The sequence below is a fragment of the Cnephaeus nilssonii genome (assembly GCF_951640355.1).
Source record: "Cnephaeus nilssonii genome assembly, chromosome: 2".
Taxonomy (NCBI): Eukaryota; Metazoa; Chordata; class Mammalia; order Chiroptera; family Vespertilionidae; genus Cnephaeus; species Cnephaeus nilssonii.
In genome coordinates this window covers 47056177-47344534 of record NC_137073.1, presented here as the reverse complement: position 1 = coordinate 47344534, position 288358 = coordinate 47056177, and the positions used below count along the sequence as shown (strand labels likewise).

Below are 288358 nucleotides of genomic sequence, written 5' to 3'. Positions count from 1 at the left end.
AAATGAAACCTGCAGTTGAGCTTGAAGCCAAGGTAACAAAGAACCTAAACGAAGTGATGCCTTATGGTGAGGCAGATTTTGGAAACCCAACAGGCACAGTGTGAACCTCTCTGAGTTTGCTGCCTCCTTCATGGAATACACATACTAAGTGAGAGTGCTGTGAGAATTTAATGAGAAAGGGGGAGACTGTGCAATGGTAGCTACTATCATTAACTCAGGATATTACTGTTAGGAGCACCCTCCTGTTACCTGAACATGGAATCTGCCATATTCCTGTTACATAGGAGTTTAAGAAGATTTTCATATGGGAGGAAACTGCCCACTGATTTCACATTTTTCTTGGGGTGTGCATAATTTCCATTGCAGCAGTCAGAACATGCTTACCTCTCTTCTTTGGTGATCCTTTATCACCAAAGTTAATATTAGAAGGCGAATGTTTTTAAATAATTTTGCTCAACGATAATGGAAAAAAGAAAGAAAATCATTCCAGAAAATGATTTTCAAAGAGCATCACTGTCTCTCACTTCTAATGGGGGATAAATAGTTGTGGTGGAAGATACCAAAAATATTTTTTTTATCTGGGGATGCTTCCTACCTGTTCTTGGTCTTTTCCCATTTGGCAGGTACCATCACATTTCTGCCATATAGGAGCCACCCAAGGGATGCCTTGGATTTGTGCTTCTCTGTGTCAGTATCTGGTTTCCTCCTTCCATGTGTAGAAAGTTGAGAGCAAGATTAAAACGTTGATGTCCCGCCTGGCCAGTGTGCCTCAGTGATTGAGCATCGGCCTATAAACCAGGAGGTCATGGTTCAATTCCGGGTCAGGGCACATGCCTGTGTTGCAGGCTTGATCCCCAGTAGGGTGCAGCTGATCAATGATTCTCTCTCATCATTGATGTTTCTTTCTCCCTGAAATCAATAAAAATAAATTTTTAAAAATGTTAATGTCCCTTCAAAGTAGTATTTCCCAAACTTCATCCACTGGCATACTACTATTTAAGGTTATGTCATATTTACACATCTCCAGCCATATTATTTTCTTTAAAAAGTTACTTGATTTAAACAAAAATATTAACTAGATTTATTAACAAGCTCTATACCATTGTCATAAATGGAAAACCATTTGTAATGTATAGACTGCAATGGTACAGACTAATATAATAAAAACAATGCTAATAAATTGTACCTATTATTATTGCCTACTGAAGGATCTGAAGGCTCTAAATCTGAGAGCTGCTCTCTCTTTGTTAAAAAAAGGAAAATTGGAATTAGATGTTAAGATAAATAACATCAAACTAAGACTTTTCTCTTGATTCAATCAAAATGATTCATAAAATTGGAAAAGGACAGTTATGTGTGAGTCAAATCTATATTATAGTGCATCTGAGGGCTACCGAAAATATTTCTTCATCTTTACTTTGAGAGATCCTAATTAGAGTAGTGGTTCACAAACATTTAATGTGCACCAGAACCATCAGGGGAGCTTATTAAAATTCAGATTCTTGGGGCATACCCTCAAAATTTCCAGGTCAGTACACTCATGCTGATAGCAATATTAAGGTGGAAGCAACCCAATGTCCATTGATGAATGGATATATATATATATATATATATATATGAATGTATTATTCAGCCTTTAAAAGGAAGGAAATTATGAAATATGCTACAACATGGAGGAACCTTGAAGACATCATATAAGGTACTTAAAGTAGTCAAATTCAGAAAGTAGACAGAAAGTAAAATTGTGATTGCTAAGGGCTGGGGAAGTGGGGAGTTGTTGGGCTGTTATAAATAAAGAGTCTATGAGCAATTGTGTATAAGTTTTTGTGTGGTCGTGATTTTTTGTTTTCCTGGAATAAAGGCCCAGGAGTACAATTGCTGGGTCATATGGTAGTTGCATGTTTCATTTTTAAGAAACTGCCGAACTGTTTCCCAAAGTGTCTATACCACTTCACAGTCCCACCAGCAATGTATGGATGATAGTTTCTTTGCATCTTGGCCACCATTAGGTATTGTCACTGTAGAGAGAGTGAAAGAGAGAGGGAAACATCAATGTGAGAGAGACACATCGATTGGTTGCCTCCTACAAGGCCCTGACCAGGGCCTGGGCCAGGGAGGAGGTACGTGCCCTTGCCTGGAATTGAATTAACCCGTGACCCTTCGAGGTACGCAGGCCAACCATCTATCCACTGAGCCAAAGCGGCAAGGGCGACATTGAACATCTTTATTATTATAATTATTATTGTTATTGATTAAGGTATTACATATGTGTCCTTATCGCCCCATTGCCCCCCCACCCCCCCACTCATGCCCTCACCCCCCTGGTGTCTGTGTCCATTGGTTATGCTTATATGCATGCATACAAGTCCTTTGGTTGATCTCTCCCCCTTACTCCCACCCTCCCCTACTTTTCCTCTGAGGTTTGACGGTCTGATCGATGCTTCTCTGTCTCTGGATCTATTTTTGTTCATCAGTTTATGTTGTTCATTATATTCCATAAATGAGTGAGATCATGTGATATTTATCTTTCTCTGACTGGCTTATTTCACTTAGCATAATGCTCTCCAGTTCCATCCATGCTGTTGCAAATGATAAGGATTCCTTCTTTTTTTACCACAGCGTAGTATTCCGTTGTGTAGATGTACCACAGTTTTTTAACCCACAGTGATCCAAATTTTAGGAATATATACCAAGAAAGTAGAAACACCAATCAGAAAGGATATATGCACCCCTATGTTCATAGCGGCACAATTTACCAAAGCTACAATTTGCAAACAGCCTAAGTACCCATCAGCAGATGAGTGGATTAAGACATTGAACATCTTTTCATGCTTATTTGCTATCTGTATGTCACCTTCAGTGAAATGGCTTTTCACCTCTTTTGCCCATTCTCTCACTGAACTGTTTTTTGTTGTGTTTTTTGTTTTTTTTTTCTGTTGAGTTCTGGGAGTTTTTAAAAATATATTTTATATCTAAATAGCTCACAAATATGTCCTCCCAGTCTGTATCTTGTCTTTTTCTTATAAGTACCGCGCGCTAACCGATTGCGTCACTGGAGGTCCTGTATCTTGTCTTTTTCATTCTGTTATTAATGTTTTTCAGAGACCAAAGGTTTTACTTTTTAATGAAGTCCAATTTATCAATTTTTATAGGTCATGCTTTCAGTGTCATGTCTAAGAATTCTTTTTTATGACTATTTTTTTTAGAGCAGTTTTAGTTTTACAACAAAATTGAGAGAGAAGTACAGAGATTTCCCATATTGTTCCTGCTCCCACACATGCATGGCCTCCCCCAATATCAACATCACTCACCAGAATGTTTGTTTTTTTTTTACGAAAGATGAACGTATAGTGACACATCACAATCACCCAAAGTCTATAGTTTACCTTAGGGTTCCCTATTGGTGTTGTACATTCTATAAGTTTGAACAAACATATAATGACATATATCCATGATTATAAAGTTATACTGAGTATATTCACTTCCCTAAAACTCCTCTGTTATCTTGTCTATTTATCAGCTCCCAACCTCTGGTATTTTTATTGTCTCCATAGTTTTGCCTTCTTCGGAATGTCATATAGTAGGAATTCTTTGTACATATGTAATGGCTGTATATTATATAGCCTTTGATCATTATGTATTGTGTGTATATATATATATCCTTTTCAGGTTGGCTTCTTTCTCTTGGTGATATGAAATAATTAAGGTTTCTCTTTTCATGGCTTGATAGCTCTTTCCTTTTTAGCACTGAATAATATTCCACAGTTTATTCATTCACCTACTAAGGACATCTTGGTTGCTTCCAATTTTGGCAGTTATGAGAAAGCTGCTGTAAACTCTGTATGCAGGTTTTTGTGTGGACATGCATTTTTAATCCCTTTAGGTAAATACCAATAATTACTGGATTGTATGGTAAGAGTATGCTTAGTTTTGTAACTATAACCACCAAATGTCTCCCAAAGTGGCTGTGCCACTTTACATTCCCACCAGCAATGAATGAGCGAGTTCCTGTTACTCCGCATCCTTACCAGCATTAGCTGTAAGTGTTCCACATTTGGGTCATTTTAATAGTTTGTAGCGGTATCTCATTGTTTTTCATTTCCATTTCCCCGATGACATAGAATGTGGGGCATCTTTTTATGTGCTTATTTACCATCTGTATAGTTTCTTAGGTGAGGCGTCTATTTAGGTCTTTGGCCCACTTTTTAATTGAGTTGTTTGTTTTCTTATTGTTGCATTTTAAGAAATTTTTTTGTATATTTTGGACAGCAGTCCTTTATGTGTCTTTTGAAAAGATCTTCTTTCAGTCTGTGGCTTGTCTTCTTATTCTCTTTATATTGTCTTTTGCAGAGCAGATGTTTTTAATTTTAATGAAGTTCAGCCTATCATGTATTTCTTTCATGGATCATGTCTTTGGTGTAGTATCCAAAATGAGATCACAATATCCAAGTTTATTTAGGTTTTCTTTTCTATGTTATCTGGTAGGAGTTTTATAGTTTTGCATTTTACATTTATGTGTACCACCCATTATGATTTAATTTTTGTTAAGGGGGTAAGGTCTTTGTCTAGATTATTATTATTATTGTTTTTTCTTACATGTAGATGTCCAGTAGTTCTAGCTACATTTGTTGAAGAGACTATATTTACTCCATTGTATTGCCTTTGCTCCTTTGTCAAAGGTCAGTTGACTTTATTTACATGGGTCTATATCTGGGCTCTTTATTCTATTCCATTAACCTATTTGCCTGTTCTTTTGACTATCCCTTTTTTACTGAGAATTTTTATTATGAATGGTTGTTGGATTTTGGCAAAAGTTTTTTTCTGCATCTATTGATATGATCATGTGATTTTTCTTATTTAGTTTGTTGATGTGATGGATTAATTGATTTTCTTTTTTTAACTTTATTTTTATTGTTGACACTATTGCAGATGTCCCCATTTTCCCTCTGGCCTTCACCCTACTGTTGTTTGTGTCTATGGGCTGTGCATATATGTGCTTTAGCTAATTCGTTCACTTTCTTTCATCTAGTTCCCCTTCTCCTCTCCCCTCTGACAGCTGTCAGTCTGTTCCATGTATCCATGCCTCTCTTTCTATTTTGTTCCTCAGTTTATTTTGTTCATTAGATTCCACATAAAAGTGAGATCATAGGGTATTTTTCTTTCTCTGACTGGCTTATTTTACTTAGCATAATTAACCAGTCTTGCATACCTGGGATAAATCCCACTTGGCTATGGTGTATAATTCTTTTTATAGATTGTTAAATTAAATTTGCTAATATTTTGTTGAGAATTTTTACATCTTTGTTCATGAGAGAAATTGATCTATAGTTTTATTTTCTTGTAATGTCTTTGTCTGGTTTTGGTATTAAGGTAATGCTGGCTTCATAGAATAAGTAAAAGAGTATTCCCTCTGCCTCTATCCTCTGAAAAAGATTGGAAAGAAATGGTATTATTTCTTCCTTAAATGTTTGGTATAATTCACCAGTAAATCCATCTTGGCCTGGTGTTTTTTGTTTTAGAAGATTATTAATAATTTTATTTGATAATTATTAATTATTGATTCAATTTCTTTAATTAGACATAGGCCTATTCAGATTGACTATTTTTTCTTGTGTAAATTTTGGCAGATTATGTCTTTCAAAAAAATTGGTCCATTTCATCTAGATTATCAGATTTGTGGGCAGAGTATTACATAGTATTCCTTATTATCCTTTTAATGTCCATGAGATCTGTGGTGATATTCTTGCTTTCATTTGTGAAATTGGTATTGATATAGTTGAATTAATATCTACCATTCTCATTATTGTTTTCTATTTGTTGCCCATGTTCTTTGTTCCTATTTTGTCCACTCTCTGCCTTTCTTTACTATGTTGAATTTTTCAATCCATGAATATGAATGTCTGTCCATTTATTTAGATATTTGATTTATTTCATCAGCATTTTATCATTTTCAGCATACTGCCCTGTATTTATTTTGTTAGATTTACATGTATTTAATTTTATTTGAGCAATTGTTAATGGCATTGTGTTTTTAATTTTCATGTGTTTGTTGCTACTAATAGAAATATTGAGATTTTTTATGTATATCTTGTATCCTATGACTGGCCAATCTCACTTATTAGATCTAGTAGGGCGTTTTTGTTTGTTTGTTTGTTTTTTAATTGTGTGGGGTTGTTTTTTTTAGATTTCTTGGGATTTTCTAAGTAGATCATCATGTCATCTGCAAATAGAGAATTTTATTTCTTCCATTTCAGTTCCTATGCCATTTATTTTATTTTCTTGCCTTATTGTTATGGCTAAAACTTCCAGCACTGTGTGTAATAGAGTAAGAGTGGACATTCTTGTATTTTTCCTAATCTTAGGGGGAAAGAGTTTAGCCTTTCGCTGATAAGTATAATGTTAGGTGTAAGTTCTTTGTATATATTCTTTATCAAGTTGAGGAAGCTTCCCTCTATTTATACTATTTCTGAGAGGTGGGTGGTTTTTTTGTTTGTTTGTTATATGGTGTATGGTTTTAATTGATTTTTTGAATACTGAATCAGTCTTTGTGTCCTCTCAATTTTTGATAAGAGCAGTTGCTATATAGGAAGAGAGAGTAGTAAAAAGCCCTACCAATGGGGGAAGAAGACTAGGAAGAGAGAGAAGGAAAAATGGATAAAACAAGTGTCTTTAATTTTCACTCTCTTTCTCCTGACCGGGTGTGACCCTGAGACAAATTTTCTTGTGAAAGTCATTTCTTATGAAATGTCCCTAGGAAAAACCAATGGGCAAATGGGGAAGTATGACTGGGAAGAGAAGGAGGCCAACACAGGATATGAGAGCAATCAAAGTTCCTTGGAGCAGAGTTCTGGACAGTGTGAGCCACACCTCAAAACTGTCCCTATCAGCACAGAGAGGTCATTGTTCCTATGCTGAGATCTCCCCCATGACAGGGCTGATGGGCAGCCATATATGAGTTTCCATTAATGTGGATCCCACTGTGGCTCTACCCTGGTGATTCCCTGAGACCACTCCCCACTCAATTTTCAGCCCCACCCAAGCTTTTTGCAGCAACTTTTCCTGGCTCAGGCTTCAGACTTTCCTAAAATCTCTCAAACAAGCAGCAGCTGGTATCAGCCTGCCCCATACCTATCAATAAGAGGCCTACGACTCAGCATTAGCACCAGCCTGCCTTGCTTCACAGCGTGGCCTCGCCTGGGCACTTCTAAGCTTAATACAAGTAGCAGCTATCTGCAGATAACTCTGTAGCTCCTGCTGGGTGGCCCCAGGCCATGGCTGACTTTGCACCACCTGGAAGGTCCCAGAGCCAGTGGAATACTTCAGAGAATAGCAGATTATAACTCTACACATCCACAAGCGACAAACTCAAGGGGCAGACTCAGTGAGCACCAAAGCCCCACTGACACAAGTCCTTCTCCATAGGAGTGTTTCCTGCATAGCAGCTCTTCCACTGTAGTCACAGCCAATTTGCCTAGAGGTCAATTCCTCCCAGTGATTCCAATAGAAACCAAGGCTCAACTATAACAAGACTATGCACACAGGGGTGCACCTAATGTGTCCAGCTTAGGTGACTGGGGAGGCTGAGTCACTGGGCCCTACAGGACACCTACTACACAAGGCTACTTTACCAATTCCAGGAGACATAGTAGCTCTACCTATTGCATAGAAACAAACACAGGGAAGTAGCCTAAATGTGGAGACAAAGAAACATGTCACAAATGGAAGAACAGAAGAAATCTCCAGAAAAAGACCTAAATTAAATGGAAGCAAGCAAACTACTAGATACAGAGTTCAAAACAATGCTTATAAGGTTGCTAAAGGATCTTAGTGAGACTTCCAAGGCACTTAGTGAGACTTTCAAGGATCTTAATGAGAATTTCAAAGCCATGAAAAAGGTCCAGTTAGAAATGAAGGATACACTAACTAAAATGAAGAATAATTTACAGGGAATCAACAGTAGAGGAGAGGATACTGGGAATCAAATCAACAATTTGGAACATTAGGAAACAAAAAATATCCAATCAGAAGAGAAAAAAAAGGAAGATGGTGTAAGGACCCTCTGGGACAAGTTCAAGTGTACCAACATTTGCATTATGGGGGTGCCAGAAGGAGAAAAGAGAGAGCAAGATATTGAAAACCTATTTGAAGAAACAATGACAGAAAACTTCCCTTAACTGGTGAAAGAAATGGATTTACAAGTCCAGGAAGTACAGAGAGTACCAAACAAGAGGAACCCAAAGACGCCCATACCAATACACATCATAATAAAAATGCCAAGGGTTAGAGACAAAGAGAGAATCTTAAAAGCAGTTAGTTACCAACAAGGGAGTACCCATATGACTATCAGATGATTTCTCAACAGAAACTTTGCAGGCCAGAAGGGAATGGCAAAGAAATATTCAAAGTGATGAATAGCAAGGACCTACAACCAAGATTACTCTACCCAGCAAAGCTATCATTTAGAATTGAAGGTCAGATAAAGAGCTTCACAGACAAGAAAAAGCTAAAGGAGTTCATCACCACCAAACCAGCATTACATGAAATGTCAAAGGGTATTCTTTAAGAAAAAGAAGAAGGAGAAGGAGAAAGAGAAGGAGAAGAAATAAAGAATATGGACAATAAAATGGCAATAGATACATATCTATCAACAATTGTATCTAAAAATAAAAATAAACAAGGAATCTAATGAACAAAATAAACTGATGAATACAATAGAACCAGAGGCATGGAAACATGGAACAGACTGATGAATCTCAGAGGGGAGTGTGTGTGTGTGTGGGGGGGAGATGAACCAAATTTCTTATATGTATACTAGGGGCCCAGCGCACGAATTCGTGTACCTTGTAAGGAACTGTGGGCCCCCAGGCTGTGGTGGGCACAGGGGCGGGTCTTGGCTCATCCTCCGTGCCCTGCCCGGTCCCTCCCATCACGGCCTCTGATCCCCTGTCTGCCGGCAGCCCCGCTGCCACTCCCATGTGCTGACGGTACATGTGCTGATTGCACGGAGCGATTAGGGCCTGTGCTGGCAGCAGGTGCAAGCAGAGCTGGCACTGGCAGTGGGTGCGAGCACTGGGCGGAACCACGGCACGCAGGAGCAAAGAATTTTCAGTAACCACCAGAGGCTCATCCAGATGACAGTGACCAGCGCCCCACCTTGATCTGGCACCCCCGCTTACCTGCTCCACCGTGCCGCTGCAGCCAACACCCACCATGTTCCATGCTCTGCTGCCTGCTGCCAAAGCCTGCCATGTTCTGTGTGCACTCCCTGGTAGTCAGCACACGTCATAGCGACTGGTTCTTCGGTTGTTCCACTGTTCAGTCTATTTGCATATTAGGGTTTTATATAGATAGATATGCATTACCTATGGACACAGACAATAGGGTGGTGAGGGCTTGGGGCAGGGCAGACGCTAGGTGGAAGGGGACAATGGTGGGGAAAAGGTGGGATATCTGTAATACTCTCAACAATAAATATGTATACTGGAAAAACAAACAAACAAAATGTCCCCATCAGGAGCAAAGGAGCAGAAGCAGCTTACTAGTGTGAAATGGCTGCAGAAAATTTGGATCTTTATTTGGGACAGATTAAGGTGAGAACAGAATGATCAAAATCAATCAATTGGTGTAGGTGTAGAAAGAGCATTCTGAAAATTGAAAGACTTCCTTCCAGCCACCGTTTTATCTAAGAATCTGGCACAACCCTCAGGGTCTGACACACAAGAGAGAAGTTTGGGTAATATTAGGAAAGAATTGAGAAGTCTCAAAACAAGGTCGGTGAACTCAAGTGCCAGGCACATGATGTCATTGGTGTCACAGAGAGGCCATTTCATTATCCTATAGAAGTATTGAACCCATACATTTCATAGGGCTGAGCAGTTTTCTCTGGGAGGTGGTTTTGCCATCAAAGATTTAGATCCTGCATCTTTTGAAAACCAGTGTAACCAGCATATTGAAAAAAACACACCTCATGGTTCGGTAAAAATACTGCCGTGTTTCTTCCACTGTCCTTCCACAATTTAGTCTCTGGGGTAATCTTCCCTGCTCCTGCATGAATATTCTAGTAGTCTAGAATTTCCTGCTCATTCTTAGGTGGCAGATGATCTGTGGTCACTAAGTGACAAACACTGTCCAGGTGCAGAAAATGGAAAATCAATCCAGTCCTGCGTGATACTCAAAACTTTGAACTTAACTTTCTGTCAAATCTCCTTCTCCCTCCACCCTCACTTCTCCAAGTTTGGGCTGGCTTCAGGATAGAAACCTGCAGCAAAGTTGGGGGTAGTGGCCCTTCCATTTCTCCACTTCATATTTCTAGTCCTCCTCTTCCATCTTGAGAGCTGCTGTCTTAACCCCACCAGATCCAGTGGGACTGGGGGAGACAAGGAGGGGTGTCACACAGGGAAGTTTTTACTTGAGCCAGTCCTCTTGTTTCATCTCACTTGGGTCTAGCAGATGCCTTTTTCCCTTGAGATGTCATTTTCCTGGACTCTTCAGAGTTTTCTCACTGTTTTTCTTTCCCCTGCAATTCCCTTGACCCTGCAGGATGTTTTTCTTATTTTTCTGTTCTGATGGTCACTTGTGACTCCTTCCTCAGCCCCTAGACATTGAGAAGTGCATGTCCAAGTTCCTCCAGGTGGCTCTATTGGACAGACCCCAAGACAGTCCCCATACTGGCTCATTCCAAGGAGCATGCATATATCCCTTGCTTGGGACCGACGTGGGTCCCAAGGCAGCAGCACCCTTCTGATTCTGCCTCCAAAGCAGTCAGTTCTCTTGCTTTTCACATTCCCACCTGGTAGGAGTTAGACTCTGGCCAGTGCCAATTTCAACTTTATCAAGAGTCAGTTCGGCACCAGCCTGTAAGTCTCAGCCTCAGGAAACACATCTACTGCTTTCTGAGGGATCTTCTCCCCTTAGCTCAGGGTGAAAGGGTTGCACCTTCTCCCAACTCCCTGAGAGCAGGAGGGCTTGGCAAATAATGCCCTTCCCCCCACCCCAGAAACCTCTTCTCTGACCTTTTTCATTTCCATTTCCTGACACTTTTTTTCTGTCCTTGATATAGCTGAGGAGTCCCAGGGGGAGCCCTCAGGTTCTTGAGAACATTTACTTTGAAAATCTTCATAACATGGTTTGGCACCTTTCTTTGGAATTTTGTTGTTGTTGTTAATCCTTACCCGAGGTATTTTTCCATCAATTTTTTAGAGAGAGTGAAAGGGAGGGAGGGAGGGAGGGAGGGAGGGAGGGAGAGAGAGAGAGAGAGAGAGAGAGAGAGAGAGAGAGAGAGAGAGAGAGAGGAACTTCAATGTGAGAGAGACACATCTATTGGTTGCCTCATACAGGAGCCCCTACGAGCACCAGGGATTGAGCCTGCAACTGAGGTATGTGCCCTTGACTGGAATTGAACCCGGGACCCTTCAGACCACAGGTTGATGCTCTATCCACTGAGCCAAACCAGCTAGAGCAGAATTTTACATCTATTATGTATTGTTGCCTGGTGGAAAATTCAGTTAAGATCCTATTACACAAGTAATAAACAAACATGATTCATGGGCCAATCTTTGAACCACAGTCCAGTGGTATAACATCTGTCTCTACTAAATATTTTGAGTGTGTCATGTAAAAAAAAATGGGGACAACTCTCCAAAGAGTCTTATTTCATCTTTGACCACTATGTTATTTAGCACTTGTTAAATAGAGCTTCTGGCATACAAAGTTCATAGAATAATTTGGAATGAAATACCTTACTGAGTGGATATTTTTTATATGGTAGTGGTTTTATCCCCAAGGGCATCAAGTGGTCTTGACAGCTAAGACCTCTTCCAGCACAAGAAAGGGCTAAGCCCACTGGCTGTACAAGAGGGCAGGAAAGAAAGTGGCGTTGCAATACTGAGCTGTTAGGAGACAAACTATCCCAAATTAACTCCCTCACCAGCTGAGCCCTCTAAACCCAGACTTCATAGGCACCATAATAGCATGTTTCAGCGAGGTCTGAAGGGAGGAGAGGGTGGTGGATGTTTCTATTTTCTGAGGTCAGGATATCCTTACAGGGTTGCTTGAGTCCAAAGCAGAGAGAAGGGAAATAAATACCAGTCTTTGGTCCCCAGATGTAACATGACCAAATCGTATGTGTTGCTGGTTAGTTCTGACCTTTGCAATTAAGACTGAGAGCCAGAAAGACTCTGTATTGTAGGGGTTTTCTCCATTTTGTTTGTTTGTATAAAACCAGGGTGGGAAATAGTTGAGTAAAATCCAAGAGTGTTTCTTTAATTTCACTTCTCCGGAGACCTGAATATGAAGCTAAAAGGCACTTGCTTGGTGTTTGATTTGTTAAAGTGGTGACTCTAAGCGGCTGTCTCTTAGCCTTTTTGAACCTGCAGCCTGTTTTGGTAAGAATGAAAGTTTCCCATTTCCTGAAAGAGTCTGATTTTCTCCCTCCTCCCCACTGTGCAACCTCCTTGAGATTTATATGCTTTGTGAAGTTAAGGCATCAGAGAAGATGTTATCAAGCTTTAGTTTCTATAGTTTTTGTTGCACAAACAATAGGCATTTGTTGGCCTTCCAAATATATAAGCGTGATTATATGATTGGATGTGCGTTTTCACTCTACATTACACCTTTTCATGCTGATGTATCACTGTTAGTACAAAACGTCCAGCAATTTCAGAGAGCCCATAGATCTCTCCTGAAGCTCATGCATGAGCTCTCAAGGGACTGTTTCTCCCAACCCTACATGACCTCATAGGCTCTTTTTCCATCCTGTTGGATGTCTTTAACACTGTTAGAATCAATTTTAGAGTTGTAACTGGACTTAGTGATCACCTAGTCCCATCTGTGCATTTTATGGAAATGGATTCCCAAAGAGTTTAAGCAACTTTCCCAAAGTTACACCACTGTGTTTGCACCACTGACCCTGGGCAAGAACTCAGGTCACTGAATTCCCTGCTCAATATACTTTCCACTAGATTTTCAATTGCTGCATCTTCCCTACTTTATCCCATCCCTTTTAAAGATAGCAACCAATGCTACAAAACAAACAAATGCCAGTGTAGCAAAATCTGCAAAACTACTTTGTAGTATTTATATACTAATATCAAGCTGCCTTTATATTATAGTATCTCCAAAGCTGAGAAAATACTTATTCAATTGATATGAACCAACCATTTTTGCCAAGTACTGTAAATGATACAGAAGAAAAAATACTTAACCCTTAACTTCTGGTAGTTTAAAATTTGTTGGGGAGACAGACATGATTCATATTCAGCTTGTGGTCAACTGTAACCTCTGGAACCTTTTAAAATACATTTGTAATTAGTGATTTCCAGCCCTCCACCACTACCCTACAACTTATTCCTCCTTGAATTCTTCTGTAGTTCATTTATAGCAAGAACAATTTGTGATATTGGAAGGAATATAGAATAATTCAAAGATCATTTGTTGGTAAATTTAGTTACTAATACTATGAAAGCTCAAATAACAATAAAAGATAGGTAGTTTTGTCATTTTTTTAGATGGGGAAACTGAGGCTCAACAAGAACATGGGACTTGTTCAGGACTGCTCAGTTGGATAGTAGATGGAGCGTAGTCTTGTAGCTGAAGTTGCTAGTGTCAGAGCCCATAGGCCTAATTCCATTCCATGCTAGCAAGAGTATAATAAAGTGGGGGAAAAGCAAGTAAGGCAAAATAGGCTTGTTAAAAATTGTATTTTTGGCCCTAACTGGTCTGGCTCAGTGGATAAAGCATTGGCCTGTGGACTGAAGGGTCCCAGGTTCGATTCCAATCAAGGGCATGTACCTTGGTTGTGGGCACATCCCCAGTAGGGGGTGTGCAGGAGGCAGCTGATCAATGTTTCTATCTCATCGATGTTTCTAACTCTCTATCCCCCTCCTTTCCTCTCTGTAAAAAAATCAATAAAATAAATATATTTTTAAAAATTGTATTTTTGTCACAGTGAGGTTATGAACACATCAAATTAGTTGACTGTGAGAAGCTTTTGAACATGCCAGCTTTTTTTTTGTGTCCTTCCTAAAGCTGTGTGAATTTCTATGTGAGCAGGGGCCTTACCATTACAGGAGGAATCCACAGAGGCCATGCTCTCTCAAGATACCTTTGTTTAATTCATGTCTCATTTACCTAAGAATGGGGCCTGAAGCAAGAGTAAATGCCTGAGACAGTTGGTCTCAGGACCTGAGGAGAGAAAAGGAATATAGTCTCCACTATTGTTATCTAAAAACTAGTGGCCCAGTGCACAGATTTGTGCATATTGAAAGGAAATTAATTAGAAGAAAGATTCATGTGGTAATTACATTACTGCAAAAATTACATGTCAAAATAGTATATATAATATAGTATTATAAAATTAAAATACAAATTATTTCAATAGTAAATCAGACTCAGGGCCAACAGCGCCCCAGCAACAACATAACCCACAGCCTAAGGTGGAATTGCGTAGGCCCTGTGAGAAATGGGGCTCCCTCCTCTCTGGTTCTGGGGTGTGTCTCCCAAGAACCGCCACTGCCAAGTCACCGCAGCTCGGCAGCTCCTGTGTTCAGCGTCTGCCCCTGGTGGTCAGTGTGCATCGTAAGTACCGACCAGTTGGATGGTCGGACAGTTGGATGGTCACTTAGCCTTTTATATATATAGATAGGTTGCCAGGTCAGGAGTCTGGGAAAATGGGATAATGAGACTGCAGATTTATCTGAGGAAAAGGTTGTTTGCTAGGACCCACCTGTTAGACTCAGGCAGTTTTTACAAGGGTGAACATTATTTGCTCAGGGTACTCTTGTCCCTAAGCTTTTTCCTATAAATCACTAGTGCACAGTGAGATAATGTCACTTTTTGGTAGTTTTCCATGGAGATTGGGGGGAGGAGCAGTAAGGGATTTGAATTATCCAGATATAGGATAATTCAAAAAGTAAAATGCAGGTTGTTTTGTTTAAGCATTTACTTACATTGTTTACCCCTCAAGAATGTTCAAAATAAAACATTTTGTATGTTTTCAGCCAGGAAGAAGAGGGAACATGTGAGCAAAAGATAAAAATATAGACATGCTTCAGCTGATTTGCATTTCAATGGAAGATAAAAGCTATAGACCATTCTCAAAGCAATAATCAATTTTAAAAAGTACTTGGTTTTCAAAAGCCTGGCATTGCATATTTGTTATTTTTGTTCCGATTTTGTTTGTAAAAGGTTTTAAAGGCATATGATGTAATGAAGTAAATATTATTTTGTGGTTGAAAATTAAATAGTTCTTTTGTATTTTTGTTCTTGTGAGAATTGCAGTGTGTGTGTTATGGGGAGGGCAGCAAGGGAAATGAGGGGAAAACATTCTAGCTCCTTCCTGTATATAATTATAAGCCGTAATACCTCAGTAGTTTTTTCTCCCACTGGTTTGAGATAAAAATAAATAGATTTCCCCAAAAAATGTATTTTAGGGCCCTGTTAGCATCTCAGATGGAACCAACATTTGCCAGGAATGTTTTCCCTTGTTTTGATGAACCAGCTCTGAAAGCAACTTTTAATATTACAATTATTCATCATCCGAGTTATGTGGCTCTCTCCAACATGCCAAAGCTACGTAAGTAATGTTTCCTCTCTCTCTCTCTCTCTCTCTCTCTCTCTCTCTATATATATATATATATATATATATATATACACACATATATATATTATATATATACATATATATTATATATATATGTGATATATCTACTTAACTCTGTAATAGCTTTTAAATCAATAGCTTTTCTATGCAATATGCTCATAGTGTATTATGGTTAGGGAGACCAGTCACATGGGGTATGTGGCGGCACCCACATTTTGGAGATAATAAATCCTGTTTCTTTTTTAAAATTAAATTTATTGGGTAACATTGGTTAATAACATTATATATAAGTTTCAGGTATACAGTTTTGTAATACATCATCTGTTTATTGCTTTGTGTGCTCACCACCCAATGTCTAGTCTGTACATGGGGCCTAACTTAGAGTGCTCATGGATGTGGCCCTCAGTCAAGACCAATTACTCACCATACTAATTCAGGACTAAGATGCTGTCCTTACATCTTCCCAGTGTGGTTTTGATAGGTTAGGGTTAGAGAAATCCAAACTGCTAGACGGTGGGACACAGTTGGGAAGAAGTAGCCAGGTGACAGTCAAGTTGACAAATTAATTTAAAGGTAGGTATTGTTACTTAGGTTTATGGTGATTTTGGACTAAAATAAATTTCTCCAGGTCAGTCTGAAAAAGATGTGAATGGAAGCAAATGGACAGTTACCACCTTTCACACCACACCCCGCATGCCAACTTATTTAGCTGCCTTTGCTATATGTGACTATGGCCATGTCAGCAGAACTGAGAGGGGCAAGGAGGTGAGTAAGGAGGTGTCTCCGGGTAAGGGTATCTTTGTACTGGCTGCCGAGTGTTCATCCGCTCTTTCTGCATCTGGTAGCATGGCTACACATCCCATCGTCCCCTCCTGCTACTCACTCCAACTTTTTCCAAGTCCTTTAAAAGTTCTTAGTGTGGCTTTGAGGAATGAAACATAACCCTCGCTATAGCTCTGTGGAGGGATTTCCATGGAAGGCCACACACTAAGTCCACTCAAGGCAAGTTCGGAGCCTCCTCTTCCCAGGCTGTTGCTGCCCGTCAGAGGACAAGGGAGAACTGAAGTACTAGCGCCTTGAAGCTCAGGTTGCTTACCTCCCTGTAACTTAGCCTTGAAGCTGGGTGATGCTCAGTGTGGTGCGAGCATGACCCAGCCAGGAACAGTGCTGTGGCTGAGGTGGAGCGTGCAGGTTAAGTAGCATCCCTGCTGAGAAGCAGGGCTGCTGGCTTCCTCAGCTCTGCGGCTCTTAACACTTCCCCAGATCTGTATAAAATAGGTTCTCTGTCCTGAAATACCTAGTTTTCTCCCAATTATATCCTCATGACGTAATAATCCTTTCGGAAAGTGCCCAGTACTTTGTATACTGGTTCACTCTCTATGCTCAAGTGTGGAGGCAAGTAAGGCCACTGCTGTAGTCCTGGTTCCTTCTGGTCAGACTGACTTCATTGGGCTGAGGAAGATTCGGCCCTACAGCTGGCGGAGGCTCTCTCTGGGGCTCGTACTTTGTCTCCTACTTGTGGAGACAAGGAAGCTGTAGATGAGCCAAGTTATCAGAGGGGGAGAATCACTCATAGTTACTCCTCCTGCACTCCTAACGAATGATGAATTGGAAATACTGTGCTGGATGCAAACAGCAGCTCGTTATCTCCCTCCGCTCTTGGCTCCAGCCTGATTTTTCCGGATTGAATAATCACTGGTAAATCCTTGATGTTCACAGATATAACATTGGCCACGTCAGACCTTCATGACTTCTATATTCATCAATATACTCAGGCACGATCTGAAAGCACACGCTTTGTGTCTGACGTGAAGGAGTGGGCCCCAGAGTGCACGAGTGACCCAAGGCGCTCTGTCAGCATCCACATCTCAAGTGGCTTGTTGCTCTCAGTGCTACTGCACAGTGAAAAATTCTCAGAAAAGCAGCAAATCTGTTTCTTAGTGAAAGATCCCCCTGAAAAGAAAGCCAGCTGCCATAGAAGCAAAGAGGAAATGGAACATGCCTAAGAAAGTAACGTTGTCAGCCAGAAAGTTGAAATTTGGGATGAGCTTATCAGTGGAATGTTGCATTTGGCTAAGGCTAAGTGCTATAATGAAGGAGTCCTGTATACTCTACAGGAGAACTAGAATGTACTCCTAGAATAACGCCAAGATTGTATAAAAATTACTCATCAAGTAGGAGAAAACTTAGTGAAATTGAAAATGTGATTAATGTGTGGCATGAGGATAAACATAGGAAACACAGAATTAAGGTTGGAGATAACATATTTTAAGTAAAATTTAGCACACGTGGATCTGTGCAAAGACATTCATCTCTCTTAGATGCTGAGGTTGGCTGTGTATCAGGAAGGCCACAAGAACACATTGGTGACTAGCTGTGGTTTTGAAGGAACTTTATGGCTACATCTTCAAGTGCTCCTTGCTGCTCTCCTGGGGCCACTCACCCATCGCACCCAGCTAGAAATCTCCATTATTTGCCTGCCTCTTGGCTTACAGAATGGTAGTTTAGGGGAGGAGCTCTATAAACAAAAAATTAACATAGAGACTTTAATTGTTATTGCCGTTATTTTCCAAATAATTAAATGAATTAAAATGCATTCATTATCTTGAATGTGGAGAGAGGAGATTGTTCTTTCCACTCAGTAGTGTGGGCTTTGGTTTAGTAGTCTTTCTGAGGATGCAAAGATTAGAACTAGCGTTGGGGAGGGTAAGTTTATTGTAGAAGTAGGGCTCAGTCCTGGGCCCCTTTTTCCGAGGATAATGAGACCTCTGAAGCAAGGGGGAGGTTGGAAGGAGTCAGGGGATCAGTGCAGAAGGCTTCACAAGCAGGTGGTTACATTCTGTGAAGGGGGAGCATTCCTGAAGATCTCACATAATTCAAAATTTACGTGCTTCAAGACACATTTTTCTACCAGAAATTAAAGCAAAGTAAGGTGAATGTGCTCTTGACGTGCAGTAATTTGCAAATATTGTTGTGCTGTTTTTCATTTCCTTAGCATTTTCCCTAATGTTTTGCAGAGAGATCTTTCTCAAATTAACTGTACTCACACCAGGACAATTATTTTAATTCCCCTTCTCCCTCTGCTTTTCGTTTCAGGGTTATTGAGTTTCATACATGTTCTTCAACATTAACACTAGCAACTCCATTAAAAAGTGCTTAGATGGCATTGTTTTGGGGTATAAAATAATTTCATATTAAAATAATAATGAATGTTAAAACAACAGCAAATTACAGTAGTCACCAAAATTATGCAAATAAATTCCAAGTGCCCAAACAACATGGTTACATTAAACTAATAAAACATGCCAGGGATTTCTTTTTACCTACTATATATATAAACAGAGAATATAATTTACTTGCTTCAACAACTATAAAGTCATAAAACTTCTGATGAACTCTTTAAAATAAGGGAAATTAACCGTATTCTAAGTTTTGAAAGTAAGATGGGACTATTACTGTTTTCATTAACAAACCATTTTAAGTTGGCACGATTCAAATTTGTTTATTGTGTAACCCTCACTAACTACACAATTCTTTTTTGGAACACTGAGAATATGTCTGGAACCAGGAAATAAAGGCCCACGGTGCCCATTTACTCTCTGACATAGAAGCTACATTTTCCACGGGGGTAGGCACAGATTGTTTTGGGGTTACAATAGTTATACATGTTATTGCCAAAGACTGAAATAACACACTTTTGGGGGAGCCACTGTTCACAACTCAGAGAAGAGCCTTCTGGGCCTTTCTCAGCATGCATATGCATTTAAATGTTTTGTTATGTAGCTTCTTGTGAAACTGTGACTTTGGCTCTAGAGTATCAGGGAATTGGAGCAAGCAGGCTGCCACTTTCCAATACTGCCTTTTCAAATCACTGCTCAATTGTTTTTATTTAGATACGCATCTGGGCCCGGAAAGACGCCATTGCAAATGGAAATGCAGACTTTGCTTTGAACATCACAGGCCCCATCTTCTCTTTTCTGGAAGATTTATTTAATATTAGTTACCCTCTTCCCAAAACAGGTGAGTCATCTGCCCTTCCAATGCAGTTGTTTTCCTTTTATGGGGCTCTGGGATGAGGTCATATCCAGATGAGCCTCCAAGGACCCACTGTCACCATTTAGGTGCTGTTTTGGAGTTAGTTCCATCCCCTCCCGAAAACATGGAGGCCTGTCTGCTCTTTGTCCCTGTGGTGCCCTGCGTCCCGCAGGTCTGCAAGGAGCTCTCAGGCTTTGGATCCCTCGCTAGCAGCCTCACAGCCTCCAGACCTTGCCTCCTCTCCTGCATCCTGTACTTTTCTCTCATAATGCAAGTGTGCAATGCAATGCTCTGGATTCTTTTAGCAGGCCTGCGTGAGTCACTCCAGTTCCCTTTAGTAAGGTTTTGTTGGTTTAAAAAAATATGCTTTAGTTTTGAGTCATTGGGTTAGGATTTAAGAGTCCCATCTGTGAATTGTTGCTATATAAAATTGGAATCATGTGTGAATATAATATGATTCTTGAGGAAATATGTAAACATTTTATTTCTCATAGATCTATACAGTATGTCCTTAGAGAGCCACTCAGCTTAGAAAGTTGTTCAATGTGGTTTTTTGTTCCCTCTAGAGTGAGGGTATCATGTAAATGTATTTTGTTCCTTTGTCATGTATTGGCGGGTGGGATGGGAGTGGGTGAAGGAAAGGGAAGGTTAGAAGAATGGGAAACTTAACCCTTTGCACTTGCTTGCTTTTTTCTCGATTCCTTTATTCTACTCGGGATTTAATTTTTTAAATACCCCATATTTTACAAAGCGCGGCAGTAGAATAAAAAACTGGAGTTTCTTTTCATACAAATTTATTTATTTGGATTTTTTTATATTTCAAATTATTGATACATTCAATACAATTCGACATACGAGCTGCTACCGATGCTAACCGTGTCGAGTCACACTCGACATCCGAGTGTAAAAGGTTAGGCTAAGGCAACTAAGTTTGATCCAGGATAATAGAGCATTATCTGTGGAGGCTATGAAGTGACCTGGGTACACACTTTACTACACACTGTCAACTTCAACCTTGTGTAAGGCCAACTTAAATTATTGAATTTAGCACAGCATAGATCATTCACTGGACAGATGTAGCATGGATTGTATGAATGAGATTTCTTCTAGTAGCAAAAGAAAAAAAAACTTTTATTGTTCTTCTAGCTACAAAAGTAATAAATGATAACACTGTAGAAATTTTGGGAAAATAGGGAAAAGCACACACACATAAAAAAGAAGAAAAATCTCCTGCAATGCTACCACACAGATGTAACCATGGCTGACATTTGGGTATATCCCAGTGCCTGTCAGTCTGGATCTCTGTCTTTCTGTTTGCTTCTTTGTTTTTAACAAAATGGCAACATAGAGTTGTTCTTTGAAAATTGCTTTTTGTTTTTTTTTAATGTATTGACATGATCCAGATAACTAAATATTCTTTTTTATTGTCATTTAAAAAATATGTCTATTATTGATTTCAGAGAGAGAAAGGGAGAGGGAGCGAGAGATAGAAATATTAACAATGAGAGAGTATCATTGATTAGGTGCCTCCTGTATGTCCCCTACTGGGGATCGAGCCCATAACCCTGGCATATACCCTGACTGGAAATCGCACTGTGACCTCCTGGTTCATGGGTCAACGCTCAACCACTGAGCAACACCAGCCAGGCTATTTTTTATTGTCATTTTAAAGACATAGAATACCTACATATTCAACTTGACAAACTATTTACTCCTCAGTGGTTGAATATGTGGACTGCTTCTACCACTTTGGGGGAACTACTTTCAGGACACTAAAGAAAATCCTTGTAAGAAAATGTTTACAAATATATGGGATATTTGCCTTAGTATAGATTCCAAAAGTTTAATGATTTAGTCAAAGGGTAGGAACATTTCTAAAGATTATGAAGCATTTTGCTGGATTGCTTCCGAAAAACACCTCATCAGCAAGCCATGTGCCAGTTTTCCTATAAATAATTATTAATACTAATGCTAACCAGTACTAATTAGTAAGCTTCTCATACACTTAAAAGATTAAGTTGTACCATTATTTTAATCTTTGTTTTTGATAAGTAAAGAAGTTGAACATTTTAAATAAGATTATTGGCTGTTTGAATTATTTCTTTAGTGAATTATTCATATTTTTTTATTTGTCAGAATTTTTTACTAAAAAAATATTGTCTAGTTGTGATATATAATTTTCCCAGTTTGCCTTTCAAATTTGTTTATGGTATCTTTTAGTGAACTAAATGTTTAATTTTAAATAGACTTTATTTTTTAGAGAGTTCTCATATACCTCTTCTTCCTCCTCTCCACTCTGCCCCCAGTTTCTGCTGTTAATATCTTGCATTAGTGTGGTACATTTATTATAATTGATGAAGCAACATTGATACATTATTATTAACTGAAGTCCATAGTTTACATTAGGGTTCACTTTGTGTTGCACAGTTCTATGAGTTTTGAGAAATGTATAACATATGTAAACAACATTTTAATATCATACTGAATAGTTTTCCTACCATAAAAATCCATTGTGCTCCACCTATTCATCCTGTCCCCCCGCCCAAGTCCCTGAAAACCACTGATCTTTTTATTATCTCTATAGTTTTACCTTTTCTGTAATGATATGTAGTTGGAATTATACCATGTGTAGGTTTTTTAGACTGGCTTCCTTTACTTAGTGATATACATTTATGGTTTCTCCATGAATTTTCATAGCTTGATAGATCATTTCTTTTTATAACTGAACTAGAGGCCCGGTGCACAAAATTCGTGCACGGGGGGGGGGGGGGAGGGGTGTCCCTCAGCCCAGCCTGCACCCTCTCCAATCTGGGACATCCCTCTCACAATCCAGAACTGCTGGCTCCCAACTGCTTGCCTGCCTCTGCCTGATTGCCCCTAACCACTTCTGATTGTCAGCCTGATCACCCCCTAACCACTCCACTGCCAGCCTGATCGACTCCTAACTGCTCCCTGGCTGGCCTGATTGCCCCTAACTGCCCTCCCCTGCCAGCCTGGTCACCCCTAACTGCCCTCCCCTGCCAGTCTAGTCGCCCCTAACTGTCCTCCCCTGCAGGCCTGGTCCCCCCCCAACTGCCCTCCCCTGCTGGCCTGGTCTCCTCCAGCTGCCCTCCTTTGCTGGCCCGGTCACCCCTAACTGCCCTCCCTGCTGGCCTGATTGCTCCCAACTGCCCTCCCCTGCAGACCTGGTCTCCCTCAACTGACCTCCTCTGCCGGCCCGGTCACCCCTAACTGCCCTCCCTGCTGGCCTGATTACCCACAACTGCCCTCCCCTACAGGCCTGGTCCCCCCAACTGCCCTCCCCTGCAGGCCGGTTCCCCTCCAACTGCCCTCCCCTGAAGGCCTTGGTCCCCCCCAACTGTCCTCCCCTGCAGGCCTGGTCCTTCCCCCAACTCCCCTCCCCTGCAGGCCTGGTCCCCCCAAACTGCCCTCCCTGCTGGCCTGGTCTCCCCCAACTGCCCTCCTCTGTAGGCCCAGTCACCCCTAACTGCCCTCCCTACTTGCCTGATCGCCTACAACTGTCCTCCCCTGCAGGCCTGGTCTCCCCCAACTGCCCGCCCCTGAAGGCCTGGTCTCCCCCAACTGCCCTCCCCTGCAGGCCTGGGTCCCCCCCCAGCTGTCCTCCACTGCCGGCCTGGTCCCCCCACCAACTGCCCTCCCCTGCAGGCCTGGTGTCCTCCCAACTGTCCTCCCCTGCTGACCTGGTCTCCCCCAACTGCCCTCCTCTGCTGGACTGATCACCCCTAACTGCCCACAACTGCTCTCCCCTGCAGGCCATCTTGTGGCAGCCATCTTGTGTCCACATGGGGGCAGCCATCTTGTGTCTTGGAGTGACGGTCAATTTGCATATTACTCTTTTATTAGATAGGATAATACACTATTGTATGGATGTCCAAGAGTTTGTTTATCCATTGGCCTTTGAAGGACATCTTGGTTGCTTCCCATTTGGGGCAATTATGAATAAAGAGGCAATAAACATGTGTGTGCAAGTTTTTGTATGGGCATAAATTTTCAACTCTTTGGGGTAAATACCTAGAAGCTCAGTTGCTAGACTGTATGGTCAGCCTATGTTTAGCTTTATCAGAAACCACCAAACTTTCTTCCAAAGTGGCTGTACCATTTTGCATTCCCACCAGCAATAATGAGAGTTTCTGTTGTTCCAAATCTTCTCCAGCATTTGGTGTTGTGTTTTGGATTTTAGCCATCCTAATGGGTGTAGTGAGTGGTATCTCGTTGTTTTTGTTTCATTATTGTTTTAATTTGAAATTTCCTAATGATATATGATGTTGAGCTTCTTTTCATATGGTTATTTTTCATTTGTATATATTCTTAGTGACGTATCTGTTTTGATCTTTTGCCAAATTTATAAAGTTGTTTATTTGCTTATTGTTGACTTTTAAGAGATCTTTGTATATTTTGGATACAAGTCCTTCATTAAAAGTACAGGCAGTCCTCGGGTTACGTCAAACTCAATGTACGTCATTTCGTGGTTATGTCGCCATCTCCCATCCTATCTAATAAAGGGGAATATGCAAATTGACCACCACGCCATCACAAATATGGCGGTGCCCACAGTGTGTGTGGGGGTTTCCATAACACAAGATGGCTGCACCCACAGCGGAGGCCGAGTTCCCATAATGAGCAATCAGCAGGGACCTGAGGTTGCGTGGTGCTGGGCCGTGGCAGGGGACCTGAGGCTGTGCCCCCCTGCCTGGTGGGGCTTGACAGGGGACCTCAGGCCATGCCCCCCCACCCAGCAGGGCTTGACAGGGGACCTCAGGCTGCACCCCCCTCCTGGCGGGGCTTGACGGGAGACCTCAGGCTGTACCCCCTGCCCTGGTGCCAGGCCAGGGGACCTGAGGCTGTGCCCCAGCGCCAGGCTGGGGAACCTCAGGCTGTGCTCCCCACCCAGCGGGGCTTGACAAGGGTGGGGCTGGTTGGGTCTGGATCTCGCCCAATGGGAGTGGAGCCAGCTGGATCTGGGTCTCGAGTGATTTTGAGGCACCATGGGTGGGCAGGGACTTGACTCTGGGTCCCGCGGCACGCCCTAGACTCTGACAGGAAGAAGATTTTCATATACATTTTACTAATTTTCTTTCATCTCTGACACTTCTATTATAGAGAAAGGGCAAATAGCAATATTAAAATATTTCCTCTAATTAATCCCCTCTTAATGTGCACAAATTTTGTGCACCGAGCCACTAGTTTATTTATAAAAAAAAAAGTTTTGTCGTTTCGACGTATGTACATATGTGCTTTATGTTTTTTATTATTTATTTACCACAAGTAAAGGTCAGGGATTGTTATTTTTCTTTTAAATTTTTTTTACTGTTTCACTTCATTACTGCTGTGTATGTGCTCCATGTGAGTGACATAGGTGCTTATGTAGGTGGGTTCTGACTTACAGTGAAAATCGTGTTACGTCATGCCATAGGAACGGATCACCGACGTAACCCGAGGACCTACTGTATTTGGTGTTTATATAATCAAAACAATTTATTTTCTGGCTTCTGTCTTTGGTTTTTGTCTTTAAAGTCTACTCTCAGATTATACATATTTACTTGTATTTTTTCAGTACTTATATGATTTAACTTTGAGATATTTGTAACTGGAAATCTCAAATTTTTTGAAAGAGATGATTCTATTGTTTCCTCCATTGAATTCCATTTAGACATTATTGCCTTGCCTACTTTTGACAACCGTGCAATGGAAAATTGGGGACTAATGATATTTGATGAGTCATTATTATTGCTGAAACCAGATGATCAACTAACAGAAAAAAAGACGGTGATCTCCCACATTGTCTCCCATGAGATCGGGCATCAGGCACGTGGTAAAATGTTTTCTCTTATTTCACATGAAGGTGTTTTCCAGCTACTCTACCAAAAATAGAAAAAAAAAAAAAAAAAAGTAAAAAAGAAAAACAGCAACACCTGCCATACACCAAATTTTTAAAAATTTATTCAAAAAATGGGACAATGAGAGCCCTGGCCAGTATGGGTCAGTTGGTTGGGTTGCAGCCTATCCCTGGTAGTGAGCATGAAGAAGGCAATCAATCGCTGTCTCACTCTCTCATAGATATTTCTCTCCCTTTTCCTTCCCCTCTCTCTAAAAAAGAAAATATTTAAAAAATAAAATGGGAGCTATGGCCAGTGTGGTTCAGTTGGTTGAATGTCTTCTCATGCAGCTAGAGGTTGCAGGTTTGATCCCCAGTAGGGGTACATGTCCGGGTTGTGGGCTCAATCCCCAGTAGGAGGCATGCAGGAGGCAGCTGATAAATGTTTCTCTCTTCTTCTCCTCTCCTTTCTGCCTTCTCTAATATATATATATATATATATATATATATATATATATATATATATATATATATATATATATATATATGAAAAACAAGGGAGGCTGTATGTAATCAGATCCTGGGTAGATCTGAACAGTTGTTGATGGATCACAGTGATGAGACCTTACAGTCCATTGGAGGGTTAGGTATTTACATCCAAGGATTAACTTGCTCCAAAAAGTTCCCTTCAGGAAAAATAAGCCAAGAAGAGTTATGATTATTTGTTTTCATGCCATCTCAAAATAAGGTACATCATAAAAGGTCACGGAAAGATATCCACATTTCATTAGTAGATTGTTACTCTTTTTTGGGGCGGGGTGGGGGGGAAGAGAGGTTAAAGGGATATATACAATATATTAATGTCAGTGAGATGAGTGATAATTAATCCTCGAGCTGCATCCCCAAACTGATGTAAACAAAGTTCATTTCACTAGAACTATATACTTTCATATTGTGGTTGGAGAAGCTTAGTTTGATGGAAATTTGGTTTGATGGAAATTTTCATCGTGTCTTTTGACCTTGGCTCCATTAATACAAGCCAGTCAAGAAAGAAATAACTAAACTATGAAATTATTTTGTTATATGGTTCCATAAGAAATTTTGGGAAAGTGATTTACTGGGATTGAATAACAAACACCCTGTTACACACTCAACACACACTTCCACAAGTTTTGATTAGTCATCCAAGGTGTCATTTTTTATTATATCCTAAGTGACACATTGTTTTTGTTTTGGAATACAGGCTAACTCCTAGCACATCACAGCTGTTCTAATAATTTGGTTAAATACTAGGGTGTGGATTTGTTGGTTTTGGAAATTATTGTGTTTTTTTTTTCCTGATTCTATTCATCATCTGTTTGACACTTTCTATTAAGCTCAAATAGAAAATAATTATAGTGGTACCATTTTGCAGAACATGATTACTTGAGTGATTTGTACAGGGCACAGATCAAATCATATTTTAAAACATAATTGCTTACAGCCGAATCCTGCTGTATAAGATGCTGTAATTAGTAGATATTAAGTGATCATTTAGAACTTCTGCTTTATTTAACTTATGGGCAAAGTGGACAGTTTAAGAAATGCTACTCTGGCTTTCATTATTTTTGAACATCACAGTTTTAAAACAAAAATTGCTTTCAAACTTTGAATGTGAAATAATTATTTCAGGGAAATGAATGCATGACTAATATTTTTCATGTTAAAACAACATGTTTTTTTGGAATCCTGTTTTATTGATAGCAAATGAAGTTTGTCTTTGATTCTACATTTATTTAACATGCAATTTCAAGAAATATTACCTAAATTAAATTTAAGACAACTCTTTTCTTTTCCATGTTCAAAAGTGGTTTGGAAACTTGGTTACAATGAGTTGGTGGAACAATATCTGGCTCAATGAAGGTTTCGCATCTCACTTTGAGTTTGGAGTAGTTAATTATTTCAATCCTAAACTCCCAGGAGTAAGTATGTCTGCCAAATTTATTTATATATTTTTTTCTACTTATAAAAGTAATGCATAGTTATTGTTGAAAATGTGTAAAACATAAAAAATACAAGTAATACTACATTATCTGTAATATCAGAGATGATCAGTGTTATGTTTTTAATGTGTTTTCTTTTTCTAGGCTTATTTATTGTAAATATTCATAAAAGTGGGAATTACACAGAAATGTGTAATGCCTTTTTTAACTTCAAATGATAGCAAAAGCATTTCCACAAATTATTAATTATTTTTGAAAACAAGATTTTTAAAGGTTGCCTAACGTGTTATTATATAACCTTATAAGGTATATGTGTATAATCTTTTCCTATTATTTGATTTTAGGTTATTCTCACTTATTCCTACCTAAGGTATATGTGTATAATTTTAAAGCAGTTGTAATTGGTGGTCTATGACTTTAATGATAAGTAATATGCTATATTATATATTTAAAATAGTACATATAATTTCACATATAATATAGTTGATATAATATATAATCTATATAATAAAAGCCTAAGCAACCGTTACAGTGGAACGACCAGAATGAGCGGTCACTAGGATGAGCACTGACCACCAGGGGGCAGATGCTCAACGCAGGAGCTGCCCCCTGGTGGTCAGTGCGCTCCCACAGAGGGAGCATTGCTCAGCCAGAAGCCAGGCTCATGGCTGGTAAGCACAGCAGCGGTGGCAGGAGCCTCTCCCACCTCCATGGCAGCACTAAGGAGCAGCGAGCCAAGCCGTAAGGAGCGAGCAAGCGGGCAGTAAGGAGTGAGGGATCCTGGATTGCGAAGGTGAACATCCCCCAAGGGATCCTGAACTGTGAGAGGCTGCAGGCCAGGCTGAGGGACCCCCCCCACCCCAACCTCCAGTGCATGAATTTTGTGCACAGGGACTCTAGTATATATTATATTGCTGATGTTTATATATTATAGCTCATATTATTTTGCTGGGTTTTTTTAAAAATATATTTTATTGATTCTTACAGAGAGAAAGGGAGAGGGATAGAGAGTTCGAAACATCAATGAGAGAGACTCATTGATCGGATGCCTCCTGCACACCCCCTATTGGGGATGTGCCCGCAACCAAGGTACATGCCCTTGACCGGAATCGAACCTGGGACCCTTCAGTCCGCAGGCTGACGCTCTATCCACTGAGCCAAACCGGTTAGGGCTATTTTGCTGTTTTAAGTAACTAATAATATGAAAAAAAGGATAAATTTATGGGTATGCAATTCTGATGATTTCAACTCTAACTTATATTTTTGATAATTTATTTAGAGTAATTAGGTAGTGCTTTCAGGATGTCATGATAAAGCTAAATTGACTTTATTTTATTTAGATGTTTACGTGTTTAGATTTAATATCATCCTTTGACACAAACCTCACCCCTTTATAACAAACCAGAGGCCCTTCTTCCCTTCTAGTTCTGCCTCCCACCACCTCTCTGATGCTTAGGGCAGCTCTTTCTGCTGCTCTTCGCCAGCCTTTTTCTCATCTCACCTCCCAAGTGGTTCCCAAGCTGGATTCTTGGTCTCTTGTCCTCTCCCCATCCCCACTCATTCAAAGAGTGTATTGTTATTTGAAATGTTGAGCTCCACTGGCCAGCTCTTCCTTACAGGCTAAATTTCTTCACTTTGAAGGAGTTTATAAGAATATATTGGTAATAAAATTTGCCTTTTATGAAAGGACTAGAGGCCCGTTGCACAAAGATTCGTGCAATAGGCCTTCCTTCCCCTGGCTGCCGGCACCGGTTTTCCTCTGGCACCTGGGACCCAGGCCTTCACTCCGGCCAGAGCCTTCAGTCTTCACTCTAGCTTGAGCACCACTCCTATATCTCCCTCAGCTCCCTCCTCCCCCTCATAGCAGGTGTCCCGCCCTGCCTGGCCGCTCAGCGCTTGCATGTGTGCTGTCTAGAGGCCTGGAGTGACTGGGGGGTGGGGCCACCACCATCTTTGTAGGGTTAATTTGCATACTCACTCCTGATCGGCTGTGGGTGTCACAAAGTGACGGTCAATTTGCATGTTTCTCTTTTATTTGTGTAGACTAGAGGCCCGGTGCACGAAATTTGTGCACATGGGGGAGGAGGTCCCTCAGCCCGACCTGTACCCTCTCCAATCCAGGAGCCCTTAGGGGATGTCCAACTGCCAATTTAGGCCTGCGGGATCGGGCCTAAACTGGCAGTTGGACATCCCTCTTGCAATCGGAGACCTCTGGCTCCTAACCACTCACCTGACTGCCTGCCCTAACCACTCTGCCTGCCTGATCCCCCTAACTGCCCTGCCCTGCCAGCCTGGTCACCCCTAATTGCTCTCCCCTGCTGGCCTGGTCGCCCCTATTAACTTTTTTTTTTTAATCTTATCCCCTTCACACACAATTGTATTTGACTTCCTTATTGGCTTCTCCCTCTCACACAATTTTTCTCTCTCCTTTATGTAACACTTTTTCCTACTGACTCATCATTTATCAACTTTTCTTTCCTCCTTATTTCCTACTTCTGTTCCATCATCCTTCTTCCCATCTTTCTCCTAACCTCCCTCCCTCCCCACATTCCTTCTTTCCTTTATCTTTACCCCTTCCCTCCCTCCCCTTTTCCTTCCTTCCCACCTTAATTTTTTTCTTCACTTCCTCCCTCGGACCTGCTTTGCTCCCTCCCCCATTTCTTCCTTCTTCCCATTCTCCTTTTAAGCTCTACCGGCTCCCCTTTAAAACTTTTCTTCCCTCCCTCTTTCTCTCTCATCCTACCTTTCCCATACATTCTTCTCTACTTACTTCCACTGTTTTAATATCTATCTATCTACCTGCCTAATTATTCACTATCATTTATCTTTTTTCTTTTCTGACTCCTACTTTTAAAATCTGTCCCCAGTACACAACTATACTTGATTTTCATTATAGCTCCTATAGTTCACTCATACATCCTCTTTCCTTCTTTAACTCTGCTCTCTGCTGACTCCTTTATAAATTCTTCCCTCCCTCCCTCCCTTCTTAAAGCTTCCGTTAGGGGGGGCATTAACCCCCAGCCCAGGGCTCAGCCCCGGCCAAGTGTTCACCGTCCCCTCTTTCCCAGCCTCCCCGCTGCTGTCCTGCTCCCATTTCCTGCCCGGGACGCCTGGCCCAGCGAGGGTGGCCAAGACCCGTGCAGCCCGGCGCTGCCGCCGCCACCGCCAAACAGGAGCACCTCCACCCAGAAGGCCTCGGACCGCCCACCACTCTGTCCTGGACCTGTGGCCGCCTCCCCACCAACGGCCCGTGCCGGGAGCCACTGCCCTCCTCCCATGTCTGCCCCGCCCCTCGCTGGGCGCACCTGCCCCACCCTGTGGTCTACACCCTCTCCTGTGTGCAGCCCTGCATTTCCTTCCCTTTTCCATTCCTGCAGCTTTTTCTTGTTCCCTTCCTGTATTTCTGTTTCTCCTGTTGGCCTGTTTGCATGCAGGCCTGCCTTCCTCTCCCTCTCCTTTCTTACCCCCTCCTATCGTATCTTATTCTACCCCAGTCCTTGCAGCTGTCTGAGCAGAGGGAGGGGACGTAGCCTGCTGACCCAATTGTGATGTGACACTGTAATGGATAATTTGCATATTTCTCTATTATTAGTATTGATGGTGATGGTACATAGATGATGTTTTGTTTCTGTTGATTAAAAAGACAGTAGAGCCCTAGCTGGTTTGGCTCAGCAGATAGAGCGTTGGCCTGCAGACTAAAGTGTCCCGGGTTTGATTCTGGTCAAGGGCACATGCTGGAGTTCTGGACTCCATCCCCAGTAGGGGGCGTGCAGGAGGCAGCCAATCAATGATTCTCTCTCATTGATGTTTCTATCTCTCTCCCCTCTCCCTTCCTCTCTGAAATCAATTATATATATAGCTCCTATTTCTCTATTATTAGTATAGATGTTAATGATACATAGATGATGTATATATATATAAAAGACAGTAGAATAAAAAGTTTACAAACCTGTCTTAGCCCTACAGACTTAAAAAATTTTTTTGCATCTGTTTGTGAAATCACAGTTTCTGGGAAGTGCTGATATAGCAGCATCTGAATGTCCCAGTTCCATGCACCTACTCTCCCCTTTTCAGATATCCTATAAAATGTCCACAACCCTGCAGTCCAGCTACTCTGTGGTGCCTCTGTTGTTTCTCCCTTGGATTGGACATTATATAGTTCAGCAGAATGAAATATCAAAAGGTTAAGTGACTTGCCAAGTTCATTTTCCTGATTGGGACAGAACTGTGATTATAACCCAGTTGTCTGGATCCAGTCTAATTACTAGGATATTGACGAGAGTGACAACAGTAATATGGTCTTTGCCATTAACTGAGCACTGAGGACTTAAGTGCCAGGTACTGTGAATTCTATGCACACATCATCTTAATCCTCAAAACAATCATCTGAATGTAGTTGTTATTTTTTCTATTTTATAGTTGAGGAAACAGGCATGGAAGCATTAAGTACACTGTGCAAGGTTTCAGAGTTATTAAATACCAAAGGTGAGATGCAGTTCCAAATTCTCCAACTGCAAAGCCCATGCCTTTAAGCACCGTGCTCTGCAGAGAAAGCACCCGGGAGTGTTCTTGTTCTCAAGGAGCCAGTATGTGTGTGAGTGTGTGTGTGTGTGTGTGTGTGTGTGTGTGTGTGTGTGTGTTTATATGACTCTTTTTATATATATAAACTTTATATACATGCAGTAAATCTTAGTTTTCTTCAAAAGCCCTATCCATACTCTCTATACCTCTATGCTTAGAGTCAATAAAGAAAGAAGTTCCATTCCCCCAAAATGATTAGACTTACCCTCTATGTTCTTTTTTATTTTCAATTACAGTTTACATTCAACATTATTTGTATTAATTTCAGATGTGAAGCATAGTGGTTAGACAGTCATATACTTTACAAAGTGCTCTCCCCCAATTTTCTCAGTACCCACCTGGTACCATATATAGTTATCACAATATTATTGACTCTATTCCCTATGTTGTACTTTGCATCCATGTGACTGTCTTGTAACTACCAATTTGTGCTTCTTAATCCCTTCACCTTTTTCACTCAGCCCTCCAACTCCCTCCCCTTTGGCAAATATCAGTCTGTTTTCTGTTTCTATAAGGCTGTTTCAGTTTTGCTCATTAGTTTATTTTGTTACTTAGATTCCACATATAAGTGAAACTATCTGGTATTAGTCTTTCTCTGACTTACTTATTTCACTTAGTATAATACCCTCTAGGTTCATCCATGTTGTCACAGATGGTAAGATTTCATTCTTTTTTATGACCTGGTAATATTCCATTGTATATATGTACCACTCGTCTATTGATGGACACTTGGGTTGCTTCCCTGTCTTGGCTATTGCAATGAACATAGGGGTACATATATTCCTTCAAATTAGTATTTTGGATTTCTTTGGATATATTCCCAGAAGTGGAATTGCTGGGTCATAAGGCAGTTCCATTTTTAATTTTTTTAAAAACCCTCCATAATATTTTGCATAGTGGCTGCACCAATTTACACTCTCACCAAAGTACACAAGGTTTCCCTTTTCTCCACATCCTCACCAACACTTGTTGTTTGTTGATTTACGTACTGATGTTAGCCATTCTGACAGGTGTGGGGTAGTATTTCATTGTGGTTTTAATTTACATTTCTTTGATGATTAGTGTTGTTAGCATCTTTACATATGTCTATTAGCCATCTGTATGTCCTCTTTGGTGAAATGTCTATTCAGGTTTTCTGCCCACTTTTAAAATTTTACCCTGTTCTTAATTGAATAGAATATATTAACATCAATCAGTACCTCTTAATGCAAATAAAATGGTTAAGGTATTGTCATATCTGGGAAACTTGAAAACATATTACTGGTGTTTTTGAAGCTTAGATGGTAAGATTATCCTCTATTTGTATCATTTAGTTATTTTTTCATCATTGGTTCTTAATTACTCATTTCTGAGTCTACATTTCTCAATTACTGTGCAGCGGAGTGAATACAATCCTTGCTAGAAGAACATCAGATCCTGGCACTTGAGAAAATTAGCATAAGCTTTAAAAAAATTTTTTAAGCTTAAGGCCTTATTTCAATGATCTTTGAGAGATCATGGACTTTTAATCTAGTCATTAGATTAAAATTGAGAAGGAAAATCAGAGAACCATATGCAGACGCAGAACTCTTGAGTGTTAAATTAATAAAACCTATACTTAATGAATAAGAAGAGACTTAAGTAGATGTCTTCTCTAAATTTTTGTGACTAAAAGTGTGATTCTCAAATTAGCAATGTCAGGTCATCTGGTTAAAATATAGGCCCAACCCAGACCAACTGAATTAGAATATGAGTTTGACAAAATCCCCAGGTGACCTTTATTGACATTAAAGATTGTCTTTATTGGCATGCATTGCCCTAAATGACAGGCTTTCTCAGAGTTTGGTAAGAGCCTAATCAATGCTATTAATAAATCTAAAAACACTGTGCTAATAGAATGATGATTGGAACATAGGCTAATGGAAGTGGGATAGAATTTGAAAGTTTATCTAACATTGTCCATGGGTGAGAGAGTCAACATTGGGACCCCCAAAAGAGGTTTCATGTGGATTATCAGGGGCTCTCTAGGGTATGCTATTCCTGCAACTTCTCCACTGTTCCTTCTTTGGCTCGTCCATCCCATGCACCTCTTGGCTATACTTTGGTTATCCTTTCAGCTTTTCTTCAGAAAGAAATGGCCCTTGTCATGGGTCAGAGAGATTTAGTCTTTTACCAGTATAGAGTCCTGTACTTCTTATTAAAATATAACAAAGTGCCTTCTTCTAATGTATGAGTTACATATAAACTGTTATATCCAATCTGTTGATTTATTTCCAATTAAAAATTATTATATCAGCATTCTTGTGAATTTATAAATATGGCATGCTTTTGGTTTATGAATGTCCATGAAAGAGATACTGATCAATCTTATGTGTTTGCTATTAGTAATTAGATTAATATTAGATTTTAATAATTCTCTATAAAATTTTAGACAATTAAAACCACCAAGAGATACTATTCTCTCCCCACTCCACCCCCACCCCCATCCCAGGGACCTCCTTAGGAAAAATGTATACGGAGTTCTTGTAATTGATTTTTTAAGAATTGAAATAAAGAAAGACACCAAATGGGGAGGAAAGTATCCTAGAATTTTATTACTCACTAGAAGCCTGATGCACGAAGATTTGTGCTAGAATGGGCTTTCCTTTCCCTGGCTGCCGGCACCGCCTTTCCACTCCGGCCCAGCCCCTTTCCACTCTGGCCCCACCTTCCCACGCTGCCCAGAGGCCCTGAGAGACCGGAGGGGGAGGGTAGGTGGGGGTGGGACAGAACGCTTGCGTCATCACCATGGTGATGACACAAGCGTCCCGCCCCAGTCACTCGGTGCCTGTGTATACAAATTAACCGCCATCTTTGTTGGGTTAATTTGCATATCACTCCTGATTGGCTGGTGGCGTAGCAGAGGTATGGTCAATTTACATGTTTGTCTATTATTAGGTAAGATGGAATCCTTGCTTATTTGGCATATTGTAGCTCACAGAGAACTTAATTATTGTTTTCCTCCTTCTTCAATGTCAGTTTTTTAACCCTTTGCACTCACTTGCTTTTTTCTCGATTCCTTTATTCTACTCGGGATTTAATTTTTTAAATACCCCAGATTTTACAAAGCGCGGCAGTAGAATAAAAAACTGGAGTTTCTTTTCATACAAACTTATTTATTTGGATTTTTTTATATTTCAAATTATTGATACATTCAGAGTATAAAAAGAGCTGCTACCGATGCTAACCGTGTCGAGTCACACTTGACATCCGAGTGCAAAAGGTTAAAGTATTTTGGGAACATTGAATTTTGTGTTTCTGTGACACCTCAGAACTTAATGTGGCTCAATCATTTCTTTTTAGAATGAAGTATTTTTTTCTAACCTTTTACATGATGTTCTCAGAGAAGATCACGCCATGGTGCCTCGAGCTGTATCCATGAAGGTGGAAAATTTCACAGAAACTAATGAAATAAGTGAGCTCTTTGACATATTTACTTACAATAAGGTAAAATCAGTCATATATTTCCCTTTGTTCTGAACTCTTGCAGAAAGTTGCATAAAATGGATTCCAAGGATCATAAGCTAATATGCTATTGTACAACTTTTGATACAAATAACCCTAATTTTATTCAGTAGATAGATTTCAGAAAATGTGGTTAAATCAATTATTATCTAGTAAATATTAATCAAGCACATCTTAGGTGCTCAATACCATTTACCATTATGAATAGACTTAGACACTTGCTACTTTTAAGGTAAACCCTTCTATTTGGTACAAATTTATTTTTGCCATATGTTATTAAATATATAAATTTAAAACATTTTGTGTACCCTGAACTCTTTATATGTAGGGCATTAGTTCACCTTGTACCTATTAATTAGTGACAGTCTACCATTTTATTAAAATAATTTAGAATAACTGAAACATTCAACTAAAGTGCACAATGTAATCAGGAACACAGTCCAGAATAATGCTTGTTGAAATGGAATGTGTCAGTATTTAGATATTGAATTTTGTTCAAATCATGGACAACTTCTTATGTCTTAGGGAGCGTCTATGGTCCGGATGCTTTCTAGTTTCCTGAATGAGAATTTATTTATCAGTGCCCTTAAGGTGAGTTTACAAAATGTTACCTGGAAGGCAATAAACATAAATTGCTTTGGGATGTGATTTATTCTAACTTTAACTTTTCTATTTTTACAGTCGTATTTGGAGACATTTTCTTACTCAAATGCTAAGCAAGATGATCTCTGGAGGCATTTTCAAATGGTATTGGCCTACTTCCTGACATGTTTTTGCTGAGTTGTTCTGTATGATAGAGTTCAACAAGATGGGGCGGCCATGCTTATATGGCAATGCCACAGGAAAACAGTTTTACCTTGTTTGTGAAACTCCCTTAAGTTGGGCTGTTTCTTTAGTTTCCACCACTGTATTTCCAGTGCCCAGAACAGAGCCTGCACATATTAGATCTAAAAATATATGTTTAATGAGTGCATATAGAGTTGAAGGGAGTTCTGAATTTGGCCCGGTATATCACCCACTGGGAATTACTATATAGAATAGCTATGTCATTTCTTTTAGGAGATTGCTACCTCAAAAGATTTTGAAGATAAATATCTGCTTTTCTGATGATTTTTTTTTAAAACAGGCCATAGATGACCAGAGTAAAATTGTTTTGCCAGCAACAGTAAAAAGTATAATGGACAGTTGGACCTACCAGAGTGGTTTTCCAGTTATCACCTTAAATGTATCTACTGGCATCATGAAACAGGAACCATTTTATCTTGGAAAGGTTAAAAATCAGACTCTTCTCACCCACAAGTAGGTAGATTTGCTCCTCTGTCTTTACCTCCCTTGGGGTTGAGTTCTGATCCAATGGAAACCAGCCTGTGGGTGAGGAAGCATAACCCCTGCTGGCCACACCTTTTTGCAGAGTGACTCTGGGATGGTGACTTAGGACTCCGTGTAGGACGTTCCTGGGGTGCTAGAATGAGGGAGAGCCCTGATGTCTTGAGCCAGGCCAGAGACCTGCTTTTAAGGTTTCAAGGCAGTGCCCCTCCTCAACACCATTGACCAAAGCTTTGGGTGTTATGTATTTCTTTTTTGTCCTTCAGACAGAAATAACAAATTACTCAGGATTCTGGGTGACAGGCAATACGCTAGAGCCATAGATGACCTCATGCTAGTTAAGATAAAAGGATATTGTGTTGCAAGGTCATCTTCTTTTCTCTAGAAACAGTACTGAGTGGTAACTATGTCTGAGGAATAGTTTTGTGCATGTCCACGCATGCATGTATATGTGTATTTGTACCCATACCTATATCATTAGAATTATGGATTTTCAATACAGTTAGACCTGGGTTTAAATAGGGTTCAAATAGGAACTCCAACAAACTTCAAATCTTAGGTAAGTCTTATTTAAAATCTCTGAGTTTAATTGACTTATCTATAAAGTAAACATAATAACAGGTATCCCAGTAGATTGTTTTAAAAATGAAGTAAGGAGTATAAAGTGGCTTAATATTCATCACTTTCCCCTTCCCTTCCCTTCCCTTCCCTTCCCTTCCCTTCCCTTCCCTTCCCTTCCCTTCCCTTCCCTTCTAGTTCTTAATTTGTTAGATAATTTTCAACTGTTTTTCATAAAATTTTGATCCTCACATCTCATTGTAGTATTGCCACAAATGAGTAATTCATTTTCAAAACCACCACCAAAATTTTCAGGTCCTCCTACTCTTTCTTTAAAACCCCAGGGATGAAGAACAAGAGACCTAAAGATCTCTTCTCATTGTGATATTCTGTGTCTTTTGAGAAGAGTTATGCCTTAGTCATGAGGTAAAACAGAGACCCTCAGTTTAATGCCTTTGAGAACCCAGACTTCTATTTAAGCAAGATTGAAAAATATTGCCCAAATTCCAAGTAGCATGTCCTTTCAGATGACTAATGTCCTCCTTGTGGTCAGCTACTTCATCCAGGTCATGTCCACCAACACGGAAAGAATGTTGGCATTCAAGAAATATGAATAATCTGGCTGATTCATGCTGAACATTTTTCTATTTTTAAAAATTAATTTCAAAGAGGAAAGGAGAGGGAGAAAGAGATGGAAACATCAATGATAGGAGAGAATCATTGATTGGCTACCTCCTGCACGCCCCCTACTGGGGATCTAGCCCGCAACCCAGGCATGTGCCCTTGATGGGACTTGAACTCGGGACCTTTCAGTCCACAGGCCAATGCTCTATTCACTGAGCCAAACCAGCTAGGGCCATGCTGAACATTTTTCAGATGGTGAGAAAGCTTGATGCAGAAAAGTATTTTGAAATATTTGCCAAGCTTTTTCTTCTTAAATTACTCTTTACCTCTCTTGGCAAGGATGGATTTGGGTCTGTCTGCAGCATTTGAACAACCTCTGAACAGGCCAGGTGACTATAATCCTACCTAATAAAATGGTAATATGTAGCCGAAACTGGTTTGGCTCAGTGGATAGAGCGTCGGTCTGCGGACTGAGGGGTCCCGGGTTCAATTCTGGTCAAGGGCATGTGCATTGGTTGCGGGCACATCCCTGGTGGGGGGTGTGCAGGAGGCAGCTGGTTGATGTTTTTCTCTCATCGATGTTTCTGGCTCTCTATCCCTCTCCCTTCCTCTGTGTAAAAAATCAATGAAATATATATTTTTTAAAAATGGTAATATGTAAATTACCATCACGCTGCTACACCCATGATTGAGCCAGCGGAAGGCGCAGGGGGCGGGACTCGGGGTGGCTGGGGTAGCCGATTGGGCCAGCGGGACCCTGAGCTCGCATCACCAGCGGTGGCTGTGCTGCGGAACAGAAGGGGCCTCTGGGGCAGTGAGCTCACGTCCCGCCGCGGACCATCGCTTCCGAAAGGCCTGGTGCACCAGCAGACAGGCACCCAGCTCCCCCGCGATCGAAAGCGAAAGCATGTAGGGGACCCTACACGTGCATGATTCAATCATGCACTGGGCCTTTAGTTTATTATAAACAGGCCTTTAAAGTTTCAGATACAAGATAGTCCTAGAAGTTACCTTAAGTTATAAGAAGTCAATCTATAAGATACAACAAGAGAGAGTAAACAAACAGCTAAAGCAAAACTGGCTTGTAAAATCAACAGTGAATAATAAAAAGTCAAGTCCTACATATCCAGAGGGAATGACCAATTTCTGTCTGTTATTTGATCATCTCATTTAACATTGGCTCAGTGCTTACATTCTTATGTGTGAAAACTAACTGAATTTAAAATTTTTTCTAAGTGACACATGGATTGTACCTATTCTTTGGATGAAAAATGGAACTACACAATCTTTAGTCTGGCTAGATAAAAGCAGCAGTAAGTAACAAATTTTTAAAATATCTTCACATATAAACATGAATATATATAATATAAAGGCAAAGGATAAAAAGTTGAAATATTTAGCTTTTGAAAAGCTATCCTGTTTAAAACTAAACTATGATATCATTCTTGTTGAACATAGAGATTTAAAGAAAAGTTTCAAATCAAAAGCTACTAATGTGAAAAAATATAATTATATGGTAAGATATATATATATATTAGAATTCCTTTAATTTTTGTTTTATTGGCTTTATTGTTTAGAATTAAGAGAATATAGTATAAACATATATTGAAATATTTTTCAAATGTACCGTATCAAACATATTTCACATATTTCTTTGTAGAATTATTCCCTGAAATGCAAGTTTCAAATTCTGATCATGACTGGGTGATTTTAAATTTGAATATGACTGGATATTACAGAGTTAACTATGATAAATTAGGTTGGAAGAAATTAAATCAACAGCTTGAAAAAGATCATAAGGTAAGATTATTTTTATACCTTTTGTTACGTATCATTCGTATTGCACTCTCTAGCCTTTCAGAATTGAGCTTTCATATGTCTGTCTAATGAGAAGAGACCTTCCCCTCATTACTTATTCTTAGAAAGAGGAGATTTTGGTTGAGTGTTTTGTATTTTTGAACATTAATCTCACTTTTCCACAACAATTTTAGCTTTCTAGGTAAAAATAAGAATACATTTTCCTATTAACCATTAGTTTTGTGATGTTAGGCAAGTTACTTAAATGTTCTGCTTTCATTTCTTATTTTAAATGGAAATAATCTTATATATTACTTATTTATCATGAGGATTAGAGACGATGTAGGTAAACATATACTTAAAATTTCTAAGCCCACAATAGATGTGCAGTATATACTAGAAAATGTTAATTTTCGTAAAAATTTTATTCTCACTCTCCCTCAGAGGGGAGAATTTAATCCACAAATATCAATAATAATCCAATATCACTTTAAATTGTGAAATAATTATAAATCATTATACAATATATAAATATTAAAATGTTGGCTAGCTATAACCAGTAAGATTTTTATTGGTTGAATTAAACCAAATCTCCACTGGTGGAGATAAATGCTGGCTTACAAGTCTATAGAGTTGGCTCAGCTGTGAAATCTTGGGCTCTTCATTGAGATGACGTTTGTAAAACCAGAGTGTTGAACTAAAAGAAATCTTAGGTGTCTCACTCTGGAAATTCTCTGAGACACATGCAGAAACCTCTCCACCAGAAGAGGCAATAAAGAACATTGGTCCGGACTTTGGATTTTTGGTCAGGGAGATTTGTGTTTATGTTCATCGTTTGCCAGGTGTGTGACCTTAGGCCTCTTGTATGGCCAGTCATGCCTCCGTTTTCTTATCTGTGTAATAATGGGTGTAACAGGCCAACCTTAAAGCGTTGTTGCGAAGATTAAATACAGTAGGTCCTCGGTTTACGTCGGAGATCCGTTCCTACGGCATGATGTAACGCGATTTCGCATGAAGTCACAACCCACCTACAAAAGCACCTACGTCACTCACATGGAGCACATACTCAGCAGTAATGAATTGAAACAGTAAAAAAAATTTAAAAGGAAGATAACAATTCCTGACCTTTACTTGTGGTAAATAAATAATAAAAAACATAAAGCACATATGTATATACGTCGAAATGACGGAACTTTTGTTTTTTTTATAAATAAATGGGAGATGGTGACGTAACCACGAAACGACGTACGTCGAGTCCGACGTAACCCAAGGACTGCCTGTGAAGTGATGCATGTGTTATGTCTGACAGAGGCCTGACACAATTCAGGCATTCAGAACACGTTCAGTAGTTTTTAAAAATTATTGTTATGCTTTTGTATAAAGCTACAAAAATGACTTATGCTGACATTTTAAAATCTTTTTCTGAGTAGCTAAATTCTTGTTAACTTCTAAGGGCACTCTTGGCTATGGAAGCTTTAGGTCATGTTATTATAGCAATGATCTTGAAGCCACTGCAGATTTACTTATTTAAAGACTGAGGTTAATTATTCCTACAACATAATTGGTGAGCAAATAAAAAAACATTTCAGTTATTAATATTAATCTAGAAAATACGTTATTATCGCCAGAAGGAAAAAGAGACTACTCCCAAGAAAAGAATTAAGCTTGGTTTGCTCAGATGTTCAAAGGGATGTAGGCGAAGGTAATTTTTCTAGTACCAAATATATGAAAAGGCTGGAGCTATTGAAGGAATACTGTGGGAGGCGTTGGGCATCTTTAGGACACTACAGCTGAGACAGAGTCCTGTGGCCTGGCAAAGCCAAAGAGCTCAAACAGGAGCCTCAGGAGTTAGGCTGGCAATTGACTCCTGCCTTCCCATGACTCAAAGGGCCCTATTGGTGGTATTGTGTCAAAGCAGTAAATTCCTGAGAAGAGAGATACCATTTAAAAGAGTACCTCAATGTTACCAAAATAGTGCTAAATAATAGTTATTTAAGCCCTCCCATGCCAAAAAATTCCCCTGACAATAATTTGGACATTGTCATACAATTTAATGTATGCTTTCTGTTTTGGAGAAGCCTTTTAAACTTGGCTTCCTGTTTTTATTTTCTAACATGCTGTTTTCAGGGAGAATCCTGGCAAAACTCTCTGCCTTATTTAAGCCTGATGATTCATGTCCAGAGGGATCATTTATCAAAAACATGTATAATACATAAATTATGGGGACTACCCTTCGTATTTATCATTTCTCTGTACATGAGAAAGTCATGTAAAAGTACTTTGTAATTAGCAATGATCTTTAAATGTTACTCTATTCAAATTATTTTTTTTACTAAAAAAATTCTCATCTTTTTCTGTACATATTGGTATTTAATTTGCAGGCTATTCCTGTTATTCACAGATTGCAGTTGATTGATGATGCCTTTTCCTTGTCTCAGTGAGTATATTTTCTTCTCACATGGTTTTAGAGTTCACCTTGAGAATTTATCATTATGAACTTCATCACTATGAAGTTGATTCTTTAGCATATCCAGGCCATAACTTCTCAAGATTAGGATCAAATTCTGTAGTTATAGCAGCATTTTATTACATAAAAGTTCCTGGAATGTGCAGCAACATGGATGAAACTTGAGGGCACTATGCTAAGTGAAATAAGCCAGTCACAAAAAGAAAAGTACTGTAATATTCCACTTTACATGAGGTACTTAGAGTAATCAAAATCACAAAGACTTAAAGCAGAATGGTGGTTGCCAGGGGTTGGGGGAAAGGTGAAAGGGGGAGATATTATTTAATGGGCACAGAGTTTCAGTTTTACAAATGAAAAGAGTTAAGGAGACAGATGGTGGTGATGGTTGCACAACATTATGAATGTATTTAATACTGCTGAACTGTACACTTAAAAATGGTTACAATGACAAATTTTATGTGTATTTTCCCACAATAAAAAAAAAAAAAAGACAAGAAAGTCCTATAAAGAAAGAGCAATAATGTCTATTACAATTAGAAAGCCATAAAAAACAACAATGTTTTGAGAGGAAGAATATGTTCTTCTCAAGTCAAACCTTGGCATTCAATTATAATCAAAGTCCTATATATTTTCAATTAAATTAACTTTGGTATAATAAGATTTAAACTAATTATAGAGAATTTTTAAAGGGTTTTAAAAGAATAGCAAAGATAACTCAATGTTTTGAAAGAAACACCTTAAAGGAAAAGTTTGAAAAGGATGCAGTAGAAATGATATAAAGAGAAAAAAGATAATAGTGTTTAAATATTTATAGGATTACTAGAGGCCCGGTGCACGAAATTCGTGCATGAGGGGGTGGGTGTCCCTCAGCCCAGCCTGCACCCTCTCCAATCTGGGACCCCTCTCACAATCCAGGACTGCTGGCTCCCAACTGCTCGCCTGCCTGCCTGATTGCCCCTAACCACTTCTGCCTGCCAGGTTGATCACCTCCTAACCACTCCCCTGCTAGCCTGATCAATGCCTAACTGCTCCCCTGCTGGCCCAATTGCCCCTAACTGCCCTCCCTTACCAGCCTGGTCGCCCCTAACTGCCCTCCCCTGCTGGCCTGGTTGCCCCCAACTGCCCTCCCCTGCAGGCCTTGTCCCTCCCAACTGCCCTCCCCTGCAGGCCTGGTTGCCCCCAACTGCCCTCCCCTGCTGGCCATCTTGTGGTGGCCATCTTGTGTCCACATGGGGACTGCCATCTTTTACCACATGGGGGCAGCCATCTTGTGTGTTGCAGTGACTCTTTTATTAGATAGGATTATAAAAAGCGTAAGAACCATTATTTTAAAAGTATCAATCAGTAATAAAAACTTAGGTTAATTACAAGTGATTCAAGCTTACCTTTGTAAACTCTAGTAAATGTTAAAATGGATAAATTTAGGAAGATTGTGTTCATATTTTTCTGTGATATTGAGTGTTGAAATAAAGTAGCTGACATCTAAAAAATGAGTTGCTGGAAATAGACTATGTATTAAAATTTTGAAGTGATTTATGATACCTGATGATGATGGCTATAGGTATAATTGTAATGAGATATGGCATGTATTTTAACATATTGCAAAATTATTGATTTTATTTATATCACCCTTATTCATTATGATATAAATAAAATGTGACATATATATAAAAGCAGCTGGTAAGTATTTGACCAGGCAAATTAATATATGTTCAGAATTTACATTTTCAGACAATAAAATTAAGGAGTATACATAATAAATTATCTAGTGTGCTCACTCTCTCTTTGGCTTGTCTTATTTCTTGAATGAATGTCTGCTTATTTTATCTTTTATTTCCTTACTACTTTTCCCCTCTGTAACCTGCAGCATACTTCCTTGCTCACTACTTTGTTGAAACTCCGCTCTGAGATTACCCTGACTTTGGTACTATTGACCACATCCTCCTGGAAACTTCTTTACTGGCTTCCTGAGACCTCAATATGCAAACGTAGTTCTCCTCATGTACCTGGCTTCTCTTCTTCTTGCTGCTGTGAGCATCCTAAGACCAGTGATGGTTATGTTATTTTTTTCTATCTTCCCTTTGGATAATGCATGCATTTTTAAAATTTCAGTGATTTTGTTATTTACATGTACAGTGCCTAGAAGATATAAGGTACTCAATAAATGTTTGTGGAAGATATGTTGATGACTTCTAAGCCTACATCTGTACTTGTCTCTTCCTGTCTTCTATTTATCCTGTGGTCATTTAAATTCAGCACCTGAGACACTGAACTTCATTTGTCTCTAAACTGCTCCTGCTATCATTTTTTCTCTCTGTCAGAGGTACCACTATTCTTCCCATCACCCAAACTTGCAACATAAGAGATATCCTGAACTCCTCCACATTTCCCAAATAGTCACCGTGTCTTATCTATTCATTCTTGGGAGAAAGTCTTTTGGATTCTCCCCTTACTTACTACCTTCACTGCTTCCATACTAAGCCAAGCTTTCATTGTCTTTTGCTTGGCCTATTGCATTAGCTTCTAACCTTTAGTTCCTTTGAATTCCATTCTATCTTCTTGAGCCCAATTATAATAAAACTAGTAGCCTTGTGCATGAATCCGTGTGCCAGTAGGTCGCTGCTGCCCTCCTGTAGCTCTCCGCCCACTGCCACACCCTCCTGTAGCTCCCCTCCCCCTGAAGCTTGCTGCCCTGCCCCCTCCTGTAGCTCTCTGCTGCCCACTTGTAGTTCGCTGCCCCACACTCCTGCAGATCCGTGATCCGGTTGTTACACCTCATGGCGTAACAGAAAATTAGCATATTCCTCTCTTATTATGTAGGATTTTTAGGTATCACCTTCATGATGGTACCCAGGTGTCTAAACATCTTCCCACCACATGTAAATTCTACATCCTGACACGCATGGCTCTTCACAGTTTTGATCCGCCTTTCCTATTAGGCCCCACCTCTCAACTATACACAAAAGAAATTCTCTGCTTCGATTAGCTGGGTCTGCCCATCACATTAATACCCAATAATCTTCTTTGTCCTAAACTGTCTTCCTCTTTTTTTACTACCCATTTCAATCCTACCCATCTTTCATTGTTTTTCTCAAATTCCTCCTCCAGGAGGCCTTCACTGACTTTTCTATTACATGCATGTTTACCTTCTTTGCTACTTTATTGTATTCATTGCCTTTCTTAGGACCTTTTGTTAACAGCTACTTATGCATAAATCTCAGCTCCTCACTGAAGTAAAAAGATCCTCAATAGTAGGAAAGAGTATTTTCCTATATTCTAGTTTGTGCTGGCAGACCATTAGAGAGAGAATGACTTTTAATTAATACTTGTGGAATGGAAACTATACTCTCATAAGAATGCATACTAAGTGCACAAATATTCTTTTGCCCAATAATTAGGCCCCAATATTGGGCCTGGATTTTCTATAATCTCCAGGAATCTGGGTGCACATACCAAACTGAAATGGAGGGTTGGTCAACGTTGCTTGGTTCCCACCTTATCTATGAGATGGGACCTTTACCCTCTAGCTTCTTGATTTCACGTACTTTATAAAGTCAGGCATTGAAGCATGGAACAAATATGGAAAGTGTGCAAATCATTTTTAGCAAGTGAAGGTTTTTTAGTGTGTGTTTTTAAACCAAACAGAAACAATTATATTGAGATTGAAACAGCACTTGATTTAACCAAGTACCTTGCTGAAGAAGATGAAATCATAGTATGGCATACAGTCTTGGTGAACCTGCTACCCAGCAATTTTGTTTCTGATGTGGGCAACTATGATACATACACATTATTAAAGGTAATTTCATTCTTTGTTTTGTGGTTTAAAAGAATCCATTCTTCCTCATTCTATATTCTAAAGAGCATCTGTGAAACAGGCCTTTCCAAAAGTATATACATATTCATTTTCTCAAGGAATGATTGATTATTCTTAAAAGAAAATATCTTAGTCATAAACCTGGTCTAGGAGATGAGTATGATAGAAGTTTGGAAAGCTATTTAATTCATGGAAGTGGCAATGTGTCCTAAGAAACCAGAAGTGGATAGATATGGTATGCCTTTTTGCTTACAGAAAAAGATAGTATGTATTAGCAACTATTTTCCTAAAAGATTGTTAATCAAATAGAATGACTTTTAACAATCCTATATGCAAAATTGAAATGCTTTGATTTACAGGGCCAGCACTTAAAACCAGAGAGGTGAGTTCCAGAAAAAGTAAATGTTTCAAAGCTGCTCTTGATGTTGTGAAGAGAGTGAAGGAAAGTAGACTTAATGAGTAAAGACATAACATGCCATCATAACTGAAACAATATAAAAGGAGAAAAGTTCCTTCATTGGGTTTTAAACAGTGATCATAAGAAAGATAGCACAGGTAGAATCAAAGCCAAAGTTAGGGAGCAAACCTTTGGAGAATTGAGGGCCACAAACAAACTAGAAAGTAAGTTAGGTGATGATTCCAAGTGGGTTGCTGAGGCCGTTGGAAGCTGGGATCACAACCACCTCAGGGTTCCATACTTTCTTGTCTCTACTGTCCAAAGTGCTGATGGAAACTTACTGGAATGTGGGGTTGGTGACCAACAGAAGGCACTTTAATGTTTGTGGGATCAAGGAGGCTCATTGATTATATCTGATGACTTGGTTTGCATAAGTAAGTAAAAACTAATATTTGTTTTTAAAGAATTTCAATGAATAAATTTAGTATTTCAATACAGGAATGTATTGAAAATGTATAACTTTTATAATCTTATTACTTACCAGCTGATAGCTCAATTGAAGAAACTTTATTTCAGACTCAGGGCTTAAATTTGTTTGAGACATAAGTCAGTTCTTCTTATTTTCTTGGAGGTTTATATATTAAACATGGAATTTTTAAGATAGAAAGTTTAAGTTTTAAATTTTTATACTTTTTTCTCATTTTTGATGATAACCAGAAATGGATAGGGTGATATTAAATTATAATAATAACTAATATTTATTGATTTATTTGCCAGGCAGTATGCTTACATACATTATATTGTTTAGTCTTCACAAAACTATAATAATGGTGTTATTATAAACCCCATTTTGTATGAGAAAACTGAATGTATGGAAACTAAAAAATAAACCAGTTACACATTACTAACAGATAAAAATCATTTCTGAAGACATATCTGTCATTATTAAATGTCTTTTCAGATGAAGAGAAATACAATGCAAATTCAGTGTTGCAAGCCAGACTAACAGTATATTCTCTTTATTGTTTATAGAAGTATCTATTAAAGAGACTTACCTCAATATGGAATCATTATTCAACTATAATTCGTGAAAATGTGACAGCATTGCAAGATGACTATTTAGCTTTGTAAGTATTTTTGAGTAGTAATAATTGCATTAAAATATTCATATTAATAAATAGGCTTCCATACTTACATCATAAGATCTTAATACCTATGATTCACTGAGAGATTTTTATATACTATTTTAGGGCAGTAGCTCTGAGATTGATGAGCTACATGTATCCTAATAGGAAATAATAGTTTGGGGTTTTAATTTACCCACAAAGCACATATGTGTATACACAGAAATTTAAAAATATATATATATTTTTATTGTTAATATTATTACATATATCTCCCACCCCCCACCTTTAACCCCCTCCTCCCAGCCCCTACCTACATGCCCCCCCCCACCCCGGTACCCTATTGCCTGTGTCCATGGGTTATGCATGTAAGTATGTAAGTCTTTGGTTTATCTCTTCTCGTTCTCCCAATCCACATTGAGGTATGTTAGTCTGTTCCATGCCTCCATGCTTCGGGTCTTATTTTGTTGGTCAATTCATTTTGTTCATTAGATTCCACAAATAAGTGACATCATGTGATATTTTACACAGGAATTTGTAGCTCTATATTCTCAAATCTTAGGCTACTGGTTGAAATTGTAAGTATGTCATACTAGTGGTGAAGGGCTGTGCTAAGCAAAGTCAGCCTATCCCAGTGAATTAAAGGGCATGGGACAGGGTCCCCTCTGTTTATTATTGGCGACAGAAATTCTGTCACTGTGCAGATTTTATGAGAGGTTGACAGTGAAATATATCAGTCATTGTGTATGATCATACGTGTTATAAATGATGTTCACATCATTGATTTGGTGAGAGAAGTAAGCATGTTGTCATAATGATCCAGGAAGTGGGGGGAAAGGCAAAATATCTGCTGTCGCTGGCCTCCCTGTGACCCAAGGTGTACTCCATGTATGTATGCTGGGTTTCTAGATTTAGGGAGGGAGTTTGTAATCAGCTATGGTACAGGGATTATATTTACAGCACTAGTCAAATCAAGTCTAAATCAATTAGACCAAACAAGAAATACAAAGCATACAACATGTGATTATTATCACTCATGAGTATCCTTCTGAGAGAGGAGAAAATTTTAGTGCTAGGACCTGTGACTAGAAGGACATAGGGTTGAATGGACAAGTAGATTGAAGATGGGGAGGACTAGTTGGGATAGTGAATGTGTAGGCATGTGTGAATAAACAGGAAGGCAAAAGTGTGCTCAAAAACGCAGGCAGCACACCTGTTAACTAGCCATAACCTTGGACTAGTTAATTGGACTGAAGTGATCTGTGTTTTTGTGTGTGTGTGTGTGTGTGTGTGTGTGTTGTTGTTGTTGTTTTTGTAGCCTCCCAAGACCAGTTCTCTTTGGAACAACCTTGCTGGAGCCAGCTTTGGATGGGTGGGGAGGGACAGTGTGTGTATAAATGAGTGCTCAGAGCTGTCTTTCAGAAGGCCTCCACCCTTGGACATTCCACTTCTGCTTATCAGAGAGTCAGGTCAAGCTGAGTTGGAGCTAGAGGGTGGAGGAATAGAGATTTGGCTCTTGCATTTTCTGGAACTTTATGGCCACTTTGAATTCCTTTACCTTTTACTCCAAACTTGGGGAGAGTAGGGAGATACACCCCACGCACTGCTTATCTGGATTTATAATTGTTCTTCACTGTATTCTTTTGAACTTATTTGTTTTGAACCATAATGTGTACCCCTTCTCAGCTATAAAAACAAAACCAAACCTCTATCCTTTTTCTGGCCATAAATATAATAGCCAGGAGGAGTTGAAGAAGAAACAGAAACTTAAGCAAGGAAAAGCACATGGTTCAAAGAGAGAAATAAACCATTTCTTTCTATGTATAAAGAACTTTCTTTTTAAGAGTATTAGATCAAATACTCTAAAGTCATTTTTTATCCACAAGGCAATTATTATAAAAGGGAGGAAAAGTAGATTGATAACAGATGTGGAGTCTGTGTATACCGAGTGTGTGATTGAGGGAGATAAAGGATGGCAGTAATTTATTTCTAACTTTTCAAAAAATACCAGTCTTAGGAGTTTATTTGGTGCCTGACAGGCTCTCAGGAAACATTCCTCTGAATCTTAAACATGTTTGTTATCCACAAAAGCTTTTTTTTTTTCTTTTTTAGCAAACTTGATGTTATTGGAAGGATGTTTTAAAATACCCATCTTTTTATGAAACATATTCTTGGAGGCAGAAAAAAATAATGTGGTAATGCAAAATAAAATGTTTTTCTTTGACTTTTCCTTTGAGAATATCGCTGGAAAAACTCTTTGGGAGTGTGTGTTTGTTGGGCCTTGAGGACTGTCTTCAGCTGTCAAGAGAACTCTTCAGAAACTGGATGGACAATCCGGAGAAGGAGTAAGATAAATATTGTCATTGCCCTGGTCTTTGTCCTGTTTCAACACCAGCAATCTTTCTACCCTTTTGATGCTCTCAGTCTGGGAATGATTGTTTTGTTTTCACTTGATTAATCTCTCCTACTATTTTATTCAGGTATCTTTCTTTAAAAAAAAAACTGTCTAATGTAGGTCTGATCATAACAATAGATTAGAATTTATACAGTGATTGTCACCCAGGACCTGTCATTGCCAGTGCATTCCCTATAAGCACTTACGCTTATTTTGAGTCTTATTTAGGTTGTTCTTTATTATATACATACATACATCAGAGCAACTCTTTTTTTTTTATTCATTTGCAGTCTCTCAGAGAGCTGAGGCTAAGACTCTATTAATATATCACCTTAGATGGACTCTTAGGAGATGTAATAGTAAGATATGAAACCAAACTTATTATCAGCATATACTTACCATTTGTACTACTCTAATTTACTTCTCCCCTAAACCCTTTTCTAAACTAATGTGACAGTCTCATCTCATCACGGTAACACTAATAATAGCTCCCACAGTTGCCTTTCGAGAGCCCTACTTTTGCTCTTTATATCTGAGATCTCAACATTTTTTTCTAGCTACATAGTTCTAAATATATGACAACCTATAAACATAAGTAACATGCTTATAACTCAACTACTATGAGAAATATCATCACAATGTTATACTTTACAGAATACCATATCCAATTAAAACTGTGATTTTATGTTATGGCATTGCCTCGGGAAGTGATAAAGAATGGGATTTTTTGTTAAATATCTACGCTAATAACACAAATGAAGAAGAAAGGAGTCAACTCGCTTATGCAATGAGCTGCAGTAAAGACCCATGGATACTTACCAGGTGATTATGGGAAACTTACCATGAAAGTTCCTGGTGAAAGAGTGCAATTAATAAACCAAAGGGAGAAAAATATAACTGTGCTATGGTAACAATTAACGAATATTTGTGCATCATTAACTTAGAGTCATATATGATTTTGATCCCATTTATTTAAATTAACTTCTTGTATTGGATAATTTTTACATATTTATTTTCTGCAAATGCATTTTTACAGATACATGGAATATGCCATCACTACAAATTCATTCAATTTTAATGAAACAAATATAATTGAAGTTGTGGCAGCATTTGATGTTGGCCGATATGTCGCAAAAGACTTTTTAGTCAACAATTGGCAAGCTGTGAGTGAAAGGTAAGAAAAAGATGTGAGACCACTCTTTCATTTAGGTCGTGAGTTTGGTGCAAGAAGCACAGATTCAGTCTGGCTAGGACACAAAAGTCCTTTGCACTGACTAGAAAAGGGATAATTTTTTAAACTGGTCATGTTATGGAAGAGAAGGTCACTTATCTTCAGTTTTGGCTTTCTGAATACAGATGGATTTGCATGGGATAGTTTTATACCACAGTTTTCCTACTGTGCCCGCTAAGAAGTTTGAAACTGAGATTAGAGCAAGTCGCGTTTGTTTGGTATGCATGTACATCAGCCATTCGTTTGTTTTGTGAAGTACATCACCATATCTTTATGAAACAACAATGCTCATCATTACATCAGCCTGGATGTTGCTCGTGTGTTTTACTTGTCAGATTCCCTTTTATATATCTGGATTTCATATTCTTGAACTTTTTAATATTTCTCATAATTTAAGGTTAATCTGCTTGCTTCCTAGCCCATCTATTGGGTAAAATACACATGGACATACAAATATCAGACAGCATGCCCTGGATGGCTGGTTTTTCTAGAACATTACTTAACCGTACATTCCTAATAATCACATACTATAGAGTTAGCAGATTCAAAGTAGCCAACAGTTCAGGTACAAACACCTGTAAAGTTGAAAGATACATTGTATAAATGTATTTTTAGAATAAAAATGTTTAAGAATGTGAATATGGTTCCTTTAAAGAGCAAAATAATGGAATGGGGTGCACTTTTTTTGTTTGGTTGTGTGTGTGTTTGTGTGTGTATGTGTGTATATTTATTGAGCACCCTCACACCACCAAAAATGTAGTTTTAAATCAGAAATAAAACGTCCTCTCTAATAAAATGGTAATATGCAAATTAACCATCACTCTGCTACATAGGCCATGCCCACCAGCCAAGCCACGCCCACCAGCCAATCAGGGCGAGTATGCAAATTAACCCCAATCCAAGATGGCTACAGCCACAGAGAGCAAGGTTTCCCAGGTAACAGAGCAAGCCAAGCTTTCCATAGCCGTTGCAGGCCTAAGCCTCCACTCAAGCTACAAAGTTTCAATTATAGAAGGTAAACAAATTCAAACAAATGGCGGCAGAATGGAGCTTGAGAGAGCAGGCCAGGGTTGCCGGCAGCAACAGGGGAAGCAAAGCTTTCCGCACACCCTGGCCGGGCTCACCTGCTTAAGGCCACAAAGTTTCAATTGTAGAAGGTGAATTAACTGCCACAGAAATGGCTGCCGCCCCAGAAATGGCTGCCGCCCCAGGCTACAAAGTTTCAATTGTAGAAGGAAAATAAATTCCAAATACCAGGGCCTCCCCTTGGGTTGCCAGGGGGCGTGGCTGGCCTGCAAACCACCACAGGCCCCTCGCTCAGGCCGCCCCGCACCCCAAGGGAACCCCCACCCTTATCTGTGACACCCTTCAGGGCAAATCAGCTGGCCCCCACCCATGTACCAGGCCTCTATCTATCTAATAAAAGAGTAATATACAGATTGATCATCACTGCAACACACAATATAGCTGCCCCCATGTGGTCAAAGATCCTGCCCCCATGTGGACACAAGATGGCCACTACAAGATGGCCAGCAGGGGAGGGCAGTTGGGAGGCACCCGGCCTGCAAAGGAGGGCAGTTGTGAGGGACCAGGCCTGCAAGGGAGGGCAGTTGAGAGGGACCAGGCTTGCAAGGGAGGGCAGTTGGAGGTGATCAACCCTGCAGGAGAGGGCAGTTAGGGGTGACCAGGCTGGCAGAGGAGGGAAGTTGGGGGCAAACAGGTTGGCAGGGGAGCAGTTAAGCATCAACCAGGCTGGCAGCGGAGTGGTTAGGGGGTGATCAGGCTGGCAGGCAGAAGTGGTTAGGGGCAATTAGGAAGGCAGGCAGGCAAGCAGTTGGGAGCCAGCAGTCCTGGATTGTGAGAGGGATGTCCGACTGCCCGTTTAGGCCCGATCCCACTTGGGATCGGGCCTAAACGGGCAGTCGGACATTCCTCCAGGAGTCCCAGATTGGAGAGGGTACAGGCTGGGCTGAGGGACAACCCCCCGCTGTGCACGAATTTCGTGCACCGGGCTTCTAGTGTGTAGATAAAAGCTCATTTGTACAATACCATTTACAGCCTCATCAGTGGAATATACATAGCCTACTCCCATATTGAGGAAATTGTCTTTATCTCCTGCTTTAAATTATTTATCACTCTAGGTTTATTGCTTCCGAGGGCCTTATCAATTCCTTACATTTCCTGGGATCCCTAAGACCTTTGGGATAAGTGGTGTTTTCATTTTTGCTTAAATTGTTAAAGATAATGCCCTCCTTCCTAGGTCCGACTTCTCCCTGGGAATTAGTCTATAAATCAGAGTTATGTCCATAGGTCCCCTTGTTCCATGAGGTTTCAGAGATGCCCCCCTCCTAGGGTTGCATCTTTACTCTTTCCCTGGAGTTTATAATAAAAACTTCACCCTATGTTCACTCTCGGTCTGAAATGCCTGCCTTTTCATCTGTAATCCTACTATGCACTATATATGTTCATGTAAACAAAGTATCCTTTTGCTAGTAGATCAGTCCTATCAGGATAAACAGATGAGAAAGTAACTTATCCATTTGACTTGGGGTGGTGAGCACACAATACAGTGTACAGATGGTGTGTTATGGAATTGTGCACCTAAAACCTGTATAATTTTGTTACCCGTGTCACCCCAATAAATTCAATACAAAGGAAAAAAAAAAAGAAAATAAGTTCTCTAACCCTCTCATTTGGAATGGGAACTGGAACATCTATTTATTGTTTGTCTATGAACATTTAGGCCTTAGTTTCCTCTTCTATAAAATGAAAGACATGCATTTATTAATTCTAAAGTTCTTTCTAGTAATAAAATACTTTGGTTTTACTATGAAAAGACACAGTTAGTTTCAGCTGTTTTTGGGGATATAAAGTGATTAGAATGTGGAGATGGAGACAGACAGGGCTTTGGGGACTCAAAGGGAAGAAAGGGAATTGAGTGAGATTTGAACAGGCATATTTGGAAAACGTCACCTTCCACATGAAAGGACTAAAAGACTGACTTGGAACTAGTCACATCCCTGGCTGGAGCTTGGGGCTCTGGAAAGAGGGAGACAGGGGAGGTCATGGGGTTGAATTGAGCACACTGCCAATAGCAGTTCAGGAACATCTGCTCCCCTCGACCACTCCCAGGACTCTTCTCAGGAGGCCCAATCTGAAAATACATTTTGGAATATTTGCTTGAGTAAAACATCTTCAGCTTGGTCCTGCCCCTCCCTCCCATGTGCAGACACTGCACTGGTCTCTGAGGGGTAATTACTTAACTGTTGGACCGAGATGATCCTTTGAGCACTGATCTAAATGAAGGAACCTCCACTGACCATAAAGACAGCTTTCAGGTTACAGGACCATCAATATGTGCATGCAGATGTGGATAGATTCTATGGAGGAATGTGTGGATAGGGATGGAACAACAGGATTTTTGTGATCTTTTATGATATGTGGTAGAAGTTATATTTGTGCCCTTATCACCCTTGTTAAGTTGCTTTTAGCTTTCTTAAAACAATGTGGATTTCACCGCCAACAGGAAAACCCTAGTTTTGTTGGAATATAGACTATAAGGTATAATCAGTTTCAAACTCAACTGGTCCAAAATGAATCTTCACGTTTCCTTATCAAACACTTGATTTCTTCTCCAAATATTGTTATATTGCCTAGAGTCCTAAGCTTGAAACCTGCACTTACGTTCACTTCCATTCTGTTGTGTTTTATGATGGGGAACACGGGGTTGAAAAGGTTAAGTAGGAGCACAAGGGAACTGCGTGAGTTGAGATGTGGTTGGAGTGAGCCCATTCCCACCACCCGCCACTGGATTGGGCTGGATGCCTTGGTGCCCCATGCTTGCCTAGTGGCCATGCTTGCCACAGGAAGTCAGACATGGCAGGGGAAGGGAGAGGGGAGAAGGGGAAATGTGAGAAAGGAAAGAGGCAGAATGCAAGCCAGACTCGAGTACCCATACCACTGTGTCCACACTAGCATTGAATGTTATCCATATTTTTTAAAGGGTAACTATGCTGACACCCACTGGCTCTTGTCTTGGTATTAATTATAATGCATTTGACTACGGGGGAGATAAACTACTTGTAAAGTATGTACTTTTGTTTAATATTTCAAAGAGATTGCTCTCTCAACAACAGTGGCAAATCCTCTCTGTCTCAAAAATATCTCCGCTTGAAGCTTGCAAGACCAGGCCAGGTGCTCTGATAGATGCCACAACATACATTATCTCATTTACTCTCCAGAACAATGCTTCTAACTATATGGTATTCCTCATTTCTGCAATATATGATTTGCCCAAGGTAATTTCAAATTGAGCCCTGCCTGTTGGGGTAACCTTTCTTCTGGATCTGGTAGCAAATCCCACATTTAGCACCCTATGTAGTTTTCCACTTTTTTTTTTTTTTTTTTTTTTTTAAGCTTGGAACTTGGTTCCTTTGCAAACTTTGCCAAGTTTCTTGAGTCATCTCACAGGCTTTTCATACCTGGCCAATAAAAATGAAGAATAAGAAATATTTCCACTTTCCCCACAGAAACAAGTTTGCTTGTCTGAATTACATGTAGACTGTCTCTTGTCCTCTACTTTGCTCAAGTAAACACAGTTTACACTATAGCTAGGGACTTTAAAAGAACAAAAGCACTGTTTTCTCTTTCCCTTGTTTGTGTAGTAGGCCAACATTAACTCTTATAATTTTTAATTTCAAGTATACATTTTTGAAATGAATTGTGTGTATAATTATCAAGCCAGTTCAACCATTGCTTGTTCAGTCTATATTAACCCTATCTTAATTTTCTTTCTTTTTTAATGCATCCAAAAATCTTTATTATTTACTTTTTTAACTACAGCACCACTTTGGGCAGGTATGTATCTGCTCTTTCTCTACAGCAACATTTCATGGCTTTTTTTTTTAGACATTCTCATTGGGTATCAGGGGCACTAAACTAAGGAAGAAGTTTCAGCGGCCACGCTTGTTTCAGGGAATGTAAATAGAGTAGAGTCGGGTACTTAGCCTTGAGAATCTCAGATGATATGGATCCTCTTCCCAAAAAGCACATACAAATGCAAAATTTTAAATGAGCTTTCAGTGTATTTTAGTCAGAGTTAAAAAAAAACACAAAACTACTATTTTTAAGGGGCATAATTTGCATATTTACTTACTCCCTTACAAATTTTCTTAATTTGAGGTATGTGACATCTATTCTAACCACCTCATTTAAAAAGATAAGAACAGTTGACAGTGTTATTGTTATTAAGAAGAGTTTTTTACATTTAAGTGAACTAAAAACTATGTTACACAAATCAGTATTTAAATATAAATATTTTTAGTGCTAATAGAATTTTTTATTGATTTTAAAGAGATAGGAAGGGAGAGAGAGAGAGAGAGATTTAAACATCAATTTGTTGTTCCACTTATTTATGCATTCATTGGTTGCTTCTTGTATGTGCCCTGACTAGAGATTGAACCCACAACCTTGGCATATTGGGATGATGCTCTAACCAATTAAGCTACCTGGCCAGGGCTAGATTTTTTTATATAATAGATTTTCTATTAAAAGATGGAGGTAAACTAATTCATACATGTTTTCTTTTAGATGTTAGAGATAGAAATTAAAAGGGGCTATATATTTAGCATTTTATCTGGCAAATAAGATATAGCTTTGTCTTGCAAAACATTTCCCAACCCTGATTAACATCTTGTTGCTTTGCAGGTATGGAATACACTCATTGGTTACTCTAATGTATTTAATAGGGAGAACCATAAGTACAGATGCACAGGTCATGGAGGTAAGTACTTTAGATATTATGAATTATAACAAGTTAGAAGCCACTTTTTGTGTCATTTAGATTTTCTAAAATTAAAATGCTTATCTGAATTATAACATTCTATGCTTCTATTGGTGCTGTCATAACTGTACATGAAATGTTTTTTAATTCTATCTTGCTCTTGAGGGTTGGACATCATTCTTTCTCACCTGAATTACTTCAGTAGACTCTGGCCCAGGCTCCCTAACCCAGGCTGGGCTTGCCTCCATCCATTCTTCACATTGCTACCAGCCATTGCCCTGCTCCCAAAGCTTCAGTAGCTTATCAGTTTTTAGGAAATTTTCAAATCTTTTCATTAACACATGAAGCCCTTAATAATCTGGATCCTGCCTTACCCTCTAGCTTCATTTTTGCCCAGCTCACCACTGAGTATCTGAAAGCAAGAGACAGACACCCCCAAACACTTTTCCTCTAGCTATACTCCACCACTTACAGATTTTCTGGAATTATCAGATGGTTTTACATTTTCTAGATTTCAGAACCCTGTCCTTGACTGGATAATTACTAATCATCCTTTAAGACCCTGCTCCAACCACCTATTCCAGGAATTTTTTATGAACGGATTTATACCTTTCCCTCCTCCATACTCCCAAATCACCCCATCAATATCTTTATTACAGCACTTACCACATTATACTGTAATCGGTGTGTGCATACGTCTACTCCATGAGGGTAAAATAAGCTCCCTGAGGACGGAGACCATGTTTTAATTATAACTGTATTCTAGAACCTAATGTGGGGCTTGCTGTTTCTAGTGTCTGCTTGCCTTTGGGCTGAATTTCTTCTTAGGCAGGCTTTCTTCACATGGAGGCAAACACAGGTCCAGGCTTACATGATCCTTAGCATCCTCAGTTGTAGCAAAAGGAATCACTTTTCACCCAGCTTCAAGTTCCAGCCCTGAAGGCAGAATTCTGTTTGGTCCTACTTGGCTCACATGCACCAATCACTGTGTCCAGGGGGAAGGAAATACTCTGATTGGCCTAACCTGGGTCATTTGCCCACATTTGGAACCAGCCCCACCCAAACCACAGACACTGAGATGGGGAAGGAGTAGTTCTGGAAAGAAAAGGGAAATCCTATAACCACAAGGTGAACTGAGGGGCAAAAGCAAAAAGCAAATGCCTACAAAAAAGCAACACACACACACACACAAAGTAAAACAAGAGTAAAACATAAATACAACCTCTACACACCCAGAAGCATAGGTAAAATTAGAAAAATTGATAACACCAAAGGTTGGCAAAGATGTAAAGCAAGTGGAATTCTTACCCTACTGGTGGGAATGTGACATGGAAACTACTTTGGAAAACAGACAGTGTCTCTAAATGTTAATTAGATACATGTGACCCAACATTTCCACTTTAAGGTTTTTACTCAAAAGAAATGGAAACCTATGTCCACACAAATACTTGTACATGAATGTTCGTAGCAGCTTTATTCACATTAGCTAAAAACTGGAAACCACTCAAAGGTCCATCAATAGGTGAATGGACAAGGAGAATGTAATATATTCACACAATGGAATTCTACCCCACAATTTAAAAAAGGAACAATTTTGTGTAGCAACATGGATGAATTTCAAGATGATTGTCCTGAGCAAAAGAAACCAGAGACTTTTTAGGAAATGCAAACTGATCCGTAGTAACAGAAGGTAAACCAGTGGTTGCCTGGGACAGAGGGAGGGATGCCCTGAAAAGGGCAGGAAGAAACGTTTGTGGGCCATGGAAATGGACTGTATCTTGATTGTGGCTACTGTTTCACAAGTGTGTACAGAGATCCAAACTCAACTTGTATACTTTAAAGTTTTTGTATATAAATTTGATCTCAATAAAGTTGATTACAAATAAAAAAATACATAAGTAAAAATTAACTATGGCCTGGAACTATATTAATAAAAATAGGAAGGGCCTGTGTAAATAAGAAAGGAAAATCAATTCCCTGCCCCAGCAAGTAAACAAATAAATGTTTAGGACATAAGGCCTGAAATTTGATCCTGAGCAAGAACAACAACAACAACAAAAAAGCAGTCAGTTATGTAGTTGTTATAAAGAGAGAGAGGAAGAACTGCTAATTCCTGAAGGAACTAGCTTTGTTTCAGTTTGACTTGCCTGAGGCTGAGCTGTCAGGACCTGATTTATCAGGGATTCCCTGGGTCAGATAGTGAAGGGCACACCCAGAAATGCTGGGAAGAAGGCTTGGAATCGTGTTGAGTCTTCTAAAGTGTACCAGTTTATTTTTTGTAGTTTATCTCTATAGAACCCAGTAAAATTTTATTGTTTTTAATTTTTAATTTTTATTGATTTTTAGAGAGGAAGGGGTGGGGGAAAGAGAGAGAGAGAGAGAGATCGGTTGTCCCCTGCCTGCACGAGCCCCAACCGGGGATGGAACCTGCCTGTCACCTTTTGGTGTCTGGGATGATGCTCCAACCAATGGAGCCATACTGGCCAGGGCTTGTTGTTGTTTAATGAATCAAGGTTGTATAAATTTAGCAGTCTTCAAAGTTCCAAAATTCTATAGTCACTGATAGTTTATTTAAAACTAGAGGCCTGGTGCATGAAATTTGTGCACGGGTAGGGTTCCTAGGCCTAGCCGGCGATCAGGGCCGATCAGGGACTTCGGTTGCCAGCTGGGGCCTTCCTTTGTTTCACACCACCCCCTGGTGGTCAGTGCACGTCATAGCAAGCGATCGAACTCCTGGTCTCCCAGTCAAACTCCTGAGGGAACAATTTGCATATTAGTCTTTTATATATATAGATAATGTAAAAGTGGATTTAGCAGTGATTACATTTTTGCAGTTTTGAAGAAGAGTTAGTTTTTTGACAAGGAAGAATATCCTTGTCAAAAAACTATTAATGCCCAATAGTCCTACTAAAATGTATTAGTTCACATCTCTGTATATAAAAAGGCAGTGACCATAACGACTGAAGGCTCAACCGAACACTGGAAGTCAGTCCTGCAGTCAGTGCTGGGTTGCTGTGGAGACCCAGCACTGACTGCTGCTGCTGTGGGCGCGGTGACCCAGCACTTTCTGTTGAGGGGGCTGCAGATCAGGACTGGAAAGAGAGAGGCAGGGTCTGATCTGTAGACTCCATGGCAGCTGTTGATCAGCCCTTGTCTCTCTCTTTCTCTCTGGGCCTTTGCAGGGGCTGCTGATCAGCCCCACCTCTCTGATCAGGCCCGGAGATAGGCCCGGAGATGCTGACTTGCATAGAAACTGACCAGTCAGAACCAAATCTGGGTGAACTGTGAGAAGTAAATGGCTGCCTAGGAGGTGGAGCTTTTGACGCTGACTGGCATAGAAACCGACCAATCAGAACCTAATCTGGTTGAACTGTGAAGGCAGAACCTAAGGTGGGGGCTGAGGAGGAGTTTTAAGGCAGTTGGGGGTGAAATCAGGCCAGCACGGGAGGGCAGTTTGGGGTGAAATCAGGCTGGCAGGGAAGGGCCATTGGGGGTGAGATCAGGCCAGCAGGGGAGGGCAGTTGGGGGCAATCAGGCATGCAGGCAGAGGCAGTTAGGGATGATCAGGCAGGCAGGCAGGTGAGTGGTTAGGAGCCAGTGGTCCCAGATTGCGAGAGGGTGCAGGCTGGGCTGAGGGAAACACCCCCACCCCGTGCACGAATTTCGTGCACCAGACCACTAGTGATAATATAAAAAATAATTACTAAAAAGTGGATGGAGAGAAAGTCACATGAGCCCCTTCTCCTTCCAGACCAGCACAGTTTCTATATACTCTTTGCTTCTCTTGCTCTGTTCCTTATACACTACCCTGTTGGAGCCTGGCCTCACTCATGCTCTCAAGCACACATGAAGCCCCCCTACAATGTCACAGACCCTACTCTCCTCCCACTCACTGCAGGTGCATGATCATATGGGGTTGTGGGAGGTGGATTCCACCGCCTGGTAGGTATGGACAGGTGTGGAAGAGGGTGGGAGGTTTGTTCTGGTTCCTTAATCTACTTTTTCCAGAATGTTCCTTTGCTTGTACATTGTAATTAGCCTTGATAACCTTATTACTACTCAATTTTAAGTGCATTAGGGTTTAAATGACATTTTATGAGCACAGGAACACTGTCATCTCACATGTGCTGAGTTCTAATTCGTTGATGGGAAATAGACTAGGTACGTAACTAATTAGTCAATTGGCATCTTGCTTGTACATAATATTGCATATGTTCCTATAGCTGAATGCTTGACTTCCTTTCAATGAAGGAATTTAGCCAATGGACAAATCCACTATCTAAATATCTATAATAATAAAAGGGTAATCCTATTTAATAAAAGGGTAATATGCAAATTGACCATCACTCCAACACACACATGGTCAAAGATGGCTGCCCCCATGTGGACACAAGATGGCCAGCAGGGGAGGGCAGTTGGGAGAGACCAGGCCTGCAAGGGAGGGCAGTTGGGGGCGATCAAGCCTGCAGGGGAGGGCAGTTAGGCATGACCAGGCCAGCAGAGGAGGGAAGTTGGGGGCGACCGGGCCTGCAGGAAAGGGCAGTTAGGGAGGGACCCAGGCCTGCAGGGGAGAGCAGTTGGAGGGGACCAGGCCTGCAGGGGAGGGCAGTTAGGGGTGACCAGGCCTGCAGGGGAGGGCAGTTAGGGGCAATCAGGCTGGCAGGGAAGCAGTTGGGAGCCAGCAGTCCTGGATTGTGAGAGGGATGTCCGACTGCCCGTTTAGGCCCGATCCCAGGAGGATCGGGCCTAAACAGGCAGTCGGACATCCCTTGAGGGGTCCCAGATTGGAGAGGGTGCAGCCTGGGCTGAGGGACACCCCCCCCCCCATGCACGAATTTCGTGCACCGGGCCTCTAGTATGCTAATAAGACCAGACGTTCTTTCTGACCAAGCTGAGGCCAGAGGGAAGCCATCTTGGGTCCTGGGTGCCTGTGGGCAGCCTGAGGAAAGCCAGCCGAGGTCCCAGGTGCCTGTGGGTGGCTGGAAGAAGGAAGCAGCCCGGGTCCCGGGTGCCAGAGGGAAGCCGGTGCCAGCAGCCGAGGGAAGGAAGGCCTACTCTTGCATGAATTTTCATGCATCGTGCCTCTAGTTCTTAAATAGAGGATAACGTCTGTAAAGACACAGATATTGTGTGCCAATTTTGAGCTTTGAAAGTTGCAAAGTATCTTTTGAGATAAGAAAAGATCTCACTTTATCTCTGTCCACAAATTTTGTCTAATATCCAGTATGCACTCAGTAAATCTTCATTGAGCACCTACTAGGTGCTTGGGGAATAGAGCAGTGAATAAAATAGATGAGGTTCCTACATCATGGAGCTTCCAGTCTACATCTGATTCTTCAGGGTAGGTGGTCTTCACACATTGCCACCCATTCCACACATTGGCCATTTGCAAAATCATGTTGTGACTTAGAATGAACTGTCTTGTTTTGTCTAAATGAGGAGTCAGATTGCCCTGACCGTCTCTTTGTCCTTTCAGCTGCAGCAGTTTTTCAGTCCCATGTTGGAGGAGCACCAGAGTCTCAAAGCTCATGCCAAATTACAGACAATAAAGAACGAAAATCTGAAAAACAAAAACCGAAGTGCCAGGATAGCTGCATGGCTACGGAAAAACACATAATTTAGTGGCCACTTTTGGCATTTCCCCTTGTATATTATACTGTAGTTTGCTGACTGTTTTGTCTTCCAATATTTTGAGTCTAGAAAACCGCATGTTTTGTTATTTGTATTTCAGTCACATTTACTACTCAGCGTCCTGTTCCTCCCTTGTCATCACGTTGGCTCTGAGCTCACTGATTGCTGAGGAGTTTGCCAGCACTGCTGTGTTTTGGGGGAAGATTTCACTTCAAGTTGGGCTATAAAACCACAGAATTTACTTTAAATGTCTTGTAAAAACAAATTTACCTTAGAAAGTCTTGCTTATTCTGTTGTGAAGGCCAGTGGAATATTAAATCATTGGCTAAATGAGCACATTCTTTTCTGAAGGAAATACAGATTTGCAATCTGTAGGGTTTATTTAGTTCAATATTTAAAAGAATAATGAGCAAGTAACACAATAGTGTAAAGAAGGAGAAACAGAGGAATAATACTCCCTAGAAATCAGAAAAGCTGAAGAAAAGCAAGTTTTAAAGAGAAGGAACAGACAATTTTATGAGCCATGTGAACTGCCCTAAAAGCAGGAAATGTGTTTTGTGCCTCTTTCTCTCTCCCCAGAGTACCTAGGCTTTGTGCCACACTTTACTTACTGGCTACTGAATGTATGATGTCACAAAAAGACCCAGGATCGCAGGGTCCTAAAGTACCTTTAGGCTTGCCGTGTGGAGGCCAGATTGGAGAGGAAGGCTCTGCCTTAAAGCTCTTGACTCTATTTGACAGTGGGAATGGACACGCTTTTGGCCAAAGTTTATGAGCAAAAATAATTATGTCAACAGACAATAGCAATTATGGGCTAATCTTCAGCACAAAGGGAGATGGTCAAAGAAAGAGAAATGAAACTACAGGGCTAACCAGAGTATACTCTTCACAGCTTTGCACTCAGGGGATAACGTTTGAAATGTGATTTCATTTGGCCAAATTGAACCTACTTATAGTTTGGACAACTTTAAACATTTTCATCAGTCACAATGTATGGACTTAGCTTAGTTTTATTACCCCTGATAAAACCAGGGCAGCTAAGGCAAATCACCCTACTCTAGAGTTTTGTGTGTATCTGATTTAATACTGTGTTTTAATTTTAATTTTGTAGAATGGGGATTAAACTACAGATCTCCTTCCCCTATCTACCTCAGAGCGATATTGTAAAAACTAAGGGATATGTCAATGAAAGGTTTATAAATATGTTTTACAAACTCAAGACAGTGTGATTTAAGGTTTTATTCTCTATATCTTATATAAGTTAATGCAGCCACAAATTAAAATGTTATACAAAAATTCACTTGTATATTCTCTTCACAAGAAGATGCTCTCTGAGTGTGAGTGGAGGCTATGAGACAGCCATGAGGACAAACCAATGCACATTCTACTCAGATTTGACCATGGGTCACAGCTCAGAAAGTTTTTCCTTGAAATTTAGAAATTTGAAATTAAAGCAATAAAATATCCCCATGTTTTCACATCGTTGTGTATGAGATATCTTATGTTTCCTTAAGCATTCTTTCTATATTTCCTTTATTTCCTCTGATCATCAATCTCATCTTTTGATAACCATGTCACATGTCCTATCAAGTGCTTTTCTCTTCCTCCTCCTTCTCTCCTCCACTTCCAGCTCTTCCCTCTCTCCCTCGGACTCCCCTGTCTTCCTTTCCAGTGACCTCGGCCTGGTTGTCCATGTCCTCTGTCCTTGGTCTTTCTACCCTACTGTGTTCTCATTCCACCAAGGGCAGTTGGAGGCTGACACTTCGGGCCCCAGCAGTTGTTGGGTGATGCCAAGTACTGCCTGATCCTACCAAGAAGCACAAGCACTGCCTGATTCAGACCATCTGCCAGAAATTCACATCCCATCTTAGCCTCTGTAGTAATTAAAGTGCTGAAAGTTTTTATCCAAAGTCAAATACTCAAGTATCTGGTTAATAGTCCTTCCTCTAAATATGAAAAGGAATTTTGAATAATGTAAATTGTTTTTTGGCTTGAATAAAGCCAGTTACTCCAGATAAGAATTACATTTTATTATATTGTGCCTCATATTTAGTATAAAAAGAAGTAATTATGAATTTACTAGAGGCCCGATGCATGAAAATTCATGCACTGGATGGGGGTTCCCTCAGCCCGGCCTGCCCCCTCTCACAGTCCGGGAGCCCTGAGGGGCGGGGGGCGACCCAGCGATCAGGGGAAGGCGATGCCCCCATCATACCTCTGCTGCTGCCACTGCTGGCAGCGCAAGCCTTGACCGTTACCTATGCCTTGGGTGGCCCTGGGCGACTGGGCAGCCATCATCTGAGGCTTGCCTGTGCCTCGGGCTGGCGCTGGTGGGCTGAGAGGACTGGAGGACTCCGGAGGCTTGCCACCCCAGTGGGGCTGAGGGAATGGGCGCCTCCATCTTGTGGCTGTGGGCGCCGCCATCGTTGAGGGCGTGGCAGTCAATTAGCATATTCCCTCCTTATTGGCTTTGGGCACCACCATCTTTTTTTTTTTTTCAGCCCCCGCCGCCCGCTAACGGCCGCCCAGCCCTTCTGCCCGGCCCTGGCTCCGCCACCCCGGGACCCGGTCCGGCCCGCGGCCCACAACGACTCCCGGGTCGCCTCTCCTTCCCCCGCCCTCCCTCGTCTCCCCCGCCCAGAACGGGCCGGCACTCACTCCTGGGCACCACCATCTTTGAGGGCATGACAGTCAATTAGCATATTCCCTCCTTATTGGCTGTGAGTGCCGTCTTCTTTGAGGGCGGGGCAGTCAATTAGCATATTCCTCCTTATTGGCGGTGGGCGTCACAATCTTTGCGATGGTGTGAGGGTCAATTAGCATATTCCCTCTTTATTAGATAGGATTATTGTGACAGCAGTAAGACAGGGAATGAAACTGTGCCAGATTTGTCTAAATGGTGTAAATACTTTATTAACTAACTAGTGGCCTGATGCATAAAATTTGTGCACATTAAAGGGGATTAATTAGAGGAAATATTTTAATATTGCTATTTGCCCTTTCTCTATAATAGAAGTGTCAGAGATGAAAGAAAATTAGTAAAATGTATATTAAAATCTTCCTCCTGAGAGTCTGGGGCATGCTGTGGAACCCAGAGTCAAGTCCCCGCCCACCGGCGTGCACCTTGAAATTGCGTGAGACCCAGACCCGGCCAGCCCCACCCCTGTTAAGCCCTGCTGGGCGGGGGGGTGCAGCCTCAGGTCCGCTGCCCCAGTCCGGCACCATGCAGCCTCAGGTTCCTGCTGATCGCTTGTTGTGGGAACCCCGCCTCTGCTGTGGGCACAGCCATCTTGTTACAGGAATCCCACCTCTGCTGTGGGCACAGCCATCTTGTGACAGCGTGAGGGTTAATTTGCATATTACCTCTTTATTATATAGGAGAAGCCATCTTATCTATTAGCACCCCAACTATACTAGTAAGCAGTTTCTCATTATACTGTTCATCCTAAGAAAAGTTAACAAGATGTACAATGTACTCATGATTTTTTTCAATTTGGTAATTAGAAATTAAAGTTTTTCTCACAATCTCATACTTCTTTTCTGCTCAAACACATTCAGTGACTTTAAGTGAAAGAACAAATGCCTTAGTCTTGAAGACTGGAGATCCTCTATAATTCAAACCCTGGGGCCAATCTGTCTGTACAGCAAATCATTCTGAGGAACAAATGAAAAAGCAAAATAAGATGAGATTTAAAAGGGAGCTCTACTTGATTACTTTCCTGTTTACCCCAATAAATGCTATCTTTATTTCATCCAAGCTTTAGCGAATAAATATATCCAAAGCAAAGTCTTAAGGGTGCTTATAACTAAATATAACTGGCTCCTCCACAAAGAATAGTGTAGCAGTCAGCAGCATTTGAAACCACACATATATTGCTTCCAGCTTGATCTTCTCCTTAACTCAACAAAATTCAGCAAAGATATTCATTACAACACATAGTTAGGGGTTTATTTGGACTCTTCCTCTCCCCTTCCTTTCAAAAGAGTCAGTCCTGAAGGTGAGGCAGGGCAAGGTAGGCTTCTACAGCAGTGCTGGCCTGTGGCCTGGAATGAGGTGGAAAAGCTTGAGTGGGGCAAAGAGGGAGTCCACATTGTGGGAGCAGCTTGGCACAGGATGTCAGAGCCCAAGAAGAGTCAGTGGGGTGACATAGTTCAGAAAGGCAGCTTACGACATGAAGGGTCAGAGCCAAACAGGGTAAGAAGGACCTCTATGCAGGGAAGCCACCAGCAAGAGCAGTCAAAGCCCAAATGGTGAGAAGAGAAGATCTAGACCAGGGGTGGGGTGGCCCAGCATGAAATATTAGAGACTGAAGAGGGTGAGGGGGGCATCCATATGGGGTGAGGGAGAGGCACAGACGGGAGCTTGGATACCACAGGATTATGAATCAAATAAGGAAATATATGTGATAATAGAATCCAGGTTTTCTCTCTGTGGAAGAGAGTTGCAGATATTCAAAAGGGAAAACAAAACAAAACAAAAACTATAACGAACCCTTTGTTTTTGGATTAAAATTGGAGGTATTGATGTGAATAGATCTCACAGTTCTCAATACATGGATAGATTATACATATAGATGTAAATGTGTTTATAGACTTGCTCTTTCTCTGTATAGATAGATATGTAGTTATAGCTATAAATATATAGAAATATGGATAGGAATACAGATATATATATAGATATAGATATACCAATATAGACATATATATAGCTATTAGAGCCTGGGAGCAGCAACATGCTATTAACAATGAGCACCATTAGTATCCAGATCTTTGCTTCTAAATGCCATGTTCTGCTAAAAGAACCAGGGTTTCTTGAAGAAATGGATGACTTCAGGGCTGAGGACAATTTGAGGGGAATATCATTTTGTACTAAAAGACAAGGAATTGCTAAAAGAATGTTGAGGACAATCAAAGAGCACAAAAGCCAGTTTAAAGGGGGCCCTCATTAATCAAATCTTGAAAAAGTTGAGTATTGTAATAAATACTGTAATGGAATAAAACAGGGATTCATGAATCTATACTTATATGTCTTAAGTAATGAATAAATTGAAGTGTTGATGAGGAAAAGAATATACACATAATTACAAAATACTGATAAGTTGTAAAGGGAAAGTAATTTACAGCGGGAAAACTGGGCAGATGTACTTTAATCAATAGATCAATGTGAACATTGTCATAGTGGGATAAATAAAATATTTGTTCCACTTAATAAGACAAAATGACAAAAATACAGCATCACTTTTTGTTCTATCCCCGATGAATCTGCACAACATGAATCTAATCTTGAGGAAACAAAACAAACTCAAGTTGAGTTACATGCCACAAAATATCCTTCAAAAGTGTCAAGGTCATGAAAGTCAAAGGAAGATAGAAGACCACTTTAGAATGAAAGAGATGAAAAATATGTGACAACAAAATGTAATGTGATTCTGAACTGGATTCTTTTGCTGTACAGGACATTATTGGGACAATTGGAAAAATTTGAATGGATTCTGAAGATTAGGTACTAGAAATGCATTGGTGTTAACTTTCTGACTTCATGGTTGTGTTGTCTTTATGTAGAAAAAAAAAATCCCTGTTGTAGGAAATACACATCAAGGGGTGAATGGGGCATCAGGTGTGACAACTAAATATTAATGATGCAGAAAAGTATATTTTACTGTAATTCTAACTTCCCTATAAATTTGTAATTATATAAATTAAATGTAAAAATAAATAAAATATCTTTTTAGAACTGGAACGCATCTTTTTCAAATCTTTTTTTTTTTATTTCAAACTTGTTAATGGCCATAGCCATAGTCCTGAAGGTATCTATTAAGCATTTCAGTAAGCACAAAGTGAAGGCACGGGTTGTCCCAAAAGACTTAATTTCTTGTTTCAGCCAATAGTTTCCATCTTAAACCAAAGGGACTAAAATATTAAAATAAAAATGTATTATTCAAAATTAGCAGAGCTACAAAATGTAAAATAAATGTAAATCATTAAATTTTTCAAATAAAGTTTATTTGAAACTTGTATGTAAGTTTGTAGCATTTATGCTTCTGAAGTTTTTAAAACTGAACTGTCTTTTGAAAAAAACCTATATACACAAGGATAAATGTAACCTTGAAGAGTCACTATGGCAACAACTTGACTTCAGCTATGCAGAGTAATGCCTAAATATATTTCACACAACTAGTAATAACATAAGACTCAAGGTTGTATAATATGTATTCTTTACTACTATCTTGATTTATTAAAAACTCTTTGCTAAGGCCCTGGCCAGGTGACTGGGTTAGTTGGAGCATAGAAGAATGGAGAAGAGATGTGGTCGGTAGGAAATCATTATTACCTGTTGAGTACACTCTGCATAGGATTTACTGAGCTATGTGGCACTTTATTTCATCCTCAAAATAACCTTATAAGACAGTGAATCCATTAAGATCCAGTCATAAAAATAGAATCTAGGCCTTTTTGTTGGTTTTACCAAAGAGATTTTAATGTTAGAGATTTAACAGCTATTAGAGAAGTGAAAATGCAAAAGAAAAGCCCTAAGTTATAGTGCAGGAAGTAGTTCTCTTCTTTAGGGCTGGAGGAAAAAGGGCAAAGGTTGGAGTTACTAGAATGTAGGAGCTTGGATTAGATAGCACACGATTTTCTGTTTAGTTTGGTCCACCCCGATATCCACATTCTAAATCTCAGGGTGTCCTTTCCAATCAGTGCCCTAACTCTCACAGTGGAACCTTAGCAAGCCTGTGAACTCAGCTTGCATTGTAATGATGCATCCTACAGAGCAGCTACAAGAACTATGAGATTTGTTGAGAACTGCCTTTGAAGGTCTTTGGCTCTTTATCACTTGAGTCAGCAATTTCCAACCAGCATGCCTCAGCAGGCAAACTGGTGTGCCACAAGAATTTTTAAAACATGCAATACCTGACTATTTAGTCTGGGGCACTGACCTCTTTTCCCTTAGGTTGTCAAAAAAAAAAAAAAAAAAAAGACAACACAAAAATAGCTGTCTGGTATGAATAAATCAAAATTATACCTATTTTTTTTTGTCAGATCGGCAAAAAAAAGATATTTTTTGGTGTGCCGCAGAATTTTAGTAATTAGTTTATGTGTGCCGATGAAAAAGGTTAAAAATCGCTGACTTGAGCTGGTACTTTTCTTCCTGTAAATTATCCAGCGCATTCAGAAATAGCCATTCATTCCATATCCTTGCAGTCACCCTGGTCAAACACAACAGCCACTGGGTCCCAGAAGCCACTTGATTCCGTAGATACCTTATTGTAATCAAACACAGGTGATTACCTGATTCACCCTGGTGGCATTAGGGAGTGAGCACTGAGTTCAAGGGCAGGGCATGATCAGAATCTGACCTTGAGGTTCTTTTTCCTGGGAGTCTGCTGGTACCAGTCAGGAAAACAGAAAAGGGATCAGCTTTTTTTGGTTTACAGAACTTACTATATATATAGCATTGGTATGTATGGAACTGAAAAAGGCAAGAGTAACACTGAGCTAACACCAAGATGGGAACTGCAAGAAATAGCTCGCACTCGTAGGGCAGGGGCAACAAAGAGAAGGGATGGGGTTATCTAGAATCTAGAAGCTGGTGCTGCTGCCTCAGTAGCTCAGAGAAAGGGTCCGGCAGAGCTGGGATCCAGACCTTGAGGGGAACGGCTTGACTAGGGCGGATGCTCTAGGAACTCTGATGACGGCCTCTTGGTGCTGGACCCGGACCTCTGAGGCGGTGGCTCTGCCAGGTGCTGGTATCGGTGGGTGGCACACTAGGCTGGGAGGTGGGGGCGGGGGTGGGGACGGTGAATCCAGAGAACCGGAAGCCAACCGCCACAAGTCAGTAAGAAGAATCTCTGCAGAGTAGATGCTGAGGGACACCGGAAGCCGACAGGGAAGAGCCGGCCTCTCCCTCCTCTAGTCTTCCGGGTTCCTCAGCGCCCCCTGGAGCTAAAGCGACGTGCGGTTTGCAGGCTCCCAGTCCTACCTCCTCAGGCGGAGGACAAAAAAGGTGGGTTTGGAACCTTGAGAGCGGCTGGCTACCCAACTCCGGTCAGTGTAACAGGCCAGATTTAAGACCCAATCTGTTCACCGCCCCATTTACTTTGGGTTTTTCTCTCACCTGTTAAATTAGGACACGGTGAAGACACTGTTATACCTGAGGAATCTCAGGTGAAAGCGTTTGATCCACACACATCTGTGGACCAGAAATATCGGGTGTCAAGTAGAATTTATCAGGCAGGGCTTCTTCATGTAGATGTAACTAGTCAAACAAAAATTTTTAAGAGTGAGTTTTAAAAGACACTTAAATTTGGACTTGTATTGAAAAGAAATGAGGTGAATTTATTTAAATAGTTTGTATCTACTTTGCAAACATTATGTAGACAGATTGTATAAAGGTTTGCAAAATTGTTATTTATTTTTTTTGCAAAATTCTTAAACTAGCTTCATGCTGTCAAATCACCATTTGTATAGTTTATAATTGCATTTAAAAGTTATAGACTAGCCCTGGCCAATGTGGCTCAGTGGATAGAGCGACGGCCTGCGGACTGAAGAATCCCGGGTTCAAGTCCCATCAAGGGCACATGCCCAGCGCCTCGATCCCCAGTGGGAGGCATGCAGGAGGCGGCCGATCGATGATTCCTTCTCATCATTGATGTTTCTATCTCTCTCTCTCCCTCTCCCTTCCTCTCTGAAATCAGTAAAGATATATTTAATTTAAAAAATTATAGGCTGTACAGGAACTACAGTCTAAGGATATTTTATTGATATAAGTAAACTTTATTGGTATAAATAAAACCCAAGAATATGCTTTTATTACTCTTATACATAAAAAGGATTGAAGTGAATCCAAAGTTTAAGATATCAGAAACTTAATTCAATATAAATTCTAAATGCTATAAATGTCAATTTTGTGAAAAGTATTAGTATCAATGTTATTGATGCATTTTAAATGGCCTTATTGAATTGTACTTTAAAATCAATTAACCATTTTTATTTGCTTTTTATATAGATTTTCATTTCACATGGGAAGCTCTTCTTCTCTGAGCATCTCTTTAATCAGTAGTAAAGTGACAGTATTACACTGCATTAGAAGTTTTCTCTAGGGCTTCTTGGGAGTATTTTGTAGATTCCGTAGATGTTGATTCTGTCAGCCACCAAGGAAGCAGGGCTGGGGAGTTTGAGTAAAGAGAAGGCCCACCATGGCTCTTGTCCCCAACTCCCGCTTCAATAGGGTGGGCTCCAGTTTTGTTGCTTTCATATATTGGGATTTATTTAGAGAAAAATAAAAAAAAAAAATTTTAAAACTGATGGATGATATGATCCTCAAAGCCCTTTCCTGGTACAACATTACATTGACATCTAGCTTCCATTCCTCAAGATTCTTTTACACAAATCATCTTGCTCTGTAGCCTCTGTAGGTCCCACACATTCCTTATTCAAAGACCCCTTATTTACCTCTGAAGTGACTCACCTTTGACTACAGAAGAGGTCAAACAAATTATATTTAACTAGAGGCCCAGTGCACAAATTCGTGCACGGGTGGGGTCCAACCGGCCCGGCCCCAATCAGGGCAGATCAGGGCCAGGCCTGTCAGGAGGAGGAGAAGGCAGGAGGTTGGCCAGCCGGCCCCACCCCCTGATCCAGCCGGTTGGCTGGCTGCAGTGGGTGTCATAGCGACTGGTTGTTCTGTGTTCTGGTATATGGCTTTTTATATATATAGATGGGCATGAAAATTCCATTTTGATTGATTCTTGGTCACCTAGAAACGTACCATCCACATGGCATTCTTGAAGTAATAAGGTTTATTCTTTTAAAATCTCTTTAGTTCTGGATTGGGTTTTTGCACCATCTGCTGGACATATTTGTTTTGTACATACTATGAGAGAACTGTACATTTATTCTCAGATGTATGTTTAAAATATTAAAATTTTTAAACATGTAAAGGATATGTTTATTATAGGAAATGGTAAGATAAGAAATAATAAAGGATAAGACAAAAATCTAGAGATACCTATTATTAAAATCTAATGGTTTTATTTTCATGCACACAAGAATATGTTATCTTTCAGCTTTGATTTGTGTTTTTTGTTTTGTTTTTTTAATTTTCATTGAATTTCTTGGGGTGACATTGGTTAATAAAATTATGTAGATTTCAGCCTCTGGCTGGTATAGCTCAGTTGGTTGGAGCATTATCCCTTGCAACAGAAGGTTGCAGCTTACATTCCCAGTCAGGGCACATACACAGGTTGCAGGTTCGATCCCCAGTTGGGGTATATACGTACTAGGTGTATCTCTCTCCCATCTTATGTTTCTCTCTGTCTCCCTTCCTCCCTCTCTAAATTAATAAAAAATTATATAGGTTTCAGGTGTACAATTCCATAATAAATCATCTATATAATGTATTGTGTGTTCACCACCTCAAGTCAAGTATCTTCCAATCACCACTGTTCTCCCCTTTACCCACTTCTACCCTCTTTCCCTCTGGTAATCACCAGACTGTTGTTTATGTCTATGCGTGTGTTTTTGTTTTTTAACTTAATCCCTTCACTTTTTCTACCTAGTCCCCCCAACCCTCCTCCACTCTGACAGCTATCAGTCTGTTCTATCTATCTATGAATCTGTTTCTATTTTGTTCGTTAGTTTATTTTATTCGTTAGATTCCACATTAATCTAGTGAAATCATATGATATTTGACTTTCTCTGTCTGGCTTATCTCACTTAGCATAATACCCTCCGTGTCCAGCCATGCTGTACTAAAAGGAAATATTTCCTTCTTTTTTATGACTGAGTAGTATTCCATTGTGTAATTGTACCCCAGATTTTTATCCACTCATCTACTAACGGGCACTTGGGCTGTTTCCAAATCTTGGCTATTATAAATAATGCTGCAGTGAACATAAGGTGCATATGTTCTTTTTAAATTTTTTCTTTATTGATTAAGGTATTACATATGTGTCCTTATTCCCCCATTACCCTCCACCCCCTAATCATGCCCCCACCCCCTGTTGTCTCTGTCCATTGATTAGGCTTATATGCATGCATATAAGTCCTTTGGTTGATCTCTCCCCCTTACCCCCACCCTCCCCTACCTTATGTTCTTTTGAATTAGTGTTTCAGGTGTCTTTAGATATATACCCAGAAGTGGAATTGCTGGGTCATAAGGCAATTCCATTTTTAATTTTTTGAGGTAACTCCATATTGTTTTCCACAGTGGCAACACCAATCTGCATTCCCACCAACAGTAAAACAAGGATTCCCTTTTCTCCACAACCTTGCTAATGCTTATTGTTTGTTGATTCATTGATGAGAGCCATTCTGACAGGTGTGAGGTGATATTTCATTGTGGTTTTAATTTACATTTCTCTAATGATTAGTGATATTGAACATCTTTTCATAAGGCTATTGATTATCTTCCTCCCCCCCCCCTTGCCCAAGGAGATATATCAGAAAAAAATATTGCTACAAGAAATATCCAACATCTTACTGCCTATGTTTTCTTCTAGAATTTTTATGGTTTCAAGTCTACCACTTAAGTCTTTAATCCATTTTGAGTTTATTTTTGTATATGGTATAAGAAGATGGTATAGTTTCATTTTTTGCACATATCTGTTAATTTTCCCAACATTTATTGAATATTTTAGGTTCTTGATCCTTTGTTGAATATTAATTGACCCCAGAGGTGGGGTTTATTTCTGGGCTCTTTTCTATTCCGTTGATCTATGTGTTTGCTTTATGCCAGCACCATGCTGTTTTGATTACCATGGCCTTGTTAATAGCATGATTCCTCCAACTTTGTTCTTCTTTCTCAAGATTGTGGTGGCAATTCTGGGTATTTTTTGGTTCCATATAAAGTTTTGGAATATTCCTTTTAGTTCTGTGACATACACCATTGGTATCTTTACATTTTTAAAAAAATATGTTTTTATTGACTGCAGAGAGAGGAAGGGAGAGGGAGAGAGAAAGATAGAAACATCAATGATAAAAGAGAATTATCAATTGGCTGCCTCCTGCATGCCCATCCCTTTTGGGGATCCAACCCGCAACCCAGGTATGTGCCCTGACGGGGAATCAAACTGTGACCGCTGGTTTATGGGTTGACAGTCAACCACTGAGCCACACTGGTCAGGCCACCATTGGACTCGTAAATTTAGTGAGGTATTATTAACTTTGAAAAATACTCTTTCATTTTTAAAGATTAAATTGATATCTTTCAAAAACATGGTGTAAAGTTCTTGTGAAGATTTTCCAGTTAAACACCGATTAGTTTCAAAAGCTATTAGATTTTGCTTGAGAAACTTGGATATAAAACAGGATAATTATTTTATATGATTTATTTTCTTTTTTAAATTAAAGAATTAAGAGGAAATAACTTTCTATTCTGCGGTGCACTATTATTTCTCAGCACTTTAATTTTTTAAGTTTTCAGTTGGGACTTGTCTTGGTTTTTAAGAGGATCCCTTGCATTGGACCTTGACATATATATATATATATATATATATATATATATATATATATATATTTTTTTTTTTTTTTTTTTCTGTAGCATCTTGTGTGGTTAGATCAGTGAAGAGTACTTTCTTCTGTTGATTGTATAAGAACAAAGCCAGACATTGGACTAAAATGTATTTTTGTAAAGTTTGATTTACTGTGGAAAGTGTAGTAGGATTTTTACCTGCTTCGAGGTTTAGCAATCCTTAATTGGCAAGATAGAATTGACAGTCCTTAAATGGAAAATTTTTGAGAAGCAAAACATATGGTGTAATCTCAAAAAGATAGCAGTTTCTTAATGGATATAGATTCAGTTCAAATATACTTAATTCTGGTATCACCTTAAGGTTTCACATCATTGCCAGATGGGTTGCAAACTCCGTTTTTGTTTCCTTTCCTTGGTCTTTGCAGCAAGAGTAATTAGGAATGAAATGGCGGTTTTTACCCTATAATTCACAAATGAATGGATGGGTATTAACTTGCAGTAGAGTGGTTTTAATGACTCACAGCACAATATCTGAGTCCTAGTGGTAGAGGACAATGGATATAGCATTGTAATTTAGAGATTAATATGTCTTAGACAATTTACGAACATGGATTAGTTCTCTCTTGGGACAACAGTTTTTTCTTAATTGTTTTTTAGTTTAAATACATATATATATTTAAGCAACTTGCCAAGATACATATATATACTTTACACTGAAATATAAAAATAGCCAGGGGCAGTTTGGTGTTAGTATTAGTTGAACACTTGAAGTTAATACATGAGACTGAGCAGTAGAGTCAAAACGTAAATTCTAGATTCATTTCTTATTGCAAATGCAAAATGAGTGAGCAGATGAATTATGACTTCCTGATTTCATCTAATTTTAGAATAGACTCGTGTTGGAAGAGAGAGTTAACAATGTTTACATCTATATCTTCTCCCCAAAAAACCCCTCTGTTTCCCCACCTTTCCTCCTCTTGGCCAATGTTATTAAAGTGTTAAATTATAGAAGCACCTTGGGGGCCTATGACTTTTCCCCTAGAGAGTTCTATAGTTTCTCAGCAAAACAAAGGAAACAAAGCAGTACAGTTTCTCTTTTTTCCAGTATTCCTTCCTTCTTTTTCATCCAACTTAAAGGTATGTGGACTTTCTCCTTACCACCTATTGCTTCAGCTTGACAAGGCAACTCGCATTGAGAAGTAGGGAGTAGTAGAACTGTGGAAGGTCATAATTAGAAAGGCACTTCTTTTTCAATGATGCATTTAAACTTGATTCCCTCTGAGGCTGGTAGAGAAAGAAGAAGCAAAAGCAAGCCACTGAACGTTGACTGTGAATATATATTGCCATATTAATGTGTTGTAGGTAAGAGTGGAAGAAAATTGGTGTTCTTTTGTTGCAGTGTGGACTGGATTAAAAATGAAAGGGAAAAAAAAAGCATAAAAGGGCCTTAGAGACCTGAAAAAAGCCTCCACACTTGAAATTTGGGATGAGTGGTTTTGAAGTATTTTTGTCAAGATAATGCTGACTGTATTTATCATGATAATGCAGAAAATGGCCCAATCTTTTGGTCTCATAAGAGTTTTCTTCCTTCTCTTTGCTTTCCATTGACGGGGCAGAGTAAACAGACAGGTTTCTGCGTTTTATATGATCCTTAAAATTGCAAGGAAGAATTTTAATGTATAATTCAAGAGATCCAGATTATAAATAAGTTGTGAATAGAGAGGCTCTCGTGGATGCTGATCTGTAACTGACTCAGATGGGCTCTTCAGGGGGTTTGGTTTCAGAGCAGTACCGGATTGCAGAATTCCCGCGTTAGCAAAAACAACATGTCTCATTGTGTTCCACAGCTTCTCGAATCCTCTGCTGAGTGCACTTTCAAATTATTTTAAAAATACATTTGTATTCACATTGTTTTATATTGAGCCACAGAAGTGTGTGTGTGTGTGTGTGTGTGTGTGTGTGTGTGTGTGTTGGAATATACAGCAATAAAAGTGCCTTTAGGAAAATTTATGTATTGTAAATAAAGTTGCTAATCAAGCATTAACATTGTTTATCTAAAACCACTCTCAACTGGCTTAGATCAAAAGTACGTTTCATTCTTAGGACAAATGGTGATGGAGATTTTATTAAAGGTTGCTGAGCAGTTTTTTTGTGACTTTGAAAACAGCTGAATCAACTGGGAGGGAGCAGCTAGGGAATGACTTAATTGATCACCTGCACAGCGGGTGTTTCTCTCCACCAAATATGATCCTGCTGGGATTTGATTTACCTGTCAGTTATCCCAGTGACCTGTCATTTTTAGCAAGTATAGAAACTAAGGCCACAGACAGAATGAGATTAAAATAGCTGGAGTCTCTACTGTGATTGCTTTTAATGAATACTTTTTTATTAAGTTACTGCTATACTACACCCATGTGAATGTTCTCTGTCAGTCCCCACGTGTATGTCTTTTACTTTTAAATGTTTTCTGGGGGGGGGGGGGGGGTGTCTTACAGATAGTGTCTCTGAATAAACCTACTTATCTGCTACTGAATGAAACTGGAGACCTTTTGAGCTAGAGTCTAAATTAAACACTTTTATTGCTTTGGTAGTTTGCTAGAGTCCTTAGGGATAAAAGTAGAAAAAAATACTTTTTCTACATTTTGCAAGACACAATCAGCTTAACAAAATTCAACTATCCAGTGCTGGGCATCCTAAAGATAAGTGTAAGTGATGCAAGTTTGAGTCATTTGCCTGCGTTTCCCTTGATGACCTGTGCCTCAGAGTGGGGTAAGATGGAGGTCTGGACCCGGTTTTATTTCGATGGGACCCAGTTTCTAAGGCCTCCATAGAGTAATAAACATGCCAGGGTGTGTAGATTCTGAGGTTTAAAGGTATTTACTATAATGGTTCCTAAACCAACTACTTCATCCGATGCTCAATCTAAGGAACAATCATCTATTTCAATACTGGAGAAATGCCTGACTGTATAGGGCTAGTCATTTTCTGGGCATTTTCAAGGATAATTTTGTCTCTATGTGACTTTCCTCTTTTATGCTGACTTTTAGTTCCAGTCCTGAGGTCAGATGTGGTTCATGTGCCTGAATGGCAGCCTCTTCTGAGCACAGCCTCTATGCTATGACAGAAGAGCTGGAGGAGGCGAACTCCAGATGATCTGAAGTGCATCTTCCCCTCCTCCTCCTCCAGGCTGCTTTTTGAAGGCTCTGTGTGGCTGACACTGGTTACATCCCATCCCTCAGCAATATCCTGTTGGAGAGATGGTGGTCATCATTAAACAAATCTTGAAGCAGTGTAACATCCTGTAAGGAGCTTAGTTTGAGGGGCCAGACAAGTCTGGGTTTCAAACCCATGCAGCCTACTGGTAACTATGGGGCCTAAATGATCTTTCTGGGCCTCAGTCTCCTCTGTAAAATACAGATAAGAATACCTAGTTCAGTGTGTTGTTATGGAATCAAATGAAGTAATACATAGAGAGAATGTTTAGCAAAGTGCTTGGCACGTAGTAGGTACCTAATAATTGGTATTATTAGTGTTATAGGCACCTCTCACCAATACCAGAGAGGTGTTATCTGACAGGACAGCCCCCTGGGTCAGCGGGAGAGGCGTGTTCCCAACCTCAATCCTTGTCTTCTCATATAAATGAATTTATGTGAGAGATCTTGACTGCATTGTGAAAAGCCAATTTATTATAGTACTTAAAGCATGGATCTTTACTGAAAAAAGCAAAAGCAAAGCAAGCAAACCTATACATCTGGTTTATGAAGCACAGACGGGCTCTCAGCCAATCTGAAGAGCAAGTTGGGCGGGTGGCCTGAGGCTTATATACCCTCCTGTCTATAGGCTTCAGAATTCCTCTGCTGACTATTTTGGTGCAGGTTAATTCTCAAGGTCCCTGTTTTTAGTTTGTTGTGGCTCTTCCAGAATTCATGAGAAGCACCTGGCAACTTTATCTTGCCAAGCCTTGCGACTGCTGGCTGCTCTGCTGAGGGAGTAAAATGGCCCTTTTTTCCTTCCCCCTTTCCTCCTCCCTTTCTGAATTCTCTCCATTAGGGAGGTTTGTTTTTTGTGTCCTCCTCCTCCCCTCCCACATTTGCTGTGTGTCCTTGACTGGGGAAGATAATGGCTTGTTAGTTACAAGCTGGCTACAAATTGCCCATACTGTTTGGCCCTCATTTAACTTTGCTCAGTTTCCCTATTCCTCCTGCCCTGGAATCCTGTAACATTAGCATAATATTCATGAGATGTTTATTGAGCCCTGATTATAGGTACTAGTCCTAGGTTTGCTGGGGGGTAAAGAAAGTTGTAAGACTGGTTCCAGAGCTATTGACCTAACAGAAATAGGAACTTACACGTGAAAATTGAACTAACCATAGAAGGAAATTGAGTGTTATAGCGTGTGTGCTCCAGTGCTAGTCAAGGTTCCTGTTCAAGGTGAATCAAGGAGCTGATGCCCGAATGTGAATCAATTATCTGCCTCCTCCGGAAGACAGTCTTGCTATGAGGAAAGACGTCAGCTAAACTACCCAATGTACTTAGTGGAGCAGTTGACTTCTATTCTGGCCCAAGTCTGGTACCATTCTTGGTTCATGCTTTGAGGACTCTGCTCTTGGAATCTGTTACATCTGCCACTTGAGGGAGCCACTTCTCTTTGTGTCTGACTGTATTTTAAATCTTTATAAGCAATCTAGCACAATGTGAGCACAAAATAGAGAGTTTGCTAAATTGATGTCATACACTTTTTGTGCCATTAAATGCAATAATAACCCAGGATATACCACATTGCTTCCAGCCTTATGCTTGAAGATGAGCATCTTCTGTAGCTAGAAGCTGCTCTTTTTTCGTCACCATGATCAGTGGAGGTGGTGGCAGTCTGTTCTCCCTGTCTCTTTGCAGGGGTTCTTAATCTTACTTTTTGTGTTATGGGCCCCTTTGTCCAACTGCTATATCTATGGACCATTTCTTAAAATGATGTTTTTAATCATATGAAATACAATCTGTAAGGTTACAAAGGAAACCAATTATATTGAAATATACTTATTGAAAGGTTGAAGTTAGTGGTGCGAGGGCAGGCTAAATAGCCACCTCAGACGGTGATTAAAGAAAAATTGAATTTATTTAAGGAAAAGGGGAAGGTGATGGGGATATCTAAAGGGAAGGGCTGCACAGCCCTGAGCCAAAGGGTATTGGGTCCATGATGGCAGCAAAAATATGCTTAGGACATTGAAACAAGGAAGGGCCTAGAAGAAGCAGCAGGAAAGCCTGGGCTGGGCTGCTCGGGCTCACTGAGAAGTCAGGAAAAGGGGGCTTTGGGGACAAGTTGCCGCTGCCCATTTCTCCCCTGGTTGCAAGTCTCATGGGGTTCATTAGAGGTTGGGGATATGTGACTATGGAAGAATAGTAGGGGGGTGCTCCTCTGAGGGATAGCATGCACTGGGTCCTTTGTTCTGAGTGTATTTATCTCTTTCTTGCAGGTGGAAATCTTAGGGGAGGTATCAGGGGAGGGTCTTAACCCTTTGCACTCGCTTGCTTTTTTCTCGATTCCTTTATTCTAATGCTAACCGTGTGGAGTTTTTAAAAGGTTTTAATAGAATATTCATCAGCTTTCCAGGTGTGCTCTTTCAGGGTCGTGGTCTCCACTGAGATTGGTCGGTGCCAGGGCTGGTCCGACCAATGTAGCTGGTCCTGAGGCAGCCACAGTGTCACTTGTCTGGTTTTGCTGCTTTTCTGGGCCTGGAGCTGAAATACAACTGAGGCCTAGATGTTATCTTTAGGGAGGAAAAGATGGGGGGGGGGGGGTGCGTCCAATCCTAAGGACCAGAGATATGCTAGGGGAGGAAAGGTTACCCTGGGGTTAGGTTCTTGTTTTTCCAGTTTTGCCACCTGCCAGGCATCGGGTGAGCTTCTATACCTGGTGAGCTTCGGTACCTGGCCCATCGTCTCTGCTCTGGGGTCTAACACTTTTCAAAATGTTAAAAACAATTTGTGATAGTTCTGTATGTGTTTCATTATTAACATAATAACAAAATCTAGCATCTAGTCTAAGAACTACCATTGTTTTGAAGAAGTGATAAGCACAAATAACATTTTGACCTATCTATAACAACTTTGATGCGTTATGAAACCATCTGTGCTTTCATAGGTAACCAAGTCACAAGTATTGCTAACACAGTTGCATTATAATAGAAGGAAATGCTAGAATTTCAGTTAAGAGATTAGTGAAAATAAGTATATATATTCTTTATTGATCCAAGCTGAAGGCCCCCTGCATTCACTCTCTGGTTAAGAACCCCTACTTTGGGAATACCAAGCTGGGAAAAGGGGGAGTTCTGAAACTTTTTATTACTTTTCTTGGGACAGATATTTTGGTCTTGTAATAAATCCAATTACAGTTTCAGTCCCTGCTGAGGTTCTATTATAATTTTCTTTTGCTTTATTTGGAATACAAAGGAGCAAGTTTTTCCTCTAATCTATTTGTGGAGACCAACATTCTACAAGGATTTAAACAAAGGCATCTCAGGGAGAGTATTTGCATAAAATATTCATTTCTCCCAATGCAGTTAAATGGATACCTCCTCAGGAACAGTTTTTGCTTTCAAAGGTGATCACAAGGTCACATATATTCCCAGGGGGAGGAAAATTTGTTACATGAAGAAGCTAGAGGGCTAAGGGCCCTTTGGGGGGAGTTTTCTTGAGGAAACTATAAACAGAGCCCAAGAGAGAAAGGGATCTTGGAATTCTAGAGTGATGGAGAGGCTTCTTGGAGCAGAGAAGTAGATCAGAGTTCAAATGGGAAGGCTCAGTTAGGGAAGAGATGGAAGTGTGTTTATGGAAGTGGAGAGGTCACCTAGCTTTGGCCCAAGTGAAAGAATGAGGGAATATGAGCCTAGACAGGTAGATTGAAGATGGTTGTGATGGATCTTCACTGATATGTCAGGGATGTGGAACATTATTGACAGAGGGAGTCAGGGAAATCTTTTAATAAGAATGAGATAAAGAGATTTCTGATGCAGGAATATCAACATGACCACATGTTTTTAGTTGAATTGAATGTGGAAAGAAAATATGGACAATAGTTTTATAATCAGATGGCAAGACGGATGGATAAAATTATCTGTCCTTTCCCTATTGTAGCATCTTCCATAATTGCCTAAGAATAGGATTCACTAGGAGAGCTTATTAATTATACAGGTTACCAAGATTCTGCTCTGCAAATTATATCCCCAGTAGGTCTGGAATTTGTCATTTTTAAAACTGCTCCATGTGATTTTATCTTCAGACAAGTTGGAAAATACTCCACAGGAATGTTGGTCTGATCAGATGAGAAACTGCATGTGAGAATGTCAAAGCAAAATTGCACTGGACTAAGTTAAACAGACAGTGATGACTTTATTCAAGGCTATTGTAATAGGGGAGAGAAACCAGAACTCAGTCTGAACTAGTCAACTCCACGTAAACCAAAGGGAAAAGGAAAAAACTAAAGTATTTTAGGAAAGAGATAGGTCAGTGGGATGTGTAGAGCACTTTGACTTATTCCCGAGTTTGCAAGTGTTTATGTCTGTGATTTGGTCACCTGTTTTTGCTAATTGGTGCCCACCAATTAGCCAGTTAGGCTTCTACCTTCCCCCAGAGACTGGCAAATAGGGACACTATCTTTCCAGCTGATTGCATTTCTAAGGGATGGCTCCTAATCCTTGAGAAAGGCCCTGCTGGGTTGTAAAAGTGAGAGAATCTGTGAGATGACTTACATCTCGATGGGGAAGAAGAAGAATGTACAATTACAAGTTTTCTGAAGTAAGTGCTCCAAGAAGAGGGAGGTCAGGGACACAGTCTGGAAGAAGCCTGTCTGAATTTTAGTCAAGCTGACAGGAACATTCAGGCTGTTCTGGCCAAGGGCAAGGTACTAGCATTACTAGTACTGCTATCTTCAGGGTGGATAACACCTGACAGGGAGCGGAAAGGAAGAATCAATATTAGGAATATTGGGAGGGAAAATTCAACTTCCTAACCTAATGTTGAGAATTAATTGGGTGGGCGATACAGAAAAGTGAGCAGTCAATGTCTAGTGACTCTAGACACAGGGAGAAGGAAGGTACATTGACAGAAATGGAATTTCCAGTTGGCAGGCAAGTGGTGGTGCCAAAGGACCCAGGCCAACTTGGTAAAGCATACCTCTTAGTTTCCTTTAGTAGAAACAGGACCCTATAGTCAGTGCTAGCAGTTGGGAGAGAGAGAGAGAGAGAGAGAGAGAGAGAGAGAGAGAGAGAGAGAGAGAGAGAGAGAGAAGGAGAGAGAGAGAGAGAGAGAGAGAGAGAGAGAGAGAGAGAGAGAGAGAGAGAGAAAGCAGCAGGGCTGTGGAAGCCTCCTCTCGAGGGTGGTCCTTTCTGACAGAACCTGCAGAGCAGCCTGCATGGAGCATTTGTGATTAGCATCCTATGTTAGCTTCACCCAAGTCTCTCTCTCTCTCTCTCTCTCTCTCTCTTTTTCACACACACACACACACACACACACACACACACACACACGCGCGCACACACACACACACTGGCAACCTGGATACACACTGAAGTATTTCAGAGTAAATTTTAGCAGCTAAGATTTATGGGAAAATGATGACTTCCATTTAGCACAAGTTGTATTAGAAATTTTTCAGGTCAACCTGGGGAATGGTCTCTGAAGAAGAGACAACTGAAACCCTGGGAGTGGATAAGATTTTCACAAACTTAGTGGGGATGTATAACATTAATGTGTCTTACCTTTTATTAAGGGAGTATAAAGGGGCGAAATAGAGATCTAAGAATGCAGTTTTGTTAAGCAGTAGAGGGTGGTCCTGGTGTTGCCTGCTCCAGTGAGGTCTGTGATAATAAGAACTGTAAGAGGTGCCATTGATTTGTTCATGGGTCACTGGCAAAGGAGAGCATCAGTAAAGTGGACAGGGGAGTCAGATGCAGGATTTGAGAGTGAGTGGTGAGACAAAGAAAGATAAATCCCACATGATTTCACTTATATGTGGAACCTAAAAATCAAAATAAATGCACAAACAAAACAAACAAGAACAACAAAAGAGTGAGTGGTAAAAAAGAAACCAGGTGTGCAGATGGAGGTCTGGCTTTGAAAGAAAGATGTAGGAAGAGAGCAGGAAAGTCACAGGATTAAGTTACTGCGGATGCATGAAATTAATGTGTTTTACTTTTTTCTACCTCCTTTTTTTAGTGATCAGAAATGAGTGAACAGCCAGAAAAAAACAATTCCACTGAAGAGGGACACACAGGTGAAAGTTCTCCTGAAAAAAACTGTCAAATCGGACAAAAACAACTGGTATGGCATATGGATATTACCATTCCATGGAATTTGGGGAGTTTCCAGCATGGGGGTTCCTGAGAGGCCCCACATTTGCAGGGAAAGGTGGGCTCACTCAGGACTCCTTACAAAGGATTTCTGCCCCCTCCCCATAATGATGGGGCTTTTCTTCCTCTTAACTCTACTCACTGCTAAGCTGGACGCACCTCACATATCTCCGCTGTGCCTCTCAGTTTCAGAACTTTTATTAATTCTTGTTTTGAATTTATTGGAATGACATGGATTAATAAAATTATATAGGTTTCAGGTATACAACTATATAATACATCATCTTCATATTGTGTTCACCACAACCATTAAAATCTCTTCCATCAACATTTATCCCCCCTTTTACCTACTGTTTTGTTGTCTGTATCTATGAGGGTTTTTTTAATCCCTTCACCTTTTTCACCCAGTTCCCACCCCCCCTTCCCTCTGACAGCTGTCAGTCTATTCTCTGTATCTATAAGTATGTTTTTATTTTGTTAGTTTATTTTGCTCATTAGATTCCACATATGAGCAAAATCATATGGTACTTGTCTTTCTCTGACTGATTTCACTTAGCAAAATACTCTGCAGGTCCATCCATGCTGTCACAAAAGTTAAGGTTTCTTTATTTTTTAAGACTAAGTAATATTACATTGTGTAAATTACCACAGCTTTCTAATTCACTTATCTACTGATGGGCACTTGGGCTTTGTACAAATCTTGGCTATTATAAATAACGCTGCAACAAACATAGGGGAGCACATATATTTTTCAATTTTCAAGTTGTGTTTCAAGTTTCTTTGGATATATACCCAGAAGTGGAATCATTGGGTCATTGGCAGTTCCATTTTTAATTTTTTGAGGTAAGTCCATACTGTTTTTCAGTGGCTATAACAATCTGCACTCCCACCAACAGTCCATCAGGGTTTCCTTTTCTCCACAACCTTGCTAACACTTGTTGTTTGTTGATTTATTGATGATAGCCATTCTGAGGTGTGAGGTGATATTTTATTGTGGTTTTATTTGCATTTCTCTGATGATTACTGATGTTGAGCATCTTTTCATATGTCTATTGGCCATCTGTGTGTCCTAAGCAGAGAAGTTTTAATTCAGGTCCTTTGCCCATTTTTTAATTGGATTATTTGGGTTTTTTGGTGTTGAGTTGTATAAAGTTCTTTACAAATTTTAGATATTAACCTCTTATCAGATATATCATTGGTGAATATGTTCTCCCATTCAGTGAGTTGTCTTCATTTTGTTGATTATTTCCTTTGTTGTATAAAAACATTTTAGTTTGATGTAATCCCATTTATTTATTTTTCTATTGTTTCCTTTGCCCAAGGAGATATATCAGAAAAAAATATTGCTACGAGAAATGTCTGAGATTTTTACTGGCTATGTTTTCTTCTTTATGGTTTCAAGGTCCACCATTTAAGTCTTTAATCCATTTTGAGTTTGTTCTTCTGTATGGTGTAAGAAGATGGTCTAGTTTCATTTATTTGTCCAGTTTTGTAACACCATTTATTGAATAGTCTCTTTATCTCATTGTATGTCCTTGCCTTGTTTGTCAAATATTAATTGACTATAAAGGCATGGGTTTATTTCTGGCTCTCTTTTCTGTTCCATTGATTTATATGTCTGCTTTTATGCCAATACCATGCTGTTTTGATCACTATGGCCTTGTAGTGTAGTTTGATATCAGGTCGCGTGATACCTCCTAGACATGGGTCTTTTTCCTTCTTCAGGTTGTGGAAGTTTTCAGTCATTATTTCTTCAGATTGGTTCTCGATCCCTTGCTCTTTCTCTCTTTCTTCTGGTACTCCTAAGATATGGATGTTGTTATGCTTCATGTCATCCCAAAAGTTCCTTAAACTATTTTCATTATTTTTTTTTTCTTTGTGCTGCTCTGATTGGGTGTTTTCTACTATCATGTCTTCCAAATCGCTTGTTCCATCTTCTGCTTCATTTAAGCAGATATTGTATTCTTCATTTCTGACTAGTTTTTTTTTTTATGGTTTCTGTGACATTGTTTATCTTCTATCTCTTTGTTGAATTTTTCACTGTGTTCCTTGAGCATCCTTATAACTGTTTTTATGAACTCTACTAGTGGTCCAGTGCACAAATTTGTGCACATTGAAAGGGAGTTAATTAGAAGAAATATTTTAACCCTTTGCACTCGCTTGATTTTTTCTCAATTCCTTTATTCTAATGCTAACCGTGTCGAGTCACACTCGACATCCGAGTGCAAAAGGTTAATATCACTATTTGCCAAGTCCTGGGTGTGGGTATCTGGCTCCCTCCTCCCTCCTGTCAGAGTCTGGGCCGGCGTCCACGGGGACGCAGTGTCAAGTCCTGCTGGCACCGCGAGACCCAGAGTCAAGTCTCTGCCCACCGCGTGTGCCTCGCCACGCACGCAGCCCCACCCACCCGCACGTGCCTTGCCACACATGCAGCCCTGCCCACCCGTGCGCGCCTCGAAATCACACGAGACCCAGACCTGTCGGCACTGGTGGGGATGCAGTGTCAAGCCCCCACCAGCGCCACGTGGGACTCCCCCGAGTCCTGGAGTCCTGCCCCGCGGCCGGCCCCGCATGACTCCCCCAATGCACCTCCTGGTCAAGTCCCCGCCCACCCGTGCACGCCTCGCTGCACACGCAGCCCCACCCACCCATGCACACAGCCTCCTGGTGATCGGTCGTTACAGCGTGAGGGCGTCATGACCACAGGTTTTTATAATATAGGATATCTGATAAATTGCTTACCTATGTTTCATTTAGCTTTTTTTTTTTCTGGAGATTTCTCCTGTTCTTTCATTTGGGGCATCTTTCTTTGTCTCCCCATTTTGGCTACCTTTTGGCTGCATTTTGTTTGTTTCTATATATTAGACCTGCTATGACTTCCAGTCTTGGAAGGGTAGCATTATGTGGTAAGTGTCCTGTGGGACCCAGTGATGCAGTCCCCTTGATCACCTGAGCTTGGTGATCCTGGAATGTCCCTTATGTGTATTAAGTGGACCTTCCTGTTGTGCTTAAGTATTGCTTTCTATTAGCCTGTTCATCTGTGGGGTCGACCCTTAGGCTGGCAGGCTATCGGTGTACAAGCTGCTGTAGCTCAGAACAGAATTTGCCTCAGCAGTGTCTGGTACCTTTGAGATCTCACTTTGGATATGCTGCTTATGAAGCTATTTGGTTTCTGCTCCAATGTTATCTAAAGCTGGCCACTGGCTATGTTGGTTCTTTGCCTCTTGGGAGGGACTCTGGTGCAGGTCCATGTCAGATGCTGCCTGTGACTGGCCCTGGGCAATCTCTTTGAAGCTACAAAGCAATCCATAGTTTTTGGCTGCCTCTGCTGAGCCTGAGTGTGTGCAGGAAGGACCAAGTTATGCACCAAGGCCATCTTTTACCAGCATCTTTTGAAATTCAGCAAAGGTTCCAAGGCACCCCAAGATCCACCTCCCCCTGCCTCCATCTGCTGGCTGCCTGTTAGGCTTAGTCACTGAAGAGCCTCTAGTGATACTTGAGTTGCATGAGGTAGGTTCACAGTGAGTCACCAGGTATGGAGGAGTGGTGTTCACCATATCAATACAGTTTCAAACTCGGAGCCAGTGCTGGGTCTGAGGCCACTCAGCAAATGTCCCAGAGTATACCAAATCTAGCTGCCACCTGCTGAATTTTTGCACACCTTATGGTGGGGGCAGGGTCTCAGGGAGTTATCTGGGGAGACAAACAGAGTTTATCAGGCCCAATCAGACCAAAATTTGGTTGTGTAAAAGGAAGGCTCTGCTCGATTTTCACAGGCAGATGCTATGTGGGCACCTCTTCCTGGCTCTGTTGCTCAGGACTGGGGACCCAGCTTGGAGTTTATGCCCCACGTTTCTCAGGAGGAACCTTTGCAGCTGAGATATCCCTCCAGAATCTCAGCTGCCACTTGTGGGAGTAGGGCTAGCGCTTTTCTCATCTAAACCCTTCCTACCAGTCTCAATGTGGATTCTTCTATAAATCTTTGGTTACAAGACTTTTCTTCAGTGAATCTTCACTTGGTTATTCAGGTTGATTGTTCTCTATTTTAATTGTAATTCCAGTTTTGTCCTGGGAAGAGGTGAGTGTAACGCCCCCCTACTCTGCCACCATCTTGGATCCCTCCTATTTATTAATTATTGTATTATTTTCCATATGAATAACTGTAAACCTACTTTTATCCCGATATCCTTGTATAGTAGGCTATATGTTTTTGGGCCACTCAGGTTATCTTTATAAAATCCTTTAAAAGAGCATTCTCTTCCCTCGTGACATATATGATACATGTTCAAAATAAGACATCAGGATTGCTTAAAGCATCTTTGTTACTTGTGTTCCTGATTAGGCCCCATTTAATTTGGAATTATAAATAACCCCAAACAGAAACTTTTGAAAATTTACACTAACACTCTAGACAGCCATTTTAGCAAGATTTTCTCCTTCCAATCTGGCTTTGACTGAGAGTGTAAACTTCATTTGGCTGTGGTCTGCATCGGAGCCCTGGTAGAGCACACACTCCCAGGGTGTCTGTCCTTCTGAAATGTCCCAGAGCACGGAAGGGAGGACTGCGTGTCCGTGGGCTCTGTGACGTGACACGTTTACCTGGGCTTCTTCGGCTGACAGCTGTGGAAAGGCCTTTGCGCCTTTGTCCTTCTCTACCATAAAACGCTAATTCTCACTTCCATCCCCGTCATGTTTGAGAAGCCAGCTGGTGTTTTGCTGGTATAAAGAGAATTATGTTCCCACTTGTTTGTTTGTTTTTACATATGTTTTATACTATGGATTTCTTTGTTCAGAAAGAAGGACTTGAGGAAATTTACATCATCTTCTTGAACTTAATTAAACTGGTTATTTCTCTAGAGAACAGTATCTGTCCTTCATGCCATTATGGTAAACGCTACAGAAAATTTATTTTGATACAAGGTAAATAGATAAAGCTATCCAGCTCTTACTGCTAATACATTTTATTTGTCTCATAGCAACAGATAGAGCGGCAGTTAAGATGCTTGGCATTTCAAAACCCTGGACCCCAGGTAGCAGACTTTAATCCTGAAACACGACAGCAGAAAAAGAAAGCCCGGATGTCAAAGATGAATGAGTATTTTTCTGTGAATTACAAGTAAGATCATGATTTATTTTATTTGATCTCTGGGATAATAAAATGCATGAGTTCTACTTGACAAAGCAAAGTAATTAAAAGTTGTCTCTTGTTTATGATTTAAATACATGTTTTCTAAAGTACAATATCACCCGATGTATCTGGAAGTTAGTAACTTCAAGAAATAAACTATAATCCCAAGCTAGAATTCAATTTCAAAAAAAGGCTTCAGAGAAATTTAATAGGAAAAATGATTAAAAGTAAGTAAGATGCATCATTTGAAGGAGAAATAATATAACCATGGGAATGGATTCTGATATCAAATAGGCACAAAGTATCATAAATACAATGATTGCTAATGCATCAGAAGTATAAACTAAGTAAGCCATAAAGAAATAGCTTGATAAATTCTACTTTGAAATTAAGGATTTATAACCATTAAAAGACACCCTAAAATAATGAGACACAAATCACAAGGTAGGAAAAGTTATTTATAATTTAAACGATTAGTGTCCAAAATCTATAGAGAATTCTACAAGTTAAGTTTTTTAAAAAAGGTGAATTTCCTCTGAGAAAAAAATGAACCAAACAATGAACAGACATTTCATAGAAGAAAAGGCTAATAAACACTCAGGATACTGAGCCCCATCAGTAATGTATGGAGAAGTGCCCCACTCCCCAGACAGCAAAGAGTTTAGTCTGATAATAGCAGTGTTGATGAAACTATAGAGCACATATTGGCTCCATTTCCCAGAACATCACTGCCATATAATATTTTGAAGTGTTGCTGGGTAATCTCTAGGGTACTGTTTCCTCTGAGTAAAGGGACCACATTAATGAAGTTGTTGCATAATAATTTGTCCTCAGTGTTGAGGAACACTGCACTGTTGTGTTAGTGTCATTCTTTTTCTTTGCAGAGTTATGAAGAAGTATGACAAAAGTGGCAGGCTAATCTGTAATGATGCTGATCTGTGCGACTGCCTGGAGAAGAACTGCCTGGGCTGCTTCTACCCCTGTCCCAAGTGTAACTCCAACAAGTGTGGGCCCGAGTGCCGCTGCAGCCGCAAGTGGGTTTACGATGCCATTGTCACCGAGTCTGGAGAGGTCATCAGCACCCTGCCATTCAGTGTTCCTGACTAGGAGCCGTTACACGTGAATTGATTTGTTTCTTCTTCTTTACATTTAAGCCAACCCATTTGTCTTGGTGAATTGTAGGGCGTGGGGGGAAATGTTGGAAAAACGTACTTAAGAGTCGTGTTCTCCAAAGCTGTAACACAGTGTAGAATGGGCAGTCATTCTATAACCTTTTTACTGTGTCTTCTCAAATTCTTTCCCTTGGGTGGGTAGAAGACTGTGATAGTGGATGGATCTCTGTTTCTCTCATCAATACTTCCTTCTCTACTCTGTCCTCAAATTTAAAATCTCTTTCCTTTTTGCTGGTACATCTGAGAAAATGTAATTTTAAGGTTTTCAGAATTCTTTGGCTGAAAGTTGTGTGTGTTTTTTTTAACATAGAATCATACATTTATAATATCTAGTTATCCTTAGAATTGTACACATCACTAGTTCTAAATCAGAATTGCTATTTGGACTTTAAAAAAAGGACCCAACTCTTACGACTTTGCATTGCATATTCATAGTCTCATTTGTTATTGTTATTTTAATAATATTAAAATTAAACTTGTTAATGTTTTTATTAAAAATTTATATTTTACTTGTAAAGTTGAGAAATGAGGACTTGCATATCCTAAAAGCCAGTGGTTTACATTTTTTCATTTCAGGCTCAGTATCTCAAAATTTGTTTTCAAAAGAAGAAAACTTAAGTTATACAAATGTGAGTTTGTTGTAGGTTTGCTAATTAAGTATAATGCTATGCAGTTGAATAGATATATGCTGTGTGTTTTTTTCAAATCTGATGCATTGTGGGAAGTTTATAGAAAGTTAAGCTGTCTTCTTTGTATTTGGTTTTATAGTCCCATTTACCTTAAGTTGGTAGACTTGTATCATAGATTTTTATTATCCTACATCCAAGTTTCTAATTCATTAGGTTGAATTTGCATTTCTGAGGTGATATTGATGCTGCTGGTGTGGGGCCAGCCTTTGAGAACCATTTCTTTAAGTTATATTAGATACATAATGTATGGAAGGGTTAAAGTAGATAATTGAATAAATGCTTTAAAACATTATTAAGCGTTTTAATTTTAAAGTAAACTTTTCAAGGGTTTATTTTTCCTCTATAATCATTTTCAAAAGCATTTATTTCTGCACAGTCCACATGTCCCAGGGAAGGGTCCGGAGAATTCTAGGCTTGTTATTTCACAGTATGTTTGGAGACTAACATAACACAAATTTTAGAAGTCCTATTTTGACTACAGTACCCCTGTGTGTGTAGCAGGAGAACTTACTCTGTTTCCCACAGAATTTACTAAGTTTTCCAGATTCAACTCACTTTTACTGAGCCAAACATTGTGCTGAGTGCTTCCAGTTCATTACCTATGATCATCATGGCAACTGAGGAAGATAGGAACTCATATCACCGGAGTCAGACCCTTTGAAATGCCTCCCAGGGGCGTGCAGCCCTGAAACCAGTCAAAAGGATTAGGGGGCTTTCTTGGTTTATGTTTTGTTTTGAGAATAATTGTTATTTTATAAATGGCTAACCAAATGCATTATTTTATTACTTATTTATTTTACAAACACACAATTTTTTACATTGAAAGTAATCTTACAGGTTGTCTACAGGGGTCCTCAAACTTTTTAAACAGGGGGCCAGTTCACTGTCCCTCAGACCTTTGGAGGGCCGGACTATAGTTTAAAAAAACCTATGAACAAATTCCTATGCACACTGCACATATCTTATTTTGAAGTAAAAAAACAAAACGGCAAAAACACCCACATGTGGCCCGCGGGCCGTAGTTTGAGGACGCCTGGTCTAAATAATAAACTAATCAGCAACTATGAACCAAGAGGCTTCTCTGTGCCAGGCCCCAAGCGAGGCACAGGGATGGAGCAGTGAGTGAAACCCGGCTGCTTCCTGTCTTCACAGGGTTTGTAGACTATAACCAACCTTTTTTGTTTGTTTTGTTTCTACAACAGAGAAAATTTACACCCAATGAGATAAAATGACTCTGTTAAGGACACATGGAGGAGCTGGCAACCTTGGTGTTTAGAACTGTAAGACTAGGTCAGTGCTCTTTGCACAACACCAAGCATTTTCCACATTTGCCGGATTGTAAAACGTATCCTAGTGCTTTTAATAATACACATTCCTGAGCCCCATCCCAAACCTCGGGAATCACCGCCTCTAAGGATGAGACCTGGGAATTCATATTTTTAAACAAGCTCCCCAGGTAAGTCTCAGGAGCAGGTAAGTTTGAGAAACACTGCCTTATCACTAGTTGTCCAATTCTCATATTAAAAAAGAATCTTAGGCAAAATAACACTAAAGTACCTTTCCCTTTTGTCTCCTCTTGTCATTCAGTCTTAATCATTAGATGAGATAATCTGGTTTAAAAAGTGTGTTGGCAAATTATGTTGGTAAATTTCCTAAGTAAAGCAATAAATAAAATAAGGTAAAATGAATTGCACAGTTATTAAGCAGACACCTCATACTGCTTTCATGGAGACCTGGTAAGACATTTGATGGAGATCTTTTTTAGGAATCAGGTATTTCATCCTGACCTAATGCCAATTCTATGCATTTTTAAAAAGCCTCCTGCACTAAATGATTATTGCAAAAATAAATTTATGTGAATTGTCAGAAACCTATTTTGCAAGTGTCTAATCTTATCACAGAGTGAACAAAACTCTTTAGTTATTTGAACTAAATTCAGATTAACCGAGAATATAGCCGCACTATCTGATTACATTAACTAAGGAAATTGTCTTGTCATTGTATTAGGATTTTTCTCTTCTTGCTTGGCTATCTTTGAATGCTGTCAGGGTGTCTAAATGAATATGTATAGAAATGTTAAGGAAAGCTATTTCACAGAAGGTCATTTAAATATAAGCTGTTACAAACTGAAGAATTTAGACAAGTCATCCTGTACCAATTTATACAAATTGGAATGCCATATCACCTCAGTTTGCAGAATGACTTTATCTGAGTCTAATTTGTAAGAATTAAAGAATAGCCATAGTGTCCAGACAATCCTTTTGTTACCCCCCCCCCGCCCCCCCCCCCCCCCCCCCCGCACATACACACAGTATCCTGGATCCATTTCAGCTATAAACCTTGGGATGCTAACTGATGGAAAAATCATTTGACCTCTCCTTTATATATTTATTTGCTTTTCTGGAAGGTGAAAAGGCCAATTTGGATATTTGGTAGATATCAAGATTATGGTTCTATAATGCCTAGGAAACTTGAACATTGACATGAGCAGGACTGCAGTGCTTGGCTATGAGGGCTATTTGTGGCTTACATGCAGGGGCTGCCTTCCACATCATAGACGACATAGGAAACACTGCCAAGAATGCCCCCTAGGGCTGCACAGCCAAGGGCCCCGTGAGCAGGTACCATTCGATGTGTGGATTTCTTGATTGATGGTCTTTATTGACCTTTACTATGTTCTAGGCATTGAGTGCTTTAGATTAGCTTACATTCTTATATAAAATAATGAAAAGAAAACCTTTCATTCTTGTTTCTTTCCTTTCTGCCTTTTCCTTCTGCCTTCACTCTCCATGGGGTCTATAACAGTTTTTGATTATTTAGGAAAGTGGTACATATGTCTGATCTAGCCTAAGCAGTTTTCATACTTTGTTTCCTTTTCAGAATCTATACTTTAATCCCAAATTTGGAATATTCTTTTTCATATTCACAGATTTCCTAAACTTCTGCTTTTTCCACAGTATTTTTCTTCACTCTGTGGGAGGAAAATGACTCTCTCATCATCACTATCCTTATCTAACAAGGAGTTTATTTTGTGTTTATAGTTTTAGCAGACTTCTCCCCCCCCCCTCACTTTTGTATATGCTGTCTGTTCTTTTTAAATTGGCCAATGCGTAGGTGAGATAGACTAAATTCAAAGAGATTGGGGACAGAATTTGTTTTTCTTCAATAATGCATTTAATAGCTGTGCATGCTTAATAGATACATCACTTAGTGATCATTTGTTCATTCATTCATTCATTCAGCACCTGTGTCTGAGGTCTCTATCTAGTCTGCCTGCCTCTCTCCACATTACAGAATTGTCTGATTTGTTTTATTTACAACGTCAAACCTTTTTAGCTATACTTACTGAGAGGAATATAAAAAAGAATTTCTTTCTGGAAGTGGAAGTCTCTTGTTGGGCTTTGGTATCAAGGTTATGAGATCATCACAATGAAGTTGGGACTGCTTTGTCTTTTTTGCCTGTCATCTTTGTTTCAGATAACATTGTTATTATTATTATTTTTTAATATTTGTGGAAATTGCCAGTGAAGCCATTTGGGCCTGGAAGGGATTTTTGTTTGTTTGTTTTTTTATAGGAAGGTTTTTAATTATACACTTCAAGGAGCCCACCCTCGAGTCACCCGTGGGGCCCTGCCTCCCTCTCCGGCCCTTGAGGCCCTCCCCCAGCACAGGCATGCGGAGGCCTCTGCCGCCCCATCCCCGACGCTGCACGCACAACCTCCTCCTGTCCGGTTGACCCGTGACGGTGTCCTGGTTAACTAGCATATTTCTCTATTATATATATAGATTTGTAAAATTTGTCATAATCTGTTTTCTTTTATTCTTATATTAATTTTGAAGAGTTATATTTTTCTAGGAATTATTCATTTTACCTACATTTTCAAGTTTGTGAAATAAAGTTGTACAAAATAAAATTTTATATAATTTTTAATTATAAAAATGTTCCCCCAAATTTTAGTTATAGACTATTGAAAGGATAATGCAAAACAGTATCCTTTCAATAAATTCCTTTTCCCCCTTAAGTTAGTCAAAGTTGGATTCTCTTGCTTAAAAGCAAAACACCCTAATACAGGTATGCAGAAAATGGAGAAATGCTTACATTTATTTACGGCCAATTCCTTTTCAACAAACTAATACAAGAAATATGTTCCTTCTCTTTCCTACGGTTACATACCTATTGCCTGATTCAAGAGGTCTGAGCTAGAGGCCCTCCTATTCTTTCAACACAACTGGAACCAGAATTAACCAATATGCTCCCAGCAATAAAAAGTGAAAAAGTGTTGACACAACTCACAGAAACAGAATACAAATTACCTAGCTTTGGAGGAGTTACTCCAAACATGTCCCAGGGAGAGGAGAGAGAGAATGAGAGAGGAAGGAAATGAGGGAGGAATGTTGCTTCTTTGAACTATTTGAAATTCAGAATCTCATTCTAGCTTTGAACTTTTCTATGCAGTATTTGGTGGCAGAGTAGCATTAAGTTATATATTTTAATGATTTTTGCATATATTTTTTAAAGATGAGGTTCATTTGCATTTTGTAATTTTTAATCCATTTTCCTAAAAGCTATGTAGAAAAGAGAAAATGTCCATGCATGGTTTTGGCTCCCTCTGCTGGCCATTCATATGTATTTAAGTGTTACATACAAGGAAGGGAAGACACCACTATTGGAATAGATTGTTTTTTCTTTCCCCCCAAAGTTTATTTCAGTTTTTAATTTAATGTTTCCAAAACTTATTACAAGCTTTAAATTTTGGTAAATATATATTTTATTTTGGTACTTGTTTTGCTTCAAAATTATAACTGAAAACAAAGGATACATTGAGCAAAAAATGAAGTTTAGAAAATACTTCGGATAAAATGCATGCCTCCCACTGTCTCTCAAGTTGTCTATGGGAAAGTGCCAATTTATACAGACTGATGCTCTTACCTATTCCCATGGCCTTGACTCCCTTGGTTCAATCAGCTCCTCACACCCTCCACAGCAGCTACTTAAATCTTTAGCCTCTAACTCCCCACCTCTTCATCCTCTCAGCAAGGTTTCCTCCTTCTTAGAAATGTTAGAGGTCACCCAACACAGATAATTTTGACATCTTTATGACCTCCCTGCCCCAAATCCTTATACAAATCTTTTTTTTTTTTTTTTTTTTTTTTAGAATGAGTAACCTAGGAGAAGGGAATTTTTATTTTTTTATTTTTTATTTATTTTTTTTTTAAAATTTCTTTATTGATTAAGGTGTCATATATTTGTCCTCATCCCCCCATTCCCATCCCACCCCCCTCCCCATGGATGCCCCAACCCTCTGTTGAACTTAAGCATTGGTTAGGCTCATATGCATGCACACAAGACCTTTGGTTGATCTCTCCCCCCTCCCCCCACCCTCCCCTATCCTCCCTCTGAGGCCCGATAGTCCGATCGATGCCTCCTTGTTTCTGGTTCTGTTCTTGTTCATCAGTCTATGTTGTTCATCATTTCCCCTAGATGAGCGAAATCATGTGTCACTAGAGATATACTTATAAGAATTGAATGTGCGACGAGCAATAATAGTTATGCTGACAGGCAAATGAATCAGTCTGTAGTGAGTTTCTTTCTGGTCCAACAGTTCTTTTGAGACCCAATATCAATGTCCACCAGTTCCTTATGAGTACATGTCGGCACTGACCCCTCAGCTCTGGATGGTGGACAAATGGTGGTAATGCAGGTCCGACTCCCTCTGGTTTGGTCTCGGCCGGATCCAGGGGCACGGCTTCACCCGGATCCAGGGGCCCACGGCCTCACCCGGACCCGGGATCCAGTCTCACTCGGATCTAGGGGCACACAGCCTCGCCCAGACCCAGGATTCAGCTTCATCCGGACCCAGGGGCGCATGGCCTCACCCGGACCCAGGGGCGCATGGCCTCTCCCAGACCCAGGGTTGCGTGGCCTCACCCGGATCCAGGGGCCCACGGCCTCACCCGGACCCGGGGCCCAGGCTCACCCGGATCCAGGGGCCCACGGCCTCACCCGGACCCGGGGCCAGGCTCACCCGGATCCAGGGGCCCACGGCCTCGCCCGGACCCGGGACCCAGGCTCACCCGGATCCAGGGGCCCAGGGCCTCCCCCGGACCCGGGGCCAGGCTCACCCGGATCCAGGGGCCCAGGGCCTCCCCCGGACCCGGGGCCAGGCTCACCCGGATCCAGGGGCCCAGGGCCTCGCCCGGACCCGGGACCCAGGCTCACCCGGATCCAGGGGCCCAGGGCCTCGCCCGGACCCGGGGCCCAGGCTCACCCGGATCCAGGGGCCCAGGGCCTCGCCCGGACCCGGGGCCCAGGCTCACCCGGATCCAGGGGCCCAGGGCCTCGCCCGGACCCGGGGCCCAGGCTCACCCGGATCCAGGGGCCCAGGGCCTCGCCCGGACCCGGGGCCCAGGCTCACCCGGATCCAGGGGCCCAGGGCCTCGCCCGGACCCGGGGCCCAGGCTCACCCGGATCCAGGGGCCCAGGGCCTCGCCCGGACCCGGGGCCCAGGCTCACCCGGATCCAGGGGCCCAGGGCCTCGCCCGGACCCGGGGCCCAGGCTCACCCGGATCCAGGGGCCCAGGGCCTCGCCCGGACCCGGGGCCCAGGCTCACCCGGATCCAGGGGCCCAGGGCCTCGCCCGGACCCGGGGCCCAGGCTCACCCGGATCCAGGGGCCCAGGGCCTCGCCCGGACCCAGGGCCAGGCTCACCCGGATCCATGGGCCCAGGGCCTCGCCCGGACCCGGGACCCAGGGCCTCCCCCGGACCCGGGGCCCAGGCTCACCCGGATCCAGGGGCCCAGGGCCTCGCCCAGACCCGGGACCCAGGCTCACCCGGATCCAGGGGCCCAGGGCCTCGCCCGGACCCGGGGCCCAGGCTCACCCGGATCCAGGGGCCCAGGGCCTCGCCCGGACCCGGGGCCCAGGCTCACCCGGATCCAGGGGCCCAGGGCCTCGCCCGGACCCGGGGCCCAGGCTCACCCGGATCCAGGGGCCCAGGGCCTCGCCCGGACCCGGGGCCCAGGCTCACCCGGATCCAGGGGCCCAGGGCCTCGCCCGGACCCGGGGCCCAGGCTCACCCGGATCCAGGGGCCCAGGGCCTCGCCCGGACCCGGGGCCCAGGCTCACCCGGATCCAGGGGCCCAGGGCCTCGCCCGGACCCGGGGCCCAGGCTCACCCGGATCCAGGGGCCCAGGGCCTCGCCCGGACCCGGGGCCCAGGCTCACCCGGATCCCGGGGCCCACGGCCTCGCCCGGACCCAGGATTCAGCCTCACCCGGATCCAGGGGCGCACGGCCTCGCCCAGACCCAGGATTCAGCCTCACCCGGACCCAGGGACGCATGGCCTTGCCCTGACCCAGGGGCACATGGCCTCACCCGGACCCGGGGCCCAGCCTCACCCTGACCCAGTTTCCAGCCTCACCCGGACCCAGAGGCGCGCGGCTTCACCCGGTTCCGGGACCCAGCGGGGTTTCATCTTCTTGATCCCAATTCCTGTTGGTCAATTCTCTCTCAGCAATTCCTTTAGCCATTTTCTCAGAGTTCCAGGGCAGCCACCGCAGAACTCGTTGGGCGGCGGGCTCGGCGAAGCTACGGTGTGCCCGGTGCGCGGCGGCGGGCTGGTCCGGGGTGGCTGCGTCGGCCCTTGGGTCTGCAGCGGTGGCCGGTCGCCGAGCGTGCGCACCTGGCCGCTTCCGAGGCGTTGAGATTCTTGAAGGACTCGGAGGTTAGAGGTCAGCAAGCGCGTAGTCTCCCACCCCATGTCTCCCAGGGGCTCGTCTGTCCGTGCTCTGCAGCAAGTGAAGCCTTCCCCTCAGCCGGAGACCGCTGGGGGAACTGCGCGGAGCACGATCCAGGCCGCCATTGTGTCGCCTGAGCCGTAGTTTTTAAAGTGTGGTCTTTGGGTCACCGGCATCAGCTTCATCCCGCGTACCCCTCTCTTTTATTCTAGTTGTAGAGCATCTGCTCAGTCAGCCCTCCGGTGGTTCTGGATGGTGTCTGCTCTGCTCTCCCGTCGTAGTCTCAAAATTTTTGTGGTGGGCAGCAATCAGGCTTCTGCCCTATGCCTCCATCTTGGTCCTTGTTTGTATAGTTAAGTCTTGATTGTTGTTGGTGTCACTGGGAGAAATTGTCCTCCAGGCCACTTGGCTGTGCGGACCCTCTGTGTCTATAAAGGAAGAGTTGCTGTGCGGGAGACACGTTTATTTGCCGGGTCTTGGTGCAGCAAGGCTTTGGCGCTCACTGCGTCTGCCTCTTGAATGTGTCCCTTATGGTAGTGGTTGAAATCTGGTGTCATCTCACACCGACCACTAGATGCCTTCGTTTCTGGGTCTCCAATGGAGTGTAGGTCAGTTACTGCCTGTGGCCCCTCAGCATGAATTACAGCATCACTTATATTCGTGACCTGTTTCGGTGTCTTCCCCTTTTGGCTGCCTCCCTATCGCTCAGCTTCCCCAATCTCCCTAGGTGGTCGCTCTTGATACCCCCCTTTGTGGGCTGAGTGCAAAGTCTTGGTGTTGTTAAGCCTTGATTGCTGTTGGTACACTGGGAGGATGTGACCTCCAGTCCAATTGGCTGTGAGGATCAGCTGTGTCTATGCCGGGAGACAGCCCCATTCAACTAGACTTGCAAAATTGTAAAAGCCTCTGTGTTCAGCTTGGATGGGGCGGAGTTACAGGGCGGAGCCTACCGCCTTGGCTTCCCGTCAGCCCCGCCCTATGAGGTTCCTGTGTCTCAGTGTCCCTCCGTACTCCCAGCAAACACCTCTGAGAGAAAAGCGCCCTGGAGTTTCGCGCGCTGCCAAACAGTCTAGTCTCTCCCCCAATGAATCTGGACTCCCAGATTCTCTCCCGGAACTGGGTTTCCGTGTAGTCAGAATTGGGGCTCACCTCAGTCTGGCGCTTTTGTCTCCTTCCCTCCAGGGCGACTCAGCGGCACAGTCAGCAGCCCATCCTCCGCGCACAATCCCCTGCGCGCCTCCGGTGCTCTGCTCTTCGCCGCCTCTCTGCACCTCTGCCCCACAGCCCAGCTTTCCCCAGTATGAGCCTGGCTTCCCCGGGTCTTTCCCGGAACTGGGGTTCAGTGCAGTTGGAACTGGGGGTTCAGCACAGTCCGGAGCCCTTGTCTCCCTCCCGCTAGGGCAATCCAGCGGCACAGGCAACAGTCCCTCCTCTGCGCACATTCCCGTGCGCGGCTCTGGCGCAACTCCTCCGTGTCTCCGCCCCACAGCCCAGACTCCCCCAGCATGAGCCCGGCTTCCCAGGGTTTCGCCCGGGACTGGGGTTCAGTGCAGTCGGAGCTGGGGTTCAGCACAATCTGGCGCTTTTATCTCCTTCCCGCCAGAGAACGCCAGCCAGGCCGTCAGCCGCCCCTTCCTCTCCGGCTCCGTCTTCCCCGCACGCGCGCGGGCTCCTGTCTCCACCCGTGTCTCCATACCTCAAGCTTTTACGGCTTCCCTGATTTTCCTTGTGGTCCTCTCTTTCCTTCTAATTGTGGGCATTTCAGTCAGCCAGCTTTCCTGTGGTTCTGGATGATGTCCGTTTTGATTTTTAGTTGTGTTTTTGAAATTGTTGTGCCCGGCTGTAGGTTAGGTGTTTAACCTATGCCGCCATCTTGGTTTCTCCGAGAAGCCTTATACAAATCTTTATCCATGCCTCTCCTTGCCTTCATCCCTCTGGATTCAGAGGAACACATTTCTCTCCACAATTGGAATGACCTCTGAATCCTATTTGCCCTGATTCTTCAGGAGTGCTGCTGTGTTTATCACTGTTATTTCTCCTCTGCATTTCCTATATCTTGGAACTATTACTCTTTGGGGGCTTTTCATGACCAGGATATAGACATACTTATGATAGCTACAGCTTTTATCTGCAAAAGGCTCTAATTTAGGCCAAAAAAGAAAAGCCCCCCCTTCCTCCCATGTATGGAAATGTGAACCCATCTTGGGAAAAACAGGTGGAGCAGCTCTGTGGAGCTGGGTAGCATTGCATCATGGGCAGTGTTTTCTAGGTCTAAGATTAGGCCTGAACAATCTTACATAGGTTTTATAACCAGAGCCAGGCTCCTCATCATTGTTGGGGTGAATCAACTCTAATTTTTGTTTTTTGTCCTGGTGTCAATCACTCAAGTTTTGATGTCAGGGAACCACCCCCCACCAAGTTAGCAGTCCTGCCAAAAGAGCATCAAGGGGCAGAAGAGGATTACCCCAAATAAAAATCAAAGGCAAAAACAAGGTGGAAGAGAAGGTAGGCAGTCAACTTAGCACCCATGCGCTATCCATGCTCAAGTCTCTCCCTTAGAAACACCAAAGCAAAACCAGTTGTAGAAAAAGTCTCTTTGGCCTAATATCTATTGCTCGCCCTTATCTGAACAGCTAGGCTTCCAGAAATAATACTCTACACTTACTGTGTTTGTTTCTCTGTCGCTTATTTATTCATTTCCCAACTCACTGAGATCTGGTATCAGCTCCCCCCAACTCCACTCAACCAAACCTCCCTTAGCAAGATCCCCAAGGACCTCACTGAGGTTAAAGCCCAAGGACCTCATCTCCCCATTTTGGTTGGCCTCCTCTCCCTATTTGATTCGGCTGGCCATGCTCTGCTCTTTGAAACTGTCTCAACCACTCCTTCCTCTCTGAGTATTCCTTCCCAGCCTCTTTGGTTGTCATTTTGTTAATCATTCATCACGAAGTTTCCGTCTTCAGCCCACTTGCACACTCCTTGTTATATCAGCCTCTCAGCAGGACAGTGGTTAAGAGTGCTGGGTCTTGAGTTAGCATATGGAGTTCAAATCCTGGCTCTAGCCACCACTCACTCCCTGAGTGACCGTGGGAAAGCTGCTTAAGCGCTCCTGTGAGTTTCCTTATCGGTCAAAGTGGAACTGCTCCCAGGCTGGCTGTGAGATTTAATGAAATAATGCTTGTAAAGCATTTAAAACAATGCTGGGCACACAGTACGCTTAGCCTGATAAGTGGTTGCTATCACTGTGTATTCAGAGCTCCCACCCTTCTCGTGCTCACATCAATCACGGCACTTTTTTTTTTTTAACTTTGTATTATAGGGGCAGAAATAGAATGTTGGGGAACCAGCTAGAATTGTAAGAAATATTAATCATGCTCTGTTAACCGTGATTGTTTTATTCTGATTTAAAAAGGCACATTCTAACCTGGCTGGCAGTTACAAAAGGGACCTGGGAGCTCACCTGGAAATTTAGCCCATCCTCCCCATTTGGAGCTAGCTATTATCATGGAAAGATTAACAACTTTGTTGCAGAAACCAGAATAGACAGCCCTTTGAAGATCCCCAGCCCTTGCATTTCACTAAGCCCTTTGAAGACCCCAGCTCTTTTGCATGTCTGTAAACTGCTCATTTGCCCTTTTTGACTACTTCCCCATGAAATCTTTGTCCTTCTACCCATTATAAGCAGCTGGCTTACGGGGTGCAGAGCAGATTTTTGTGGATGACCTGCTGCTCTCCCCATACTGCCGGCATTATTGGAGTAAATGCTCATATATGCTTCAACCCTGACTCTGCTTAATTGGCTTAAGTAGTGACAGGCAGCATGGACCCATTGGTTGTCTGGTTATAGTATTGCCCCCCCCCCCCCCCCCCCGCTTTTTTTTTCTTGGCCTCACATTGGTTTGTAAGTTCCTTATCAGGAAGTATGTACTGTGTTGTTAAAATACCAGGTCCCTAGCACAGAGCTTGGCTCAGGGTAGATTCTCAATAAATACATATTGGAGGGAGGTGAGACACATCATGGATTCCATGCTGAGGGGAATATGAGAGTAAAGTGGGCATGGTTATGAAAGGTCTTCTGGGTTTCCTAGGTAGTAACTTTAAGTTTTTTTCACTTAAATATTTGGTTATCATTTTTATGTTTTCATTCCCACTTGACAAATATCCCACTTGGACCCTTGTTCAAATAAAACTTTTGTTCAAATAAATTCAAGAGACTATCAGACTTTTCCTTTCCTTTGTCTTCCCATTACCACCAGCACTGCCGCCGCCTTCTTCTTCTTCTTCTTCTTCTTCTTCTTCTTCTTCTTCTTCTTCTTCTTCTTCTTCTTCTTCTTCTTCATTATCTTGGTCTTCAAGTCCCTTTATGATCATTGAATAAAAACCTTTTCGAACAGTTTGCCCAATAAAAAATCCCAGCAGAATCTGAGCTGACATTAGCATGTAGGAAAGTTAGTTAAGGAGTGTTCTTGAATTAAATACCTAGAAAGGCATTGTAAGGAAGCAGTGTTAGGTAGTTGATTTGTTTTTTAAATAATATATTTATCTTAACATAGCATGAAAGATTAACAGATTAATACTCAAAACTTTATTTCACTTATTTTGTCCATTTTAAAATTAGTTCTGTTAGCATACATTAATTTTACTTTATCAAACGCTAATATATATATATATATATATATGTATATATATACATATATATAATTTCACAAACATACTTTCCGTTTTAATTAAATCTTAGTTCTGTATGGATTTAATGTTCACTACATGCCATAGCACCTTCATTTCTGAGTTCTTTATTTTCATTAATCTCTTGGTTGACTTGTTTACAATTACCAGTTTTCCTAAAAGGAACTCATAAACATTATGAATGCAATCATGTTTGAGAATATCTGACTTTTGCTTAATAACTGAATAGTGTCTTGATGTGAAATAATGTATTTTTCTTAAAACTTTGAAGAAGTCTGACACTTGTTGATTTTTTTCCTTCTTCTTCTTGTAAGTGACTTACCTTTTTCACCTGGAGGCCTGAAAATTATTTTCTCTATCCTGAAATTAGATAATTTTCCCAGAATTTGTCTCAGCAGCATCATTCTATATCAGAGTGTTCCAGAAAACAATATGCTCTTTCAGTCTTTTCCAACATGATAGGGAATTTGTCTTCTAGTACATATTTGTTGTGATCATCCCATGGAGGTGAGATGACTTCCCACCCCAAGTTTGGTTTGGTGTTGAGAATTATGATGCCACACACATAATGGTTATTGTGTGATGGTTATTACTCACAGAATGAGGCTTTCTGGGACAAGTAGGGGAGGCTCCTAGGCAGGTTCAAAAACGGCTTGAGAGAGCAGAGAAGGGAGACTGGCTTGGGATTTCGTGGTGGTTCCCGAGTGGGGCCAGGATGAGGATTCTCCCAGGCAGTCAGGGGCTTGGGTGGTTTGATCTCTTGCCAATGCCAACGGAGGGCGCACCTGGGCTTCCTTATCAGTTTGCCCAGATGTGGAGCAGAAGAGGACAGGGAGTGATGAGGACTTGAAAGCTGTCAGCAATCAAACATCAAAAATGAAGTCAGCCTCCTTATTTCAATACTTGAATATATTTTTGTGTCTATTCCTTGGGTTCTTTGCCTTGAGGACAGAGTTATCTGTAGGTTGGCTTTTCTTTGTTCTCAGTGTCTACTTTGTGTTTGTCTCTTTCCTTTGCGTTCTCTATGAATAGCCCTTCCTTTCTGTCAATAACTCAATTTGCCATTTTGTCATCTGTTTTTTTTTCCATTTCTAATTTATGCATTACTTAGGAAATGGTGAGCTTTTAGTCTCAGTTTCTTTCTTTGGTTTTGCAGTGGCTTTTACATCTCAATGTATTGTTTTATCAAATTGTCTTTTAGCTCTTGTTCCACTGAACTTCTTTTATTAAGTTTTATCTTAAGGAGCAATCACATGGGATTTTCTTCAGTCTCTTAGGTTATATTTTACTCCAGACTGAATTTTTAATCTTTTATTTTTGCATGCTGTTTACCTCTCTTTCACAGATTTTTCTGTACGGCCATTGCCCAGTTGTCGTGCCCTTTCTTCTCATCCTACTGTGTTTAGCATGGACAGCTCTGCCCAGGCCTCTGTTTTCTCTGATGGAGTGCCAAAGGCTCTTTAGTGCCTTTGCTTTTAATGTGAGATCTGTTTTTCCATCCAGGACGCCAGCTTGATAGCTCAATATAGCATTCTATCTACTTTTCTACAAAAGTTTCAGGGGAAGCTGGGGCCGAGGGTAGCGTTTGTTGGTGGATTTAATTTCTACTTTCTCAACTCTGAGATTTAGTTAACCGTCCTGTGTCAGGATTCACTCCGCTGGGTGGGGGCATGTCCAGTCCCTGAGGGGGATAGATACTCCACCCTTCAGCTGAGCCCTTCATTAACTGTGGCACCCAGAGCCCGGATTCCTCCTGAGTCAGCCGTAGCTGTTCACTTCCCTATTTCATTCTTTCATGTCCACTTAGTACGGGGAAGGATTAGATCCCTGTGGTTTTCAGCCAGTGTTCGTTTAACCATGAGGTGGGGAGGTTGTGGGAAGGTTTTTTTCACTGTGCCTTCAATGTAACCTTCCCCACTGGCTTTTTGTCCCAGAGTATCTTTTCTTCTGTTTGCTTTTCAAATTTCTAGCTCTTTTTTCATAATTTGGGATATTATATAGAGTTTTGTTTTTTCTGCTTACTGCTCTACTTTTCCCTTATCCCAGAGGCACCAAAAAAGGGACTCCTGGAGGCTCCTCCACCAAATCCTGCACTGGCCCTCACAGACTCACATCCTCTAGATCTCCCGAGACTCCCCTCCGCCCCCTCCCCCCTCCCGCCCCCCCACCCCCACCCCCCACCTCACTATTTACCTCTCATTCTGCTCCTCTCCAAACTGGGGCCTATTAGAGAATTCTCGTGGCTTTGTGGACAACCTTCTTTTCCTTCTCCAGGAAAGAAAGAGAAGGTGTCTGTTTTAACTGATTGGGAATCACCTTTAGACTCCAGCTTAGCCAATACAGATAGATATTCTGTCTCTTTTCTTAGGAGACACTTTTTTGAGTGTGTGATTAAGTTATGCTTCTTTCCTGGTTTGTGTGTGTGCTATTGATGCATGGATTTTTCTTTTTCTGTAGCCTGCTTGTGTTGTTTGCTATTTTTATTTCCTTTACTAGTCATTGGGTAAAAGCGGATCTGTAATCGTGCCTCGCTTAACCGGTCTCTATGGGGAGCACCATCTCATTCTTTTCAAACTGTGTTCACTGGTGAAAATTACTGAAGAAACCATTCAATCTCTTTCACATCTTATGTGTAAATATCAGTCCTGTTAATGGAACAGGCCTCTGGGAGGTAGAATGGAGAAAACTAGGTGCAAATTAAAATGAGGGGGTGATAATTTGAGATGTTTTTTAACTTTAAGTTTGAGAGTAGATTAGACAGGGATCTGTTCATATATCACAAAGTATATTTTTGCTATAGTAAAAAAAAAAAACTTACCTCTCATACTCTTCCCAGTCCTCCATTTAGTTAAGGGTGGGTGAACATAAATAATGTGTTTTTTTATGGGCAAACGTGCCATGCAGCTTTAATAGTACATTTTCTTTATTTTCTAAGTTTCTTGCTTCCTTTGTACATCACAACCTGGTATGCAAATTTCAAAGAATTCATTATATTCATGCATCCCTTATTCTTGATATATCTTACACGAAACAGGAACATTCACATAACCAACTCATAAATAAAAATATATAATTTCAAAACTTTATTCCCTTGAGAATCTGGAGAGAAAGTGTGAAACAAACAATTACACATTAACCATTTAGAAGGGTGTGTTCTTCAGTTTATCCCAATTGGTTCTCTCACACCTATGAGGCAAGTGCTGACCACAGAGCTAAAAACAGGCTAAACACTGAGCGATGGTGTGGAGCGGGGAGGTGTGTGCTAGCATGGTGGGAAGGGGGAAAACTGGGCCAGTGGCTTCTGAAAGCAAATGCGACAAAGCAGCTGAATATGAATTTTGTACTTGATTGTCATCTGGGGATAGGACATGGGTAGCAAGTAGTGTTAGTCCTCTGCCAGTGCTTCTAAACTACCTTTGGTAAATGCACCTGAGAAACTCAAGGTGAGTTGTAGGAATACAGGCTTTTACAACATGAAGGACCTGCACCAGATACCTAGCTAACCCATTGACAGAACAATCTAGGTCATTTCAGCTGGACTGAGTTCCTGGGGCTCAGACATTGTCCTGGTGAGTAAGTAGGTGTTACCCTTCCTCCAAAGATACCATTTGTGGCTGGACTGTTGAAGGATGGATTTGGGCAGGGCTTCTTGTTGTACCCAGGGTTTACTTAAGGGTTAGAGGAGACTTCTGGGGGGAAAGGCTCAGACTTTGGTCTACTTGGTTGAGTGTTAAAGCTATAAATCATGCCTAGAGGGGAGAGGGCGGGTACAGACTGAGGCTATGTTGCAGGAGACTGCACGGAGTCCTTGAGAAGGAGCCCACCAAAAGGGAGAAGCTCTAAACAGGACCAAGATCACACCTAGACGGAAGTATTAACTCTCCTGACACAGTGGAGGGATGCCACCCCTCTCCCTCTAACCTGTGCTGTGATGGACTTTGGTAAAACAGCCAGGCACATGGAATTGAAAAGCTACATCATTAAAGAGCTTGAAGCACTCAGGACCCAGGCAACTCCTGTGTTGAGATTCCACTCAAGGACTAAAACTGTCTCCAAGTTATGTACCTCTCCAGATATGCTCAGCCTACTATGTCCCAGGCTTCAGTGTGTTGCTTTGCTTTCCAAGAAAGTGGTCCCTGGGAACTCAACTTTTCCCATAGCTGTAAAGCCCCCACCACTTGCTGCCACCCTTGCCAGGGGAGGGGGTAGGGCGGAGACACCTGGGGGTCAGCATGGTTAGGGAGTAGGCCATGGACTCCTCTTCTCCTGCAGCTCCAGGGCTTAGTTCCTACTCCACCAGACTGGACTCATGGAAGCTCTCGATTTTCCAGTGCTTGTTTAGAGGCACCAGGTGACATCCCGCAGAAGTTCAGGGGAGGTATGAGCTATAGGACAAATATTGACCAACAAGAGAGAGGAGATATAAAAAAGTCTGCCGACAAATTTCCTTCCCCTCACTCCTACCTCCTGGCTATTCCAAGACACAATGACTGGACATAGTCTCTCTCAGAATACCCCACAGTACCAAGAAATGTCACCTGCCCTAGGTGGATAACATACCACCTTGTATTTGCTCCCCTTCTTTCCTTCCTTCCTTCCTTCCTTCCTTCCTTCCTTCCTTCCTTCCTTCCTTCCTTCCTTCCTTCCTTCCTTCCCTTTTGCCCTCACTCCTGCTTCACTACAATTATAGCACCCGGTGAAGCACTAGCATGTAATCAGATTGTTTTCTAGAGAACCCAGAATGTAAAAAAGAAAAAAGTGAATTGTTGGAAGTTTGCAATGAAGACAAGGGTATGAAAGAAACTGGGGCATTCAGCATGTTTAATAGCCATAAAAGATCAGGGCAGCAGTTCTGGGCTCTGGATCCATCATAAAGATGCACTGACAAGTTTGGGGACTAGGGGTAAAGTGTGATTATGGAATTATGTCTCCAGGAGGTACATTTCCTATTCTCTAGCAGGTGGCAACAGGTATACAACTACAAGGACTTTTTTTAATGGATATATATGCCTATATTCCAGAGACCACAGAAATATTTTGGGTGAAAGTCTCATTTAAGGGGTAAAATTATTTACTACATCAAGCCTTTTTAGTAAGTGGCAATAAGAAATCATCACCCCATCAGTGAAAATCAAAGGAATTGGAATGAGAGGCCTCTGTATACACTGGAGACTCTTTTTTTGCTAAAACCTCGGAAGCCTGTGCTTTGCTTTATAAGGGAGGTAGAGTGCTTCTTGTACATATGCATCTCCTTACGCAATTCTCACCACAGTGCAGGGGAGCAGATGTTGTTCTTGCCCCCATTGTGCAGATCAGGAATGGGAAACAGTGAGGTTAAATGCTTTGTTCCAACTTGATGCTCTTTTGCTCAAAATCCTAGTTATGGTTTTGAAGGTAACTGAGGAGGACGAACACTTCACTAGAGATTACAGAGGGTTTTAGCTGGTTAGTGGCTCTACTTTTTAGGCAACGGATCAAGACAAATGGAAAATGACTCAAAAGGTGATTGAACTGGGAATCTTTAAAAGTAATGCCAGGTAGGGGTAATGTGTTTGTATCAGAACCTATAATTTATGTAGATTCAGATACACCTTTTTTACATATTGCATCAGTTGGGGAGTATTTGGAGTGCTGTGGAACTAAATGTATTTGTATGTGTTCAGCACACTGTATAATTGACTCAATTATCCATGTGGGGATTATTGACTTTTAATTTGCAATCTGGCTTCGCCTTTCAGTTAGGATGTTTTTGGGCTGCTGTAGGAGTGCCAACTAATTTAAATAATAATTTAAGTAAAACATAATTAGGTAGGAAAATGAAATTCAACCTCTTGCCAGCTCCGGAAGATTCTACAGCTGAAATGTAACTCTAATCCATCTACTCTCTTTTTATTCACCAATGCCATTTTACTACCATAGGATTTTATTGCTTTCCATAGGTTATTGCAAATTTCCTATTTGGCTTTTTCGTTTACCTCTTTCCAATCACTCATCATTCCGCTGACAGTAATCTTAAAGCAAAACAAACAAAAACAAAAAAAACAAAAAACCCCCAAACCCAGCTCCCATCACAAGAATTCCTTTGCTTGTAAACATTTTCACCAGATCAAGCGCACATGCCACAACCCATCATTCAAGGCTTCTTCATGTCACCTGCCCTGGGCATCTTTCCTGATCCTACCTCCGATGCCGCATCACTTGTTCCCACCTTTGAATCCCCTTCATGTAGTACAAGCTTTTCTGAGGTAAACCAAGCTATTTGTGAACCCGCGTTGTTGCCCTACTTACTCTCTGGTGAGATCCTTAATAGCACTCTCTGCGGCGTTTCCTCTCTCCCACTATGCAGTCCCTAGCTCGGTGTCGGACCCCAGGGAGGGAGCAACAAATACCCGTCCATTTGTGCGGCGGGGAAAGCGAGAGGGCGGAAGTTCCTTCTTTTGTATCCCAAGTGCCTAGCACAGCGCCTGGCGCACAGCAGGCGCTCAGGGAATACTGCTGAGCGACCAAAGGCACTGCTGCAAGCTCCACGTGGCGCCCTGCAGAGCGTGTATGTAACATGCATATATACACACACGCTGAATGCACATGCTTCTACAAACATACTACACACACATAAAAACATACACATCCATATGCAGGTATATATAATTAGTAAATAAGCGAATATAAATCAATTTATTCGGGTACAGCCCTAACTCCGAACAGGCTGGAGAGGCAGGGAGGACACCGGCACCTCCCTGACCCTCGGGGACCGCAGGCCAGGACGCGGCCGGGTGGCGGGAGCCCGCAGGCGGCGCGGCGGCGCGGCAGGGCCCTTCCGGGTTCCCGTCCGCGCGCCGCCATTGGCTGGGCCGCGAGCAGCTGACAGCGAGCGGCGGGCGAGGGAGCTTCGAGGATGGCGGCGTCCGCGGCGCTGATCCTGCGGGAGAGCCCCAGGTAGCCGCCTGGCCCGGCCCTGGCGGCGGCCAGGGTGTCCTGCGTCTGTCGCCTCGGTGCCCGCGGGGGCCGGCCGGGACGGTGGCGCGGGGCTGTCCGAGTCGCGGTGCGGCCCCGCAGGCGGCCCGGGACGGTGGGCGCCTCGCCTTGGGTGGGTCACCGGCGTGGGTCCCAGCTGAGGTCAGCACGCGGCGTGCGGAAGCCGGGGCCAGGGCTCCCGCTGCGCCCCGTGCTCTTCCTGACCTCGGACCCCGAGAGAGGCGCCCGCCGCTGCCGGGCGGTCTGCCAGCCCTAACCCGCGTCGGTTTCCCTCTCCACCCGCTGGGTTAGACCCAGGCCAGGGTGAGGGCTGCTGACATTACGCAGCGAGGGTTTGGGAACATGGCTGTTGTTCTCATTTTATTTCTTTTTTAGTTAATTTCTGTTTATGGTAGGTGAGTTCGGCTGTCCATAGGTGAGAATGACTTCATGTAACGAACAGTAATCAAGTCCTTAGTGAAGTGGTGGTGTGTGGATGTGGGGAAGGTGCTGAAATATGTAGGCAAGTCGCTGAAGGTGGAAAATAACTTCTTTGTGCCCGAACTGGGCAGGAATGTTAGAGAACACAGTTGCCCTTTCAAAGCTTTTCCTCCTTCCTGGAGTCCTTGCGTTCTGACAGCCGGTAACTAGCCTCACACCACCGTCTGGGTGACACGACACCACGTCAGTAAACCACAGGAACACGGTGCGATAGGATTGTTTTTATCACGTAACTTAAAGTTCTTTATTACCATTGAAGCAGGGTTTTAAAACAACTGTGTACTTAGTGACCCCACACGATTTTTGTCTGTAGTATATATATATATCTTTTAATTATCTGCCACACAGCATCCTATTCTTTATATTCATGGTGTACTAGCCACTTCCCTCCTCCCACTCTTTTCATTTTGGATTTGCATTTTGGGTTAAGTGGATACTGTACTGCTACATTAATGCCATTCCCCACAGAGCGCAAACTTTCCTCGTAGTTTGCCTTGCCCAAAAGAAGGAGAAAACTTGCCAAATAGACCTTTCCAACAATAGTTGAATGGGTGTGTGTGTGGTGTTGGGGGGGGGGGGGGGGACGTTTGGTAATGCCCCACCTCCTTTGCTGGCCATCATCTATTTTTCTTTGTTTCACTCAGACTTACCTTATAGCAATGAGAGTTGTTGAAATGGAAACTTACAGACAACTGCAGTTATAGACAACTGTACTGATAACAAGTACAATTCCACTTGGAAAGCTCACTTAAAAACTTTGTTTTACTAATTTATTTAGCATGAAAAAAGCAGTGTCGCTGATAAATGCAGTAGATATAGGAAGATTTCCACGATTGCTCACCCGAATTCTTCAAAAACTTCACCTGAAGGTTTGTATGTTTGCATTTCTATAACTTATAATACTTTCTCGTGATTCCGCTGAAACTGTGTTTCTACTTAAAGAACTTTTTGCGAAGGATAATATTTGGAAGTGTGTCTTTGAGAACACTAGGTCTCTAGAAAAATATTTTCCTGGTTAACATTTTTTTAAAAAAATCTTTATTGTTGAAAGTATTACATAGGTCTTCCTCCCCCCCCCCCCCCCCCCCCCCCGCCATGATTAACCTCTTCCAGCCAGCTCCCGCCCTCCCTCTCCCCCCGCCAGGCCCTCACCACCCCATTGTCTGTGTCCACTGGTTAAGCATATATGCATACACATTCATTGGTTGATCTCTTCCCACCCACCCTCCCTTGTCTTCCCTCCGAGGTTCAACAGTGTGTTCATGAAAATTTGATAATGTTCCATGGCCAAAAATTTTGGAAGCTCTGTCTTCATTAACGTTAATTTTTTTTATTATGGAACTTTTCAGAATATATAGTAGTGTTTATAGTAAATATTTAAGGCTGTGCATAATTTTCCAAATGTTTTTGGCCTTGGAACTGTTTTATGATGGCATATATTTTGGGACCAGGGTTCTGTGGAATATGCATTGGGAAAATTCCGATTTTATGACTTAATTCTTCCTCTTAAAAATAATTCTGTGGTATTGCTGTCAATCAGTATTTAATCTTTCATTTAAATTTTTCACTTTTGTTTCAAGGGTGTGGTTACTTTTGACATATTGATGTTTAGTATTTCACTGCTTGCTCACCAATCTAAGTTAACTTTTTTATCAGGTTATAAAACATTTAATTCCATCCATCACATGTTTATGGAGTACCACTAACTGTTCTGCCTGGTGCCAGGCATCCCTGTTAAACAAGAACTTGGACGGACTCATTCCTCTTTTTTTTTTCCCCTGGCCAGGAGCCAGCCCCAAAGCCCTTCCTTCCTCTGAAGGGTCTCTCAAATCCAAGTTCTCCTTATAGTCCTAGTTCAGATTCTTATGATCTCTTCTATGGATGCAATGATTACCTTCAAACTGCTATCTTGAGGCCTCTAGTCTTTCCCTTCCTATTGCTATTTCATTTATCTTTCCAAATATTTCTTTTCCTAAAAAAGAATTCATTATATCAAAGCCATCAGTGATTTTTCCATTGTCCCATGGAAAAAAGTTCAAAATCCTTAACGTTATATTATAGTAATATATTGTGGCCACAACCTGTATTCTCCCCACTTTGGAAGTGCTCCAGTCACACTGGACTGTGCTCTTGTACTAGAACTTGTGGTTGTGCATAATCCTAAGCTTTCAAGGCAGAGACTCATAGCAAGATCCAGATATTGAACTGTGCTGATTTTGAGATATTGAACTTTGCAAACGCACAAGTTTTTGTTGTTTTGTTTTTTACCATGGATTTACTCTTTCTTTCAATTTCTCATTCCGTATATGACTGAATGGATCTTCCTTTGAGGATCTGAGTTTTGAATACCTGAATGTGTGCTAGTAGATTGCTTTTTGTGTTGTAGGCTGAGAACAGTTTCAGTGAAGAAGAGGAAGAAAAACTTCAAGCTGCATTTTCTCTAGAGAAACAAGATCTTCACCTAGTTCTTGAAACAATATCATTCATTTTAGAACAGGTATTTTTATTGTTCCTAATCATTGGTGTCTGGTACATGTTTGTATTGCTATGATAGGTGTAACATTTTTTTTTTCTTAAGTGTGCAAAGGGAAGCTGTGAATATATTTTAATTAAGAATTTCAATGTAGTAAAAAAAACATTTGAATGTATGATTTTTCCCCCACAGGGTATTTCATTTTGCAAAACAGTCTTAATGTTGAGTAGTGTAAGTGTTTGACAATATGAATCAAGACTTTATTGACTTGAGACTGTTATAAAAGATTTTAATTCATTGTTACTTGTTATAATAATTTGGAAAAATTGACACACTTCATTTAAAAATTTTAACAAATGATTTTGGGGGATTTCTTTGACTAAGATGGTAAATAAAACATTTAGAAAAGAAGTATTTGTCAAAGGACTTTTAGTCATATTATTTCTTCCTACTGAGCTGCCCTTCTGCCTGTATCTCTTCTCACATCTCATTTCATTGTAGCCTTGACCCCTTATACTTGCACTCTTCCTCTTATTTGGGTTCCTTTTATCTTTAGCTTATCATAGTAGACCACTTTGTTAGTCTTTCATTATTTCATGGGTGTCAGTGATATCTTCTTCACTAAGTTTTAAATTTGTGGGAGGCCAAGATCTTGTGTGTGCATCTTATATAAACCTAGCACATTTCTGGGCTTAACATAGATTCTCTATAAATTCCTGTTGATTGATTAAATAGAATACTTGTGGAATTAAATTTTAAATAGTACTGTAGCTTCATGAACATTCTAGTGACAGATACTGAAGGACAAGCTGCCAGGCATCTACACATACAGCTTTATACAAATTACAGATCATAATGATGACTATCCTTCAATAGATGAAAAGGATAATCAAGTAAGACAGAGCATCAAGGGGCTTATGAGAAAGTTGTTCCAGAATAATGTAAGTAATAGGACAGATATCACTGTTAAAATTTTTACAATATTTTATTATATATTATCTAGGAAGTTCGGAGAGGGAGGACAGTTTTGAGAAAGTGCTTCTTAGAAATTTTTGTTAGTTGGGAAACAAAACCATTGTACAACTCTTGGAAATAATTAAGTGAAATAAGGACATGAATTTTTTCTTTCCATAATTGAGATTTAATTGGTTGTTTTGAGGAGAAGTACACAGACATTTCAGTTTGTACACAATTCTTAACATATATACCAAAAACCTAAAGTCATGTAATTGTGGTTATTTTCTAAACAGTTATTCCAGTGACTTCTAAGCTTAAAATTTGGAGGCTAATTTTCCTTAATAGAATATCAAGAACCAATATCTTCAAATGTTGATACATCAAAGTCCCACTAATTTACTGTTTAATGTCATATATGCTACAGAATCAAATTTTCAATCTTTCACGGCACATTAACACACTTACTAGGAAAACTGGGCTACCACACCAAAGATGTTAGAGAGCGCACAAAATTCTGACAGGGAGAGCCAAGATCAAGAAGTGGTTTTCTTTAGGAAACAATTTTACCAGAAATGAAAATGAGAATAAAAGTAATTTAAAATGTTCAGGACATAGTAAATGTATGACTGACTTCAAATTGCCACTTTAATATGCTTTGTATCATAGAATAGAAAAACTACCCTCATCTATGGAATGTTTAGTTGACACCCAAGATAATCAAAGCCTCTCATATTTAATATACCACTATGTTTTGGTTGTATCAAAAAATAAACAACCAGCAAATGGTTTCGCCTCTTAAAAAATCACTTACATTTTAAAAAATGGGATGAGGTTGAATTCCCTCATTTTAAAAAATGATTCTAAAGCTACTAAAAAATGGGCATTTACAAAATAGTTGGTAAAATTACTCTCTGGATTGTACAAAAAGGGAGACCGATACCACTGATAAGACTTGGTATATGATATTAATTATACTTGGCTTCTTTTTCTCCTCTTCATCTGAGTCTGGCCTGCCCTAATTTTTACTTTTTTTGTTGTTGTTAATCCTCACCCAAGGATATTTTTCCATTGATTTTTAGAGAGAGTGGAATGGAGGGGGAAGAGACAGAGAGAGAGAAACATCGCTGTGAGAGAGACACATCAATTGGTTGCCTCCTGGCACTTGCCCCAACCAGAGCCAGGAATGGAGCCTGCAACCAAGGGTATGTGCCTTTGACCAGAATCGAATCTGGGACCCTTCAGTTTGCCGGCCGACTTTCTACCCACTGAGCCAAATTGACTAGGGCTCTCCTCATTTTTAGTTTCTCCATTTTCCACTGGTAGTTCTTATTTAGGTTCCTGGTCAGCCTTTTGATCTGTTTTCCCTTTGCTTTCCTTTCCCTTTCATTTGCACTTTTTTGTCTGCATATTTATCCTTTCCTGCTGCCATTTTTGGCTTCATTTCCACTTTTACAGAGCAAGTTTAGCTGACAACCTCACTGATCTCCTCTTGGGTTCCTCCTTTGCTTCACCCTCAGTGGAGCTGATCTTCCTCCTTGGGCATCATGGCAGTGGGTGGGAGCCGAGAGCCTTTGAGAACCTGAACTGCCTGGCCATTGCCTGGCCCAACCTGCTTGGACCATGATGGGATAGTGGGAGAAACCAGGAAATGAATAATTAGGGCACCATTAATTAAGGCCAAGAAGTTTTCCCATTAAATGGAGTACTTAAACCTCAGGCAAAACTGAAAAAGTTTAGCCTGAATAATTTAAGCATTTAATCCTAAATCTTTCAGCCCTTGGAATGGTACATTGTTTGTAAAATAATAAAAAATTTCTGCAATAGAAATATAAAATATTCTTTTGCTTTACTTTAAATTATTAATTTTGTATTTGATTTATAGATCAAGATCTCTGTATGAATATTAGAGATATATGTAATTTATTTTCTCTTTAATAGGCAGTATATCACAATGTGAAGCCTGCAGCTTTGCAGCAGCAGTTAGAGAACATTCATCTTGCACAAGACAAAGCAGAAGCATTTGTCAATACTTGGTCTTCCATGGGTCAAGAAACAGTCGAAAAATTCAGGCAGAGGATTCTCGCTCCCCACAAGGTATAGGTTATGTTACACCAAAGATATTTTTCAGTAATGTATGGCATAGATTTTTATACCTGAAGAGTTTTTTTAATATTTTGTAGAGAGGTACAGTTGGGCAGAAGAGTATATAGACAATATTTCCTGTAAAGTTATTGCCATACATATTTACTACCACAATGTGATTTAATTTCAATTTACAGTTTAAAATATGCCTCTATAACTTAAGGATAGGAATGAAAGGTTTTTCCCTTTGGGGCCTTGGACAGAGTTGGTTACTATTTTAATTGTGTACTTGCATCTAAGACTCTCTGTAATTTTACCGACTCACATACTTACTTGTTTTTGTGTTTCTGTATTAGTGCCTAGCAGAATGTTGTGCATGCAGAAGGTAGCGTAGCTAACATTTGTTGAGTTACAAACAGTGAACAAAATGAACACTTTAGGAAAAATAAAGTGACAAAAAGGTCACAAATCTTTTTAGTTACCTTTAGTCACTGTTAATGGAGGTTAAAATGATTGCACAGATTTTGCCTTTTTTTTCTGTGTTAGCATAATTGATTTTCAGCCAACTTTGTATTCTTGGGTTAATATCACTTGGTCATGATGTATAATCCTTTTTATGTGTTGCTGCATTTGATTTTGTAATAATTTGTTAAACGTTTTTCCATCTGTGTTCATGAGGAATATTAGTCTGTACTTTTATTGTGATGTCTTTGGTGGTATCAGGGTAATACTGGGCTTGTAAAATGAGTTGGAAAGTGGTCCCCTCCTTTTCTATTTTCTGGAAGTATTTGTGACAGGTTGGTATTATTTTGCATTTTAGCAGCATTATATGAGAGTTCCAGTAGATCCAAATCCTTGTCAGCACTTGGTATTGTCAGTTGTTTTCATTAAAACCATTGTATTAGGTTTGTCCTGGTATCTTGTGTTTTTAATTTGCATTTTCCTAATAACAAATTATGTTGATGATCTTTTTTTAAAAAAATATATTTTATTGATTTTTTTTTACAGGGAGGAAGGGAAAGGGAGAGAGAGTTAGAAACATCGTTGAGAGAGAAACATCAATCAGCTGCCTGCTGCACACCCCCTACTGGGGATGTGCCCGCAACCAAGGTACATGCCCTTGACCGGAATGGAACCTGGGACCCTTGAGTCCGCAGGCCGACACTCTATCCACTGAGCCAAACCGGTTAGGGCTGTTGATGATCTTTTTATGTGCTTACTTTCCATTGATATTATTTTTTTGGTGAAGTGTCTATTCATATCTTTTGTTTAACTATATTTCCACATTATGACAGATAAAGAAGTCCCTTTGTAGTAATATAAAGGATGATTACAGGCAAGCATATAGAAATGCATGGTGTGTTTTTTTTGTTTTTGTTTTGGTTGTTACAATGTGTGGAGGGTATTTGTTTTCTTTCTGTTGAGTTTTGTGAGTTCTTTATACAATCTAGGTGTAAGTTTTTTGTCAGATATGTGATTTACAGATTTTTTTTTCTAGTACATAGCTTTTCTTTTCATTTTCTTAAGTGTCTTTTGCAGAGCAAAAGCTTTTATTTTCTGATAAAGTTCCATTTATCAATTTTTTTCTTTTATTGATCTTGCTTTTGGTTTTGTATCTAATAATTTGTAGCTTAATGTAGTGTCACAAAGATTTTCTCTTTTGTTTTTTCTAATTGTTTTATAGGTTTACTAGAGGCCCAGTGCATGATTAAATCATGCACGTGTATGGTCCCCTAGGCCTAACCTGCCATCCAGGCCATATCTACTGCCCCGCAAAGCCTAGCACGCTCCGTGGACACTGCTAGCAGCCTGCTCCCTGCTTTTGATGACAGGGGGGTCCGCTGGTGCTGGAGGGGACACACAGCTCCCCGCTTTCGATCACAGGGGAGCTGGCTGGCTGTCCGCTGGTGCCAGAGTGGACAGACATCCAGCTCCCCCGCTTTCAATCCTCGCTTTGGATGGTCCGCAGCAGGACATGGGCTCGCTGCCCCAGAGGCCCCTTCTGTGCTGCAGCACAGCCATGACGCAGATGCTGAGCTCACGCTGCCGCTGGCGACGCGAGCTCAGCGTCCCGCCGGCCCAATCAGCCACCCCAGCCACCCCGAGTCCCACCCCCTGCGCCTCCCGCTGGCCCAATCATGGGCGTAGCGGAGTGATGGTAATTTACATATTACCCTTTTATTATGTAGGATGTTTTACATTTAAGTCTAAGATCCATTTTGAAGTAATTTTGTATAAGGCATAAGGTGCTGGTCAAAGTTCTTTTTTTTTCTTCTTCTTATGGATGTTCATTTTCCCCTGCATAATTTGTTAATAACATTTTGTCACTGAATTGTCTTTGCCTTTGTCAAAATCATTTGACATATTTGTGTGGGTCTTTTTCTGGACTCTCTTTTTGGTTCCATTGATCTATTTGTCTGTCTTTATGCCAATATCATACTGCCTTAATTACTATAGCTTTGTAAGCTTTGTAGTAAGTCTTAAGATCAGGTATTGTGAGTCTGCTTTGTCCTTTTTCATCATTATTATTTTTTTTTCTAGTTTCTTTGCACTTTCATATAAATTTGAAAACCAGCTTTTATATATCAACTAGAGGCCCAGTGCATGAATTCGTGCATGGGTGGGTCCTGCCCCGATTGGAGTTGGGGGGCTGATCGAGGTTGGGGCCGGCTGGGGGCCTGCCCTGGTCAAACTCTGGTCGAACTCCCGGTTGAGGGGACAATTTGCATATTATCCTTTTATTATATAGGAGAAAAAATCCTGCTGGGATTTTTATAGAGATTATTTTTAATTTATAGATCACTTTGTAGAGAAAGGTCTTAACAGTATTGAGTATATCTCTTCATTTTTTTAGGCCCTTTTTTAAAAACTTAATTTAAATTCTTTATTGTTTAAAGTAGCGGTCGCCAACCGGTGGTCTGTGAGGTCTGAAAGGTTGGTGACCACTGGTTTAAAGTATTTGATACGTTTCCTTTTTCCTGCATTGATCTCTTTCCAGCCACTCCCACCCCCCAGCACATGCCCTCACCTCCCTACTGTCTGTGTCCATTCATTATGCTTATATGCATGCATCAAGTTCTTTGGTTGATCTCTTCCCCCTTCCTTCCCCCACTCCCCTTCCTTCCCTCTGAAGTTTGATGGTCTGTTCGATGCTTCTCTGTCTTTGGATCTATTTTTGTTCATAAGTTTATGTTGTTCATTATATTTCACAAATGAGTGAGATCATGTGATATTTATCTTTCTCTGACTGGCTTATTTCACTTAGCATAAGGCTCTCCAGGTCCATCAATGCTGTTGCAAATGGTAAGAGTTCTTTCTTTTTCACAGCAGCATAGTATTCCACTGTGTAGATGTACCATAGTTGCTTTTTTAAGGTCCTTTTTTATTTCTCATGTCAGTGTTTGCATTCTTTAGCATACAGATCCTACACATATTTTGTTAAATTTGTACCTATAAGTATTTATAATTATAAATTTGTGTTGATGAAAATAGTACTATTTTTAAAATTTTGGTTTCTAATTGTTTGTTGCTAGTATATAGAAACACAATTGATTTTTGTACAATATATTGATCTTGTATTCTATGACCGTGCAAACTCACTAATTCGTTATGGCATTTTTTTTGGTGTGGCTTCCTGTGATTTTCTTTGTAGACAATCATGTTGTCCATGAATAGAGATAGTTTTATTTCTTCCTTTCTAGTCTTTTTAGCTTTTATATGTTTTTCTTGCCTTATTGCACTGACTAGGACTTTTAATGTGATGTTGAAAATGAGTGGTATGTTTGAAACAACCTGCTTTGTTCCCAGTTTTAGAGAGAAAGCATTCAGTTTCTCATTAAGTAGGATATTAGCTATAGGTTTTTAGAAAATGCCCTTTGTTTTAATCTCTCTCCATTTCTTTCTTTTTTAAAAACTGCATTCTAAGAGCTCTCAAGTGTCCTCCACATCACTGCTTCATTTTTCATTTCAATTTCTACTTTTTCCTATGTCCTGTACAGATTTTAAGTTTTCCATTTTGTGTCACTGAAATTCTTCTTTCAACCATTTCCATTAAAAGTAAGTCTCTACTTGACTTTTAATATTTGCTTGTTCTCTATAATTTTCTGCTATTTTACAGGGTCCATATTTTTGCATTTATACAAGTAGAATTAAAATATTTTTCTGCTTCTAACTGTAAGTAATTTTTCAGTATCTTCTAGATGATATATATTTTTTAAAGTAATACTTCTCCATATTATGTTACATTTACATTAAGTTCTGCTTAAAATGTGGTTTAACCAGTTATCATATAAAATGTGCAAAAAAAGTTGGATGAACATGATTAATTGCATATTGGCCCCTTGAGAATGATAGAAATTATTTTTTTGCCAATTTAGAGTATATGAGAGGATAGCCAGTACATTATTTTAAATGCTTAATTAAGGTAATATAATAATAGCAAACACTTTTTGTGTTTTTTTTTTTTTTTTTTTTTTACAGAGAGGAAGAGAGAGGGATAGAGAGTTAGAAACATCGATGAGAGAGAAACATCGATCAGCTGCCTCTTGCACACCCCCTACTGGGGATGTGCCCGCAACCAAGGTACATGCCCTTGACCGGAATCGAACCTGGGACCTTTCAGTCCGCAGGCCGACGCTCTATCCACTGAGCCAAACCGGTTTCGGCCACTTTTTGTGTTTATTGTTGACCAACTACTCCACTAAGTGCTTTATATCTTATAAAACCCATTAATAGTTCTACTTTCTATTTAAAATAAAATCAAGGTTTAGAGAGATTAAATAATTGGTCCATTGTTATGCAGCTAAGTAAGTGGCAGAGTTGGGAATTGACACAAGTGGTCACACTCCTAAGCCATTATACTATACTAGAGGCCCAGTGCACGAAATTCGTGCACGGAGGGTGGTGTCCCTCAGCCCAGCCTGCACCCTCTCCAATCTGGGATCCCTCTCAAATCCAGGAATGCTGGCTCCCAACTGCTTGCCTGCCTTCCTTCCTGATTGCTCCTAACCGCTTCTGCCTGCCAGCCTGATCACCCCCTAACCACTCCCCTGCCAGGTTGATTGATGCCTAACTGCTCACCTGCCAACCTGTTTGCCCCTAACTGCCCTCCCCTGCAGGCCTGGTCCCCCCCAACTGCCCTTCCCTGCAGGCCTGGTCGCCCCCAACTTCCCTCCTCTGCTGGCTTGGTCATCCCTAACTACCCTCCCCTGCAGGCTTGATCGCCCCCAACTGCCTGCCCTTGCAGGCCTGGTCCCTCCCAACTGCCCTCCCCTGCTGGCCTGATCGCCCACAACTGCCCTCCCTTGCAGGCCTGGTACCTCCCAACTGCCCTCCCTTGCTGGCCTGATCGCCCACAACTGCCCTCCCCTGCAGGCATGATCCCTCCCAACTGCCCTCTCCTGCAGGCCATCTTGTGGTGGCCATCTTGTGTCCACATGGGGGCAGCCATCTTGTGTGTTGGAGTGATGGTCAATTTGCATATTACTCTTTTATTAGCTAGGATAGAGGCCTGGTGCACAGGTGGGGGCCAGCTGGTTTGCCCTGAAGGGTGTCCCGGATTAGGGTGGGGGTTCCCTTGGGGCGTGGGGCGGCCTGGGCGAGGGGCCTGTGGTGGTTTGCAGGCCGGCCATGTCCCCCAGTGACCCAAGCAGGGGCCCTGGTATCTTGGATTTATTTATCTTCTATAATTGAAACTTTGTATCCTTGAGCGGAGCCAAGCCTCCTGCTTGCTCCGTGGCCGCAGCCATTTCTGTTGGGACTTACATATCTTCTACAATTGAAATTTTGTAGCCTTGAGTGGAGGCCAAGGCAGTCCAGGGCTGCGGAAGCTTGGCTTCCTCCATCGCCGGGGGCAACTCAAGCCTCCTGCTCTCTCCAGCTCCATGGCTGCCACCATTTTTGTTGGGATTTATTTATCTTCTATAATTGAAACTTTGTAGCCTTGAGTGGAGGCCTGGGCCGGCCAGGGTAGGCGGAAAGCTTGGCTTCCTCCATTGCCAGGGAAACCCAAGCCTCCTGCTCTCCGTGGCTGCAGCCATCTTGGTTGGGTTAATTTGTATACTTGCTCCTGATTGGCTGGTGGGCGTGGCTTGTGGGTATAGCGGAGTGATGGTTAATTTGCATATTACTCTTTTATTAGATAGGACTAGAGGCCCAGTGCATGAAATTCGTGCACTTGGTGGGGTCCCTCAGCTCGGCCTGCACCCTCTTGCCATCTGGGAGTCCTGTGGGGAGCTGGCCTAAGCTGTTAGTCGGACATCCTTAGCACTGCCGCCATTGCGCTCGCCAGCTGTGAGCCTGGCTTCTGGTGCACTGACCACCAGAGGGCAGCTCCTGCGTTGAGCGTCTGCCCCCTGGTGGTCAGTGCGCATCATAGCAACTGGTCGTTCTGCCGTTCAGTTGATTTATATATTAGCCTTTTATTATATAGGACTACTGCCTAAATGTTACCTGCAAAAATTTTTTTTTTGTATTCGACATTATTAAGGGTGGTTTACGTGTGTGTGGTTCATATTTTTGAAAAGGAAGGAAATAAAACTTTAGAAACTGTAATTTTATCATGATAACCCAAGCAGTCCATGGTGAAGCTGAGATGGGAATCACATCTGTCTCTTAACCTTAGTTCCTTTTATATCATGCTACCTCTGGCAGTTATGATGTTATCTTTCTCTTTTATCCTAATAACTGTTTAGGATATGGTGACTAAAAATATTCATGTGTGAAAATAGGTCATGTCATTTAAATTATAACAAAATATATGTCAATGATTTATTATATAATGAACAAAAGGTATATTTACAATGACTGACTGATGTTTTAATGGTAACTTAGGGGCTCACTCATGTGAACTGTCTAGGTGGTACTTGCAGTGGAAGACCTGTAGGTAATAATTCTAAATTCAAAGAGTCAGGTTGAATTAAATGATAAATTAAAAAATCAACAGGTGCTTATGTTTAATTCAGTTTTTAAAAACACCTCTTTTCATCTTTTATTATTTGAAAATTAATTTTAGTGATAGCTTTTTACAGGGTATGATTGAAGGGATTTTTATATTTTATTTCGTCTCACTCTCTTGTTTTAAAAAATAGATTTTTTTTCTTAACCTCTTTGTAGACATGAGACTAAAATGTCACTACCACTTATTATAATTTGTATGCTCTTTTTTTTTTAATCATTGTTGACTCTACCATCAGAGTTCTTGTAAAAGGGTTTTCCTATTTGATTTTTGTTATAATGCCTTTCTGGTCATGACATTTATTAAATCATGAATCCCCTTTCAGAAAGAACTTCAATGCTATGTTTAATATTACTCTTGAAATTCTATTTATAAATTCTTTATATATATATATTTCTACTAAACTAAATGTACAAACTTACATGTTAAATATTATTGACATACATCTTTTTTTCCTGAGACCATAAGGAAAATAATTGTATTCTTTTTATATAATATTTTTTTCCAAAATATTTTTATGTTTCTAAGCTAACTTTATTCTTTATTTAGTATCAGATATGATAAGTATATATAAGGCACATTTAAGCACTCTGAGTAACCAGCTCTTTAAAGACTACATGTACTGATTCCCTTTCTTAAGTGCATTTATGTGTATTTGTTAGGGAGTTTTTAAATATAAATTTGACAATTACATTTGTTTGAATGTTCAAAATGTGTTTAATCTGATTTTCTCCTGTTAAGAGTAGTCATAACTTTACCAATTACATGGCAAATTTATTCATATCTTCTCATATATATATATATATATATATATATATATATATATATGAATCCTAATATGCAAATAAACTGAACGGTGGAACAACCGAACAACCGGTTGCTATGATGTGAGCTGACCACCAGGGGGCACGCGTGGAACATGGTGGGTGTTGGCAGCAGGCAGCAGAGCGCAGAAAATGGGCGTCAGCCGCAGTGGAATGGTAGAGCAGGTGAGCGGGGCCGCCACACCAAGGTGTGGTGCCGGTCATTATCATTGGGGCGAGCCTCTGGTGGTTACTGAAAATTCTTTGTTCCCACACGCCATGGTCCCCACTGGCGCTAGCACCTGCCACTGGCACCGGCCCCACTCGCACCTGCTGCTGGTGCCAGAGCCGCTGCTTGCACCCGCTGCTGGCACCCAGCACTGGCCCCATTAACAGGTGTGAGCAGCGGCTGCCGGCCCTGATCGCCCCTCAGGGCTTCTCCACCTCCCCCTGTTCCTGAGGGGCGATTGAGACAGCAGCCCCCTCTTGCACCCGCTGACGGCGCCAGCCCCACTTGCACCGGCTGCAGGCGCCAGCCCCAATCGCTGTACGCCATCAGCGGGTGCGAGTGGGGCCGGTGCTGTTAGTGTGTGGGAGCAGTGGCGGTTGGAGCGGGGCTGGCAGACAGGGGACCTAGGGCCGTGGTGGGATGGTCTGGGCGGGGGCGCAGAGGATGGGCTGAGACCCACCCCTGTGCCCACTGCAGCCTCGTGGCCCACAGTTCCTTTCAAGGTGCACGAATTTGTGCACTGGGCCCCTAGTTTCATTATAAAGTGAAATTTCATCTTATTTTCTCGTAGATTCTTGAGAAATCTACATTTAAAAATGGATGGTCATTGTTATTAAGATAATATATTCTTATAACATTCTTAAAAAATATCCTTGTTAAAGCCATTATATGATTAACTTTATTAAGTGTAACAACTAATTATTTGCTTCATTAATTGTTAAATACCTGTATTTTATATAGTGTATAAAAATTAGAAATTTGTATTTGACATTTAAGTGCTTCTTAACATTATCTTCTGCATTCATAGGAAACTTACTTTACAATAATTATATCCCCATACAACTCAAGTTTTTGCCCCCTTTGTTACTTTAGTTATTATTAGTATGCTATGAATCAAGTAAAAAACGGTACAGCCATTTAATTACTATCCATAACAAAATAGAGAGTATTTTCATGACTTGGAAAGTGCCCACTTTCAATTCTTTTCCATTACCATAGATTGGTTTTGTTTGTTCTTGGACTTAATATAAATGGACCCAAATAAATGTGGCTGGCTAATATGTCAACATTTAAAACATTTATTATTTATCCATGTTGTTCCTTGTATTGGTAATTTTTTGGTTGCTGAGTCGTATTCCATTGTATGAAAATACCACAATTTATTTATTCATACTTTTATAGATGGACATTTGGGTTGTTTCCAGTTTCTGGTTATTATAAATAAGACTGCTATGAACACTTGTATACAACTTTTTCTGTGGACATATATATTTTTTCCTCATGGGTAAATATCTAGGAGTTGGATTGTGGATCCCTCAAGCCAAATCTGAGGCTTTGTATTTGACTTTCAGCCATCCTATGCTGCATGGATTGGGAAAAATCAAATAAATGTGCATCTCTCATCTTGCGTTGGATTCCTTCCTTCTTTTATAAGTCAAATTCTCTGCCTGGAGAACTTAGTAATTCTACAATGCCTTCAAATTATTGTTTTTAAAAATATTTGTCTAGAGGCTATAATTTTTATTTGTAAGGAGGTTAATGTAAACTACTTCCTACTATTACCAGAATAGAAACTCTAAAAGTGATTATTTTAAATTGTTAAATCTGATTCTATCCCTTCTCTGCTCCAAACCCACCAAAGGCTTTCCATGTCCCTTACGATCTTCCAATTGCATTTAAGGCCTTACATGATCCACTCTTATAATTGCCTTTAAGACCTTAGGTGCTCTATAATCCCCTTTATACCCCTCCGTCCACTACCTATCTTCTTGACCTTCATCTTTTAGCATCCTACATCTGGCTCAGTTTGGATACTTGAATCTCCTTATTTCAAATGTTCTTTTCCTGGATTTTCATATGGCTGCTCTTCCTTATCTTCTTCAGCTCTTCGTTTAAATGTCACATTGATCAGTGAGTCTTGCCCTAATTATCATAATGAAAAGTGCCCCCAACTCTATGGTTCTTTCTTTTTTCTTTTTAAAAAAAATATATTTTTATTGATTTCAGAGAGGAAGGGAGAAGGAGTGAGAGATAGAAACATCAATGATGAGAGAGAATCATTGATTGGCTGCCTCCTGCACGCCCCCTACTTGGGAACGAGCCTGCAACCCGAGCATGTGCCCTTGACTGGAATCGAACCCAGGACCTTCCAGTCCCCAATCCAATGCTCTATCCACTGAACCAAACCAGCTAGGGCTCTATGGTACTTTCTTACTTCATTTTTCTCCATAAAATTTATTATCTGGCCCACTATATATTTTACTTATTTTTTTATTGTCTGTCTCTACTACTAAACAATAAGCTTCACAAGGGCAAGAATTTTTGTCTGTTTTGTTCACTGCTGTATTTCACTGCTTTAAGTGCCTTTGGGATATAGTGGGTTTATAAAAATAGTTGTTGAAAGAATAAATAGCAATATCCGTGCTTTATAAATTGTCCTATTTAACGTTTAGTTTCTTAGGTTTTCTTATAAAAGGATACTTATATTTATTGGTAGAGATAAGAACAGTAAAGAGAGGAGGGTGTGGATTGTATTTTATATTTCCTAGTTGGTTTTTAAAAAAAATATATTTATATTGATTTCAGAGAGGAAGGGAGAGGGAGAGAGAGATAGAAACATCGATGAGGAGAATCATTGATCAGCTGCTTCCTACACACCTCCTACTGGGGATCAAGCCTGCAATGCGAGCATGTGCCCTTGACCGGAATCGAACCCGGGATCCTTCAGTCTGCAGCCCGAGTCTCTGTCCCCTGAGCCAAACGAGCTAGGGCTATTTCCTAGTTTTTTTTTGTGTGTGTTTTTATTTTGGTTGTACTTTAAGCCTTTTGTGGTTCACCTGTTTCATGACTTGAATTTTGCTGGAATACTAGATTCAATCATTTACAGCTTGTCCTCTTTAAAAGTGGGAATATGCCAGTAGAGAGAATTGCTTTAGCTTGAATCAGATTCTCAAGGGGGAAAAAGTGACATCATTAGCTGTTGATGCAGCAGTCAATTTAAAGAGGTTTAGATCCAAGAGACCTTGATCAATTTTATTTGGCACTGAAATGTATTCTCTGCTTCATACATAATTAGCTAAAACCAGAACCATTAATAAATTAAATAAAGATTTCACTAATGCCAAAGAACTGTGCTGGTAGCAAAATTACTCTTATTATGTCATACTATTCAAAGATGTGTACTTGCTAAATAATTTTGATGTACCTTTTCAGAGTGTTGCCAATTGTGAGAGCATTAGTTGAATTATATTTCAGTGTCCTCAAACTTGTACTATTAGCTTCATATATTCTTGGTATATAAAGAGGTAGCAAACAGTTTGAAGGTTGATTCATTGATGTTTTCCCTCAACACCTTACAACTTGGATATCAAGACCATGATTAAGTCCCTAGCCGGTTTGGCTCAGTGGATAGAGCATCGGCCTGTGGACTGAGGGCTCTGGGTTTGATTCCAGACAAAGGCATGGTCAGGGGCACATGCCCAAGTTGTGGGCTCTATCCCCAATAGGGGGCGTGCAGGAGGCAGCCAATCAATGTTTCTCTCTCATCATTGATGTTTCTATCTCTTTCTCTCCCTCTGCCTTCCTCTCTGAAATCAATAGAAATATACTTAAAAAAGAAAAAAGACCATGATTAGGTATTTTGGTCAAGTCTGTGGGTTAAGGAGTATAATTAAGTTCCATGCCAGCCTAGCGGTAAGACTAGGTTGACTTTTTTGTTTTGTTAATCCTCACCTGAGGATATTTTTCCCCCCCATTTATTTTTTTGAGGGAATGGAAGGGAGGGGGAGAGACAGAGAGAAACATCGATGCGAGAGAGACACATCAGTTGGTTGCCTTCTGAACATGTCCCAAAGTAGGCTGGGATCGAGCCTGCAGCTGAGGTACATGCCCTTGACTGAAATCAAACCCGCAACCTCTCCATTTGAGGGCCGATGCTCTAATCACTGAGAAAAACCATCCAGGGCCTACATTGACTTTTGTGGCATCTAAACTTGAGGGTAAAAGTTAAGAAGTATCTCTAAGTTGTGATATTTGTAATAAAACATTTGTACCTCTTACGATTTGATGTAGCAGCGGTGTTAAAAAAAAAGACATTGGTTCAGTTACATTTGGATTTTTAAAAAATATATATTTTGCCCTAACTGGTTTGGCTCAGTGGATAGAGCGTCGGCCTGCAGACTAAAGCGTCCCAGGTTCGATTCTAGTCACGGGCATGTACCTTGGTTGCGGGCACATCCCCAGTGTACACAGCTTTATATAGATGTATGTTTTAATTTCTCTTGGGTAATACTTAGGGGTGGGTTGACAGAGTTTTAGGGTCGGTGTTTTATAAGAAACTGCCAGACAGTTTGTACTATTTTACATTCTAATCAGCAATTTTTTTACATCCTGGCCAGCACTTGGTATTGCCATTCTTTTAAATTTTAGCATTTTAATGTGTGTGAGGATATTGAACATAAGGATGTTGAACATCATTTTTTGTGTGTGTTTATTGGCCATTTGTATATTTCTTTTGTCAGTTATCTGTTCAAATACTTGCCCATTTTTTGTCTATATTTCTTTGTCTTCTTCTTGAGTTGTAAGCACTCTTTATATAGCTTGGATATAAGTTCTTTGTCAGGTATATGTATTGTGAATATTTTATCAGTCAGTGGCTTACTTTTCCTTTTTTTTAGTGGTGACTTTTGAAGAACAGGATTTTTAATTTTGATGAAGTCCAGTTTATGGTTTATGATTTTAATATTCTAGCTAATACCTATCTCAAGATCACAAAGATTGTCTTTTGTGTTTTCTGCTAGAAGTTTGAAGATTTTAGTACTTACATTTAGTCTATGTCCATTTTGAGTTCATTTTTGTGTTTGGTGTTAGGTAGGGTTGCTGTTCATTTTGTTTCCATGTAAGCATCTAGTTATTAGATGCTAGTAGCTAGCTCCAGCATCATTTTCCTTGGCATCTTCACCAGGAGTCAATTGATGGGTATAAATGTCTATCCTGTTGCCAGTGCCACATTGTCTTTATTGCTGTAGCTTTATAATAAATCTTAGATATAGGTAGTGTAGCTTCTCCAACTTAAAAAAAAAATTGCTTTGGCTTTTCTAGGTCTTTGCATTTCCATTTAAATTTTAGAACCAGCTTGTCAGTTTCTATAAAAAGTGCCTGCTGGGAATTTAATTGGATTGCCCTAAATCTGTAAATCACTTTTGAAAGAATTGACATCTTAACAATACTGAGACTTTAAATTCATGAACATGGTATATGTCTCCTCATTTTTTTGATATATCACAATTGTTTTATACATGTTTTGTCTTCATTACTAGACTTGGAGCTTTTGGGTCAGAGATGGTAAGTTTATTGATTTTGATGTCTCCAGCATCTAAAGAAGTTAGGTCCATACTCTTATGGTTTTTCTCCTTTCTGGCTGCTGCTTTTAGTCACATTTGCTACTTTCTCCTTGTTTCCACAACCTCTAAATTTTGCATTGTGACAGAACTCATTTGCCACTTTTTGGTGATCTTAATTTTGATCTCTTGGTGAAGATGCTGTTTATTTTCCCCATTGCATCATTACTTTTTCTTTTGTAACTAAAAAACCATTGTGGGTAGATACCTTGTGACTTTGCATTCCACATCAAACTTTCACCACTTAGATTTAGTATCCTTTGCTGATTCTTACTTGGATCAGTTTCTTACAACTTTTTGATTTTGATATAATTTCAAAATTAGGTAAAAGTTGCAATAATAATATAAGGAACTTCCATATATAGAGTGTCCCCAAAATATGTAGGCACACTTTTTTTTTTGGTAGCTATAGGATTTTGATTAGTTTTCCTGAGTAACAATGATATGAAATGTTTCTATTTACTTCTTAGTTGATACCTGATATTATGTTGTCTTGTTTTCATTTTTCTAAAATTTCTTTATTGATTAAGGTGTTACATATGTGTCCTTATTCCCCCATTACCGCTCCCTCCCCTCCATCTCCCCCACTCATGCCCTCACCCCCCTGTTGTCTATGTCCATTGGTTAGGCTTATATGCATGCATACAAGTCCTTTGGTTGATCTCTCCCCCTTACCCCCACCCTCCCCTACCTTCCCTCTGAGGTTTGATGGTCTGATCGATGTTTCTCTGTCTCTGGATCTGTTTTTGTTCATCAGTTTATGTTGTTCATTATATTCCATAAATGAGTGAGATCATGTGATATTTATCTTTCTCTGACTGGCTTATTTCGCTTAGCATAATGCTCTCCAGTTCCATCCATGCTGTTGCAAATGGTAAGAACTCCTTCTTTTTTACCGCAGCATAGTATTCCATTGTGTAGATGTAACACAGTTTTTTAATCCACTCATCTGCTGGTGGACACTTAGGCTGTTTCCAAATCTTAGCTATTATAAATTGTGCTGCTATGAACATGGGGGTGCATATATCCTTTCTGATTGGTGTTTCTATTTTCTTGGGATATATTCCTAGAAGTGGGATCACTGGGTCGAATGGGAGTTCCATTTTTAGTTTTTTGAGGAAACTCCATACTGTTCTCCACAGTGGCTGCACCAGTCTGCATTCCCACCAGCAGTGCATGAGGGTTCCTTTTTCTCCACATCCTCGCCAGCACTTGTCGTTGTTGATTTGTTGATGATAGCCATTCTGACAGGTGTGAGGTGGTACCTCATTGTCGTTTTGATTTGCATCTCTAGGATGATTAGTGACTTTGAGCATGTTTTCATATGTGTAGGCACACTTTGAATAGTTATTAATTCCAATGTTTCTTTCTTTTCAGATTTAACCCATTGGAATTAAGAATTAAAGTGTGTATACATTTTTGGGGGATACCCTGTATTCTTTACTCTAATTCACTAAATTTAAAAAAATATATATTTTTATCGATTTCAGAGAGGAAGGGAGAGGGAGAGAGAGAAAGAGAGAAACATCAGTATGAGAGAAAATCATTGATCAGCTGCCTCTTGCATGCCCCACACTGGAGATTGAGCCTGCAACCCTGGCATGTGCCCTGATTGGGAATCGAACCGTGACCTCCTGGTTCATAGGTTGATGCTCAGCACTGAGCCACACTGGCTGGGCCAATTCACTAAGTTTTTACATTATTAATCTGTTAAATGGTGATAATAAGAATAGCTCTCTCAAATAGTATTGGTTTTGTCTCCTACTTTCACTGAAAAGAGTTTGTTTTGTTTCTCTTACTGTTCTGTGTAACTGTAAAGTGTTCTTTCATAACTCTAGTTATTCTTTCTATATTTCTTCATTTAAGGTTTCTGAATACTGGTCATTTTCTGTAAATTTTTGTGTGGGTTTGTATATATGCATATACCTACATTTGAGCTTAGCAGTGTTATTTTTCTTTTCAAATGAATCTTTCACGTGATCTTGGGACAAATATTTTTTAAATCACAAAACTCAATAGAAAGGCTATGAAATTAAAGAAAGCCAATCCACAAAACTATTTTCAGTCATGACTTTAAAAAAAATTACCTTTTCTTGTGAGTGTTCTTTGATTCATTTCAATTCAATTCAATCTACATATATATAAAAGCCTAAGTGACCGTTATGATCGGTTGACCAAACGACAGGTCGACTGGCTGGTAGCTATGATGTGCACTGACCACCAGGGGGCAGACGCTCAATGCAGGAGCTGCCCCCTGGTGGTCAGTGCACTTCTACAGCCAACCTTCCGTGGCTGGCCAACCTCCTGCAGTCCCTCCCCCTGGCCAGCCAGCCAGCCTCCCGTGGTCCCTCCCCCCTGGCTGGCCAACCTCCCGTGGTCCCTCCCCCCAGGACTGGGCGAGACAGCCCTGATTGGCCCCCATCGCTGGCCAGGCCAAGGGACTCCACCCGTGCATGAATTTGTGCACTGGGCCTTTAGTTTATATATAAAGTGCCTACTCTATTTGAAAGTTACTATAGAAAAAAAATAGGTGATCAAAATGCCTTATATTTACAATGCTTTGTAATTTCCAAAATACTTTGAATATGGGAATTTAACTCTTTATTTGATATTACCAATAACTTAGAAAAGTAGATAGTTCAGGTAGATTTATTTCTATTTCATATGAGTAAATTGAGAGTTTAGAAGATTGTGATTTAACCAGGGTTAGGTAGCTCGTGAGTGCAGCTTAAGCATGAACCAAAGTGTAAGCTTTAAGTTCTTTTTAATTCCCCCATATACCTCTATGCAGTGACTAAGCACATATTAATTTATGCAAAATCTCACCACAATGGGGTATGCTGTTCACTTAAAGCAATATTTATCTTCATCATTTATCTTAAGTGCTTACAAGACAGGGATAGAATCAGTTAAATTAGATCAAAGCAGTGTCTTATAGGTTCATATGAATTCCTAGAAGATGACACGTATATATGCTTGTACTGTATATATGAGAGTGGTTATGTCGTGTTTCCCCCCCTGTTTTATTGTAGGCTCTGTTGTATGTAACTGTTGAAAACAGTGGTGGGCTGGTATTAGAGACTTATGGTAATCAGTGTTAAAGTTCAATGCATTAAGGATCCTTACTTAACATGCACTATTAAATTGATATTTTACTTGTGGTGTTATGGATTATGTTTCTGCAACATCTTCCCCATAACTTCTAAAAGGTTCAGTGCCAGAGAGAACAGAACTGTATCTTTATTTTCACATCACATCCTCTCTCGAATAGATAATACTTCCATTGCTCTCTTTCCAATTTGGCTTTGAGTCACTGCTGTGATTATAACTGTTGAACAGGCTTTCAAGTTAGCAATTAGTATTCTGGTTAAGTAAAAATTCTTCTGAGGCTGCCATTCTTACCAATGCAGCTAAGGTAGTTGACTAAATCGGAGTCAGGTTGTCAGAGGCATGTGACAATTGCATTTCATAATACTTCCCTAAATAATGATACTTGAGCTTTACTGGAAATTAAATTTTATACTCATAGTTCTGAGGTTGGAGAAGCCAATAATCTGTCAAGTTCAATAAAGCCACATTTATGCTGCTTTAACCTGTCTTTACTATGTTTGCCTTACTTGATTAACTTTTGCTGTTGTGCTAATTAATAAATTCAAAGGAAATATTCTAATTAGTTTGTGTCATAACTGGGAACCATAGTAAGTTAGAGTACTTTAGAAAGCATGATAATCTATTGGGAAACACCTGCTCACTAGTAGATAGCAATTCTTTGCCTGGCTCTATTCCAGTCTCACTAACTGTGTCTAAATGTGTGAACTTCTTACCATCTGGGTACTTCAATTTCCCTCTAAATTAAGAAAAAAACCCTCTTCCTTGTGTTCTACCTAATACAAGGAGTTTTGAAAGATAAAGGAAGGTCATTGAAGTGATTATGACCAGCATATACTATTTACTAGTTAAAATTCATAACTATTTAAAAATCATTGGCTTTGAAATATACTATTTTAAAATAGTAATGTACTATTTAAAAACCATTGACTCTCTTAGTGTGCTTTATTGCTAAATCTTGGAATTTTTATTTTTAGAACAGATTGTATTTAAAGACTAGTTTTACTGTTGAATTTGACAGGCATGGCATGAGGCCAATATAATGAGCCTGAAGGAAGAATTTGCAGAGTATGCAGGTTAAAGGAGCTCTGGAGCTGACTTTCCATGAAGTCCAGGCTATCTATATTCACTCCTGCTAAGTGAAGATTTGCTTAAAGTTGTGTGTTTTCTTCCTTCTGTATCATCTGATTCTAATCTGCACTTCTCTTTTACAGCTAGAGACGGTTGGATGGCAGCTTAACCTTCAGATGGCTCACTCTGCTCAAGCAAAACTAAAATCTCCTCAAGCTGTATTACAACTAGGAGTGAGCAATGAAGATTCAAAGGTAAGAAATGGTAGCACAATGAAATGATGTGTTTTTTTTTTAAACTAGGTCTTGTACTTTAGCACGGTTTTTGTTCTCTGAGTTGAAAATTTAAACACAATTCAATTAAGATTAAATAAGAAATCGACTGATCCTTATTGTGACAGGTTTTGATGTCATATTTACACATATCACTTTGTTATTTATTTGAAGAAATAGCTTATTTTGTAAGGTGCCTTTCTTGCAAGAACATTTCTTAATGTCTTCTTTTAAATTCTGCAGTGGAAAAAAATTGGTAGTAACCATATAAAATTATAATTTTAACATCTTGGGTATTTGTGGATATTCCTGGGTGTTTTGTGGTTTAGGCTGAATACATATGGTAGAGGGAATATTGTTGTTCAGCCAATACTGGAATATGAAGATGATCTGCATTGTGTTTGTGTTTTTGTAGTAGGTGTGTGCATATGTTTAGATTTCAACTCTTGCAAAATAGAATTTTGGATTAGTTTTGTACTGCATGGTGATTTCTTCTTTAATATTCGTTTCGGAAAACTTGGGTGTGTTTTCAAAGGTTAAAGAGTTTTATGGAATAGTTTTTCTTACTATAGCATAGAGAGAAATGTACCGTATTTTCCGGCGTATAAGACGACTTTTTAACCCAGGAAAATCTTCTCAAAAGTCAGGGGTCATCTTATACGCCAGGTGTCATCTTATAGGGCGGGTATATCCCAAACTCTATGTTTTAACTGTAAAAGTTGGGGGTCGTCTTATACGCCCAGTCGTCTTATATGCGAGGAAATACGGTATATTTCAGATACAATGAGAACTGTTTTTATATTTTTAAATTATAATCATCTTTTTAAAATAGGAAAGGAGGAGTGACCTTTCCCCCTCACCCCCAAACAAATGAGATGTTGTCTCATTTTAAGACATAAAATAGAGGTGAGAATGAGGTAGAAAGAACTGAGGAAGGAGAGATTAATATCGCTGCATGTGATCAGAGAATAATGGAAGACACATGATTATTTAGAACATTTGAAGGATATTGAAGGATGGGAATATTATGACTTATTTGTTAGCACTTCCATTATTTATCATGTCATACACATTTCTGTCTTCCTTAAGGACTGGGTCCAGTGCCTTGCCCAGGTTACATGTCTACAAAATTTTACTAGGTCTTGTACTTTATCGTTAGCATGGTCTTTGTTCTCGGGATTGAAAATTTAAACACAGTTCAATTAAAATTAAACAAGGATTAACAAGATTGAATTGGGTCTTTTTAAAACATTTTTATTGGATTTATTGGGGTGATATTGGTAAATAAAATTATACAGTATAGCTTTCAAGTGTACAGTTCTATAATACATCATCTGTATCATCTGTATATTGAATTGTGTGTTCACCACCCCAAGTCAAGTCTCTTTCCTTCACCATTTGTCTCTCCTTTATCCTTGTTCTATCTCCCTCCACCTCTGCCCCTCTTTCCTCTGGTAATCACCATTCTGTTGTCTGTGTCTATGAGGTTTTTGTTTTTGTTTTAATCTTTTCAAACTTTTTTTCACCCCAACCCACTCAATCCCCTCTCCCCTCTGGAAGCTGACAATCTGTTTTCGGTATGTGAGTCTGTTTCTATTTTGTTGTTTCTTTATTTTAGTTTTTTAAATTATTCTTTATTGTTGAAAGCATTACATATGTCTGCATTTTCCCTCCATTGACCTCCTACAGCCCACCCCTAGCCTTCCCTCCCTACCCCAGGTCTTCAGCACCCTATTGTCTGTGTTCATGGGTTATGCATATATGCATACAAGGTTTTTGGTTGATTACCTCCCACCTACCCACCCCCTCCAGCCTTCCCTCTGAGATTCTGTACTCTGTTTCATGCTCCGAATCTCTGGATCCAATCCGTTTATCAGTTTATTTTGTTACTTAGATTCCACATATGAGTGAAATCATATGGTACTTGTCTTTCTCTGACTGGCTTATTTCACTTAGCACAATGCTCTCCAGGTCCATCAATGCTGCTGCAAAGGGCAAGATTTCCTTCTTTTTTTTGACCGAGTACTATTCCATTGTGTAAATGTACCACAGCTTTTTTATCCACTCATCCATTGATGGATACTTGGGCTACTTCCAAATCTTGGCTGTTGTAAATAACACTGCAATGAACATAGGGATGCATAAATTATTTGATTTAGTGTTACAAGTTTTTCATGGTTTCTTTGTCCTTCTCCATGATGTTGAGTATCATTATAACCATTACTTTGAACTTTATCCTATACTAGAGGCCTGGTGCACGGATGTGTGCACTGGTGGGGTCCCTTGGCGTGGCCTGTGGGGATTGGGCCGAAACCAGCAGTCCTACGCCGCCTGCTGCTCCTGCCTGCCGCTCCCGCTCATCCTGGCCCCGCTGTGCCTGCCGCAGGTTCGCACAGTCCCTATTGAGAGAGGCTTGTGCTGCCGCAGCAGCGTTCGCTAGCTGTGAGCCCTGCATCTGGCGACCGTTGGTCAGCTGAGCGGCACTCCTGCTGTGGGAGCACACTGACCACCAGGGGGCAGCTCCTGCATTGAGCATCTGTCCCTGGTGGTCAGTGTGCGTCATAGTGACCGGTCAACTGGTTGTTTGGTCATTTAGGCTTTTATATATGTAGATATATATATTTTATATATATCTACATATATAAAAGCCTAATATGCTAAGTGTCTGGCTCGACCAGTCGCTATGATGCACACTGACCACCAGGGGGGCATACATTCTGACTGGTAGGTTAGCTTGCGGCTGGGGTCCAGCCAATGGGGACTGGGCGAGATGGGCCAGACACGCCCTGGAGCCTTCCTGCGGTCCCCCCCGCAGCCGGCCAGCCCCCATCGTCCTCGATCGGGACTGGGCACAATGGCCCTGATCGGCCCCAATCGCCGGCCAGGCCAAGGTACCCCACCTGTGCACAAATTCGTGCACTGGGCCTCTAGTATAGATAATAAAAGCCTAATATGCTAAGTGTTCAACCATTTGACCAGTCGCTATGATGCGCACTGACCACCAGGGGGCAGACACTCTGACTGGAAGGTTAGCTTGCTGCTGGGGTCTGGCTGATCAGGACTGGGCGAGATGGGCCAGACACGCTCTGGAGCCCTCCTGTGGTATCTTCCTGGCCCCGATCGTGCACCGGTGCGAGAGACTCCACCGTGCACCAGGCCTCTAGTCCTACATAATAAAGAGGCAATATGCAAATTGACCATCACTCCAACACACAAGATAGCCACCCCCCATGTGGTCAAAGATGGCTGCCCCTATGTGGACACAAGATGGCCACCACAAGATGGCCAGCAGGGGAGGGCAGTTGTGGGCGATCAGGCCAGCAGGGGAGGGCAGTTGGGAGGGACCAGGCCTGCAAGGGAGGGCAGTTGGGGGTGGTCAGGCCTACAGGGGAGGGCAGTTAGGGGTGACCGGGCTGGCAGAGGAGGGCAGTTGGGGGCGACCAGGCCTGCAGGGGAGGACAGTTGGGGGGGACCCAGGCCTGCAGGGGAGGGCAGTTGGGGGGGACCCAGGCCTGCAGGGGAGGGCAGTTGGGGAGAACCAGGCCTGCAGGGAAGGGCAGTTGGGAGCGACCAGCCCAGCAGGGGAGAGCAGTTAGGGGCAACCAGGCTGGCAGGGGAGGGCAGTTAGGGGTGACCAGGCTGGCAGGGGAGGGCAGTTAGGGGCAATCGGGCTGGCAGGGGAGCAGTTAGGCATCAATCAGGCTGGCAGGGGAGTGGTTAGGGGGTGATCAGGCTGGCACGTAGAACCAGTTAGGGGCAATCAGGCAGGCAGGCAGGTGAGCGGTTGGGAGCCAGCATTCCTGGATTGTGAGAGGGATATCCGACTGCCCACCGATATCGGGCCTAAACAGGCAGTCGAACATCCCTTGAGAGGTCCCAGATTGGAGAAGGTGCAGGCTGGTCTGAGGGGCACACCCTCTCCCCTCCCCCCTCCCGTGCACGAATTTCGGGCACTGGGCCTCTAGTCCTATATATAATAAAGAGGTAATATGCAAATTAACCCTCATGGCATCACAAGATGGCTGCACCCACAGCAGAGATGGGGTTCCCATAACCTGCGCCCACAGCGGAGGCGGGGTTCCCATAACGAGTGATCAGCAGGGACCTGAGGCTACGTGGCACTGGGCTGGGGTGGGGGACCTGTCATTAAGGACCACACTCTACTTTTCTCTAAACACTTGTTCTTTTCTGAAATGAGAGTGCTGGAATTCTTGACAAGTTAGAATGTTAGGTAAAAGGAATATGAGCATAGATGATGTTTTAAAAACCAACTTTGTTAAAGGAAGGGAAGCTGTTATTAAGAGGAAAATTAAAAGTTAATCCTGGTTAATTTATGATGCAAAGTACCATAAAGTACAAAGTTGTTATACTTATGAAATTGGCATTTATTTAAAACAGGAAGCAGTAAGTAAAATTATTTTAAAGGTATATTTTATAGGGTAGGTATCTTGAAAATATACATATACTAAAATTATTCTGATATGATTATAGTCAATGTAAATTTGAGAGAATATTTTGATGGTATTTACTTGAGCTGCTGAACTGAAAACTTACTGTAATTCACTGAAGAGTGTGATTTCTAAGAATCTCTTCTCATTCACTTCCAACATACACATGAAAAGTGCAGCCTGCAGTGAAATTTTAATTGCTATCACATTTGATAACATTGTTGTACTGCTCTCCTTTCTCTTAGAACATTTCTGTCTCAAGGCTTTCCTGTTTTGCTACTAATTTTATCATGGAAACTGGGTGATTGTAATTTTTCCTACAGTATTTGATATATACTCTAGTTGTTTTCAGTTAATTGTCTTAGTGTTTGTCTATTGCATTTAGCAAAGTAAGATTATTTTCCTGTTTCACAGATATCTCAAAAGGAGTTTTCTGGGGTGTTTCATTTGTTTACTTTTTTTTTTTTTTGTCTATTTCATTAGGGGGCAGTAGAGCTCTTTGCTTTCCTAACCTCTGGTAGTCACATTATTATTTGAAATAACATTCAAAATAATTTGTGAAGTCAGTAGTTGTGGGAAATGCTTGTGTTTACATTTCTAATCTGTATATAACAATAGAATTTGCTTGTTTCCATAAACAAAATTAATGCCTATTAATCACATATTGTACAGAACAAATAAATTAAATCATCATGATTTCAGTGTTTAATTTGTATGTGATCATTTGCCAAGATGAAATATATTAAAAGCCTTCTACACTGTTGACTTTTTTTGTTACGTTCTGTCACTTGTATTAATTTCTTTATGACAAAAGAGTCTAAAAATCCCCAAGATAGTTGAATGGCTGTATTAAGTTATTGTATAACTAATTTTAGGCTAATCATTGACAATTGAAATTTCCTTATTTATAGAGAATAGCAGTATTATATGTAACAAATGTTGGTAATTTTGAATGGCATCAAAATTTTTAACTTTGAATATCAGGAAAACACTGAAATATTTAAATGTTGTATTATTTTTGCTTTATTGCATTTTCCCCAGTAAATTTGCTGTTCAGGACAATTATGTTTTGTTAATAAGTGATTCTAAATTTTTTTTGGTATATCATTTAAGAAAGTCCTGTGTTATACTTTTTGTTTCTTCAACTGGGATGAAATCATCTTGATAAGAACTTTCATTTCTATTAACGTTAAATTGAATTCTGCTCAGGTTACAGAAAGTACTTTATGGATGGGTAATTATGATGTCAAATGAAGTTAGGACTTTCGAGACCACTTTTTTTTAGTTAAAGTTCTTTATTTTTATTTTCAAAATTTATGACAGATTCTATCTGAGTGAGAAGAAGGGGTGAAGGGAAGCCCTTTTTTTGTGTGGTTACTTTGTGCTAGACATAGTTTTACCTCCAACATCTCTATCAGATATGAATACTTATTCTTGCTTTATAGATGGAGAAATGAAAACACATAGAGGTTATTGTCTTATGTTATACAGCTAATAAACAGTAGAACTAGGATTTGAAACTAGACAATTTTACTTCAGAGTCCTCTATGCTATATTCATTGCTAGGACACTGTATTATGCTTATTTAATAATTTAGCACTTGATCCTATAATATGTGTATATGTTTCAAAGTGTTAAAATTGTTCTGAAATGCAATGATTATCTTATTGTTATTCTTCATTATGAAATTATAGTTATATGGAGTCAATTTTTCTTTTTCTTTATTTGATTAAGTTGAAACAATTTTACACTCTAAGTCAATGAGAGACATGTGACTGTTGGGTTTGGTAGATTGACTTCTCTAATGACCTTGACAAATAGTAACCTCAGTTACAATTGAGTGAAAGAAGAAACCTGACTGATTAAACTAAATAAAGAATTTAAAGAGAGAAAGGAAAAGCAACCATATAGTAAACCCTTTTAAGAAGAAAAGAAATAGGATAGTCAATGTAAGCAGAATGTGACTTCAGTGACGAGATAGTAGAGGAGGTTTGTATGCTGATACCTCAGATCCATTGGAGGAGAAATTGATGCAGGACAGAGAGAGATATAAGTTTCTTGAGAAAGTGAGAAGATAATGAGGTCCAGAGCATAAATGGAAGGGTTGGATTTTTGATGGGAGTGGGAACATATGATTTGTTTTAATAGGAAAAAAGGAAGAATACAGGTTAGGTTAAGTTTTCTCATGAGTAAATTGCATTGTTCAATATTGAATTCAATCCTAAAAATTTGACCAAAGGGAAATGACAAACACTTTTCCTTCCTGGCCTAGTTTAAATGAGATTTTGAGCATGTTTTATGTTAGGTACCATATAAATGTTTAAATATATCTTTAACATATTGTGCAAATTATGTTTATTTCACATTTTTTCTTTCCTTTATATGAAAAATATTTAGAGGAAATTAAACGTACATGAAGAGGAGGAATCACTTTTACTGTATAACCTATTTCTCTTCTTAGAACAGGTTATTGGACACTGTTGGCTGTTTTATGGTATTAGGAAAAGTGAATATTTTTGTAACAAGTTCAACACAAAATCTTTTCTTTATGTCATATTCTTTTTCTTTTTCCTTTTTTTGAGCTTTTCAACTGTCTTTAATTTTAATGACCCAAAATGATGTACTCTTTTACAAAAATTTTATGTCTCTATATAAAAGGTTTAAAGGGCTTAATCAGATCTTCACATCTTGCATCATCTGGCTTATTACAGTAGGTCCTCCAGTTACGTCGGAGATCTGTTCCTATGGCACGATGTAATGCGACTTTCCCCGTAAGTTGGGAACCCACCCACATAAGCACCTACGTCACTCACATGGAGCACATACACAGCAGTAATGAAGTGAAACAGTAAAAAAAATTTAAGCCCTGACCAGTTTGGCTCAATGGATAGAGCGTCAGCCTGCGGATTGAAGGGTCCCAGGTTCGATTCCAGTCAAGGGCATGTACCTTGGTTGCGGGCACATCCCCAGTGGGTGGTGTGCAGGAGGCAGCTGATTGGTGTTTCTCTCTCATTGATGTTTCTAACTCTATCCCTCTTCCTTCCTCTCTGTTAAAAATCAATAAAATATATATTTAAAAAAATTTAAAAGAAGATAACAATTCCTGACCTTTACTTGTAGTAAATTAATAATAAAAAACATAAAGCACACATGTACATACGTCGTACATACGTTGAAATGACAGAACTTTTTTTTTTTTATAAATAAATGGGAGATGGTGACATATTCATGAAACGATGTACATAGAGTCCGACGTAACCCGGGGATTGCCTGTATTTGGAATTGTGGCCATCCTAAGATTCCTAAGGATTGTGAGTCTGGTTTGGCTATTTTCTTGTTTGTATTTAGCATCAGCTCAGCATTATCACTTCTGTGCTTTTGTTCTGTATCTGGATATATATTTGAGGGTCTGAAGGTAGCTATTTAGTCAGTACACAGAGAATAGTGTATTTCAGTCACGTTATCATATAATGGAGAATGATATCCTTAGGCAGTGGGAACATATCATAACTAGGGTCATAGATGAACAGAGGGGTAGAAATAGGGTTAGTGAAGCAATATTATTTATCTTACCACTTATCCCACTCCTTGCTACTAACAAAATATCAGACGTACAGAATTAATATAATCTAATTTTTACAAACCCTGATAACTTATTTCAAAAAGTATTGATCCCAAATCTAATTAATGAAGTAACAAACTATAAACAACTTTAAAATATTATATATTAAGTTTTGAAAAATATTTTCTTGCAGATGATGTGATATTGTATGTAGAAAACCCTAAAGATTCCACCAAAAAACTATTAAAATTGATAAATGAATTCAGTCAAGTAGCAGCGTACAAAATAAATATCCAGAAATCAGTTGCATTTATATACATCAATAATGAACTATCAGAAAGGGAAACTAAGAAAACAACCCCATTTACAATTGCTTCAAAAAATACAATTCCTAGGAATAAATTTGACCAAGGATGTAGAAGACCTGTACTCGGGAAATTACAAGGTACTGAAGAAAGAAATTGAAGAAGATAAAAATAAGTGGCAGTCTATACTGTGTTCATGGGATAGGAAGTATTAACATTGTTAAAATGTCCATACTACCCAAAACAATCTTTAGAGTCAATGCAATTCCTACTTAAGATACCAATGACGTATTTCATAGAACTAGAACAAATATTTGAAAAATATATATGGAACCACAAAAGATCCAGAATATTCACAGCAATCTTGAGAAAGAACCAAGTTGGAGGAATCATACCACCTGATAACAAACTTTACTACAAGGCCATAGTAATCAACAGCATGGTACTGGCATAAAAACAAGCAGATAGATCAGTGGAACAGAATAGAGAGCCCAGAAATAAACCCACATCTTTATAGTCAGTTAATATTTGACAAAAGAGATAAGAACATACAATGGGATAAAGATAGTATAGTCTATTCAGTAAATAGTGTTGGGAAAATTGTACATATATGTGCAAAACACTGAAACCAGACCAACTTCTTACACCACACACAAGAAAAAATTCAAAATGGATTAAAGACTTAAATGGTATACTTGAAACCAAAAATATCCTAGAAGAAAACATAGGCAGTAAAATCTCAGATATTTCTCATAGCAATATTATTTCTCATCTGTCTCCCTCAGGCAAGGGGAAACAAAGGAAAAAAATAAACAAATAGGACTACGTCCATCTAAAAAGTTTTTGCACAGCAAAGGAAAACATCAACAAAATGAAAAGACAACCCATTGAATGGGAGAACATATTTGCCTAATAATACATTTGATAAGGTTTAATATCCACACTTTATAAAGAATTTATACAACTCAATACCAAAAAAACCCCCAAACAATCCAATTAAAAAAATAGGTAAAGGACCTGAACAGACAGTTTTCCAAAGAGGACATACAGGTGGCTAATAGTCATGAAAAGATGCTCAATGTCACTAATCATCAGAGAAATATAAATTAAAACCACAATGAGATATCACCTTACACCTGTCAGAATGGCTGTTATCAATAAATCAACCATCAAGTGTTCAGGATGTGGAGAAAAGGTGATGCAGATGATGTGATACTGTATATAGTAGCCACCATGCTTTCACAGTGCGTTCTTTGCCATTGGTCTTCATTGAGGTCCATGGCTAGTCCATCATCTGCATTGTGCACTGTTGGTGGTGATGCAGATTGGTGCAGCCACTGTGGAAAACAGTATGGAGCTACCTCAAAAAATTAAAAATGAAACTGCCTTATGACTCAGCAGTTCCACTTTTGGGACTATAACTAAAGAAACCCGCAACACTAATTTGAAAGAATATATGCACCCTTATATTTCAACCCTCTAAGTTTGGAGATGAGAAAATTCAGGCTCAGTGAGGTTAAGTGATTTGTTAGTTGATTATTAATTAGCATAGTCAGAGATACCTTAATTTGACACAGTGAAGGGAACATTGGATTTAAAGTGAGAATACTGATTTTAAATTCATAGACTGTGGTCAAGAATCTGAATCTTTCTGTGGAAAATTTCCCAATTTGACAAAATCCCTGCCTCTTAGGTTTATTGATAGAATTAAATGATATCATGTCTGTAAAATGATTATTATATTTCTCACATAGTGGACACTTAATGTTAATTAAATTTGAATTTGTAATGTTGTAATTTAACATTTTGTTAGGAACATAAATTACTCAGGAAGATATTTTTAGGGATGTAATATCTTGGAAGATAGTTGAATACTGACGTGGTGGCTTGTACAATAGTTTGTATTCAGTGTTATAGTATTCTACTTTGTAGCCAGGCTATTAGAATTGAGATTGAATTGTCTTAGCCATCATTTTAAACAAATCATTGTTCCTTTTCTCTTAATTAGTAGAGATGATTCCCAAATGAATATGGAGGAAAAATACCACATCCTTAATTACTAGTATTTTATTGTCGTCTACTTGAACTCCCTGTGGGATTTTTCCCCCCACCCACAGTGACCTTTCGTAGAGTATGTGCTCTGAAAGAACAAATCCACAGGGGTAGTATGGCAATGTGCCAATTATAAATGTATTTTTCTATTATAGTAAACCATATTTCATTTATATCATTATTCTCAATTATAGTACTTAGTATTTACATGGTAGCTTTCAGCTACAGGGCCTAAAACTCTTTACAGATATTGAGTCCTTTGAGGCAGGGACACTATAATCATTCTTTTTGTTAAGAGAGGAGGAAAACGGTATTATTTAATTGTTAATGCTATAATGAGAGAAGAAATAGTCTAATAAGTTGTAATTATAAGAGGGTCTCATTTTAAATTGAGAAACGGAAAGTTCTGCCTCATGTGAATAATGCTCAAATTTTCACCCCCATTTTAATTTGGTTATTTGCTCTACTTTTCAACTGATTGTAATGTACATTGACTTATTTTGATGCTAAAGTACAAGCAAATATGATAATTGTAAGCATGCATCTAGACTGGTTTGATTTAAATTTATCAAGCCTTTTTTTGCTGTATATAGGTACGTAAAAGGATTTATAGATTTCTTGGCTTTTGAGAGTGGATATTGGGTATTCATTTATGCAAAAGTTACATAAAAGTCACCTCCTCCAATATTTTAGGTTGGCATGCTAACGACTATTTAATAATAAGACTGCTGCCACATAATAGTGTATTTATGCTTCTCTTTGATGATATACATGCCCTTTATGAATAAAGTACTACCTAATCCTATATATTTTGGCTCTTTCTTATGGGTGGTGATCTTTGGAGATGGGGAGACATTAAATAGGTTAAGATACAGAAAAATCTAAAAATACAATTAAAACTGGGGCCTAATTAATAGTAATTCATAGAAATAGATACCCATTTCTCATAAAATTTTGCTTATGCTAAGAAGTAAACCTGTAAATTGCCTTTCTATTTGGAGGCTGAGGGGACATCTAAGTCCTTCATAATATTATATAAAATTTGCAGGTGGTTGAGAGACCTCATTGTGTCTATGTAAGTGCTGCCACCTTTTCCTGAATTCTAGTCAGGCTGGATGGGTGGAGCTTATCAAAGCTGAGTTTCTCAATAGTTGCAGTGGACAAACAGTAACCACTATACCTGATAGTATCACATTCAAACAATCAAGAAGATACGATGATATATCTAACATTTATTGACCACTTATTATATGCCAGGTATTATTTTATGTACTTTTATGCTTTGTCTCATTGGACCCTTGAAATTAATAAGCAGTGAATCACATTTTTTATTGTCCCAGAGGGCTAAAAATTAGGTACAATTTAATAAAGTAGCCACCATGCTTTCACAGTGAGTTCTTTGCCATTGGTCTTCATTGAGGTCCATGGCTAGTCCAGTAAACCCTGTTCTCACAATCTGTATGGCTTTATCTTGCTCTTAAACATTTTGTTTTGATGGCTGTGAAACTCTCTTGAGGGTAAGTGATTTATTTCAATTTCCCAGATGTGAGGAGTGAGAGCATGAGCTTGATAGAAGATTGGACTGAGAATTGTTCCTGTTTGTTTGTTTTTTCCTGGTGTGGCTAGGTACTTATAGTCCGCAGAATCAGAGAATTTCTGGTAGTAGAATAGAGTCTGTGCTGGATTTTTCTAGAGAGTACTCAACTGAAGTGGGAGTAGGCAAAAGGTCAGCTGAGATATTGGTTGACCTCTTAAGCCCTTGGGGCAACCAAACTGTGTTGGGGGAACTGGAGTCCCCAGTCAGTCACCTATCCTCAAGGTCTCCCATGGTAGTCATTTTTGTAGGCTCTACTTATACTGTTTTATATGGTAGGAGTTTGCCTTTATTTATGTTAGCAGTATTACTCATCTATTAATTTTTCTCCATTTTAGGTTATTAAAACATATCACGTTCATTAATATAAGAAAAGTTATAAAAATTATCCTAACAAATTAAGGCTCTAAAATTTTTTAGAACAACTCTAACATTTAATTTATTATACTTTAAAAGATCTGGCTGAAGATTACCATGGTTTTCTTTTTTCCCCTCCATATTAATATTGTTGTAGAAAGGGTTTAGACTTTGTTACTAAGTAGTTATGTATCCTGGGACAAAGCATTTCACCTTTCTGATCTTAGTGCTTTTGTGTACAAAATAAAGGGATTGAGTTAAGTGATTTCTGTCATCCAGCTAAAAAAAAAATCTCATATTACATTTTGACAGATAGATAATAGAGAATTAGGTGAATGACTTTGAGCATAGCATTACATAGTAAACACAACACAGGTCTTGGAATTCTGTTTGCCACTTAGCTGGAGAAGCTCAAGCAGGTTACTTATCTGACAGTTTCAAATTCTGATCTGGAAATTTGGAGAATAACGGCTATGTCAGGGTTTTTCTGAGAATTAAATATGACAGAAAATGTAAAAGTGTCTATTATAGCACAGTTTTAGATCATTGATATCTTTTAAAAGCGGTCTTTCAGGTTAGAGCAGGAGAATGGAAATGCCCAGCTCTTTATAAGATCATTATTGAGTTTTGCAAAATGTGAAACTAGCTGTTAACATAAAAGGCATATGGAAGACAATTCCTTCTGTTTTTTATAGTCTCTATAATATCTATGATAAATTGTTATTTGACAGCAATTGGAAGAAAATATTTAGGGGACGATTAGGTCTGTCAAAAGACTTTACTGAAATTTGTTCTTTGGTGCTAGTGACCTTTCCCTCAAGCATTTGAACTTGAATCAGAAGGGAATACTAAGTAAGTATTCAGGCAAAATGTTGAATCAAATTTTTTTTATTTTTTGAATGACTTTGAGCTAGTCATTCAACAACTATGTACATCTTTAGAGATTATGCCAATTTTAGGGGTACTAGAATATATGTAATATTTTTAACAGTTAAAGAAAAGTTATATTTAGAAATATAAAAGAAAAGGGACTCTCAGAACATTTTTGAGGAAATGGTTCACTCAAACACCAATAATAAAAGACTGAATTTGTCAGAGTTTTCTGTTAGCCCCATAATGGTAGCAAATCTTTTTTTTTTTTTAATTCCTTACCTGAGGGTGTGTTTCTATTGATTTTAGAGAGAGAAGGGAGAGAGAGAAATATCGATGTGAGAGAGAAACATCGATAGGTTGCCTCCCATATGCACCCTGACTAGGGATTGAACCCACAACCTAGGTTTGTGCCTTGACAGGGAATTGAACCTGCTACATTTTGGTGTATGGGACAATGCTCCAACGGTAGGGAATCTTAATGCAGTAGATTCTCTTTTGAATTTGTGGCAATTCTGGTTTTTAAAGGTGGTATCTTATTAAACTACTGAATATTTAATTATAATGTGGTTTGCATGTGACCTTGAACTGAGTATATTGGATAATTATGCATTGCTTTATGTATACCAATTTGTTAGGTACATTCTTGGTGGATCAGGCATACTAGTGGTATTTGACCTTAGAATTATTTTGCTATTTTTCGTTAGGATCACAAAATTTTAAATTGTCTCTGGGGTTGGGGTAACAATTTTGGACTTATAGTGGCTGTTTGAAAAATTAATAAAGCTCTACAATAAAAAATATCACCAAATAAAAAGCTGTACACTTTATAGAAAGCCTATCCCTTTAATTATAACAAATGGGAGAAACTTTGAATGTTTGATGAATGTAAAACTTTAGCTAGAGTTATAAATATTCCTTCTCAAGTTTAAAATTAAAAAGTTTATAGATTCCAAGATGGCTGTGGAACCGGTGGAAGCTACACTCATCTCCTCTGGAGCCAAACTGGATTTACAACTAAATTACAGAGCAAGTATCCCGAATAACCAACTGAATTATAGCTGAATAGGAATATTGTAACCATGGATTTACAGAAGCCACATAGAGACTGGTAGGAAGGGCAGAGATGTGGAGAGGGCTGGACCCCGTACCCATGTGCATGGCTGAGAAGCCAGAGGGATATGTTGGCTGCAAAAAAGTACCACTTGAGGAAAGTAGGATCTCAACCCCACACCGGGATCCCCAAACCAGAGCACTAGAGCTGGGAAGAAGAGCCTGTATAGCATCTAGCAGTGAAAATCAATGGGGACTCTGCCACATGGAAGAGGAGGGAACCTGCTAGAAACCCAAGTGCTCTCTTAAATGGTCAAAGCACAGGATCTTGCTCTCAGACCCTCACCCAGGGCTCTGGGAGAAGGAAGGCGACTCAGGGCGTATGGGAGTCATAAGCTGGAGATCTGGGTGGTGTGGCCCTGAGGAGAGATCTGGAGGGTCAGCCACGGAGGTCCCTATGCTGAGTTCCTATCCCACACCTCCCTCAGGCACCATCTTCCCAGGACTGAGTACTCCTATCCTTACAGCACCAGCCTGGGAGTGTATGAACCTGGTCCTCCACCCACTGACAAAACCACCTGCCAAGCTCAAGTCCTGCAGAAAGGTCTGTTGGCTGCACCCAACAGGGACCTTTGGTACAGAAACCTGTATGGCTTTATTAACCAACTAGAGGCCCGGTGCACGAAATTCGTGCACGGGGGTGTGTGTGTCCCTCAGCCCAGCTTGCACCCTCTCCAATCTGGGACATCCCTCTCACAATGCAGGACTGCTGGCTCCCGACTGCTCGCCTGCCTGCCTTCCTGATTGCCCCTAACCGCTTTTGCCTGCCAGCCTGATCACCCCCTAACCACTCCCCTGCCAGCCTGATTGATGCCTAACTGCTCCCCTGCCAGCCTGATTGCCCCTAAGTGCCCTCCCCTGCATACCTGGTTCCCCCCAACTGCTCTCCCCTGCAGGCCGGGTTCTCCCACAACTGCCCTTCCCTGCAGGCCTGGTTGCCCCCAACTTCCCTCCTTTGCTGGCCTGGTCACCCCTAACTGCCCTCCCCTGCAGGCTTGATCACCCCCAACTGCCTGCCCTTGCAGGCCTGGTCCCTCCCAACTGCCCTCCCCTGCTGGCCTGATCGCCCACAACTGCCTTCCCTTGCAGACCTGGTCCCTCCCAACTGCCCTCCCCTGCTGGCCATCTTGTGGCGGCCATCTGGTGTCCAGATGGGGGCAGTCATCTTTGACCACATGGGGGCAGCCATCTTGTGTGTTGGAGTGATGGTCAATTTGCATATTATACTTTGATTAGATAGGATTAGATAGGATAGAGGCCTGGTGCACGGGTGGGGGCTGGCTGATTTGCCCTGAAGGGTGTCCCGAATCAGGGTGGGGGTTCTCTTGGGGCGTGGGGTGGCCTGGGTGAGGGGTCTGTGGTGGTTTTCAGGCTGGCCACACCCCCCGGTGACCCAAGCAGAGGCCCTGGTATCTGGGATTTATTTATCTTCTATAATTGAAACTTTGTAGCCTTGAATGGAGGCCTGGGCCGGCCAGGGCAGACAGAAAGCTTGGCTTCCTCCATTGCTGGGGAAACCCAAGCCTCCTGCTCTCTCCGTGGCTGCAGCCATCTTGGTTGGGCTTAATTTGCATACTTGCTCCTGATTGGCTGGTGGGCATGGCTTGTGGGTGTAGCAGAGGTACGGTCAATTTGCATATTACTCTTTTATTAGATAGGATGTCACCCCGATAAATTCAATGCAAAATAAGAAATAAAATTTAAAACATTTAATTAAAAATGTATGAATCACCAGATAAGAGTTTTAATTATTATGGGAAAAGTGTATAGAAAATTAGGGAGATTTTAGGCATCCTAATTTAACATTTGTAATGAAGATATGAAAAATTAATTGAAGTATCTTCAGATTTTCAATTTTTAACCAAAGTTACTTTTAGGAATACATCTACTTACCAAAAATAGTCACTGACTTTATTCTTAAATATTTGGACTAAGTTCTGTGGAAATTCCCTCTGTAATAGTTTTATCAGCATGCAGAATCAATAATTTCAATATAAAGTCAGCATGATATTTGGACCTTCTAAAAGCAGTTCATGAAATTTGCTTACTGCAATTTTATCCAAATGTGTAAGTGACCTTGAAAACATTAAAAAAAAAAAATAATACCAGTCACAGTGGGGTCTTGTGAAAGAAGTGTCAGTAAACTGAACCTAATTTGTCACTTGGTCAAGAAAAGCGTTTAACGTGGCATTTACCTCAGTTGAAAATAACATAAGCAAATAACTGGATTTTTAAAACATTATTGATGAGTTTGCTTTCATTAAAGCCAGGTAAGTAAAATTATAACAAGTTCTATTGTTGATATAAGTAAATATTTAAACTTTAAGTGTTGTGAGTTTTAAATTTTCAATGTATGTTCTGAAAAATATTAACCACTAAAATATACATGGAACATGTGAATAGGGGCACCATTTTTCCTTTTGCCTCCATTTCCAGGCACTGATAAGAGCTTTACAATAATGTATTTCCATTTCTCTCCTCTAGGCCTTTTGCTGTTGTTTTCATACATTTATCTTACATATTTTATAAATGCCACACTATATCATTATTTTTGTTTAAACAGATAATTATCACTTAAAGAGATAAAATTAAAGTCCCAAATCAGTTGGCTTAAACCAGTGATGGGCAACCTTTTGAGCTTGGTGTGTCAAACTTCACCAAAAAACTGAGCATAACTCGGGTAGTGTGTCACTTTGAGGAAAAAACATTATTTCGCAAATGTTTCATCCTCAGGAGCAGCAAATGTTTCATCCTTAGCATGCGGCCGCCTCAGCGGCCTCGTGTCATCAGAAATGGCTACGTGTGTCAGTGCTGACACGTGTGTCATAGGTTCGCCATCACTGGCTTAAACTATGGAGAGTTATCTGGGTGGGCCTGGCCCAATCAGGTATAATCTTTAAAAGCAAAAAGTATTCCCTGGATGGTGGCAGAAGAAAAAGTGAGAAAGATTCAAAATGTGCAAAGGACTCCATATGCTTCTGGTTTGAAGATGGAGAAATTGGTGAGAAAGAATGAGGGCAACCCCTAGGAAGAGAGCGTGGCTCATGGTTGACAGCAAGGAAACAGGTCATCAGAGGCAAGAATCAGAATCTGCCACCAACCTGCTTTGAAGCAGCTCTTTCCCAGACCCTCCATATAAGAGCCCAACCTGACTGACACCTGATTGTACCCCTGTGAGTCCCAAAGCAGAGAGGCCAGCCAGGCCCGTTGGAACTCCTGACCTACAGAACTCTGAACTAATAATTGGATGTTGTTGTAAGGCACCAAGTTTGTGGTAATTGTTTATGTAGCAGTTAAAAACTAATATACTTTATAAGACCTTTTGTTAATCTGAACATTTCTATGAAGTTCTGTTAGATCTTTCTAAAGTCTTAACATATGTTCTTAAGATCTCTGGATTTGATTTTTACCTGGAAAGCACTTATTATTTGAGAATAATTTTGTCATCTGGAGGTGCTTGTTACTTCACATTGTAATTGTTTAACCCAGCAAGTCCTTAGTTCTTGAGATTTAACAGTTCGTTCTTTAGCTCATCTGTTTCCTCTCATATGTTATCTTACGCAGCCAGAAGCAGCCCAGTGACACTTTCGGTCAGTGATTTCATTAGGAACATTTTCTATTTAAAAATTTTCTGCCAGTATCAGTGTTTCCAAGTGTCCTCCCAAAGTAAAACAAGGATCCCCTTTCCTGCACCTTCCAATCACATTTCCTTACTTTCTTTTAAACCCTCACCAACAACTCTTTCCTGGGCCTTATAGGCTTCTACTAACACTATCCTCAATGCCCTTTAGGGTTTTAACTAATAGTCTACACCTAGTTCTAATGCCAATGGCATCTAAATTCTAAGAATGAGCATCCTAAGACAGAAGTGCATGACAGTTTTATGACCTAGCCTCAGAAGTCACACAGCATACTTTCTGTTGTTTTCTATTGGGTGAAGGAATCACAAAGGCCTGCCAGGTTCAAGGGGGAGGGATCTTGACTCCACTTCTCTATGGAGAAATGTTAAATTCATATTGTAAGAGGGGTGTGTGGGATAAAAGATATTGTCTATACTTGGAGAATTAAATATGCCACAGTCTTCAACATTTCGGCTTGTATTTCAAAATTCCATTTTGTCTGATTTGTAATCCCTTTCAAAGTATAATGCTGCTAACCTGTAACCTATTTCACAGTTATAGATTCATAGGAAAATTTATAGTTTTATTTATAACTAGAGGCCCGATGCACAAAAATTCATGTAAGAGCAGGCCTTCTTTCCCCTGGCTGCCGGCACCGGCTTCCCTCCAGCACCCGGGACCTGGGCTTCGCTCTGGCCACTGCTGGCAAGCACCCAGGACCCGAGCTGCTTTCCTCTGGCTCCCTCCTGCAGGCGCTTGGGACCGGGGCTGCTTTGCTCTGGCCCCGGCTTCGTCTGGAAGGACATCCCGAATGATACCTGGAAGGATGTTTGGTCTAATTAGCATATTACCCTTTTATTATTATAGATAGTCTTATAGTATATCCAGTACTAACTATCTGCTGACTGGTACATTCTAAATTTAAGTGAAGTTGTTATGTGCTAATTCAAGCTGAATTTTTTCTTTTTTCTTATTTAATGTGTTTACAGTTTTATTATTATGTTTTTTAAAATTGATTTTTAGAGAGAGGAAGGGAGAGGGAGAGAGAGAGAGAAATGTCTATGTGAGAGAGAAACATCTATCAGTCGCCTCCCACACCCACCTCTACCCAGGATCAAGCCCACAACCTGGGCACATGCCCTGACCAGGAATCAAACTGGCGACCTTTTGGTGCACGGGATGACACTCAACAACTGAGCCACAATGGCCAGGGCAAATGAGTTTACAGTTTTAAAGAAAAGTGTTCTCTTAACTGAATCAATCTGTAACTCTTTTATGCTTTGTGTTATAGATTGCAAAACCTGTAGCAGTAGAATATGCAAAAATGGACAAATACGAGTTATATTAGTAATGATTTTTCAGCATTTATTTTATAGTGGTATCTTTTCTTAAAAGAGAAAGTTCTAATGGAAGCTAGGTAGTATAGCATATTGTCATCTTGTGTATACATGTCTCTTACTACATATATCAAGTTGATAGTCAGCTGGGATACAGTACGGAAGCCTTGAGAGAGGTCAGATCTTGTGGGCTCTCCGTTTTGGTGTTTCTCTGGCAGAAAGGGACTAGGTCTTTTGCTTTCAGCTATAGTGGGGCCAGGAGGGAATTCTACTTAAATGTTTCTCATCACAGTAAAATTTTGATTTCTGAAGAGCAACTAGATAAATGATGGAGGAATAATATTTTATCAGGACTTTTCGAATGCTATTGAACACACATCTTAACTATTACTGCCCCTAATGAGAGACAGTGGCAGTTCATTTCATAATATAGTACCTGCTAGATTTTATTGAATGGCTAAGCAAAAAGGAAATCTTTTTTCTCTCTCTTAAACGGGCTAACAGAATAAATCAGTGTTGCTTTGATTACATGCATTGAACAAAATATCAGCACAGCATATCATTTTAAAGAAAAAGATTTATTACAAAGTGCTTATGAATCTGGACATATTTAGTTCTTTGTCTGACCTGTGGTCTCACTTATTCACATCTCTTTCACATGCTAAATTATGTATATACAGAAAAGTACAGAAAACACAGATCACAAAACCAATATCTGTGTAACTACCACCCAGCTCAAGATGTAAAATATTACCAGAATGCCAGAAGTCTCCATGGCTTCTTCTAAATAACTTTCCCTTCTCTTCCCTCTCATGTAATCTGCTTTCTATGGTAATATTTTCTTGTTTTTCTTATATTTTTACCCCAAGTCTTAGATTGCTAAGCACTACATTTTAGTTTTGACTTTTATTTTTAACCGTATTTTAAGAGGAATCCTATAGATTATGTTCTTATATTTCTGGTTTCTTCAAAATTTTATTTGTGACATTCATCCTTGTTATGTTTAGCTATAGTTTGTCCATTTTTATGGCTCTGTAGTATTTTATTATATAATCAGATCACATTTTATTTATTCATAATAATGTTGATAGGCATTGGGATTGTTTCCAGTTTTTAACTAATATGAGCACATTCTTATACATGCCTCTTGCTACAGATGATCACCTATTCCTATTGGGTGTCTGCCTGAGAGTGGAATTACTGGGTATCACATTATGCCAAATGCCACGCTTAAATCATTTTGAGATGTGCCTCTTTCTCTAGACTTACTTTGGGTATGTCAGACTGCTGTGAGGCAATTCCTTTAAGGCTGTAAAAGGCCTTTTATTTAAATGAGAAGGTCTAACAGGCCCCTCCATATTTCTTTTAGTGGCATTAACTAAGAGTTTTCATATACCGTATTTTCCGGCGTATAAGACAACTGGGCGTATAAGATTTTCCTGGGTTAAAAAGTCGTCTTTTACGCCGGAAAATACGGTACTTCCTTGATTTGATCTAAGGTCCCAGAATCTATTCTATATATATAAAAGCTAAGCTACCGTCCGACCAGCCGGTAGGTATGATACGCACTGACCACCAGGGGGCAGACGCTCAATGCAGGAGCTGCCGAGCTGCGGTGACTTGGCAGCAACAGTTCTCGGTTGATGCACCTCGGAACCAGAGAGGAGGGAGCCCAATTCCTTGCGGGGCCGCACGATTTCCCCTTTGGCTGTGGGTTATGTTGTTGTTGGGGCACTGTCAGCCCGAATCTGGTTTACTGCTGAGCTACAGTGACTGCAGACGCCCTTTGAACCAGGACGCTGCCCCAGGTATGGCTGGCTGGGGAGGAACCACAGGAGGTTGGTTCCAGGGCGTGTCCAGCCGTTTTGCCCAGTCCCGCCCTGCCGGCCACCTTCTAATTAATTTCCTTTCAATGTGCACGAATCCATACACCGGCCACTAGTATATTATATTTGGAGAATGTTTTGCCAGCTGAAAGACTAGAAATGAGAAGCAGCTATATATTCCAACCCAGCAAGTCCTGGCCCCTCTTAATTCCTACTACATTTTACTTGTAAACTATTAATTAGTTTTTCGTTAGCTCTTCTTTTTTATGCCATATTACCTTATCATAGACTAGAGGCCCGGTGCACGAAATTCGTGCATGGGGGAGAGGGTGTGTCCCTCAGCTCGGCCTGCGCCATCTCACAATTCGGGACCCCTTGGATAGGGTCCCTAGGCCTGGCCTGTGATCAGGGCCTATTGGGGCTTTCCTTCCCCTGGCTGCCAGCAGCTGGCCCCACCCTCACCGCTGCCACTGCTTACCATCTGTGCAGCGCTGCCCCCCCTCCCACCACCACCGGTCGCCTCCCTCTGCTGGTGACAGGCATGGGGTACAATCGCTTGGCTGGCCTGGGCCTCCCTCAGCAGGGCGATCGCTGGCCGGCCCTGCACACCCTCCACAGCATCGCTGGCTGGTGGCCTAGGCCTCCCTCTTTGGGGTGATTGATCGTGGGTTTCCATGATCGATTGCCCAGCAGATGGAGGCCCTGCCCACCTGGCTGGGGCTCCGCGATCGATTGCCGCGTAGAGGGTAGCCTGGGCCTCCCTCTGCGGGGCGATTGTGGGGCAATGGCGGGCTTCCTGACCAATCACATCGCACCTGCCTTGGCTGGCCTGGTGCCAGTGCGTGTCATAGCATGGTTGTCCAGAAGGTTGTCTGGACGTTCGTTCTGCTGTTTGATCGTTTGGTCAATTTGTACATTACGCTTTTATTATTATAGATAGGTAGGGACAACCAGCTGACTGTCAATATTTGTCTAGAGATCTCAGGCAAATCCAAATGGTTATTAAGTAACTTTTTCATCTTCTGAGTTATAGTTGACAGCATAATTTTGTCATTTGTTTTGTTATTACAAAACACACAGTTCCTGTTTTTTCATCCTCCAATGAAAAATTTCTTACCCTTTTACAGCTTTTCCAAACAGTTTGCTCATCGTTTTTCAAGTTTTAGGCCATTGGTTTCAAAGCTAGTATCACATATTTTATTTTTAAAATGATAGTTTCTCACTTCTGTTACCATCAGTTAGCTATTGCTATGTAACAAACCACTCCAAAATTCAGTGGTTTAAAACAGTAAGCATTTATTCTTCTTCATGAGTCTGGGAGTGGGTAAAGTAGTTTACTGGATGGGCTGGTCTGGTCTGATCTCAGCTGAATTTGCTCATGTGTTAGCAGTTTCCTGGGGCAGGCTTGCTTAGGATGGCTTTATTCACTGTGGCTCTGGGGTGACTGGGCTTCATATTTTTGTACCATTTTGCAGGTCAGCCTAGGCTTGTTCACTTAGTTCAGAGGGAGCATGAAATGACACAGGCTTCTTTAGGCTGAGGTGCAGAACTGGCACACTGTTGTTTTCACCACATTCTGTTAGTCAAAGAACAGGCCAGATTCAAGGAGTACGGAAATAGCTCCTAATTATTGACGGAAGATGCTACTGAGTCATTTCAGAGGTAATGTCTTTAATAAAAGGTGGAGAATTGAAGTCACTTTTACCTTCTATTAAAAAATACATATATACCTGTATTATGTATACGTTTAATTTTAAAGCAGTTGTATGGTTTACACACACCAAGTATATAAAAGTTGTGATTGTTTCACGTTGTTACCAGAACTTAGTAATGTCTTTTTAGTTTTAGCCATTTTGATGAGTGTCCAGTGGTATTTTATTGTAGTTTTAATATTTATTTTCTTAATTGCTAATAAGATGGATTACTTTACCTTAAAAAAAAAAAGACCATTTAAATATTTACTGTTGTTAAGGAGGAAGTCAGGAATGCCTCCAAAGGCCAAGTTCTCAAAAGGGCTGCTCCTGGATCCTGAACTACAAATCATTACTTTGTTGTTAGCCTGTGAGAGCCTACATGACCCCTTCAAACAAATATGTTTCATGTTTGTTTTTAGTTATTGTCAAGTTTTTCTAGTTGATCTTTAGTAGGAGAGTTTGTGTTAGTCTGCTATTCCTGGAAGTGGAATAATTTATTCCTATGTTTGTAGTTTTGATTTTCATGAATCTGACAGATTTAGGGATATACATTTAAAGCTTTAAGGATTAATGTACGTTATGAAAAGACTTTTGTAAATTAAGTGTCATTTATTATGCAGACAGTGTTGTTTTTCCTGAGGTCTGACTAATTTGTTGGCAAACAAATTTGTTGTGTTTGACAGGTAACAGGTGCTAACATCTTTGCAATCTTGTCACAGGGAATAGAGGGTCTAGGTCACCATGTTCATTAATTAAGTCCATGAAATTTTATTTCTCTTGTGGCTAATCATTTACATGAATTTTTCATCTGTGCTTTTAATCTCCCTGCTTCTACCTTTGTTCTCTGTAGCTTACACAATAGTCATAAGTTTTAGACATAATTCAGATTATGTTATTTCTCTGCTCAGTATACTTTAAGGGTTTCCCTTATAATTCAAACTAAAACCCAAAGGCCTTAACATAGCATATGAGATCCTACGAGATATAAAACCTGTGTTGCCTGTTTAACTCATCTGTTACCTGACCCCACCCTCTACCCCCACCAAGCTCCCACCTTCCCCAGCCCCCATCCCCGTTCACTGTTCTTTAACCATGGAAGTCACTTTGTTTTTCCTGGAAACATGCTTCTTCTTCATGGCCTTTGCATCCTCTTCTAGAATGCATCTTCCCTTCATATCAACATGAATTGCTATTTTCTCTCCATTAGGTCAGATAACTCATCAAAGAGAAGCTTTCCCTGAATACATTATAAATAACTGCCACAAGCACCTGTGACTTCTTATCCATCTTAACTTATTTTATTTTTCTCCAGAGAAATATCATCCTTTAACATACTACATATTAGTATGTTTATTTGTTTAATTTTTGTTTCCCTCTCCTAGAATGTAAACTCCATGAGAATGGGATATGCCTAAAACAGTTCCTGGCAAATGGTAGACCTTCAATTGTTATTATATTTTTAATGAACGTGTCTGTGGCTACTGCAGTATTTTTATTTCACACTTACTGACTGTTCTGAAATGCTGAGCTAAGTTAAACAACAGTAGAACATAGGAACCTTTATCAGCACGCAGGACTGAGACCTTTCTGACATAGTAGAAGAACAGCTTTGAGCCCTGAGCATGACTGGCCATGGTGATAATGTTACAGAGTTCTCTTCATACAGTGACAATGATTTTAAAAACTAATAAACCCCAAATTAGGAATAGATTATAGACGGAAGAAGTTTTTTTCTAGATCTTAATCTTTATAAGGATTTAAAAATAATACATGATTTTAATTAAGTATTGATAAGAAACTGACTGTATAGACAAATATATTATTGAATAAAATGTCTATTTTAATGGAAATACTCGAATTTGGCATTTTGACAAATCCAACATGTTGACTGTTAATAAATGGATTTGGGAATAAATATAAGGTTTAATAAATTTAATACTTAAAATAGTGATATCAAAATTATAGAGGATAGTTTTCTAATTCTCTCTTTCTGTACCTTATTTCCCTTGTCCTTCCACCAATACAAAAATCTCAGAATGGGGTGGTAGATATCAGTTGTATTTTTTAAAAAAATATTTTTATTGATTCAGAGAGGAAGGGAGAGGGAGAGAGAGATAGAAACATCAATGATGAGAATCATTGATTGGCTGCCTCCTGCACGCCCCCCACTGGGGATTGAGCCCGCAACCCTGGGCATGTGCCCTTGACCGGAATTGAACCCGGGACCCCTTGGTCCGCAGGCCAATGCTCCATCCACTGAGCCAAACCAGCTAGGGCTATCAGTTGTATTTTTATGAGTTACACCAAACTTTTTGTGTTCTTTGTTACATATCTATTTGAGTACCAGTGGTCCAAAGGAAGACCATAATAATCATTGCTAGATTAGGGCTAAATATATATCTCAGAGACAACAGCTGCTGTCTACTGACTGTTTAGTGTGTGCCAGTGCCTAAAATATGTTATCTAATTTATTCTTCACAATAGCTCTGTGAAATAGATAGTATTTATTATCTCCATTCTATAAATGAAGAAACTGAGCAAAACCATATGGCTAGTGAGTAACTTGAACACAAGTCTGACTCCAATGTAATAAAGCATTCAAAGAATAACTCTCCTGATTTAGAGATAAAATTATTTCAGCAATTGATTTTCTATGTAAAATGGGAGGGAAAAAAAGCCAGGAATGAGGATCTGACATGTGGACAACATACTGATGCTAAGCCATTATTTTTATTTTATTTTTTAATTTTTAAGAATTAATTTTAGAGAGAGAAACATCTATCAGTTGCCTCCTATACGCACCCCAATAGGGGATCGAACCCGCAACCTAGGTATATGCTCTGACCAGGAATCAAATCCGCCACCTTTTGGTATATAGGACATTGCTCCAACTAACCGAACCACACCAGCCAGGGCCTAAGCAATTATTTATATCAATTTCAATTGTGGAATAAAATAAAAAATCAAATTTTGCATTAGAATAATTAAACTTGAAGATGCTGATCAAATTATATATTTAATATCTTATGTAAATGCAATTTATACATATTTCTGTTAATAAAAAGTATACTTTTAATAAAGTATGAACATTTGTTTAAAACCTATTATCTGCCAACCTCTGGGATAGGTGCTGAGTGGATGAAAATGGGTATTAAGGTTTCCTCCTCTGGACAGACTCACAGTGATGTGAGAAAAAAGGCTTTGAAACAATGCAATTAATTGGTGCCCGACATACTATATACTTATAAATGGTATTAAGTTATGGAGGTTTATTTAAAGTGTAGTGTGAGCACACAGATGTGTTTGATTAATCTTATCTAGATCCATAGGGAAGGCTCCACAAAGGAGTACACATTTCAATTAGGTCTTAAAAAGTAAGTGAGACAAAGGAATGAATAGCCTGAGTAAGGGGAAGAGTTTATGCAATGATTAAAATCAGTAAGTAGATTGCCCAGAAAAATACTTAATTTACCTCCTTTGTAGCATTTTTTTATAGTTAGAAAGCATTTCATTTACAATATGAATAGATTGTTCCAATAACTGTATTTTGATCTAAAAGGAAGTGAGTGACAAAATTGAGAATATTTATTTTTGTTTTTATCTTTGGGCAATAGCGATATATAACCTAACCTTACCATGTAAAGTGTAGATCAGTCAGGATACTATATAATCCTTAAAAGAGGTTTTTCCAAGTATTTTGGCCTAAAAGAGTTATTGCATAAAACTATGAACTTTATTTCCAAGGAATGAATTACAGAGGTTAATTTCAAGTGCAATTGGACAGCAAACAGTAGGTTGCTTTCTGTCTCTTTGCCTCTCCCTAGACCAGTGGTCGGCAAACTGTGGCTTGCGAGCCACATGCGGCTCTTTGGCCCCTTGAGTGTGGCTCTTCCACAAAATACCACATGCGGGCGCACACGTACAGTGCAATTGAAACTTTGTGGCCCATGCGCAGAAGTCAGTTTTCGGCTCAAAAGAAATTTCAATCCTTGTACTGTTGATATTTGGCTCTGTTGACTAATGAGTTGGCCGACCACTGCCCTAGATAGACTATTGATCCCATCATCTGCTAAGTAAATAGACGAAATTAGAAATACAGATATGGAAGATACTGTAGTGAGTATTTAGATATATGTGTCTCAGAATTATGAATTTTGATGCCAGTCACTGTTTTGAGGACAAACTATGTATTTGAAAAATGTAAATTTATTCTGAAAACTTAGCTCAAATTTATTTATTAATATTTTATACTTTTCCTGGCATTGGTTATGAGCTAATAAATTCATTGTATATTGACCCTCAAATAGCAATTTAGCATCATGATATCAGATGTTTCATCTATACATGAGGAAAACAAGGTTCTCGCTCTTTTTAATTAAATGTGACAGATAAGGCTGGGAAGACAGGTGAACACTGAAGATGGACGAGTCTCTTAGGTACAAGATAATAGAGCGAGACTCTTTAACCACTCTTTTGTTTACATCAGATATGAAGATTTTGTTTGAAGAAAAAAGCCTAGAGAAACACTGCTATCTGTGAAAATACATAGTAAAACTGGAACTATTGATCTGTTGATACCAAACGCTTCTTTAACTTATTTTTAAGCCTCATAATTCTTTTTGTCCTCAGAACCTTGGCATTTAAAACTTTGAGAAAACCCATGGCTTTAGTCAAGTCGAATGCATTTTTATCACCTTTGCAATGAGGTGGAAGTGAATGTAGACAGTTTTCTAAGCTTTCTGTTCTACTTCTCTTGTATGGAAAACAATGTGCTTCAGTGCACTCTGTAGGAGGACCTAGGTGCTGTTAGGTGGTGAAAAATATAAGGTTGTCTACTATTCTTTCTTCAGAAGGCTTGCTTATATTTTGAGATTGTCTTTCCCATGTTAATATCCTTTTGCTTTATAAAATAATGCTAATGGTAAATAGTAGGTTTTTCAGTGGTTAAAATATCAGCTCTCGGACCAAAGGGCTTGGGGTTCAGTTTCCAGTAAAGGGTGTATACACTGATTGCATACTCTATCCCTGACCTGGGGCGCATGAGGAAGGCAACCAACTTATGTGTCTCTTTCACATCAATGTTTCTCTCTCCCTCTCTCTCTCTCTCCTCCTTCTCCTCCACTCTCTCTAAAAAAAAAAAATCAATGGAAAGAGTATCCTCGGGTAAGGATTAAATATATATATATGTATATACTAGAGACCCAATGCATGAAATTCGTGCAAGAGTAGGCCTTCCTTCCCCCGCCTGCCGGCACCGGCTTCCCTCTGGCACCTGGGACCTGGGCCTCCCTCCGGCTGCTGGCAGGCAGCCAGGACCCAGGCTTCCCTTGCAGCCCTGGCTTCATCCGGAAGGACCAAAGGACATCTGGTCTAATTAGCATATTACGCTTTTATTATTTTATATATATATTATTTTTTAACTTTATACTTATAAAAATACCTTAATTTCTAAAATTCTTTTATTTTCCTAATGCTTAAATACAAGGGGTGGGCAAAAGTAGGTTTAAAGTTATTTGTATGGAAAAAGCCTATCTAATAAAAGAGTAATATGCAAATTGACCATACCTCTGTGACACCCACAAGCCATGCCAACCAGCCAATCAGGAGTGAGTATGCAAATTAACCCAACCAAGATGGCTGTGGCCACGGAGCGAGCAGGAGGCTTGGGTTTCCCTGGCAATGGAGGAAACCAAGCTTCACACACACCCTGGCTGGCCCAGGCCTCCATTCCAGGTTACAAAGTTTCAATTATAGAAGATAAATAAATCCCAACAAAAATGGCGGCAGCCATGGAGCTGGAGAGAGCAGGAGGCTTGGGTTTCCCCGGCAATGGAGGAAGCCAAGCTTTCTACCCTCCCTGGCTGGCCCTGGCCTTTGCTCAAGGCTACAAAGTTTCAATTATAGAAGATAAATAAATCCCAGATACCAGGGCCTCTGCTTGGGTCACTGGGGGGCGTGACCAGCCAGCAAACCACCACAGGCCCCTTGCCTAGGCCACCCCATACCCCAAGGGAACCCTCATTCTGATCCGGGACACCCTTCAGGGCAAACCAGCCGGCCCCCACCCGTGCACCAGGCCTCTATCCTATCTAATGAAAGAGTAATATGCAAATTGACCATCATTCCAACACACAAGATAGCTGCCCCCATGTGGACACAAGATGGTCGCCACAAGATGGCCAGCAGGGGAGGGCAGTTGGGAGGGACCAGGCCTGCAAGGGAGGGCAGTTGTGGGCGATCAGGCCAGCAGGGGAGGGCAGTTGGGAGGGATCAGGCCTACAAGGGAGGGCAGTTGGGGGCAATCAAGCCTGCAGGGGAGGGCATTTAGGGGTGACCAGGCCGGAAGAGGAGGGAAGTTGGGGGCACCCGGGCCTGCAGGGAAGGGCAGTTGGGGGGACCCAGGCCTGCAGGTGAGAGCAGTTGGGGGGGACCAGGCCTTCAGGGAAGGTCAGTTATGGGTGACCAGGCCTGCAGGGGAGAGCAGTTAGGAGTGACCAGGCCTGCAGGGGAGGGCAGTTAGGGGCAATCAGGATGGTAGTCAGGCAGGCGAGCAGTTGGGAGCCAGCAGTCCTGGATTGTGAGAGGGTTGTCCAACTGCCCGTTTAGGCCCAATCCCACCGGGCGGTCAGATATCCCTCGAGGGGTCCCAGATTGGAGAGGGTGCAGGCTGGGCTGAGGGACAACCCCCCCCCCCTCCATGCACAAATTTCGTGCCCCGGGCCTCTAGTATATAATACAAGAATTAATAATAACAAGATTATAAACTGTTTCATGTGCTCACAACTGTTAAGCCTACTCTGCCCACCCCTGTATAATACATATCTTTTATCCTCCGGAACTTTATAACCTAGTAAAGATGATTAAATGTAGATAAAACCATTAATGTATGATTAACTGTTAAAGTATTAAGACAATAAGTATTATAGAATTAAAGAATTTTAGAGATAATCTAATTTAGTATTTCATTTTACTGATAAGGAACCAGAAGTTTGTTACCTCAAAAATCTTCCCAGAGTCACACTACTGGATAATGTCAGAACCAGACTTAGAAACCAGCTTTCCTGACTTAAGCCTAGTTCTTTCTGTTTGCAAGCATCTTTGAGCCTATGTAGAGTGGTCTTGTTTCAAGACATATGGAAGAAGTGAGATGTAGAAGTGTATGGAAAGATGGTGTGGAGAAGAACTGGTATTCCATGATGGAGAGAGTTTAGGAGGCTTGGGAAGAACAAAGGGAAGGACCTGAGCAGAGTAGAAGGCACGTAGTAGAAACTGTTAGTAACCTGGGGTTGAATTAAGGAGATCCTTGCAAACCAGGTAGATTATATGTAGGCACTAGAGCACTTTTCTAGATTTCTAAAACATAATGACTTGATAAATATTGTATTTTGAGAAGATCAGTCTGTGGTGGTGAGCATGAAGGATCAAAGTAGGTAATACTGGGGTCAGGAAGATAGGGTAAGTTGGGTTGTTAGGTTGTGGTTGTAGGAATGAAGTAGAAAATTCAAACGCACAAGGCATTTGTGGTGAAATGCATCCTCACCTGGTGAAAGTGGATAGGGATCTCCCTGGAGCAATTGAACTAGAGATTAGTTTTATAGTATAGAGAAGCGATTTTCAACCTTTTTCATCTCATGGCACACATAAACTAATTATTAAAAATCTGTGGAGCACACAAAAATATATATTTTGCCAATCTGACAAAAAATAGATATAATTTTGATTCATTCATATCAGATGGCTATTGTGTTGGCTATTGTAATTTTTTTTTATTTGACAGTCTAAGGGAAAAGATGTCAGTACCCCTGACTAAATTTTCAACTGTGGCACACTGGTTGAAAATTGCTGGTATGGAGAATGAAGGGAAGGAGCATGTAGAAGAATGGTATTTCCATGGACAGAAATAAATAAGTTGGATGAGAACTAAGATGAATTGAGTTTTTGTGCAAAATTAAGATGTTTATGTTGTAAAGGATTTGGAAATCATCTGTGCTGAATTTAGGGAATAATATTAGATCATCTGATTGAATATGTGTCTTGGGGGTTAAGAAATATAGCTCTGAAGGGAAGGGATCAAAATACAGATTTTGAATCTCGTCTATGTGATCTTGTTGAAATTGTCAGAATATATGAGCTTACTAAAGAAATAGGGTAGAAAAACAGTAGAGAGGAGACAGTCTTCGATATTACCTGCAATTAAAGGGAGAGGAAGAAATGGAAGAACTAAAACAAAGACAGAAGAGAATGAATTAGAATTGTGTTATGGGAGAATAGTTAAGAGCACTATGGACTTTGGTTCCTCACAAACCTAGTTTGAAGTCTATCCTCTGTGTCCAGTTGGCTTTGTTATATTGGATGTTATCTTTTTTCAACACTAGATTTTTTTTCATATGTAAAATAGAATAGTAATAGTAATAGTAATAGTAATAGTAATAGTAATAGTAATAGTACCAACATTTTGAATAAGGGTTACTGAGAGCATTAAATAAAGCCAATGAAGAGCTTAGGACCATAGACTCTACAAAGAATAAAGAAATGAGACTGGTTCTGATGAAAAAAAAAAAAAGAAACTAATGGGTGATATCTGAAAGATGGGTTTGGGTAAAGCAGTGTGAAGTCATAATGCAGTGAATTTGATGCATGTTCATATGCAGGTTGTACAGTGGAGACTCACGTTTGAAGTAGAATTAAATTGATTCCAATTCAAAGGAGAGGAATTAAGGAAGCTTTTCTTGTTCTTGTCCTTAATAGGATTGCTACTGAGTGCTAATGAAGGCTTACTGTAAATGTATTAGCATTTAATTTAAAATAGGGTTTTAGATTTTCCCCCTATATCTTTGAACAGTCAGTAATGAAGTTTTTGTATTTTCATTTAGGGTTAATAATCCATTGTACCTATTGTGTACACTTAGACTATTAGTTTATTTCTGTACATTTTTAAGTTAAATGTACCAACATTTTTTCAGATTTTTTTATTTCAAGAAAAATGATCTTAATTTTAATAATGTTACATGCAATAAACATAAATATCTTAAGAAAAATGATTTTAAACATGATAATGTCACATGCAATAAACACCAATTATTCAAGAAAATGATCTTACATATAATAATATTACATGCAATAAACATTAACATTTCAAGAATAAAAGGATTTTAAGTATAATACCAAAATTGTACTAATATAGTATGATATCAGAAAAGTTGTAGGAAATATTAAAAATCTGCAAATAACAGGATTACTTCTATTATATTCTAGTATATTTCCCCGCCCGCTCCCCCACCTCTTTTTTTGTTCACCAGTTTATGTTGTTCATTATATTCCACAAATGGGTGAGATCATATGATATTTATCTTTTTCCGACTGGGTTATTTTGCTTAGCATGATGCTTTTAAAGTCTATTTTGTCGGATATGAGTATTGCTACTCCAGCTTTTTTTTTTCTTTTCCATTTGCATGGAAAATTTTTTTCCATTCCTTCACTTTCATTTGTGTGTCTTTTGTTTTGAGGTGGGTCTCTTGTAGGCAGCATATAGTTGGGACATGTTTTTATATCCATTCAGCTACCCTACACCTTTTGATTGGAGCATTTGATGCATTTACATTTAGGGTTATTATGGAGAGGTACTTATTTATAGCCATTTTAATTCTGTGTGGCTAGGTTTCTCTCTCTGTTCTTCTCAGCAATCCCTTGTAGTAATCCCTTTAGCATTTCTTGTAATGCTGGCTTGTGGTGATGAACTCCTTTAGCCTTTTTTTGTCTGGGAAGTGCTTTATTTGACCGTCTATTTTGAACTATAGCCTTGCTGGATATATTAATCTTGGTCTCAGATCCTTGCTTTCCATTACCTTGAGTACTTCATGCCATTCCCTTCTGGCCTGTAGAGTTTCTGATGAGAAATCAGGTGTCAGCCTTATGGGAACTCTTTTGTAGGTAACAGTTTTGTTTTCTCTTGCTGCCTTTAAGATTCTCTCTTTGTCTTTAATTTTTGGCATTTTAATTATGATGTGTCTGTGCATGGGTCTGTTTGGGTTCTTCTTGTTTGGGGTTCTCTGTGCCTCCTAAACTTTTGTGACTTTTTCCTTTACCAGGTTAAGGAAGTTTTCTACCATTATTTCTTCAAACACCTTCTTTATTCCTTTCTCCCTTTCTGCCTCTTCTGGCACACCTATTATTCTAATATTGTTACGTTTCACATTGTTCCACAGCTCCCTTAAGCTGTCCTCCTGTTTTTTAATTGTTTTTTCTTTCTTTTTGAAGAATTGGTCATTTGTGGTAATGAAAATTGTTATTCCAGGAACTATTCCAGCCCTTTTGCGCCTCTGCCCTCCTACCAGACTCTATGTGGTCTCCACCTTCAGTCCTTGGATATCAGGGTTCTCTCCTGTGAGTTTTCCAGTGATTATTCAGGAAGCCTTTCTCTATTTCAGTTGTAATTCCAGCTTGTTCATGGGAGCATGTCCATGCAGCATCCTCTTATTCTGTCACTATTTTTAATCTCTTGTACCGTTTTTTAATGGAAGGTTAATTATATTCAAGTTTATAAAAAACAGTATGGATATTGTTTAAATCTAATAGCATTAATATACCTGAATTTTTAATTGTTACTACTGTATTGCTTAGAATGTGTTTTTAACATATTCACCAGATTTCTTCTCCAATTAAGTTATTTACTTGTCTTTTGTTTAGGTCCTAGGCCACTGAAATACAGTAAAAAAGAAGGAACAGGCATTTTTTTCAGTTCCTTTTTTTCTGTATTATTCTTGGAATATGGATTTACTTTTTCATATAAGACCCTAGTGGTGCCTTACATTTTTAATAATGCCTGCCTAAATGACAGTATAATTTATTGTGACACTTTCTATTAGTAATTCATTCATAAATGTTTCAGAAATCATTAGTTTTTACCTTTTTGTGGCCTCTAATTTTAAAGTTTTTGAAAAACAGATGTAATAAAACTAAACTAAAAAGAAGATACATTTCACCCTAGCAGGTTTTGCTCAGTGCATCGATTGATCAACCCATGACGGAAGGGTTGTGTGTTTGATTTCCGTCAAGGGCACCTACCTCTGTTGCAGGCTCTATGCTTACCCCTGCCAGGATGTGTGTGGGAGCCAACCAATCGATATGTCTCTCTCACATTGATGTTTTTCTGTCTCTCTCTCTTTTTCCTCCCCCTTCCACTCTCTAAAAAATCAATGGAAAAATATCCTCTGATGAGGATTAACGAACAAACAAAAAAACATTTTTCCTTGCTAAAATTAGGAATTTTTAAAAACACTTTTCATAAAATCAGTTCTTTGGATTTGGGGATATTTAGTGGGTTTATATATATATTGTATCCTATTGGCTACTGACTAAATTTTTAAAAAAAATATATTTTATTGATTTTTCACAGAGAGGAAGAGAGAGGGATAGAGAGTTAGAAACATCGATGATAGAGAAACATCAATCAGCTGCCTCTTGCACAACCCCCACTGGGGATGTGCCCGCAACCAAGGTACATGCCCTTGACCAGAATAGAACCTGGGACCTTTCAGTCCGCAGGCTGATGCTCTATCCACTGAGCCAAACCGGATTCGGCGCTGACTAAATTTTTATTCTTTTCAGACTAAAGACTTTTTTGTCATTTGAGGAGAAAAGGGATAAATATTGGTTTAAAAAATCTTTATTATTCCTACCACACATCGGTTTTAATCACAAATTAATTTTATTTCTTAGGTGTACTTCTCTATTGGATAAATTGAGATCTTTAGAAACATATTAAGTAGTATGTGTGTATATAGTCTGGATATTCAATACTATGTGACTTCTAAACACTGACTTTTATGCCTAGAGATGTTTGTTTATCAATTTCTTCATTATAAACTAAAATTATGCTTTATATTCCCAAATTCTGAAATTGTATGAAATAGTAAGTTAAAACTAAGCTAATGATTTATAACTAATGTGAAATAAATTAATAAAACTCAGAGTAGTTTAAACCTGTGTACAGTATGCATTGCTTTTGAGTCATGTATTTTAAAAGCATAAAACATAGTTAATCATTAAAATCCATATAAAGAAAGAAGGAAATGATAAAAGGAAGTCTGTTCAGTTAAATTTAACAAACATTTTTAGAGAATATCATTTTAAGAAAGCACTGTGATCCTGATGCTACTGGTCCAGGGTCCACACTTGGAGAACCACTGTTACAGATCTTGGTAAGCCCATTTGAAGTCATCAAATGAGATTGAGAAGGAATATGTTTTAATCTAAGAAAGTGATCTTTGCCTGGCTGGTGTGGGTCAGTGGTTTAGTATTGACCCATTCCATTCCTGGTCAGGGCACTTGCCCGGGTTGTGGCTCGATCTCCAGTAGGGGATATGCAGGAGGCAGCTGATCGATGTTTCTCTCTCATTGATCTCTCTCTCTCTCTTTCTCTCCTTCCCTCTAAAAATCAATAAAAACATATTTGGAAAAAAGAAAGGAAGTAATCTGTAATTTCTAGCACCCATGGCCTTGTTTACCACACTGTATTTAAAAAACCAAAAACTGTCCAGAATCTCAGCTTTTCTTCATCTAAACTTTCCAGTGTATTTATTCAATAAATATTTACTTAACATATACCAAGTGTATTTAGAACTGGAGATAAAGAGTAAGACAGAAAAAGCTCTTGCCTTCATGGAGCTTACATTGTCCTGCCATATACTGACAAAAACAGGTAAACAAATTAATGTAGTTGACATATATCATATAAAGGGCACAAACAAGGGGAAGAAGATTGAGAAGATCAGAGAGAAAATTATGTTAAGTATAGTGGTCTCTGAAGAAGTGACATTGTGGTAGAAACCAAAAAGAGAAGGAACTTGGTCTCTTAAGAGGAGGATGGAGTAGCATTACTTGGTACAATTAAATATACATAGGCCCTGAACAAGATAAAAAAATATTTATTCCAGGAACTGAAAGTAGACTAGCCTGTGTAAATTTGGGGATAGGAGGGAAGAGGAAGATAAGGGAGAAAGAGGGGAGAAATTAACCATTTGTACGCCATAAGCGTTTATAGACACAAGCAGCAGAACTTTTTAAATTAAATTCAAAATATCGTGGCAGTTAACTGGTTAAGAGCAATCCTTAGGTTTCTGGTTTATGTAAATTGATGAACTGTAGTATTAATGGAAATGGGGAAGAGGTTGTGTGTGTGTGGGGGCGGAGGCGGGGATGGAGGTCTCAGCTGTGTCTTGAGGGAGTTTGGTCAAAGAAGCAGTCAGTTGCGGTAATGAAAATTGTTACTAGAGTAAAATAAGATTACACAGAGAAGAAATTTTAATTATTGCTACAAAACTTAGGAGATTCCTCAGAATTTAAGAACAATTAGGGAAATAAAGCAGTGTTCTTGGGAAAAACTCCAAGGCTATTAAGGATTGAGAGAAAAGCAATCTGTTTTGGCAAGTATGAAGTAATATTGATACCCACAAAGATGTAAAGTTAGAAAGTCAAGTAAAAAGGGTTTAAAATTCTAACCAAGTGGGAAACAGGCAGGTTGTCCAGACAGTCAGTTAAAATAATAAATTTATACATGATCATGAAGATATTGCTGGTGAGAGAGGCATTGTCTCATCAGAAAATATCTATACTAATAAAAGAGTAATATGCTAATTAGACCAGGAGACCTTCTGGGAGACCTTCCGGACGTCCTTCTGGACAAAGCCATGGTGGTGGGGCTGAGGCAGAGGCGGTTAGGGGTGATCAGGCTGGCGGAGGGGGGACAGTTGGGGGCAAGCAGGCCGGCATGGTAGGGGGGAAGATGGGGGCAAGCAGGCCGGTAGGGGGGGCAGTTGGAGGCAAGCTGGATAGCAGGAGGGGCAGTTGGGGGCAATCAGGCTGGCAGGGGGGCACTGTTGGGGCAAGCAGGGCAGCAGGGGGGGCAGTGGGGACGAGCAGGCCAGCGGGGGGGGGGCAGTTGGGGGCGAGAAGGCCGGCAGGGGGGGCAGTTGGGGGCGAGCTAGCCGGCAGGCAGAGTGGTTGGGGTGATCAGGTAGGCAGGCAGGTGAGCGGTTAGGAGCCAGCGGTCCCGGATTGTGAGAGGGATATCCGACTGCCAGTTTAGAGTTGGACATCCCCTGTGAGGTCCCAGATTGGAGAGGGTGCAGGCCAGGCTGAGGGACACCCCCCATCCCCATGCATGAATTTTGTGCACTGGGCCACTAGTCCTATATAATAAAAGCCCAGCAACCGAACAGCAGAATGACCAGAACAACCAGAACGACTGCGGCCCCTCCCCCGGCCGACCACACCCCCCAGTGGGCCCCCCGACGGCTGGCAAACCACCGGCAGCCCCTCTCTCCTGCTGGCCCTGCCCCCCAACGGACCCCCCCCCCCCCCCAATTGGCCCCCATCGGGCAGGCCAGTTGGACCCCACTCATGCATGAATTTGTGCACCGGAACTCAATAATTACCATGAACACAGAATATCTAACATTATAGTTGAAATATAAAATGTTAGTATTCATAGCCAATACTAAGGGGATAGTGCCAGAATTGAAAAGAAAAAAGTTTCTACAGGATCTAAAACCTTGATCTTAGCAAACTCCTTAAGAATAAAATTTAAATGCCTAAAGTAGATTTAAAAATCTGGATTTAGCTAGCTCATGCTCTAGAATTTCAATAAGTACATAGAATATGAACTCATTAAAATGAAAGTCAATCTGTTTTTATTTTTAATGTGATATTTCCTAAATTCTCCAAGAGACTATTGGAAGGACTTAAATAATCCATATCCACATGAAAGTGAATTATAGTCCTCCTTGAAATTAATAAGGGTAAAGACTTTCAGAGTAGTATTCAGTCTAAATTTGGGATTTTCTTTCAAAAGAAAGCTCTGTTCTGAGAAAACAGTTTATTTGCATTTGAGGAAATAGAACATTTCTGTTTTGTTCACCAAGATATGATCATACTTATTAAAGCACAGTGCCAGACACATAGTAGCATTTAGTAAGTACTGAATGAATGAATGAATGAATGAATATGGACTTTACATTCAGTTTTGGGTTTCTGGAAAGCTGATAGTCTACAGAGCAGTTCATTTGTGGTGCCTGAGGAGATCTCTCTGCCATCATTGTGTTCAGGTATTGTACAGAAGCAGGACTATACCTAAAAAGTATTAGTGCCGATCAAAAATGGTGTTGAACATTTTTGAGATTATGTGTTTCCATGCATTACAGAGGTTGCTGGCGTCATTTTAAGGGAAATATAAATTCCTTTTAGAATTTGTGTGGATTTTAATTATTTTGTTCAGTTTCCTGTGTTGTTCTTAAATTCCTTATATTGAAGAGGACTAGTTTATGATGCTTTTGAGATAAGTACTATCAATGACTATTGAAAGAAGTTTTATGGATGATAGATGACATATCCCAAGACCTCATTTTACTTGGTTTTATTTCTGGAAGTGTAGTAGATGTATTTATTACTGTAGTCAGATGTGGAAAAATGGCAGACATTTCTATTTGGTTCAGAGTTCTATATTTTTCAGATCTAGCATGTCAGTTCTTTTGTATTCACTCCCTAATTATATACCCACTAGAGGCCTGGTGCACATGCACCAGTGGGGTCCCTTGGTCTTGCCTGTTCGGATCGGGCCAAAACCGGCTCTCCGACATCCCCCGAGGGGTCCTGGATTGCTAGAGGGCACAGGCCAGGCCGAGGGACCCACCGGTGTGTGAATCCATGCACCAGGCCTCTAGTATGCATATAAAATCTTTGGTTAATCTCTTCCTGCCATCCTCCCACTCCCTTTTCCTCTGCGGTTCATCAGTTTGTTCCATGTTCCCATGCCTGTGGTTTCTGCTCCTGCATTGAGCGTCTGCCCCCTGGTGGTCAGTGCACATCATAGCTACCGGTCTGCTCGTCTCTTAGGTTTTTATATATATATAGATACTTTCTTTATTCTTAATTCTTTTTTGAAGCTTTTGATTAAAATAAACTTTTCTCTAGAATAATTTGAATTGACTTGACCTCTTTTTTTTTCATGATCCTGTTATTTGGTGATTATTTTCTCAAATATTTATTTCCAATACCTTTATTACTTTATGTAGATACATTCTAGTGGTTGCAGTTTCATCTCCAGCTAATCTTTCTGGGATAATAAGACTGGTTTACACTAATTCCTAGGATAGAATCTCATGAATTGGGTAGATGTGGAATTAGGACATTATGAACACTAAAGAAGTGTTCATAACATTGACTTTTACTCTAGCAGCAGTTGCAAGCATTATTATTATTATTTACCCCCAGCCCACCCAATAAAAAACAACACCAACCCAGACTGAGCAGAGAGATCTGTTAGAGTGACTTTATTATGCACTATTACAGCAAAAACAGTTATAATTCTCAAGAGTTAAGCTGTTTTTAATGTTATGTATGAGACAACATTTTATGGGAGTTTAGCCAGAGAATTTTGTATATAAATGATAAAAGAGGAACAACATAACATTTATGAATTTGGAGGCAATGGAATATAATGGACTTTGGGGCTTTGGTGTATGGCAGTGGTCGGCAAACTCATTAGTCAACCGAGCCAAATATCAACAGTACAATGATTGAAATTTCTTTTGAGAGCCGAAAACCAACTTCTGTGCATGGGCCACGAAGTTTCAATCGCAAAGTACGTGCGCGCCCATTTTGTGGAAGAGCCACACTCAAGGGACCAAAGAGCCGCATGTGGCTTGCGAGCCGCAGTTTGCCAACCACTGTTGTATGGTGCTTTGAATCTAACCCCTTCACCTATTAGTTTTTTAACTGTGGACTTGACCTCTCTGGACCCCAGCTTCCTGTTTTGCAAAATAGAAATAATGTGATTTCTTGACAAGAATTTTGAGAGAATTGAATGAAATTACATACAAAATGTCTAATCAGACTTTTGACCCATACAGATTTTTCTCCAAAAACAAGTAAATCCTATTGCTAAGTATAGAAAGGGAGCTCTAACTGGTTTGGCTCAGTGGATAGAGCATCTGCCTGCGGATGGAAAGGTCCCAGGTTCGATTCTGGTCAAGGGCATGTACCTTGGTTGCGGGCACATCCCCAGTGGGGAGTGTGCAGGAGGCAGCTGATCGGTGTTTCTAACTCTCTATCCCTCTCCTTTCCTCTCTGTAAAAAATCAATAAAATATATATTTTAAAAAAAAGTATAGAAAGGGAGGTGTGAGAAGTTTCTTCATAATTTGCTAGAGTTTTGTGTGCATAGGTCTCTGTATTGCCTCATCCTGAGTGATCTGTATTGATCCCAACAAGGATATGTGTTTTAAGGAGGTGTGGAATTTTCACTTTTTTGTATACTTAGAACAAAAGGTTACTTTCGACTCTGTGTTCCTAGGTGGCTACTACATATAAGGGTATGGAAGGAAGAAGGTGAGCAAAGGGAGTTTAACAGACCCCTTCCTGGTCCTACGTCCAGCAGAGCAGTACACTTTTCTGTTTTAGCTTTTGTATTTCATGGAGTACATTCATTGAACAAGAGTCCGTGTCTTTTTAAAAAGTTTGAAAAACTAAAAGCAAGCTTACCCACTCTATTTCTTGACTTCCTTTTCTCTTTTCTTTCTTTTTAAATTATTAAAAAAAAATTTTTTTTAATTTCAGAGAGAGGAAGGGAGAGGGAAAGAGAAAAATCAATGATGAGAGATAATCACCTATCAGGTGCCTCCTACACACCCCCTACTGGGCATGTGACTGGGAATTGAACTGTGACCTCCTGGTTCATGGGTCGTCTGAGCCACACCGCCAGACTTCTTTCTTTTAAAAAAGTTAAATATTTTGGGCGACATTGATTAATAACATGTAAGTTTCAGGTATACAATTCAATAATGCACCTCCTGTATACTGTATCATGTGCTTACCACCCAAAGTCTAGTTTCCTTCTGTCACTATATGTTCAGCCTCCTTTACTCTCTTAGTCCTCCCCCACCTCCCTTCCCCTTTGGTAACCACCATACTGTTGTCTGTGTCTATGAGTTTATTTATTTGGTTGTTTTGGCCATTTGCTCTCATGTTTCACTCTGCTTTCTCCTTGGCCTTTTAAAGTCTGTGGGGATGATTGGGAACACCGGGAATGGAGGAGTTCCGTGTCCTCTGAGTTCTTAGCCAATAGAGCATCATAAAAGAATAAGGGTCTTATGCAAAAAGAATACTCATGGTGGAAAAATTCCTTGACCTCCTTAGCCCTAGCATTGATCTCTACCTACACAAAGCCACATATTGAACCATCATCAAAAAATTTCCAACTTTGAAATAATAGACAGGCATCTTTCCTCTGATTATGTCCTTCTGTTTTGTTTTATTGAGATCTCTTTAGTTGACCCTTCCTGTTTTCATTTTCTCCTGTATTCATCTTAGTCTCTGATTCATCACTTGATGGATCTTTTCAGTGTCCTGAAGCATTCTCCCCATTAGTCTACCCTACACCCACCAGCAAGAACTCTTGCTCTGGATGAATCTGTCTGACTTCATCTGTCATGAAGCATTGTTGGAGAAAATAACACACTGGGCTTATTAGTTGTCCATAATTTCCTGAGCTCTGGGTTCCATTCCTTTCAGTTTATCAGTGATTTTTCTCTCCTCCATCTTCACTATCTTCCTCTCTCTGGGCCTCTTGCTATCAACATTTAAACATGCTCAAATGAATCCAAGCATCAAATCAAAGTAGCCAACCAATTCATCTGTCATTTGAAGTATAACCCTCTCTCTCATCTTCTTACAAACTTTTAAACAAATTGTTTATTTCATGGTCTTCAGACTGTAATACAGTTTCTTCTCCTATAACCCAGACTGCCTTTGTAAATTTGTTTCACTTCCTTGCTTAATGTTTAACAACTTTCTTGCATCCTTGGCCTTTTATTTGTACCATTCTACATTGTACCATCCTCAATATTCATACACACTCCCATCATTTTAGAAAATATACTTTTTTTTTTTTTTTGCCTTTTTGGGTTTTGACAGGTTCTGTTTCTTATACTTGGAAAACACTCTCCTCGAAGTCCCCACTCTTCTGTCAGTTTATCTGTCATCCCTTGAGAGAGATTTCCCCTCACCTGACCTGACTTGGCTTAGTCTTCCTACTTTACATCCCCCTCATAGCTCTTACCACATTTGTAATAAGTTAATGTCTTTCTTCTCATGTCTTTTAATGTTATTTTCCAGAAAGTAGGGATCTCATTGTCCATACGACCTGATATTTTTAAGGAGCTCAAGAAATATTTGTTGAAGAAATGACTGAATAAGTGAGCAACTTTATCCTCCCTAGCTCAGTTATGTCTTTAACCTTATAAGAACTTCTTTTCCTTGAAAGTGTAATAAATTTTAAGTGGAGGTGAAATTATGAGTTTCTCTGCTAGAGTTATTATTGTTAATACTGAATAATAGCTGCACAGCATATTAAGTTTTTTCTTACTGTCCTCTGCTTTTTATTTTAAAAGATCTGTAAAATGTAATATGTAATAATTCTAAATTTTTTCTTAGGAAGTTGAGTATTTTGTTTCTTATGGCATTTTGAATTAAATCACATTTTTATTGAGTGTATGCCCCTAAATGAAAAATTTAAATGTAGATAAATGACTCAAATTTCTTTTAAAAATATACTTTAAAAATAGTGTAGGAATACATATATTTAAAACAGGTCCCATAAATTATATTTTCACTTTTCTACCTAATAAATATATTAGGTATCAGTTCCTAATGACATAGTAAATAAAATATTATAAAACATTTAAAATAAAGGTTTGATAACTAAAACTACAGCTAAAAATAAGGTAAATTAATGAATCTATAAAAGAGCAGATACCAGTGACAGTGTATTAGTTCTGTGAAATTTTCATTTATACATAAAATAATAATAACGTGCATTTAAATACAATCTAATGCTGCACATATGCACAGAGATTGCTACCATATTTTGTGGATTGGTAAATAATGTTTGAGTGAATTCTGAAAACATTTTAGTGTTTAAAAGTAACCTTACTTCATTTGCAAGCTACATTATTAATGTAAAAACAATCTCCATAAACTGATCTAACATATGGATGTGACAAAGAAGAGTGACAGAATATGGGCTAGCACTACAAATAGATTAGATTAATGGCTCTCTTAATTACTTCATGTATTAACATTTACATGTAAATATATTCCAGCATGTTCTAATTCAAGCTCCCAACGGAAATGTAGAAATGAATGTAGTTTGTATTTAACTGGGTCAAGAAAACATATTGTGATAATTAAATTCTGTCTTTTAAAAAACACAAACTTTTTAATAAATAAAATTGCTGGCTTATAAGTACTTGTACTTTAATTAAAACAATAACTATGTTTTAAGGCAAATTTTCATCTTAAATACTTCCTTTTTTTTCTCTCTTTTTTCCCCCACTTTTTTTTAATTACTTTATTGATTAAGGTATCACATATTTGTCATCAAGCCCCCCCGTTCCCTTCCCAAACCCCCCCACACGCATGCCCCCCTCCCCCTGTTGTTCGTGATCACTGGTTAGGCTCATATGCAAGCACACAAGTCTTTTGATTGATCTATCTCCCTTGTCCCCACCCTCCCCTACCTTCCCTCTGAGGTCTGACAGTCTGATCAGTGCTGTTCATGAGCTCACTCATCTAGGGGAAAAGATGAACAACATAGACTGAAGAACAAGAACAGCATTAAATACTTCCTTTTATTTTTTTACTTTATTTTCTTTAGACTATTGCTCTGTGACTTGGGTAAAATTCTAAGAGAATAATAATGGACCTTTGCCTTGTAGTTACTGAAGCACTTTGGTAATGTAGGAGCCAAATGACAGCTTTTTCCTTCCAAGAATATAGATCCATAGCTTTAGGACTGAGCTAACACATCATTCTGTTAGTTTGCAGTAAAAGATTGACGCTGTTAATTTCCAATAGCTATAATGGAAACTAACCTAGATGGATATTGGTACATACTTTGCAGTAAGTGCCTGAATTTACTTGACCAATTACCACTCATGGTGAAAGAAGTAATTTGTTCATGACCTGACATAATCTACCACAGAATGTCAAATTTGGATTGCCTCCCAGGATTATTTATTGCCTTATTAAATCCACTTGACTTCAAGTATGTTGTACAGGCAGGATACATTTGGGGATAGGGAATGGAGTTTATGTATTTATTATTATTATTATTTTTAGTCCTCATCCAAGGATATGTTTATATTGATTTTTAGAGAGGGAGAAAGGAAGAGAGAGAGAGCAAGAGAGAGAAACATTGATGTGAGAGAGAAACATCCATCAGTTGTCCCCCATAAATGCCCCAACCAGGGATTGAACCTGCAATTGTTTGTTTGTTTTGTATATGGGATGATGCCCCAACCTACCAAGCCACCTGGCCAGGGCAGAATGGAGTTTATTTTTTATTTTTTAGAATGGAGTTTATTTTTAAGAAATTCTGTCTGTTGGAAGTGGAGCCAAAATAGTTGATTCAGAGTAATCAGTTTTTGCCTGTTTTCTACCAATAATTGTGTGATTTTGGAACTATTTTTATTGTATTTCTTTTTCTTTTACCCTCACCTAAGGACCTGTTTATTGATTTTAGAGACAGAGGAAGGGAAAGAGAAAGAGAGAAAGAGAAACATCGATGTGAGAGAAAAACATCGATTGGCTGCCTCCCTCACGTGCCCCCATTGGGTACCCACAACCTAGATATGTGCCCTGTCTGGAATCGAACCCACAACCTTTTGGTACACAGGACGATGCTCCAACCCACTGAGCCACCTGGCCAGGACTGTTGTGTTTCTTTTTAATGAAGATGATGCTATCATCATTATAGTGTCATGGTGCAATAGTATTTGCCATATAATTCCTTAAACCATGCTTTTATGAGAATAATAAATTATATTTAGTAAGGCCTCATTATATGTTAGGGTTTATTCTAAGTGCTTGAGGCCTCCCACTGTGAAAGCCAAATTGGGCAGATAGTTCCTCTCATGGCTCTTGCTATAGCTAGAGTTTGGGACACGTGACTTATGCTCAACTGTTTAGAAATCTCTGCATGAAGCTTCATATCTGAAAGAAAAATGATGCAAAGAAATGGGAACAGTGAAGAATCCCCTCATCTAGCTGCTATAGCAGCATGCTGTGGAGGTATTGGTGCCAGCAATGGTTGGGGTGCCAGCATTCTCAGTAGACGCTGCCTAAGCTGATTTTTTTCTCCAGTGTGGTTTCGGTTGCAATTCTAGCTTCCTAGACTTCTTTAATTCCAGCTTGTTTCCCAAGTCTGTTTCTTCATCATTTTTGTGTCCTACCCAAGTTCTTTTCTGCCTAGCAGAGATTGCTTCTGCTCTTTGCAACCAAGAACTCTGATTAGTGCAATTATATTTGGCAAAAAAATGTATTAATCTCTAGCTATTTGAAAATATATTCTATTTTTTGATAGCTACAGCTGTCAAAAACCTTAGTTTCAGTTAACATAAAAGGAATTTGAAAGGAGAAAATTATTACCAATACTTAAGTAATTAATTATTGCTATCAGAAAGAAACAATAATAAAAATCTAATGAAGAGTACTATTTTTAAGATATTGTTTATAATTTTCAGCAAACTAAAAAACTTAAAGCAGTTTTTGTAGAAGTTGTTGTTTATTTATGTAGTCTTTATTATGAAAGAATATAATTTGTATTGGCCTTGTATTCCTATATTCTGAAAAACATCCCTTGGTTTTCCTTTGAAGAATCCATCCCTTCCCTTCTCTTAGGGTAAAGTCACACCCTCCAACTCAGATATGGTGTATGTCCCCTACACCTAAGCAGTCTGCATATTGTATCTCCTTAGATGCACTGATTGGTGCATATTGGGCAAGTATATATTAGTATACTTTGAAAGATGGCTCTAGCAGCTTCAAGTACTACAGCCTCACGTATCACATGGAGCCCAAGAAGGAGACCAACATGTCAGACAGTAGAACTGAGAGGAGGGTGGAGAGAGAGAAACTGAGACCTGATTATATATTTTGATGCCAAAATACAACTATGCCAGAAGCTATTCCTACTCTTACACTTTTTAATCCTATGAGACAATACATTACCTTTGTGTGTATGCCAGTTTGGGTTAGGTTTTCTGTCACTGGCAACCAAGAGCTCTAGTTTCTTTAGAATGTAAATGCCAAATCATCTTGAATTGGCATAATGATATATTGCTACCACATTTTTAGGATTAACTTACTATATTTTCTAAGTTATATGTAACTTTTGTACCTGAAATATTAAAAAGGAAAAGCAACTAATACTTGCAAGTGAAGTGTACTAATTCAAAAAGAGAAAAGCATGAAAATGCAAACCTTAAATTTTATAAAACTTTCAGATAACTATATTTTTACTTTCTATATGATTTAAATATACAAAATACAAGTTGGGAAACAAAAACTTAAAAATAATATTTAAATCATGTAAAATGTGTTTAAAAAGTAAAAACAAACATATTACAAATACTCATTGGATATATTTGATTTATAATAAGTAAATTCCTACATTTTATAGTCTATTGTTGCCTTATTATATAACTTTCTACAGTATTGACATTGTAAAATTGTGCTTTTTTATCAAATACCATGACTGAAAATGAGTTTATAAGTGAGAATCATTTTATTTCCAGATTTTTGTATATAGATATTTTAAGTAGGAAAATATACTTACTAATATTGCTTTTAACTGCCCCAACTTCATTGTATATCCCTATATTTACTGGTACCTTCTACTAATCATCCTTGATTTGAAACTGATTTGCATTTTCTTCTTACCATATTCTTGGGTATTTAACTGGATGAAGAAAAGAACTAATGGAAATACTCCTGAGGGAAGATGACCTCAAGAGCAAACTCTCTGGGACCTATGTTAGTCAGGATTCTTTTGGGTGCTAGTGTCAGAGACCTAACAAATTAACTTAGTCACGATTTACTGGTCCAAGATGTACTACGAAATGAGGTGAATCTCTAGCTTTAGTCATGGCAGGATTCAAGGGGTCAAGCACTTTCACCACAGCTTTGGCTCCGCATCCTTCAATTCTGCTTTCCTCTGACTGTGTAGAGTTTATTCTCTGATAGGTTCTCTCCATGGACTGCATGTGTCCAGATATACATCATTCTTATAGTACCAGATTTCAGATAAGTGTGACTTTGTTTTCCCAGTGAATTGAAAATCTCCAGGAGGAGAAGGGAATATTGGTCCTGCTTGGTTCTCATGGCCACCAGGGATTGGAGTAGGAAGACCACATGATTGATAGCTACATCAGATTCACACTGAATGGAGTAGAGATATTTCCAAAAAAGAAAAGATGCCAGACAAGTATAGATGTCTTTTTTGGTAGGGCTGATTTACTTTGCTTTACAAGCTGTTCTGCTTACTTTTGTTTCACTACGTAATATACCATTCTTGGATTCAGTTGAGTTAAGTTGTTGCCTTTTTATTTTATTTTTCTGTTCTGCTTTATTTATTTAAGTTAAGTTGTTGCCTTTTTATTTTATTTTTTCTGTTCTGCTTGCTTTATTTATTTATTTATTTATTATTTATTGTTTAAAGTATTACGTATGTCTCCTTTTTTCCCTATTGAAGTTGTTGCCTTTTTAAAAGTCATAATCCTACTACTTCTGCTAGGATTTAGTTATTTATATCCAGTCTAAATTAGAACAGAATTTTTTTTTCTAATATGTAGCTGGTTTCACCTATATTGAAGAATTGGGAATTTGGGCTGTGAAAAGGAAAGTAGTAGGTATTTTGAAGGTTGGCAATATAATAGTGATAGACAGCATAACTTTGGAAGTCATATGGACCTGGATATGCCTTAACCACTTCCCAGCGACATGACCTTAGAAAGTCACTTAATTTTTCAAAGCCTGATTTTTTAACCTGTAAGATTAAAATAATACCTATCTCATATAGTGGTTATGAAAATTAAATGAGGTAAAACATGTAAAGCATTTATCACAATGCCTAGCACATAGTGGGTTCTCAGTAAGCTATAGCTGATATTATTCCCACCTTAATAACAGTAATAATGAACACTACTCCTTGCCACCCCGTTCCCAAATGGTCCCCAGTACCTGAGATTAGAAGTTTGAAAACGGTTCTGTAGTTCAACTAAATTAAGGCTCATATCAGCTTTTACAAATGAGTCTGGAAGTCTAACTGCTGTTCATAACATTTGTTCTATTTGGGAAATTGTTTTCAACTTGAAGAAAATATATTTTTGTAACATAACTCATTCTTTAGTGGAATTTGTCTCTCTTTGCTTTTCTATTATATCTAGTTCCTTTAATGAGGGCCAGGCAATCAAGTAAGTAACAATCAGAACTCATTTAGTAAAATGATAGAAGTCTTTTCTAGCAGAATAAAATAGTGTATATTCTCAGGCTGTTGACTGTTATAAGTTGTACTGTGATTATTGGCTTGTTTTGGGAACTGTTTAACTTGAAGCCTAATTAAGCTACAAATGAAATTTCAGGCTTTTTCATTTTGTTTTTATATTTAAGAAAAACAAATGTTTAAGATTTCACTCTAAAAGTCCTGTTATAACTTGCAGCCTTTTACAGTGGTGAGCTGATTGACTCAATATGAGGAAATGTGGTTATGGTAAGCAGACAAAGAATTCTCCTGAACTTGAGACTGTTAATTTTATGAAAACTGATCTCAATGTAAATTATACAAATTGCCAGGATAGATGTACACAACTGCACAGTGGGTGGTCAAGTGAGTCTGTTGCCCATTGCTTTATCTATAATATGTAGTACAGATGAATATTTTGAAGCCTTTTCATATTCAGAGAATTAGAATAATTGTACTTAGCATAGTAGCAAAAATTATTTGCCTCTTTAACTGTTTTGATATCAATGAGAAATAGTTCATGGATGAACAGTCTTAGACATACAAAGCTATAATGATGACTTTCTAGTATAAAAAAATGTAATGGCCAAATCTGTCAACACTCCCATGCCTGCTTTGGTTAATGTAGGTAATTACTACGTGATATTAAGGAGTCAGTGCTATGGCGTTGGTATCGGACTGGCTTACTTTTAAGAAAGAAAGTTTACTATTTATAACTATTATGTGTGGCATGCTTACATGCAAGCATTCCCCATGCTATTATTAGTCACAGAAATATTAAATATGTGCATATAGATGATGACATGATGTAATACAATTGGAAAAAATAGCTAATATAATATATTCTGCATGATGGATTTATATCTTCATATATAAAGGATAGCATATTACTAATTTTCACATTTATCAGGAAAAAATGACACTAAACAAAACCTCAAAAATAATGGATATTGTTTTAGTGTGACAGATGATCTTCTAAATAAAGCCTGGGAACATTGCTATACCTGTGTCCCTGTCTCTCAGTATGTGCTTACTTAAAAATAACATCTAGATGGTAAGTGTTTTCTCTTTATATACTGTCAGTAATTTATATAAGAATACAGGGTGGGGCAAAAGTAGGTTTAGAGTTGTGAGTACATGAAACAGTTTATTTTTATATTATTATTTACTAATTATATTATTTTCCACATGAACAACTGTAAACCTACTTTTGCCCCACCCCTATATATAAATCAAGAAAGGATTATTGTTTTTGGCAAACAAATATCTATCATTTTCATTTTTTATATTTTCTGCAATAAACACTTTTGGCACTTTTAAATGTGGGGGTTCTTTCACATTTCTCAGGCTAGTTCACAATCATAGAATCTTTAGTTTTGGAAGACTGTAAAGGTTACTTCATTCATTCCCCCTCCCCGCCCCCATCCATCTGATGGTAATGTGCTTTGCAGATTTAATATGAAAGTAACACCCTAGGCAACATTTTTTACTTGCTAAAATGTCATTGTATTTCAAGTAAACAGTTTTTTAAAATCTTTCTTGCCAATAAGAATTATAAGGAGAGTTTACAAAATTTATGGAAGGCCCTGCTACTTTTTCTCTCTGAAAGTGCAATAAAATGTAAATTACTATATGGGCTTCCATGGAATCACCAGTTACCCTTTGAGTAGAGTTCAGTTCAGATACAGAAGCACAGAGAGATTACATGACCTACCTAGGTTAAATATAGAGTTAGTAGTAGAGGTAGAATTGAAGTACAAGACCCTGATTCTCAGGTCAGTTCAGTATAAAGTCATGGATGCTTTCCTTGTGATTATTAAGGGAAGCTTGACAACCAAAAGTATAGTCACCTTATGTCATCTCTTATTTCATCTCCCCTCCCCTCCCTTTTCCTCTCCTTCCCTTCCCCTCTTCTCCCTTCCTCTTCTATCTTGTACACATAGTATTGGTTGTTTTGATAATTTTTCTATCACATATACACACACTTCACACACATTTTTAAAAACTTCATTTTATAGCCTTGAGTGAAGTTATCCTCAGAAATGTCCTTTGTTACCCTTAATGAGAAAGGTTTAATATTAGTCACAGCTGGAGAGAGAAAAGAAAACCTAGAAGGAGCAGTTTAATTTTCAATTACATTTTGGTTTTCTCCTTGCTGTATATTATAGGTGGATGCTTTTACTAGATTTTCACCTTTAAAAGCTAGTCTCTTGCCTCTGACTGATACTGTGAAGAATTCCTAAAACTGTATTGATATCAGTTAGTTGCTGTGGAAATAACTTTAATTTCGTAAAGGGACCCTGACTACACTGCTGCATTAAATGAAGAGAATAAGAAATTGCTCTTTGTTTTTAAGTCTGTAAAGCAAATGCCAGGAAGGTTTTTTATTTACCCAAAGTTATACAGTTGTAAATAACACAGGGGGGAACTAGAACATAATATTTGGACTCTCAATCAAATTCTCTTTATATTGCACTAAATTCCACCTTTCTGAAAAGTATTGTGGATGGCTCATATAGAGAAATGTTACAACAAGGTTTAAGTTATTATTTCTGATATATCATATTCATTTAGGTGTTTTTCTCTTCCGCCCTTTTTAGTAATTCTTTATTAACTTCCTGTTTGGATCCAGTTCCTGATTGTGTTGAATATTTAGAAGAATACTTGCCATTTTTGAAGAGAAAATATCTAATAATGTAACCTTCTTTCTCTATACTGTAGGCAGAAGGGGAACTGAAGCACAAATCTGTCTTCTCTTTTATTCACTTGAATTTACAGAATATGTTAAAATCAATTCTATGCAAACAAATATCATGTGATCAATCTACTTATATGCTTAATAAGAATTCAGAACCATGATTAAATTACAAAGTTTAATATCATTGTACTCCATTTTAATGTTAATATTTGATTTTTCTAATAATGGGTGTCTGCACATAAACTTTTTATTTACTCTGAAGGTTGTAGTATAGGATATTAAAGAAGACATTCAACTAAAACTCGATTTTCCTCATGAGCTCCCAGGTTCCCATAGCAATTTTAGACAACACATGCTGTTTACTGGAAGAGTAACTAGAGGATATAGTCTGATCACTCTCTGCCTCCCATGGTAAGCCTTCTGTTTGTTTTGTGAATTTAGTAGTTAAAGGTGCATGATAAAACTTTCCATCTCTGTTAGATGCTGCTAAATCAGACAGTAATAAAATGATTGCCATGCTCCAGCAGCTCTTCTTTTTATTCCAAATTAAACATTGATTTCCTAGATGGACATACATTTGCTGTATCCAAAACCTTCTTACTCTGAATGCTCTGTAAAGTACAACATAAATTTTAAATTCCAAATGAAAGGGAGGAGCCTTCCTCATAAGTGAAAACATTGTTTTAACAAATGAAAGAAAACATAAATTTTCATGGACATTTGCTTTTCATTTTTCTGACCGTATATAATTTTCCTAGCAATATAGAACAGTTCCCTGCAGTCCCTCCCATTTAATTTTTGAAGCAGTAAAGTACATTAAATCTTAATTAGCCATACTACCTATAGTAGCATCTGGTGTTACTGATTTTTTTCTGGCATCTAAAAGCAGTGCAGTAGTCATTCCTTACCTGGGGGAAAAGATTCCAGCATTCTGTTTCATTAGGTAATTTTTCTAGTCTTTCTTTCAGTTACATGATTTGTTGAAGAACAGTATATGTATTCAGTTACATGATTAGTTTAAAAAAATATATACATATTATATACATACATACATATGTGCATATATGTGTATTCATATATGCAAATATGTGTGTGTTTATATGTATATATGTTCCTTTCTATTTCAGACCTTGGAAAAATATAAAATCATGAAAAAATAAGGTCAAGAAAGCTTCTTTTAAGAAACTAAGTTGTTAAGCCATTTTTACACCTTTATATCACAGATATTAAGAAAACTTAAGGGTTTAATTTGTTTAGACATTTAAAAAAACATTTATTTGATTTTTATTTAGTTTTCTTTGTATTCTCAGTTATATGTTTGCTTCCTATTATTCTCAGTGTTTTTTATTTCGCTACAACACTGTGAATTCCATCTCACTTAGAATATGAGAACGATGAGGGTGAGGATTTTGACTTTCTGATTAATCTGATGGTCTCTAACTGTAGAACAATGCCTGGTACGCCTTAGGTATTTGGGAAAATGAAAGTAGAAAGACATGTTTGCTGTGGCTATAAAGGAACTCTGGGCTGGCTGTTTTCACCAGTGTCAACCGTGGTACCTTTACACATTTTTGCTTAATACATTTTTTAGAAAATGAATGAATACAAAAATTAGGCTTTAATAACCTACTTTGGAAAACTACTTGTCAATATCTTCTAAAATTGAACATGCATATACCATATAATCCAGAAATTATACTTCCAGGAATATGCCTACCTGAAATGCAGATATCTGTGTTTACCAAAAGACATGGACAAAAATGTTTATAGAAATACTATTTATGATGGCCCCAATATAGAAACTATTTAAGTGCCCATGGACAGTAGAATGGATAAATTATAATATTGTCATAAATGAAATAATATATAGTGAGACTATAAGAACTACAGCTATATTTAACACTGGATGAATCACATAAATATGATGTTGAGTGAAAGATGCCAGAGGCAAAAGAACACATGATAATCTTACTTATATAAAGTTCAAATCTCTGATGTTAGATGTCAGGATAGTGTTTACCCTTGAAGGGGCAGGACTAGAAGGGGACATGAGGAGGGACTTTTAGAATGCTCTAATGTTTTGTACTATAAAGAAGTTATGTTTCATACTTAAAGATATTACAACATGACAGTCCTGCTTTAGAAAAACTAACTTAATGAAAGAGCAACAAACTAACATTGGCTGAGTCAAGTAAATGATCCTACCTAATAAAATGGTAATATGTAAATTATCATCACTCCGCTACGCCCACGATTGGGCCAGTGGGAGGGGCACGGGGTGGGACTCGGGGTGGCTGGGGTAGCCGATTGGGCCAGCGGGACGCTGAGCTTGCGTCCTCAGCGTCTGCGCCATGGCTGTGCTGCGGACAGAAGGGGCCTCTGGGGCAGCGAGCTCACGTCCCACGCGGACCATCAAAAGCGGGGGAGCTGAGTGCCTGTCTGCTCTGGCACCAGGCCTTTCGGAAGCCTCCGCCGAGCTGGAGGCTTCCGAAAGGCCTGGTGCACCAGTGGACAGGCACCCAGCTCCCCCGCGATCGAAAGCGAAAGCGTGTAGGGGACCCTACACGTGCATGATTCAATCATGCACTGGGCCTCTAGTGTACAAATAAAATACTTTGAGTGAGTGGAGAATGGAATCACTAATTCTATTAAGGTGTGGTAGCCTTCTGTCTTTTGAGGAATATTGAGTAAATGTACCATCAAATCTAAGCCAGTGGTTATGGTTCTGATTGCCTGGAGTTGGGGCTTTATACAAAGTGGGTCTTGCAAGGAGATTGAAGATTAGAAATGAGGTTCCAATGAAGGAGGTGCTAGGGAAAGGGACATTGGTATGGGGGGTAAATGGAGAAAGGAGGGTATAAAGTGGTAGGCCAGGGTGATAGGTCTAATAGAACTTCTGATTAAAAAAAATGCCACCTGTATATTACTTCAAGTAATTACTCTTGGTATTTTGTTGAAACAAGATAATGAATTCATCACATTTTATGATCCCAGCCATCTTTATTTTAAGAAAACTAACTGGATTTTTAATGGTTTCTTTTAATAGGACAGTGGTATATGTGAGTACAGACATTGAAATCTATTAGCAAACCCAGGTTAGAAGTTTAATGATTATAGGAATTGAAGAATATTATAAAGTAGAGGTCCGGTGCATGAAATTCGTGCACTTGGGGGAGGGGATCCCTCAGCCCGGCCTGCACCCTTTTGCAGTCCGGGAGCCCTTGGGGGATGTCCAACTGATGGCATAGGCCTGCTCCCTGTGGTCTAAGCTGGCAATTGGACATGCTTAGTGCTACCGCGGAGGAAGGGCAGGCTCCAGCCACCATTGCTGCGCTTGCCAGCCATGAGCCCGGCTTCTGGCTGAGCAGCGCTCCTCCTGTGGGAGTGCACTAACCACCAGAAGGCAGCTCCTGCGTTGAGTGTCTGCCCCTGGTGGTCAGTGTGCATCATAGCAACCAGTCGTTCCACTATTCGGTCATTTTGCATATTGGCCTTTTATTATATAGGTCTAGAGGCCTGATGCACGAAAATTCGTGCAAGAGTAGGCCTTCCTTCCCCTGGCTACTGGCACCGGCTTTTCTCCGGCACCCGGGACCCGGGCTGGCTTCCCTCGGGCTGCCGGCAGGCACCCGGGACCCAGGCTGGCTTCCCTCCAGCCCCGGCTTCGTCAGGAAGGATGTCCAGTCTAATTGGCATATTACCCTTTTATTATTATAGATACCTGACACATAACTACTTTTTGAAGAGTGACTGTAATAAAACTTTGGTCATGTGTTTTTTTGTAGTCAATATTTTCAGAAACAAACTTGGTGCATAATAATATTGAATGTTTTTAGAAAAATGAGTCTGTATCTTTTATCTCTGTGAACTACACAATGGCTAGGAAGTACCTTCTATAAAATAGGGATTTAATATGTTAATAAATGACTATTTATGGAGATAATGTACTTTATTTCTCTTATTAGTTTGTTATCTTTTATAAGCCTACTTTCTTTTAGAGAATCATCATGATATAACTTGCCAGAGAGCCTTAGTCTATGCAAGCAGTAGACCCTTTTCATTATGAGAAGTTCAAAGACCTGAATATACTAATGATTACCACTAAAGCATGTCTTAATAATTATTCTACTAAATGATGAATTGCAAAGATGCCAAAGTCAAACTGAGATGTGAATGCCAGGCTCCCTCACGAGCTGGGTGATTTGCTAGTTCATATCAGTCTTTCAGCTTTATTTTAGTGTGATTCAAATGTGTGCCTCAGCAAAATAACAAATTATCACAGTCCCTGGACCCGGGGTCACAGTGAAAATATTCACTCAATATTGAGGGTCTACATAAAGATTCTTAACCTGTGTGGGTTCTGTCTTCAGAAGGCTATTAAGCTCCTAAGATTGTCTGCTACATTTTATATGTATGTGCATATGCATTTTTTTCTAATGTCTATACCATTTATGAGTAAAATCAAGTCTATAACCCAAAAAAGGTTAAGGACCAATATATTCATAACCTCCTTAGAAGTCTCTTTATATTGACTAAACATTTGCCATCTTATTTTCTTGATATACAGCATATACCTCTAGAGGAATAAAGATGTCCTGCATGTTTATCAGTCTTATTTTAATTTTACAGTCTAGAAAATTTGTGGCCTTTTCATAATACAGTGGTATTTTTTATGTGAATTAATATTTTATTGCAGTGTAGTGTCACTGAATGAATATGATTGATAAAACATAAATGATGCTTTAGGTAGTCTTATTATTTATATACCTGAATTCATTATTAAAGAGGCAAAGAACCAATTTCTCATATTTTACATGCATCTCTTTTCATTAAGTAGAGTATTTTAAAGCAAATTTTGGATTGAATTTTAAGTTTTCATATTCAGAAAATACCTGCTTTTATGGAAGTACATAACCTTAACTCATTCTGTAGAAATAAGATCTTATCATACAGAAAATAACAGTACAGTACAGACTAAACAGTGGTTATTATGAGTGTATGTGAATATTCTGTTTAAACTGATAGAATCACACTTCGTCTTTAAAGTTTTAGCTATTGCTTCCTGGACCTTTGAGTTGTCTAAGGAAAGCAAATTTCCTAGAAAGCAGATCCACAGAGAGAGTTGAAAATGAGCAAGAGAAGAATTAGAAGAAGTATTTATACTCTAACATTAATATTTTGGGATTAGAAATAATTTATTCTAAAACTCCAGTACCCACAGTTATTAAATTTACCACCTACATTAATGAACAAATGTGTTGCTATTTTGCTGATTTAGGAATTAAATTTTGAAAACAAGAAAAATATTTGTCACTAAAGAAAGGAAGCACATTGCCTCTATTAATAAAGAGACTAGAATTAACAGCCATTTGTTGGGTATTTACCCTGTTACAGGCACTTTTACATATCACCTCATTTGATTTTTGCAAATGTCTGAGATAAACAATACTGCCATTTTGATATCCTATATAATAAAGAGGTAATATGCAAATTGACATCACTCCAACACACAAGATGGCAGCCCCCGTGTGGTCAAAGATGGCCACCTCCATGTTGACACAAGATGGCTGCCACAAGATGGCCAGCAGGGGAGGGCAGTTGGGGGTGACCAGGCCAGCAGGGGATAGCAGTTAGAGGCGACCAGGTCGGCAGGGGAGGGCAGTTGGGAGTGACCAGGCCTGCAGGTGAGGGCAGTTGAGAGTGACCAGGCCTGCAGGGGAGGGCAGTTAGGGGTGACCGGGCTAGCAGGGGAGGGCAGTTTGTGGCAATCAGGCCTGCAGGGGAGGATAGTTAGGGGTGACCAGGTTGGCAGGGGAGGGCAGTTAAGGGTGACCAGGCCGGCAGGGGAGGGCAGTTAATGGCAGTTGGGCCAGCAGGGGAGCAGTTAGACATCATTTAGGCTGGCAGGGAAGTGGTTAGGGGGTGATCAGGCTGGCAGGCAGAAGCAGTTAGGGGCAATCAGGCAGGCAGGCAGGCAGGCAAGCAGTTGGGAGCCAGCAGTACTGGATTGGAGAGGGTGCAGGCTGGGCTGAGGAACAACCCCCCCCCCCCCCGCACGAATTTCGTGCACCAGGCCTCTAGTGGATATTATAACACAGAGTCCCTTGTTCAAGGTGTTCTTTGGACCTTTAAAAGCAAGCTATAATAGGTCTTCAGTATTTGTTAAATTGAATTGCGCTATCTATGAATCTCTGATCCTTTTTTTAGCATTTCCATGTCCCCATAATTTTCCTGTGGTTAAATTATGGCCTCAAGACCCCAGACCTTAATCCATGTAACATGGAAATGCAAGTATGTGCCACTTTGTTATCAAGCTTTTATCATAATTTTAGAAGAAATATGATTATATTTTATAATCCTATGAAAAAGTAAGTGAAGTAGATTTCCTAAACCTCCACTTGTGCTTATTAAACAGCAATGATTGGGCTAGAGCAGTGGTTGGCAAACTCATTAGTCAACAGAGCCAAATATCAATAGTACAACGATTGAAATTTCTTTTGAGAGCCAAATTTTTTAAACTTAAACTTCTTCTAATGCCACTTCTTCAAAATAGACTCGCCCAGGCCGTGGTATTTTGTGGAAGAGCCACACTCAAGGGGCCAAAGATCTGCATGTGGCTCGTGAGCCGCAGTTTGCCAACCACGGGGCTAGAGATTGATTGAAATACAGTCACACACTAGATAACATTGTTTTGGTCAATAACATACCTCATATACCATGGTGGTCACATAAGATTACAATAGAACTAAAAAATTCTTTTTGCCTAGTGACATTGTAGCTATCATAATATCATAACTCAACGAGTTACAATTACCTATAGTGTTTAGTACAGTAACATGCTGTACAAGTTTGTAGCCTAGGATCAATAGACTATACCATACAGCCTAGGTGTATGGTAGGCTATACAACTAAATTACTGGTGTTTAACTTTGACAAAGTAGATATAACTGCATCACTTGACCATGGGCCCTGCATAGATTGAAAGTTATATGATAGCTCCTATTTTTATAAAATTGTTTTTGAATTAAATTTTTTGTACTTTCAGTTTAGTGATCTATTTTTGAGGTGACCCCACTGATTGTTTTTGGATGTTATGTTTTTGTTCTAGCCACCATTCTTTGTTTAAATGGGTAGTAAGTCAGGAAGAAAATAAGGGTGGTTTGGAGTCCTTGTTTCTTTTCTTTTTTTTTTTTTTAAAAAAAATAGATTCTTATTGACTTCAGAGAGGAAGGGAGAGGGATAGAAGGATAGAAACATCAATATGAGAGCGAATCATTGATAGGCTGCCCCCTGCACGCCCCACACTGGGGGTCGAGACCGCAACCCAGCTATGTGCCCTGACTGAGAATCAAACCATGACCTCCTGGTTCATAGGTCAATGCTCAACCGTTGAGCCATGTTAGCTGGGTATTTACTCAGATTTTTGTTTATTTTCTCAGATTTTTTTTTTTCTTACCAGAGGAAGAATAACTAGATAGATAGATAGATAGATAGATAGATAGATAGATAGATAGATAGATAGGAAAAGAGACAGATAATTCCACCAGAAAAATAAAATAAAACCTATGTGGCAGCTGGTGACTGCATGTATTGATCTATGCATGTCCTGTAGTGAGCAAGTGGGTGTCTGTACGCCTCGGTGCACCAGCATTGGTACTCTTTGTTCTATAGTCCAAGTAAAGATGTGATGAAAGGAGGGAAAATGTTAATGCTCCCTGCGGTATTAAAGAGTAGAGTAGAGGGAGGACACAGAGCACAATTAAGAATTTGTAATGTCTTCCTCTCTAGTCATAATTAAGTCCAATTTAATCTTGTTACTCTAGTCTCCTGAAAATATTACCAAAGTTTAAAAGGATAAATAGTAAGACACTTCATGTGGATCTTAAGAAAAGTTAGTTTTGACTGCTGGAATTAAATTTTAATAGTTTAATTTGGAAATCTACTCATCCTAAAATCTCTCTTTGTAAAAACATAGAAACTTGTAGTAGTATGGGTTAGAATTATTTTGGCTAATAATTATAGTTTCTATACCCATTAGGTTATCAAACTCTTATATTCCAAATAATATTAAGTTGACTCATTGATTCATCTAGTTAAATGGAAATGTGCTTTTAGAAGTAGGATAGAATCTATTTGTAGTCACAAAGTTCACACAGTGTTTTTTGAGTGAATTTAATATTCTATTCAGGAACATGAGGCTGGTCAGAAAGATAATCTTACAAGAAATTATCTCAGTTATTGATTTTGACCTTTTGTTCACAAAAGAAGCTAGAATTCAAGAGAAAATAACATTTAGACTTTTTTTACATTATGGTTTAGTTTATTGATATCTGCAGATTGCTCTTGATTAGACTATATAAAATATTTAATAGTATTTTGTGTTATTTTAGTTTTATTTTTCTGTGTTTATTTCTTTCAAGTTGACATCTTTCACATATTTTTGCTGTCCATCTATGCATTGCTGTCCATCTATACAGGAATCAGATATATTCTTTATCAAGTGATATTTTTCTTAAAAAGATAAAAGACAGGATAAAACATGAGGAAATTAAATCTTAGAACTACTTCAGAAACATCAGTGGATTTTTACTTATTCAGTGATGAGAGGTGTAATATATATATGTTAGAGAAAAGTATAAAGCCTGGTGCACTGGGTGGGAAGGTCCCTCAGCCTGGCCTGTGCCCACTCTCGGTCTGGGACCTCTTGGGGGATGTCCGTCTGCCTCCTGGTGGACAGTGCACATCATAGCAACTGGTCGTTCCAGTTTGGTTGATTTGCATATTATGCTTTTATTATATAGGATATATGCTAGAGAAAAGATTTTTCTTTTTTTTTTAATGTCACAAATTCATGGATGTACCTAGAGAACATTATGCTAAGTGAAATAAGCCAGTCAGAAAAAGACAAGTACCATATGATTTCACTCATATGTGGAATTTAATGAACTGAACTAACAAGCAGAATAGAGACAGACTGATAGATAGATAGCAGGCAGACAGCTCTGGTGGGAGGACTGGTATTGGGATAGGGTGGAGGAATTGAGCAAAAAAGAAATAAAAAGAAAACTCATGGACACAGATAAATAGTGTGGTGATTGCAGGGTGGGGGTGGAAGAGAGTATGGGGGTATAAATGGTGATAGGAAAATAAAGAAAGAAAATAAAGAAAAAAGTCAAAAATTAATTTTTTAGCCACAATGTGAAGATTTTCAGTCTTTCAAAGGCAAAAACAAAAAGAAATTTAAGGAAAATCACTTTTTCTCAAAACATGGACATTTTTTGACGCAGATATGTGAACTACTGCCAGATTCTCCTTAAAATGTTAGATTCACCCAGAGAATTGTTAGCTGGGTGTATCAGGTCACTCCTATGCAAGGAACATTCTTCCCTGCAGTATCAGACTTAAGTCTTCATTCAGGTCTTGGGAAAACAAAAATAACAGGACGTTTCACAGCAATCGGGGCAGACAAAATGACAGCATGATTTCCTGCTCTTTAATTAGAGAAAAGATTTTTCACTGCACTGTAATATGTGCGGCAAGAAATAATAAGTATGTTTATTCATATTTTACCTGAACATCATTTATTCAACAAATATTTATTGAGTTTCAAACTAGGTGCTCCAGGAATATAGTACTTGCAAACATATTGTTGAATCAGACATTACATTTATAATTAGAAATTTTAGGAATTCTAGGAAGGGGAAGCTCATGGTGTATTCAGAGCACAGTCCAGGGAGCTTTAGCCTATTCTAGGGGACCTTAGGAAAGATCTAAGCTGAGACATGAGCAGAAATGTAAGACTGGTCAGAGCCAGAGAGAAGCCATGTAATTTAGGCATTGGGAATAGTATGTTCAAAAACCCTGATGAGACTATAACATATTGTGGGGATCTCTGAAAGATGTTCATAATCATTGGAATGGAGGCAGTGAGGTGAGGTGAAGCCAGACTGGAATGATTTAAAAGGCAACCCTTGAAATCATCTGATTAAAATAAGGTAGCCTTGAGTGGAGGCCTGGCCCTGCCAGGGTGTGCGGAAAGTTTGGCTTCCTTCATCACCAGGGGCAACTCAAGCCTTCTGCTCTCTCCAGCTCAGTGGCTGCCGCCATTTTTATTGGGATTTATTTATCTTCTATAATTGAAACTTTGTAGCCTTGAGTGGAGGCCTGGGCCCGCCAGGGAGTTTGGAAAGCTTGGCTTCCTCCATTGCCAGGGAAACCCAAGCCTCCTGCTCACTCCGTGGCCGCAGCCACCTTGGATGGGTTAATTTGCATACTCGCTCCTCATTGGCTGGTGGGTGTGGCTTGTGGTTGTAGCAGAGTGGTGGTTAATTTGCATATTACTCTTTTATTAGATAGGATGTGACCACCAGAGTATATGCGGTCCATTGTTGACTGAAATGTATGGCACATGTCTGTATGTCCTTTGGAAATTTTCTTTTATTACTATTAGTTTGTTAGGTGTTTTTATTTTTTTTAGTGATGCTCGGTTTGCTATTGCACCAAACAATTATTCGAAAGTTAGAGTTATGGTATAATCACTATTATATTACCCTATATTAGTAATTAAAGTTTTTATAGACTTTATTTTTAGAGCAATTTTAGACTTCCAGAAAAATTGAACAGAAAGTACAGCGTTCCCATCTATCCCTTCTCACCCTGCTTAGTTTCTCCTACTATTCACATTATACTTTAGTGTGGTATATTTATTACAATAGATGGACTGATGTTAATACATCATCATCATCATCATCATCATCATTATTATTATATTATTATTAACATAAAGTTCATATAGTGGTATAACTCTTGCCTTAAATAATCTTTTATGTTTTTTTATTAGGAGAAGAAAGGAGAATTTTGTATACTCTTTATATTATGTGTATATTTACTCATCCTTTTTTTCTGTAGACCTTAGTTGTCATTCAGTATCATTCAGACTGAAGAATTTGTTAGCATTTTTTATTATTCAAGTCAGCTGGCAGCAGTTTCTCTTATTTTTGTTATCTGAGTGTGTCCTTATTTTACTTTTATTATTGAGGGATGAACTTCCTGGAAATAGAATTCTTGGTTTCTGTACTTTAAGTCTGTTGTTTCAATTTCTCTGGCTCCCTTAGCTTCTGAAGAGAGTTTGGCTATCAGTTTTCATTTTCCCCTTTATGGAATTTCCCTGGTCTCTTTCAAGATTAGTTTTCTATCTTTGGCTTTCAGGAGTTTAACTGTGTTGTTTCTAGCATATATTTTCCTAGTATCTATCCTGCTTAGATATCACTGAATTTCTTGGGTCTTAACCTATTATTTTGCATCAAATTTGGGAATTTATTAGCCATTATATTTATGAATATTTTAAATTTCCCTTTATCACTTGTTCTGCTAGGATTCCATTTATACTTATGTTGGATTAGTCCATACTGTCTTACAGGTCTCTGGTGTTATAATCATTTTTTTTTCAGTCTTTTCTTCTCTTTCACCTTTGGATTGGGCAATTCCTATTAATTCAACTTCAAATTTACTGATTCTTCCCCTGCTATCTCCAATTTATTATTGTGTTCATTTGGTAAATGTTTTGTTTCAGTTATTGTATTTTTCAGATCTAGAGTCTCCTCTTTTTTTTTTTTTAGCTTCCATTTTTCTCTTGAGATTTTTTTTGTATGTTCATTTACTATAACGTTTTCCTTAAATATTTCTAGACATGCAAAGAAATGGAAAATGTTACTTATACTTAAACTCAGAGTCACTTCAATATGCAGGGTGAGGCAAAAGTAAGTTTACAGATGTTCATATGGAAAATAATACAGTAATTAATAATACAAGAATAAACTGTTTTGTTTACTCACAACTATAAACCTACATTTGCCTCACCCTGCATGTTGAAGCGACTCTGAGTTTTGTTATATGCTTTTGAGGACCTTGGTTTTTTTGATCTGATAGTCAGTAAACTTGCTTGAATTGAAACTGCAAATGTCTCTGCACAGTGTACAGATTATAGCTTCCCATTGCCTATATATATATATATATATGCTAGAGGCCCGGTGCACGAAATTCGTGCACGGAGGGGGGTTGTCCCTCAGCCCAGCCTGTACCCTCTCCAATATGGGACCCCTCAAGGGATGTCCGACTGCCCGTTTAGGCCCGATGGGATCGGGCCTAAACGGGCAGTCGAACATCCCTCTCACAATCCAGGACTGCTGGCTCCCAACTGCTTGCCTGCCTGCCTTCCTGATTGCCCCTAACCACTCTGCTGCCAGCCTGTTTGCCCCCAACTTCCCTCCTCTGCCGGCCTGGTCACCCCTAACTGCCCTCTCCTGCAGGGTTGATCACTTCCAACTGCCCTCCCTTGCAGGCCTAGTCCTTCTCAACTGCCCTCCCTTGCAGGCTGGGTGCCTCCCAACTGCCCTCTCCTGCTGGCCATCTTGTGGTGGCCATCTGTGTCCACATGGGGGCAGGATCTTTGACCACATGGGGACAGCTATATTGTGTGTTGCAGTGATGATCAATCTGTATATTACTCTTTTATTAGATAGGATACCTCCAAAGCACAATGAGTAAGAATCTGAAGGTTTATGTGGCTTCTATTTGGTTTCTAGGACAAAGTTCTTTCCTTTACCCACCACTCACTTCTCTCCTTTTACTCTTGAATGTTAATTTCAACATAATTTTTGTAACACCTCTTGAAAAGGATCCCACCAAGTTTTTGATAGTCCACATGATAAAACTTACAGAATAATACAGCATGAGACTTTCATTCTCTCACTAAGTTCTTCATATAACTGTAATTCCTCAGTCTCTAAAGAATGAAAAAGGAAAATAAAAGTGCCTTCTCTCATTCCAAGGCCTTTCTCAGTCAGGCAACCACAAAAAGAAAGAATGAGCCTACAATTCATGTCATGTAATCTCTATCAGGCATAATTCAAATCAAATCCCATCAGGCAAAGTCTGGGATAATTAAAATGTATAAGAGAACAGTGGTGACCTGGGGGAGAACTTATGAAACCTTGTCTCCTGCTTTTGCTGACTATTCTTTTCCTTATGCTAGACTCCAAGTCCCTATCGGGGACTTGGTCAGGCGGCTGTGGGTGCTAACCCACGCCACCTGGATCCGTGATCCGGGACCTGGGCAGGCGTCTGCGGGTGCTAACCCATGCCGCCTGCCATGGTCCGTGATCCATGATCGTGGACCTGGGCAGCCTGCTGCAGGCATTAACCCACGCCGCCTGCCCTGCTCTGAGATCGATGATCACGGACCTGGGCAGCCGGCTGTGGGCTTTAACCCACGCTGCCTGACCTGGTCCATGATCCCTGATAGGGGCTTTGAGTCAGCTGCCACTGGCGATGGCTGACTCGAAGCCCTTATCCAGGACCTGGTCAGGCGGCTGTGGGCGCTAACCCACGCTGCCTGCCCTCGTCCGAGATCGGTGATGGTGGACCTGGGCAGGCAGCTACGGGCGCTAACCCACGCCACCTTCCCTGGTTCGTGATCCCTGATCGTGGACCTGGGCAGGCGGCTGCAGGCCTTAACCCACACCGCCTGCCCTGGTCCATGATCGGTGATCGTGGACCTGGGCAGCCGGCTGCAGGCCTTAACCCACGCCGCCTGCCCTGGTCCATGATCGGTGATCGTGGACCTGGGCAGCCGGCTGCGGGCGTTAACCCACACTGCCCGCCCAGCTCTGAGATCAGTGATGGACCTGGGCAGGCAGCTGTCCTGGTCCGTGATCGGTGATGGCGGACCTGGGCAGCCGGCTGCGGGCGTTAACCCACGCTGCCTGCCCTGGTCCGTGATCCCTGATCGTGGACCTGGGCAGGTGGCTGCAGGCCTTAACCCACACCGCCAGCCCTGGTCCATGATCGGTGATGGCGGACCTGGGCAGGCGGCTGCAGGCCTTAACCCACACCGCCTGCCCTGGTCCATGATCGGTGATCGTGGACCTGGGCAGCCGGCAGCGGGCCTTAACCCACGCAGCCTGCCCAGCTCTGAGATCAGTGATGGACCTGGGCAGGCAGCTGTCCTGGTCCGTGATCTGAGATCCTGGACCTGGGCAGCCGGCTGCGGGCGTTAACCCACGCCGCCTGCCCTGGTCCGTGATCCCTGATCGTGGACCTGGGCAGGCGGCTGCAGGCCTTAACCCACGCCGCCTGCCCAGCTCTGAGATCAGTGATGGACCTGGGCAGGCAGCTGTCTTGGTCCGTGATCTGAGATCCTGGACCTGGGCAGCCGGCTGCGGGCGTTAACCCACGCCGCCTGCCCAGCTCCGTGATCTATGATCGTGGACCTGGGCAGCCAGCAGCGGGCCTTAACCCACGCCGCCTGCCCAGGTCCGTGATCGGTGATGGCGCCTGCCCAGGTCCGCGATCGGTGATGGCGGACCCGGGCAGGCGGCTGCAGGGGTTAACCCCCTGCAGGGCCTTAACCCGGGTCCGCGTCCGCGATCGGTGATGGCGGACCCGGGCAGGCGGCTGCAGGGGTTAACCCCCTGCAGGGCCTTAACCCGGGTCCGCGTCCGCGATCGTTGATGGCGGACCCGGGCAGGCGGCTGCAGGGGTTAACCCCCTGCAGGGCCTTAACCCGGGTCCGCGTCCGCGATCGGTGATGGCGGACCCGGGCAGGCGGCTGCAGGGCCTTAACCCCTGCAGGGCCTTAACCCGGGTCCGCGTCCGCGATTGGTGATGGCGGACCCGGGCAGGCGGCTGCAGGGGTTAACCCCCTGCAGGGCCTTAACCCGGGTCCGCGTCCGCAATCGGTGATGGCGGACCCAGGCAGGCGGCTGCAGGGGTTAAGGCCCTGCAGCCGCCTGCCCGGGTCCTCGTCCCCGATCGGTGATGGCGACCCGGGCAGCCGGCTGCGGGCCTTAACCCCTGCAGCCGCCTGCCCGGGTCCGCGTCCCCGGTGATGGCGGACCCGGGCAGGCGGCTGCAGGGCCTTAACACCTGCAGGGCCTTAACCTGGGTCCGCGTCCCCGATTGGTGATGGCGGACCCGGGCAGGCGGCTGCAGGGGTTAAGGCCCTGCAGCCGCCTGCCCGGGTCCTCCTCCCCGATCGGTGATGGCCACCCGGGCAGCCGGCTGCGGGCCTTAACCCCTGCAGCCGTCTGCCCGGGTCCGCGATAGGTGATGGCGGACCTGGGCAGCCGGAGCTAACCGCCTGCCCCAGTCCACCATCATGGCTTGGATCTCACTGGCATGGGTGCTGCCCTTTCCCCGGCCATCTTTGCTGGTTTAACGTGTATATTTGCTCCTGGTTGGCTGGTGGGCGTGGCTGGTGGGCGTGGCTGGTGGGCGTGGCTTATAGGTGTAGCGAAGGTGCGGTCAATTTGCATATTACTGTTTTATTAGATAGGATATATATATATATATATATATATTATTTATTTTATTTATTTTTTTATTATATATATATATATATTTTTTTTTTTTGCATTTTTGTAGGCTGGGAGGTAAGTGAATAGAACAATGTTTTCTATCCGGTCATCTCCCCTGGCCTGTGTTTCAATGTCCCAAAGTTTAATTAACAGAACAGGGAAGTTGCCCTGAACTGAACTCAACACTTTGGAACCCATATTTTTTTATGAATTTAGCCTGAACAGCTATAGGTCTCCCCTTGTGCCTGCAAAATTTGGTTGTTAGCTCAAGGATTTAGCCTCTTTCTTTCTATTGTTTCTTTGCCTCTAAGGATTCCCTCCTAGTTGATGGTAACTGTGCCGGCTTTGGGCTCCATACTTTGACAGTGAAGCCTGTCCAGGTTCATCTTTCTCCCACACAAAGTGCAGATGGCTGATGAGTTGACTCAGTTCCATTATTAATCAAATGAGGTTAATAATAGCAGCATCTACCTTCTAACACTGTAGTGAGAATTCATTGAGTTAATGAATAATTAAGTGTTTTTTACAGTAGATGGCATTAGGCAAATATCATTTGTTGTGATTGTCATCATCTTGTTAAGAAAACCTCCATCTCCACCCCAGACAACACCATTAAGAATGTCATAAAAAGGGTCATAGAGTAGAAGACTGCTTTTCTCAGTAATCTGGAATAAGTCTAATCTAGGACTTAATCTTCCCCTTACCTCCACTCTCTTCTAAATCATTCTCTTTCCCTCATTATGTCTGTCAGAATAAACATTCTCAGACATTCAAGACACAAACTGAGCCTAACCTGAGTTTCTCCATACCTCACCATTCTGTGGGATCATATGTAGTCACATTAACAGTAGTAACTCAATTATATTTATTCATGCCCTTCCTGTATAATGCAGGGCTTCCACCTCCCCTGTACAATACACCCCATTTATTTTTATATGCATGCTATTTCAGCAGTGCACACAGGCCCCACATGTTCCTTGACTCTTGTCTTCTCATGCAGTCAGCGTGAGGGCCGACCCTAACCACTGCCTCTGTAATCTATGTCCTGTATAGCTCCTTCCTTATTAGAGACACTGTCTTTTGGTGTTCTCACATGCAAATTCGGATCTTTCAATATTTCTTGGCATTCGCTTTGGTCATCATTGCTGTGGTTGTACATCATGACTCACGTGATGAAAACAGTTTGTCTCCTTTCCATAGGCCCAGGCTTAGTCTTTTCTCTACTCTCCTTCTACTTGCCCTCAAGTCAGCTGCTCTTATGTTTCCACTCCTTGTGCAAGTCAGGTCATGACACAGCTGGTATATGTTACCAACTCTGCCATACATCCTGCCACAGACATCCTGGTACCTCTGAATTCAGAATAACTTCAGCAGCACTTAAATCCATATTTATTCTTAGAAATAGTATTTATGATTTATTATAACGCCTAATATGCTATTACAGGTTTTACATATAAGCAAATTGCTGATCTTGATAGTTTAAAGCATTAAACACTTTTTTCAGAACGCTCTAACTTCACTTTCATTTCTTTCTACTTCTCATTATTTCTGTGTCCCAGGCCCAAGGTGCAGGTAAGTTAACTGCTCTGTATACTGTACCTGAGTTTCACTCTCTTTGCTTTCCTGGTTCATAAGGGTGGTAAACTGGACCCGTTTCTATTGGTACTACAGGCTCACTATCCTTGGCATAAGTTTGAGTTGATCACTTTAAAAAATATCACTACTTAAGTACTGGATTCTGCCTGTTGAGAGAAATTCTTTCTCTTTACTTCTCTTTATTTCAGGACCCTGAGCCTCTTACATAGTATTTCCCTTAATGGAGCCTTAGATTTTCAATCAACATGTCTTGGATTCATTTGAGAAGACATTTTTATTGCTACCAATAATTTCAATAACTTTCTGGTAAATTCTCCATCAGTTCATTTTTAGGTATTTTTCTTCTATCTCACACTATCTTGAAAGATCCTTTATTTTATATCTTTAATCTGCCTGCAAATTTTTTAAATTTAATTCACACTTCCTGATTATTTAACATGGAATAGTATTATCTTTGAAATTCCACTTTTATGTTTTGTCTCATATGCCATCCATGTGCCAGTCCACTACTACCTGTAGGGAGTAGAGAACATGGCCAGAAATACTGAGACCACCAATTTAGGTGATTTCTTTCCTATTATCTTCATTTCCCAAGATAATCAGCTTCAGGATATTTTCTTTAGCTTGTGTTGTTACAAGGTTTAGTTTTCTTACTTGATTGGTGAAGCCTAGCATTCACAGCTTTTCAGTTTCTCAGTTTAGAAGCAAGGAATTTTTAAAAAGTCACTATCGATGCCTTTTATCATGAAAAAGACAAGTAGAAGGAATTAATCTCTCTCACCCAGGGATGTCAGCATGTGTACACCAGTGGGAACCAGACAGCATGTCTCGGTAAAATCACTTATCAGAGTGCAGCTACTTTTTCACTATGGTAATTTTAGCTGAACTGGGTCATGTTATAAATGTCAACAAGGCAAGAGAGGGAATAAAATGTCATCAGGATAATGCACATATGCTTACATTTCAATGGAGCTTAAAATTTTTTATAGGGATCAGGATTAGCAGGTGTGTTTTTTTTCATTGTAGTGATAAATGTGAATACAGTTACTGTCATTATAACTTTCTTAAGTGTTCATTTTGGCCTTTTCCCTGCTTTTCTTAAATTAGAAAAAAATTTTCAATTTTGCCATTGGAGGTTGGTACAAATAAGAGTTTTTCAGCCAAAAGATAACAGCCATTGTAGTGGTTTGATTTTAAAATACACTTCTAATTCACCTTTAAAACATGAGGTTAGGAGGAATGAAAAAAGTATAGTGTGAACCACAAAACCACAATTTTGATACTAACATCATTCATATTTTCGGCCAAGTTATAAAATTAAAATTTTTTTCATTATTTTTTATTTTGCACGACATTGCTTTTTTTTTCTTCAAAGTTTCAATTAAAACTGAAGAGATAATATAGTCCTGCTATGATTTTAAATAAATGTTTTAATGGTTGCATGAGTTGTCGTTTTTCATGAATTTCTGTTGTAAATGACAATTTAGTCAGAATTCTGATCCTTTTCCTTTCAAGCTTATTAAAATAGGACCTTTTAGGATCACTGTGACTCTCTCTTTATTAGTTTCATGTTATAACTTAGCCCTGATTAAGGAAGTTTTAACTACATCTTAATTCAGTTCAATATTTCTGTATTGAAAAAGAAAAAAAAATTCATTAAATAAGCATTTTTTTAAAAAATAAATCTTTATTGTTCAGATTATTACAATTGTTTCTCCTCCCCCCCCCCCCATATCTCCCCATCACCCGGGTCCCTCCCCCCACCCCCGTTGTCCTTATCCATAGGTGTATGATTTTTGTCCAGTCTCTTCCCATACCCCCCACACAGATACCCCTTTCCCCCTGAGAATTATCAATCCACTCCCATTCTATGCCTCTGATTCTATTATGTTCACCAGTTTATTCTGTTCCTCAGATTTTGAATTCACTTGATTTTTAGAATCACTTGTTGATAGATATTTGTTGTTCATAATTTTTATCTTTACTTTTTTCTTCTTTTTCCTCTTTTTAAAGAATACCTTTCAGCATTTCATATAATACTGGTTTGGTGGTGATGAACTCCTTTAGCTTTTTCTTATCTGTGAAGCTCTTTATCTGCCCTTCAATTCTGAATGATAACTTTGCTGGGTAGAGTAGTCTTGGTTGTAGGTTCTTGCTATTCATCACTTTGAATATTTCTTGCCATTCCCGTCTGGCCTGCATAGTTTCTGTTGAGAAATCAGATGACAGTCGTATGGGTGCTCCCTTGTAGGTAACTAACTGTTTTTCTCTTGCTGCTTGTAAGAGTCTCTCTTTGTCTTTTGCCCTTGGCATTTTAATTATGATGTGTCTTGGTGTGGTCCTCTTTGGATTCCTCTTGTTTGGGGTTCTGTGCGCTTCCTGAACTTGTAAGTCTATTTCCTTCACCAGGTGGGGGAAGTTTTCTGTCATTATTTCTTCAAATAGGTTTTCAGTATCTTGCTCTCTTTCTTCTGGCACCCCAAAAATTCGGATATTGGTACGCTTAAAGCCATCCCGGAGGCTCCTTATGCTATCCTCGCACTTTTGGATTCTTCTTTCTTTCCGCCTCTCTGGTTGGGTGTTTTTTTCTTCCTCATATTCCAGATCTTTGGTTTGACTCTTCGGGTGCGGTGGTCTACTCTGTATATTCTTTATTTCAGACAGTGTATGCATAATTTCTGACTGGTCCTTTTCCATTTTTTTGGTATTCTCATTAAGGTCCTTGAAGGTCTCTTCAAGTTTCTCAGCGGTTTTTAGAAGATTCTTGAGTAACCTTATAAATATGGTTCTGAACACTGTGTCGTCCATTAGTTTGCTTTCATCTATCTCTCCTACTTGTGACATACTTCTATGTCTCCACATTTTGGCTGTCTCCCTGTGTTGATGGAGTGGCTTTGTGTGGTCGGTGACCTATAGGGGCCGGTAGCTCAGCTTCCCCAATCATCCTAGGTGGTCGCTCTTGGTACTCCCCTTTGTGGGATGAGTGGAAAGTCTTGGTGTAGTTAAAAGCCCTGATTGCTGTTGATACACTAGGAGGAATTGACCTCCGGTCCAATTGGTTGTGAGGGCCTGCTGTGTCTATAACGGAAGAATTGCTGTGCTGGAGACACAGTAGGGTTTTGGTGCTCACTGAGTCTGCCTCTTGAATGTGTCCCTTATGAGAGTGGTTGAAATCTGGTGTCGTCCACACCGACAGAAAAGTCACTCTCACTCTCCGACCGATGGCCGAGAGTCCCGTAGGCGGCTGGGTCCCCCGCGTGTCCCCAGAAACTGGAGTTCAGAGTGGTTGGGATTGTTGGTATCACTGGCGGGAATTGATCTCCAAGCCAGTTGGCTGTGAGGATCAGTAGTGTCTCTGCTGGGAGAGCTTCCATGCTCAGCTTGGATGGGGCGGAGTCTCAGGGTGGTGCAGACAAGCTTTGGTTTCCTGTCTGCTCCGACCTAAGAGGGGCGGTTTCTCCGTGCCCGAATTAATGGCTGCGTGCCTCTGAGAGAAGGCAGCTTTCGATCCTCTCCCGCTGCCTAACAGACCAGTTTCTCCCCAGCTGGGGCTGGATTTCAGTGCAGACCAGAGGTTTTGTTTTTCTCCCGAACGAGAAATCCAGTCACTGGGAGGGCTGTGCTCAGCTCGGATGGGGCGGAGTCTCAGAATGGCACAGACAAACTTGGTTTCTGTCTGTGCTGCCCTAATAGGGCAGGTTTCTCCGTGCCCTAATCAATGGCTGTGCGCCTCTGAGAGAAGGCAGCTTTCGAGCCTCGTCCGCTGCCATATAGACCAGTTTCTCCCCGACTGCACCTGGATTTCAGGGCAGTCGGGAGGTTTTGTTTTCCTCCCAAACAAGAAAGCTAGCCACGCAGCGTCTGCTGCCCTCCCTCTCCACGCGCTGCGAGCAAGCCTGCCGCGTATTCAGCCGCCCACCCTTTCCGCGCTCATGGATCTCCGCACCTCCACAGCTCCTGAGGCTCAGCGTCCCCCTCTCTTTTTTTCTCTAGTTGTAGGTTTTCCACTCTGCCAGCTTTCCGGTGGTTCTGGACGGTGTGCGCTCTGTTTTCCAGTTGTAGTTTCAAAATTGTTGTGGTAGGCAACAGTTAGGTGTTTACCTTATGCCTCCATCTTGGTTTCTCTAAGCATTGAGACATAGTTTTATAATTGAAAAATTAACTTACTATGATAATTATATTTTTTATTTTGACTCCCAGCTTGTGATAGGATTAAGATAGATTATTTTATCTTCTTATAAAGTAGTGTAAAATAAATATCTGCCTTTAGACATTACAATTTAAAGTAGAGGAATTTCACTTTAGAAGAAATTAATTCGCCTTCACATTTGGGCATATTAATGCCAGTATATAGAGAACATTTACAACTTAGATACTTTAAAAGTAATTAATTTTGACTCCAACCAGAGCTGTCAACCGAGGTACATGCCCTTGACCAGAATCGAATCCGGGACCCTTCAGTCTGCAGGCCGACGCTCTATCCACTGAGGAAAACTGGCTAGATAATTTTTCTTTTTAAAAATTTTATTGAATGTATCGGGGTGACATTGATTAATAAATTAATAGGGTTCTGTAATTAATAATGTAATTATTTTTAGTATTTCCCATTTTGATATTTTAAAATTTTTCACTTATAGAATGAAAGATTCAGGCAGTGAACTTATATTTAAGATTGATCATTTGTTTTGAGTCAAATGCAGATAAAAATGACTAAGTCTGATATAGGTATTTTGGGTTCAATCTCTAGGTGACAGGTATTTGTAAATAGTAAAACTTACCACTTAAACTGGCATTGGGGCATTGTCATTATTGTTGATAATCCTGGCAGGAGCAGCATTGAATCAATATAAAGATTTGCCTTCTTCTAGCAATGTGGTCACAGAAGCAGGATGAAGTATAAAAGCTGACAGTGCTACAGCATTAAATCTATTCAACTGTACTTCAGAGAAAAGAAATGGCAATGACTAAGGGTACTGTTCAATTCAGTACGAATTTATTGAGCAGATCTATAGTCCAACATTGTGTTAGCTGCTAATGATGAAAAGGATAAGACAATATGATTTGCCCTAAAGAAGCTTATCATCTAATTGAGGAGGCAAATGATTCATATGTGAAACAACTGGAAAACAAAATATGACAATATATAATCAAGTATGGGTTTGTTTTGCAACAAAATATAAGCATAGTTATTTGTCCAGCAAGTGAAAAGACATATGTGTATGATGTAAAATTCTGTATGGTGACATAAAGTAACATTCTGTGTGGGTTATTCAAGATTTGGGGTTCTTTAAAATGAAAAAGCACACAAAGTAATTTAAAAGTTGTTTATTTAAAATATCCGTTAGCCTATCCTAAACCCAATTAAATACATGATCACTTCAGTATCTGAGACACCAAATTAATTTAAGAATACCTTTATGGCTCAGTCCATTGAGTATATATTTTATTAAATTTTATCCAGTATTCTTTCCTTGCCTCTAATATCCTAGAGTCATTAACTGGATTTTGCAGACAGTCTCCTATGTATTCTAAATAAAGTTTGTTTTTATCATGTCTAGGTATTCTGAACTGCATTTATTAGAAAGTGGGTTTCAAAGAGCATAGTTGTCTACTTAGCTTTGTGAGAGGAGGCCATGTAGTACAGCAGCCTCAGTACATCTGTTTTTTGTGGTTTTTTTTTTTTTTTTTTTTTTTTTTTTTGTTATTTGTTTCTCCATTGCTTGCTAAGTGGTAATGGTCCAGGAGTTTCTTTTCTCTCTCTCTCTCTCTCTCTCTCTTTTTTTTATTGTACTAAGAACAATTAGCATGATTTCTACTCTCTAAATAAAATAGTCAACTGTAGGGACAGTATTGTACAGCATATCTCAAGAATTTAGTTATCTTGCATAACTAAAACTTTATACTTACCATTTCTCCTCTTCCTAACTCCTGGCAGCCACCATTATATTCTCTGCTTCTATGTGTTTGACTATTTCAGAGATCTCATATAAGAAGAATCATGTAGTATCTATTCTTCTGTGACTGACTCATGTCACTTAACATAATGTCCTCAAAGCTCATCCATATTATTGAATATGGCAGGATTTCCTTCTCTATTTTGAAAGGCTGAATAATATTCCATTATATATGCATATCACATTTTCATTATCCATTCATCTGTTGATGGACACTTTAGATTGCTTCTACATCGTGGCTGTTGTGAATGATGATGCAGTGAACATTAATGCAAATATCACTTCAAGATCCTGATTTCAAATCTTTCGGATAAAAGCCCAGAAGTGTGATTGCACAATCATATGGTATTTCTATTTTTAAAATAATTTTAGAGAGCGAGAGAAGAAGGGAGAGAGAGAAAAGAGAGAGACATTGATTTGGTGTTTCATTTATTTATGCATTCATTGGTTGATTCTTTTTAAAATATATGTTTTTATTGATTTTTAGAGTGAGAGGAAAGGAGAGGGAGAGAAAGAGATAGAAACATCCATGAGAGAGAAGCATCAATCGACTGCCTTCTGCACGCCCCGTACTGGGGATCAAGCCAAAAACCTGGGCATGTGCCATGATTGGGAATCGAATTGGCAACCTCTTGGTGCATGAGACGATACTCAACCACTAAACCACACCACCCAGAGCTATTTGTAATATTTTGAGTAGCCTCCATACTGATTTCCAAAGCAGTTACACCATTTTACATTCCCACCAACAATGTACAAGAATTCTAATTTTTCCACATCCTCGTCAACACTTATCTTTTGTTTTTTTGTGTGACAAAACAATAAAAAAAAATAGCCATCCCAACATTAATCCAGTTAATAAATTCATCTGGAATTTTTGGTGTTGCTATTTCCTGTAGTAGAGCTTTGTAATTTCAGCTAGTTTATTTTTGGCCAAACTATATTTTATTATGTGCTCAAACATCAGGATATTTGGAGAATCATGCTCTATCTACAAGTAGGAATTGTTATTTACAGTTTATTATTTTGAACTATTTTTTTTCAAAGTCATTCAGTAATCAAGGTATTAAAGTTTTTACTTCTGTAGGGTGGTATTTCCTGGCAGTGAATACAAGAAATTCTTCAGTTCAATTTAAAAGAGTGAAGTTTGAAGTTTTTGTTTTTGATAGCTATGCTTTCCCTGAACACCTGTTTCAGTTGCAAATTGAGATGGTCTGGTTTTGGCTTTCTTCTAACTATAGTCTGATAGTCTTAAAAGTATTGAAATCATATCTAGGATGTTTTATGTTGCAGAATGTAGTAACTATAACTGCACTTTTCTGTAGTCACAGTGTGGTCAGTATTTACCATAATTTAAAAATATGGTAAGTTTTTTTTCTATTTTTCCATTAGGAATATTTCTTGGACAATACATGACTTCAGTTTCTGTCCTTGGTTCTTGTTCAGAGCATTATTTTATAAACATAAATATGAAAATTAAAGGAAACATTTTAATTATTTAAAAATTTAAGCTATTTTATTAATGTGGCTCCAGAGAAATTCCTTCAACTTAATCAGAATTTTAAAAATTTTATTGAATTTATTGGGGTGCCATTGGTTAATAAAGTTAGATAGGTTTCAAGTGTACACTTCTATAACACATCACCTGTATATTGCATTGTGTTTCACCACCCAGGTCAGATCTCCTTCCGTCGCCATGTGTTTGACCCCCTTTATACTTTTCTACCCATCCACCCCACTTTCCCTCTGGCAACCACCATACATTGTCTGTGTCTGTGAGTTGTCTGTCTTGTTTGTTATTTGTTGCTTTATATCCCACATATGAGTGAAATCAAATGGTTCTTAACTTTTTCTGTCTTATTTCACTTAGCATGATGTTCTCAAGATCCATCTATTTTATCTGTTTGTCAAGGTCTGTCTCAAATGTACTTCTTTGAATGCTTTTCATTTTTTTCTCTTCTCCATTCTGTTTTAATTTGCCCTCCTAATGTTTCCCTTCTTTTTCCTTATTTCTTTCTCCACTTATCTGTCTTCCTTTTCCCATGTTAACCTCTTCCATTTCTTTTCATATTTTCTGCACTTACCTGTATTCACTTCTGTGCTCATAATTATGTACCCTTTTCACTTGCCATTCTGTCTTCCCTTTATTGAATCTAAAAGAAGACACACCCCTAGCCTCATATAGTGGTCTCCAGTTATCTTCCTATTCTTCTTTGTACTCATTTATATGAAACAAAATAAAAGGGAAATAAGAGTTTGAATGGGAGAAATGGAGGTTCTTTTAAAAAATATATTTTTATTGATTTCAGAGAGGAATGGAGAAGGAGAGATAGAAACATCAATGATGAGAGAGAATCATTTATCAGCTGCCTCCTACACACCCCCCACTGGGGTCGAGCCTGAAACCCAGGCATGTGCCCTGACTGGGAATTGAACCATGAGCTCCTGGTTCATAGGTCAACACTCAACCACTGAGACACACCGGTCAGGCGAGGTTTATTTTTTTAAAAAGTTGTTCTTAAATCTTGTTAGGATTATTAGTTAACTGAGAGTGTGTAAAAATCTACTAAGATCCTTCTGTGAAACGAGTTATGTAAATATAGCATTCTTGGTTGAAATCCATAATTTAAATTGAGTATAAATTTGTGACTAACACTTAACAAGCTTTGCTGTTCACTTTAATTAAACAGATAACAGTTAAAAACATTAATCTCTTTAATAGAAGATATTTTAAAATAATCAACTTGTTGATGCACTATGTTGCTGCTAAAGGATGCTAGAATTACTTTAAGCTTAAAGCAAAACAAAAGCTTGGAAAGCTAAATGCAAAGGCTTCAAAGCAGTTTAGCATCATCAACTGGTTAGTCTAAAAAATTGAAGACATTAAACCGATCTATATTGGTAAGTGACAGAAATGATTAATGGTGTAAGTATTATCCAGTGGTACTTTGTCAAAACTTAGTCGCCCTCACAGTCCAGTGCTTTGTTGGGCTCATTCCCTGGAGGTTTGCCCCATTTAAGGGATATAGGTTTGAGTGTTCATATTGTAGCCAGTAGAAATGGGTTTTTATGACGCAAGTAGAATTGATGTTGTTCAATTAAAGGTGAATTCCTGGGGAGCTTACACATTTAAAAAATTTTCAAAACCAACTGTTAGATTAATGCTGAAATACACTATTAACCCTATTATAGCATAGAGGGTACATGCTTATGAGGTTCTCAGAGCCTAACCTTGAGGTTTGTTGAATAAAACTTAATGGGAATTTAAGATGGCTCCTAACTATTAACAGATGCAACATTTAGGGAAACATTTTAAAACTACATTAAACCCGTTGAAAGTGGTCAGGACAGTCATCGAACATTTGAAAGTTGCCCAATCTAGTTTCATTGGAAACTCCTGCCTTTTAACCTATTCATCATAAAAATGTCCTATTCTTACTTTTGGTCCAGTAAATATGAGCAGTTTTTTCTATGTCATCAATGCTGTGAATAATCAGGTTGATTATTTCCTGATAATGCTTTATTATGGTGGTAACAAGTAATTCTGGAAATAGTATTTTAAGAAATGTCTTGCTCAGAATCATCATTTCTTCCAGGAAATAGCCTTTCATATTGGTCTTAAAAGTTCAAGGATATGGCATCCTGTTGGAGCTCTGGGTGCTGCTATTTTCAGACTTGTTTGTGTGCAACATGAGCCATATTGATTTCCTGATAACATGAATTTATTCAAAACAGGAGATTGTAACATGCTAGCAGCCGATTTTTTTAGTTTTATTAAATTTGCTTTGATTACAACTAACAAAATTGCTTTGAAGCAACCATGATATTATATTCTGACCCTTTAGCTTAGCTGTCATTTAATCTTTCCCAAGGTTTCTATTGTTATCCTAACTCTGCTCAAAAGGAGTTGATGGTATCAGTACAAATCTGGAGATGTAAGACTTACAACATTGTTGGTTTGCAAGAAATGTAAAAAGTGTTTATTACATTTTTTCTTTAATAAATGTAACCAATTGAAATATTTTCTAAGAGTACTTCAACTTACCAATCTTGTATATAATTTTTTTCAGTAACACTTACTGACATTTTACCTGCATGTTGTAGTATTGTGGTTTTTCCTACAATTTCTGAGCATATGATAGAAATAAATTATGGAATTTTCATAACTAGAACATTAAGTCTATTTTATTATTTTTTTCTTTATTGATTAAGGTATTACATATGTGTTCTTATCCTCCCCATTGCCCCCCCCCCCCCCACTCATGCCCTTACCCCCCTGGTGTCTATGTCCATTGGTTAGGCTTATATGCATGCATACAAGTCCTTTGGTTGATCTCTCCCCTTACGCTCACTCTTCTCTACCTTCCCTCTGAGGTTTGATGGTCTGATCAATGCTTCTCTGTCTCTGAATCTGTTTTTTTTATTTTATATTTTATTGATTTTTTACAGAGAGGAAGGGAGAGGGATAGAGAGCTAGAAACATCCATGAGAGAGAAACATCGACCAGCTGCCTCCTGCACACCCCCTACCAGGGATGTGCCCGCAACCAATGTACATGCCCCTGACCGGAATCGAACCTGGGACCCTTCAGTCCGCAGACCAACGCTCTATCCACTGAGCCAAACCGATTTCGGCTGAATCTGTTTTTGTTCATCAGTTTATGTTGTTCATTATATTCCACAAATGAGTGAGATCATGTGATATTTATCTTTCTCTGATTGGCTTATTTCACTTAGCATAATGCTCTCCAGGTCCATCCATGCTGCTGCAAATGGTAAGAATTCCTTTTTTTTTTTTACCACAGCATAGTATTCCATTGTGCAGATGTACCACAGTTTTCTGATCCAGTCATCTGCTGATGGGCACTTAGGCTGTTTCCAAATCTTAGCTATTGTAAATTGTGCTGCTATGAACATGGGGGTGCATATATCCTTTCTAATTGGTGTTTCTAGTTTCTTGGGATATATTCCTAGAAGTGGGATCACTGGGTCAAATGGGAGTTCCATATGTAGTTTTGTGAGGAAACTTCATACTGTTCTCCATAGTGGCTGCACCAGTCTGCATTCCCACCAGCAGTGCACTGAGGGTTCCTTTTTCTCTGCATCTTCTCCAGCACTTGTTTTTTGTTGATTTGTTGATGATAGCCATTCTGACAGGTGTGAGATGGCAATGATGACATTCAGACTGAGAAATCTCAACATTAGCCTGCAAAATCCTAAATGACATGGCCTCCTCGAGGTCTCCTCTCTGATCTTTTTTTAAACTACTCTCTCTCCCTTACTCAGTTTACTTCAACCACACTTACATTCTTACTGCTCCTGATACATGCCATGGGCTTTCTGCTTTAGGGTCTTTGTGCTAGTATTCCTACCTGAAATGTTCTTCACACATAGCCACATAGACTTTTCTCAGTGCTCACATGTTAGCTTCTCAGTGAGGTCTACCTAGATTATCCTATTAAAAAATCACAACCTGTACCCTCTCCCCACCGCACCCCCAGCATTTAACTTCCTTACACTGCTCTACTTTCTCATTCTCATTTGCAATAGCATCTACCACTTTCTAACAAACAAAATAATGTTCTTATTTTTTAAGAACATAATGTGTGAAAACATAGAAGGATGTTCAAATATAATGGATGGACACAAATAATGTATGTACACTACAGAGCAGAAGTTAAAGAAAGAATTAAAAAAATCACAAGATCTGAAGAATGTTATTCATTTTCAAATGGAAGGGTGCTGGAGGGAAGCCTGGTTCCCGGGTGCCAGAGGGAAGCCGGAGCCAGCAGCTGGGGGAAGGAAGGCCTACTCTTGCACAAAATTCAGTCATTGGTCCTCTAGTAAACAAATAAAGTAGATGGCTAGATTCTGGCACATTTCACAAATGGAAAAATAAATGACAAAATATGTAGAAAAACACAGATCTGAAATTATAGCATACAAATGATTGATTTCTATGTCCTCTTACAAATAACACCCTGATGGTTGAAATTCACTGGTAGGATGTAGTTGGATAGACGAGGTGAGAGTTTTCCAGCGAAGGAAAAGCCTCAGACCCTTCAGCAACTACTCTGACTCCAACACTTTTTTGAGTGGCTGTTGCCCTTCCCTCCCCCTCCTCTCCAGCACTGCGAAGGCTTCAAGTCAGTTGCTCCCTGTGCTTTGCCAACCATTTATATTTTAAGGGATCTCTTCACAAAAGGGGCTCTGAGACCCTTTTAAAATCAGCACTCTTTAGGCTTAGAGACAAAATTATTCTATTGGGTATGTTTTTAGAGCCCAGACTATTTTTTAGCTAGTTCATAACTCTGTGTAAATTATTTACAGATAAATGCAGTTATAGCCAAATTGCCTTATTTAAATACACCATTACTGGACACTTCAATAGCTTCTCCAGTTGAACATTGAATTTTACTTCATTTAAAATATATTTGTATAAGCAACTATATCATTCCTTTTACTGTATTACATTGACTGTATTCCTTTTACTGTCATACATTTTACTGTATTAAAGTAATAATTTTACCCGTCTCAAAGCCATATGCATTGGATTATTACTACCATGAGGATTTATATGTGAACTATGGGTCTCTTACCTGTTTATGTGACCTGGTTTTAACAATTATTACAAAATTGAAATTGTTTTCCTTTCAGTGCTATCCAGTACTTTTTCTTTGTTTCTAAAACAGGCAGTGTTTCAGATTTCTGCCATAAGTGTTTATTAGTTAGCAAAGCTATCCTAATTGATTGGCAAGCTGTCCAGTGACAATCTCTGTCTTTCACTGTGAGTATTATTTGAGGAATTCATTATATTACTGTGATTCTGCTGTAATTTTTCCTACCTTCCTTTGTTACTTCTGCTTCACTGTCACCTGGCTTCCATAGTAGAAGTTGACTCAGACTCCAGTCTTTCCAACCACACTACCAGTGAAAAGTATAGCTGCTTCTCACTACCTTTTGCACTGCCAAATAGAGACCCTGCCGTTCAGACATGTTAACTTTATTGATTGTGATCCTAGTTTTGTTTATTACTCTTTGCCTCTTCTGTTTATGCAAAACCTCACTTTTCCAGTCACCAAGGATTCTTTTAGAACCCTTAAAGCCCAAAATACTTTGAAGTTTTGGTTTTCTGTGCAAATCCCTCAAATGGCTTCCTATCCAAAAACAATAGCCCAAATCCCCACTACTACCTTTCTGTTCCACTCACACTGTCTTCTTGTTGTTTCTTGAAAGATACCATGTACACTTTTTCCTCAGGGACTGGCACTTGCTGGTTTCTCTGTCTGGAATATTTTCAGATATTTGTATGGTTTATCCCTTCACTTCTTTCCAATCTTTACTCAGATGTCACCTTATCAGTGAGACATTTCCTGTCCAGCTTAGGAAATAACAATTCACTGTATTTTCAGCCTGCCCCATAACTTCAGACAAACTATATATTTTAACTTGTAGGTCTACAATATTATATATATCTACTTTGGGTCCCCACTTGTAACGTCTCAAAGCTATCCATTTCTGATCAACTGCTTTGTTTTAACCCCGTTTGATTCAAACCAGTATGCCAAGGGATAGATCACAAAAGGCAGGTTACTTGCTGCTGATAACAAAGCAAATATGCAAATATAACCTAGACTTCTGAAATAAATACACTTTCAATCCTGACATGCTGCTGGTTAGTGTCAGAAACAAGGTTTTGCCCTTCAGAATTTGGCAGTGAAGTTTGTGGCTCTCCAGCTCCCCTATAAAATTCAGTTCATTATGAAGTGGTTCTTTATCTTGACACAGTTTAGTACAACTGATTCTAGACAACCTCTCTGCCTTGCAGGTAGTGTTGTTCAGTTCAGAAGTAGTGACTTTCATATGTATCTTAAACAATTCTTTAAATACAACTTAGCTTTTCTTTTATCTTAAAAATACTTCATTTTATCCTGTTTTCCTGTTAGTTTCTGGATTGTACTGAAATAATTATTCCAGCATTCATGTTCAACTGTCACTTCCCAATTGATTTCTCTGAAGACTTTTAAGTTTCTAGTGACAGTTATATAAAAATTAAAATAAATAATATACTTGCTAATGATGATTTTTAAAAATGAGAATATGTTAGCTATTATACTAAAATAGTTTTGTCTCCCCCTTTAGTAGGTATGATTCTGTGAAAAGTTAGAAGAGCCCAGCCAGTGTGGCTCAGTGGCTGATTGTTGACCTATGAACCAGGAGGTCACAGTTCAATTTCTGGTCAGGGCACATGGCCGGGTTGTGGGCTCGATCCCCAGTAGGAGGCATGCAGGAGGCAGCTTATCAATAATTCTCTCTCAACATTGTTGTTTCTACCTCTCTCTTCCTCTTTCTTCCCCTCTGAAATAAAAAAAAAAATATTTTATTTTTTTAAAAAAGAGAAAAGTTAGAAGGAAGATTTGCCCATTGTTTAAGAAAATAATAAATTTGTCTTCAGACTAAAACTGCTAAAGTTAGCGTTTGGTCTCTATATGATTTATTGAAGTATAACATACATCAGGTCATGAATTATTGCAAAACTAGAGTCCTGGTGCACGAAATTTGTGCACGGGGGTCCCTCAGCCTGGCCTGCACCCTCTTGCAATCCGAATCCAAGCGAGACCCCTCGGTGGATGTCCGACTGCCAGTTTAGGCCCCATCTCGAAATCCGGGATGCTGCATGCACCAATGACCATACTTTTCATACAGGTGAAAGGCATCTTGCTGTTATATGGGCAGCTACATTTTTTTGCCCTGATTATAAAAAGTAGTACATAACATGATCCTTCTGAAGCAGTAGTACCATTTTTCCTATCTTATGGGTGGAAAAACTGAAGCAGAGAGAAGTTAAGTAATTGGTTTTGTCACACAGTTATAAGTATCAGAATCAGGGCTGACCACAAAATGTGCAAGCCCCAGAATCCATGCAATTTGGGACCCCTCAGGGGATGTAGCAGTGCGCCAGGTGGCAGGTGGCCAGGGAGGAGCCTGAACCGGGGCTGGGCACCATGCCTCTCACGCTCATCTCGGCCCACTGCACCTGCTGCTGCAGCTGCACTCACCAGCTATGGGCCCGGCTTCTGGCTGAGCGGCACTCCCCCTGTGGAAGCACAATGACCACCAGGGGGCAGCTCCTATGTTGAGTGTCTGCCCCCTGGTGGTCAGTGCACACCATAGTGACTGGTCAACCAGTCGTTCTGGTCATTCCGGTCATTCCATCATAACAGTCGCTTAGGCTTTTATATATATAGATCAGTGATGGGCAACCTTTTGAGCTTGGTGTGTCAAACTTCACCAAAAAACTGAGCATAACTCGGGTAGTGTGTCACTTTGAGGAAAAAACTAACTCCAAGACTCTAGTCGCAAATGTTTCATCCTCAGGAGCAGCAAATGTTTCATCCTTGGCATGCGGCCGCGTGTCATCAGAAATGGCCACTGACACGCGTGTCATAGGTTCGCCATCACTGATATAGATGAACACACTTGTGTAACCACAACCCATTAAAGAAAGAAAACATTATCTGCTTCCACAAAAGCCCTCTTACTGATTCCTAGCCACTGTCCCTTCTCTGCTCCCCAAAGTTAACCACTCTTCCAACTGGTCTAATATGATGGAGTAGTTTTGTCTGTTTTATAAAATTTGTATAAATTGATTTGGCCAACTGTGTATGAGAATTGTGGTTGCTGCACATCTTCTTCAAAACTTGGTATTGTCAGTATCTTTAATTTTAGCCATTCTGGTGATTTTGTAGAGAAAAATCACACTGAGTTTTTCAGTTTGCATTTCCCTGATTATTAATGAGTTGAGCATTTTTGGACATATTTATTAACTGTTTATACTAGTATATTCACTTATATAAAGTTCCTTTTTTTAAAAATATGTTTTTATTGATTTCAGAGATTTGAAGGGAGAGGGAGATAGAAGCATCAATGAATCAAGGGAGAGGGAGATAGAAACATCAATGATGAGAGAGTATCATTGATTGGCTGCCTCCTACAGGCCTGCTACCAGGGATCGAGCCTGCAACCCAGACATGTGCCTTGACCTGGAATCAAACTGTCACCTCCTAGTTCATGGGTCAGAGCTCAACCACTGAGCAATACTGGCTGGTATAAAGTTCCTTTTCAAGTCTTTTTTTTTCCTTTTCAAGTCTTTTGTCCATTTATCTATCAGGTTAACTGTTTTTCATATTGCTTTGTACATATTCGAAATACAAGCCCTTTGTGGATTGTATATGTTGAAGTTATCTTTTCCTACTCTGTGGTTTGTCTTAAGCTATCTTTTGAGGAAAGGAAATTTTTAATTTTAATGTGATCTAATTTATCTGACTTATTTCTCATTCTTTTCCTTCAGGGATCCCATTTTCCATGCCAATTTAAGAAATAATTACATTCTAATGTCATGAAATAGTCTCCAATGTTATTGTCAGAAAATTGTATTGTTTCATTCCAACTTTCCTTGATTGTATATCCTATCAATGAAAATTTAGGATTATTCATCCTATATATAGGTCTAATTTATTTTTATGTATCCTGTGTACATACTCATTTTTACATATATAAGAAAGCAGAAAATAAAAATAATTAGATAAATGCATATATGTCATTTTCTACCCCAGTATTTTATTTATGCATTTCCTGATTTATGCATACCACACTTTATATCAGCCTTTTTTGAATCAAATAACATTGCCAAATAAATTGTTTGAACTGTCAAGTAAGAAACTCAACTCATTGATAGTCCAACCAGAAAGCTTTTATATGGAAATTTTTACTTGATATTAATTTGAAAAAATATTCTATGTAGTAGAAGTTATTCTCCAAATTTTCACATGTTATAATTTAGGAACTACCATAGTCTCAAATTAGTTAGGCGTATGATAGACACTTGGCAAATACTTGGTTCTTAAAAAATGCAGATTTAACCATTTTGTTTTCCTACTTTAAATCTTCAAATGATTTACCAAACAGCTCCTTACATTATACATTTGTCTAAAGAGTTTCTTTTATAAGATTTGCTTAGTCAAAAGGCTTGAACTAACTACGGAAAATTAAGAAAAAATTGCAATTTCTTTTTTCCTTTTTTAATAGCTGAGCAAAGACTTTTTTTTTTTTAAAAAAAGAATCGTTCTTTTTTTCAATACATAAGTTTGTGGTTTATGATAACTTTAGTAACTAAGCCAACTCTTTCTCTCCCTGTCATAAAGCTTCTTATATGTGGGATTAGCAGTCCCCACCTTAGACCATTTACAAATTATGTTTTGAAATAAAAGCACATTTATATCATCTACTTTCTCCAGGAATAGACATATTTTAAAAGAAATATTCTCTTAGCTTAAAACAAACTCAGATTTGTCTGTTTATTTGACTTTCTAATCTATTCATATCTCAGACAATTTAATTTAGATCTTTAGCAAAAAAATAGAAAATAGTTTTTTTTTTCTGGCTCTTAAGTTATTATTCCTTTAATGTTATAGTATTCCTCTGCATCAAAAATAAAATCCTATGAACTTTTTAAAAATCTATATATGAAGTAAGATAAAAAGAAAAAAATTAAAGACTATTATAGTATTAATTAGGTTTCAAAACAATCAAGAAGGAGCTAGGTTTCCTGGAATTATTTAAGTATTTGGTCTTCCAATAACTTCTACTGTGTAGTTATTAGTTTTTAAAGGTGATCACATAGTTATCAGGAAAATGAATTTCTGATGAGATGCTATTTTGATGCTTTTGAGCTAGAATAAGAAGTTTCAGATTTATATATGAAGAGTGAAAAACAAAGGCAAATGTCTGACATACAATTTATTGTAATCAGAGCAATTTCTGAAGTATAAAGAATTTCATTAATATGCATATGTAGTTTGAAGGTTGGTAAATTACTTATGTTAGCATCATAAGACCAGTAGTAATTATTGTGATATTCATATGAGCTTACTAATTGCTATGGAAATTAGAAATTATTAAAGTAAAATAAAGTCTGTTGGAAAGCATTCTAAGTATTTTTTAAAATGTTCAAAAATGTAAAAGAGATTGGAGACATGAATTTCAAACTGAACCACAATACAGCTAACAAATTCTAGGCCACATAATCAAATAAATCCAAAGGAGGGGGTACCATGGGAGGCCACTACAATAGATCCCTGTAATAACGGATAAAGTCTTCCTTATCACTGAGATTGCTTTTGACCAAGAGATCATCAAAGTATTTTTCCCTCAGATTCCTGAGTTACAAACCAACATATCTTTGGTATTGAAGTCGACCAGGTATACTGTGTGTGATGTGCCTTTAATTCACTTGCACTGCTTTTCACCAGAAACCCATGCTGTTTGTTGTGTATTGCTTTTCTTAAATGCATAAAGGATCAAACGCTGAGTATTTTTTTCTTATACTTTCTACTACCTCTTGCTGACATTAGAATATTCATTAAACAGTCATCTGTCCTGGCCTAAAGATTTATAGAATATTTGGGAGTGGCCCTGATCGTAGAAAATTTTTAATAGAAGTTTCTATTGGTTCTGTTAGAGCCAAAGTTGAAAACTACTGTGGACTGGCTGTGCAGATAATCTTATTTTTCTTTACTTTCCTACCCATCTTTAAAAACAACACTAAAATAAAAACCCAAAATAGTACAATACCCATTATTACAATTTTATATTGTATTAAATGTCAGTAATATTGTTTTAGCAATTTTTATTGTTTTTAGTGAAAGAAAAATACTATTTTGTTAGTTCACTTCAAAGCATGGTTATCAGCTATACTCTTCCTTTAAAATCAAAACTTTGCCACATGTTCTTTTTACCTTGGTATATATTTAGAACTCCTGTGGTTGGGGCTATTTCAAATATATAAATGATTGCAAGTATTTACTTTTTATTTTAAAATTATTTACTTTTTCTTTTATGACAAATTAGGGAGGTTCCCAAGCATTATTCCAGTGGTTATAGGGGATTACCATTTAGATCTCTCATCTGTCAGACATCTGGATAAATCAGATGACCTGAGCATGGCAGACCACACACTCTGATTTTCTGGTGTACATTTGTCTTAATGTAGGATTTTAATTCTAAACACAGTTGTCTAATATCTGATTTTGAAATCACAGTGATATTAAATTAAAAGTAATGTATTTGTAACAGCAATAAAGTATTAAATTATTAATAAATAAAGAATCGACGCCCTGGCCAGTATGGTTCCATTGGTTGGCATCCTATAAACCAAAAGGTGGCGGGTTCAATTTCTGGTCGAGGCACATACCTGCATTGCCTGTTCAATGTCGGTCAGGGTGTGTGTGGGAGGCAGCCAGTTGCTGTTTTTCTCTCTCTTCCTCTCTCTAAAATCAGTTTTTTAAAAAAAAAGAGTCCTAGCCTGTTTGGTTCAGTGGATAGTGCCAGCCTGTGAAGGGTCATGGGTTCAATTCTGGTCAAGGAATGTTTCTCTCTCTGTCTCCCTCCTTTTTACTCTCTGAAAATCAATGGAAAAATATCCTCAGATGAGGGTTAACAACAACAAAAGAGAATTGAGAATGAGAAGTTGACTAGAGAATTTAGAAATGAGAAGAGATAGTTGAGGTCAGTTTAGATCCTCTCCCTGCTCCTACCATGGCCCTCCTCCTCCAGTACATAAAATTCTCAAAGATTAAAAGATGATGCCAATATGGCTGAGATGTTCCATGGGTTTATATAAAATAAACTATTATTTTATAATTTTAAAAATGTTTTTCTATTTCTATGGCTAATTTAAATATTAAAAAGAGTATATAATACAGTACACAATTTAAGCAATCTTTATATTACTTGTGCTTCTTGTTATATTTCTGTATCTTTGGAAATTCTTGCTAGAGATCTGTTCCACATCTGATTTTATGAACCAAGAATGAGACAATGGCAGTAAAGTAAAAAATTGACATAATTATTCCATGAATTATGATTCACAGAAACCACTTTAACAGTCATATTTGTAAGTCAGTGGTATATTTGTCATAAAGTTAATATCTGTTTTCTAATTTTTAAGGATTATATTGTTATTTTTCAAATTTAATTTTATGAATAATGATAATTTATACTCCTTCAAACTTCCATATACTATTGTAGTTGATTCTTTTCACTCATTGCCTTCTTTGGGGAAAATAAAAAATTTTACTTTCAGACATCTAGCTTTCATTATCTTGCAGCTAATTGATAATTATTCAATTACTGAAATAATTGGAAAAAGCATTTTATCTTTTAGTTTGTGAGGAAGCCTTTGAACTGGAAACAGAAACTGAACTTTTTTTGAGATCACTAGTTGGATTAGGTTTTCTTAATGAAGCATTGGGTATAGATAGTAATAAGAATTTGCTATCCTTCAGGTGTGAAAATAACTGATTTCCCATCCATAGACAATTTATATTACCTTGAAATGCTATGGAGTTTTAAAATTTGTTTAGATCTTAGAAAGGTTAGCTGTTCTACAAATTAGCAGATACGATTTTTTTTATACAGTTACAGGGACTAAATAGATGTAGTCTGATTAAATTTTTAATAATAGTCCTGCCAAAACCGGTTTGGCTCAGTGGATAGAGCGTCGGCCTTTGGACTGAAAGGTCCTAGGTTCGATTCTGGTCAAGGGCATGTACCTTGGTTGCGGGCACATCCCCAGTAGGGGGTGTGCAAGAGGCAGCTGATCGATGTTTCTCTCTCATCGATGTTTCTAACTCTCTATCCCTCTCTCTTCCTCTCTGTAAAAAATCAATGAAATATATTTAAAAAAAAATAATAGTCCTACTTCGTAAAAGATGGAGGCCTGGGCATACATGTTCCCTGAGACCTCACGAAAATAGAAGCATAGGAGCACAGTAAAAAATAGATCCATGCAGCAAAGAAAATCAGAGAGATTCATTAGTATTTGGAAGTTTTCAAGAAATTACTGGTAGAAGGAAAAATGGGATGAGCTGACTGATGAAGCAGGCTGTAAGGAAGCTGCAGAAAAAGTGAGAGGAAATGGATCAGCCTGCCTGAACCAAAAAGAGCTTCTGCGCTGAGATCCGCAAGTATTAAGGGCAGGAAAAAGATGTAGAGCTGAAAACAGGAGGATGAATTAAATTTCTTACACGAAACTAGGACAATTGGCTCCCTTACCTCCTTCCATACCCCCAGCCTAGAAACCAGAGCCTCGTCTCAGAAGAAAAGGAATGAACCATATGGGAAGGGGTAAGGTTTCTGTTGTACATCTTGGCACTCCACAAATAAGCCTACGTTATTCTGGCCTTTGAGGGGTTGCAGCCTGACAGCTGGCTTCCTACCTGCTTGCTACAGCTGCTGCCTAAATTGAAGCTTGCCTGTGTCCAAGCCTTCCCGTGTGCACAGAGCTCCTAGTTAATGCTACCAAGCAGGCAAGAAGACAGATGAAACCTGTTTTCATTATTATGCTTGTGCATTATTTTTGAATCCCTTATATTACTACAAATGCTTAATTTTTTGTAGAGTTTTAATTCTTGTTTTTATTGTTCCTTAAGTATTTGCTCCCCATTGTACAGATTTTTCACAAATTGAAAACAACTCTATTTTCAAGAGTAATTCACTGTTGGCAGTCCAGTCTTAGAAATCTACCAGAAACTACTTTTTCTTTTGAAGACATCTTCATTTGCTAATATATTGGTAGGATATGATTTAGGAACAATTAGTATTTGCATTTTATAATCTTAGTTTGAATTTAATGATGGTATAAGATAATATTGATATTTAATAGTATACATATATGCTAACAGCAAAGTCAGATTTATTTAGTCTCTTGAGTTGTATCTTTTTTGCCCATAAGAGTTATTATGCTTTATTAAAACATTGAGAAAGGTTGATCTCATTAAGTGGAAGAACATATTTCTTGTTTTAAAAATATTTAGTAATGTGATTATAGTAGTCAGAAAAATTGTAATTAGAACCCAATCTTTTTTTTTTCCATTTCCTTAATTTATCATGGATAAGTATATGGAGCTATTTTGTGTTTATTCTCAGCTAAATAAATTAGCTCAAATATTCATGACTGAAATTACCTTCTATAAAATTTCCAAAAGCATTTGAAAAATATCCCAAGGGTGGCAAGTCCAGATTTTACTTCATTCAACTGCTGTGCCTGGCTTCTGACCACAGAAACATGTCTGGCTTCTGTGGTCAGAAGAAAGAATCTAAATGTAATGAAATTAACTGCACTGTAGTAAAGTCCAAAATGATCTTGTATCACTGAATGAGACTGACCTTGGAGACTAGTAGAAACTTTAAGTAGTAAAATTTCCAACTTTTATTCATTTGGGAGTTAATGAGTAGATGAAGACCAGTTCCTGAAGGTCAGTATGCATGGACATAATTATGCTGAAGTAAATTTGGATATTGTTGGTTTTAATCTGTATTAGATTCTATATTTCATATTTTGGGTACTATAGAAATTGCCATTCCCATGCATTTATGTGACAGTTGAGATCTGAAGAGTCTTTTTTTTTTTAATAAAAAATATATATATCTTTATTGATTTCAGAAAGAGAGAGGGAAAGAGAGATAGAAACATCATTGATGAGAGAGAACCATTGATTGGCTGCCTCCTGCACATCCCCTACTGGGCATCAAACCTGCAACCCAGGCATGTGCCCTTGACTGGCATCAAACCTGGGACCCTTCAGTCCGAAGGCTGATGCTTTATCCACTGAGCCAAACCACCTAAGGCCGAAGAGTCTTGATTGATGGTTCTTGGATTTATGTTTCACAAAGCTGTATTTTTTCCCCTCTCACTTTGATATTTCAAGCAAGATACAAACATGTCTTCTAGATCTTGCAAAGATCCTTTGTAGACATTTTAAATATGTAGCCTGTTGTTTATTGAGTAAAAAGATAGACTTTTCTTTTTCATCTGTTTAATACTTTAAACTTCTATATTATCCATTTCCACATGCCCTGTGCTGTAGAAACATTTATTTTTATCTGAAATTTATACAAGGAAAATGCACCGGAAGGCATTTTTAACAAAATAATGATGACAAAGCAGCTTAGCCCCTTGGTTTGCTCTTAATGAGTACATTATAATTTGAAGGCTCCATTTAGACCCTCAAAATTAATTTCTATGAGCATTCTTAGCAGCGGGCCCTCTACCTGAAATCATGGAGCTGGTTTAGAATTTTGTGTTCTTTTTTGTGAATACAGCTCTTTTCAAAATTAGGTAAATTTCTCATAAAAATAAGACATCAAACTTATTTACTGAATAAAATGAAGATTATTGTGGATCAAGGTCAATTCAATTAGAACATTAGCAGTATATAATTTGAAGATTCTCAAATATGGACTGCTTTTATATAATTTAATTTCAAGATAAAGTTCTCTAAGAATTAACACTGAAGCTTTTGAGGCACAGTTTTATATATCTGATGTCATTATTTGATTCTCTGCCATATAGGACATTCAAGGCGATATATAATAATTTTTGTCCAATTAGTTTTAAAAAGGGTTGAGCAGCTCCACAAACAGTATAATGGTGATGTTTACACACCAGTAAGGAGTTATTGATATACAAATATGGGTATATATAGAGAAAAACAAATTTATATTCAATCTAAAAACACAGAAATTGGATATTTTTTCCCCATTGTCAGGCATCTCTTTGTATAACTGAATAAAAGGAATATTTTGAGGACATCCAAAAGCTTTTCTCTTACTGAATATTGGTATTCTTTTCTAACGATGTCTAGAGTTTTTTAGTATATATGTATTTCTTCCTCCCTGATATTCATTAAAAAATACTTTTGTACTTTAATTTTAGATTCTTATTTTTTAAACATTATGCATCAATCAATAATTATTTACATTTTAATTTTACTAAATTTAGTTTAGTAAATTTAGCTTTATTGGTTTTGGACATCACAATTTATTTCTCATCTTTCTCATTGATTTGTTTTGTTTATTTTACTAGAATTAATCATTTAGTAATTGTTTTAGATTGTATCTGAAGGCTTTAAGCTAGTCTGAGTTTTTGCATGACTGAAAATGTGTATTTAATCTCTCACTTGATTGCTATTTAGTCTTGACAGAAGTCTATATTTAAATAATTTTACTTTAGAATTTTGAAGACACTGTCCTGACTTTTATTGGTATTTGCTAAAAAGAATTCCAATATCAATATGATTTTCATAAATTTGTAGATAACCTTTTTCCATTCCTTGCTCCCTCTGTCCTCCCACAATCCCCTCTGAAGATTTTGAAATTTGTATTTGAGTTCTAATATTACACTATGGAGTGATTGTCTTTTTTTATTAGTATTCTTCTTCAGGTGTCTCTGCCTCCTTTTGTCTGAAAGTCTGAATCTATCTTTAGCTAAGGGAAATTTTCTTCTTTTATTTCTGTGAATACTTTTTCAACCAGTTCTTTCTGATTTTTCTGTTAGATAGCTACCGGGGCTCCTGAATCTGTCTTCCATTTTTCTTTATGTTTTTCTCATTTTGCAGTGGATTACAGAGAATCTCTTGTTCTTATCTAGCTCAATAATTTGATCCTAGCTGAGACCTTTAAATTTTCAGTTCATTTTTTAGGCTTTGTTTTTTCATTATTTTATTAGGCATTTTTTTAATTTCATAGAACTCTTTTTCAAAATAGCCTGTTCTTCTTCTTTTTTTTTTAAAATATATTTTATTGATTTTTTACAGAGAGGGATAGAGAGTTAGAAACACCGATGAGAGAGAAACATCGATCAGCTGCCTCTTGCACACCCCCTACTGGGGATGTGCCCGCTACCAAGGTACATGCCCTTGACCGGAATCGAACCTGGGACCCTTGAGTCCGCAGGCCGACGCTCTATCTACTGAGCCAAACCAGTTTCGGCGGCCTGTTCTTCTTGATGTTATTGATGCACTATCTTTTTATCTCACTGAGAATGTCAATTATATTTTAAGTGTTTTTCTGCTTGTTTTACTCTTCCTAAATATTATTTCTTCAGTTTAAATTCAGTGACTTCCTTGCTAATTTTCCCTCAAATAATTAGTGATTCTTGGTTGTTAGTATATATAGTTAAAAATATATATTGAATAGTTTTGGTGGCTGGAGAGTAGTTACCTCTCAGCCCAAATGAATCCATCCCTTTTTATTTCTTGAGTTAATAAGGTTCTTTTTTTTAAAAAAAATATTGAATTTATTGGAGTGACATTGGTTAATAAAATTATATAGGTTTCAGTTGTTCAATTCTATAATACATCATCTGTATATTGTATTGTGTGTTCATCACCCAAAGTCAAGTCTTCTTCTGTCACCATCTATCCCCTCTTTTACCTCTTCTTACCTACACCCACCTCCTTTCCCTCCAGTAATCATCATACTGTTGTCTGTGTCTATGAGTTAAGATTCTTATTGCAGAAGCTTTCATCCAGTGACATGCAGAGAAAAGGGAGGTAGTATGATTGGGTAGGGTGTTCCTTGTTGCAGGAGTTTATCATCTGGGTTTGAGACTCCCTTCTCATAAATAGCCTGCCCCTTTGTTCTTTTTCTCTAATCCATTACCCACTCTGGGATTCTTCAAGTTATAAATCACATTTGAGAAAATAAACTCCTGCTTTTTTCTGGGCCTATACATTACTTTCTCCTTTGCATATTTTAGCTTTAGTTTTCTCTGATTTGACTTTCTTTCTTTAATCAAATCTCCTCTGATATTTAGTTTATAGAACTTCCTCAAATTTTCTGGTACACAGTGCCATTGTTTCTTATTTACCTGAACTGTTAATGTTTCTTCTTTTAAAAAATAGACTCTGTGTGGCATTTAGGGGGAAAGGAAAGAGGTAAATGTGTCCTCCTTTGCCAACATGATCCATTTTCTCTTCAAGTAAAAGGTAAAAGTACAGATTTTGATATTAAGAGAAACTAAAAAGATTATGAAACCATTTACTGGAGGTTTATCAACAATTTTGAAAGGAGAAAATGTGCTAAATGTTGATAATGTTTAATGAGTTTATAAAAGCAAATTATTGAGCATTAACCTTCTTCAGCATCCCCCCCGCCCCCACAAGAAAACATATTTAAACTACTGACTTGGGAGAAATTTCTTGGGCAATATTTACTGTTAGTCATCCTATTTAAAAGACTTTACTTAAGTTATATTTTTGTATTATGGTAACAAATGGATTATTTTGATATATTTAGTGCTCAATATTGACATATATATATACACACACACACACATACATACACACACACTAGAGGCCCGGTGCATGAAATTTGTGCATGTGGGTGTGTGTCCCTCAGCCCAGCCTGCACCCTCTCCAATCTGGGACCCCTCGAGGGATGTCCGACTGCCCGTTAGGCCCGATCCCGGTATGATCGGGCCTAAACGGACAGTCGGACATCTCTCTCACAATCCAGTACTGCAGGCTCCCAACTGCTCGCCTGCCTGCCTTCCTGATTGCCCCTACCTGCTTCTGCCTGTCAGCCTGATCACCCCCTAACCACTTCCCTGCCAGCCTGATTGATGCCTAACTGCTCCCCTGCCAGCCTGTTGGCCCCTAACTGCCCTCTCCTGCAGGCCTGGTCACCCCTAACTGCCCTCCCCTGCAGGCCTGGTCCCCCCCCCCAACTGCTCTCCCCAGCAGGCCTGGTCCCCCCCAACTGCCCTTCCCTGCAGGCCCGGTCGCCCCCAACTTCCCTCCTCTGCCGGCCTGGTCACCCCTAACTGCCCTCCCCTACAGGCTTGATTGCTCCCAACTGCCCTCTCTGGCAGGCCTGGTCCCTCCCAACTGCCCTCCCCTGCTGACCATCTTGTGACGACCATCTTGTGTCCACATGGGGGCAGTCATCTTGTGTATTGGAGTGATGGTCAATTTGCATATTATTCTTTTACTAGAAGCCCGGTGCACGAAATTCGTGCACGGCGGGGGGTTGTCCCTCAGCCCAGCCTGTACCCTCTCCAATCTGGGACTCCTGGAGGGATGTCTGACTGCCCGTTTAGGCCCTATCCCACCAGGATCGGGCCTAAACGGGCAGTCGGACATCTCTCTCACAATCCAGGACTGCTGGCTCCCAACTGCATGCCTGCCTGCCTTCCTGATTGCCCCTAACCGCTTCTGCCTGCCAGCCTGATCACCCCCTAACCACTCTGCTGCCAGCCTGGTTGATGCTTAACTGCTCCCCTGCCAGCCTGTTTGCCCCCAACTTCCCTCCTCTGCCGGCCTGGTCACCCCTAACTGCCCTCTCCTGCAGGGTTGATCACCTCCAACTGCCCTCCCTTTCAAGCCTGGTCCCTCTCAACTGCCCTCCCTTGCAGGCCTGGTCCCTCACAACTGCCCTCCCTTGCAGGCCGGGTGCCTCCCAACTGCCCTCTCCTGCTGGCCATCTTGTAGTGGCCGTCTTGTGTCCACATGGGGGCAGGATCTTTGACCACATGGGGGCAGCTATATTGTGTGTTGCAGTGATGATCAATCTGTATATTACTCTTTCATTAGATAGGATAGAGGCCTGGTGCACTGGTGGGGGCCAGCTGGTTTGCCCTGAAGGGTGTCCCGGATCAGGGTGGGGTTCCCTTGGGGTGTGGGGTGGCCTGAGGGAGGGGCCTGTGGTGGTTTGCAGGCCAGCCACGCCCCCTGGCAACCCAAGCAGAGGTCCTGGTATCTGGGATTTATTTTCCTTCTACAATTGAAACTTTGTAGCCTGGAGCGGAGCCAAGCCTGCTGCTCCCTCCGGGGCGGCAGCCATTTTTGTGGCAGTTAATTCACCTTCTACAATTGAAACTTTGTTGCCTTAAGCGGGTGAGCCCGGCCAGGGTGTGCGGAAAGCTTTGCTTCCCCTGTTGCCGCCGGCAACCCTGGCCTGATCTCTCAAGCTCCATTCTGCCGCCATTTGTTTGAATTTGTTTACCTTCTATAATTGAAACTTTGTAGCTTGAGTGGAGGCTTAGGCCTGCAATGGCTATGGAAAGCTTGGCTTGCTCTGTTACCTGGGAAACCTTGCTCTCTGTGGCTGTATCCATCTTGGTTTGGGTTAATTTGCATACTCGCCCTGATTGGCTGATGGGCGTGGCTTGGTTGGTGGGTGTGGCTTATGTAGCGGAGTGATGGTTAATTTGCATATTACCATTTTATTAGAGAAGATTAGATAGGATAGAGGCCTGGTGCACGGGTGGGGGCCGGCTGGTTTGCCCTGAAGGGTGTCCCGGATCAGGGTGGGGGTTCCCTCGGGGTGTGGGGTGGCCTGGGTGAGGGGCCTGTGGTGGTTTGAAGGCCAGCCACACCCCCCGGTGATCCAAGTGGAGGCCCTGGTATCTGGGATTTATTTATCTTCTATAATTGAAACTTTGTAGCCTTGAGCGGAGCCAAGCATTCTGCTTGCTCTGTGGGCTGCAGCCATTTTTGTTGGGATTTATTTATCTTCTATCATTGAAACTTTGTAAACTTGAGCAGAGGCCAAGGCAGGCCAGGGCTGCAGAAGCTTGGCTTCCTCCATCGCCGGAGGCAACTCAAGTCTCCTGCTCTCTCCAGCTCCATGGCTGCTGCCATTTTTGTTGGGATTTATTTATCTTCTCTAACTGAAACTTTGTAGCCTTGAGTGGAGTCCAGGGCGAGCCAGGGTGTGCGGAAAGCTTGGCTTCCTCCATTGCCGGGGAAACCCAAGCCTCCTGCTCGCTCTGTGGCTGCAGCCATCTTGGTTGGGTTAATTTGCATGCTTGCTCCTGATTGGCTGGTGGATGTGGCTTGTGGGTGTAGCGGAGGTACAGTCAATTTGCATATTACTCTTTTATTAGATAGGACACACACACACACACACACACACACACACACACACACACACACTAGAGGCCTTGTGCATGAAAGTTGTGCATGGGAGGGGGTCCCTCAGCCCGGCTTGCACCCTCTCCAATCCAAGACCCCTCGGGGGATGTCTCAATCTGGGACCGCTGGCTCCTAACTGCTCACCTGCCTGCCTGCCTGATCACCCCTAACCACTTTGCCTGCCGGCCTAATCTCCCCCAACTGCCCCCCCCTCAGCCTGATTGTCCCCAGTTGCCTTTCCCTGCCTACCTAATTGCCCCCAACTGCCCTCCCCCACTGGCCTGATCACCCCCAACTGCCCCCCTGCCATGTCCCAGGCCGGGGACACACGCAGGCAGCATCTTGTCAGGGTGGGGACACACATAGGCAGCGTCACGTCAGCGCTGGGCAGGGATGCACTCAGGCAGCATCACGTTAGCACTGGGCAGGCCTCCGCACGCCTCCACCTGGGGCCGCCTCCGGGCCAGGTCGCGTGGAGGTCCTCTTGGTGATGGATTGTGATGGCGTGATGCAAGTCCCAAATGCTGCAAGTCCTCGCCCACCTGCGCCTGTTGTGCATGCAGCCTGCCAATCGGTCATTACGCATGAAGGCATCCCGACCAATTTGCATATTACCCTATTATTAGTGTGTGTGTATGTGTGTGTGTGTGTGTGTGTGTGTGTGTGTATCCTATATAATAAAAGGCTAATATGCAAATTGTCCCCTCGGGAGTTCAACCGGGAGACCGGGAATTCGATCACTCGCTATGACGTGGGCTGACCACCAGGGTCGACACGAAACATGGTGGATGATCAGTGGAGGCAGCAGGGTGCTGAGGGAGCAAGGGAAGGAGGAGGCGGCATGCAAGCAGCAAGGGAAGGCCAGAAGGTGGGGAACCTGATTGGCCCTGATCGCCGGCCAGGCCTAGGGACCCTACCCATGCACGAATTACGTGCCCCGGGCCTCTAGTATATATATAATTTCAGAGAGGAAGGAAGAGAGAGATAGAAACATCAATGATGAGAGAGAGTCATTGATCAGCTGCCTCCTGCACACCCCCTAAAAGGGATTGAACCCCTCTATCCAGGCATGTGCCCTGACTGGGAATTGAACCATGAGCTCCTGGTTCATAAGTCAATGCTCAACCACTGAGCCAGGCTGGTCAGACAGCATTGACCTATTTTATTCAGTAGGCATGTTATTTTCAAAAGTAACATGATATGTCAACGTTTTGATTATTCAGTTTTATAATCAACTAGAGGCCCGGTGCATGAAATTCGTGCATGGGGGGGTGGTGTCCCTCAGCCCAGCCTGCACCCTCTCCAATCTGGGACCCCTCCCTGTCTAAACGGGCAGTCGGACATCTCTCTCACAATCCAGGAATGCTGGCTACCAACTGCTCGCCTGCCTGCCTTCCTGATTGCCCCTAACCGCTTCCACCTGCCAGCCTGATCACCCCCTTACCACTCCCCTGCCAGCCTGATTGCCCCTATCTGCCTTCCCCTGCCAGCCTGGTCACCCCTAACTACCCTCCCCTAAAGGCCTGGTCACCCCTAACTGCCCTCCCCTGCAGGCCTGGTACCCCCCCCCCCCCAACTGCCATCCCCTGCAGGCCTGGTCCCCCCCAACTGCCCTTCCCTGCAGGCCTGGGTCACCCCCAACTGCCCTCCCCTGCTGGCCATCTTGTGGTGGCCATCTTGTGTCCACATGAGGGCAGGATCTTTGACCACATGGGGGCAGCCATCTTGTGTGTTGGAGTGATGGTCAATCTGCATATTACTTCTCTATTATATAGGACTAGGGGCCCGGTGCACGAAATTCGTGCACTGGGGGGGGTCTCCTCAGCCCAGCCTGCCCCCTCTCACATACTGGGAGCCCTCAGGGGATGTCCTACTGACGGCTTAAGCCGCAGTCTGGCCTTTCTTTGTGAGAGACAACCAGGCTGATCAGGGAAAGGCACCAGCCCCATCACCCTGCTGCTGGAGCCACTGCAAGTCACCGCAGCCACCAAGGTGTTTTCATCAACACGGACTCCAGTCCCTTCACCAAGAAAAAATGACAACTTCCTTTAGGCATTTTCAAGATGTGTCTTTCATAGAATATGACATTTCTTTCTTTTTTTTAATTTTATTTTATCCTGACCTGAGTATATGTTTCCGTTCACTTTTAGAGAATGTGAAAGAGAAAGGGAAAGACAGAGAGAAACATCAAAGTGAGAGGAATACTTAGATTGCTTGCCTCCTTCATGAGCTCTGACCTGGGCCCCAGCCAGGGAGGAGCCTGCAACTTAGGTACATGCCCTTGATCAGAATCTAACCTGGACTCTGCGGTTGGCAAACCTAGGCATTATCCACTGAGCCAAACCATGTAGGACAGGTTATGACATTTCTTAGCCCTCCAGCAGCGGACCTTCGTTTTTTTCTCCAGGAGTGTGGTGGAAAAGCCCTAGATCACCTTTTTGGATTCTTATACCCAAATTACTAAGAATATTACCAGTGGCATACAGGGAGCTTAGCCAATGAGCGGTCAGAAAAGGTATTTCCTCTGTAGTTCACACCTATCTCCTCAGATCTCCGGCTCCGCCCCTGCCCAGGCCTAAAGCCTCCAGCCCTTGGCAGGGGACCCCCCAGCTGGCTTGATCGCCAGGCTCTGCCCCTGGCCAAGGCCTCAAGCCTCTGTTTGAGGCTCGGGCCCTGGGCAGGGACCCCCAGCTGGCTCCACCCCCAGCCAAGGCCGCAAGCCTCTGTTTAAGGCTTGGGCTCTGGGCAGGGACCCCCAGCTGGCTCTGATTGCCCCACTCCACCCCCAGCCAATGCCGCAAGCCTCTGTTTGAGACTCGGGCCCTGGGCAGGGACCCCCAGCTGGCTCTATCGCCCGCTCCATCCAAGGCCAAGGCCTCAAGCTTCTGTTTGAGGCTCGGGCTCTGGGCAGGGACCCCCAGCTGTCTCCCATCGTGGGGCTCCACCCCCCAGCCAAGGCTGCAAGCCTCTGGCTGAGGCTTGGGCCCTGGTCAGGGACCCCCAGCTGGCTCCAATCACCACAGGGGACCCCAGCTGGTTCCAATGGCCTAGCTCTGCCCCCAGCCAATGCAGCAAGCCTCTGGCTGAGGCTTGGGCCCTGGGCAGGGACCCCCAGTTGGCTCTGATCACCTGCAGGGGACCCCAGCTGGCTCTGATCACCTGTGGGGGACCCCCGCTGGCTCCGACCTTCCCCTCTGATCTTTGGCTCCAATATCCCAGTTCCAACCACCGCCGCTCTCCGAGGCTGCAGCCATCTTGGTTAGGTGTATTTGCATATTCGCTTTCTGATTGGCTGGTGGGCGTGGCTGGTGGGCATGGCTGGTGAGTGTAGCGGAGTGATGATTTGCATATTACTGTTTTATTAGATAGGATAGAGGCCTGGTGCATGGGTGGGGGCCAGCTGGTTTGCCCTGAAGGGTGTCCTGGATCAGGGTGGGGCTTCTCTTGGGGCATGGGGCAGCCTGGGCAAGGGGCCTGTGGTGGTTTGCAGGCCGGCCACGCCCCCTGGTGACCCAAGCGGAGGCCCTGGTATCTTGGGTTTATTTACCTTCTACAATTGAAACTTTGTAGCCTGGAGCGGAGCCAAGCCTTCTGCTCGCTCAGTGGATGCAGCCATTTCTGTTGGGACTTATGTATCTAATATAATTGAAACTTTGTAGCCTTAAGCGGAGGCCTGGGCTGGCCAGGGATGCAGAAGCTCAGCTTCCTCCATTGCCGAGGGCAAAACCCTTGCCTCCCACTCTTTCCAGCTCAGTGGCTGCTGCCATTTCTGTTTGGATTTGTTTACCTTCTATAATTGAAACTTTGTAGCCTTGAGTGGAGGCCTAGGCCGGCAAGGGCAGGCGGAAAGCTTGTCTTCCTCTGTTGCCGGGGAAACCCAAGCCTCCCTCCTGCTCTCTGTGGCTGCAGCCATCTTGGTTGGGTTTATTTGCATATTTGCTCCTGATTGGCTGGTGGGCGTGGCTGGTGGGCATGGCTTATGGGTGTGGCGAAGGTACGGTCAATTTGCATATTACTCTTTTATTAGGTAGGATATTAAAAGAAGTAAACAGGGATTATAAGAACTTCAATGTCTTATTATAGACAAGATTCAATAAGAAGAGAAAATCAGGTATCATATTAATAGTCATGCAAAGCAATAGACAGTTTGTACAAGTAAATTAATATCTGCTGAAGTGGACAGATTGATTTGTCTATAATTTCATTTTAATTAATTACATTTTTTGAAAATGAATTAATTTAAAATTAGACCTCAGGCTTAAATTTGTCTTATTTTTCATAATTTTATTTTGCAACAAAGCTTACTAATAAGTATTTAGAAGAGAATAAGGAAATAGTTTACATAGTTCTGGTTTATTTATGATATAAGTATTATGTATTTTTCATTAAATTATTCATAAATAGGAAGATGTGAAATAACATATTCTCTTTGTAAAAGTTAGAAATTATTAACAAATCCGTATAATTGTTTTGTACATGAACTGCCTCATGGAGACTTACAAAAATTTTTTAAAACATATTTTTATTGATTTCTGAGAGGAAGGTAGAGGGAGAGATAGAAACATCAATGGTGAGAGAGAATCATTGATGGTCTGCCTCCTGCACTCCCCCGCCGCCCCTCCCTATCCCCCCGGGGACTGAGCCGGCAACTTGGGCATGTGCCCTGATTGGGAATAAATCATGATCTCCTGGTTCATAGGTTGATGTTCAACATTGAGCCACACAGGCCAGGTGAGACTTACAAAATTTTATTTCATTTTTGCTTTTTACTTTTTTCTAGCAAAACCAGTTCCTACTTTAGAGACATTAGTATCCTATGGAATTTTGTTGCTTTTCTTTTCAGATGCACCTGCATCCAAAACTGATTAAAAACATACTTAAAAAGAAAACTACCATAATGAAATACATTTCTCAGTACTACCTAATTTCCCAGTATGACTAGTTTTGATTAAAAAGAAGTTGATTATAATGTTCAAAACTGTTTATTGAACAGAAAAGTTGGGTGCAATCAGAAATCAAAGGTGTACCCATCGAGATAGTGAATATGAAAATCTTGATGTGACAATTGCTTTTTCCTTTTAAGGTTTCACTAATTTTGGCAGGATAATAATAAGTAGTTCTTCTGCAAGTATTTGGAGGATTTCCTTGATTTGCACTGGGGAGGGTGGGAGTGGGGTGATGGCGATTTTCCTTTTTTTTTTAAGTAAGGTTAGAGTGATGTTGCTCTGTGTGTGTGTGTGTGTGTGTGTGTGTGTGTGTGTGTGTGTGTGTATGGGTGTGTGTGTGTGTTTTCTTCCATATATTAGTAAGGTTCTTTTGTCAAATTGATCATTATAGTCTGTAGCTGGATAATTCAAAAAATATTTTAACATGCCTAGAAGTTTTCATTTCAGGGCATTTATTTGACACTAGAGGCCTGTTGCATGAAATATGTGCACTGGGTGTTGGGGGGAGGTCCCTCAGCCCAGATTGCGAGAAGGCATAGGCCAGGCCGAAGGACCCCACTGGTGCACGATTGGGGCCGGGGAGGGACGGGACGCAGGAGGCCAGCCGGGGAGGGAATGCAGGAGGGCTCCAGGGCATGTCTGGCCCATCTCGCTCAATCCTGATCGGCTGGACCCCAGCAGCAAGCTAACCTACTGGTCGGAGTGTCTGCCCCCTGGTGGTTAGTGCACGTCTCAGCAACTGGTCAACGAGGATGGAGGGCGATGCCGCATGTGCGCTCTCCTCCTGGGGCCCGGCGTGTGAGAGAGGCTCCACTGAGCAGAGATTTATTTGCTAGGTGGGATACGACGGCCCTTGGGAGGCTACGATGGCCCTTGGGAGGCTGCACTGTCCTGGTTTGCAATAAGAAAGGTACTGTGCTGAGCCGTTTTCCAATCGGACCTTCCTCTTCCTTCCCCAGCACACTCTAAACCTACCCCGGCCTACCACCCCAACCCTACAGACCCGTAACACCTTCTCCCCTATATTGTTGACTTTCCCCCATCAAACGCGCACCCTATCGTATCCCCACGTACGGGGAGCCGATGCTGCGCTGCCGTGGAGGAGGGACTGGAGGGGGGAACACCGTTGTGAGGCGCCGCCATTGGGGTGTCTCTGCCCAGAACCCACACCACCCAGATCCCAGACTGGTAGGCTGAGAGGTGGGTCCGTTTGCCCAGAGCCTGGGGCTGGATGCTGAGATGGGACCTGAAGCCTTCGTGGGCGGTTTGCAGGAGCCAGGCCGTGGGTCCTGCTCGGGCTTGGCACGCAGTTGCATGTTGTCACTGCGCTTTGGGCGGGGGAGTCTTGAGCAGAGGTCAGCCAGCTGTAAGGGGACCCTAGGCATCTGGGCAGATGAAGGGGTGGGGGCGCGCTTGGGTAATTCTGATGTCACCCCACTTGGTTTTAAATGCAAACCCTCCTTGGGGTGTGGACAGGCCTTGAAGGTTTTTTTTCCTCCTGTCTGCTCACATTCAAGTATCTGGCGCTATATAAGTGGACACGGTGCGCCTGGTGTTTGGTTGTCCCTCTGGTCGCTTGGTCATCGGTTTTTATTTTTTTACTACATTCCTTCCGTGTGCAGTGATCACACTTCATCTGGAGCGGGGCGGGCTCCAGTGACCTGGAGGAAGCATGGAGAGACCAGTCACTGCTGGTCACCCCTGGCACTGCTCGCAGTTATCCTTTCTTCCTTGTGGAGCATCTAGGGGGGGGAAGCGGCCGCAGTGCCCGAGGCCGAGTTCCAGGAGGCCGACAACACTGTTGGGATCATGCTGGCAGCGCTGGTCTGTTGGTGCCTGGCCTGTCCTCTTGAGATTAACCCTGCAGGACTACTAAGGGAGCCAGTCCCCAGTTCCGCCCCACCTCTGCCACCGATTGATTGGAGTCTGAGGGCCGGGAGGAGGGACTAAGAGGTCTGCCTTCCAGCCGCTTGCCAGTCACTGCTGCCACTGATTGATCACCTCCTGCTCCCTCAGCTCCCTAGCCTGGCATTCGGTCAAGCCTTCAGTCGTTTTGGACGTTACGGACCCTGGGTTTTTATATATTAGGATTTGGCACTTGTTTTCCTATTATGTTAAAAGTTTTACATCCCTAAAACCTGTCCAGGTGTCAGTTAATGTAATTCTCAACAGAGTGGGAGTTTAATAAATGTTATGGACAAATTTATTCTTGTTGCCCTTTAAAATTACATTTAAGTAGAGCAATCATTATCAGGTTCAAATTTAGACCTAAGAGGATTTAAAGGTGACATACATACCTATATTTTTTTATTTTATCCATAATTCTCAATTTTTTAATCACCAATAATGTAATCCTATATAATAAAAGCCCAGTGACTGAACGGCAAAATGACCAGAACGACCGGTCGACCAGTTGCTATGATGTTCACTGACCACCAGGTGGCAGACGCTCAACGCAAGAGCTGCCCCCTGGTGGTCAGGGCGCTCCCACAGATTGGCTCACAGCGGGAGCAGCCACTCAGAGGGCGGGTCCACAGCCGCTTGGCTGACTGGGATGAGTGGTGCTCCCACAGTGGGCCGATCCCCACTGGCCACCCCTGCGGCCTCTAGTAAGATATAATGCCTGGATTTCATCATTAGCAATTGAGGTTTGATTTTCTTAGAGTTGAAGACTGAACTCAGGGCCAGTGTTTTCAATGTTAATTATTTGAAAATGTATAATTTTACTTATTATAAAATGGATTATTATCTAAGTACTAGTGGCCCGGTGCACGAAATTTGTGCATGGGGTGGGGGGGTTGTCCCTCAGCCCGGCCTGCACCCTCTCCAATCTGGGACCCCTCGAAGGATGTCCTACTGCCGGTTTATAGGGATCGGGCCTAAACCGGCAGTCAGACATCCCTCTCGCAATCCAGGACTGCTGGCTCCTAACTGCTCACCTGCCTGCCTGCCTGATTGCCCCTAACCACTCTGCCAGCCTGCTCACCCCCAACTGCCCCCCGCCGCCTGCCTGCTCAACCCCAAATGCCCTCCCACCAGCCTGATCACCCCCAACTGCCCCCCCTGCCGGCTTGCTCGCCCCCCCTCCTGCTGGCCTGCTCACCCACACCTTCCCTCCCCACTGGCCTGCTCGCCCCCAACTGCCCCCCTGCTGGCCTGCCCACTCCAAACTGCCCCCCCGCTGTCCTGATCACCCCCAACTGACCCCCACTGATGGCCTGCTCGCCCCCAACTGGCTCCCCTGCTTGTCGGCTCACCCCCAACTGCCCCCCCCACCAGCCTGATCACCCCCAACGGCCCCCCCCCCCCGCACCAGCCTGATCACCCATAATTGCCGTTCCATCCTGGCCTGATCACCCACAACTGCCCTCCCCTCTTGATCTCTAACCACCTCTACCTCAGCCCCGCCACCATGGCTTTGTCCAGAAGAACGTCCGGAAGATCTCCTGGAAGGTCTCCCAGTTTAGTTAGCATATTACCCTTTTATTATATAGATAGAGGCCTGGTGCACGGGTGGGGGCCGGCTAGTTTGCCCTGAAGGCTGTCCCGGATCAGGGTGAGGGTTCCCATGGTGCATGGGTGGCCTGGGCGAGGGGCCTGTGGTGGTTTGCAGGCCGGCCACACCCCATGGGGTGAGGGTCCCCGCTGGGGGGGCATGGCCAGCCTGTTTTCAGGCTGGCCACACCCCCTTCAGGGTGGGGGTCCTCGCTGGGGTGCCCGGCCAACCTGGGTGAGGGGCTGATGGCTGTTTGCAGGCTGGCCAAGCCCCCCAGCGGGTACCCTCACGGCCCTGGGTAAAGGGCTGAGGGCCATTTTCAGGCTGGCCACACCCCCTGGAGACCCAGGCCCCCAGCCCCTCCTTTTTTTTTTTTTTTTTTCCCAGCCACTCCTTCATCAGTGGCCAGGGTGGGCAGGAAGCTTGGCTTCCTCCATTGCCGGGGGCAACCCAAGCCTCCTGCTTGCTCCAGCTCTGTGGCTGCCGCCATCTTTGTTGGGTTAATTTGCATACTTGCTCCTGATTGGCTGTTGGGCGTAGCAGCGGGATGGTCAATTTGCATGTTTCTCTTTTATTAGTGTAGATTAGTTGCCAAGTTCTAGTCTATGCATTTTATTTTAAAATTTTTATTGGATTTATTGGGGTAACATTGGTTACCAAAATTATTATGATTTCAAGTGTACAATTCTATAACACATCATTTGTATATTGTATTGTGTGTTAACCATCCAAAGTCAAGTCTCCTTCCATCACCATTTATTTCCCCTTTACGCTCTGATAATCACCATACTGGTTATCTGTGTCTATAAGTTGTTTTTTTCATTTTGTTTAATCCCTTTGCCTTTCTCACCCAGCTTTCCAAGCCTCCTCTCCTCTGATAGCTGTCAGTCTGTTATCTATGAGTCTGTTCATATTTTGTTTGTTAGTTTATTTTATTCATTAGCTTCCACATGTAAGTAAAATTATATGGTATTTGTCTTTCTCTGGCTGGCTTGTTTTACTTAGCATAATACTCTCCAGGTCCATTCATGCTGCAATGGCTGCACCAATCTGCATTTGCACCAACAGTGCACAAGGGTTCCCTTTTTCTTCACATCCTCACCAACATTTGTTGTTTGTTGATTTATTAATGATGGCCATTCTGACATGTGTGAGATAATATATCATTGTGGGTTTAATTTTTATCTTTTCATGTCTGTTGGCTATCTGTATGTCCTCTTTGGAGAAGTGTCTATTCATGTCCTTTGCCCATTTTTTAATAGGATTGTTTGTTTTTGAGTGTGTAAGTTCTTTATAAATTTTGGATATTAACCCCTTATTGGATGTATCATTGGCAAATATGTCCTCTCATTCAGTGAGTTTTCTTTTCATATATTTGATGGTTTTCTTTGCTGTGCAAACATTTTTAAGTTTGATATAGTCCTATTTGTTTATTTTTATTTTATTTCCCTTGCTGGAGAAATACAACAGAAAAAATATTGCTATGAGAAATGTCTGAGATTTTACTGCCTATGTTTTCTTCTAGGATTTTTATAGTTTGGAGTCTTAACATTTAAGTCTTTAATCCATTTTGAGTTTATTGTGTGTATGCTGTAAGAAGGTGCTCTAGTTTCATTTTTTTCCAAGTAGCTGTCCAATTTTCTCAACACCATTTATTAATATAGACTGTCTTTACCCATTGTATGTTCTTGCCTCCTTTGTCAAATATTAATTGACCATAAAGGTGTGGGTTTATTTCTGGGCTCTCTATTCTGTCCCATTGAACTATGTGTCTGTTTTTATGCTAGTACCATGCTGTTTTGATTACTATGGCCTTGTAGCATAGTTTGATATCAGGTAGCAGGATTCCTCCAGCTTTGTTCTCCTGCATTTTCAAGTCTTTTACTCTGAAGTGAACTAAGGAATAAATGCTTATGTATTTTGTTTTTTATATTTTGTACTAGCAAAATGCAAATTTTAATATTAGCATTGTTACTCATTTTCAAAATAATTTGATATAGTTTGGCTCATTTTTACAATATTTGACCACATTTCTACATTAAATATTTTTAAATCCTGCATTTAAAATGGACATTGTATTACCAGGCAACATTGTTTCCTTTTTAAAAATGAGTATAACATTTGAAAACAGTGCTTTAGAAATGGTCGCTTTAGTCTTTGCAATAGAACAGTTAATCTAGTAATGAATAAACTTTAAGTGAGGTAAGATATTTAGTTGTCATGACTAAAAATTTCTATGGTTTTATAGCAGTTCTTCACTAATATGTAAGCAAGTTTTTATTTATACACTCACACATACATTTTTTTAAATAAATGGTTTTTATTTTGCTCTTCAAAGATTTGTTTCTTAAACATGTTAAACATTAAGATGTATTTAAATTGCAGCAAACCATACTTCCTGGGAAGATTAAGAGTTAGAGAAAGCTGGCGTTTAAAAATGCCAGAGCTTCAGAACTGTTAAGTAATAGTGTGGCCCCTAAATCAAGTCTAACTGTTCCAGGTTTCAACTACATTTTGCCATATAGGATCCATCTAGCTCTGCTTTCTCAGAGAAATGTACATTTTCCTTCAGTGGATCCTAAAGTGCAAAACATAGTGCTGGGAGAAGAAAGAGATTTTATTTGGCAGGTTTGTTCAACTATAATTCATGTCTAATTTTGAATGTATGTATGCAGCCACAGTACTGTTTAATATTCTAGTTCATTCTCTTCAATAGGTACAAAAATTACTGCTTAGTGAAAGTTCAGCTAGTCAGGATATCCCTGCACTAAAATCTAGCTCTGTCATTTTACAATTCATTTCACAGCATTTAATATTACTGTTACCTCCACCTTCGCATTCTCAGTGCCCTCTCTTATCAGAAGATGGGGGCATTAACTACAGTGCAGTGTCACAGACAAATCAAGGCTTAATTTGAAAATAGAAGCCTATAGTTTTGAGGCCCAACTGTTGACATAACAGACACACATTATAACCCCTTTTATGTTTGGTGGGCATGACTCCTGCATCATATTGCTAATTTCTCAATTGCTCTTCTTAGCATGGATTTTTCCTAGTTTGGAGCTTGATGGAAAGAGATACCATTTCTGTCAGGTTTTGCAAAATGTCTTGAGCCCCTTTTAATTTAAATGCAATGTTTGGTCAGTTCTTTTAGTTTTTGCCTTGATAATATGTACTTCTTTAAAGGAAATCTATATTATGTAAATGAAATGTAATGCTTACCATGAATAAGTTCATGTCCTGAAAATCTGATACTGACTATATTCAGAGTAGTTGGCATTTCATTTTGTTTTCACATGTTCATGCAAAAGAGTAGTGAAAATATTTCTGATAAAAATATTAAGGCTTAATCTCTAGATTAAGTCACGATTGAAAATAAACTTCATAGACTTATTCTATTAAAGACATTTTATCTGCTTCACAAAACAGTTGCATTAATTGGTGGTCTGTCTTCAAAAGTCAGTACATCTAAAAATATCTGGGAGTTGCTGTTTTAATAAGAAGCAATGTCATGTGAGAAAGGAACCCAACCCTCTGCATGCTCTCTGTCTAGAACATAATATTCTGCATACTGGCTTTTTTATTTCACTCTTCCTGAAAGTCCAGAGTTTTTCAGGCTGTTCGGATACAATTAAAATCCACCTTTATTATATATATAAAGGGCCTCTCAGACTATCTATGTTAGAATGAAAATAGCTTTCAGAATTGTAGTCATATTTAGGCTATATCCAAACAGTAATGTTATATCCTTTCCAGAAAGTAATTTATTTGGACAACATTTACATAACTCCATGTATATAATTGTTTATCTACTTATTGCTTATTTAAAACATTACATTGGAGAGAGTTTTTATTTTCACTCTCAGCATTATATATGTGGCTTTATTTTCCATTCAATTCGAAAAGCCAAAAAACATCTATTCTACTTAGCAAGTGTTTATTAAACATTTATTATATTCAAGTATCTAGGCTAGGTACATGTGGAGCATTAAAATGTTGATGATAATGATTGCAAACACTTGCAGTCATTGGTTACCTACTGAATACTAGACCAGGCCACTAGCCTAAGTGCTTCTACATGCAACACTTATTTAATCCTCATGTTCCTGTCAAGTAGTTGCTGTTATTATCCACATGTTACAAATGAGGAAACTGAGGCTAGCACATTTCAATTTACTCAAGACAGTGACTTGTGAAAAGTTTAAAACACAAGCAGTTTGACACCAGAGTTCACAGTCTTAATAACATTGTGCTAAACTAAAATGAAGACAAGATTTTACCCTATAGAAAATTTAATCCTACTGGAACAGCTATTTTTAACTGGTGTGCCACAAGAATTTTTACAACATGCAATACTTGACTATGTAGTCAGGGGCAATGACCTCTTTTCCTTAGATTCTCAAATTAAAAAATGACAACAGCCAACACAACAATAGCCGTCCCTTGTGAATGAATTAAAATTATACCTATTTTTTGTCAGATAAGCAAGTACATTTTTTTTGGTGTGCCACAGAGTTTTAGTAATTAGGTTAGTAATTAATTTAGTAATTAATTAGTACCATGAGATGAAAAGGTTGAAAATTGCTGTTCTAGAAAAGTGGTGATATATTCAGGGGGAAAATGCAGCACAAGGTAGGTTGTGTTAGGTGTTGCACTACTGGCTCAGAAGGAGAGATGCATTCCTGCTGGGAGATGGCGGAAGGCCTCATGGAAGAAGTGTTTTAGTTGAGCCCTTGAAGAATGGCAGATTTTGCCATGTGGAAGTTAGTTAGAGGAGTATATTCTCATTGAAGGAGGCAGTGGGAACAAAGGCACTGTTTTGAGAAAATACATACTAGTAAGTGCTCAAGAGTAGTAATTAGCAAAATTAGTAATTTGTATAGCATAGTATCCTTGGAGAAGTAGTAGGGAGAAGAGAATTCAACTTGAATTGTGGAAGGATTGAAGTGGCAACCTAGGGTATGTGAACTTCTGCCAGAATCGTTGAAAGGCCTAAACTCTAAACATCCATCAGAGTTGGATGGAGTAAAGAGGGAAGAGAAGAGTGACCTAAGACTTTGAAAAACTTGGACAGAGCATATTTAGGAATTGCATCAAATATTTAAAATATATTTTACTCTAACTAAATGAAACTAGGGTGGCCAAAGTTAATTTGAATACCTGGGAAAGAAAAGTCTTTGTGCTGCCCTGGCCCGGTGGTTCAGTTAGTTGGAGCATCATCCTGTACACTGAAAGGTTGCAGGTTTGATCCCTGTCCGGGGCACATACAGGAGGCAGCTGATCAGTGTTTCTCTCCCTCCCCTTCCCTTTCTCTCTAAGAAAAAAAAAATCTTTGTGCTTACACAGACCCTTCAATATAATGCATATGTTTTCATTTAAAATTGGAAACTTTACATCATTTTTGTGGTATTAGTAAATTATAGATCCAAATTACATATTATTTTAAAATTGTTACATTTTTCTTTTTTTAACTGTAGGAGAAAAATTCAATGGAAAGCAATTACTGGAATCTGGTCAAGGTCCTAAGAATTAATATTGCTTTCTTATAAAGATATAAAATATTTTACAGATTTTGATGTTGTTTTATATCTAATCTTAGAAGACATTATCTATAGTTAACTAAATGGGTCTTAGTTCATACAACAAAATAAACCTACCTTCTAAAGAACTACCTCTATTACACTCTTTAAATCTCTTGATGTATATAACCTGTCAATATTTAAAGTAGAACATTAAAAAGAGTGTACTGACAACAAAAGTTCATTTTTACTGTGATGTAAATGGTTACATGTGAATATCTTAAAGTACTGAAATAGTCTTCTCTGAACATAGTATTTCTAGAGGAAAGATTTCCTACCAAGTCTCTCGGGGGAAAACTTGGAGAAACCTTGAGCCGTGCACCAAACCTGTAATTCACTGACCCAATTGGTGAACCAAATTATACTGAGGTCATTATGCAGACTGTGATTTCTCCTCCTAACTTTCACATTTTATTTATTTATTTTTTAAATCTTTTATTTTATTTTTTTATTGTTTAAAATATTACATATATTAGTACATATATCTCCTTTTTTTTTCCCCATTGACCTTCCCCCAGCCTCCCCTACCCCCTGTCGCATGCCCTCATCCCAGTGTCTTGTGCCCATTGGTGTGCTTATATGCATGCATAACAGGTCCTTTGGTTGATCTATTTCCCTCCCTCCCCAACACTCCCCAGCCTTCCCGCTGTAATTTGACAGTCTGTTCAGTGCTTAACTTTCACATTTTAATTCACAGACTATGTTGACCTTTGGATTTCAGGCAGTAAATAAAATAAAAAAATCTTACTCAGTTTAAGTTAGAAAAACTTGGATTAGTCTGAGCCATATTTTTGCCTGATAACTTTTTTCAGGTATTTTCATGTTAATTTTTATGGTTTTATATACTAAATTATATATTTTCAATTTTTAGGGTTATTTCATATCTTTTTCTAAAAATACCATTTAAGTACTATACTGTTTTTTTCCCCCAGGTATTTTAGCCTCTTCTTAAGCACCTCTCTGCAACTTTTCCATGAATGTAGTTATATGTTGATAAATTATTTTTGTCAACTATTTTGATTTCTTAGATTGTAAAACATCTGTTTGCACACATATACATTATTATTTTTTAAATCCTCACCCGAGAATATGTTTTTATTATTCTTAGAAAGGAAAGGAGGGAGGGAAACATTGATGTGAGAAAGATACGTCAGTGGTTGCCTCCTGTACACACCCCAACAAGGCATCAAATTCACAACCTAGGTATGTGCCCTGACTGGGAATCAAACCCGCAACGTTTTGGTGTATGGGACAACATAAAGGTAAAAGAGGTTATTAATTGCCATTTCATTGTTATTTTCTTATTTTCAATATTCCAGTCTAAGATTAATAAATGGGTAGCATTTAAAAAATTATTCTTCTAAACTTGATGTAGTTAATAATTATATTTTTACTTTTTTAAGTCTTTTGTTCATTGTCTCTGATTTCCTGCGTTGAGCGTCTGCCCCCTGGTGGTCAGTGTGCGTCATAGTGACTGATCGACCAGTCGTTTGGTCGCTTAGGCTTTTATATATCTACTAGAGGCCAGGTGCATGAAATTCATGCATGGGAACAGGGGGTCTCTCAGCCCAGCCTGCACCCTCTCGCAATCTGGGACCCCTCGGGGGGATGTCTGACTGCAAAAGCCGAACAGTCCAGTTTTAATGTTTCTCACTCAAACTTTTGGCTTCTTCTTAATGTTGATAAAATGTAGTTTTAAAACTGACCCACAAAATTTTTATGAACTTTATATGAATAGATGACCAATTAAAATAGTTGGGACTAATCCTTTAAAAAAAAGCACCTATTATTAATGAACTTTAGAAAAGAGATAAAGCTTGAGACAAAATGCATGTTTTAATATCAATTTTAAAATCACATTTGTGTTCTCTTAAGGATATTTGCATGGTGTAAGACTTTACTAATGTTTAAAAATTTATATAATTAAGAGCTGCTAAGTTATGCATCCTGTTTATTGCAAAAATATGGTCTAACAGCCTCTGTAGCTGTCACCAGCCTTTCCTATAAAATAAGAGTGCATCAGATGGTAGTGAAGAGGGCCTGAAATTTCAATCTTGAGATGAGTAATTATGCTGTATTCAACACAGCCTATTTTACTTACTTCCACTTACATGTAGAGAGGTCTTTTTTAACTGGCAGTAGTGAACATAATGTGGAATATGGTTGTTTATTAGGTCACTTTTGGTAAATAGAACTAATAATTTAAGACATTTGTCTACAGTAGGGGTTGGCAAACATTTTTCTACGAAGGGGCAAATAGTAACTATTTTAAGCTTGCAGGCAATATGACACTGCTGTGGTAACAGGAAAGCAGCCATCCTATATAATAAAGAGGTAATATGCAAATTGGCCATCACTCCAACACACAAGATGGCCGCCCCCATGTGGTCAAAGATGTCTGCCCCCATGTGGACACAACATTGCTGCCACAAGATGGCCAGCAGGGGAGGGCAGTGGTGGGTGAACAGGCCAGCAGGGGAGGGAAGTTAGGAGGGACCAGGCCTGCAGGGGAGGGCAGTTAGTGGCGATCGGGTCAGCAGGGGAGGGCAGTTAGGGGTGACCAGACTGGCAAGGGAGGGCAATTAGAGGTGACCGGGCCAGCAGGGGAGGGCAGTTGGGGGTGACCAGGCCTGCAGGGAAGGACAGTTAAGGGTGACCAGGCCAGCAGGGGAGGGCAGTTAGGGGTGACCAGACCAGCAGGGGAGGGCAGTTAGGGGTGACCAGGCTGGCAGGAGAGGGCAGTTAGGGGTAATCAGGCCAGTAGGGGAGCGGTTAGGCGTCAATCAGGCTGGCAGGGAAGTGGTTAGGGGGTAATCAGGCTGGCAGGCAGGCGAGCGGTTGGGAGCCAGCAGTCCTGGATTGTGAGAGGGATGTCTGGACATCCCCCGAGGGGTCCCAGATTGAAAAGGATGCAGGCTGGGCTGAGGGACACCCCTCCCCATGCATGAATTTTGTGCACTGAGCCTCTAGTCTATATATATAAAAGGTTAATATGCAAAGTGTCCCCACAGGAGTTCGACTGGGAGACCAGGAGTTCTGTTGCTTGCTATGATGTGTGCTGACCACCAGGAGGTGGTGCGGAACAAAGGAAGGCCCTGGCCAGCAGCTGGGGAAGGAAGGCCCCAGCCGGCAGCTGGAAGGCCCCGATAGGCCCTGATCGCCGGCCAGGCCTAAGGACCCTACCCGTGCACGAATTTTGTGCACCGGGCCTCCAGTAGACAATAAATATACAAACCAATGAGTGTGTCTGTGTTCCAATGAACCTTTATTTACAAAAGCTGACAGCTAGCTAGAATTGGCCTGTGGACTATAGTTGACCAACTCCTGGTCTACATTCATTTGACTTCCTCACTTTATATTCACCCCTCTAATCAACTGGGGTTGGCTTCTCTTCACCAATCCACCAAAAATACTTCTGCCAGTGTCAGTAACATTTTCCTTGTCATTGAATCTAAAATGTATTAGTCCTTTTCTCAGTTGATTCTTGGGAGCCTTTGATACTTAAATCACCTTTTCCTATTTAAAACTCTGTCTTTCCTTAGGGTCCATGATAGCACGTTTCTAGTTTTTATCCTACCTTTCAAGGCATTCCTCAATTTTTGTGTTTTCAGAGCTCCACTTTTTTATAGCTCATTCCTTAAATAATGGGGTGCATCAGGGATCTATTTAAAATTTATATTGTCTCTAGAAGAGACAAATTTATAGGCACAGAAAGTATATTGCTGGTTGCCTAGAACGGCAGCGAGTGGAGGGGGGAGGCAAGGTTAGTTAGGAGTGTTGGTAGATGATAGCTAAAGGGTATGGGGTTTCTTTTTTTGGGTGATGAAAATGCTCTAAAATTAATTATAGTGATAGTTGTACAATTCTATGAATATACTAAAAACTGCTGAATTATTTACTTAAAATGGGTGAGCTGTGTGATAGATCAGTATTTCCATAAATATGTTTTAAAAATTGTAAGTTAAATTCTCCAATCTTATTATTTTCCCAAAAATAAAACCCACGCTCCACCATTTACTCAAGTACAGACTGAACTATCTGCCAATAATTCTATTTGTGTTGAATTCATAGTAACATTCCCCAAACACTGTATATCAAATGTAAAATAGAAACCTTATTTGTGAGCACCTGATATACTTAGTATTATAAAAAATATCAATGTGTTTAGAACTATTTTGGTTTTTAGAATATGCATTGTTAGTTCATTTGATGATTCCAAGAGGATTTTGCAAATTGTAATCTATTAATTAGGTTAGCAGGAAATTAATTTGGATGGAAAAATGAGCTCAGTCTTCATCTGTCACCATTGCAAGTTAAAAACCTGTAATGGAACAACATGATTACAAGTTAACAATTTCTTCTAAACAGTTACTGCCTTTATTGACCCCACAATTAAATGAGTTATTGTGTTTGCCTGTTTTTCAGACTTTGGGCCCAGTGTGTTGAGGGTAAGATAAGGGGGTGTCCCATTATTATGTTAAGGTTAACAGTGGATTTTCAGGTGTCCCCCTATATGATAAATTCAGTACCCTTCATAACATGAAGCAAATGCTGAAATTACCCTTTTTATTTTGCAGAAACAGAGCTTTCAGTTAGCTTAGAAGAGATGTAAATTGTAACTAAATTGAAATTAATACTCATTTAGGTGCACATATTGGTACTCTTTTCCTTGAACACTGACATGACAGCACAAAATAGAAAAAAATTAAACCAACATATGTTTTTAATTACTTTTTATTAACACTGCAAATTATATTAGGTTATTTAATTTAGGATGCAAAATACACTGTAGCTTTTAAAAGTACACACACATCATCTAAATTTATGTGTATGAAGACAATAAAGTCATATGATGAACAAATGGCATTGAGCTCATAGTCTTTAAAACTATATACTGGAAACATAATATGGTTTCTGTTTGGTATTTGTAATTTACCTGGAATTCCTCAGCTAGGATACTAATACACATTTTGAAAAGTTAAGTAATGCAGCTATTCTAAATCTATAATGATAATGCTTCAGTAATCAGATAAGTACTTATAATTAGAATAAAGTATAATTTCCAAAAAAAAGATAGCATCACCTATAATATTTATTACAGGAAAAAAGCTCCATTTCATAGTTTTCAGTGCTAACCTTAATCTAATTTCTCACTATATATAAGGAGCTTCATGTAATCATATTCAAAACCTCTTATCTTGCTGATTATATTCAGCAACCATAGCTAAATATTTCAATGCCAAAGCTGAAAATCATAATGACATATCAGCATACACAGAATAAATTACAATTAATGAGTACTATATGAGGTGCATTTTTATTGGCCCCAAGTTTGTGATCTGCTCATGCATAGGACATTGTAATTTTTAAGAGGACAGAAAATGGTGATAATATGACTGCCAAACACATTGTATTGTCTATACAAAAACAAAGTAATATTTTAGCCAGAATGAAAAGGGCATATACAGATAACGGGTTAAATGTTTTAACAGCTGAAATAGATACTTCTGATTACACATTTAGTGAGTGTATTTCATGCACAGTTTTACATAATTTTTTTTCACAGTAGAAAATCCTCAGGGAGATCCTTTATTTCATTCACTTCCTACTTATAAGGTAGTAGTAGTTTTTCTTTTACTAGTATCCTCCACTCATAATTTTCTAGGTAAAAAGATAATTGTATCATTTCTAATTCTGATATCCAATTTAAGTTTAAAAGCTAAGCAATGTAAATTTGGTTTAATTCTTACCTGGTTTATATCTGTATTATTTAGAGGCTATTTCGGCTTAGATAATTTATGGAGAGGCTAATACATTTCTCTCTTGGAAAATGTGTATGTGTTCCTAATTCCTAACTAATGGGAAAGCAAAGGACATTTTTACTGTCAGCTTTCATCAAGTTAGACCCCTCTGAAGACCTCACTAGATTGTTTCCATGGAAATTTTGCTAATGGCTATGTGCAACATTATCCAGGTACTTGTAGGCAGGATTACAAATTAAAGATGAAAAGGAATGGGTGAACAATACATCTTCTCTTTTAAGAAATTGGCAGGATGTTAATCTTTGCACTTTCATTTTTACTTTGCAGAGTTTTCAGATAGGGTGCAGAAGTTTAAGTTTGGTATTATTAATGCATGAGACCAGCTTTGACAATTTAAGTAATTAAATTCCTAAATGGGTTCTGAGTTGTAATCTTATATCTATAAGGCAGAAGAAAGAGAGTAAGTCTTCTAGTCTGTGTATGTTTAGTTAACAATATTAGTGATTATAATGGGTTTTACTGGAATATGGAAGACTGAAGGCATATTTAAAAATAAGCCACCGGTTTTATTGCCTGTATACTAACATACTAAATTACTTTGATCCATGTAATAAATGCCCACCATATATTACCACATACCACATAGAAAACACATGCTAATCTAATGATACTCATCATTTATGGAAAACATACCTACCCTAAATATTGGCATTCCTAAAGAGGGTTCAGCCCCAGGTTACCCTCTCTTCTCATATTGCATTCTTTTCTAAGGCAATTTCATCCACTCTTACAATTTTAAATATCAATATATCAGTAACTTTCAAATGTTTTTCTCTTACCTAAATCTCTTTTCTGGCTTTTCAGAATTACTTCACATGTTTTCAGGGAAATCTCACAGACATCAAGCTAATTATGTCTGAAACTGCACTTTTGATTCCCCCCTTCCAATCTTCTCTTCTAGAGTTTCCTATCTTAGTTACATCTATCCAGTTTCTCTTGCCACAAACCTGAGAGTCATTCTTGACTTTTTCTATTCCTTCAACCCCTCTGCCCCAACTCAAGTCTGTCACTAAGTGCTCTCTCTTCTACCTCTAAATCAAATCTGAAGTTTTCACACTTCTCTATCACTGCTGGCATTACATTGGCAGAGGAAGTCATTATTCTAATAGTATCTTGGTTGCTTTACTCTATAGTTTTAACACCTAAGTATTTTTCTCTAAAACTTTTTGTTGTTGTTGTTTTTAAACTTTATATAAACAAAATCAATCGGTATGCGTTCTTCAGTTCCTTCTCTAACATTATGTTTGTGGGAGTCATACAAGATGTTGTATTTAGCTGTAGTTTATTTTAATGTCTGTATAATATTTCATTGTATTACTGTACTACAATTTGTTTATATAGTCTTCTGTTAAAAGAAATTTTGCTTACTTCCGTGTTTTGGTTCTTTTGAATAATGGTACTATCAATATTCTTGTACCGATCTCATGGTATCCAAATGGGTACAATTTTGTTGAGTGCAGTATTACACTTAGGAATGAATTTCTGGGTCATAGGTTGTGCATATATTCAGCTTTAGTAAATATTACCAAACAAGTTTCCAGAATGGTTATACAAATTTCCATCCCTCCCAGCAGTATGGTTTCTAATATATTTTTGTATGTTTTTGGCTATTTGGACATCCTCCTCTGTGAAGTGTCTGTTCAAGTCTCTTGTCTTTTTTCTTTGTTTCCTTTAACCAGAGAATATCTGTCAATCCAGGGCATTCTTGGACACCTTTCTCAGCTGGGGAAACTGCCAGGAAGTCTACCAGGAGAAAGGCTGTGTTCCTAATTATTAATTCCTCCACCTCTTGCATTCCACCACCAGCCAGGCCTCCAAATCATTCATATTAGCTAGAGTGGAGTCTCTTTGAACAATCTATTTGGCATCATAAGAATCTTCTGATAGTTTCTTCCTTCTCCCAAGCCAAACACTACCACCCAGGTGGCTTTTTAAAAAGTTGAGATATAATTGACATAACATTGTGTTAGTTTTGATGTATAATATGATTTTACATATATTTTTGTCCATTTTTAAACTGAGTTTTGTCTCTTTTATTGGTTTGCAGAGATTTTTATGTATTCTAGATGTGAGTCTTGGCGGCTAACCTTTTGACTCTTTTGATGATGTGTTTTGATGAAATCTAATGTATTCTAACTTATCAATCATTTTCTTTATAGTTAGTACTAGAGGCCCGGTGCACTAAATTCGTGCACGGGGGCGGGGCGTCCCTCAGCCCAGCCTGCACCCTGTCCAATCGGGCCTAAACGGGGAGTCGGACATCCCTCTCACAATCCAGGACTGCTGGCTCCCAACTGCTCACCTGCCTGCCTTCCTGACTGCCCCTAACCACTTCTGCCTGCCAGCCTGATCACCCCATAACCACTCCCCTGCCAGCCTGATTGATGCCTAACTGCTCCCCTGCCAGCCTGATTGCCCCTAACTGCCCTCCCCTGCAGGCTTGGTCACCCCTAACTGCCCTCCCCTACAGGCCTGGTCCCCCCCAACTGCACTCCCCTGCAGACCTGGGTCCTCCCCAACTGCCCTTCCCTGCAGGCCCGGTTGCCCCCAACTTCCCTCCTCTGCCGGCCTGGTCACACCTAACTGCCCTCCCCTGCAGGCTTGATCGCCCCCAACTGCCCTCCCTTGCAGGCCTGGTCCCTCCCAACTGCCCTCCCCTGCTGGCCTGATCGCCCACAACTGCCCTCCCTTGCAGGCATAGTTCCTCCCAACTGTCCTCTCTTGCTGGCCATCTTGTGGCAGCCATCTTGTGTCCACATGGGGGCAGCCATCTTTGACCACATGGGGGCAGCCATCTTGTGTGTTGGAGTGATGGTCAATTTGCATATTACTCTTTTATTAGATAGGCTATTATTTACTAACAGCTTACATGCAACTAAAGATTACATAGTTAGTATATTTTCATGTCTTTTTGAAGGAGTCTTTATATACCCCAAGGTAATGGAGATATTCACTTATACTTTCTTTTAGTTTTTTGTTTTACCTTACCTATTTAGAACCACAGTTCATCTGAAAGTAGGAGACCATATGAGCAAAAACAGGGAAGAAAGTGTGGGATATGTGGGAGATAGTGAGTACATCAGTTTGGTTGCAATATGGGTTTTTGGAGGGTCTTGTGGGAAATAAAACTAGAAAGTTAGATCAAGGAAGATTGTGTAGAACCAAGGAGACTAAAAAAATGTTACCCTGCTCTATTCTCACATGAGCAGGTATCATTAGCAGTGGCTTCCATCTTACTTTTGTCTCAAGAGGGACCGTGCAATTGTGTGGATGACTCAGTAAAAATTAACCACCCTCTTTATCTCCAATAAAACAATAGCAACAACAAAGTGAAATAAAACAAAACTATCTTATTTATTTTTATGTTTAAAAAGTATTCATTTATGTGGAGGGCATGTATAACAATATCTTGGCCTAGTTAGATATTATGAAATTACTTCTTTTTTTAAAAAAACCACACAAATCTAGCCCTAACTGGTTTGGCTCAGTAGATAGAGCATCGGCCTGTGGACTGAAGGGTCCCAGGTTCGATTCCAGTCAAGGGCATGTACCTTGGTCGCGGGCACATCCCCAGTGGGGTTGTGCAGGAGGCAGCTGATCGATGTTTCTCTTTCATCGGTGTTTATAACTCTATCCCTCTCCCTTCCTCTCTGTTAAAAAAAATCAAATAAAATATATTTAAAAAACAAACAAACAAAAAAACCCACACACAAATCTAGTAAGTTTTTAATGAGTTATGGTAAATAATAGCAATATCCACTGATACTTCTGTTGAATAAACAAGCAACAAAAAGTCCTCCCAGAAATACTTTTTATTAATTATCTAGTCATTATATTCCTTTGGAAGACATTATAAACTCTCTGTTCTTTCTCTAACATGTTTTTACTTAAAATACAGTTTTCCTTGTATGAACATATCCTTTGTACCTGGTTACTGGAAGAATGAGGATATAATGTTCTTGTAAACTTTTTTCTTAAACACTTGACTATGTAAAAAAGTGAAGTACTGCCCAGCCGGCATAGCTCAGTGGTTGAGTATCATGGTTCGATTACTGGTCAGTAGATCATGGTTTGATTCCCTCAGGGCACGTGCCTGGGTTGTGGGCTCGATCTTCAGTGTGTGACCTGCAGGAGGCAGCCAATCAATGATTCTCTCTCATCATTGATGTTTCTATCTCTCCCTCTCCCTTCCTCTCTGAAATCAATAAAAATATATTACAAAAAAATAAAAATATATTTTTTAAAAAATGAAGTACCATACTATCTAAAGGTGTGTGTGTACATATATCTAGATATATATGTTATATGTACATATATTAAAATATTTATATTTAATTGGTTTCACCAAGTAAGATTAGAGTTGTTTAGTTCTAGTTTAAAAGTAGTTTGGTATATGATTGACAAATTGATGATACAGTTGATAACTTTCAAATGTAGTTTTATGCCACTAAGATATTTCTCTTAGTTAGTATTATATAACTACAGGCCCAGTACACGAAATTTGTGCACTCTGGGTCGGGGTGTCTCTCAGCCCAGCCTGCACCCTCTCGCAGTCCAGGAGCCCTTGGGGGGTGTCTGACTGACGGCTTAGGCCTGCTCCCCGCAGAAGCTGGCAGTCGGACATCCTTAGCACTGTCGCGGAGGTGGGAGAGGCTCCCGCCACCGCCACCACTGCTGCGCTCACCAGCCATGACCCCAGCTTCTGGCTGATCGGAGCTCCCCCTGTGGGAGTGCATTGACCACCAGGGGGCAGCTCCTGCATTGAGCGTTTACCCCCTCGTGGTCAGTGCGCATCATAGTGACTGGTTGTTCTGCTGTTCAGTCGATTTGCATATTAGCCTTTTTATATAGGATAGGCTACATCTTATTTATCCAGACGATCTTTCTGACTCTTTTGGGGTGGGGAGGCGGGGTAGGACCAACTAATCAAGTCTCATTATCTAATGACAGTGATAGACAGGAAGCAAGTGAATAATTAAATCCATTGTCAAATTCAGCCTATAACATGACTTCAGCCAGTATTTTCTACATCTTCCTCCAGAAAGCCTATTGTTAGAGTTGCTACTGATAGCTGATATATGGAGGGTTTGGATTCTAATTTATTTACTCCTCTTCTTCCCTTAACAAAGATACTAATGAACCCGGAGTTGGTTTAAAGTCCAGGGCGATATAAAGTATTGGAAGATATATGTAGAGCTAGATAATCCAAAGAGATGCACCCCTGAAATACGAACAATTGAACTCCCATTAAACATAATGCTTTTCTTACATCCTTGTTGGGTCTAGACTACCATTGCTTCATGTCCTGACAGTAAACTGAAAAGAAGTTGTTTGAAAACATAACTTCCTTAATGAACAGACCCTTCCAAACATTTTTGGAGGAATAAACAATCAAGTTAGAGAGTTGATTCTGGTTTGCTAATAAGCAAATTTGTGACTTTCTAATTATATTCTCAAGGATTGAAAGGTTGGTAAAATATCCACAAATTTAAAAAAAAGGAAAGCTAGGAGTATTTTCCTCCTTAAAATGTCATGGAAAAGTTTTTGATCAGGCCCATTCCTAATATTTTCAGGCCTGAAGCAAGAGTAAAAATGGAGCCATGGACTATTCAGACAGTACTTGGGTTACGTCGGACTCGACGTACATCGTTTCGTGGTTACGCCACCATCTCCCATCCTCTCTAATAAAATGGTAATATGCAAATTAACCATCACTCCGCTACATAAGCCACGCCCACCAGCCAAGCCACGCCCACCAGCCAATCAGGGCGAGTATGCAAATTAACCCAAACCAAGATGGATACAGCCACAGAGAGCAAGGTTTCCCAGGTAACAGAGCAAGCCAAGCTTTCCATAGCCATTGCAGGCCTAAGCCTCCACTCAAGCTACAAATTTTCAATTATAGAAGGTAAACAAATTCAAACAAATGGCGGCAGAATGGAGCTTGAGAGAGCAGGCCAGGGTTACCGGCGGCAACAGGGGAAGCAAAGCTTTCCGCACACCCTGGCCGGGCTCACCCGCTTAAGGCTACAAAGTTTCAATTGTAGAAGGTGAATTAACTGCCCCAGAAATGGCTGCCGCCCCGGAGGGAGCAGCAGGCTTGGCTCTGCTCCAGGCTACAAAGTTTCAATTGTAGAAGGAAAATATATTCCAGATACCAGGGCCTCCGCTTGCGTTGCCAGGGGGCGTGGCCCGCCTGCAAACCACCACAGGCCCCTCACTCAGGCCGCCCCACGCCCCAAGGGTACCCCACCCTGATCAGGGACACCCTTCAGGGCAAACCAGCTGGCCCCCACCCCTGTACCAGGCCTCTATCCTATCTAATAAAAGAGTACTATGCAGATTGATCATCACTGCAACACACAATATAGCTGCCCCCATGTGGTCAAAGATCCTGCCCCCATGTGGACACAAGATGGCCACCACAAGATGGCCAGCAGGAGAGGGCAGTTGGGAGGCACCTGGCCTGCAAGGGAGGGCAGTTGAGAGGGACCAAGCCTGCAAGGGAGGGCAGTTGGAGGTGATCAACCCTGCAGGAGAGGGCAGTTAGGGGTGACCAGGCCAGCAGAGGCGGGAAGTTGGGGGCAAACAGGCTGGAAGCAGAGTGGTTAGGTGGTGATCAGGCTGGCAGGCAGAAGCGGTTAGGGGCAATCAGGAAGGCAGGCAGGCAAGCAGTTGGGAGCCAGCAGTCCTGGATTGTGAGGGATGTCCGACTGCCCGTTTAGGCCCGATCCCAGGGATCGGGCCTAAACGGGCAGTCGGACATCCCTTGAGGGGTCCCAGATTGGAGAGGGTACAGGCTGGGCTGAGGGACAACCCCCCTCCATGCACGAATTTCATGCACCGGGCCTCTAGTAAAAGAGTAATATACAGATTGATCATCACTGCAACACACAATATAGCTGCCCCCATGTGGTCAAAGATCCTGCCCCCATGTGGACACAAGATGGCCACTACAAGATGGCCAGCAGGAGAGGGCAGTTGGGAGGCACCCGGCCTGCAAGGGAGGGCAGTTGAGAGGGACCAGGCTTGCAAGGGAGGTCAGTTGGAGGTGATCAACCCTGCAGGAGAGGGCAGTTAGGGGTGATCAGGCTGGCAGAGGAGGGAAGTTGGGGGCAAACAGGCTGGCAGGGGAGCAGTTAAGCATCAACCAGGCTGGCAGCAGAGTGGTTAGGGGGTGATCAGGCTGGCAGGCAGAAGCGGTTAGGGGCAATCAGGAAGGCAGGCAGGCATGCAGTTGGGAGCCAGCAGTCCTGGATTGTGAGAGGGATGTCCGACTGCCCGTTTAGGCCCGATCCTGGTGGGATCGGGCCTAAACGGGCAGTCGGACATCCCTCCAGGAGTCCCAGATTGGAGAGGGTACAGGCTGGGCTGAGGGACAACCCCCCGCCGTGCACGAATTTCGTGCACCGGGCTTCTAGTTTATTTATTAAAAAAAAGTTCCATCATTTCGATGTATGTACATATGTGCTTTATGTTTTTATTATTTATTTACCACAAGTGAAGGTCAGGAATTGTTATATTTCTTTTAAATTTTTTTTACTGTTTCACTTCATCACTGCTGTGTATGTGCTCCATGTGAGTGACGTAGGTGCTTATGTAGGTGGGTTCCGACTTACGGCGAAAATCGTGTTATGTCGCGCCGTAGGAATGGATCTCTGATGTAACCCGAGGACCTACTGTATGTCTAAATTTAGAATCATAAATAAAGCTACCAACCTGTTAAATGAAATTGATCTTACTCCTTTCTGGATAATATACCTTAATAATGTCCTAGAAGGCCAGATTTGAATTTAAAATTTTAGACCCTTTGGGGTTTCATGCCAGAACATGGCAATGTGGGGAGCAGGCCAGCTCCCCTTTCATTTTTAGCCTTTCAATTTTAGCCTTATCTTAGGCTCCATTGTTACCTTCCTAAAGAACAATTGCTCTTGGCCACTCCATGGATAAACATAGATTCTCAAATTCTAAAGATAATCTCTTTACATATAGACATGAAACACTTAAAACCACTTCTATATTCTCCCTTATTCTTTTTTCTTTTTTTTAGAATTTTTAGCATGTTTTTATTGATTTCAGAGAGAGGGAGAGCAAATAGAAACATCAATGGTGAGAGAGAGTCATTGATCGGCTGCCTCCTCCCTTATTCTTGAGGTCTTCTCTAAGTCATTGTGGGTTAACCTTTTGCACTCGGATGTCGAGTGTGACTCGACACGGTTAGCATTAGAATAAAGGAATCGAGAAAAAAGCAAGCGGGTGCAAAGGGTTAAAAGGAAGGAGCATGTTTAAGTCCCAGCTTTGTAGCTGTTGTGTTAATTGTTAACTTTTGCTGAGTCTGTACATTGAAAAAGGTAGCAATCTCAGCATGTTAAGATCATAACTGTTAGATGCTTAGAGACAGCAGCAGTGCTGATGTGAGGCATTAATGGCTGGATGGATCCAATCAGATATGCCGCCCCCGGTGTCTTTATGTAATGGCATTTACCAGATTTCAAATGGACTGCTGAGAAAGATGAAATATAATCTCATGTATTATCTCTGTCTTGAAAAGATAGATAATGAAATTGTTCTCTTGCTGGCATCTATTTTATTAAACTTTGCAGAGTCAACTAAAGAACAGATATCTCTATAGAGTTGAAACCTTTTGCTAATGTGGAGTGTTATTAAGTGCGTTTGTGAGTTCTAGGAACAATGATATTAAGTAGAGCAGGTAGCATTTATATTGTATTTCTTTTAAACCTACTCAGAATAAGATGGCATATTTGGGGGCTAGCTGGATAGAAAAAAACTATAAATTGTATACAACTAAATTCTATTTTCTTTTTCTTTCTTATAGAGTCTGGAGAAAGTTCTTGTGGAATTCAATCACAAGGAGTTGTTTGATTTCTATAACAAGGTTAGTATTTTAAAAGTAATTTCTAAGAAGTGGGGTTTTTTTTCCTAATGTTTCCTTTATTTATGAATTCTTATTTTTATATTCCCTATTATGGAACTAAGTTCTTTAACTTGACTTGTAAACACCTTATGTTTCACAGTAGGAAGCATTGCTGAGATGAGAATCTGACAAACTAAATCAGGAAGAAAATGGAAATGGTTTTAATTAAAGCAATAGGAGTATTGCTGTAAACAATAAGTAATGACTTGTGTGGTACCTAGCCACACTGGCACATTAGATATAAAGTAATGTTAAATATTTTAATTTCTGTTTGCAAAAGAAAAGGAAGATGCCAGGCCTTAAAGATTTATCTTTGAGTATTTTTGATGATTCTTTCCAAATACTGATTTTGTAATCCAGGAAATTCCCCCACACACATACCTTTAAAAGTCATATATAATGAGCATTTAAAATGAAACAGCTGGGTGTACTTAAAACAGTAGTATTTAGAAATCCTCCTTTACAAATTTGAAAATTTAGCAAGCACTAATTCTAATATCATCACAAAAAAAGAAAAAAATTAAGTGGTGTATTTATTGCTGTGAATGGATTTAATAAGCATAATTGCCAATGCCATCCTTTCCCTTCTATTTGCATGTTCCTAAACAGCACTTCATATGAATTTCTCTTTCTTTACCAGCTCTCTCTCTCTTCTTTTTGTCTTTGTAAATAGCTAGAGACCATCCAGGCACAGCTGGATTCTCTTACCTGATGTTCCTGAAGACCACTTTCCACATCACACACCTGCCACCTCATCATTTTGCTTTGAAGACAGACTGCCAGGTTGTGTTTTCTGAAGGACTCAGTAGTTTTCTTCTTGTAAATTTTATGGTTTATCACTTCTAAGACAAATAGTAGCTAAGGGAAATAATTTCCTGAGGACTAAGATTCTAATATACATTCTCTAGTTCCGTGAGCCAATAGCAAGCAAGCAATTGTTAAGAATACTTTTGCTTTCAAAAAAACAAAAGTGAACACCATATTGTTTTTACTGTCCTATTTTTGCTTTATTGCCTAGATGCATTTTTTACATACTTGATGATACCTTTAGGTATCAAGGAGGGTCCATGGATATAAGGTATACTGAGTACCCGTAGAATACAGAACTTAACAATTACATTGATAAAAATAAGAAAGCAGCCCCATGCAGTCAAACACATTACAGTATATTTTCCTGAGTATAATGAGTATACTTTGCTTTGGAAATAATATAGGAAAGAAATTAAAAATAGAGCTGGTAGTAGTTATCCAGTGATTCCAGTGTGAGCTTCTCTGCACACTTTTACTTTTTTCTGAGTTTAATGATTTAATAACAGTTCAGGGTTTGGTATGCTTTTCTTTCTGCAGATTAATAATGATTCATTTCATAATGTGGGAGACAGATTCAAATCATGAAGAAAAAGAATTATAATGAGTGCTGTAGGATTATCCTTAAAATTTCAAAACAGATAGCTTTTACATTCTCTTTTTGTAAATATGTTTATTCATTTCATTCAATAAAATGTTTGTCTCAGAAGTAGTTGAACTGAAGTGCACAGTACTTTATGCTATGAATATATATAAATATGAGCATGGCTGTCTGTAAAAACTAATATCTGTTGAATTTATTGTTTTCAGAAAGTCAGAGAGGGACAGGGAGAAAATGGGAGAGAGAGAGATTCAAAATGCCTTTTCTTCACATGAAGGAATTTTATTTTAGAAATGTCCGAAACAGAGCCATTGATATTAAATCACATTCTTTATATGAGGTATCTGAGTAATACAAGTGTTAAATGTCTCCCAAATAAATATTCAATATATATAATTTATGCCCTTATTTATATTTGTGCTTTCATGTTGTCGCTTATAAGAATTGGGAGTTTGGATTATTTCAGTATTTCAGAAAATAAATGTTGTAGTTGCTGTCCATAGTTGATTGATTTTAAAAGTTTTTAAACTCAAACTTCCATTGACAGGATATCTGGAAGACATATTTTTAATATAATGAGATTTGTCTCCATAGGTGTCTTGTGGGATAGATCTGTCTTATTTGTTTATACTCTGTTCTGCCAGACCCCAGAGGGAACTTCCTACTATAAACATTTTGATAAATATATTTTTAGACTTCTTATGTACAATTAAACATATATCATCTCAAGTTGAATTTGTTAGGCCTTTCTGACCATATGGATAGGTAGAAGTTTTTGTCGGTTTCATAGCCAACTTAACTCCTAATGTAGGTATCTAAATTAAATGTGACAGTTCAAAATGAATTTTCTAATGGTAGCTCATTTTATGCCCCCTAATATATCTAAACCTAAACAAATATGTAGTAAATAGTTCAAGGAAGTCTAATCACCTAATCACAGGCATTGAAGAAAGGACAAGTAGAAAGTCTAATTCCAACTAAGAACATATGTTTTCCTGAAATATATTTAAATGCAGGTCATTTTCTTCCCTAAGGCACCACTTTTGTTTCAATACACAAGTCAAAGAAGATATCATTCCCCAAAAGTATTAACTGAATGTTACTTTTAAATAGAAATAAGATGGGTGAGAGGGTAAGTGGGGACTTGAACATACTATCTTAGCAAATAAATATGCCTTGCATGAGTGTTTGACATGAGGATTGAATAAAAGTAGAATTACTTGTTAGAAAGGAACCAATGTACTATTTCTGTACCTATTACAAATAATACACATAATTCTTCAATTATAAAATATGTTTATTTTTAATTAGGAAATACCAAAAATGATAAGTAACCTAAATTTATAGAATCACATAATTCAGAAATGGCCATTAGTGACATATCAGTAGGTTTTATGGAAGTTTTTTTTCTATCCATATATCCATATATGTGGTATTTATTTCTGTAGCATCACTTTTCCTTTAATTTTTGCCAGCCACATGGAAACTAGAAATTATGTTTCCCATCCTCTGCAGCTACTGCAGCCATATGACTAGGTCTCACCCATGAAATGTAAGTGGAAATGATACTCATCTTCACTTTTCTGTAACAGATTTGAAGATGAGTGAGCTTTGACTGAGCAAAGATTATTCCTTAAAGGGTAGGGAGCAACAACATGGAAGGAAGCTGGGTCCCTGAATGTCCTCATGGAGCAATATTGCTGATATACTCTTAACAAACTGCTATCTCCAGCCTGTTAACATGAGAAATAAAATATCTTGTTCTAGCAAGTATATTTGGAATCTTAATATAGCAGTTTACCACATAGCCTAACTAATATGGGGGTAACATGATTTTAAGTAGCCAGTAATTTAGAGCATTTATATTTTTACAGAGAGATAAATATTTTATGTCATACAGTTCAAATGTATATGAATGTTAAAGAGAAATGGGCAACTTCAGGCTAAATTCACAGCTACTGGGAGGATATATTCACCCTACTTCCCCAGTGTGACTCCATGGAAGGAAAACTTTGAGAAACCATAGGTTACATTGTAAATTTCTCAGAAAAAAAATAATCTTTACATAATCCCTTTTCCACTGTTGAAGAAGAGGGCCAGGATAATTCTGACTTGTTCAGGCTCATTACTCAGAAGCTGCTCAGGATTAGAATTTAAGTTTAGTTGAGTCTATTTTGCTTCCCTGAAACTTTGTCATTATTATGCAAATAGTTCTACTCAATACACCAGCCTCCTTTAATGCTAATATTAGAAACACATTTATTTGAGGGATTTTATAGTAAAGTTGAATGGCATATATAAATTTGGAGAATTTCAAGATTTTATCATTGCTTCCTTGCCACTGTGCACCCCCCTCTCCACCCCCCGAATCTTTTAAAATGTCTCTTGCTTTTCTCTGAATTGTAAGGTTGTGCTAGCTGACTGGCAGCCCATGATTCAGATTGAAATGCTGGCAGTTTTCATAGCCTGCTTTGTTTGTTTTATGTTTTATTGGAAATGAAAAGTTGTTAGTTTTTGTTTCAAAAGAAATAGTCTGCAAAGACAAGAAAGTTGAAGTGGGGCCAGTCTATCAATATGTGAGGAAAAGGATGCTACAGGATTAGAGAAAATATTTTAAATCTCCAAGGCAGGCAAAATAATGAATATATAATAATGTCCCCTTTATAAAACCAGAGTTCAGTTATTTTTAGCATCTTTTAATGAGAATATGTGAATCTCATTTTATAAAATACTTGTGGTTTTTTAAAAATTATTTCTTCAAAGGAATCTTAGTAAGGGAAAGAAGGAAAAAGCAGTTAATAGTAAATTTAATAGTTGCATTTATTTCTGAAACTGCATTTTAAAGAATACAATACATCCTACCTGAATTGTTTAAGGAAAAGCCAGTAAGGTTTTTCTCATTTATAATAAATGTAGATGTGCTGTGAGGCATGGAGCTCAGTGATTTCTCAAGGTCTTTTCCCATATCTCCTTGCTTCTGAGATTCCAAGATTTCTTTTGTGCTATTTCTAATTCATATTTCAGATTCTTCCTACAGGTTCAGCCAGGATACTCATTAACAAAGCAGAAAGCTGTCCCCCAAAACAGGCTGCTCTAACACTTCAGCATTGGAAGCTTCAGCATCCCTTCCTGTCCAGGAATGTGGTTATGCTTTGGCAGCAGAGCACAGTAATTTTCCAAATGATCAGAGAAAGTAGTGACTCACACAGCCCAAACCATGTGCTCAACTTTGTAATCCAGCCTCTCACTCTATTGCATGCTGATGTAAGTAGTCCTGTGAACATCAGGGTACTTAAGAAATATTGGCTGAGTGAACTAATGGAGTACATAAGTAGTTTTTCTCCTTCTTCCTCTCTTATTTGCACAGTACCATCTGAATTCTAGAAAACAGACCATGCCATCATAAACCTCAGATTTACAAGAGTAGTTTTCAAACTGCTTTAGTTAAATACATTGGTAATTCCACTAGGGAGTAGCCATATCTGGGGAGGATCTCCTGAAGTTGTTGATCTTTTCATTCATGGAGCAAGAGATATACAGGAGGATAATGAAAGCCTGGTAACAAAGTATGTTCTGTACTTTACTTGTCCAGAATGCTAGAGCAAGTTCTCACTGCTGTGAGATTTACCATAGTGATGAATTTGACCTAGGCATGTTCTGGTGTTAATGTTGCAAAGACTGCAAAACAGCTGCATTCCTACCAAATTCAGAGGTGACTTATGTGATAGGGTCAAATGAAGTGCTCCAGAAAGACATCTCAATATGTCCTTATATTATGATTATGTTAAATATGTATAGATTTTGTGAGCTCATTACCCAGATTTTAATTTCCTGTAGAAAGCAGTATGTCTTGACTAAAAGCACACACATATATACACTGACTACAAAGAGGCTTTCCTCACTGATGTGGGGCAATTCAATACAAAGTTTTAGAAAGAAGTCTCCCCTTATAAGATGGTTCCAAGTTATCAAAAACAGGCTGGAGAAGAATCTGAACAAGCTCACACAGATAATGCAGAATATGAGCAAAATGCAGAGAGCCAGGCAGAAAGCTGTTCAGTGTCATTTTACTTAAAATTTTCCCTATGCAACCAAGTCCATGCCTTTAAATCAGGGGTGGGAGCCCTTTTTCTGCCGAGGGTCATTTTGGATGTTTATAACATCTTTCGTGGGCCATACAAAATTATCAACTTAAAAATTAGCCTGCTATATTTGGTCAAACATTTAATTAACTCACCCCTAATGCTAGGGCCAGGCCAAATGATTTCTTGGGCTTATATGGCCCTCGGGCCAGACGTTCCTCGCCCCTGTAGTATAAATACGAGGGATCAGTTTCTTCTTGATAGAATGACTATAACACCTTTCTACCTTGTGGCAGAAAAGGCCCTCTTTGTCAGAGTTTTGGTGTTTCATATTGAAAAGTAGGTTCTGTACTTTACTTGTGTGATCTAAACTGACTGGAGTAGTAATAAAAAGTCAGCAAGTTTGGGTACATCAGCTTTCTGGACTTGCAAATTACCCAGAGCATGCTTGAGGGACTCTGGGAGTGGCCATCGTTGCCATTAGCCTCCCTCGTAAAAGGAGGTCTTATAAAGTTCTTCTGGGTGGGCTCAGATGTGTCAGTAGTTTCCCTGACCTGACAGACCCATAGAGTGTGACCACCATCTGCAGGGTTATCCCTTCAGCACTAAATGAGAATTTGCCTAAACGTGCTGATTTTATAGTGCTTTGGTTCTCCTCTACTGGCTTCTGGAAATCACTCCTTCCAGCTTTGAGTCTTCCTGGATCATTTTCCTTGGTTAATGCTATTCCCACAAATGCATTTATACTTTTGGGCCCCTTTTCAGTTAAATTTGTAATCAGTATAATCTCAAAAACATTTAAATTAATTTTCATATTTAGCACTATAGTCTATGTTGAGGGTTCCAGGATTTCAAAGTGTCTGCCTGAAAAGGTAGGACCTTACAAAGTCAAATTTTTTTTCTATAGAATCATATTTTTTGAGAAGTAAAAAAAAATTCTCTTATGATTAAATAATTACTACTTATTTCATCAGCTTTCTAAAACTAAATATATATTTTAAGTTTTACTATAGAAGCCACCTCTATTTCATAAGCTTATCTATATAGGGTTTGAAACCGAACATTTTTGTGGGGAGAGGGTGAATGTTTTATAGAGAAAGGGATTCTTCTGGTTTTTGCTTACTTTCCTGTTTCCCTTTCTCTTAAGGGATAATGACTTGCTATTCTGTTCGGTAAGTTATAAAATATTGATTGGCCATGTTTACTGATGGATAGAGTACTCTAAAAAGACCATGTCTAGTGCTTACAGCTCTTTTTGAATTTGTCCAGCAGGTCTTCCGGCTCGTACCGGAAGGCTCCCCCCTCCGCTTCCCCCCCCCCCCCAAAAAAAAAGACCATGTCTGCTCTTGGTGATCCTCTGTGACACTTCATGGCTTGGAATTGCCAGTAGAACTAGGGATCCCTTGGTGCCTAGCCATCTTTCTCTGCTGCAATAATGCATCATTGCTTTAGTTTTGGGCCATGTGGCTGGAAGGAACTAGTTAATTTGAGATGAAGCTGAGGTGTGTAGGGGAGGAGGGCAGGAGGGTCCGTCATTGGCCCCGAGAGTGAACCATGTGCTCTAAACCTATCTTTAAGTAAAGTTTCACACTCTTAGGTTTCAAGCCCTGAAAGTGTCACTTTGTTTTTCATTTGCTATTAGTCTCTCTGTGTGCAGCTCCTTTGGGAATATCAAGGGTTGAGGAATGATTGGCAGGACAAGATTTGGGCATTTGGAGGTTCTCTAGTCAAGTGCCATTAAATGCAATCACAATTTCCCTCCTGTCCCTTATAGCTCTTCTTAGCAAATCTGTCTTATTTTTCAGCGGTAAGCGTGCAGTGGGCTATGGACAAAAATATCAAAGGCATCATTGATACCTTTTAACTCTCAAGTGTGCATTGGGTAAGAAAAGAGGGCTTTAAAATCAATGAGTCCCACTTCCTCTGAAGAAGATCAACTTGACACTTCTAACCATCCTTTCTAAATAAGCAAAATATCCACTTCTCTGAGAACAGAGGGGAGACACAGCTGAGTCACTTTCAAAGGCTCAATGGCTACTCACCTGCTACAATAGACCAGTGAGACCAGTTTTTGCCAGGATGGAAAGTGACCTCATTCATCTTCCTGTACATTTCTGAGCAAGAACTTGAACTTCTCCCTCTAGCTCTCTAGCACTCTAAGGAGGTATGAATGTGCCTTCTGGTAGTCTGACAGGATTCTGTCTTGACCATTTGCTGAATTTGTGGAAGGAAGCGCCTCTCTTTTCAGACTCGGCATTTACCATGCAAACACAGCTAAGTAGGAATCAGAAAAAGGAGGATGAGATTAACTGACTGATCAAGTTACCCTTATATGCTCCAGTAACAGATGTCCAAGCCACTTTAGGGCTACTTTTGTGCCTCCTTTTCTAAATGTGTTGTGTTATCTGCAAGTGGGGCTGACACATCAAATGAAACCCACAGGATTTGCTTCAGATGGGAATGAATGAAAGAAAGACTTCTTCCATGTGTTGGTTTCACTCCCGAAATAGCTAACCCATCCCAGTGTGTATCAAAAGCAGAGCAAACAGATTCTACAATGCCAAGTTGTTTCTGCCTCAAACAATTAACCACAACCATGCCCAAATCTGTGTGCTTATTGGCTGAACTTCACCACAAAATGTGTTTTAGGCTGGACAAAACCATTTTCTCTAATTATATGTGATGTTTAGCTTTAAAGAGCAGTTCAGCCCCCTGCAGGGAGCTCTGAAATATCCCAGGATATGCTTCAGAGTAAATTTGCTTGTCTTTTCCTGCTTCTCCTTCGGGGCTGCTGTTGTCGGGGAGGAGAGCCATGTGGCAGAGGTTCCTCTCCCAGACCCAGCAGCGTGTGTTCAGTTTTGCCCCTCCCGCTGCAGCATGTTCCCAGCTTCCTCCCTACATCAATCAGCAGCATTCCCAGGATGGGACAGAGTGGGAGCCGAGACCACCAGGAACTTGCCCTTCACGCTAAGACAGACTCTTCAGAAATCAGACAGCTTGAGACCTTCAATAGTAGTGCCCAAGATGCCCAGACAGAGCCCTGCTGTATTCTACTATGAGGTTTCTACTGCAGAAATACAATAAATGAATTAATTAATCAGCAGTTGCTTTGCATATATACCTTGATTTCTTAATTTTGTTAAAGAAAAAGGAAGGAAGGGAATAGTAGAGAAAGAAATGGACAAAGGTGTGTGCGTGTGTGTGTGTGTGTGTGCGCGTGTGTAGTCATTATAGTTAAGAGAAATGCATTTTGGTAGTCTTATGATTATCATACCCAGATAGGATGCTAGGCAAGACCTTAGCTGGACAATTCTGCTTATTCATTCACTCATTTATATATTTATTTATTCACTAGATGCCCATTGCATGAAGATTCATGCAATAGGCCTTCCTTCCCCTGGCTTCCGGCACTGGTTTTCCTCCGGCACCAGGGACCCAGGCCTTTGTTCCAGCCACAGTGGAGAAGCCAAGCCTTGAGGCTAGGCTTCTCTGCTCTAGCCGCAGCAAGGCTTGGCTTCTCTGCTCTGGCTGCAGCAGAGAAGCCAAGCCTCTTCAGTCTTCAGTCTTCAGTCTTTAGTCTTCGCTCAGGCAGAGCCTTCAGTCTCCGCTCTGCGCCTGTGTATGCAAATTAACCTGCTAGCTTTATTGGGTTAATTTGCATATCCACTCCTGATTGGCTGGTGGGTGTCGCAGAGGTACGGTCAATTTGCATCTTTCTCTTTTATTAGTGTAGGTTAACTATCTAATAGACCAACAAGTGAGTTCTCTTATTCTGCTTGAGTATCAGGATCTACAATAAAGGTATTGCCCCAGGACCTCAGGAGGAGGCTGATCAGGGGGCAGAGAGGCTCACCCTGCTGACTCCTCCAGCAGCTATGTGGTGGTAGGGAAGATGGGCCACCTCGGTGTGGGCCACCTCTGAGGAGCTACAGTTGTCCCTGTTCAGGCACAGCATTACCTTCAGCTTCAGTGCCTCGGTTAATGAGACTATCAATAAATGAGTAAAACAGTATAGTTCTGGTAACAGACTAATTAACTGTCTGCTTCGTGCCAGCTAGTGTGTTAGGTGCCAGGAATTCAAAAGAAAAAGACAGGGTCTCATCTCTGTGGCCTTAATACCAGGTGGAACATCACCCAGCTTGACGAACAGCAGATGTAATACTGAATACAATTAACACAGCAATGACCCATTGGAAATGTATAGCACTTTACAGTTTACAAAGCCCTTTCATACTCCTAATAGTATTTGATCCTCACAGTATTCTTGTTTAGTAAACTGGACAAGTATCATTTCTATTTTATAAATGAATAAACAAACTGAGACAAGTCACTTGCCCAAGATCACACAGATATACTCAGAATTTCTGAGCCTTAGAGTTCTTTTTTTAAAAAAAGTAATGCTTTAATACAATAAAAAAATTATTAAGTTATGATAAAACACTAACTATAAGACATAAGAGAATTTTATAGGGGCCCATAGGGCTGAGAGAGTACCCACAGAGGAATAAACTTGGAAAAGGATCCCCCTCCTCCTTAGAGAGGGCCACTTTGTTTATTTTTTAAAATATTTTTTATTGATTTTTAGAGAGAGAGGAAAGGAGAGGTATAGAGAGATAGAAACATCTATGAGAGAGAAACATCATCAATTGGCTGCCTCCATCATGCCCCCTACTGGGGATCGAGCCTGCAACCTGGACATGTTCCCTGACTGGGAATCAAACCAGTGACCTTTTATTTCATGGTCGATGTTCAACCACTGAACCACACTGGCTGGGCTAGGGCTCTTTTAATATCAACTTTTTGCCTCGGCTCTGAATGTCCCCTTTAATACCTGCTCTGTAATAATGATTGGAATCCCTTTAAGCTCTTCTATATGGTGAGCACCATGGTAAGCTTTCTCAGTAGAGGGCACTGGAAAGAAAATGTCGGTCACCAATGTGAATGTGAGGCCATCTGGTGGTGCTCTGCCCCAGCCATGGGTCCAGAACACATAGTCCTTTGTCCACCTTGCAGCCCTGGCCTAGTTTGGTGAGCTCTTTCCTGTGGTCCTCTCCACAGATACTGCATACTCTAGGCCTCTTGCCCAGGGCAGTACCTCCAGCCCCTCTGGTGCCCACTTCCCTCCTCACCAACTATGACTCACCTGTGCCATGCTTCCCTCTGCTCACTTTCCCTGCCCCTCAGGTTTGCAATCCTGACAATGGACACTGAGTGTGCCAAGCATTCTACAAACAGTGACATTCTCTGTGCACATCTGGTTACTGACTGTGCCTTACCTACTTCCCAGAGGGTTGTTTCCTGCTCTCCCAGTGACTATAGACCAGCTCTGGCCTGGGCAAACCAACCAACTTGTCTTCCATTCAATATATTAGTATTTCAACTATACCTTCTCCAATGAGGTATGAACCCCAGCCTTGAGGAGGGGGATCCTTTTCCAAGTTTATTCCTCTTTGGGCACTTTCTCAGCCCTATGGGACCCTATGAAGTTCTCTTATGTATTACAGTTACTGTTTTATCATCTACACTAATAAAATAGAAACATGCAAATTAACCATCACTCTGCTACGCCAAGCCATGCCCACCAGCCAATTAGGAGCGAGTATGCAAATCAACCCAACCAAGATGGGGGCCGGCCACAGAGCTGGAGCAAGCAGGAGGCTTGGGTTGCCCCGGCAATGGAGGAAGCTAAGCTTCCTGCCCGCCCTGGCCGGCCCTGGCCTCCGCTCAAGACTACAAAGTTTCAATTATAGAAGATAAATAAATCCTAGATACTTGCTTCCAGCCGGCCCTGGCCTCCTCTCAAGGAGGTGCTGGGGAAAAAAAAGGAAATTAAAAAAAGGAGGGGCTGGGACCTTGGATCGCCGGGGGTGGGGGGGGGGGAGATAATCAGGCCAGGATGGGACGGCATGGGCCGTTGGGGGTAAGCAGACCAGCAGGGGGGCCAGTTGGGGGTGAGCAGGCCATCAGTGGGGGTCAGTTGGAGGTGATCAGGACAGCGGGGGGGCAGTTTGGAGTGAGCAGGCCAGCAGGGGGGCAGTTGGGGGTGAGCAGGCCAGTAGGGAGGGGAGGTGGGGGTGAGCAGGCCAGCAGGGGTGCAGTTGGAGGCGAGCAGGCCAGCAGGGGGGGCAGTTGGGGGTAATCAGGCTGGCGGGGGGGCTATTGGGAGGCGAGCAGGCCGGCAGGCAGAGTGGTTAGGAGCAATCAGGCAGGCAGGCAGGCAGGTGAGCGGCTGGAGCCAGCAGTCCCAAATTGTGAGAGGGATGTCCGACTGCCGGTTTAGGCCCGATCCCTGTAAACCGGCAGGGATATCCTTTGAGGGGTCCCAGATTGGGGAGGGTGCAGGCCGGGCTGAGGAACACCCCCCACTCGTGCACGAATTTCATGCACCAGGCCACTAGTAACTTAATAATTCTTTATGTTAAACTTCCCTTATTTAAATCTCTGTATAGTCACAGGCTATATTAAGGAAACAGTTAAAGTTTCTTATGGGCAGGGATGTTGTCATATGTCTTTGATCATTGCATGTATCTGCCTTCTTTGATGCCTGCTACATAGAGGTTCTGAGTAAACTGGTTAACTGAGCAAGTTTAAGTTAATTTTAATATCCCTGTTTGATGGGAAGCAATAGCAGCCCACAGAGAGAGCCGGCATACAGGAAGAAGTTAGAAGTTTGTCTATGCGTATGGTAATCTGTTCATTTATTTATTAAAATTGATCAAATGCAAATGGGAGCAGCAGCATTTGCCCCACCAGCAGGTCAAACGGCAGCATTAGTCCTCCACTGGGGACGAGGTAAATGAATAGTACTAGAGGACAAGTTAAAGGAACATTCTGGAAGACAAAATGAAAATAACCTGTAAAGACCCAGGAGGAACTAGGGTAATACTAAATGATCTAACCACAAGTGAGGCTCAGAAAAGATATGAGTTATCTAAGGTCATGTGGCCCCTCCTTGGTAGAGCCAGGAGTGGAAGACAGGTCTCCTGATCCTCAGTCCAAACCCTTACCAGTGATTCTTCAAGTGGGATGAGAAGGGGTGGTGATAAAAACTGCCATCAAGTGGGAGGAACACCCCAAAACATGGTTATCCCTTACCTAGTACAAAAGTCTCTATTTGGAGGATCCAGGAAATTCCCCTGCCAGTACTATTACCTTTGGGAAAGCAACTAGCAGTCTGTCAGATACTAGTAAATATATCCCTCAAGGTAATTGGCCACCTGTTAGTCCACAGCATCGCAGGCTTGGGGCCAAGCAAAACCTTCCCTTTCCTACCCTCCTCAAAGCATTACTGGTTTCTCTGAGGTGGTCCTACACCCCCACATAAAATCTCTTCATAAGCCTTCCAACATCTGCAGCTTAATTGTGCTAATGAATTTCCTTTATTATGTAGGTTTACTTAGTAGGACATTTTGTGATTTCTGATCAGATGTTTTTCCAGGGAGCCAAAAGCATGGAACCTTTTAAGAGGGGAGAGCCAACAGAGCCTGCTCCACATACTCTTCTGAAGCTTCCCCAAAGCATGACTTCTAGCTTGCATTCTACAATGAACATATGGGCATATGTGACATACAGTGTGTCATTAATTTTCATCAACAGATGGGATGCATATGAGCCAAGGGCTGTGCTAGCTACGTCAGACCATGTTTAGAATGCCTTTGTTGGCTGTCATTGAGAAGGAACTCATGCTGATTAATTGATTCAGGATGTGCACACACCTCTGTGGTGGGAAGCAAGAGACACATGGGTCCAGAGAAAAGAGGCTGCCTGTGAGCATCCTGGGAGAGGCCAGATGCTCCACAAGGAGTGTTAGTGAAATCAGAGTTACACTTTACAGGCTGGCCCTGGCTGGAGATGCATCTTTCGGGAGGTGCAGGTGCATGGGAAATAAGATTTCCCTCACTAGGAAAGCTGCTCTATTCACCTGGCCCGCTGAAATCAGTGAGGAATGACGCTGCCAGGATTTGCAAATGCACTTCATACCCTGGACTTGCTCTGAGGGCCAGTACTGAGGCACTTCCTGGCCTGATGGTTTTCTTCAAAGCCACTGTTTTTCTCCCTCTCCACCCTGACTCTCTCAGTCCTTGCATATGTGATGTTCTAGAGATCTAAGGTTTCCTCTGGAAATACTCTTCTTTTACTTTTGTCTTATTCATTCATTCAAAGGACACTGTGCCAAACTCTGGGAATTCAACAGCTCTTCACGGGACTTCTTTGTTAGCCAAGACCTCACCATCATCTTCCAACACCTAGGAGAGAATTTTGTAAACAGAAACATTCAGAAGAGTGGACTTTTAGTCCTGGGATGTCATTGAGTTTGAGAGGAAGTCAGTTCCAAGGCTCTAGTCCAGCCGCTGGCGAGAGCTCAGGCCTTAGAATGGCATAGCTTGTTCCACTGTGGTACATCATCCTGGACTTGAGATCAGCTGACAGTCTGAAAACTAAATGTAAAAACTAGAAATTATTTATTTTTTGGTCAATTTTGTTGAGATTCAATTTGCATACAATAGAATGTACTCATTTTAATTGTGCAATTCAATACGTTTTCACAGATGTATACACAGATCCATAAAATCTCCATTACAGTCATGATATAGAACATTGCCCTAGCCCATTTGGCTCAGTGGATAGAGTGTGGACTGAAGGGTCCCCGGTTAGATTTCCGTCAAGGGCACATGCCTGGGTTGCAGGCTCGATCCCCATTAGGGGATGTGCAGGAGGCAGCCGATCAATGATTTTCTCTCCTCATTGATGTTTCTATCTCTCTCTCCCTCTCCCTTTCTCTCTGAAATCAATAAAAATACATTTTAAAAAAAGATATAGAAAAGTTTCATCATCCCAAAAGCTCCCATATACTCCTTGGCAGCCAATTTCTTCTACCCCTGATTTGTTTTCTGCCATTACAGGTTAGTTTTGCCTATCATAGAATTTCATGTAAATGAAAAGTATACGGTATGTATTCTTTTGTGTCTGGCTTCCTTTGTTTAGCATATTTTTTTCGATCTATTTATTTTGTTATATCTATCCAAAGTTTGTTCCTTTTTATTGCTGAAGAGTATTCCATTGTATGGATGTGCCACAAAATGTTTATCTGTTTATATGATTTTGGTTTATTTCCATTTTGGGGCAATTAAGAGTAAAGCTACTGTGAACAATCGTATATGTATTTGGGAGGGCACATGCTTTCATTTCTCCTGTGGAAATGCCTAGAAACTAATGAGTTGTAGGGAAAGTATTTTATTCAGCAGTGGTTATGGCGTATGATGATTCCAGAAATACAATGTATAATGATTCCAGCAGGAATTTAAATCTTGCACAACAATTAAAAACAATTGGAGCTCCTACTTTATATGTGTAAAGTATATAAAGGCCCTTTAGCCACATAGCCACTGTCCATCTACATAAGCCTGAGGGACTGCTAACCAGTAATGACAGGTTTTACCCATTACAGATGATAGGTAGCAGGAAAAGGATATCCTTGGAGGATTGGCGTAAAGTTACTGAATTTTTCTCCAAAGGCTTCAAATAAATTTAACTCAGTTCAACAAATATTTATTAAGCAACCACTTACTTTGGGCCAGGCACTGTGCTAGCTACTGAGAACATGGCAGCATACAAAGCATGGTGCCTGGCCCAAGACTGTGGGATATCTACCCCCCACAGTCCAGAATGCAAATAGTTTTCTCTAGGACCCCAGGCCAGCTCATGTATATACTGCTAAGGTAAGTGACTGGCATGTTGGTGATGACAGAGAGCCAGATTGTTGTGAAACATAATAGGGGTTTGGGAAATGATAGATGATTTAACAACTAAAACTATATTCCTGAACCCTGGTGGTAGCTAGAGCCATAAGAGAGTCCCAACACACTCCTGTTCATGATCAGATCCACAGTAATCCTGACATCCCACTTTTGAGCCCATTCTGACCTCAAAAGCTGGAACATAGAGGATCATATTTATTAATAACTAGAGGCCCAGATTCATGCACCATTGGGGTCCCTCGGCCTGGCCTGCGCCCTCTCGCAATCAGGGACCCCACCCTGGCTGGGGAAGGACTGAGGGAGGGCTCCAGGGCATGTCCAGCTCGTCCCAGTCCTGATCGGCTTACCCCAGCAGCAAACTAACCTATCAGTCGGAGTGTCTGCCCCCTTGTGGTCAGTGCACATCATAGCGACTGGTTGAATGGTCAGAGGGACAATTAGCATATTAGACATTTTATATTAATAATTACTCAGACTGCATACTGTCATGCCTGAGGTGGGTGACAGCTTGGTTCTCAATTTAGTTCTCTGTTTTAGCTTCAAGTTCATTCTAATTCTACCCAGAATGCATGATGCATTGATCAGTTATAGACCATGCAGAATTAGGGTGTAATTCTTTCTGGCTCACTCCTTTCCAAGGTTGTCCCATACTCCTGTCCCTGCTAACTCTGGACAATAAGTTAATGGGTTTTCTTATTGGAGTTTTAGGAATTTTTCATTGTTGCCACCACATCTGTTTACCTTGGGGTAAAGGACAAGAACAGGGAATTTATTTTGTGCTGATCATTTTTCTAAGTTTCAATTTCTTTCTATAACCAGAGCCGTATTTTTCAGTTTCTAGAGTCTTCAGATAGTTTTTTCCCCTTTGTTTTGTATTTTTTCAGGGTTTATAGCTATTATTTGAAGGAGAATATGTTCATTAGTCCTTCTAAAACTGAAAACAGAGCCTCTGTGATACTTATGTTGCAGTTTTAGAATGTCAATATGACTCTTTAAAATATGACTTCAAGCCCTGGCCAGTATTTCTCAGTGGTTAGAGCGTTGGCCCATACACCGAAGGGTCATGGATTTGATTCCCAGTCAAGGGCACTTACCTGGGTTTCAGGTTTCATCCCCAACCCCAGCCAGGGTGGTAGGAGGCAACCAATCCATGTGTCTCTCTCACATCAATGTTTCTCTCTCTCTCTCTCTCTCTCTCTCTCTCACTCTCTCTCCATACTCCTTTCCATTCTCTCTAAAAAAATAATCAATGGAAAAAATGTCCCTTGGGTGAGGATTAACAACTATCTATATCTATATTCAAATTATTTGTTATAATGTTTAATTTTTTCCATTCAGTAGTTCCATCCTTTTATTTTTATTTTATTTGTATATTAATCTTATTTATTTTGAAATTCTTGCCTGTAAACCTCAGCGTCTGGTTCGTTTCTTGTCTGCTTCTATTAACCATTTTATCTCTTGATTATCAGTCACTTTCCTGTTTCTTAACTCTAGTTTTATTTTATTATATGCTGAACATAGTGGATTTGAAAATTGTAGAGATGTTATCTTTCACCAGAATTGATTCACCATTTCCTTTATGAGACTTACAGAGTAGGAGCTGATTACTTAATCTAATCAGGATCTGGGCTAAGAAAATGCTTATATGCCACTTTTGTACTAGGTGTACCAGTTAATAATGCAGATTTTTTTCAATAGATGGAATTACACATATGTTGATATATTTGCAATTTGATATGTATGCTATTTTGTTGTATTGACAGCAAGCTTCAAAACTTCATATGTCAAATCTGCTGAAGGTGTTAACATCATAGATATTTTTACACTTAAAAATGTCGAATTTCATGCCAAAAAAAAAGAGCATTTGTGGGAAGTTTTAATTTATTACTTTATTTTGAAGCAAAAGTTATTGTATACTTCGGGAAGCTTATGGTGAACATGCTCCATATCAAGATACTTGTGAATGCTGGTTTAAACACTTTAAAAGTGATGATTTCCATGTGAAAGACAAAGAACGTCCAGGTCAACCGAAAAAGTTTGAAGACCAACAATTACAAACATTATTGGATGAAGATGCGTGTCAAACTAAAAAATAACTTGCAGAAAGATTAAATGTTGCTCAGTAAACAATTTCCGATCGTTTACAAGCAATGGGAAAGATTTTAAAGGAAGGAAAATGGGTGCCACATCAACTGAACAAAAGACAAATGGAAAACTGAAAAGTCATCAGTAAAATGTTGCTTCAACGGCATGAAAGAAAGTCTTTTTTGCATCGAATTGTGACTGGTGATGAAAAGTGGATTTATTTTGAGAATCCCAAATGCACAAAATCATGGGTTGATCCAGGTCAACCATCAACATCGACTGTGAGGCCAAATCGCTTTGGAAAGAAGACAATGCTCTGCGTTTGGTGGGATCAGGAAGGTGTGGTGTATTATGAACTTCTAAAACCAGGTGAAACCGTTAATACTGATTGCTACCAACAACAAGTAATCGATTTGAACCACAGTTTGATCGTGAAATGACCAGAATGTGCACCATCACACACTTCAAAACCAGTTAAAGACACGTTAAAAGATCTTGCCTGGGAAGTATTAACCCACCCGCTGTATTCACCAGACCTTGCTCCTTCAGATAACCACTTGTTTCTATCAATGGCACACGCATTTTCTGAGCAGCACTTCAAAACGTATGAAGAAGTGGAAAATTGGGTCTCTGAATGGTTTGCCTCAAAACAAGAAAAGTTCTATTGGGACGGTATCCACAAATTACCTGAAAGATGGGGGAACTGTGTAGCTAGCGATGGACATTACTTTGAATAAAGCACTTTTGATGTTTCTCTTGAAATTATTATGTTTTCTTTGATTACAAAATCCACCATTATTAACCGGTACACCTATTAAGTCCAGTCTACCTCTGGATCAGTTATAGACTTGGGCTAAGTTTACATTCATCCCTGCACCTAGGGGATTGTCTTCCAAATCTTCCTGGCATGGTCATTGGGTCCCGCATCTTGGTAAGCCCTGAACTCTATTCTTTGTTTCATCATTACTGTGAGACTACCCCAAAGGCCTTTCTGCTTTTCAACAGCTTTCTACATATCTTTTTACAATTTTTATAGCTCCAGAAATTGACAAGTGTCTTTAGGGAAAAATGAGGTGCGTTGTGGCCAATCAGGTTTCCATCCCTGTGAGACTGCCAGAAACGTCTTCTGGTTTCTTTTGCTGTGCTCGGATAGAATGCCTGATTCTCAGGTTTTTGCACTTTGGGCAAAATAACAAATGCCTGCAGAGAAGACACAGCTACAGGGGGTCAGTTCACTTCTCTTAACTCTCCAGAATCTCAACCCCTTTTATCCCCTCAGATGTCTTTATATAAAGGATTTTTTTTTAAAAAGAAAAATTTATTATAGATGCTATCTGTTATCAATGGGAGCCTTAGTGGGTCACAAGCCAAAAGCCAATCTATGAGAAAAAGTAATAGACGTGTAAATAAAACAAAGAAACCTGAGCAGACCCATTATGATAATATGCCATGGATAAAGGAACATGATCCACTCTAACCTCTGAACTCACTCTGGACAGCTAAAGGAAGAAAGAAAGAAAAACACAGAGAGAGAACCATTTCTAAACACACCATTCAATCTTATGCCTCCTTACTGTTCCCTCTGCTGGAAATATCCTGATTCTCAAACAAGACACCAGAATAGAGAAAAACAATAAGACTTCACATTTTGGCCATAAAGATAAAGGATGAGTCCATCAGGGAACACATGTCTTCGAGAAGAGGAGGCGTGAGCTCCATCTGGTCCATTCCCTTTGCTCCCCCACTTCAGCAAGGACTGGGTGAGTGGCACATTCCTTCTCAGAACGGGGACTCCCGGGCTCTCCCACTGGCATGTATCACGTGTGGAGCTTCTGCTCTGTCCAGCAGGACGTTAGGCACTGAGGACACAGGAATAAAATGAAACACACAGCTCTGTCCCAGAGGAGCTCCCAACTCCCCATCACAGCTTCTTCCACATGTTTGAGGACCTCACAGGCAGTTCGTAAGGGAAGGGTTTTAGTGATGTGTTCAATGAGATGTCTTTTGTTTCTCCTTCCTGTCTGTGTCTTCTGCCAACTTTATGCCAACCAGGCAGAAAGTTGTAAGCAAGAGAAATGAGAAAGTTTTGTGCTTCTCATAGCTTGAAACTGACCCCACATGCCACTAGCCTCTGCTGAACACAGTATCATTCTGAGAGATTGGCCACCGTGTTGAAAATGGGAAAGGAAATCTTTTGTAGGAATTATTATACCAACCAGGCCCAATCATGCCTGGGTCCTTTTTTGATAAGGTAAATAGGGAGATTACTATCTAATGGCTTTCAGACAGTAATAGTTGAACTGTGAATTTGTATCTGAATAAAATGTTAACACTACTGGCATGCAGAGATTATGGAAATGTAAATTGTATCAGAAGAAACAGTTCCAATTGTGTAGCTTAAAAAATACCAAATTCTATTTGCAATTATTGCCAGAGACTTAAACATTAAGTTTCCTTCCCTGGAGCAGTTTAACTGTCAGAATAGTTACTTCTATTATCTGCCCATCCAAAATCATTCAGTTGACTTAATCCCCTCAAAATTAGCGGCTTTTCACGGTGGGATTTAGCCAGGGGATTTTTCCAACTCTGCTGATACCAACATTTAAAGTGATTATGTATAATCTATTTCCTTTCCACTATTTCATCTCAGAAAATGCTGTTTTCCCAATTTTTGTATCTTCAGCAGAAAGGAAATCAGGACCAGGTATGCTATCAGGATTCAGCTCTGTGCTGTTTTTTGGAGGAAAGAACTCTAAGAATTGCTGTGTAAGTCTCTTTGGCTGTGGATTCTCTTTCCAAAAAAGAGAAGAGTGCCCTAGCCAGAGCTGTTCACAAGTCAGAGAAGAGTGTTGGGTTGTTGACATAAGAAGCATTGGATAACACAGGCAGCATTTGGAGATATGGTCTGAGGTCTTTGTAGTAATATATTCCCTGTGAGCATTTCTGTTCAGAGTGATAAGAGACAAGAGGAGGGAATGAGAGGTGTTGTTTTGTTACCCCTAAATTTTTTCAATGTCATTGGGTAGTGGGAACTGACCCAACTGCCTTATAGCGATTTAAGTCTAAGCTCTATTTACAAAGGCATAGAGTGCACAATGGATTTTACATCAGTTTAAGAAGCTGGGCCACTTATTGTGCTCGAGTACTAACCCCATTCACCATGTATTCCCTGCTTTACATAAAGCAAAGGACAGAAAACTTATGTTGGGTATAAAGCAATTTAGATATGGTCCCACATGCCTTATTTTTAGGAATGAGTTCTAAATCTTTAAGACAAATGTGTTGGTTTTGGGAAATGTGAAGAACATGATACAACATTTCTGCATCTCCCTCCATCTCCATTAAACATAGATAGAGCTTCTTCTGCTTCTGTCTGCAAGGGATTAGCTGCTACAGACGTGTGCATGGGTGGCCCTTGAGTCTCTGATTGGTTACCAATCTGTGCATGCTCTGTTCAAAGAATTCAATGGAAACATGAATATAAGGAGTAGAGAAATGGAAAACATCCTGCAAAGTTGGGCAAAAACAACTCCCAAAGTAAAATAATTACAGGGAAACTGTAAAATAAATAATTCCCAGACCTCATAAAGGACTGAAAATTGTTTTGACTGAGTGAAGAGATTTTGTTAAGTTGAAGGACATTCAGTAGAGACCTCAAAAGGGCCAAGTCTTGAAAGTGAGGCAAAATAGCTCTGACCAAGAGCTCCTCGAGGCCCTCCTAAAAAGAACTTTAAAAAAGTATTTTAAAAGGTTCAAATTAATGTTGAAAGCAACTTCACTACCTTCCAGAAAATGTTTAACACTACTTAAAGGAATACAACAAAACTGAGCACTCAACAATGTTAAACAATGTCTGGGTAACCAGTAAAAATTATTACCTTTACAAAGAATCAGAAAAATGCAATTCATAACTGGGAGAAAAAACATTAATAAAAATAATGCTGGAAGTGAAAGAGATGATGAAATTAACAGTATTTTAAAACAGCTACTATAAATATGTTCTGTTTGTTAAAGTAATTTAAAAAAACATGGACATAATGAAGAGGGAAATGGAAGAAATCTGTATTAAATAGAATTTCAGATAATGAGAAATACAATATCTGAAATAAAAAATATACTGAGTAGGTTTAAGAGCAGATTAGACACTGCAAAAGGAAAAAATCAGTAACTAGAAGTTACAGAAATATAAATCCAAATATAGAAAAACTTACCCAAAAATGAAACAGAGAAAACAGACTTAAAAATAATGAACAGAGCATCTGTGAGCTGTGGGGCAGTACGAAGCAGGCAAACACACATATAATTGGAATCCCAGAAGAAGAATGGGGTGAAGCAGACAAAAATGAAGAAATGGCCAAAATTTTCTCAAATTTAACAGAAACATTAAACCCCACAGTTCCAAGAAGCTCAATAAACTTCAAGCAGAAGAAACATCCCAAAAACCACACCACGGCACATCATAATCAAATTGCTGCAAACCAGTGATAAAGAGATGTAAGGAGCTTGGGACTCATCCCTCAGTCCTAAATATAATTTTTTTAAAAAAGTGCTGAACAAATTGAATGAACAAGTTTTTAGATCTGTCAGAGAAGTGAGGTCCCGGGGCAAATAACAGTTCCCGAAATTGGAGACATGAGGGTACAGAGAATCACATCTTAACTAGAGCAGGGACTTCTGTGGGAACCAATTCCAGGCAGAAAACCTATACTGTACGTGTCAAATTGCTGGAGGCTCAGTGTTGAACTGTTTGAGAGCTAAAAACCCCAGAGGGGACAAGTACAGAGGAGCCTCCACACTTCGGCTGAGTTTTCCCTCTAGAAGCCCCACCAGGTTTTCATGATGAATATTGTAGAACCATCCATCATGCTTCTGGTAGGGGAGGGGGAAAGAACTATTTTTAAATAGGCCAGAGCATTCTGTTCTTGACAAGGCCTGCCCTTAAGATAAACTATTTTACCAGAGCCTAACCTATTGGGGCTTTGTTAGAGCCTGGCCAACATGGGGGAAGGGTAATACCCAACTCCAACTCTCCCTAGCCACTTCGTCCCACCTAAGAGGTGCAACAGCTGAGAAGCTCTTGGGAAGTTCACAGCCCAGAGACACAGGGTCACTAACAGACTGAGACCTAATCATGGCACCATATAATACCTTCCCTTTCTTTATGCCTCACCACCATATCACTAATGGCTTTTCTACCAGTGTTTCCTTTATCCAATACAGCATGTCTGGCTTGCAGTAAAAAATTACAAGGCATATAAAAGGCAAAAAATACAGTTTAAAGAGATAAAGCAAGCATTAGAATTAGACTCACACAATACCAGGGATGTTGGAATTATCAGACATTAAACATTTAAAATAACTGATTAATATGCTAATGGGTTTAATGGAAAAATTAGATAACATGCAAGAATGGATGGGTAATGTAAACAGAGAGATGGAAATTATAAGAATTAAAGAGAAATCCTAGAATTCAAAAACACAAACAGGAATTAAGAATGCCTTTCATGGACTTGTTAGTACTCTGGACACAGTGGATGAAGTAATCTCTGAGCTTGAGGATGTATGAATAGAAATCTTTAAAACTGGAAAACAAAGATTAAAAAAAAAATAGGACAGCATATCCATGAACTGTGGGACAAGTACAAAGGAGAAGAGAGAAAGGAGCAGAAGCAATATTTGAAGCAAGCTATAGATCCAAAGCTTAGAAAACACTAAACAGGATAAATAAATAAATAAATAAATAAATAAATAAATAAATAAATTACACCACCCTACCCGGTTTGACTCAGTGGATAGAGCATTGGCCCTTGGACCGAAAGGGTCCTGGGTTTGATTCCAGTCAAGGGGCACGTACCTCAGTTGCAGGCTCATCCCTGGCTATGGTTGGGGAGCATGTGCAGATGCAACCAATCGATGTGTCTCTCACATCAATGTTTCTCTCTCCCTGTGTGTCTCGCTCTTCTTTCCACTCTCAAAAAAATCATTGGAAAAATGTCCTGAGTGAGGATTAACAACAATAAAAAACTACACCTAAGCATATCATATTCAAACTGCAGAATTTAAAAGATGAAGAAAAAATATTGAAAACAGAGTGGGAAAAGTGCCTTATCTATAGAGGAGCAAAGATAAGAATTATATCCAACATTTCCTTAGAAACAAGAAGAGAGTGGAGTGAAGTATTTAAAATATTGAAAGAGAGGGGAAAAAACACATCAACCTACAATTCTGTGTCCTGTGAAAATACTTTCAAGAGAAAAAAAATACAAAACTTTCTGAGATAAAAATTGAGGGAGTTCGTTGTTAGTGAACCTGCCTTGCAAGAAATGTTAAAATAAGTTATTAAAGGAAAGGAAAAGGTATAGATCAAAAACATTAAAAAGGAAGATCATTAGAGAAGGTAAAAGCATCAGGAGTAAAAATAAACATTACATGTAGAGAAATAAAGAAATGTGACAGCCAACTCCTCAGGAATACATTCATAGAACATCTTTAAAGTGCAGGGGGAGAGGGAGAGAGATATCAACCTAGAATCTAAACCTAATGAAAACACCATTAAAAGATGAAGGTAAAATAAAGATGTTCAGACAAATGAAAGCTAAGAAAATTCATTGATACTGGACCTGCACTAGAAAGCATTGTTGAAGGAAGCTTTTCAAGCAGAAGTGAAATGTTTTTTTCTGATGGAAAATTGAAAACACACACACAAATGAAGAGTACAGGAAATGGAAAGTATTTGGGTAAATAGAAAATAAATACATTTTTGAATTATTACTGTCTTGTAAATATAACTGTTTAAAACAAGAATGGTAACAATGTTCTGGGGGCTTATAATAAATGTAGATATATGTAGTAGTAAAATATATGAGAACAAAAGATGGGCAGAGGGAAATGAAAGCATACTGTTTTAAGATTCTTTAACCATATGCAATATTATGTGAAAGTAAACTGTGATAAATTAGAGATATATATGGTAAACCTTAGAACAACCACTAAAAAATAAAGAGATATAGCTAATAAGCTAATAGAGAGAAAATGGAGTACTAATATATTCAATTAATCCAAAGGAAGTCAGGAAAAGAGGACAAAGAACAAATGTGAGAAATAGAAAGCAAACAGGAACATGTTAGATGTAAATTCAGCTATATTGATAATTCATTAAATATAAATGGTCTAAGCACTGCAATTAAAAATACTTAAATTGAAAAACAAGAACCTACTTTGTAACAGTTTACAAAAACATACTTTCAATATAAAGACATTAAAAATAAAAGGAAAAGATATCTCATATAAACACTAATGAAAAGAAAGCTAGAGTGACTATCCTAATATATATAAAGAGCTAGGTGGTGTCACGACCGAATAGGCGACCGGTCACCGTGAAGTGCAGCCCCTGAGCCGCTCATCATGAGGGGGCACTGGCAGCGGGGCGGGACTGGGGACTGTTGAGCGGCGTTGGCGGGCTGCTTCGCGGGGTGGCTGTGAGCTTAGCGGAGCAGTCACCCAGGCGGCAGCGAGTTTTGCGAAGCAGCTGCGGGATGGGGGAGCCTCGCGGAGCAGTGGTGGGGCTGGGGGAGTTTCGAGGAGCGGGGCGGCAGCAAGCTTCATGGAGCAGTCAAGGGGCAGGAGGAGCCTCGCGGAGCAGTCGAGGGGCCGCGAGCATCATGGAGCGTCCCGGGGTGGGGAGCTTCACGTAGCATCGCAAGGTGACAGAGGCCATGAGACGGAGGTCAGGCTAGGCCTAGGGACCCTAACCGTGCACGATTTCGTGCGCACTGGGCCTCTAGTCTATATATATATAAGCCTAAGTGACTGGCCGACAGGCCAGCCGTTCGACCGGCTGACTGTAGCTATCATGCGCACTGACCACCAAGGGGCAGGAGCTGCTGAGCTGCGGTGACTTGGCAGCTGCGGTTCTTGCCCGGAACCAGAGAGGCGGGATCCCGATTCTGTCACCGCAGAACTTCCCTCTCGCAATCCAGGACCCCTCAGGGGGTGTTGGAGAGCTGGTTTCAGCCTGATCCCCACAGGCCAGGCCAAGGGACCCCACTGGTGCATGGTGAAGATAGTGTCTTCAGAGCAAGTAATATTTCCAGGAATGAAGACTGCCACTACATTATGATAAAGGGGTCAAAATATCAACAAGAATAAGTATTATACCAAGTATGTATATGCACCTACCTAATCATGGACATTCAAAAAACCTGAAGCAAAAGCTGATTGAACCAAAAAGAAGAAAAAAAAAGACAAACCCACAAATGTTGAAGATTTCAATTAATAGAACCAGCAGACAAAAGAAATAAGTAAGTAAATTAGTAAGGAGGAGACATGAGCAATACTATCAACAAACTTGACCTAATTGGCATTAGAGAATATGCCATTCAAAATAAAACACAAACAAAAGAAAATGTAGCAGCAATTTTATGTATAAAAAATAAAATTATAAAAGTATGAGAAAAAAATCATATGAGAATTACGTTTTTAATCTTAGAAAAGAGAAGACCTAACTATAATATGCGACTCAAGTAGCTTAAAGAATGATGAATACAATTATAAAAGTAAAAAAATTTCTTCATGGCAAAACCTTCATAAGCAAATTCAAAATATAAATAAACCAAGGAAAATATTTGCTATTCCAATCATATAAGAAACAGACAACCATTATGTCAAGTGCTTCTACAAATAAGAAAAGGACCCCTACCGCAATAGAAAACGAATGAGGGACATAAACAGCTTCTAGGAAAAGAAATGTTCTTAAATAGAGGAAAGTATACTCAATCTCGTACACTTCATTTTTCAGTTAGGTGACGATTAAAATGCTTGCCAGCACTCTGTGTGGGCAGTGTAAGAGTCAATTGCGGACATCTCTTCCCAACACCAAATAAAGTGACTTCATGTTGATAGCTTGAAATCAGCCGTGATGAAAGTGTTTATATCATGGAAATTGGCAAACACTACAGATCAAGGTTTTCACTCCCCTGAAGCCAGTTCATCACTTACCCGCACTCCGGCGGGCGAGAGTGTGCAGAAGCGGCCCCGCACAGTAGTGCTCTGAATGAAAAGCAGCACAGACTCCACAGAGCATTTGTTAATATCTCGCCAGGCTACTGAGTCACACACTTTGTAAAGCAACGATTCTACTTCTAGGAAGGTGGCCTAGATATTTTTGCATACATGTGAAATAGTATGTATTTTTTTCTGGCAATATTACAAATGTCTGTTAATAGAGGATTGGTTTAAAAATTGCACATTTTATACAATGGGATGCCAACCAACTGTTAAAATAGATGAGGACATCTTTTATGTCCTAACAGGGAATGGATCCATGTAATATTTTCAACTGAAATAAGCAGGATTGTGAAAAAGAGAATATATTTACATATATTTGCTACCACATACACAAAATGTCTTTAAAGTATTCACAAGTATTGGTTGCCTCTGGGGAGAGGGGGTGTCCCTGGAAGATAGGGGTGAAAGAAATTTCACTGCATTTAAATGTTTTTAAATTTTGCATTACCTACAGTAGTGCTTAATTAATAGATTACATTTAATTTAAATGTCATAAAAATTCATACCAATCTGTTGTGAGATAGGCTATTTTATACAATGCTGATGATACTATCAGAATAATCTTCCTTGAAAGCAATTTGGTGATATGTAAAGAGAATCTCTAAGTAGTTCTACTCTTTTTAAAAATATATATTTTTATTGATTTCAGAGAGAAGGGTGAGGGAGAGAGAGCTTGAAACATGAATGATGAGAGAGAATCATTGATCGGCTGTCTCCTGCACTTCCCACACTGAGGATCAAGCCTGCAACCTGGGGAATGTGCCCTGACCAGGAATTGAACTGTGACCTCCTGGTTCATAATCAATGCTCAATCACTGTGCTACACCAACCAGGCTGTCAGTATCTTCTTGATCATTACCTATATTTTACAAATTTTCTATAATGAGCATATATTTTTTTAAGTCAGCTTTAAGGTTATTTAGAAAAATTGAATCTAATGTTGACAATATCTATAATAATTAAAGTGTAATATGCTAATTAAACAAGACAGCCGAACAACCTTCCGGACAAAGCCGCGGCGGCGGGGGCTGAGGCAGAGGCAGTTAGGGGCGATCAGGGAGGGGCTGAGTGGTTAGGGGTGATCAGGCAGGCAGGCAAGTAGTTAGGGGCATCAGGCAGGCAGGCAGGCAAGTGGTTAGGAGCCAGCGGTCCCAGATTGCAAGAGGGATGTCCGACTGCCGGTTTAGGCCCAATCCCTGTGGGACATCCCTGAGGGGTCCGGCAGTCGGACATCCCCTGAGGGGTCCCAGATTGCGAGAGGGTGCAAGCCAGGCCAAGGGACCCCCCCCCCCGCAATGCACGAATTTCGTGCACCAGGCCTCTAGTCTTAAACATAAAGAAATACCTTGCATCCTATTGAAGTTTCCTCAAAATCACACTACCAAATCACATTGTTACCAAATAAAACATGTGGAGCTACAAAACCTCTAGAAAAATAAAAGCAAAAATATAAATATATTCACTCTTATTAAATTACTAGTGGCCCAGTGCACGAAATTTGTGCATGGGGAGGGGGGGGGTCCCTCAGCCCGGCCTGAACCCTCTCCAATCTGGGACCCCTCGGGACATCCCTCTCACAATCCAGGACTGCTGGCTCCTAACTACTCACCTGCCTGCCTGGTCGCCCCTAACCACTCTGCCTGCCGGTCTGCTTGCCCCAACTGTCACCCCCCGCTGGCCTGCTCACCCCCAACTGCCCCCCTCTGCCGGCTTGATTGCCCCCAAATGCCCCCCCAGCCAGCCTGTTTGCCCCCAACTGCCCCCCCTTGCCAGCCTGATCACCCCCAACTGCTCCCCCTGCTGGCCTGCTCGCCCCCAACTGGCCCCCCCGCCAGCCTGCTTGCCCCCAACTGCCCCCCCCACTAGCCTGATCACCCCCAACTGCCCTCCCTTCCTGGCCTGATTGCCTCTAACCACCTCTGCCTTGGCCCCGCCACCATGGCTTTGTCTGGAAGGATATCCAGAAGGTCTCCTAGTCTAATTAGCATATTACCC

General features: G+C 40.2%; 3 protein-coding genes across 3 annotated transcripts in view; all 3 read left to right on the top strand.

The window, feature by feature from the left end:
- LVRN (laeverin) overlaps positions 1-62708 on the top strand; it is a gene marked incomplete at its 5' end in the record, with an annotated part of 64821 nt that extends 2113 nt beyond the window's left edge. The window contains 19 exons of the mRNA XM_079799505.1: positions 15429-15571; positions 16227-16363; positions 19492-19618; positions 25305-25459; positions 27317-27430; positions 35354-35497; positions 36041-36106; positions 36197-36262; positions 36642-36814; positions 39260-39336; positions 39684-39823; positions 42202-42257; positions 45933-46086; positions 47534-47628; positions 49863-49970; positions 50675-50842; positions 51057-51194; positions 56958-57033; positions 62510-62708. Of these exons, the coding sequence (XP_079655631.1) occupies positions 15429-15571; positions 16227-16363; positions 19492-19618; positions 25305-25459; positions 27317-27430; positions 35354-35497; positions 36041-36106; positions 36197-36262; positions 36642-36814; positions 39260-39336; positions 39684-39823; positions 42202-42257; positions 45933-46086; positions 47534-47628; positions 49863-49970; positions 50675-50842; positions 51057-51194; positions 56958-57033; positions 62510-62650 (2278 nt within the window). The 3' untranslated portion in view covers positions 62651-62708. The remainder of the gene's footprint in view (positions 1-15428; positions 15572-16226; positions 16364-19491; positions 19619-25304; positions 25460-27316; positions 27431-35353; positions 35498-36040; positions 36107-36196; positions 36263-36641; positions 36815-39259; positions 39337-39683; positions 39824-42201; positions 42258-45932; positions 46087-47533; positions 47629-49862; positions 49971-50674; positions 50843-51056; positions 51195-56957; positions 57034-62509) is intronic.
- A 7946-nt stretch (positions 62709-70654) lies between these two features.
- Positions 70655-90715, top strand: ARL14EPL (ARF like GTPase 14 effector protein like; the record flags this gene model as incomplete). Its single annotated transcript, XM_079800537.1, has 4 exons — positions 70655-70710; positions 84347-84451; positions 89457-89596; positions 90493-90715. The coding sequence occupies exons 2-4, from the start codon at positions 84356-84358 to the stop codon at positions 90713-90715; spliced, it is 459 nt and encodes a 152-aa protein (XP_079656663.1). The 5' UTR covers positions 70655-70710; positions 84347-84355.
- Positions 90716-110723: 20008 nt separating this feature from the next.
- COMMD10 (COMM domain containing 10) lies at positions 110724-266480 on the top strand. The gene is made up of 7 exons (XM_079781623.1): positions 110724-110827; positions 112125-112215; positions 113733-113843; positions 116715-116870; positions 134567-134677; positions 259866-259925; positions 260638-266480. The coding sequence occupies exons 1-7, from the start codon at positions 110787-110789 to the stop codon at positions 260674-260676; spliced, it is 609 nt and encodes a 202-aa protein (XP_079637749.1). The 5' UTR covers positions 110724-110786; the 3' UTR covers positions 260677-266480.
- Positions 266481-288358: the final 21878 nt, after the last annotated feature.

Excerpts from the sequence above, each read along its gene's own strand:
- COMMD10 (XM_079781623.1), top strand. The coding sequence starts at position 110,787 with ATGGCGGCGTCCGCGGCGCTGATCCTGCGGGAGAGCCCCAG. Across the intron at positions 110,828-112,124 it reads ATCCTGCGGGAGAGCCCCAG|CATGAAAAAAGCAGTGTCGC; the intron begins GTAGCCGCCTGG and ends TAATTTATTTAG. Across the intron at positions 112,216-113,732 it reads TTCAAAAACTTCACCTGAAG|GCTGAGAACAGTTTCAGTGA; the intron begins GTTTGTATGTTT and ends TTTGTGTTGTAG.